The 254,321-nt window shown below is 40.5% G+C and overlaps 17 protein-coding genes and 2 long non-coding RNA genes across 26 annotated transcripts; 12 read left to right on the plus strand and 7 right to left on the minus strand.

Moving 5' to 3' along the window:
• The first annotated feature begins 7,567 nt into the window (after nucleotides 1-7,567).
• LOC124861178 (trace amine-associated receptor 13c-like) lies at nucleotides 7,568-8,554 on the plus strand. The gene has a single exon (XM_047354701.1). The coding sequence runs from the start codon at nucleotides 7,568-7,570 to the stop codon at nucleotides 8,552-8,554; it is 987 nt and encodes a 328-aa protein (XP_047210657.1).
• A 17,500-nt stretch (nucleotides 8,555-26,054) lies between these two features.
• LOC124861179 (trace amine-associated receptor 13c-like) lies at nucleotides 26,055-27,325 on the plus strand. The gene has a single exon (XM_047354702.1). The coding sequence runs from the start codon at nucleotides 26,055-26,057 to the stop codon at nucleotides 27,069-27,071; it is 1,017 nt and encodes a 338-aa protein (XP_047210658.1). The 3' UTR covers nucleotides 27,072-27,325.
• An 18,135-nt stretch (nucleotides 27,326-45,460) lies between these two features.
• On the plus strand, nucleotides 45,461-46,447 carry LOC124861180 (trace amine-associated receptor 13c-like). Its single transcript, XM_047354703.1, has one exon. It carries the CDS (start codon nucleotides 45,461-45,463, stop codon nucleotides 46,445-46,447), a length of 987 nt encoding a protein of 328 aa, XP_047210659.1.
• A 7,447-nt stretch (nucleotides 46,448-53,894) lies between these two features.
• Nucleotides 53,895-54,881, plus strand: LOC124861181 (trace amine-associated receptor 13c-like). Its single transcript, XM_047354705.1, has one exon. It carries the CDS (start codon nucleotides 53,895-53,897, stop codon nucleotides 54,879-54,881), a length of 987 nt encoding a protein of 328 aa, XP_047210661.1.
• A 7,293-nt stretch (nucleotides 54,882-62,174) lies between these two features.
• LOC124861182 (trace amine-associated receptor 13c-like) lies at nucleotides 62,175-63,161 on the plus strand. The gene has a single exon (XM_047354706.1). The coding sequence runs from the start codon at nucleotides 62,175-62,177 to the stop codon at nucleotides 63,159-63,161; it is 987 nt and encodes a 328-aa protein (XP_047210662.1).
• Nucleotides 63,162-68,380: 5,219 nt separating this feature from the next.
• LOC124861183 lies at nucleotides 68,381-70,634 on the plus strand. The gene is made up of 5 exons (XM_047354707.1): nucleotides 68,381-68,590; nucleotides 68,705-68,832; nucleotides 68,932-69,164; nucleotides 70,269-70,395; nucleotides 70,486-70,634. The coding sequence occupies exons 1-5, from the start codon at nucleotides 68,400-68,402 to the stop codon at nucleotides 70,632-70,634; spliced, it is 828 nt and encodes a 275-aa protein (XP_047210663.1). The 5' UTR covers nucleotides 68,381-68,399.
• An 8,038-nt stretch (nucleotides 70,635-78,672) lies between these two features.
• LOC124861184 (trace amine-associated receptor 13c-like) lies at nucleotides 78,673-79,659 on the plus strand. The gene has a single exon (XM_047354708.1). It carries the CDS (start codon nucleotides 78,673-78,675, stop codon nucleotides 79,657-79,659), a length of 987 nt encoding a protein of 328 aa, XP_047210664.1.
• Nucleotides 79,660-87,913: 8,254 nt separating this feature from the next.
• LOC124861298 (vascular endothelial growth factor C-like) lies at nucleotides 87,914-112,542 on the plus strand. The gene is made up of 8 exons (XM_047354885.1): nucleotides 87,914-88,734; nucleotides 98,103-98,364; nucleotides 98,523-98,713; nucleotides 99,940-100,070; nucleotides 100,178-100,281; nucleotides 102,300-102,434; nucleotides 103,685-103,886; nucleotides 110,767-112,542. Exons 1-8 carry the CDS (start codon nucleotides 88,633-88,635, stop codon nucleotides 110,885-110,887), a joined length of 1,248 nt encoding a protein of 415 aa, XP_047210841.1. The 5' UTR covers nucleotides 87,914-88,632; the 3' UTR covers nucleotides 110,888-112,542.
• A 2,109-nt stretch (nucleotides 112,543-114,651) lies between these two features.
• LOC124861296 lies at nucleotides 114,652-133,808 on the minus strand. Its single transcript, XM_047354882.1, has 10 exons — nucleotides 133,530-133,808; nucleotides 127,503-127,648; nucleotides 125,732-125,813; nucleotides 124,581-124,716; nucleotides 124,267-124,469; nucleotides 124,037-124,173; nucleotides 123,802-123,943; nucleotides 123,439-123,720; nucleotides 115,857-120,909; nucleotides 114,652-115,778 (listed from the first exon to the last, which is right to left on the minus strand). The coding sequence occupies exons 1-10, from the start codon at nucleotides 133,653-133,655 to the stop codon at nucleotides 115,768-115,770; spliced, it is 6,318 nt and encodes a 2,105-aa protein (XP_047210838.1). The 5' UTR covers nucleotides 133,656-133,808; the 3' UTR covers nucleotides 114,652-115,767.
• LOC124861304 lies at nucleotides 133,733-135,938 on the plus strand. The gene is made up of 2 exons (XR_007036592.1): nucleotides 133,733-133,851; nucleotides 134,742-135,938. It is a non-coding gene; the product is annotated as an uncharacterized LOC124861304 (long non-coding RNA).
• On the minus strand, nucleotides 135,494-146,754 carry LOC124861297 (cystathionine beta-synthase-like). Of its 2 annotated transcripts, none has more exons than XM_047354883.1 (15): nucleotides 146,615-146,754; nucleotides 143,524-143,815; nucleotides 143,161-143,267; nucleotides 142,937-143,071; nucleotides 142,750-142,829; nucleotides 141,213-141,417; nucleotides 141,025-141,116; nucleotides 139,993-140,118; nucleotides 139,705-139,789; nucleotides 139,499-139,604; nucleotides 139,334-139,411; nucleotides 139,092-139,226; nucleotides 138,891-138,999; nucleotides 136,761-136,845; nucleotides 135,494-136,226 (listed from the first exon to the last, which is right to left on the minus strand). In XM_047354883.1, the coding sequence occupies exons 2-15, from the start codon at nucleotides 143,805-143,807 to the stop codon at nucleotides 136,096-136,098; spliced, it is 1,758 nt and encodes a 585-aa protein (XP_047210839.1). In that variant the 5' UTR covers nucleotides 143,808-143,815; nucleotides 146,615-146,754; the 3' UTR covers nucleotides 135,494-136,095. The 2 variants fall into 2 exon arrangements, with proteins under 2 accessions (XP_047210839.1, XP_047210840.1); XM_047354884.1 differs by having other exon boundaries at nucleotides 146,534-146,672.
• An 81-nt stretch (nucleotides 146,755-146,835) lies between these two features.
• On the plus strand, nucleotides 146,836-173,875 carry LOC124861299. 3 transcript variants are annotated; one of them, XM_047354886.1, is made up of 8 exons: nucleotides 146,836-146,947; nucleotides 147,649-147,804; nucleotides 168,541-168,762; nucleotides 170,557-170,874; nucleotides 171,004-171,060; nucleotides 171,667-171,780; nucleotides 171,872-171,906; nucleotides 172,004-173,875. In XM_047354886.1, exons 3-8 carry the CDS (start codon nucleotides 168,672-168,674, stop codon nucleotides 172,298-172,300), a joined length of 912 nt encoding a protein of 303 aa, XP_047210842.1. In that variant the 5' UTR covers nucleotides 146,836-146,947; nucleotides 147,649-147,804; nucleotides 168,541-168,671; the 3' UTR covers nucleotides 172,301-173,875. The 3 variants fall into 3 exon arrangements, with proteins under 3 accessions (XP_047210842.1, XP_047210844.1, XP_047210843.1); XM_047354888.1 differs by lacking the exons at nucleotides 146,836-146,947; nucleotides 147,649-147,804 and adding an exon at nucleotides 168,190-168,391; XM_047354887.1 differs by lacking the exons at nucleotides 146,836-146,947; nucleotides 147,649-147,804 and having other exon boundaries at nucleotides 168,403-168,762.
• Nucleotides 157,349-167,528, minus strand: LOC124861301 (splicing factor U2AF 35 kDa subunit-like). The gene is made up of 8 exons (XM_047354889.1): nucleotides 167,409-167,528; nucleotides 165,752-165,839; nucleotides 165,431-165,497; nucleotides 162,992-163,041; nucleotides 162,572-162,670; nucleotides 161,375-161,508; nucleotides 157,698-157,790; nucleotides 157,349-157,617 (listed from the first exon to the last, which is right to left on the minus strand). The coding sequence occupies exons 1-8, from the start codon at nucleotides 167,450-167,452 to the stop codon at nucleotides 157,515-157,517; spliced, it is 678 nt and encodes a 225-aa protein (XP_047210845.1). The 5' UTR covers nucleotides 167,453-167,528; the 3' UTR covers nucleotides 157,349-157,514.
• Nucleotides 173,876-174,061: 186 nt separating the features above from the next.
• LOC124861303 lies at nucleotides 174,062-182,144 on the plus strand. The gene is made up of 3 exons (XR_007036591.1): nucleotides 174,062-175,516; nucleotides 181,412-181,522; nucleotides 181,626-182,144. It is a non-coding gene; the product is annotated as an uncharacterized LOC124861303 (long non-coding RNA).
• Nucleotides 182,145-193,691: 11,547 nt separating this feature from the next.
• LOC124861302 lies at nucleotides 193,692-204,379 on the plus strand. 3 transcript variants are annotated; one of them, XM_047354890.1, is made up of 8 exons: nucleotides 193,692-193,848; nucleotides 195,736-195,792; nucleotides 195,919-196,032; nucleotides 196,208-197,353; nucleotides 202,226-202,543; nucleotides 203,072-203,128; nucleotides 203,255-203,368; nucleotides 203,544-204,379. In XM_047354890.1, the coding sequence occupies exons 4-8, from the start codon at nucleotides 197,278-197,280 to the stop codon at nucleotides 203,606-203,608; spliced, it is 630 nt and encodes a 209-aa protein (XP_047210846.1). In that variant the 5' UTR covers nucleotides 193,692-193,848; nucleotides 195,736-195,792; nucleotides 195,919-196,032; nucleotides 196,208-197,277; the 3' UTR covers nucleotides 203,609-204,379. The 3 variants fall into 3 exon arrangements, 2 of the variants coding, with proteins under 2 accessions (XP_047210846.1, XP_047210848.1); XR_007036590.1 differs by lacking the exons at nucleotides 193,692-193,848; nucleotides 195,736-195,792; nucleotides 195,919-196,032; nucleotides 196,208-197,353 and adding exons at nucleotides 198,239-198,850; nucleotides 198,977-199,090; nucleotides 199,266-199,581 and having other exon boundaries at nucleotides 203,544-204,369; XM_047354892.1 differs by lacking the exons at nucleotides 193,692-193,848; nucleotides 195,736-195,792; nucleotides 195,919-196,032; nucleotides 196,208-197,353 and adding an exon at nucleotides 199,992-200,411 and having other exon boundaries at nucleotides 203,544-204,374.
• Nucleotides 204,380-212,230: 7,851 nt separating this feature from the next.
• Nucleotides 212,231-229,051, minus strand: LOC124861162 (OX-2 membrane glycoprotein-like). 3 transcript variants are annotated; one of them, XM_047354683.1, is made up of 8 exons: nucleotides 228,898-229,051; nucleotides 227,763-227,888; nucleotides 227,521-227,631; nucleotides 226,369-226,698; nucleotides 225,634-225,960; nucleotides 223,420-223,704; nucleotides 222,038-222,139; nucleotides 212,231-213,230 (listed from the first exon to the last, which is right to left on the minus strand). In XM_047354683.1, exons 3-8 carry the CDS (start codon nucleotides 227,579-227,581, stop codon nucleotides 213,226-213,228), a joined length of 1,110 nt encoding a protein of 369 aa, XP_047210639.1. In that variant the 5' UTR covers nucleotides 227,582-227,631; nucleotides 227,763-227,888; nucleotides 228,898-229,051; the 3' UTR covers nucleotides 212,231-213,225. The 3 variants fall into 3 exon arrangements, with proteins under 3 accessions (XP_047210639.1, XP_047210640.1, XP_047210641.1); XM_047354684.1 differs by having other exon boundaries at nucleotides 227,763-227,848; nucleotides 228,898-229,020; XM_047354685.1 differs by lacking the exon at nucleotides 222,038-222,139.
• A 2,061-nt stretch (nucleotides 229,052-231,112) lies between these two features.
• On the minus strand, nucleotides 231,113-235,253 carry LOC124861281 (OX-2 membrane glycoprotein-like). Its single transcript, XM_047354859.1, has 6 exons — nucleotides 235,125-235,253; nucleotides 233,667-234,005; nucleotides 233,244-233,546; nucleotides 232,085-232,175; nucleotides 231,958-232,005; nucleotides 231,113-231,772 (listed from the first exon to the last, which is right to left on the minus strand). The coding sequence occupies exons 1-6, from the start codon at nucleotides 235,174-235,176 to the stop codon at nucleotides 231,598-231,600; spliced, it is 1,008 nt and encodes a 335-aa protein (XP_047210815.1). The 5' UTR covers nucleotides 235,177-235,253; the 3' UTR covers nucleotides 231,113-231,597.
• A 2,672-nt stretch (nucleotides 235,254-237,925) lies between these two features.
• LOC124861279 (OX-2 membrane glycoprotein-like) lies at nucleotides 237,926-241,229 on the minus strand. Its single transcript, XM_047354857.1, has 7 exons — nucleotides 241,028-241,229; nucleotides 240,439-240,777; nucleotides 239,673-239,975; nucleotides 239,539-239,595; nucleotides 239,361-239,457; nucleotides 239,222-239,269; nucleotides 237,926-238,843 (listed from the first exon to the last, which is right to left on the minus strand). The coding sequence occupies exons 1-7, from the start codon at nucleotides 241,092-241,094 to the stop codon at nucleotides 238,699-238,701; spliced, it is 1,056 nt and encodes a 351-aa protein (XP_047210813.1). The 5' UTR covers nucleotides 241,095-241,229; the 3' UTR covers nucleotides 237,926-238,698.
• Nucleotides 241,230-243,506: 2,277 nt separating this feature from the next.
• LOC124861280 (OX-2 membrane glycoprotein-like) lies at nucleotides 243,507-247,641 on the minus strand. The gene is made up of 7 exons (XM_047354858.1): nucleotides 247,508-247,641; nucleotides 246,614-246,952; nucleotides 245,246-245,548; nucleotides 245,112-245,168; nucleotides 244,934-245,030; nucleotides 244,795-244,842; nucleotides 243,507-244,424 (listed from the first exon to the last, which is right to left on the minus strand). The coding sequence occupies exons 1-7, from the start codon at nucleotides 247,563-247,565 to the stop codon at nucleotides 244,280-244,282; spliced, it is 1,047 nt and encodes a 348-aa protein (XP_047210814.1). The 5' UTR covers nucleotides 247,566-247,641; the 3' UTR covers nucleotides 243,507-244,279.
• Between the last annotated feature and the right edge of the window lie 6,680 nt (nucleotides 247,642-254,321).

The raw sequence follows: 254,321 nt of genomic DNA on the forward strand, positions 1-254,321 counted from the left end.
TTATGTGAAAGACCAACACAAAGTAGTATAATTGTGAAGTGGAATGAAAATTATACATTATTTCTTTCTTTTCTTTTTTTTTTACAAAGTAAAAACCGAAAAGGGCATTGTGCAAAAGTATTCAGCCCCCCTGAGTCAAAACGTTGTGGAACCACCTTTTGCTGCAATTACAGCTGCAAGTCTTTTTGGGTATGTCTCGAGCAGCTTTGCACATCTTGTGATTGAAATTTTTGCCCATTCTTCTTTGCAAAACAACTCAAGCTCAGACAGATTAGACGGAGAGTGTTTGTGAACAGCAGTTTTCAGATCTTGCCATAGATTCTCAATTTTGTTAAGGTCTGGACTTTGACTAGGCCATTCTAACACATGTATATGTTTTGATTTAAACCATTCCATTGTAGCCCTGGCTCTATGTTTAGGGTCGTTGTCCTGCTGGAAGGTGAACCTCCGCCCCAGTCTCAAGTCTTTTGCAGACTCCAACAGGTTTTCTTCCAAGACTGGCCTGTATTTGGCTCCATCCATCTTCCCATCAACTCTGACCACCTTCGCTGTCCCTGCCGAAGAGAAGCAGCCCCAGAGCATGATGTTGCCACCACCATATTTGACAGTGGGGATGGTGTGTTCAGAGTGATGTGCAGTGTTAGTTCTCCTCATAGTGGTGAGCACATAGCTATGTGCGGTGAGTTTGCTGTGTCCCCAACATGGCTTCTGGCAAACTGCAAACAGGACTTCTTATGGTTTTCTTCTTGCCACTCTTCCATAAGACCACATTTGTCCAGTGCACGACTAATAGTTGTCCTGTTGACAGATTCCCACACCTGAGCTGTAGATCTCTGCAGTTCATCCAGAGTCACCATGGGCCTCTTGGCTGCATCTCTGATCAGTGCTCTCCTTGTTAGGCCTATAAGTTTAGGTGGACAGCCTCGTCTTGGTAGGTTTACAGTTGTGCCATACTCTTTCCATTTCCTGATGATGGATTGAACAGTACTCTGTGAGATGTTTATAGCTTGGGAAATATTTTTATAGCCTAAGCCTGCTTTAAACTTCTTTACAACATTATCCCTGACCTGTCTGGTGCGTTCCTTGGACTTCATGATGCTGTTAGCTCCCCAATATTCTCTTAACCAACCTCTGAGGCCATCACAGAGCAGCTGTATTCGTACTGAAATTAGATTAGACACAGGTGGACTCTATTTAGTCATTAGCAATCATCAAGTAACTCCTGAAGGCAATTGGTTGCACTCAGAGTAAAGGGGGCTAAATACTTTTGCACTTTTTGTACACCGCACTTTTCAGTTTTTTATTTGTAAAACAAAAAAAAAGAAATCATGTATAATTTTTGATCCACTTCACAATTGTATTCCACTTTGTGTTGGTCTTTCGCATAAAATTCCAATAAAATAAATGTATGTTTGTGGTTGAAGTGTAACTATATATGGGAAAGTTCAAGGGGTATGAATACTTTTACAAGCCACTGTAAATGCCTGAAAAAGCCCACTTACTTAAGTTTGAAAATCATTTGAAAAGAGGAAATGTTTAATAATTGTTTTATATATTAACTGCTTTCCACAGCAACTTGTTCAAACCAGATAATGATGTAATGCAACATAAACGTACCTAAATCTTTATCTAGGTTCCTAGAACCTTCTATAGCAAAACCTAACCTAAAATAATCTATACTTTATGAACCTTGAAGGTTATTTTCAGAACTTTGGTATTACTTGTTTCTTTATTGTATCTTTGTATGTACAATGAAAAAACACAATAACTAAAGAAGAACAAAAGAACAAACAAACATCAGAGGACATCCTTGTGTCATTGTAGCAAACAAATCCACTTTATATTTCAGTTTATAATCTATAAAGATTGCCATGCTGAGTAAAATACATTCGATATTCCCCTCAACAAATATTTCATTTTCTCCAATTGTAAATCACTCATTATATCTTTCAGTAAAGCTGTGTTGGAGGGGGGTGTTTTCTGTTTCCAATACAACAAAATCAGTCTCCGTGCCATCAAGGTCACAAAATCAACCATATTTTCCTAGGCATCCGTGAGTTGTACAGGAACTGGTCTCAGACCGAATGAAGCCCAGACTGGATCTGGCTTAAGCTGGTATTTCAAAAATGTTTGCGAGCTTTTAGAATATATTGTTCCAATATATTGTAATAAGAGGACAGTTCCAAAACATATGAGCCAGTAAGGCCGGCCGCCCTAAGGATCTGTCAACATCTTAGTTATATTTTATATTCTGGAGCTTACAGGACACTCTTAAGGACTTACTGGAAGTCACATTTTACATTCTGGAACTTACAGTTTGCTTTTTAGGACTTACAGGAAGTCATACTTTACAAACTGGAACTTAAAGGTTACTTTTAGGGATTTTTATTTTTCAAGTAACTTCCACAAGCTCGTCATTATAAGGAAAATGGCAAAAAAGATACGGCTTTGCGATGGATTTCTCCCAAGAATGCATATTCTGAAAAATCTAGTTTAAGTGAAGATATAAAGAAGGAATGCTAAGCTAATATTTTTAAGTTGTGAAAAAAGATTTACTTTGTGAACATTTTTGACATAGTAAACTCATTTTAGTGTAGAAGATAACTTATTTGTTTCTTATGGAAGGCTACACCACCTGCTCCACTGCATATGGGTCAAAACCATCAAGATGTTTTGATGCTTCAAATATATCCCAAAGCCGTCAAAAGATGCGCCACCCCCAATATGTGTTTCCCTTTAGGCATTTGCTTTAGCACTGGGTGGATTTACTTGTATGTTTTGGGTCATTGTCTTGTCGCAGGGTCCAGTTCAGCATCAGCCTAGGTTTTAGTTGTTTTTTTTACAGATTGTGTTAAATTTTATCACACACCCTCAAATGCACACTGGGATACATGGTAGATTCTATGATTCCCAAAGCATGACATTTGTACTTCTAGCCTTTACAATTATATTTTTCAAGAATGCTTTATTTGGTTTATGCCAAACATGTTCTCTGTTTTGCAGGACAAATAATTAAGTTTTAGACTCATCCGTTCAAAGAATACTCCCAAAGTCCTGCTGTTTGTCCACATTTTCTCTGGCCAACTCTAGTCTTGTCATGCAATGTTGTGATCCTCTCGGACCAACGTGCAACAACCCTCAGAAGCAGCATGGTGAGTTGAGAACTTTTTAATTATAATAATAAACTGAAAAAAGATAAAGGTAGCACAAATTGGGTAATGGATATGGAGCAGGTAGAAGTCAGAGTAGTTTACAGGAGGAACCAGTGACGAACAATAACAACCAGAGAGTATAAATGGTGAGGTGTTGAGGAGGCACAGAGTTCAGGCAGATGGCCGGGAGGTTGTCCTGAGGAGGCACAGAATTCAGGTGGCAAGAGATGTTTTGATCTTGACGGCCAGCGACAGTGGCAATGATGAGGGCTTGGAGTCTGGGAGTGATATTTAAACCTTGGAAGCCGGCGACAGTGGCAATGACAAGGAGCCTAGGAGGCCAGCGACGGCTGAGAAGGGGCCTAGGAGGACAGTGACAATTGAAAGGAGGTCTGGAGGTTGGCTGTGGTAGCGGTGCATGGTGACCCTGGAGAACCCAACCTGGCGACTGGCTGTAGCAGAGGCGAAAGGCCCTCGGAAATCGACGGCGGCTGGGAAGGTACCTTTGAGGTTCACGGCGGAGAGTTGAGGACCTTCTGGGAATCCAATCTTGAAGTCGGCCGTGGAGCGTAGAGGATCCTGTGGGAACCCGGTCTGATGGTTGACAGAGAGTAGGAGATGGAGACTTGAACCCACGGAGGAGCTCGGGAAACTTGGAACCAGGGTGGAGCTCTGGAGAATTAGAACCAGGAGAAGCCTTGGTTAAGTCCTGAAGAGGGTGCAGGAACCGCTGGAACCCTTGGAGAGGCCCTGAAGATTGACGTGGAAGCTACAGAAATAGATTTGTTTCTTCAGTTTTTGTAATTTTTTTATAATACTTGAACTTTTCAGTCTATTTTATAACACAAAGACTATCAAGAGTGTTTCTGTTGTCTTAAATGCAAAGTGTGAGTGCTGGTGGGTGTTCGGACCTATTGGAATCATGCAGATTGTTTAACCAATTAAACATTTGAACATTATTGGTGAAAACTAATAAAATCAAATGTCACAATGTTGAAGGTTTTGCAGGATACCATCCCACATAGAATGAAGCTTGGGTTGGATATACCAAAGCTGCTAAATTTAAGATCCTACCTTCGACTACAGGGCTCCAAGAATTAGAGTATCATAGAAAAGTTCAATACTTTTAATCACTCCTTTCCGAAAGTGAAACTCATACATTATATAGCTTCATTACACATAGAGTGAAATAATTCAAGCCATTATTTCTCTAATTTTAATGACTTACAAATAATAAAAAAACATAAATTCAGTGTCTCAGAAAATTTGAATACTCCAAAGGTATTATGAATCAGAAAAAGGCGGACCCAAGATTCAGCCAGACACAGTACTGAAAATTTAAAAGGTTTATTCAGCCACTCGAAAACGTCACTCAGGTAAAACTCCACACAGCTTCCGGGAATCACTGGGGCTCAATAATCCGAGGACAGAAACAGGGTCAATGATCGGAACAAGAGACGTCAGGCAAGGGGCAGGCAGAGGCATAAACCAGATGCAAGAAACAGGGTCGACAACCAGAATCCAAATAGTCCGACAGGGAGCAGGCAGAGGCATAAATCCAAAAGGCAAGGCAAGGTCAAGAACAATGATCAGACAGGAAGGAACGCTGGATATCTACTCACACAATGGCTTTCAAAAATCTGGCACCGTCTGCTTGTCAGAGTCAGTATATATCAGGGAAGACACAGGTGTATGGCATTCTACAGATTGCACTACACTGCAGCAGCCACCAGGTGCATCTAATCTGTTGACTGCAGCCAGGGAGACAGGGTAGAGCAGACGTGCAAGAATCATAACAAAAGGATCAATGAAAACAATATTTTAAACAGAAATGACAGGCTTCTGAATGGTTTGGTTCTTTTCTATGCACTCAATACATGGCTGGGGCTCCTTTTGCATAGATTCTTCAATAGGTTAAGTTCAGAAACAAGCTCAGCATCCTTCTCTTCTAATCACAGCTAAACAGACATCCCACCCTTCTTTGACGCACAGCTTTCCTGTCACACCTCAAATGTTTTATCTTTCACCTCAGCCATGGACCCTTCTGCTTCTACATTTGTCTTTGCTGTCTTCGTTGCCTATGTTTTCCTTCAACCAAATTAGAAGAGACTGACACTCCATTTGCTTCCCCCTTCCAGACTGGAATGGAGAGGCAACTGTGAAGCCGTCTACAAGAAAAGACAGAGCAGACAACTTCTTGAGGAAGCTTAGGACCTTCGGTGGTTGCAGCAAGATGCTGCATATCTTCTATAAGTGTTAGGCGTGGTACAACGAAGGACCTCGGAATTCAGACAAGCAGGCAGCATGACGGTAAGTGAAAAAAGATTTAATAACAAAAAACTCAGTCACAGGAGGAGGCAGGAACCAAAACAGACATGGGCAGGCTGGCAAGATAGGCTTGGCGTGAACAACAGGACACAGGTGACATGATCTGAAAAACAAGACGTGAGCATGATCCAGAAAATGTTTCCGCGACGAATGACAGAACAGGTGTGTATTTATGGAGCGTGAACCAGGTGAAGCAAGAAGACAGATTAGCTAGGTGCAGGTGAACTGAATAAAGTTGATTGACAGGACAAAACATGGCTTGAGCAGAACGGAAATCCAAGGATACAAACTAATAGAAATACAACTAGAAAAACATGAAACTTAAGCATAACCAGATCCAAAACCCAAACTTGACAAAACATGAACAAGACTAAAACATGACCAGAAAAATAAACAGAAACATGATTCAAAACTTCAACTGTGAAATAAGACCAACAAAATCCAAAAACACCCACAAATCATAACAATATGTCTGTTGTGGAGAGTGTGATCTCTTCTGCCATCATCTGCTGGGGTAGCAAGACCAGAGCCAGAGACTTAAAAAAGCTCAACAAGCTAATCAAGAAGGCTGGCTCTGTTCTGGGAACTCCTCTGGAACCTCTGGAGATCATTGAGCAAAGAAGGATTCCGAAAATGTAGAACATTAAGGAGAATCCTGAGCATCCTCTTCATGAGACTGTCCTACAACAACAGTGTCTTCAGTCAGAGGCTTCTTCAGATGTGCTGTAAGAAAGACTGCTACAGGAGATCCTTCTTGGCCACAGCTATCACAGCTATACAAAACACTTGCTGCAATATTTGTTAAGCGAAGTGCAAGGCCAGTGGCGGGAATACTGGTAATCTAAGGAAGCACCTGGTTAAGCAAAATATTTTTCTCAAGGCGGATGAATGCACAATTTTCGACAACCTCAGCTTTACGGCTACAACTCCTGCATTCAGCATCATTAGCACACCTGCATCCATAAGCAACTCATCATCTGCAGTCAGCAACATGGGAGAAGAAATGTTTGAAACAACTGCGATGTTACAACACAAACAGCTGGATCTTGTTTTGATATATTCATTAAAGTTTATATATTGAGTAATAAATGTGTTAAATTGAAAAGTTTAGAGATTTTATTATTAAACAAATACACATTTACTCTACAACATAAACACACACAAAAGTACTGAAAACTGATACCGTTAAGTACGATACTGATTTCCATGTACCGGGCATCGGTACCGTATTGGATCAAGTGTGAAAGGTACCCATCCCTAATTCTCTCTGAGGTTCAGGTCAGGGCAGTTTGCTGGCCAATCAAGCACAGTAACACCACAGCCATTGAAGTGTGAGCCAGTACCAAGTCCTGCTGGTTAACAAAATCAGCTTTCCTCTGCAAACCTTTGGAGGTATTTGGAGCTCATTAGGATGAGACACCATGAGGTTCCAAAATTCATCTTTTTTACATTATTCAAATTCTTTGAGACACTGAATTTTAAGTTTCCATTATCTACAAGCCATAATCATCAAAATTACAAGAAATAAAGCGTGACATATTTCATTCTGTGTAATGAATCTATACAGTTTTACTTTCTGAAATGAGGATGAAAAATATTGAACTTTTTCACAATCTTCCAATTTTTCGAGATGTAATGTAGCTATAAAACAAATCTCTGCTGATCTTCAAACACCTGTTATTGAACCTGTTTGAATGGATCTAAAGCAAGCTAAATCTAATCTCCGGCTTCCTCCCACAGTCCAAAGACATGCCTGTTAGGTTAATTGGTGATCTAAATTGCCCTTAGGTGTATGAATGAGTGTGCATGGTTGTTTGTGTGTTGCCCTGCGATGGACTGGCGACCTGTCCAGGGTGTACCCCGCTTCTCGCCCATAGACTGTTGGAGATAGGCCCCAGCTTCCCTGCGACCCATTATGGAATAAGCGGTAGAAAGTGACTGACTGACTAAATCTAATCTCAAAAAGGGTGAAATGGTGAAGAAAGGTTGCATCAGTCTTCAGGTTAGTCGTCAGACAGAAGGGCGTATTTTAAGGATGATAAATAAGGCATCTTAATGAAGGGTCATGTCTCGTCTTCACCTCCCTGATGGACGGCAGTAAGAACTCCTCTCTGTGCTTTCCTAACCATAACTCCTCCTGCAGGAGGCTGCTGCTGCCCCTCTCTGAGACCGTTCTGTTTCACACATTGCTGACTCTCATCTCCCTGCTCACTGTAATGCTCAACCTGCTCGTCATCATCTCCATCTCCCACTTCAGGCAGCTGCACAACCCAACCAACTCCCTGCTCCTGTCTCTGGCTGTGTCTGACCTGGCGGTGGGGCTGCTGGTGATGCCCATCGAGGGGCTGCGGTACTTGGAGACATGCTGGCTGCTGGGGAGGCTGATGTGTGCTCTGACTCCTTATGTCTTTTACTGTCTGATCTCTGCCTCTTTGGGCCACATGGTGCTTATATCTGTAGATCGCTATGTGGCCATCTGTGACCCACTCCTTTACCCCACGAGGATCACAATGATTAATGTGAAGATCTGTGTTTCTCTCTGTTGGGTCTGTTCGCTGCTCTACAACGGATTGATCCTGATGGAACATTTAGGCCAGCCAGATAGGTTCAGCACCTGTCACGGGGAGTGTGTTGTAATCGTAAGCCGAGTTTCAGGAACTGTTGATCTCTTTTTCACCTTCATAGCACCATGTACTGTGATGGTTTATCTTTATTTCAGAGTGCTTCTGGCTGCTCTCTCCCAGGTGCGTCTCATCCGTTCACAGACAGCGGCTACAGCTGTAAAATCAGCTCAAGCTGTTACAAGATCTGAGTGGAAGGCAGCCAGGAGCCTCGCCATTGTAATTGCTGTGTTTATAATGTGTTATTCTCCTTATTTTTATCCTTCCTTGGAGGGAAAGGACACATCCAGCAGCTTGTCCTACTTTTCTGCTCTGACTTGGATTATGTTGCTGAACTCTAGTATGAATCCTATCATTTATGTTTTGTTCTACCCCTGGTTCAGAAAAGCTATCAAACTTATCCTAACCCTAAAAATACTGCAGCCTGACTCCTGCGACATGAAGATGCTGTAGGTAGAGCTGACCACAGATCAGATGTGTGATCTTTTCTCAGTGGCAAAGACTTTAAAGATGCTCACATTTTATACTGTGTGATCAGACTTCATGTGCATTAAGTTAAACAAGCAGCAGAGGTTTCTGTAGTTGCCATGTTTTTAATGAATCTCACATGAACAAACATAACAAAAGGGGAACATTTCTAGAAGGAAAACTATTATGACACAGAGCCTTTAATCAGGCAGTTTTGACCTGTTCATGTATACTTTATAGAGTAAAAACCTGTACATGCATAATGTGATTGGCCTTAATACCATCCAAAATCATAAATCTACTAATTTAATCACAAAAGCCTTATTCCTTCTTACACAAAGTACAACAGTAAGTATAAATCTTGTCAGTGTTTTATAGAAGTGTAATATAATAACAACTCATTTGCTTTTTCTATCTAAGAAAAAACTTAGTTGGCCTTTTTGCACTATGTGAAGATTTTTAACACAGACCCACACACAAACCTATTTTATTATGATGGTTGTGGCTGTTTCTCCTCTTTGTTTTTCACACACGTTTTTTTTCTCTTAATGAAATACAAATTTGTTCCATTTTTCAATATTTGTCTGCAAAAACTGCATCACAACTTGTTATACATCTAAATAAAAGGAAAGTGAATCTATGGGCGTTAAAGGGAGCCCATTTGCTAGAACAGATTTTGCAATTTTGCTAAATTAAGACTGAAGCTGTAATCCAGGTTTTATTCAAATGCATTGTATTTATCAGTGACAATGCATTTCAACATGGCAGGCATAGTGTACGTCTGATGTAAAATGTGTACATATGTAAAACATTAAATGTGTAAAATATCACAACACACAAGAGGCATACGTATGAAAAGAAATAAAGATGCATTTTTAAGGAGAGACCAAAAATATGTCTGAATATTTTCTGTTTTGCATGAAGGCTACTCGGCCTGTTATCACAATGGCTTCAATAAAGTTTACCAGAAGTCTGAAAATGGGAAAGCTTTGCATGAAAAACTAAGTACACCCTTGTGGCATCAATAGATTTGAGAAGGAAAGTAGCAACCAGGTGTTGCTGATACAATGCTCTGGAGAACCGATCATTAGCAAGTGTGAGCACCTCTATAAAAGCAGAAGAATCTGCAGTTTGCAGGTCAGAAGGAGTTATGTGTGTATAACAAAGACAAGGTGTAAACACATAAGAAATGACCTTAGAGATGCAACTGCTGCTACAGATCAATCTGGAAAGAGTAATAAGGTAATCTCCAAAAGAATTAAAGTTCATCTTTACAGAGAGAAAGAAAATTCACAAGTGGAAAATCTGCAATTTCCCTCAAAGGTCAGACAGTGCAATACCTTATTTTCAGCTTCATCTTAGACACTACAGACTTCAATTGCTGAACTTCAGGATAGGAGAAAATTAATATGGCCGAAAAAAAAAGAGTGGTTTGTTTGGAAGGGTGGCCTGGAAAAAGCATATTCTTTCTAAAATATAAGGCAATAATACCAACAGCAGAATCTTGGCCCAAACTGGGTCAACAATTGGACAATGATCCAAAAATACAGCAACAGCTCTACAGCAAAATTACTGAAAGAGAAAAGGATCAAGGTGTTGCACTAGGTGTCCAGACCTTGACCCGACTGAAGTGCTGTTGTGAGACCCCAAGGGAGCTGAGCAGGAACATACATCCACAGACAATAAACCAATACAATACTGTAAAAAAAGAGTGAAGGGGCGCTGTTGAGCGGGAAAGGGAGCAGGACGTGGGTTTTATAGCTCCTGCCAATTTCGGTTAAAATTCTTATTCAGCTGTGATTTTCTTTGTAACCCAAGCCTTTTTTCTACACTTTTATATTCCAGACATGAGTAATGTTATGATTCTGGCCCGTCTGCCTGCTCTGCTCTCAATCAACTCATCTGCTTCACCTGTCTGCTGCTGCGTTGCTGCGCAATCACCGTCATGCCACACGTCTGTGGAGCTGCAGTTATATAGAGCCATCAGACGGTACCAGATTATTTGTGAGTAGTTATCCAGCGTTCCTTCCTGACTGATCTTGTTCTCTGACCTTGCCTTGCCTCATTGATTTTGCCTTCTTGCCGGCGCCTTGTCTGACGGATTGGATTTCGAATCTGTTTTCTGCCTCTGCCTGCACCTTGTCTGATGCCTCTAGCCCTGGAATTTGACCCTGTTTCTGTTCCTGGATTTACGCCTCAGCCTAACTACTGGTTTTTTCAGCCTGAGCCCGCCTGGCTCTCTAGTCCGCCTGGAATTATTGTCAAGAGGACAATCACAGCTCTCTGTGTTCCTGTCACAGCTTCAGCTGATTCCTCTGAGGATTTGGATCAGTCGGCAATCAGACTTCAGTCTGTTGGACCATCATTAACTGTCTGGATCACTTCCTCCTCTGGATTCTGTGCCTCATCCCCAGACTGAGAAGTGGTTCCTAGAAGCTGACTGCTGTTCTCCTGCTCTCTGATCCTGAGTTTTTGAATAAACCTTATCACTTTGTGTTTGGCTGAATTTGGGTTCTCTGTCTCTGGTCGTGATAGTAAAATCTGGCCAAAAGATGGACCCATCGCCAGCACAGCAGTGTTGATCACTCTATTGCCCGTCTAGATTCCGGCATGGAGGAAATAATTTCTATGCTGCGCTCCATGTTTCCTGCCTCCACGTCAATGCCCTCACAACCTGTTGCCCCCAGAGTTCCTGATCTTTCCGCTGTGGTAAGAGAACCTAGCCTCACGCCTCCTGAGCTGTTTAAGGGAGATCCTGACCAGTGCCATGCTTTTCTTACTCAGTGTGAGATTCATTTTGAACTTCAGCCATCTTCGTTCCATTCTGAGCGATCTAAGGTGGCGTTTGTTATTTCTCTGCTCTCTGGAAAGGCTAAGCAATGGGACACTGCTGAGTGGCAAAATGGTTCGGTCACGTGTGCTTCTTATTCTCCATTCTCCAAGGAGCTCATCAGGGTTTTTGATCCAGTTCTTCCTAGTCGTGAAGTTGCCAGAGGTTTACTCTCCATTAAACAGGGGGAGAGAAGCGTCACATCTTATATCATTGACTTTCATTTATTGGCAGCAGACAGTTTTTGGAACAAGCATGCTAAAATGGATGCTTTCATGCAAGGTCTTAATGAGAACATCAAGGATGAACTGGCTACCCAGGACTACCCTGCCTCCCTTCACCAACTTGAGGACCTGGCAACCTGCATCGATTTGCAGCTCACAGAAAGGAGGAGGGAGAGGCTTCATAGGGGGTTAAACCTTCTTCAGCTCACAGTCCCGTTCCCCACCCAGAACCCAAGGGTCTTCCACCCCCTTCTGATCACCGTTGTGACCCGGAGCCCATGCAGTTGGATCGTTCAAAGATTTCTGCGGGGGAGCGTGATCAACGAAGGAAGAATAACTTGTGTTTTTATTGTGGTGGACAGGGTCATGTTGCCTTTAAGTGTCCGTTAAAAGCCCAGGCTCAGTAAAGGTGAGAAAAACTCTACTGAGCCGAAGTCAACTGTCTGTCTCCTCATGCTCATTTCCTGCAACCATTCAAGTGTCTTCCACTTCTCATCAGGTGTCAGTGTTCATTGACTCAGGGGCGGACACAGAGTTTATGGATGAGTCGTTCGCCAGGGACCATGACAACAAGCTCCTTCCCACATCTGACACCCGTAATGTTCTGCCATTAGATGGTCATAGTATCAACAATTCACACTACAAAACAGACGTAATAAGACTCACACTGGGGGGCAATCATCAGGACGAAGTCACATTCAGGATCATCAACTCGCCTAAACTACCCATTGTTTTAGGGGCCTCCTGGTTACAAAAGCACAACCCCCACATTGACTGGCAAGCCAAAGAGATATTGGGCTGGGCTAAGTTCTGCTCGGCCACTTGTCTGTCTTCTGCCTCTACAGATATTATTCCGGAGAACGACATTGAGGAGACATACCCCGATCTGTCTAAGGTGCCGCCTGAATATCATGCGTTTAAGGAGGTTTTCAACAAGTCCAGGGCCATGGCACTTCCAAGTCATAGACCCTATGACTGCACCATTGAGCTCCTACCAGGCACCTCTCCCCCTAGGGGTCGATTGTATTCATTGTCAGGACCAGAGAACCAAGCCATGAGGATGTATGTTGATGAGTCACTAAAAGTTGGTATTATCGGACCTTCTTCTTCTCCAGCAGGGGCAGGCTTCTTCTTTGTGGGAAAGAAGGATGGTTCCTTGAGACCATGTATCGACTATAGGGGTTTAAACGACATCACCATCAAGAACCAATACCCTCTACCACTTATGAACACTGCTTTCGACCAGATTCAAGGCGCCAAGATCTTCTCTAAGTTGGATTTGAGAAACGCTTACCACCTTGTTTGTATCAAGGAGGGGGATTAATGGAAGACGGCATTTAACACTCCCACTGGTCACTATGAGTACTGTGTAATGCCTTTTGGTTTAACCAATACCCCTGCAGTTTTTCAGGCATTGGTGAATGATGTCCTGAGGGACACTGTTGGACCGTTTGTTTTTGTTTACCTTGACGACATTCTGATTTATTCCCAGGATCTGGAAACTCACAGAAGTCATGTTCGGACCGTTCTCCTCCATCTTCTTCAAAATCATCTGTTTGTCAAAGCTGAAAAGTGTGAGTTTCACACCACTACCACTTCATTCATTAGATTCATCATTTCTCCAGACTAAGTCATAGTGGAACCCTCCAAAGTCAAGGCTGTCTTGGAATGGCCTTCTCCTACCGACCGCAAACAGCTTCAAAGGTTTCTGGGGTTACAGACGATTCATCAGGAATTATGGCCTCGTAGCAGCCCCTCTTAATGCTCTCACATCGTCTAAGACAAGGTTTGTTTGGAACGAGACGGCAGAAAGAGCTTTTGTCAAGCTCAAAGGATTATTTACATCTGCTCCTGCTCTACGGTCCCCTAACCCCGATAAACAGTTAATTGTGGAGGTTGACGCCTCAAACACAGGGATTGGAGCAGTCCTAAGCCAAAGAAATTCTGATGACCGTATTCACCCATGTGCCTTCTTTTCTAGGACTTTGTCCCAAGCAGAGCGCAATTATGATGTGGGGGGCCGAGAACTGTTGGCAGTCAAGTTGGCTCTCGAGGAGTGGAGGCATTGGCTAGAGGGGGCTAAGGAACCGTTTCTTGTATGGACAGATCATGAGAACCTGGAGTACCTGAGATCAGCGAAGCGCCTTAATCCCAGGCAGGCAAGGTGGGCTTTATTTTTTGGAAGATTCAACTTCTCTCTGTCTTTCAGGCCTGGAGTCAAAAAGGGCAAACCCGATGGCCTGTCCAGAATACAGGAACCCTCCGAGTCACAGGCCTCTGGGGAGGATGAATTTATTCTCCCGGAATCAGTGAGACTCTCTGTCACCATGTTGGAGATAGAGGGAGAGGTTAGAGATGCCGCCAACGATCTCCCTATCCCAACTTCATGCCCACCTGACCGGTGTTTTGTCCTGGAGCACCTCGTACCCAAGGTACTTAATTCATGCCATAATTCACATTTGTTCCGTCATCCTGGTATCAGCAGGACGTTGCAGATGGTCCGGACTCAGTTTTGGTGGCCATCTCTTGTCAAAGATGTCACAGATTACGTCACGGCCTGTACTCATGTTCCCAAGCCAAGTCTTCTCGTCGCCCTCCTGCTGGACTCTTGCATCCCCTACCCATTCCTCCTCGTCCCTGATCACACATAGCCATGGACTACGTCACAGGTTTGCCAGTTTCTAATGGGTTCACAGTCCTGTTAATTGTCATCGACAGATTTTCAAAGATGATTCACCTAATTCCTCTCAAGAAGCTGCCTTCAGCCAAGGAAATGGGGGACATTCTGGCACGTGAGGTTTTTCGGCTTCATGGCATACCCACAGACATTGTCTCAGACAAAGGGCCCCAGTTTGTGTCACGTTTTTGGAAAGAGTTTTGTTCCTGGCTGGGGATTACTCTTAGTTTCTCTTCAGGATTTCTCCTACAGTCGGATGGACAGACTGAGACGGCCAACCAGGAGGTGGAGACCAAACTTCGCGCACTATGTGAGTCAGATGCAACTAAATGGTCTCAAAATTTACCCTGGGTTGAATATGCTGTCAACACCCTACCGGCTAGTGTCAAGGGGTTATCCCCTTTCCAAGTTGTGTTTGGTTTTCAGCCACCCTTGTTCACAGTCCAGGAGAAAGAAGCTGAGGTTCCTTCTGCTCAGGCCGCGGCCCTAAGATGTCAGCGCATCTGGAGGAAGGCAAGAAGGTCTATGATTAGAATGTCGGAGGTGCAGGCACGCACAGAAAACCGTCGGAGAATCCCTGCTCCAAGCTACCAGGTGGGACAGAAGGTTTGGCTGTCCACCAAGGACCTCCCGCTTCTGATTGACTCCCGTAAGCTGGCACCTCGTTTTGTGGGACCCTTTCCCATATCCAAGATCATCAATCCTGTGGCTGTTCATTTACGTCTGCCTCGTGCCATAAAAGTTCACCCTACCTTCCACGTGTCCCGGATCAAGCCCTACGTGGTGTCCCGTCTCGTTTGCACCACATTGTAATGTCAGGAAAGGGAAAATCTTGCACTATCCAGACGCAGCTGAAGCCGTGCTCTCAGGCCTCGGCTTCTGTGCCGCAAGCTAAAGGTGTCGAACCCGCCCCAACTCAGATGAATCCGGACGCCGACTCCCTAAAACTCGAGCTACTGTCTTCCTTGAAAGAAGACATCGCCGGAATTATTAAGAAGGAATTGCAAAAGGTTCTTGGAGATGCCCTGTCATCCATTAAAGCTGACTTACAAGCCGTGAAAACGCAGCTAGTAAGTGACTATGCTGCTACCGAAGCTAAACTGGGTAAGCTAACAGCTACTGTGGGGGATGTGGAGGAGGCGCTTACAGGCTGTACTGATGACGTCCCAGGTATGAGAACAACTCTCGAGCAGCTTACTGCCAAGTTCACCATGCTGGAAGACAAGTGTGAGGACTGTAGGATTGTAGGTGTGGAGGAGGGGCCTGGTTCCTGCTCCCCTACCGCTGTGGCCGCTCTGCTGAAGGAGGCGCTCGGGCTGGAGAAGGAACCACTGGTGGACAGGTTTCATCGCTCTCTTCAACCCAAACCTAAACATTATTTTATTTTCATGTACCTGAATGGCTAACACCACTGTAGAACCTGTTGTGGCAGGACCAGGCACATCTCTTAGTTTCATTAGCTGGAATATCAAGGGCAATGGTCACCCGGTCAAAAGATCAAACGTTTTTTCCCATCTAAAATGGTTAAAAGCGTCTGTAGTGTTCTTACAGGATACTCATCTTCAGATTAAGGATCACAGCAGATTACAATGCCCTTGGATGAGTCAAGTTTTTTATTCTGATTTTAATTCCAAATCAAGGGGGGTTAGTAAAACAGTACAATTTTTGCCCACTGGTGAGGAAGCTGATAAAAATGGTAGATATGTGATAGCTGCTGGTATATTAATGCAGAAAAAGGTTCTATTGGTAAACATATATGCTCCAAACATTGATGATGCTGAGTTTGCAAATAGATTATTGAGCAGCCTTCTGTTTTTGGATTTTCATTTGCTAATTTTGGGGGGTGACTTAAATTGTGTCATTGACCCAGCATTAGATCGATCCAATCCCCATAACTTAACTTTGATGGCTCAAGCGTTTTCTGATTTCATGATGCGGAGTGGCCTTGTTGACCCATGGAGATCCCGAAACCCAACAGGTAAAAAAATTTCTTTTTTTTCTAAGGTGCACCATTTCTACTCCAGAATGATTTTTTTTTTTTTATCGACCAGACTCTCACTGCACCTCTGATTATTTGAGTATAATGATATCAGACCACGCACCATTGTTATTAGATATTCAGTGGTTTAATTCTCTTTTATTAGCAGATGAAGAATTTTGCAACTTTATTTCTAATGCAATTGATGAGTTTTTGCTGTTTAATAAGAATGACTTTACTTCTCATTCATTGCTATGGGAGACACTTAAGTACTATCTCAGAGGACAAATAATTTATTACACATCTCTTTCCCATACACCCCCCTCACCATCCTCAACAACACTGTATCGGCCGTGGACCACTTCAGGTTCTTAGGAACCACCATCTCTGAGGACCTGAGATGGTCTTCACACATAGACACTGTTCGAAAGAAGGCCCAGCAGAGACTGTACTTCCTGAGGCAACTAAAGAAGTTCAACCTTCCACAGGAGCTGCTGGTCATCTTCTACACTGCCATCATTCAGTCTGTCCTGTCTTCATCCATCTCAGTGTGGTTTGGCTCATCCACAAAACAGGACAGGTCCAGACTGCAACGAATAATCAGGAATGCAGAGAGAATAATCAGAGCTGACCTTCCCTCCATCCAGGACTTATACAGGTCTAGGGTCAAGAAAAGAGAGAAAAGAGCTGCCAAAATCTCTGCCGACCCCACACACCCTGCACATAAACTGTTTAGAGTTTTACCTTCAGGCCGCCGCTACAGAGCACTGTTTACTAAAACCAGCTGCCACAGAGACAGTTTCTTCCCCCAGGCTGTTTCTCTGATGAACATTCAATAGAGTACAGAACAACAGCATACAGATGTTGCAAATGCACCTTGTTTTTTATACATGTGTATATTGTACATTGTAAATTTGTATATTCTGTAATGCAGAAGATTGCATTGTACATTGTATATTGTACATTGTAAATTTGTATATTCTGTAATGCAAAGACAGAACAAAAGAGCAAAGTGTACCGGAGGCAAATTCCTTGTTTGTATGTACGAACTTGGCAATAAAGCTGATTCTGGTTCTGAAATGTTTCCCAAATTTCCCTTCTGTTCCCCCTGAACAGCCCTGGGAAAAAATTAAAGCATATAATCCGCTTCAGAAAGGCCTGATTACAAAGATTTATAATTTTATTCTAACTCTAAGGGTTGATTCTAGTGTTAAAATTAACATTGCATGGGATAAAGAGTGGGGACTCCAGCTGTGTGAAGAGCTCTGGGATAACGCCATTGACAGAATTCAATCTACTTCCTCTTGTGCTCGTCTTAGTCTGATTTAATTTAAAGTGGTACATAGAGTTCATTTCTCAAAATCTAGGCTTTCTGAGATTTACCCAGATGTTATGGATACATGCGATAAATGCAAAGGCTCTCCATGTCGTCTTGGCCACATGTTCTTTTTCTGTCCTAAATTATATCATTTTTGGTCTAGTTGCTTTTCAATTATTTCTTAATTTCTTAAAGTGAATTTGCAACCTTGTCCATTTGTTGCCATATTAGGTATCCTCAACTCTACTCTAGCACTAAATTCTGCTCAAAAGGATAGTATTGCTTTTTCGTCTTTAATCGCTAGGCGTTCTATATTGTTACACTGGAAGTCTGATTAATGTCCCTCAATATCCCTGCGGGTTAAAGATATGGCGTTTTCTTTAAAGCTTAAGAAAATTGAATACACTTTACGTGGATCTACACAAAAGTTTTACAAAAAATGGCAATGTTTCTTTCCTATTTTTCAAACTTGGAGGTTTTGCCTAACAGAAGGATCAGTGTGATTTTTTGCTTTTGGTTATGAATATGGGTGTACATATCTGATTAACATTTTTTTTGGGGTTGATTTTGGTGAGCTGCGATGGCAAGCGGGGGTCGGGGGGTGGGTGGGTGTTGGATTTTACTCTGTAGTCTCATTTTTTAATTTATGTTTTTTTGTTGTTTTTTTTTCCTTTAGTTGAAAAAGCAAAAAAAAAGTGGCTGAAGATGGTGCACTGTAATCTTTTTACTTTATTTTTGTTAAATTACCTTCTTGTAATGCACTGTCTTGTCAGTATTATATTGTTGAGTGTATCAATAGATGTATACGTATAATAATTGTATACTGTAATTTGTTCGAGTTGCTCTAATGAAAATAATTTTTTTTAAAGTAAAAATAAAGTTGAAAAATCCTTACACAATGAAGGACAGACTGATAAACTCATAACAACTACAGCTGATAAACATGGCTCCACAAGCTGCTGAATCACTGGCCATTTTTAAAAAGTCACAAATAATGGGTAGATGTTAATCAGGTGTTTGCATAGGAATGTATCTGTCATGGTCCTGGTGTCTGGGAGTGAGTGTGTCTCCCTCATAGAAGAAGTCGTCTCTGGTCCCATTCTTCATCTCCTTTCTGTTCTCTGCATGCCCCCTCTCCAACACTCTCCTCCTGGAATCCAAAAGATGTTCTTCAGCCCAGCTCCATCCATATACACTGGAGACCACTTACTGTCGCCGTTAGGATCCACCTCCTCCTTGAAGCTTCATCTTCTCACCTGACCACAGTAAGCTCTCCATTAGAGAAACCAACAGTTTGGACACAATCACGCTGTTGCTCTTCTTGCTCCAACTAAACTGTACTCTCGAGATCCAGTAGAACCCGACTGCCGAAGGTCCACAACACATTCCTCCAGCGCCTCCACCATCACCATCTCAGTTTCGAGAGGCAGTCTCCCCAACTCCAGAACAGTTTTCGGGTTAAATAGGTAAATATGGGGGTTTTCTCTTTCGGTGTACTCTAGTTTTTTGATGATCCCCCCAATCATTCCAAACCGAAGCCTTCCAAATATGATTTACAAGGTAAAGCTCTAAAATGGTAGAAAGCTAAATATGATTACCAAACAATACCAAACAATACCTCCTATGACAATTTTGTATCAAGCTAAGTTGACTTTTAGCTATACAGAAAACAAAGGAGACTTTGGAGTTTAAAACAAGGCCAGAAATCTGTGGCGGAGTTTGTGATAGATTTTACAACTCTAGCAGCCTCTGGATCCCACAGGCCCTCAAGGAGCTTTTGTGCATGTCCTCAGCAAACAGTTAACAGATGAATTACCCTGCTGTGACAAACCCTGAAACCTGGAGGATCTGATTTCCCTCGCAATCCACATATACAATCGCCTATGAAAAAGAAATAGAGAAAAGAGCTAGAGAGCTCCAGTCCGCCTTCTCATTCCTTTCTCCAACAAAACAGTAGCTCCGGCGGTCCCAGTAAGGCAGACCTCTAACATCAGACGAGAGGCAGCACCATCTAGCAGTGAACAAATGTCTGTCCTGTGGAAAACCAGGCAACTACATCTCCACCTGTCCGGTTTCATTTATTTATTTCTGTATTTATTCTTAATTATGGCAGGAGTGGTCCTCCATACAGCAGAGGGGATAGTATCCTAAAAAATGTAGTCAGAATACAGACGAGGTAGAGGTGCGGGAGTCAGGAGGATGTTCATGGATGCATGTTAAAATATAAAAAGTTGGAGCAAAAGCTCATTCATATGCCGATGACAAATTTTTTAAAAGATGAACAACACATTGGACTGGGGTTTGAAACCTTGTTCTACTTTTGAGGGATATAAAATAGAGATGCTGAGGCCCCCCAAGATACTGAAACTTGTCGATAATGTGGACAGCAACAGGGGGGCGTTTCAAGCAGCAGTTTGAGCTGTACATGTCGTGGGACCGGACTCAAAATCTGGCACCAGGAAAATAGTGTTGTTTCTCATGGTAGCTGGTCCCTCAGCTATTGAGGTCCTCATAACATTTGCAACATTGCACGCCACAAAAAATATTGTATACCTGAGATTGGATGAGACTTTTAATAGCTTTGTAGCTTAAAGATTTTAAGCTAAAAGCACAGTTGTGTGATCGGAAATATGGCAAGAGATCCTCAAAATGTAATGGAAAAAACTATTTTGCAAAGCAATGTCAATCCAAAACCAAGCCCAAATCAGTACGGCTGGTGGAGGAAACAGAGCTGAGTGAAACGTTCTTTGTGGGCATGGTGTCATGTAACAATGAGGAAGAGTACAGAAAAAAAGGAAAAAGAAGTACAATAAAGACACATGGACTGCAACACTACAAATAAATTGAGCACTAGTGACACAAAGAATTGACACGGACACACAAGCAAACATGATAAGCATGACTGAGACCACAGCAATGAAGGTAAAACCTGAATGGAAAAGACATCAAAAGCACAGGTCAGTGCAGACTGCAAGTGGCTGTAAAGAAGACTACAATGTACAGTTTTCTTTTGTACCTCAGGGTCGTGAATCACTACTTGGCGGTGATGCCTCATAGAAATTAAAATTGGTCAGGAGAAAAAAACAAAACAAAAGGCTGAGAATATGCATGAACTCTGTTTCTTTAAACTAGAACATAAAACTTGAGTATTACCAGATACCAAAGCGTGGGAAGATTGCGAGTGACATGACAGGGGCCATATATTTCTCAAAACTGGATGCAGGTTAGGGATTCTGGCAAATAAAGTTGTATGATAAGAGCCCACGGTACTGCATTTTCAAATGGACTAAAGCTAAACCGAGAAAAACGCCAAATTTGGAGTACAGGAGAAAATTTCCTTGGGAAACTAACTGTCCACTCGAGGTATTGAGCAAAATGAGAAAAACGTGACAGCTATTTTTTTAATGCAAAGCCCAGAGGATCTTTCGGGTTCAGTCGAGCATATGGGAGCCCTTGGAGGGCACGACCAGTCACTCCTTCCCTGCCAGGCCCCCATACCTCTTACAGAAGTTTACCCCCCCCTTGTTCACCCACTTAGCACCTAGGACGTTGGTGGAGGGTGCGTCACGATTGTCACTTCCCCATCTGCAGGTCGGTCTTGATTGGAGAACGCACCCCGATCAAGAACTTTGCCTAATAACTCATAAATGCTTTGGTCGATTGGGTCTAAACCTGTCACACGACACCTTCTGTAAATACCTACAGGTCTGCCAAAGCACAGCTCTCTAGGTCCTGTCTAGGGCTACTTACCGATAGCAATAACCCAATTATTAGCCGCAAACTGCTTTTTGTTAAGGACGTCCGGGAGATGCTACTCTTTGGTACAAATTCTTCTCTGGATAGTACCTTAAAAAGGAATGAAATCTCAAAGGTCACAAAAGGTCACGGCCTCACTGAATCTGGGTCAAAAAAAAGTCAACACTTGAACAATATGTGTGTGTAGTACTATTTTCCACAGGTTAGTGGCGCTAGACGGGTCATATGTGGGGGGTCTTGGGGGTCCCTGCAAGGTCTGGGGTCAAATCTTTTAGTTAAGTTAAGGGGAGTCCTATTTACTGCGTGCCTGCTAAATTGACCCTGTGACCATCCGCACAGTCGCCAATCCTCCGACACAACGGAGAAGAAGGGTGATTTTGAGGTATCGGCCACCTTGTGCTAGTGCCGGGCCAACAGTTATTAGAAATCCAATGCAAAAATATTGTCCGTGCCCCTGAGTACAACGGCATGCCTATTATAGCAGAATAAAGTGGTAGTAGCGGGCACGGTCAATACTTGTTGGAACAAACACAGAGGTTTTGCCCGTGCCCCTTGGTACCACTGAATGCCCATTATAGGAGAATTAAGTGGTAGTGTCCACACTTGTTGGAAAATCATTACAGAGGTGCCCCTCAGTACCAAGTTTAATACCTCATAACTCTAAAGCTCTTTGGCCGATCAAGCCCAAGATTGTCATGTGACATTCCCGCTAAAGTCCCTACCTGTGTGCCAAAGCACAGCTCTCTAACTCCATCCAATGGTTATTTCCACTTAGCAACGTCGGAGGCGTCTGCCGCTAACGACATGGTGCCAAAGATGACGGGAGATGCTACTATGCAAGTTTGGTCCAAATTCTCCACCAGGATGTACCTAAGAAGGGCGAAAAACTCTAAAGGTCATGAAAAGGATATGGGGGAATTGCCTCGCTGAATCTGGGCATAAAAACCAACATTTGGGTAAAAAGTGCCGTAGAATCTTTTTCGACATGTTGGTGGCACTATAGAGATTGAAAGGGTCATATCTGGGAGGGGGTGGGGGGGTGGGTCCGTTGAACTACAATTGGACATTCATATCGGGGGAACTCCAAGCGTGCCTATACCTGTCAGAATCCATTTTCAACCTTCCAATACCTCTTAAAAACCCAAAAAGTCCATTGCAAAGGCACTCAGCCCAATCCAGAGGATTTCTGATGTCAAAGCAGATGGGTACCAGGTGGGAGGTCACATCTGATGATTTTTTCCTGATCTCGGACTCTCAAAATGCTATGAGCCCTGTACCATGTCCATCGTTGCGAAGAGCAGGTCGCCAGCCCATTGCAGGGCAACACAGAAACACAGGACAAACAACCATCCATACATACATTCATAACGAAGGTCCATATAGAGAGACCACTTAACCTAATAGTCATGATTTTGGACTGTGGGAGGAAGCAGGAGTACCTAGAGAACCGATGCATGCAAACTCAATGCAAAAAGACACCCGGCCAAGGGTCGAACCCAGGACCTTCTTCCTGTAAGGCACCAGTGCTACCAACTGTGCCACCATGCAGCCCCCATGCTTTACAATTGGTACAATTTTACTTTCCAAGAATGCTTTATTTGGTTAATGTCAAACGTGTCCTCGGTTTAAAGAACGATATTCCAGAAGTCCTGTTCTTTGTCCACCCTCCCTCTGGCCAGCTCTAGTCTGAACCTTTTTTTTTTTTTTTAGAGAACAAACGTTTCCTCATTGCACACCAAACATGAAAGATTAAAAATTATTCTTCAACAAAAGTGTCATTTATAATATTTGACAGAAATTTAAAAAGCTATTTTCTTTAGTTTTTACAATTTCTTCATATTACTTGAATTTTATTTAACACAAAAAAACTCTCAGACATTTTCTAATGTCCTAAATGCACAGTTCAAGTGCTGGTGTGTGTTGTGAAAGACATTGAAACTAATATTATACAGATTTGTAAGGATTATGATTATTGATGAATTAATATTTATCAAAAATTATTATTAAAAATCATAATTCCGGAAAATACTTTCTTAACCAAAATCATCACTTACAAATAGAAATCAAAGATGTCCTCTGGTATTGTAATTGTGGGCTCTAAGCTCTTACAAATTAAATTAATTATTTATTCATAAATAACTGATAATGTCACTGTTTATTTAACCGCTTCACCGAAGGTGGGTGATCTTCGACCTTGTTTTGACAGATAAATCACTCTTGCATGAAATAAACACAATCGTTTCTCTTAATTATATATATGAAGATTTATTGAAGCCATTAAATTCTGATATACCACCATTCTGGTCCAAAAGCCATCGCCTAACTAACAAGCATTATTCTGCACAAAGGGACAAATATGACTACCTAACAAAATGTGCAATTTGGGTTAACTTTGGGTTAACTGTGGTGAACAAATCTCGAACAAAGGGTCATAAAACTTTGAGGCAGGAACTCATTGGAAAACTCCAGTAATAAAACTGGAACAAAGGAATGGTCAGGCAAGGCCCAGACAGAAGTTGCTTTGAACGGAAAAACTTTAAAAGTTCAACTCCTAACTCCCGGCTGATTTGGAATCAGCCGGACAAAAACAAATCAAAACACAGCTCAGAATAAAACACTTCAGACAGTATTGCATTCAACAAGTTATTACCTCTGATTAATCGATGGTAAATCAAAATCACTTTAACTATGCCTCATCCTGCCCAGACTTCTAAATGCATCTATCTGATTTAATATAAACGAAATTACTTTGATGTTGATTTCTTCTCTCCACCAGTTGAGGATGGGTCAAGTCTGAAGAAAAACGAGGGGGGGGGGGATCACGTGTCCGTTATCAACTCAAGAAAAAGAAAACAGGAAACTTCTCATCCGTCCAAGAGGGGAAAATATGAAGAACCGTTAAATAGACTGAATCACAGGGAGGAAGCTCATCTACTTTTAAACAAAACCTTTATGGGATTTTCACCTGTGCCAGCATGGCCTTCGATCGGTATATGAATCTTCTGACCTTCTTGTTACAGACAGATTTCCAGCTTTCAAGCTCTTCTGGGACAGGACTTGTGGAGAAAAAGTTCGCCTGCGAGCTTTTGTCTCCAGATATGTGCTTCTGTTGTGTCGCCCCGTGAGACACGCTGGAAATGGCATCGAAAGTTTTCCTCGGATTTTATAATCCTGAGTGATGCCAGAGCTGCGATGTCTGTTGAGCTGCGCATGTTCAACTGTGCAACGAAAATGGATGACTCCAACAGATTAATTACACAGAGTGAAATATTTCAACTCTTTATTCTTTTCGTTTGGATGATTATGGCTGACAGATAAGGAAAACCATTAATTCAGTGTCTCAGAAAATTAGAATATTACATAAGATCAATAAAAAGAATATTTTAAACAGAAATGTCAGGCTTCTGAAACATTTTGTTCATCTCTATGCACTCAATCATTGTGTTAGGATCCTTTTGCGTGAATTACTGCATCAATGCAATGTGGGATGGAGGAAATCAGCTGTTGGTTCTGCTGAGATGTAATGGAAGCCCAGGTTGCTTTGATAGTAGCCTTCAGGTCATCTGCATTATTGGGTCTGGTGTCTGTCATCCTCCTCTTGACAATCCTCCATAGATTCTCTATGGGGTTCAGGTCAGGCCACTTTGCTGTCCAATCAAGCACAGTAGCACCATGGTCATTGGACCAGCTTTTGGTACCATTGGCAGTGTGGGCCAGTACAAGCTCCAGCTGGAAAACGAGATCAGCATCTCCTTAAAGCGTGTAAGAAGAAGAAAGAAGCATGCAGTGGTCTAAAATGTCTTGGTAGATGGCTGCGTTGACTGTGTACTTCAGAAAACCCAGCACTAGCGGATGGCTTGGCACCACAAATGAAATGCAAACTGTACTTGTATCTGAAAAGAGAACTTGAACCACTGATCATCAGTCCAGTTTTTTTTGTCTTTAGCCCAGACGCTTGTAGCCCATGTGAAGGAATCGTCTGTAGTGGCTATGGATGAGCTGACTCCAGCCTCAGTCCTTGTAACTTCTACTTTGCTTGACAGTCCTCTCAAAGCTGTACTTATCCCTGTTTCTCATGCAGCTTTTTCCTATCACACTTCTTCCTTCCACTCAATGTTGAATGAATATGTTCGGATACAGCAGTCTGTAAGCAACTACTTTAGCAATGACTTATGTGGCTCACCCTTCTTGTGGAGGCAATGACTGTCTTCTGGACATCTGTCCAATCAGCAGAGTTCCCTACTGACTCACACTAAGAGACCATTTAGAGGCTCAAGAGACCTTTGAAGATGTTCAGAGTTAATTAATTGGTTAGAGTGGGACACTAGGAGCTTCCAATATTTTTACATTGACTTTTTTACACTATTCAAACTTTATGGGACTCTTAATGTTAGGATTTTATAATCTGTAATTTATATTCATCAAAATTGAAAAAAATAAAGGCTTGAAATATTTCACTACGTGTAATGAATATTGCTATTACTTTCTGAAAAGGGGAACAGAAAACATTTTACTTTTTCACTTTTTCTTACAATGTATTGAGATGTAGCTATAAAACAAACCCATGATTGAACACGAGTGGCACTAAAGCAAACTGAACCAATTTCAAACAGGGTGAAATGGTGAAGAAAAGTTGCATCAGTCTTCAGGTTAGTCGTCAGACAGAAGGGCGTATTTTAAGGAAGATAAATAAGGCGTCTTAATGAAGGGTCATGTCATCCTCACCTCCCTGATGGACGGCAGTAAGAACTCCTCTCTGTGCTTTCCTAACCATAACTTCTCCTGCAGGAAGCTGCTGCTGCCCCTCTCTGAGACTGGTCTGTTCCACACATTGCTGACTCTCATCTCCCTGCTCACTGTAATGCTCAACCTGCTCGTCATCATCTCCATCTCCCACTTCAGGCAGCTGCACAACCCAACCAACTCCCTGCTCCTGTCCCTGGCTGTGTCTGACCTGGCGGTGGGGCTGCTGGTGATGCCCATCGAGGGGCTGCGGTACTTGGAGACATGCTGGCTGCTGGGGAGACTGATGTGTGCTCTGACTCCTTATGTCTTTTACTGTCTGATCTCTGCCTCTTTGGGCCACATGGTGCTTATATCTGTAGATCGCTATGTGGCCATCTGTGACCCACTCCTTTACCCCACTAGGATCACAATGATTAATGTGAAGATCTGTGTTTCTCTCTGTTGGGTCTGTTCGCTGCTCTACAACGGATTGATCCTGATGGGACACTTAGGCCAGCCAGATAGGTTCAGCACCTGTCACGGGGAGTGTGTTGTAGTTATCAGCCGAATTTCAGGAACTGTTGATCTCTTCATCTCCTTCATAGCACCATTTACTGTCATGGTTGTTCTTTATTTCAGAGTGCTTCTGGCTGCTCTCTCACAGGTGCGTCTCATCCGTTCACAGACAGCGGCTACAGCTGTAAAATCAGCTCAAGCTGTAACAAGATCTGAGTGGAAGGCAGCCAGGAGCCTCGCCATTGTAATTGTTGTGTTTATAATGTGTTATTGTCCTTATTTTTATCCTTCTTTTGATGGCACGGACACATCCAACAGCTTGTCCTACTTCGCTGCTCTGTCTTGGATCTTGATGCTGAACTCTTGCATGAATCCTATCATTTATGTTTTGTTCTACCCCTGGTTCAGAAAAGCTATCAAACTTATCCTAACCCTAAAAATACTGCAGCCTGACTCCTGCGACATGAAGATGATGTAGGTAGAGCTGACCACAGATCAGATGTGTGATTGTTTTTCAGTGATAAAGATTTTAAAGATGCTCACATTTTATACTGTGTGATCAGACTTCATGTGCATTAAGTTAAACAAGCAGCAGAGGTTTCTATAGCTGCCATGTTTTTAATGAATCTCACATGAACAAAGACGACCAAATAGGAACATTTCTAGAAGGAAAACTATTATGACACAGAGCCTTTAACTGTGCGGTTTTGACCTGTTCATGTATACTTTATAGAGTAAAAACCTGTAATGCATGATGTGATTGGCCTTAATACCATCCAAAATCATAAATCCATTAACTAAGCGGGTTATTTTCACAACAAAAGCCTTATTCCTTCTTACACAAAGTACAACAAAAAGTATATATCTTATTAGTGTTTTTATAAAAGCGTAAAGTAATAACTAAACAGCTTTTTTCTATTTAAGAAATAGTTTAGTTGGCCTTTTTTGCACTACTATGTTAAGATTATTATTACATACCAAGAAACCTGTTTTTTGTCTGTATTATTATGATGGTTGTGGCGCTTTCTTCTCTTCTTTTTGCACATCTTTTTTTCTCTCGATAAAAACACATTTGTTACAATTTTCAATATTTTCCTGCAAAAACTGCATCACAGCTTGTTATAAGTCTAAGTAAAAGAAAAGTGAATTTATGGTGTTAAAAGGAGCCTATTTGCTAGAACAGACTATGGACCTTTGCTAAATTAAGACTGAAGCTTTAATCCAGGTTTTATTTTTATGCATTTTATTTATCATGGACAATGTATTTAAACATGGCAGACATAGGGAACATCTGATGTAAAATGTGTAAATATGTCAAATGTTAAATGTGTAAAATATCACAACACACAAGAGGTTGAAATATGAAAAGAAAAAGAGATGCATTTTAAATAAAAGACCAAAAATACGTTTGTAAATATTTTCTGTTTTGCATAAAAGCAACGGAGCTGTTATCAGAATGGCTTCAATCAGGTTTACCAGAAGAATCCCGTATGGGGAATAGGAATCTGCCTCCGATATTGAGTTATTAATTAGGATCATGTGATCTGAGATGTTGTGAAGCTGAAGAAGCTGCTCAGATGAAGTAGCTAAAGAAAGGCCGGTTGTTTTCCTTTGCTACTTTAGGGCAGAACTTTAAAAGAGGACAGTGTTATTTTTTAGAACCATTATGGAGTCATGGTAAAAGGAACATACACTCTGTTTCAGTTTAAGAGCTATACGTATCATGATACGGCATGATAACAGTGATCTGATCTTTATGACGTTTTGTAATTGTTTAGGTCTAACCTCATGTGTGCGATAGCACACGACAGGAAAAGATGAAGTAAATGAGAAAACTTTGCATGAAAAACTAAGTACATCAATCTGGAAAGAGTAATAAGGTAATCTCCAAAAACCTTGAAATCCATCTTTACAGAGAAGAAGAAAACACAATTAAATTAAGACAGTAGCCAATCTGCAATTTCACACAAAGGTCAGACAGTGCAATACCTCATCTTCGGCTTCATCTACAGCTATAGACCTCAAATGCTGAACTTCAGGACACGAGAAAATTTAAAAAGTCTAAAAAAAAGAGTGGTTTCTTTGGCAGGGTTGCCTGGAAAAATCATCTTCTTTCTAAAATATAAGGCAATATGTCCAACAGCAGAACCTTGGCCCAAACTGGGTCAACAACTGGACAATGACCACAAGTGCTGCCACACCTCCTCCAGGAACCTCCATCATCACCCTCACCATTTCACTTCTGACAGGCAGTCACCCCAACTCCAGAACAATTTTCGGGGGAAAAAGGTAAACTATGGAGATTTCTCCTTCAGTGTACTCTAGTTTTTTGTCAATCCCCCAATCATTCCAAACTGACGGATTCACATGTGATTGATTGTTGACCTTCTACGGGGTAAAACTCAAAGATCGGCAGAACATAAATATGATTAACAAACAATACTCTGCAGCTCCTACGAAGGTTTTGTTTCAGACATGAGGTTGACTTTTGGCTATACAGAAACAGAATAGAATCCCGGGGCACTCACTGTTTGTCTACATGCCTACAGTCTGGTAAAGGTTTATTCCAGTTGCTTCTATAACCTGTCTAAACCAGAAGGGAATTACATAAAAAAAATATACAAATGCGTTGTCTGCAGGCTTAATTAGTCATTCCTCTAGACACTAGACACCTTCATGATAAATGATATAAATACTTTGTTCTGGGGATGATTTCAAAACTTTTTATGGAAAATAATGGTTTAACAAATCTAACTTTGGGTACTAGTTAACGGACAATAAAGTAGCAACTAACTGGGTTACAATATAAATATGATTTTGGGTTAAAGGTGAGAAGATGACTCTGTTATATTATCTAAATATAAGATTTTCATGAAAACAGGCATTTGAGCATTTCCTGTTCCCAACAAACCCTAAAGGAAACTGTTATTGATTTTATGGGTGCTGACAACAGAGTGAAAGGATGTAGAGATGTGCTTGACACTTTCACCAGGTTGGCTGAGAGAGCTAATCACACAATCAAAAAACAATTGGCTAAAGTTTGTGCTGATACAAAAATGAAATGGCTGAATGCGCTGCCCTTGGTGATGTTTTACATAAGATCATCACCCACTGAGCTCATGGGTTTAACTCCCCATCAGCTGCTGACAGGAAGAACCATGCCCTGACCTTTCACCTCCTCTTTTCAGTCGGGTTGTGCATCCAGTAAGGATTCACAGAGAGAGAAACTCACATGTTCACAGATTTTAATCTGCTGTGACGTTTTTGTCTCATAACACACAGGAGGCTCTAACCAAAGAACCAACAGGAGAAACAAATGGAACTCTGGATGAGGGCAAAACTAAGGTAAGCAGATTATATTGCAGGAAGGGAGAGACGTCCTCCGAAGGAAACCTCAGAGAAATCAGAAAGCACCTGAGGAAGAACATAAGAATAGGTTCAATTGGATATCTTTTGACTTAACATTTCATTTCCAGCTAACACATCAAAAATGTGCTTGTGGAATTAAATTAATTTATTCCAGTAACCATAACGTCAAACAGTAAGATTAACTCATCTTTTTGCTTTCAACTAACAAAATATTGGGTTAATGTGGGGTTAAAGCCTGAAGGAGTATGTCCTGGTAAATTTGAAATAAGGACACAAAATCAAAAATCACAGAGGGGAGAAGGATTTCTAAAGTAAAACTGTGTGAATAATCGACAAACAAATGTTTATTTCTGTGAATGTGGAAATTGTGGAATAATTTGCATGAAGGGTTAAATGACTGTTCAACTATTTAATCAATTTGAAAAACTTCATGAATAGAAATTATAACTTCCTATTTGCTTCTGAGTTATTTATTTATAGATGATGTTGTTTGCAACTTAGATTGTAAATTAACTTGATACAAGGCCTTGAACTTTACTTGCTGCTGAACAGAAATTATTTATGGGGAATAATTGTTTTATTAATTAATAATAATTGCTATTGACTGGACAGGAAAGATGTACCCTGGTTTCCCTTTCCATCCAGGATGCCCTGACACCGATTGGCCTACTTCGTCAGGGGAAACCTTTCACAAAATGTGTTTTTGAATTTGATATGTCTACTAGAATACAGTCCTCTCTCTCTTTGTACCGTTCCCTCATGGTTCCCCCTGCAGGTGGTGGGCCCAATGGGGGATGGTCTCGCGTCTCTCGTTCGAGCTTGGCCCGGCCGGGTCCCCCAAGGAGCAACCCAGCCACCAGGCGCTCTCCAACGAGTCCAGACCCAAGGCCTGGCTCCAGGGTGGGACATCACGTTCCTTGATTTACTAGTCGTCATGAGGGGTTCTTGGACCGCTCTTTGTCTGACCCGTCACCTAGAGCCTGTTTGCCATGGGAGACCCTACCAGGGGCATTTAAGCCCCAGACAACATAGCCTCTACGATCATTCGAGCACTCAAACCCCTCCACCACGTTAAGGTGGCGGTTCAAGGAGGGGTGCAAAGAGGATTGGGCGGCGGACGAAGGTGGAAACCTCGGCGGTCCGATCCCCGGATGCTTAGGTTGGCTCTAGAGAATGTCACCTCGCTGGGGGGGAAGGACCCTGAGCTTGTGCAGGAGGTCGAGAGACATCGACTAGGGGACTCCATTATTCTGCTGGGGGACTTCAACGCCCACGTGGGAAACGACAGTGACAACTGGAGAGGCGTGATCGGGAGGAATGGCCTCCCCAATCTGAATCCAAGTGGTGTTTTGTTATTGGACTTCTGTGCTAGTCACGGATTGTCTATAATGAACACCATGTTCAAACATAAGGGTGTCCATCGGTGCACTTGGCACCAGGTCACCCTAGGCAGGAGGTCAATGATTGACTTTGTTGTCGTATCATCAGACATTCGGCCGCATGTTTTGGACACTCGGGTGAAGAGAGGGGCTGAGCTGTCCACTGATCACCACCTGGTGGTGAGTTGGATCTGCTGGAGGAGGAGAAAGCCGGACAGACTTGGCAGGCCAAAGCGCATAGTGAGGGTCTACTGGGAACGTCTGGCGGAGCCCTTGGCCAGGGATGTATTCAACTCTCACCTCCGGGAGAGATTTGACCAGATGTTGGAGACATAGAGTCTGAGTGGACCATGTTCTCCACATCTATTGTCGATGCCGCTGCCCGTAGCTGCGGCCATAAGGTCTGCGGTGCCTGTCGTGGCAGCAATCCCCGAACCCGGTGGTGGACAACGGCAGTAAGGGACGCTGTCAAGCTGAAGAAGGAGTCCTATCGGCTGTGGTTGGCTTGTGGGACTCCTGAGGTGGCTGACGGGTACCGTGAGACCAAGCGTGCCGTGGCCCGGGCGGTGGCAGAGGAAAAAACTCGGGCCTGGGAGGAGTTCAGTGAGGCCATGGAGAAGGACTACCGGTTGGCCTCGAAACGATTCTGGCAAACCATTCGGCGCCTCAGGAAGGGGAAGCAGTGCTTCGCCAACACTGTTTACAGTGGGGGTGGGAGGCTGCTGACCTCGACTGGGGACATTATCGGGCGGTGGAAGGAGTACTTCGAGGATCTCCTCAATCCCGTCATCACGCCTTTCCTGGTGGTAACAGAGGCTGGGGACTCGGGGTTGGCGTCTTTCATCACCCAGGCTGAAGTCACAGAGGTGGTTAAAAAGCTCTGCGGTGGCAGGGCTTCGGGGGAGGATGAGATCCGCCCTGAGTACCTCAAGTCTCTGGATGTTGTAGGGCTGTCATGGTTGACTCGCCATTTCAACATTGCGTGGCGGTCGGGGACAGTGCCTCTGGACTGGCGGACTGGGTGGTGGTCCCCCTTCATAAGAATGGTGACCGGAAGGTGTGCTCCAACTACAAGGGGATCACACTCCTCAGCCTCCCTGGTATTGGAGAGGAGAGTCCGGCCGAGAGTCACGGCTTCAGGAGGAGCAGTGTGGTTTTGATACCGGCCGTGGAACACTGGACCAGCTCTATAGCCTCGAGGGTTCATGGGAGTTTGGCCAACCGGTCAACATGTGTTTTGTGGACCTGGAGAAAGCATTCGACTGTGTCCCTTGTGATGCCCTGTGGGGGGTGCTCAAGGAGTATGGAGTCGGGGGCCCTTTACTAGGGGCCATCCAGTCTCTGTACAAGCAAAGCAGGCGTTTGGTTCGCATTGCCGGCACTAAGTCGTACCTGTTCCCGGTGCATGTTGGACTCCGGCAGGGCTGCCTTTGTCACCAGTCCTGTTCATTACTTTTATGGACAGGATTTCTAGGTGCAGCCAAGGGCCGGAGGGGGTCTGGTTTGGGGACCAGAGGATTTCATCTATTCTTTTTGCAGATTACGTGGTCCCGCTGGCCATCTCTAGCCAAGACCTACAGCATGCGCCGGGTTGGTTCGCAGACAAGTGTGAAGCGGCTGGGATGAGGATCAGCTCCTCCAAGTCCGAGGCCATGGTTCTCGACCGGAAAAGGGTGGCCTGTCCTCTTCAGGTTGGAGGGGAGTTCCTGCCTCAAGTGGATGAGTTTAAGTATCTCGGGGTCTTGTTCATGAGTAGGGGAAGAATGGAGAGGGAGATTGACAGACGGATCAGTGCGGCTGCCGCAGTAATGGGGGTGCTGTGCCGGTCCGTTGTGGTGAAGAGAGAGCTGAGCCAAAAAGCGAAGCTCTCGATTTACCTATGGCCATGAACTTTGGGTCATGACCAAAAGAACGAGATCCCGGATACAAGCGGTTGAAATGAGCTTCCTCCGTAGGGTGGCCGGGCACTCCCTTAGAGATAGGGTGAGGAGCTCGGCCATCCAGGAGGGGCTCGGAGTAGAGCCGCTGCTCCTCCACATCGAGAGGAGCCAGTTGAGGTGGCTCGGGCATCTATACCGGATGCCTCCTTGACGCCTTCGTCGGGAGGTGTTCCAGGCACGTTCCACCGGGAGGAGGCCCTGTCTCTCGGCTGGCCTGGAAACGCCTTGGGCTCCCCCCGGAGGAGCTGGAGGAGGTGTCTGGGGAGAGGGACGTCTGGGCGTCTCTTCTGAGTCTACTGCCCCCGCGACCAGGTCCCGGATAAAGCGGAAGACGACGAGTACGAGTACTAGAATACAAACTGCTTTTAGAACCGATTCTAATCTTTTAAATGACACCATGGCAAAACAGGAGAGACAGCTGAAGGCTGTGTAAACCAAATGTTGAAATTATTTCTTGTCAAATTAGAATAGCTTTGGGTATGATCCTTACAAAAAAAAAAAAAAAAAAGAAAGAAAGAAAAATGGTTGTGTGGTGTTTTTGGAGAAGTTTGTTGTTCTTTTATCCCCAACAATTACAGCACCTGATGGATCTCTAATGAAGGCCCTAAATGAATCGCAATCACTATACATTGAATTAAAATCGCACTCAGGAATCGATGAACAATTCACAAAAATGTTTGAGACGTGGTTTGTAAAATGGGGAAACCTACTGGTGAGTATATTCACTTCATTGACTTTTGTGGTGATCACAGGTTGTGTATGCTGTTGTGCAACGTGTATTCGAGCTCTCATCCTCAGGTGTATTGATCGTGCGATTGGTTCCAGTGATACCAGAGGTTTGAGATTACCAGAATATCAAATGGATGTGGTGCCAGAGCACACACTGATGTTGTCCACTGAATATTTAAGCACAAGTGATGATGTGGATCCCATGGAACCACACCAAAGTGCTGGAGAAATTATGATACTGTGTTAGGAGTAGAAGGACCGGACCAAACGACTGCAATAGATAATTGAACAGGGTCTACGATTCAAGGTCTACAATATACTGATACATATTGTGCTGCTCATTTCCGCTGTGCTTCTAGCTTTTTATTATTTTTGTTGTTTTAAATTTTTCAATGGGGTCTTATTTTCTATTTGCGATTTTTTTAATCATTTAAATTTCAGACACACATCACAGGTCTGTTCTATGGGAAACAGAGGGGGTGCACACACTGAGGGCTGCGGGCAGTTGACGGAGAAATGGCACTCCGTTTGGGGGACCGGAGTTACGCGACGGCCGGAAGGAACTGCCTGCAATATTCTAGCTTAGGTCCATATGCACCAGACACATTGATTGATGTGAGGTGGGTTTTTCCCAACTCAACAGGGGGATTGTTATGGATGTATGATTCTGTGGCCTTTTCTAATCATCTCTTTGCTGCCTTAATTAAATATATCTGACCTTGTTGCTTATCTGCCGCACCACTCACTGCTACAGCTTACACACCATAACTGTTGATATCACATAAGATGCAACACATAGTCAAAGATAAACTGATACAAGAGGATGACACCCTTTAGGCTCTCATCCTTAGGGGCATGACTACAACCATGGGCTTCATGGACTCAGGGGGACTGAGAGTGCCAACCGCCTGTCAGATGCCAATAGTTAACGGGTCGGGCCCCTCAAAACAAGGGTGTAAGAAAGAGGGGGCCGTGATCAGGCTCACAGGATTGACAGAGGATAACCCATAAGTGAAAAGGATAGCCGCCGTCTGACCCAATCAGAATCAGAATCAGAAAAGCTTTATTGCCAAGTACGTTTTTGGACATACAAGGAATTTGTTTTGGCGTAGTCGGTGCAATACAGCACAAATCAAACAGTATAAACATATCTACAATATAATATAAATATACGTGCACAGTCTTAAGTGAGTGAGAGTAAATGTAGAGCAGTATAAGATGCAAGAGCAATACAACAGTGCAGGTGATCATTGTGCAAGTATGGCAGTGCAAGTAAAGCAGGAGTCCATGCTGAGCGTTAATGTAACGCATAGAGTTACAGGTTACAGGTGTCCTGTCAGCAAAAAAAAAAAAAAAAAAGGGGGGGGGGGGGGGGGGGGAGTGTCAGGGTGGTTTCCGGGCTTTGTTAACAAGGCTGGTGGCAGATGGGAAAAAACTGTTCTTGTGGCGTGAGGTTTTGGTCCGGATGGACCGCAGCCTCCTGCCAGAGGGGAGAGTCTCAAAGAGTCTGTGACCAGGGTGGGAGGGATCAGCCAGAATCTTCCCTGCCCGCTTCAGGGTCCTGGAGGTGTACAGTTCCTGGAGCGACAGTAGACTGCAGCCAATCACCTTCTCAGCAGACCGAATGACACGCTGCAGCCTGCCCTTATCCTTGGTTGTAGCAGCGGCGTACCAGATGGTGATGGAGGAGGTGAGGATGGACTCAATGATGGCTGTGTAGAAGTGCACCATCATAGTCTTTGGCAGGTTGAATTTCTTCAGCTGCCGCAGGAAGAACATCTTCTGCTGGGCTTTCTTGATGAGGGAGCTGATGTTTGGCTCCCACTTGAGATCCTGGGAGATGATGGTTCCCAGGAAGCGGAAAGATTCCACAGTGTCAATTGTGGAGTCACAGAGGGTGATGGGGGCAGGTGGGGCTGGGTTCTGCCTGAAGTCCACAACCATCTCTACTGTCTTTAGAGCGTTGAGCTCAAGGTTGTTCTGGCTGCACCAGTCCAACAGATGGTCCACCTTCCATCTGTACGCAGACTCGTCACCATCAGAGACGATATCCTTTACAGTGATTTCTGTGTGTTAGGGTTTGAAAACTTGAAAACTTTTGTATTGTTTATCACTCATGTCTGCTCTAAGTGCCGTTCCCTCCTACATGCCACAGAAAGGGATATGGGGGAGACGAGTGAGTTATGCTTTTATCAGCAGCATCTAGGGGCTGTTCATACCAAGTCCCAACTTTCCCAGTTACTCTCCCTCTCTGTTTAAAATCAAGACACATGAACCCTAACCTTTCTGACCCCAAACACACACACACACACACACACACACACACACACTCTGAATGTTTGTTGAACTGTGTGTGAACCAGCATGTATAAATAAAGAGAGGGGTGTCAACACTTTGTAGGCTGCACTGCAAAGTGAGCTACCCTTGCTGCAAGTAAAACTGACTCTGTATCGTTCTTGCCTCTGAGTTGACTAATCAATATCTAACACTGTGACTTAATGAATAATGTTGATATTAAAGGAATCAGATTATTTGATTTAATGGTATGAATGCTGTACAGATAACAGATAAGTTATTGACAGATTGATTAAATGAAATTAGTTAAGCACATGTCATGAATGAAAGTATTAATAGGACCTCGCAGGTTATTTTTAGTTATGTGTTCACCTCTCCATAGGTTGATTTTTAGGACATGTGTTAAGTAATAAATGGAGGCTGCTTTAAAGTGAAAAGGTTTCTAATTGTGCTAAACAGGTACATTGTTTCTGATTATGATGAAATATTTTTGACATGGATCCATTTGATTAAGCCACTATGTGGCCTGCTTTAATGATAATGATAATAGTAGTTGATAATTACCTACAATTGAGCATAATTTGCTCGGTATGAACATATGATTTTATATTCCATTTTAAGACTAACCTTTTCAGGTAGCTGAACCTGCCAAAAGACGCTTGGGGATGGATGTCGCTCAGGGGGCAGAGAAGATGGACGAAGACAATCAACACTTAGGGTCTACATTAACTGATTCACATGATGTTAGACAGGATTTTCTGCTGTGCTTCAGGCTGTTGTCCTTTCTCTCTTTTCTCTAAATCATACACATACAGGTTCGATGGGGTTAGAGTTGTCTCCACTAGGTGTATCAACTGTTACTTAGACACAACCAGGGGTCTAACCAGGGGGAACCACGTGACAGTTGAGGAGATTCCCTGGTGATATATAGGTTTAACACACACATACAGGGTTGAATGATTGTTTTGGGGGGTGGGTACCCAGTTGCAGGTGGTCCACTATCCAGTGCCTAGGAGGTTAACAGATCTAAATTAGTGAGGTACCTTTAAATGACACCTCATCAGGGGGTTGTTAGTAATAACCTTTATTAATATGCTCATAGCTGTTTTTCCCATTTATACTTTAGTGAAATAAAATATAAGTTCTAATGTTTCCCTTTTGTTACAATAGAATACGAATGCTCATAGACATACAGTACAAGGATAAATGGCCCAAGGGTTGTCATGAATGACCTGAGGCTGGGGCACTGGGGTTGATAGTGGAGCAGCTGGTATAATTGGTTTGATTAGAAGGCCACAGCCCACTTAGATGAAGTGTGGACACCCGCTACTACACAATCTAACAGATAGACACCACAATGGTGACACATACAGGGGTTGGACAATGAAACTGAAAGACCTGTCATTTTAGTGTGGGAGGTTTCATGACTAAATTGGACCAGCCTGGTAGCCAGTCTTCATTGATTGCACATTGCACCAGTAAGAGCATGAAGAGTGTGAAGGTTCAATTAGCAGGGTAAGAGCACAGTTTTGCTCAAAATATTGAAATGCACACAACATTATGGGTGACATATCAGAGTTCAACAGAGGACAAATTGTTGGTGCACGTCTTGCTGGCGCATCTGTGACCAAGACAGCAAGTCTTTGTGATGTATCAAGAGCCACGGTATCCAGGGTAATGTCAGCATACCACCAAGAAGGACGAACCACATCCAACAGGATTAACTGTGGACGCAAGAGGAAGCTGTCTGAAAGGGATGTTCGGGTGCTAACCCGGATTGTATCCAAAAAACATAAAACCACGGCTGCCCAAATCACGGCAGAATTAAATGTGCACCTCAACTCTCCTGTTACCACCAGAACTGTCTATCCGGAGTTCCACAGGGTCAATATACACGGCCGGGCTGCTATAGCCAAACCTTTGGTCACTCATGCCAATGCCAAACGTCGGTTTCAGTGGTGCAAGGAGCGCAAATCTTGTGCTGTGGACAATGTGAAACATGTCCACAGCGCCATTCAAGATGGCGCCGACGATGGCAGCCTCGGAGCTTCGCTCTCTCTTTGTTTTTATATTTTGTGTGTTTTTATGTTTTTCGAGCCACAGTTCTGTGGTGTCGGGCCACAATCCTGTGGTCTCATTCAGTAGAGAGGAACTTCTCAACATCAGAGAGTCCTCTCTTGGGTTTTTTCACCATCTTTCATTGATCCGAGGTTCACTGAGCTCCTGGCGAGTGGAGCTGTGGCACTATATGGGATTCTGCGCCGAAAACGGCGGAGGGGAAAGCGTGCTGGCGCGCTGGTAAAGCTCCGCAAAAGAAGACTTCGCACACCACTGCCTTCAATCCACCTGGCAAATGTCCGCTCTCTAAACAACAAGATGGACGAGCTGCTTCTTCTCACCGGTAAAAACACGGACCTCCGCGGATTCTCTGCTTCACCGAGACATGGCTGAGTGAAAACATCCCGGACCGTGCACTGCTGTTGACGGACTTCCAGCTGCTCAGAGCGGATCGCAGCGCGGAGCTATCGGGGAAGAGGCGAGGAGGCGGAATCTGCTTTTATATAAATGAAAGTTGGTGCAGAGACGTAAAAGTGCTGGGAAAAACATGTAGCCCGGATCTGGAGTCATTTTCCATCATCTGTAAACCGTTTTATTCACCGAGAGAGTTTTCCTCGTTTATAATAATTGGCTCATATTTTCCACCGCATGGCTGCACTTCTGCTGCGGAAAAACATCTTGCTGAGCTGATTACAGACGTGGAGAAAAAATACACGGACTCTTTCATCATAATACTGGGAGATTTTAACAGAGCAAACCTCTCAAATGAACTCCCCAAATACAGACAGCATATTAAGTATCCCACCAGAGACAAAAACACACTGGACCATTGTTACACAGCTTTAAAGGACTCATATCATGCTGTTACCAGGACTGCTCTGGGTTTTTCGGATCATTATCTAATCCACCTCATCCCAACCTACAGACAGAAACTAAGAGCTTCCAAACCCAAGGTTCACACTGTTAAGAAGTGGACTGAGGAATCAAAGCAGATGCTACAGGCCTGCTTTGAATGCACAGACTGGACTGTTTTTGAAGCCTCAGCCACTGACTTAAACCAACTAACTGATGTGGTGACATCATACATCAGTTTCTGTGAGGACATGTGTGTGCAGACCAAGACCTTCTGCACCTTTGGGAACAATAAGCCGTGGTTTACTCCACACCTCAGGAATCTGCGCAGGGAAAAGGAAGAAGCTCACAGCAGTGGAGATTGGGCGCGGTACAGGCAGGCCAGGAACAGACTTACAAAAGAGATCAAAGCAGCTAAGAGAAGCTACAGTGAGAAGCTGAAGAACAGCCTTTCTACTGGTGACACTTCAGCTGTATGGACTGGTCTGAGAAACCTAACTGCCTACAAGAGCCCCTCCACCCATCCTGAACCGAGTTGTCTCCTGGCCAACCGTCTGAATGGCTTCTACTGCAGACATGACAAGAAGCCATTCACACCTCAAAACATCCCCTCTACATCCCATTCAGGAACAAATTCCGCCCGTAAAGCAACCAACCCACCACCATCAGATCCTCTGCCTGCACTAAAGTTCTCCGAGGACGAGGTAAACAAGCTCTTTCAGCGCATGAAAACAAAGAAAGCTGGAGGACCTGATAACGTCTCCCCATCACGTCTGAAAGCCTGTGCACATAAACGTGCTCCGATCTTCACAAGGATCTTCAACAAGTCACTGGAGACGTGTGAGGTCCCCTCCTGCCTCAAACGATCCACCATCATCCCGGTTCCCAAGAAACCCACCATCGTAGGATTAAATGACTACAGGCCTGTAGCCCTGACGTCTGTGGTCATGAAATCCTTTGAGCGGCTGGTGTTGAAGCACCTGAAAGACATCACAGGCCCCCTGCTGGACCCCCTGCAATTTGCTTACCGAGCAAACAGGTCTGCAGATGATGCTGTTAACTTAGGTCTACACTTCATCCTGCGACACCTCGACCACCCAGGGACATACGCCAGGATCCTGTTTGTAGACTTCAGCTCGGCCTTCAACACTATCATACCAGACATCCTCCACCAGAAGCTCACACAGCTCAACGTCCCAGCCTCCACCTGTCAGTGGATCAACAGCTTCCTGACAGACCGACAGCAGCAGGTGAGACTGGAGAGCATCTTCTCCTGATCCAGATCAATAAGTACTGGTGCCCCCGAGGGGTGTGTTCTATCCCCACACCTCTTCTCTCTGTACACAAATGACTGCACCTCATCGGACCCGTCCGTGAAACTCCTTAAGTTTGCAGACGACACCACTGTCATTGGACTGATCCAGGACGGTGATGAGGCTGCATACAGACAGCAGGTGGATCGGCTGGTACACTGGTGCGGTCAGAACTACCTTGAACTGAACCCACTGAAGACTGTGGAAATGGTGGTGGACTTTTGGAGAACACCTCCCCCATACACCCCCCTCACCATCCTCAACAACACTGTATCGGCCTTGGACCACTTCAGGTTCTTAGGAACCACCATCTCTGAGGACCTGAGATGGTCTTCGCACATAGACACTGTTCGAAAGAAGGCCCAGCAGAGACTGTACTTCCTGAGGCAACTCAAGAAGTTCAACCTTCCACAGGAGCTGTTGGTCATCTTCTAAACTGCCATCATTCAGTCTGTCCTGTCTTCCCATCTCAGTGTGGTTTGGTTCATCCACAAAACAGGACAGGTCCAGACTGCAACGAATAATCAGGTCTGCAGAGAGAATAATCAGAGCTGACCTTCCCTCCATCCAGGTCTAGGGTCAAGAAAAGAGCTGCCAAAATCTCTGCAGACCCCACACAACCTGCACCTAAACTGTTTAGAGTTTTACCTTCAGGCCGCCGCTACAGAGCACTGTTCACTAAAACCAGCCGCCACAAAGACAGTTTCTTCCCCCAGGCTGTTTCTCTGATGAACATTCAATAGAGTACAGAACAACAGCATACAGATGTTGCAAATGCACCTTTTCTATTAGTTATGTGTATATTGTACATTGTAAATTGTAAATTTGTATATTCTGTAATGCAGAATATTGCATTGTACATTGTATATTGTACATTGTAAATTGTAAATTTGTATATTCTGTAATGCAAAAACAGAACAAAAGAGCAAAGTGTACCGGAGTCAAATTCCTTGTTTGTATGCACAAACTTGGCAATAAAGCTGATTCTGATTCTGTATTGTTCTCTGATTACTCTACCTTTACTGTTTTCCTCACATCCAGGAGAGTTACGGTGTGGAGAAGCCCCAAAGAAGCGTACCACCCAGACTGTTGCATGCCCAGAGTGAAGCATGGGGGTGGATCAGTGATGGTTTGGGCTGCCATATTATGGCATTCCCTTGAGCCAATACTTGTGCTTGATAGGCGCGTCACTGCCAAGGACTACTGAACCATTCTTGAGGACCATGTGCATCCAATGGTTCAAACATTGTATCCTGAAGGCGGTGCCATGTATCAGGATGACAATGCACCAATACACACAGCAAGACTGGTGAAAGATTGGTTTGATGAACATGAAAGTGAAGTTGAACATCTCCCATGGCCTGCACAGTCACCAGATCTAAATATTATTGAGCCACTTTGGGGTGTTTTGGAGGAGCGAGTCAGGAAACGTTTTCCTCCACCAGTATCACGTAGTGACCTGGCCACTATCCTGCAAGAAGAATGGCTTAAAATCCCTCTGACCACTGTGCAGGACTTATATATGTCATTCCCAAGACGAATTGATGCTGTATAGGCCGCAAAAGGAGGCCCTACACCATACTAATAAATTATTGTAGTCTAAAACCAGGTGTTTCAGTTTCATTGTCCAACCCCCGTAGTCTACTGATAATCACTGAGGGAGTGCACATCCATTGCATTGGAGTGTCAGATATAAAAATTATATGTGACCTTCTATCAGGGCTCTTCGTCATCCTCTAACAACGGTCCGAAACGGGAGCCTCAGCGCTGATCTCTGAAATCATTCCTCTGCCTTAATTTAGATTAAAAGAGCTAAATGTTAGAAACAGGTTGCGAGTCGTTCCTTTAAGAGTCAGTGTCAGATAAAGTGTGTGAATGTTTCCGGGATCCAAGGACCGGAGAGGCTCCGAGGCGTCTGACCGCCAACAGGCTGCGGTAACTCGGACAGCAGTTAGCCACAAAGAATAGAGGACCCTCTGGGAACCCTGTCTGGCGGTCAGCAAGGCCCTAACAAGCACTGCGGAAACCGCCAGAACCCTCGGCAGCACCTCAGGGAGCGTTGATCCTTCGACGAGGCTCTGGAACTGGCATTGGGAGCCCAGATGATCTGCGCTGGAGCCCAGATGATCTGCATAGGAGCCCACAAGTTCTGCGTTGGGGTTGTTGTGGAGGGTCAGGAGAACGAGGCGGATCCACCTGGACGCCTTCACCAAGGAGGTTAGAAAAATGAGACGGGTCCACCTGGGCGCCTTCGTCGAGGAGGTGAGGAACAAGAGGCCGGTCCACCTGGACGCCTTCGTCGAGGAGGTCAGGATAATGAGGTGGGTCCACCTGGACACCTTCGTCGAGAAGGTCAGGAACACGAGGCGGGTCAACATGGACACCCTTGTCGTGGACGTCAGGAGCACGAGGCAGTTCCACTTGGACACCCTTGTCATGGAGGTAGGAACACTGAGAAACTGGTCAAAGATAATTGTGATGAGGATGGCTGGGCCAGGAATGTAGATGACAAGGATGAAGATGATAACAGAGTTGGAGATGAATATGGTGAATATGACAGAGACTGAACCAGGAGTGTCAATGGTGATGATGAAGACTGGGCTAGGCGTGCAGAGGATCTTGTTAATGCCAGAGGCGGGGTTGTAGATGGAAGTGGTGAAGATGATAATGGCTGGGCCAGGAGTGGAGATGGCAGTGGTGGAGATTATAAAAGCTGGGGCAGGTGTGTAGATGGCAATGATGAAGACAGCAGAGCCAGGAGTGCAGATGGTAATGCTGAGGAAGACAGAGCCAGTAGTGTAGATGGCAAAGCTGAGGAAGGAGCACCCAGTAGTGTAGATGGCAAAGCTGAGGAAGGAGCACCCAGGAGTGTAGATGGCAAAGCTGAGGAAGGTGGAGCCAGGAGTGTAGATGGCAGTGAAGGTCATGATGATGGCTGATAAGAAGAAACTAAGACGTCACAACGACCCTCAGAAGCCGGTCCTGAAGCCTCGTGATGACCTTCAGAATGGCTTGGCGTCAACCAATCAAAACGAACCGTGCCTGACGCGTGAAATAAGCCGCAGGACACATGTGTCCACCATAGGCTTTGCATGAAAACCAGATGCCCCTGACGCTCAAATCATATTTAAGGTTTTGCAGGAAGCTGTCCCTATATACAATAAAGCTTGGGTTGGATATACTGAAGCTGGTAAATTTAACCTCCGACCTTTAGCTACAGTGTTCAAAAAATGTAAGTGAAAGAAAATTAAAGATATATATTATATAGTGAAATACATAGAGTGAAATATTTCTAGTATTTATTTCTTTTCATTTGGATGATTATGGCTTACAGATAATGAAAACAATAAATTCAGTGTTTCAGAAATTTGGAATTTTACATAAGATCAATAAAACAGGATATTTTAAACTCAATCTCAGGCTTCTGAAAAGTTTTATTAATTTCTATGCACTCAATACTTGGTTGGCGCTCCTTTTACATGAAACACTGCATCAATGCGGTGTGGCATGAAGGGGATCTGCCTATGGTTCTGCTGAGTTGCGATGGAAGCCCAGGTTGCTTTGATAGTAGCCTTCATGTTATCTGCATTATTGGGTTTGGTGTCTTTTGGCTTCCTCTTTACAATACTCCACAGATTCTATAAGAGGTTCAGGTCAGGCTAGTTTGGTGGCCAATCAAGCACAGTAACACCATGGTCATTGGACCAGCTTTTGGTACCATTGGCAGTGTGGGCTGGTACAAGGCCTGATAGCAGAAGGAAGCATAAAGTGGTCAAAAATGTCATGCTTAGATAGCTGCATTGACTGTGGACCTCAAAAAACCCAGTAAACCAACACCAGCAGAAAACCTGGCAAATCATAACTGACTCAGGAAACATCGCACTGGACATCAAGCATCATGAATTCTGTGCCTCTCCACTCTTCCTCTGGACTCAGGGATCTCGACTTTTAAAATGAAATGCAAACTTTACTTTCATCTGAGAAGAGAACTTGGAAAACTGAGCATCAGTCCAGTTCTTTTTCTCCTTATGCCAGGTGAGACACTTGGAGTCAGCTAATTGAGACCCACTGCACAGACAAATCCTAGACATGGGCTACAAGTGTCTTACATGGGCTACAAGTGCCAGGTAAGACACTTGTAGCCCATGTTTAGGATTTGTCTGTGTAGTGGTTCTCAATTAGCTGACTCCAGCCTCAGTCCTCATTACTTCTATTTTGCTTGACAATCCTCTGAAGGCTGCGGGTATCCCTGTTGCTGGTGCACGTTTTTCCTAACACACTTTTTTCTTCTACTGAACGTTCTATGAATATGCTTGGACACAGCAGCCTGTGAACAACTGTTTCAGCAATGACCGGTCCTCCTGTTTCAGTTGTTCACAGGGTAAGCCATTAAAGGGTATGCCTGGGTATCTGTCAAGACATCAGTCTTCCCCATGATTGTCTATCCTACTGATCCAGACTGAGAGACCACTTAGGGGCTTTGCAACCTTTGCAGACGTTTAGAATTCATTAGTTGATTAGGGTGGGACACCATGAGCTTCCAATATTAAACTTATTTACAATATTCGGACTTCATGAGACACTGAATATGTAAGTCATAATCAACAAAATTGCAAACATAATGGCTTGAAATGTTTCACTCTACCTGTAATGAATCTATATATGGACTTTTACTTTCTGAAATGAGGGTCAAAAAATATTGAAATTTTTCATAAGAGATGTAGCTACAAAACAAACATCTGCTAATATTCAAAAACCATAATTGAACATGTGTGAATGGATCTAAAGCAAACTAAATCCAATCTCAAACAGGGTGAAAGTGTGAAGAAAGGTTGCATCAGTCTTCAGGTTACTTGTCAGACAGAAGGGCGTATTTAAGGAAGATAAATAAGGCATCTTAATGAAGGGTCATGTCTCGTCTTCACCTCCCTGATGGACGGCAGTAAGAACTCCTCTCTGTGCTTTCCTAACCATAACTTCTCCTGCAGGAGGCTGCTGCTGCCCCTCTCTGAGACCGTTCTGTTCCACACATTGCTGACTCTCATCTCCCTGCTCACTGTAATGCTCAACCTGCTCGTCATCATCTCCATCTCCCACTTCAGGCAGCTGCACAACCCAACCAACTCCCTGCTCCTGTCTCTGGCTGTGTCTGACCTGGCGGTGGGACTGCTGGTGATGCCCATCGAGGGGCTGCGGTACTTGGAGACATGCTGGCTGCTGGGGAGGCTGATGTGTGCTCTGACTCCTTATGTCTTTTACTCTTTGATCTCTGCCTCTTTGGGCCACATGGTGCTTATATCTGTAGATCGCTATGTGGCCATCTGTGACCCACTCCTTTACCCCACTAGGATCACAATGATTAATGTGAAGATCTGTGTTTCTCTCTGTTGGGTCTGTTCGCTGCTCTACAACGGATTGATCCTGATGGGACACTTAGGCCAGCCAGATAGGTTCAGCACCTGTCACGGGGAGTGTGTTGTAGTTATCAGCCGTATTTCAGGAACTGTTGATCTCTTTATCACCTTCATAGCACCATGTACTGTCATGGTTTATCTTTATTTCAGAGTGCTTCTGGCTGCTCTCTCACAGGTGCGTCTCATCCGTTCACAGACAGCGGCTACAGCTGTAAAATCAGCTCAAGCTGTTACAAGATCTGAGTGGAAGGCAGCCAGGAGCCTCGCCATTGTTATTGCTGTGTTTATAATGTGTTATTGTCCTTTTTTTTATCCTTCCTTGGAGGGAAAGGACACATCCAACAGCTTGTCCTACTTTGCTGCTGTGTCTTGGATCATGATGCTGAACTCTAGCATGAATCCTATCATTTATGTTTTGTTCTACCCCTGGTTCAGAAAAGCTATCAAACTTATCCTAACCCTAAAAATACTGCAGCCTGACTCCTGCGACATGAAGATGCTGTAGGTAGAGCTGACCACAGATCAGATGTGTGATTGTTTTTCAGTGCTAACATTTTTAAAGATGCTCACATTTTATACTGTGTGATCAGACTTCATGTGCATTAAGTTAAACAAGCAGCAGAGGTTTCTATAGCTGCCATGTTTTTAATGAATCTCACATGAACAAAGACGACCAAATAGGAACATTTCTAGAAGGAAAACTATTATGACACAGAGCCTTTAACTGTGCGGTTTTGACCTGTTCATGTACACTTTATAGAGTACAAACCTGTACATGCATGATGTGATTGGCCTTAATACCATCCAAAATCATAAATCCATTAACTAAGCGGGTTATTTTCTCCACAAAAGCCTTATTCATTCTTACACAAAGTACAACAAAAAGTCTATATCTTATCAGTGTTTTTATAAAAGTGTAAAGTAATAACTAAGTAGCTTTTTTCTATTTAAGAAATAGTTTAGTTGGCCTTTTTTGCACTACTATGTTAAGATTATTATTACATACCAAGAAACCTGTTTTTTGTCTGTATTATTATGATGGTTGTGGATCTTTCTTCTCTTCTTTTTGCACCTCTTTTTTTCTCTCGATAAAAACACATTTGTTACAATTTTCAATATTTTTCTGCAAAACTGCATCACAGCTTGTTATAAGTCAAAGTAAAAGAAAAGTGAATTTATGGTGTTAAAATGAGCCTATTTGCTAGAACAGACTTTGGAATTTTGCTAAATTAAGAATTAAGCTTTAATCCAGGTTTTATTTTCATGCATTTTATTTATCATGGACAATGTATTTAAAGATGGCAGACATAGGGAACATCTGATGTAAAATGTGTAAATATGTCAAATGTTAAATGTGTACAATATCACAACACACAAGAGGTTGAAATATGAAAAGAAAAAAAGATGCATTTTAAATAAAACACCAAAAATACGTTTGTAAATATTTTCTGTTTTGCATAAAGGCAACGGACCTGTAATCAGAATGGCTTCAATCAGGTTTACCAGAAGAATCCCGTATGGGGAATAGGAATCTGCTTCCGATATTGAGTTATTAATTAGGATCATGTGATCAGAGATGTTGTGAAGCTGAAGAAGCTGCTCAGATGAAATGGTAAATGTCAAGTAGCTAAAGAAAGGCTGATTGTTTTCCTCTACTACTTTAGGGCAGAACTTTAAAAAAGGACAATGAAGTTCTTTTAGAAACATTATGGAGTCATGGTAAAAAGAAAGTACACTCTGTTTCAGTTTAAGAGCTGTACGTATCATGATACGGCATGATAACAGTGATCTGATCTTTATCACGTTTTGTAATTGTTTAGGTCTAACCTCAAGTGTGCGATAGGACACAACAGGAAAAGATGAAGTAAATGAGAAAACTTTGCATGAAAAACTAAGTACATCAATCTGGGAAGAGTAATAATAAGGTAATCTCCAAAAACCTTGAAATTCATCTTTACAGAGAAGAAGAAAACTCACAATGAAATTAAGACAGTAGCCAATCTGCAATTTCAAACAAAGTTCAGACAGTGCAATACCTCATCTTCGGCTTCATCTACAGCTATAGACCTCAAATGCTGAACTTCAGGACACGAGAAAATTTTAAAAGTCTAAAAAAAGAGTGGTTTCTTTGGAAGGTTTGTCCTGAAAAATCATCTTCTTTCTAAAATATAAGGCAATATGTCCAACAGCTGAACCTTGGGGCAAACTGGGTCAACAACTGGACAATGACCACAGGTGCTGCCACACCTCCTCCGGCACCTCCACCATCACCCTCACCATTTCACTTCTGACAGGCAGTCACCCCAACTTCAGAACAATATTCGGGGGAAATAGGTAAATTTGGGAGATTTCTCCTTCAGTGTACTCTAGTTTTTCGTCAATCCCCCAATCATTCCAAACTGACACATTCACATTTGATTGATTGTTGACTTTCTACAGGGTAAAACTCTAAAATAGGCAAAAGCTAAATATGATTGACAAACAATACTCTGCAGCTCCTACGAACGTTTGGTTTCAGACAGGAGGTTAACTTTTGGCTATACAGAAAATGAAAGAGAAATAACTAGGAGACTTTGGAGTTTAAAACAAGACAAGAAATCTGTGGTTTGCCATAGATTTTAGAACTCTAGCGGCCTCTGGAACCTGCGGGCATTCAGAGGAGCATTTGTGCAAGCTCTCAGCGAACAGTTAAAAGATGAATTAGCCCGTTGAGACAAACCCCAACGCCAGGAGGATCTGATTTCCCTCGCAAGGATTTCTCGTCCTTGGATTTCCCTGGTTGGTTTCGCATAACCCCCAGTTTATTTCAAAGGAGGGCAGAATAGAATCCCGGGGCACTCACTGTTTGTCTACATGCCAACAGTCTGGTAAAGGTTTATTCCAGTCGCTTCTATAACCTGTCTAAACCAGAAGGGAATTACATGAAAAAATATATAAATGTGTTGTTGTCTGCAGGCTTAATTAGTCATTCCTCCTTGCAACTAGGTGCTGGATTCTCCTTCATGGCTACGACAGATGGTTCACTTCACGCTTGCATTGATTACCATGGACTCAACCAGATCACAATAAAAAACAAATATCCTTTACCGCCTCAGACCAGGGCTCTAAGTTTTTTTTTTGCTAAACTCGATCGTCGCAACGCATACCATCTGGTGACATTAAGGGAGGGGGATGAATGGAAAACTGCTTTCAAGAACCCATTGGGTCAATATGAATACCTACTGATGTCCTTTGAACTTACCAATGCACCTGTAGTGTTCCAAGCTTTATTCAATTTAGTCCTGTGGGACTTTCTAAACCAGTTTTGTCTGTCTACTTAGGTGACATGATTGTTTTTCTGTAAGTGAACACAAGGTGCATGTTCATCAGGTTCTTTGATGCATCCTCGAGAACATGCTGTTTCTGCTAAATTGGCCCACTCCATCCTCCTGCAAACACCTGCAATGCTTCCTAGGTTTTGCCAACTTTTACCATTGCTTCATTAAAAACTACAGTCAGACTGCCACTCCTGTCACAGCTCTCACCTCCATTTAGAAATAGTTTCACTGGCCCACTGAGGCTTCTAAGGTCTTTCAGGGGTTGAAAGACAAGTTTGTTCATGCCCCTATTCTGATCCAACCTGATCCTACAAAACATTTACTTTGGGCGTTGATGCCTCGGATATTGGCGTTGGGCCGTTCTTTCTCAAATGTCAAATAACTCTATCCATGCCTTCTTCTCCCGTCGACTCACCCCATCAGAAAAGGACTATTATGTAGGGGACAGGGAATTTCTAGCCATTAAGATGGCTTTTACAGACTGGCGTCACTTGTTTAAGGGGGCTGCACACTCCATCCTTATGTGGACTGACCACCAAAATCTGGCCTATTTTCAGGAGCCTTAACCCCTAAAACCACACCAGTTCTGTTGGTCCCTCTTTTTTCCCTGGTTCAATTTTGTCATTTCCTTTAGACCAGGTTCCAAAAACACCAAACACCGATGCACTGTCTCGACATTATTCTTCCAGTGAAGAACCTCAGGTCGACTGAAACTTGCCTCCATCCTTGGCCGTTGGAGTTCTTACCTGGGAGATGTAGGTCCGTCAATCCCAAACCTTTGAACCCCGTCCAGGAAATGGTCCACTTAACCGCATGTATGTTCCAACCCCAGTCCAATCTCGTATCGTTCACTGGGCGCACACACCCATGCATAAAGTCGTACCATAGTATAAATCTGCTAAACATTCTGGTGGCCCTCCATCAGCAAAGATGTAAAAGAGTTTGCCTCGGGCTGTTCTTTCTTGCCCAAAATAAGACCCACAACCGGCCACCTAGGGGGTTTCTCCAACTACTGGCCATCCGTAAGCGTCCCTGGTCACACCAGGGGACACTGTCACCGGGTTACCTCCCTCAAAAAGCTTCACTATCATCTTAACTATAGTCAACCAATTCTCAAAGGGTTGCCATCTCATTCTGCTGAGGAACCCACTTCTCTTGAGACTGCTCATCTTCCAATCAAACATGGCTATCATCCTGGCGGCGCTCCTTTGGATATTCTATCCAACCTTGGCCCCCTGTTTGTGTGCGGATGAGCTTCAGCGCAGCCCTGGGAGCAAGAGTGGCTCTCAGTTCTGGGTTTTATCCTCAAACCAATGTCCGACTAAGAGGAAGGACCGGAAACTGGAGTCTACTCTAAGCTGTGTGTGCTCTGTGTGTCCCTCTACTTGGTGTTTACAGCTACCATGGGTAGAATATTCCCATTACAGTCATGTCTCATCTGCCACCAGTTTGTCTCCTTTTCAAGCTTTCCTTGCCTATCAGCCTCTGCTTTTTCTCTCAGATGAACAGGATATTTCAGTCAGTTCTGCTCAACACCATATCACCACACAATCAGCATCCTCAACCGCACTGATGAGCAGAACCGCCGCCTGGCTAACCACAGGAGATCCCCAGCTTTGCAATATCACTGGTTTGAAGGTTTGCTCTCAACTCTTGACATTCACTTCAAAATCTACTTCCAGGAAACTCTCCCCTGGGTACATCATCCCTTTAAGATGGAGACTGTCCTCAGTCCTGTCTCTCTTCGACTCAAACCTCCTGCTAGCTTCAAGATCAATCCTGTGTTTCACATCTCTTTGGTAAAACCTGTGGTTACAAGTACTCTTTACCTGCCGTCTGAACCCCTTCCACTCACCCAAGACATTGATGGCCATCCTGTTTAATCGGCCCGCTGGATCTTTGATATCCGCAAAGGAGGCAGAGGTTTCTAGTATCTTGTGAACTGAGAGGGCTATGGTCTGGAGGAACGGTCCTGGATTACCTGTTCCTTAATTCCTGACTCCTAACTTATAAGGGACACTGAAGCTTCCTGTCCATTGGTTTCTTGCTCCAACTAAACTGTACTCTCCATCTCCAGATCCTGTAGAACCAGACTGCCGAAGCTCCATTACAGATTCATTGACTTTGTCATCTATTGAGAATAAACACAATCCTTTTAAATACATTCTGGATCCTGACTTGGATCCTTGACGGCATGTGGATCAGAAAAATACCTGGATCCATGTCGGAATCAAATAATGTAGAAACAAAAAGCAAGAAAGTGACACTTAGTAACCACAGGGAGAAACAATATTGCACCAGAAGAGCAATGCAATCATAATAATCAGCAATGACAAGAAAACTATAAATAATCTGTTTTGATGCTTCAAATGTGTGTTATAACCGTCAAAAGGTGTGCCGCTCCCAATACATTTCCCTGTAGCAAGCCTTGGGTTATTTACTGATATGTTTCAGGTCACGGTCTTGTTGTAGGGTCCAGTTCTGCATCAGCCTGATTTTTTTTTTTTTTTTAAGATTGTCTTACGTTTTTTTCAGGAACCCTCAAATAAATTATATGATGGTGAGTTGGACAGGTCCTGATGCAGCACATCATTCCCAAACCAAGAAACGTCCTCCATAGAAACCACCTCAATGTCTTGATATTCAGTCAAGCTGACTGTAATACCTAATATGACCAGCAGAGGGGCCGGTATCCTAATAAAATCTGTTCAGAGGACAGACATGGTAGAGGTGTGGGAGTGAAGAGGATGTTCATGGATGCATGTTAAAATATAATAAAAGTTGGAGTGCAACTCGTTTACAAGTTGATATCTTGTCTTTTAAAGATGAACAGTACATTGTACCAGGAGTGAAAGTCTTGCTCTACATCAGTGGGATTAAAAATGGAGATGCTGAGGCCACCGGGGGGACTGAAACTGGTCGGTAATGTGGCCAGACTGCAGTTCTGCGTTGGAGTTGTTGTGGAGGGTGAGGAGAACGAGGCGGATCCACCTGGACGCCTTCACCAAGGAGGTTAGGAAAACAAGGTGGGTCTACCTGGGCGCCTTCGTCGAGGAGGTGAGGAACAAGAATCGGGTCCACCTGGACGCCTTCGTCAAGGAGATCAGGATAATGAAGTGGGTCCACCTGGACACCTTCGTCGAGAAGGTCAGGAACACGAGGCAGGTCAACATGGACACCCTTGTCGTGGATGTCAGGAGCACGAGGCAGGTCCACTTGGACACCCTCGTCATGGAGGTCAGGAGCGTGGGATGGTAATGCTGAGTGGGTTCACCTAGACACCCTAGTCCTGGAGACCAGGAACATGAGGTGGATCAATGCGGTGTGGCATGAAGGGGATCCGCCTATGGTTCCGCTGAGTTGCGATGGAAGCCCAGGTTGCTTTGATAGTAGCCTTCATGTTATCTGCATTATTGGGTTTGGTGTCTTTCAGCTTCCTCTTGAAAATACTCCACAGATTCTATATGAGGTTCAGGTCAGGCTAGTTTGGTGGCCAATCAAGCACAGTAACATCATGGTCATTGGACCAGGTACAAGGGCTGGTACAAGGCCTGATAGCAGAAGGAAGCATCAAGTGGTCAAAAATGTCATGCTTAGATAGCTGTATTGACTGTGGACCTCAAAAAACCCAGTAAACCAACACCAGCAGAAAACCTGGCAAATCATAACTGACTCAGGAAACATCGCACTGGATATCAAGCATCATGAATTCTGTGCCTCTCCACTCTTCCTCTAGATTCAGGGATCTCAACTTTTAAAATGAAATGCAAACTTTACTTTCATCTGAGAAGAGAACTTGGACAACTGAGCATCAGCCCAGTTCTTTTTCTCCTTATGCCAGGTAAGACACTTGTAGCCCATGTCTAGGATTTGTCTGTGTAGTGGTTCTCAATTAGCTGACTCCAGCCTCAGTCCTCATTACTTCTATTTTGCTTGACAATCCTTTGAAGGCTGCGGGTATCCCTGTTCCTGGTGCACGTTTTTCCTAACACACTTTTTCCTTCTACTGAACTTTCTATGAATATGCTTGGACACAGCAGCCTGTGAACAACTGTTTCAGCAATGACCGGTCCTCCACAAGGAGGGTAAGCCAACAATGACTGTCTCCTGGATATCTGTCAAGTCAGTCTTCCCCATGATTGTCTATCCTACTGATCCAGACTGAGAGACCACTTAGGGGCTTTGCAACCTTTGCAGACGTTTAGAATTCATTAGTTGATTAGGGTGGGACACCATGAGCTTCCAATATTAAACTTATTTACAATATTCGGACTTCATGAGACACTGAATATGTAAGTCATAATCAACAAAATTGCAAACATATTGGCTTGAAATGTTTCACTCTACCTGTAATGAATCTATATATGGACTTTTACTTTCTGAAATGAGGGTCAAAAAATATTGAAATTTTTCATAAGAGATGTAGCTACAAAACAAACATCTGCTAATATTCAAAAACCATAATTGAACATGTGTGAATGGATCTAAAGCAAACTAAATCCAATCTCAAACAGGGTGAAAGTGTGAAGAAAGGTTGCATCAGTCTTCAGGTTACTTGTCAGACAGAAGGGCGTATTTTAAGGATGATAAATAAGGCATCTTAATGAAGGGTCATGTCTCGTCTTCACCTCCCTGATGGACGGCAGTAAGAACTCCTCTCTGTGCTTTCCTAACCCTAACTTCTCCTGCAGGAGGCTGCAGCTGCCCCTCTCTGAGACCGTTCTGTTCCACACATTGCTGACTCTCATCTCCCTGCTCACTGTAATGCTCAACCTGCTCGTCATCATCTCCATCTCCCACTTCAGGCAGCTGCACAACCCAACCAACTCCCTGCTCCTGTCTCTGGCTGTGTCTGACCTGGCGGTGGGATTGCTGGTGATGCCCATCGAGGGGCTGCGGTACTTGGAGACATGCTGGCTGCTGGGGAGCCTGATGTGTGCTCTGACTCCTTATGTCTTTTACTCTTTGATCTCTGCCTCTTTGGGCCACATGGTGCTTATATCTGTAGATCGCTATGTGGCCATCTGTGACCCACTCCTTTACCCCACTAGGATCACAATGATTAATGTGAAGATCTGTGTTTCTCTCTGTTGGGTCTGTTCGCTGCTCTACAACGGATTGATCCTGATGGGACACTTAGGCCAGCCAGATAGGTTCAGCACCTGTCACGGGGAGTGTGTTGTAGTTATCAGCCGTATTTCAGGAACTGTTGATCTCTTTATCTCCTTCATAGCACCATGTACTGTCATGGTTGTTCTTTATTTCAGAGTGCTTCTGGCTGCTCTCTCACAGGTGCGTCTCATCCGTTCACAGACAGCGGCTACAGCTGTAAAATCAGCTCAAGCTGTTACAAGATCTGAGTGGAAGGCAGCCAGGAGCCTCGCCATTGTTATTGCTGTGTTTATAATGTGTTATTGTCCTTTTTTTTATCCTTCCTTGGAGGGAAAGGACACATCCAACAGCTTGTCCTACTTTGCTGCTGTGTCTTGGATCATGATGCTGAACTCTAGCATGAATCCTATCATTTATGTTTTGTTCTACCCCTGGTTCAGAAAAGCTATCAAACTTATCCTAACCCTAAAAATACTGCAGCCTGACTCCTGCGACATGAAGATGATGTAGGTAGAGCTGACCACAGATCAGATGTGTGATTGTTTTTCAGTTGATAAAGATTTTAAAGATACTCACATTTTATACTATTTGATCAGACTTCATGTGCATTAAGTTAAACAAGCAGCAGAGGTTTCTATAGCTGCCATGTTTTTAATGAATCTCACATGAACAAAGACGACCAAATAGGAACATTTCTAGAAGGAAAACTATTATGACACAGAGCCTTTAACTGTGCGGTTTTGACCTGTTCATGTATACTTTATAGAGTAAAAACCTGTAATGCATGATGTGATTGGCCTTAATACCATCCAAAATCATAAATCCATTAACTAAGCGGGTTATTTTCACCACAAAAGCCTTATTCCTTCTTACACAAAGTACAACAAAAAGTATATATCTTATTAGTGTTTTTATAAAAGCGTAAAGTAATAACTAAACAGCTTTTTTCTATTTAAGAAATAGTTTAGTTGGCCTTTTTTGCACTACTATGTTAAGATTATTATTACATACCAAGAAACCTGTTTTTTGTCTGTATTATTATGATGGTTGTGGATCTTTCTTCTCTTCTTTTTGCACCTCTTTTTTTCTCTCGATAAAAACACATTTGTTACAATTTTCAATATTTTTCTGCAAAACTGCATCACAGCTTGTTATAAGTCAAAGTAAAAGAAAAGTGAATTTATGGTGTTAAAATGAGCCTATTTGCTAGAACAGACTTTGGAATATTGCTAAATTAAGAATTAAGCTTTAATCCAGGTTTTATTTTCATGCATTTTATTTATCATGGACAATGTATTTAAACATGGCAGACATAGGGAACATCTGATGTAAAATGTGTAAATATGTAAAATGTTAAATGTGTAAAATATCACAACACACAAGAGGTTGACATATGAAAAGAAAAAGAGATGCATTTTAAATAAAAGACCAAAAATACGTTTGTAAATATTTTCTGTTTTGCATAAAAGCAACGGAGCTGTTATCAGAATGGCTTCAATCAGGTTTACCAGAAGAATCCCGTATGGGGAATAGGAATCTGCTTCTGATATTGAGTTATTAATTAGGATCATGTGATCTGAGATGTTGTGAAGCTGAAGAAGCTGCTCAGATGAAGTAGCTAAACAAAGGCCGGTTGTTTTCCTTTGCTACTTTAGGGCAAAACTTTAAAAGAGGACAGTGTTATTTTTTAGAACCATTATAGAGTCATGGTAAAAGGAACATACACTCTGTTTCAGTTTAAGAGCTATACGTATCATGATACGGCATAATAACAGTGATCTGGTCTTTATGATGTTTTGTAATTGTTTAGGTCTAACCTCATGTGTGCGATAGCACACGACAGGAAAAGTTGAAGTAAATGAGAAAACTTTGCATGAAAAACTAAGTACATCAATCTGGAAAGAGTAATAAGGTAATCTCCAAAAACCTTGAAATCCATCTTTACAGAGAAGAAGAAAACACAATTAAATTAAGACAGTAGCCAATGTGCAATTTCAAACAAAGGTCAAACAGTGCAATACCTCATCTTCGGCTTCATCTACAGCTATAGACCTCAAATGCTGAACTTCTGGACACAAGAAAATTTAACAAGACTAAAAAAAAGAGTGGTTTCTTTGGAAGGTTTGCCTGGAAAAATCATCTTCTTTCTAAAATATAAGGCAATATGTCCAACAGCAGAACCTTGGCCCAAACTGGGTCAACAACTGGACAATGACCACAGGTGCTGCCACACCTCCTCCGGCACCTCCACCATCACCCTCACCATCTCACTTCTGAGAGGCAGCCACCCCAACTCCAGAACAATTTTCGGGGGAAATAGGTAAATTTGGGAGATTTCTCCTTCAGTGTACTCTAGTTTTTTGTCAATCCCCCAATCATTCCAAACTGACGCATTCACATTTGATTGATTGTTGACTTTCTACAGGGTAAAACTCTAAAATAGGCAAAAGCTAAATATGCTTGACAAACAATACTCTGCAGCTCCTACAAAGGTTTTATTTCAGACCTGAGGTTGACTTTTGGCTAAACAGAAAATGAAAGCGAAATAACTAGGAGACTTTGGAATTTACAACAAGACGAGAAATCTGTGGTTTGCCATAGATTTTAGAACTCTAGCGGCCTCTGGAACCTGCAGGCATTCAAAGGAGCTTCTGTGCAAGCTCTCAGCGAACAGTTAAAAGATGAAATAGCCTGTCGACACAAACCCCAACATCTGTTTTGTGATTCCTTCCCCTCAGTCATTTCTCGTCCTTGGATTTCCCTGGTTGGTTTCGCATAACCCCCAGTTTATTTCAAAGGAGGGCAGAATAGAATCCTGGGGCACTCACTGTTTGTCTACATGCCAACAGTCTGGTAAAGGTTTATTCTAGTCGCCTCTATAACCTGTCTAAACCAGAAGGGAATTACATGAAAAACTATATAAATGCATTGTTGTATGCAGGCTTAATTAGTCATTCCTCCTTGCAACTAGGTGCTGGATTCTCCTTCATGGCTAAAACAGCTGGTTCACTTCACGCTTGCATTGATTACCATGGACTCAACCAGATCACAATAAAAAACAAATATCCTTTACCGCCTCTGACCAGGGCTCTAAGTTTTTTTTTGCTAAACTCGATCGTCGCAACGCATACCATCTGGTGAGATTAAGGGAGGGGGATGAATGGAAAACTGCTTTCAAGAACCCATTGGGTCAATATGAATACCTACTGATGTCCTTTGAACTTACCAATGCACCTGTAGTGTTCCAAGCTTTATTCAATTTAGTCCTGTGGGACTTTCTAAACCAGTTTGTGTCTGTCTACTTAGGTGACATGATTGTTTTTCTGTAAGTGAACACAAGGTGCATGTTCATCAGGTTCTTTGATGCATCCTCGAGAACATGCTGTTTCTGCTAAATTGGCCCACTCCATCCTCCTGCAAACACCTGCAATGCTTCCTAGATTTTGCCAACTTTTACCATTGCTTCATTAAAAACTACAGTCAGACTGCCACTCCTGTCACAGCTCTCACCTCCATTTAGAAATAGTTTCACTGGAGCGCTGAGGCTGAGAAGGTATGTCAGGGGTTGAAAGACAAGTTTGTTCATGCCCCTATTCTGATCCAATCTTATCCTACAAAACATTTATTTTGGGCGTTGAAGCCTTGGATATTGGCGTTGGGGCCGTTCTTTCTCAAATGTCAAATAACTCTATCCATGCCTTCTTCTCCCGTCGACTCACCCCATCAGAAAAGAACTATTATGTAGGAGACAGGGAATTTCTAGCCGTTAAGATGGCTTTTACAGACTGGCGTCACTTGTTTAAGGGGGCTGCACACTCCATCCTTATGTGGACTGACCACCAAAATCTGGCCTATTTTCAGGAGCCTTAACACCTAAACCCACACCAGTTCTGTTGGTCCCTCTTTTTTCCTTGGTTCAATTTTGTCATTTCATTTAGACCAGGTTCCAAAAACACCAAACACTGATGCACTGTCTCGACATTATTATTCCAGTGAAGAACCTCAGGTCGACTGAATCTTGCCTCCATCCTTGGCCGTTGGAGTTCTTACCTGGGAGATGTAGGTCCGTCAATCCCAAACCTTTGAACCCTGTCCAGGAAATGGTCCACTTAACCGCATGTATGTTCCAACCCCAGTCCAATCTCGTATCGTTCACTGGGCGCACACACCCATGCATAAAGTCGTACCATAGTATAAATCTGCTAAACATTCTGGTGGCCCTCCATCAGCAAAGATGTAAAAGAGTTTGCCTCGGGCTGTTCTTTCTTGCCCAAAATAAGACCCACAACCGGCCACCTAGGGGGTTTCTCCAACTACTGGCCATCCGTAAGCGTCCCTGGTCACACCAGGGGACACTGTCACCGGGTTACCTCCCTCAAAAAGCTTCACTACCATCTTAACTATAGTCAACCAATTCTCAATGGGTTGCCATCTCATTCTGCTGAGGAACCCACTTCTCTTGAGATTGCTCGTCTTCCAATCAAACATGGCTATCATCCTGGCGGCCCTCCTTTGGATATTCTATCCAACCTTGGCCCCCTGTTTGTGTGCAGATGAGCTTCAGCGCAGCCCTGGGAGCAAGAGTGGCTCTCAGTTCTGGGTTTTATCCTCAAACCAATGTCCGACTAAGAGGAAGGACCGAACACTGGAGTCTACTCTAAACTGTGTGTGCTCTGCGTGTCCCTCTACTTGGTGTTTACAGCTACCATGGGTAGAATATTCCCATTACAGTCATATCTCATCTGCCACCAGTTTGTCTCCTTTTCAAGCTTTCCTTGCCTATCAGCCTCTGCTTTTTCTCTCAGATGAACAGGATATTTCAGTCAGTTCTGCTCAACACCATATCACCACACAATCAGCATTCTCAACTGCACTGCTGAGCAGAACCTGCTAGCCTCAAGATCAATCCTGTGTTTCATATCTCTTTGGTAAAACCTGTGGTTACAAGTACTCTTTACCTGCCGTCTGAACCCCTTCCACTCACCCAGAACATTGATGGCCATCCTGTTTACTCGGCCCGCTGGATCTTTGATACCCGCAAAGGAGGCAGAGGTTTCTAGTATCTTGTGAACTGAGAGGGCTATGGTCTGGAGGAACGGTCCTGGATTACCTGTTCCTTAATTCCTGACTCCTAACTTATAAGGGACACTGAGGCTTCCTGTCCATTGGTTTCTTGCTCCAACTAAACTGTACTCTCCATCTCCAGATCCTGTAGAACCAGACTGCCGAAGCTCCATTACAGATTCATTGACTTTGTCATCTATTGAGAATAAACACACTTCTTTTAAATACATTCTGGATCCTGACTTGGATCCTTGACTGCATGTGGATCAGAAAAATACCTGGATCCATGTCGGAATCAAATAATGTAGAAACAAAAAGCAAGAAAGTGACACTTAGTAACCACAGGGAGAAACAATATTGCACCAGAAGAGCAATGCAATCATAATAATCAGCAATGACAAGAAAACTATAAATAATCTGTTTTGATGCTTCAAATGTGTGTTATAACCGTCAAAAGGTGTGCCGCTCCCAATACATTTCCCTGTAGCCAGCCTTGGGTTATTTACTGATATGTTTCAGGTCACGGTCTTGTTGTAGGGTCCAGTTCTGCATCAGCCTGATTTTTTTTTTTTTTTAAGATTGTCTTACGTTTTTTTCAGGAACCCTCAAATAAATTCTATGATGGTGAGTTGGACAGGTCCTGATGCAGCACATCATTCCCAAACCAAGAAACGTCCTCCATAGAAACCACCTCAATGTCTTGATATTCAGTCAAGCTGACTGTAATACCTAATATGACCAGCAGAGGGGCCGGTATCCTAAAAAAATCTGTTCAGAGGACAGACATGGTAGAGGTGTGGGAGTGAAGAGGATGTTCATGGATGCATGTTAAAATATAATAAAAGTTGGAGTGCAACTCGTTTACAAGTTGATATCTTGTCTTTTAAAGATGAACAGTACATTGTACCAGGAGTGAAAGTCTTGCTCTACATCAGTGGGATTAAAAATGGAGATGCTGAGGCCACCGGGGGGACTGAAACTGGTCGGTAATGTGGCCAGACTGCAGTTCTGCGTTGGAGTTGTTGTGGAGGGTGAGGAGAACGAGGCGGATCCACCTGGACGCCTTCACCAAGGAGGTTAGGAAAACAAGGTGGGTCTACCTGGGCGCCTTCGTCGAGGAGGTGAGGAACAAGAGGCAGGTCAACATGGACACCCTTGTCGTGGATGTCAGGAGCATGAGGCGGGTCCACTTGGACACCCTCGTCATGGAGGTCAGGAGCGTGGGATGGTAATGCTGAGTGGGTTCACCTAGACACCCTAGTCCTGGAGACCAGGAACATGAGGTGGATCAATGTGGTGTGGCATGAAGGGGATCTGCCTATGGTTCTGCTGAGTTGCAATGGAAGCCCAGGTTGCTTTGATAGTAGCCTTCAGCTCATATGCATTATTGGGTTTGGTGTTTTTCAGCTTCCTCTTGAAAATACTCCAAAGATTCTATATGAGGTTCAGGTCAGGCTAGTTTGGTGGCCAATCAAGCACAGTAACACCATGGTCATTGGACCAGCTTTTGGTACAACTGGCAGTGTGGGCTGGTACAAGGCCTGATAGCAGAAGGAAGCATCAAGTGGTCAAAAATGTCATGCTTAGATAGCTGTATTGACTGTGGACCTCAAAAAACCCAGTAAACCAACACCAGCAGAAAACCTGGCAAATCATAACTGACTCAGGAAACATCGCACTGGACATCAAGCATCATGAATTCTGTGCCTCTCCACTCTTCCTCTGGACTCAGGGATCTCGACTTTTAAAATGAAATGCAAACTTTACTTTCATCTGAGAAGAGAACTTGGAAAACTGAGCATCAGTCCAGTTCTTTTTCTCCTTATGCCAGGTGAGACACTTGGAGTCAGCTAATTGAGACCCACTGCACAGACAAATCCTAGACATGGGCTACAAGTGTCTTACATGGGCTACAAGTGCCAGGTAAGACACTTGTAGCCCATGTTTAGGATTTGTCTGTGTAGTGGTTCTCAATTAGCTGACTCCAGCCTCAGTCCTCATTACTTCTATTTTGCTTGACAATCCTCTGAAGGCTGCGGGTATCCCTGTTCCTGGTGCACGTTTTTCCTAACAAAACGTGCACCAGGAACAGGGGTGCACGTTCTTCTAATGACGGTTCTATGAATATGCTTGGACACAGCAGCCTGTGAACAACTGTTTCAGCAATGACCGGTCCTCCACAAGGAGGGTAAGCCAACAATGACTGTCTCCTGGATATCTGTCAAGTCAGTCTTCCCCATGATTGTCTATCCTACTGATCCAGACTGAGAGACCACTTAGGGGCTTTGCAACCTTTGCAGACATTTAGAATTCATTAGTTGATTAGGGTGGGACACCATGAGCTTCCAATATTAAACTTATTTACAATATTCGGACTTCATGAGACACTGAATATGTAAGTCATAATCATCAAAATTGCAAACATAATGGCTTGAAATGTTTCACTCTACCTGTAATGAATCTATATATGGACTTTTACTTTCTGAAATGAGGGTCAAAAAATATTGAAATTTTTCATAAGAGATGTAGCTACAAAACAAATATCTGCTAATATTCAAAAACCCATAATTGAACATGTGTGAATGGATCTAAAGCAAACTAAAGCCAATGTCAAAAAGGATGAAATGGTAAAGAAAGGTTGCATCAGTCTTCAGGTTAGTTGTCAGACAGAAGGGCGTATTTTAAGCAAGATAAATAAGGCATCTTAATGAAGGGTCATGTCTCGTCTTCACCTCCCTGATGGACGGCAGTAGGAACTCCTCTCTGTGCTTTCCTAACCATAACTCCTCCTGCAGGAGGCTGCTGCTGCCGCTCTCTGAGACTGGTCTGTTCCACACATTGCTGACTCTCATCTCCCTGCTCACTGTAATGCTCAACCTGCTCGTCATCATCTCCATCTCCCACTTCAGGCAGCTGCACAACCCAACCAACTCCCTGCTCCTGTCTCTGGCTGTGTCTGACCTGGCGGTGGGACTGCTGGTGATGCCCATCGAGGGGCTGCGGTACTTGGAGACATGCTGGCTGCTGGGGAGACTGATGTGTGCTCTGACTCCTTATGTCTTTTACTCTTTGATCTCTGCCTCTTTGGGCCACATGGTGCTTATATCTGTAGATCGCTATGTGGCCATCTGTGACCCACTCCTTTACCCCACTAGGATCACAATGATTAATGTGAAGATCTGTGTTTCTCTCTGTTGGGTCTGTTCGCTGCTCTACAACGGATTGATCCTGATGGGACACTTAGGCCAGCCAGATAGGTTCAGCACCTGTCACGGGGAGTGTGTTGTAGTTATCAGCCGTATTTCAGGAACTGTTGATCTCTTTATCTCCTTCATAGCACCATGTACTGTCATGGTTGTTCTTTATTTCAGAGTGCTTCTGGCTGCTCTCTCACAGGTGCGTCTCATCCGTTCACAGACAGCGGCTACAGCTGTAAAATCAGCTCAAGCTGTTACAAGATCTGAGTGGAAGGCAGCCAGGAGCCTCGCCATTGTTATTGCTGTGTTTATAATGTGTTATTGTCCTTTTTGTTATCCTTCCTTGGAGGGAAAGGACACATCCAACAGCTTGTCCTACTTTGCTGCTGTGTCTTGGATCATGATGCTGAACTCTAGCATGAATCCTATCATTTATGTTTTGTTCTACCCCTGGTTCAGAAAAGCTATCAAACTTATCCTAACCCTAAAAATACAGCAGCCTGACTCCTGCGACATGAAGATGATGTAGGTAGAGCTGACCACAGATCAGATGTGTGATTGTTTTTCAGTTGATAAAGATTTTAAAGATGCTCACATTTTATACTGTGTGATCAGACTTCATGTGCATTAAGTTAAACAAGCAGCAGAGGTTTCTATAGCTGCCATGTTTTTAATGAATCTCACATGAACAAAGACGACCAAATAGAAAAATTTCTAGAAGGAAAACTATTATGACACAGAGCCTTTAACTGTGCGGTTTTGACCTGTTCATGTATACTTTATAGAGTAAAAACCTGTAATGCATGATGTGATTGGCCTTAATACCATCCAAAATCATAAATCCATTAACTAAGCGGGTTATTTTCACCACAAAAGCCTTATTCCTTCTTACACAAAGTACAACAAAAAGTCTATATCTTATCAGTGTTTTTATAAAAGTGTAAAGTAATAACTAAACAGTTTTTTTCTATTTAAGAAATAGTTTAGTTGGCCTTTTTTGCACTACTATGTTAAGATTATTATTACATACCAAGAAACCTGTTTTTTGTCTGTATTATTATGATGGTTGTGGATCTTTCTTCTCTTCTTTTTGCACCTCTTTTTTTCTCTCGATAAAAACACAATTGTTACAATTTTCAATATTTTTCTGCAAAACTGCATCACAGCTTGTTATAAGTCAAAGTAAAAGAAAAGTGAATTTATGGTGTTAAAATGAGCCTATTTGCTAGAACAGACTTTGGAATATTGCTAAATTAAGAATTAAGCTTTAATCCAGGTTTTATTTTCATGCATTTTATTTATCATGGACAATGTATTTAAACATGGCAGACATAGGGAACATCTGATGTAAAATGTGTAAATATGTAAAATGTTAAATGTGTAAAATATCACAACACACAAGAGGTTGACATATGAAAAGAAAAAGAGATGCATTTTAAATAAAAGACCAAAAATACGTTTGTAAATATTTTCTGTTTTGCATAAAAGCAACGGAGCTGTTATCAGAATGGCTTCAATCAGGTTTACCAGAAGAATCCCGTATGGGGAATAGGAATCTGCTTCCGATATTGAGTTATTAATTAGGATCATGTGATCAGAGATGTTGTGAAGCTGAAGAAGCTGCTCAGATGAAGTAGCTAAACAAAGGCCGGTTGTTTTCCTTTGCTACTTTAGGGGAGAACTTTAAAAGAGGACAGTGTTATTTTTTAGAAACATTATGGAGTCATGGTAAAAGGAACATACACTCTGTTTCAGTTTAAGAGCTATACGTATCATGATACGGCATAATAACAGTGATCTGGTCTTTATGATGTTTTGTAATTGTTTAGGTCTAACCTCATGTGTGCGATAGCACACAACAGGAAAAGTTGAAGTAAATGAGAAAACTTTGCATGAAAAACTAAGTACATCAATCTGGAAAGAGTAATAAGGTAATCTCCAAAAACCTTGAAATCCATCTTTACAGAGAAGAAGAAAACACAATTAAATTAAGACAGTAGCCAATCTGCAATTTCAAACAAAGGTCAAACAGTGCAATACCTCATCTTCGGCTTCATCTACAGCTATAGACCTCAAATGCTGAACTTCTGGACACAAGAAAATTTAACAAGACTAAAAAAAGAGTGGTTTCTTTGGAAGGTTTGCCTGGAAAAATCATCTTCTTTCTAAAATATAAGGCAATATGTCCAACAGCAGAACCTTGGCCCAAACTGGGTCAACAACTGGACAATGACCACAGGTGCTGCCACACCTCCTCCGGCACCTCCACCATCACCCTCACCATCTCACTTCTGAGAGGCAGCCACCCCAACTCCAGAACAATTTTCGGGGGAAAAAGGTAAACTATGGAGATTTCTCCTTCAGTGTACTCTAGTTTTTTGTCAATCCCCCAATCATTCCAAACTGACGCATTCACATTTGATTGATTGTTGACTTTCTACAGGGTAAAACTCTAAAATAGACAAAAGCTAAATATGATTGACAAACAATACTCTGCAGCTCCTACAAAGGTTTTATTTCAGACCTGAGGTTGACTTTTGGCTAAACAGAAAATGAAAGAGAAATAACTAGGAGACTTTGGAATTTACAACAAGACGAGAAATCTGTGGTTTGCCATAGATTTTAGAACTCTAGCGGCCTCTGGAACCTGCAGGCATTCAAAGGAGCTTCTGTGCAAGCCCTCAGCGAACAGTTAAAAGATGAAATAGCCTGTCGACACAAACCCCAACATCTGTTTTGTGATTCCTTCCCCTCAGTCATTTCTCGTCCTTGGATTTCCCTGGTTGGTTTCGCATAACCCCCAGTTTATTTCAAAGGAGGGCAGAATAGAATCCTGGGGCACTCACTGTTTGTCTACATGCCAACAGTCTGGTAAAGGTTTATTCCAGTTGCTTCTTTAACCTGTCTAAACCAGAAGGGAATTACATGAAAAAATATATAAATGTGTTGTTGTCTGCAGGCTTAATTAGTCATTCCGCCTTGCAACTAGGTGCTGGATTCTCCTTCATGGCTAAAACAGCTGGTCCACTTCACCCTTGCATTGATTACCATGGACTCAACCAGATCACAATAAAAAACAAATATCCTTTACCGCCTCTGACCAGGGCTCTAAGTTTTTTTTTGCTAAACTTGACCTTCGCAACGCATACCATCTGGTGAGATTAAGGGAGGGGGATGAATGGAAAACTGCTTTCAAGAACCCATTGGGTCAATATGAATACCTACTGATGTCCTTTGAGCTTACCAATGCACCTGTAGTGTTCCAAGCTTTATTCAATTTAGTCCTGTGGGACTTTCTAAACCAGTTTGTGTCTGTCTACTTAGGTGACATGATTTGTTTTTCTGTAAGTGAACACAAGGTGCATGTTCATCAGGTTCTTTGATGCGTCTTCGAGAACAGGCTGTTTCTGCTAAATTGGCCCACTCCATCCTCCTGCAAACACCTGCAATGCTTCCTAGATTTTGCCAACGTTTACCATTGCTTCATTAAAAACTACAGTCAGACTGCCACTCCTGTCACAGCTCTCACCTCCATTTAGAAATAGTTTCACTGGAGCGCTGAGGCTGAGAAGGTCTTTCAGGGGTTGAAAGACAAGTTTGTTCATGCCCCTATTCTGATCCAACCTGATCCTACAAAACATTTATTATGCCTCGGATATTGGCGTTGGGGCCATTCTTTCTCAAATGTCAAATAACTCTATCCATGCCTTCTTCTCCCGTCAACTCACCCCATCAGAAAAGGACTATAATGTAGGGGATAGGGAATTTGTAGCCGTTAAGATGGCTTTTACAGAATGGCGTCACTTGTTTAAGGGGGCTGCACACTCCATCCTTATGTGGACTGACCACCAAAATCTAGCCTATTTTCAGGAGCCTAAACACCTAAACCCACACCAGTTCTGTTGGTCCTAATTTTGTCATTTCATTTAGACCAGGTTCCAAAAACACCAAACACCGATGCACTGTACATAGCTGTCAAGTCTCCCGTTTTGGCCGGGAAACTATCGTATTTTAACCTCTTTCCCGCCGTCCTCCCGTATTAGTATTCTCCCGTAAATCTCCCGTATTACAATATAATAATAAAAAAACATTCCTCTGCTTCTTTCTCTGAATTCTGTCACTAGCCTCGCAAGAACTGCCACCTGCAGTAGCCTGGGTGGCAGTTGTCGCGATATTAGTGCCGACGGCGGGAACAAACCTGGAACAACAAAGGAGAGAAATGGATAGATGTGACGAAAGGGAAGGTATTCCTGCCAGAAAAAGAAAGACATCGTGCAAATATCTTGAAAAATGGGACAGCGAATTTTCTTTTGTAAAGAAGAGCAGGATGGGGCACAGTCAAGCGTTCTGTAAGATTTGTAACTGCGATTTTAGTGTCTCCCACGGGGGAAGGAACGACATCAGTCAGCATGAAAAATCGACCAAGCACAAGCGCTGGCTAGAGGCACAGAAACATGCCCAGGCGATGTCAACATTTGTGACTAGAAATACCACCGAGGCAGACCAGGTCATAAATGCGGAGGTTAAAATGGCAATGTTGTGTGCCAAAAACAATGTTGCTTTCAACTTCTGTGATGACTTCAATAAGTGTGTAGCTGAAATGTTCCCGGACTCTGCTATCGCACGGAAATTCTCGGCGGGAAAAACCAAGGCTACCCAACTCATCAAAGGTAAGCTGAGTCAAATTAAGTATAAGTATTGTGTATGCATATGCCTATTTAATAATGTCCCGTATGCATATTGTAGGGTAATGGTTAGCTAATTTTAATTACTGGGCTCTCTCAACAGGTGCCATAGCAACAGAGCTAGATGACGAGTTGGCCAAAACATGCCGATCTCAGCCATTTTCTGTGATGTGCGACGAATCGAACAACAGAAAAGGAAATAAAGAATTTGTCATCCTAACTAGACTCTACGATGAGGCCACTCTGCAGGTCGTTACAAGATTCATGGAGATGCCTATATGCAACGTGGGAAATGCAGAAAATCTGTATGAAAAACTGAGTCAAGCACTAAGGTAAGGGAACTGCACTGTGTTGTTGACGTGTGTAATAGTTTGCTTGTAATTATAACCATACGTTTTGTCTAAGTCGTTTTATGGCATTTCTTTCTGTTATCCATAGAAAAAGGGGTGGAAGACATCCTGGTGGGGATATACACCCACTTTGATAAAAGGTAGATGCAAATAAATTAAATAGGACTTCTATTTTTTCTAGGTCTGCAGTTAATATTCTTATAAACATTTTTCTATCTTTCAGTGCAAAAAGATGTGAACTCTACAAAGGGTTTGTAGATTTCACTGATTCAGACCACCTGAAGCTCCTCAGGTACTGCAGCACCAGATGGCTGAGTCTGCTAACCTGCATCCAGAGAGTGTTGAACCAGTGGGATGCACTGCAGGTAAGGATGGTAACTCCAGCAGATATATACACAGTTAACTATGCTAGATTTCCATTTTAACCATGAATTGCCACCCTGTGTCCATATGTACTGTAGGCCTACTTTAACAGTCATGAGGAGGTGGAGAGGAGTGCCAAAGTGCACGATCTAGCAAGCCATCTGCGTGATCCAATCGTGAAGGCGTACTTCATGTTCCTGAGTGCTGCCCTTAAGCCTTTATATGAATTTAATATTGTCTTCCAGGTGGGTGTCAATCATATTGGATGAATTAAATATGGTTGTACTTATTGTAGCCTTTTTATTACAGTGCGACCAATTATATTTTCTTCAGTCAGAGGCCGTGCAGATTCACAGACTTGAAGAGGAGATGTGGAGGCTGATCAAGAGGATCCTGGGGTTCCTCATACCAGCCAGGGCCATCATGGGTGTACCTCTCAAGGAGGTGGAGTATGGAGAAGGACATCAGTTGGCTGACGAAGAGCTCTTTATAGGAGCAGAAACAAAGGCATTCATGGCAAGGAAAGAGCTCCCTGTGTCAGCGGAGAAGAAAATCTTTCAGTGAGTATATTACCCAGCAGTTATTTAATTATATCATCTTTTCACAGTATGAGATTATAGGCTGTAGTGTTTTTTGTTTACTCTTATGCTGTTTTTACCCTTATGCTGTTGTAGATCTGTGAGAAGATTCTATGAAGCAGTGCTTCAGAAGATGTTCTCCTCCTTTCCTCTTGACCATCCACTCCTGAAGGACATGAAAGTGCTGGACCCTGCTGCTCGCCTTGACATTACTCCAGGGACAGGTAGATGTTAGAGTCAGTTCCTCATTGATTAAATTAATAAATGAATATTGCATGGTTTAGATCTGCAATGTTCAGTCAAACACTTGTTTTACATTACAGTGGCAAGGCTAGGGGCCCTTTTCCCTCAGTTGAGCTTGAGTGAGGATAGGCTGAGAGAGGAACTCATTGACTACCAGGTGACAGATAGCAAGCATCTCCCACAAGAAGACAAAACTGACAGATTCTGGGGACTGGTAGGGAAAGATGTGAGGTTCAGTGAGCTGCCAAGATTAATGGAGGCTTTACAATGCATTCCCCACAGCAATGCCAGTTCTGAAAGAGTGTTCAGTATGGTAAGAAAGATTGTTACAGAGAATAGGATGTCATTAGACAACAGCACAGTTTGTGCTTTACTGTCATGTAAAATCAACCACTCTGGCCCAGGCCACAAATACACTCCATCCAAACAAGTCTTAAAGGATGCAAAGGCTGCAACAAATCTGTATAATAAGTCTTTAGTGAATGCCAGAGAGCCACCTGAGTGAACATGAGAAATTTAAATAAAATGTGTAATGAAGACAAAATGTAAATGTTTAACCTAAAGACAAACAATGTATATATAAACTGAAAATGTGTTAAATAAATAAATGTGTTTGTGTTTCATTTAGGCTCTGTTATAACATAGGAATGTCCACAGCATTCAGTGTCAACAAAGGTAGGCTTATTGTAGTCTGTTAGTGGTGGACAAGTGGTTATTTTAGATATCTTGTACACCTGTGCTAAAATGCAAGGGATACTGGAGCTTGGTCGGGGTAGTGGGATGGCTCACAGCGGTCCCCAGAAAATTTCCCTTATTTTCAAATCCAAAACTTGACAGGTATGGCACTGTATCAACATTATTCTTTCAGTGAAGAACCTCTTGCCTCCATCCTGGGTCGTTGGAGTTCTTACTGGGAGATTCAGGACCAGGTCCGTCAAGCCCAAACCTTTGAACCCCGTCCAAGAAATGGTCCACTAAACCGCATGTATGTTCCGACTCCAGTCCAATCTCGTCTCGTTCACTGGGTGCACACACCCAGGCATAAAGTCGTACCATAGCATAAATCCGCTAAACTTTCTGGTGGCCCTCAGTCAGCAAAGATGTAAAAGAGTTTGCCTCGGCCTGTTCGATCTTGCTCAAAATAAGACCCACAACCGGCCACCTAGGGGGTTTTTCCAACTACTGGCCATCCGTAAGCGCCCCACCAGGGGACACTGTCACCGGGTTACCTCCCTCAAAAAGCTTCACTATCATCTTAATTATAGTCTACCAATTCTCAAAGGGTTGCCATCTCATTCTGCCAAGGAACCCACTTCTCTTGAGACTGCTCGTCCTCTAATCAAACATGTCTATCATCCTTGCGGACCTCCTTCGGATATTCTATCCAACAGTGGCCCCCCGTTTGTGTGTGGATAAGCTTCAGCGCAGCCCTGGGAGCAAGAGTGGCTCTCAGTTCTGGGTTTTATCCTCAAACCAATGTCCAACTAAGAGGAAGAACCAGAAACTGTGTGTGCTCTGTGTGTCCCTCTACTTGGAGTTTGCAGGTACCATGGGAAGAATATTCCCATTACAGTCATGTCTCCTTTTCAAGGTTCCTTTGCATGTCAGCATCTGTTTTCCTCTCAGATGAACAGGATATTTCAGTCAGTTCTGCTCAACACCATATCACCACACAATCAGCGTCCTCAACCGCACTGTTGAGCAGAACCTCCGCCTCGCTAATCGCAGGGGATCTCCAGCTTTGCAATATCACTGGTCTGAAGGTTTGGCTCTTAACTCGTGATATTCACTTCAAATCTACTTCCAGGAAACTCTCCCCTGAGTACATCATCCCTTTAAGATGGAGACCGTCCTCAGTCATGTCGCTCTTCAACTCAAACCTCCTGCTAGCCTCAAGATTAATCCTGTGTTTCACATCTCTTTGGTATAACCTGTGGTTAAAAGTCCTCTTTACCTGATGTCTGAACCCCCTCCACTCACCCAGGACATTGATGGCCATCCTGTTTTCTCGGCCCGCTGGATCCTTGATATCCACGAAGGAGGCAGAGGTTTCTAGTAACTTGTGAACTGAGAGGGCTATGGTCTGGAGGAACGGTCCTGGATTCCCCATTCCTTAATTACTGACTCCTAACTTATAAGGGACATTGAAGCTTCCTGTCCATCGGGTTCTTGCTCCAACTAAACTGTACTCTCCATCTCCAGATCCAGTAGAAGCAGACTGCCGAAGCTCCATAACTGTTATGGTTTGCGAGATATAGGACCCCAGAATGCAGACGAGTAGGCAGCGTGATGGTAAGTGAAAAGGTTTAATAACAAAAACTCACTCACAACAGGAGGCAGGAACAAAACAACAAACGGGCAGGCAAGACAGGCATGGCATGATCAAAAAAACAGGACTTGGTTTGAGAAATGTTTCTGCGACGACTAACTGAACAGCTGTGTATATATGGAGTGAAAACCAGGTGGAGCAAGGAGACAGATTAACTTTGAGCAGGTGAACCGAATAAACTTAATTGACAGACAGAACAAAATGTGGCTGCGGCAAAAACAGAGACTATTGAACACAAACTAACAGAAACTAGAAAAAACATGAAGCAAAAGCATAACCAGATCCGAAAACCAAACTTGACAAAACATGAACAAGATGACTAAACTAAAGCATGACCAGGAAAATAACAGAAGCATGATTCAAAATCTAAAAATAATAATAATAATAAACAAAAGAACGAGTCAAAACCTTAACTGTGAAAAACATAAGAAAAAACCAGAAACCAAAAACCAAACAACCCCAAATCATAACAGAACCCCACCCTTAAGGGCGGATACCAGACGCCCACAAGAGTCCAAACAAAAGACAACCCGGCCAGGGTGGGCGGTGGGGGCCTCGGTAGGAGGGCCAGAAACAAAAACAAAGTTCCGGCGGGCAACCAGGAGGTCGTCCCCAGCCGGCACAGAGTTCCGGCGGGCGACCGGACCTGCACTACAGAGTTCTGGGCGGTCGGCGGTGAAGCCGTGGAAACCTCCGACAAAGACGTGGAGGCCGAGAGAAGCGTAGAGACCGTGGCGGCCTGTGACGGGAAACTGTAGGTAGGTCAGGAGGCCAACCGAGCAGAGTAGAGGACCCCCCAGAAACTCTGTGGAACTACGGACGCGTGGAGCATGGCGAACCCTCAGAGGCTGAAGCAGAGCCTGGCGAACCCTCAGAGGCAGAAGTAGAGCCTGGCAAACCCTGAGAGGCAGAAGCAGAGCCTGGCGAACCCTCGTCTATGGGTTCAAAGGCCAGAACGAGGACAAACTGTTCCTTGAACCCCTCATGAACAGGGTTTGATGACGCTTCCTCCTCGAACCCCTCGTCGCAGGGTCCAGAAGCCAGAACGAGGACCAGTTGCTCCTTGAACCCTTCAGGAACAGTGTCCGGTGGCGCTTCCTCCTCAAACCCCTCGTCGCAGGGTTCAGAAGCCAGAACGAGGACCAGTTCCTCACTGAACCCCTGCAGACTAGGAACAGGAGCTGAGGCATCACCGAGACACTCAGAGGCGTGAGCAAGGGCTGAGGCGTCGCCGAGACCCTCAGTGGCGTGAGCAGGGGCTGAGGCGTCAGCCGGACCCTCAGTGGCGTGAGCAGAGGCTGAGGCGTCAGCCGGACCCTCAGTGACGTGAGCAGGAGCTGAGGCATCGCCGAGACCCTCAGTGGCGTGAGCAGGAGCTGAGGCGTTGCCGAGTCCCTCAGTGGCGTGAGCAGAGGCTGAGGCATCAGCCGGACCCTCAGAGACGTGAGCCGGAGCGTCCCTCTTACGACGTCCTCTGCGACGTGTGGAGGGGGTTGAGGCTGACAGGCGTCATCCCAGGTTGTGGTGTGTCTGGCCTGGAGTCAGGCTGTGGTGTGTCTGGCCTGGAGTCAGGCTGTGATGTGTCTGGCCTGGAGTTAGGCTGTGGTGTATCAGGCTGTGGGGTGTCTGGCCTGGAGTCAGGCTGTGGTGTGTCAGGCTGTGGACCTGGCTGTGGACCTGGCGTGGGCTGCTCAGCAGCAGTAGCAGCTCTGTGGACCTGACGTGGGCTGTGCCGGACGAAGATGCGGGCTTACTTGCCCCAGCCCTCAGGTTGGCTGGCAGGGAAACCACCTCCTCGGCAGCCGAACCACAGGAAGGCGCTCCGCGCCGACATCTCTTACGGCGGGAGGAGGCCGAAGACTTCACTGCCGGACCAGAGTGCGCAGCCAGGGGAGCAGGCGGAGAACGGCGCTGAACCGCCTCACACTCCATCTGCTCCAGCAGCAGTGGAGAGGGTAGAACCTCCAGGTCGGTCGGCAGATTCCTCATCGCCTCCTCCTTCTGCCGTTCAACCCAGCGATCCAAGGCGTCTGCCTTCTGTTTCTCCGCGGGGTCCATGGTTGGCGGAAACATTCTGTTATGGTTTCCAAGATATAGGACCCCAGAATGCAGATGAGCAGGCAGCATGATGGTAAGTGAAAAGGATTAATAACAAAAACTCACTCACAACAGGAGGCAGGAACAAAACAACAAATGTGCAGGCAAGACAGGCATGGCATGATCAAAAAAACAAGATTTGGTTTGAGGAATGTTTCCGTGACGACTAACTGAACAGGTGAGTATATATGACGTGAAAACCAGGTGGAGCAAGGAGACAGATTAACTTGGACAGGTGAACCGAATAAACTTAATTGACAGACAGAACAAAACGTGGCTGTGGCAAAAACAGAGACTCTTGAACACAAACTAACAGAAACTAGAAAAAACATGAAGCAAAAGCATAACCAGATCCGAAAACCAAACTTGACAAAACATGAACAAGATGACTAAACTAAAGCATGACCAGGAAAATAACAGAAGCATGATTCAAAATCTAAGAAGAATAATAATAATAAACAAAAGAACGAGTCAAAACCTTAACTGTGAAAAAAATAAGAAAAAACCAGAAACCAAAAACCAAACAACCCCAAATCATAACAATAACAGATTCATTGACTTTGTCATCTATTGATAATAAAAACTTTCCTTTTACATACTCCTTTTACATTGGATCCTTGACTGCATGTGGATCAGAAAAATATCTGGATCCATGTCGGAATCAAATAATGTAGAAACAAAAAGCAAGAAAGTGACACTTAGTAACCACAGGGAGAAACAATATTGCAGCAGAAGAGCAATGCAATCATAATAATCAGCAATAACAAGCAAACTGTAAGCAATCTGTTTTGATGCTTTAAATGTGTGTTATAACCATCAAAAGGTGTGCCGCTCCCGACACATTTCCATGTGGCCAGCCTTGGGTTATTTAGTGGTATGTTTCAGGTCACTGTCTTGTTGTAGGGTCCAGTTCTGCATCAGCCTGATTTTTTTTTTTGTTTTTTAAGATTGTCTTACGTTTTTTTCAGAAACCCTCAAATAAATTCTATGATGGTGAGTTGGACAGGTCCTGATGCAGCACATCATTCTCAAACCAAGAAAAGATGAACAGTACATTGTACCAGGAGTGAAAGTCTTGCTCTACATCAGTGGGATTAAAAATGGAGATGCTGAGGCCACCGGGGGGACTGAAACTGGTCGGTAATGGGGCCAGCAACTGGGGGTGTTTCAAGCACCAGATTGAGCTGTGCACTGCTGTCTTGGGACTGGACTCAAAATCCGACACCAGGAAAATAGCGTTGGTCCTCACAGTAGCTGGCCCCATTTAATGAACCAAGCATCACTGCAGTTAATAATAACGCAAAAATTGTGGTCAACAAAAACACGTTGAAAAGAAATATGACAAAAGGCAAACGCAAATGATGTGAAATACGTCTGCAAACAACATGGTGTCAAGCTAGGTGAGGTTGTTAAAGGACCAAAGTGCAGGCGAGCGAGAGAGAGAGAGAGAGCGAGCAGCATGTGAGTAGACAAAAATGTATTTAATTAAAGAAAAAGGTAAACTTACAAACATAGGAAGGACATGGAAAAATACAGGCAGGTCTCAGGACATGGAGCGGTGAGTAGTAAGGGTAGTATGCAGAGTAGTTTTTAGGAGGAACCAGTGGAAAGCAATGACAACAAGAGAGTATAAATACTGAGGAAGGGTGGAGAATTAACCAAAGGAGCTAATAAGAAGGGAATTAGAAGCAGCTAGTGCAGAGAGGTAGCAGAAAGCATCTAAGTGTGGCTGGCGACAAAGGAGCAGGGACCTAAAAGGTTAGCGACAAAAGAGCTAGGAGGCCAGCGATTGTTGAGAAGGAGAATGGGACAACGGCGATAACAACAGAGGTCTGGAGACTGGCTATGGAGAAAATGCATGCAGAACCCAACCTGGTGACAGGCTACGGCAGCGGTGCATGTGCCTGAGAGGTTGGCAAGGAAAAAAGTCTGGAGGCCAACTGAGAAGTGTGGAGGACCCTCGGAGAACCCTGTCTGGAGGTTGGCCAAAAAGTGTAGAGGGCCCTTGGAGAACCCTGTCTAGAGGTTGGCCACAAAGCGTAGAGGACCGTTGGAAAACCTGTCTGGCGGTTAGCCACAAAGAATAGAGGACCCTCTGGGAACCCTGTCTGGCGGTCGGCAAGGCCCTAACGAGCACTGTGGAAACCGCCAGAACCCTCGGCAGCACCTCGGGGAGCACCAGTTGATCCCTCGACGAGGCTCTGGAACTGGTATTGGGAGTCCAGATGATCTGCGCTGGAGCCCAGATGATCTGCATAGGAGCCCAGAAGTTCTACGTTGGGGTTGTTGTGGAGGGTCAGGAGAACGAGGCGGATCCACCTGGACGCCTTCACCAAGGAGGTTAGGAAAATGAGACGGGTCCATCTGGGCGCCTTCGTCGAGGAGGGGAGGAACAAGAGGCGGGTCCACCTGGATGCCTTCGTCAAGGAGGTCAGGATAATGAGGTGGGTCCACCTGGACACCTTCGTTGAGAAGGTCAGGAACACGAGGCAGGTCCACTTGGACACCCTCGTCATGGAGGTCAGGAGCGTGGGATGGTAATGCTGAGTGGGTTCACCTAGACACCCTAGTCCTGGAGACCAGGAACATGAGGTGGATCAATGCGGTGTGGCATGAAGGGGATCCGCCTATGGTCCTGCTGAGTTGCGATGGAAGCCCAGGTTGCTTTGATAGTAGCCTTCAGGTCATCTGCTGTTATGATTTGGAGTTGTCTCCTTGGATTTGCGTTCTGTTCAAGCCATGTTTTGCTCCTGTCAGGTTGTGTTTTCAGTTAATCAACTTTATTCGGTTCACCTGCACCTAGTTAATCTGTCTTGCTTCACCTGGTTCACAATCCATTTATACACACCTGTTCTGTTTACACATTGTGGAAACATTTCTCATATCATGCCTTGTCTTTTGACCATGCCATGCCTGTCTCGCCTGCCCGTTTGTTGTTTTGTTCCTGCCTCCTGCTGTGAGTGAGTTTTTGTTATTAAACATTTTTCACTTACCATCACGCTGCCTGCTCCTCTGCATTCTGGGGTCCTATATCTCGTAAGCCATAACAGAATGTTTCCGCCAACAATGGACCTCACGGATGAGCATCAGGCTAGCTCCATGGACCTCTTTACTTTCCTGTCTCGGGAGGCGGAGAAGTCGTTGTGCCGTTCTGCAGGGCTGTCAGTGCCGCAGTCGGCTTATGATGGATCCAGGTTGGCGATTCCATGTCCGGGGACAGGTCCCCTTCGTCACCGTTCTTCGCCTGCTTCCCTGGCTGTGCACTCTGGTCCGGCAGTGAAGTCCTCGCCCTCCTTCCGCCGCAAGAAACGTCGGCGCGGAGCACCTTCCTGTTCGCCTGGCAAGGAGGTGGTTTCCCTGCCAGCTGACGTGAGGGCTGCAGTAAGTAAGCCCGCATCTTCATCTGCCACAGCATTGTCTCCCAGGCTCGCTGCAGCTAGTAGTCCCGTATCCTCGCCTGCCACAGCACTGTCTGCCAGGCTCGCTGCAGCTCCGTCTTCGCTCGCTCCAGCCCATAGCACTGAGTCTTTGGCTGATGAAAAGGAGGAGCGGCTAAGGTTCTACGCACGCCAAATAAAGAGTTTCAGGAAGACCACCCTCATGTATTCCTGTCCTGAGCGAATGGACAGAATCAGGCAGATGGAGAGGGATTATGAGACTGCAGTAAGGCAGTTTTACTGCCGCCAACCTTTGCCCACGCCATGTCAGCAGGACAATGCTGCAGCTCAGTCCACGTCATGTTTACAGAGCGGTGCTGCAGCTCAGCCCACGTCATGTCTCCAGAACGGTGGTGCTGCTGCAGAGCAGCCCACGTCAGGTTTTCTGACGATTTGGGGTCAGATGATTTGGGGTTGTCTCCTTGGATTTGCGTTCTGTTCAAGCCATGTTTTGCTCCTGTCAGGTTGTTTTCAGTTAATCAACTTTATTCGGTTCACCTGCACCTAGTTAATCTGTCTTGCTTCACCTGGTTCACACTCCATTTATACACACCTGTTCTGTTTACACAAGGCGGAAACATTTCTCATATCATGCCTTGTTTTTTGACCATGCCATGCCTGTCTCGCCTGCTGTGAGTGAGTTTTTGTTATTAAACCTTTTTCACTTACCATCACGCTGCCTGCTCGTCTGCATTCTGGGGTCCTATATCATCTGCATTATTGGGCCTGGTGTCTTTCAGCTTCCTCTTGAAAATACTCCATATATTCTATATGAGGCTCAGGTCAGGCCAGTTTGGTGGCCAATCAAGCACAGTAACACCATGGTCATTGGACCAGCTTTTGGTACAACTGGCATTGTGGGCTGGTACAAGGCCTGATAGCAGAAGGAAGCATCAAGTGGTCAAAAATGTCATGCTTAGATAGCTGCATTGACTGTGGACCTCAAAAAACCCAGTAAACCAACACCAGCAGAAAACCTGGCAAATCATAACTGACTCAGGAAACATCGCACTGGACATCAAGCATCATGAATTCTGTGCCTCTCCACTCTTCCTCTGGACTCAGGGATCTCGACTTTTAAAATGAAATGCAAACTTTACTTTCATCTGAGAAGAGAACTTGGACAACTGAGCATCAGTCCAGTTCTTTTTCTCCTTATGCCAGGTAAGACACTTGTAGCCCATGTCTAGGATTTGTCTGTGTAGTGGTTCTCAATTAGCTGACTCCAGCCTCAGTCCTCATTACTTCTATTTTGCTTGACAATCCTCTGAAGGCTGCGGGTATCCCTGTTCCTGGTGCACGTTTTTCCTAACACACTTTTTCCTTCTAATGAACGTTCTATGAATATGCTTGGACACAGCAGCCTGTGAACAACTGTTTCAGCAATGACCGGTCCTCCACAAGGAGGGTAAGCCAACAATGACTGTCTCCTGGATATCTGTCAAGTCAGTCTTCCCCATGATTGTCTATCCTACTGATCCAGACTGAGAGACCACTTAGGGGCTTTGCAACCTTTGCAGACATTTAGAATTCATTAGTTGATTAGGGTGGGACACCATGAGCTTCCAATATTAAACTTATTTACAATATTCGGACTTCATGAGACACTGAATATATAAGTCATAATCAACAAAATTGCAAACATAATGGCTTGAAATGTTTCACTCTACCTGTAATGAATCTATATATGGACTTTTACTTTCTGAAATGAGGGTCAAAAAATATTGAAATTTTTCATAAGAGATGTAGCTACAAAACAAATATCTGCTAATATTCAAAACCCATAATTGAACATGTGTGAATGGATCTAAAGCAAACTAAATCCAATCTCAAACAGGGTGAAAGTGTGAAGAAAGGTTGCATCAGTCTTCAGGTTAGTTGTCAGACAGAAGGGCGTATTTTAAGGAAGATAAATAAGGCATCTTAATGAAGGGTCATGTCTCGTCTTCACCTCCCTGATGGACGGCAGTAAGAACTCCTCTCTGTGCTTTCCTAACCATAACTCCTCCTGCAGGAGGCTGCTGCTGCCCCTCTCTGAGACCGTTCTGTTTCACACATTGCTGACTCTCATCTCCCTGCTCACTGTAATGCTCAACCTGCTCGTCATCATCTCCATCTCCCACTTCAGGCAGCTGCACAACCCAACCAACTCCCTGCTCCTGTCTCTGGCTGTGTCTGACCTGGCGGTGGGGCTGCTGGTGATGCCCATCGAGGGGCTGCGGTACTTGGAGACATGCTGGCTGCTGGGGAGCCTGATGTGTGCTCTGACTCCTTATGTCTTTTACTGTCTGATCACTGCCTCCTTGGGCCACATGGTGCTTATATCTGTAGATCGCTATGTGGCCATCTGTGACCCACTCCTTTACCCCACTAGGATCACAATGATTAATGTGAAGATCTGTGTTTCTCTCTGTTGGGTCTGTTCGCTGCTCTACAACGGATTGATCCTGATGGGACACTTAGGCCAGCCAGATAGGTTCAGCACCTGTCACGGGGAGTGTGTTGTAGTTATCAGCCGTGCTTTAGGAACTGTTGATCTCTTTTTCACCTTCATAGCACCATGTACTGTGATGGTTTATCTTTATTTCAGAGTGCTTCTGGCTGCTCTCTCCCAGGTGCGTCTCATCCGTTCACAGACAGCGGCTACAGCTGTAAAATCAGCTCAAGCTGTAACAAGATCTGAGTGGAAGGCAGCCAGGAGCCTCGCCATTGTAATTGCTGTGTTTATAATGTGTTATTTTCCTTTTTTTTATCCTTCCTTGGAGGGAAAGGACACATCCAGCAGCTTGTCCTACTTTTCTGCTCTGACTTGGATTATGTTGCTGAACTCTTGCATGAATCCTATCATTTATGTTTTGTTCTACCCCTGGTTCAGAAAAGCTATCAAACTTATCCTAACCCTAAAAATACAGCAGCCTGACTCCTGCGACATGAAGATGATGTAGGTAGAGCTGACCACAGATCAGATGTGTGATTGTTTTTCAGTGATAAAGATTTTAAAGATGCTCACATTTTATACTGTGTGATCAGACTTCATGTGCATTAAGTTAAACAAGCAGCAGAGGTTTCTATAGCTGCCATGTTTTTAATGAATCTCACATGAACAAAGACGACCAAATAGGAACATTTCTAGAAGGAAAACTATTATGACACAGAGCCTTTAACTGTGCGGTTTTGACCTGTTCATGTATACTTTATAGAGTACAAACCTGTACATGCATGATGTGATTGGCCTTAATACCATCCAAAATCATAAATCTGTTACTTTTATCACAAAAGCTTTATTCCTTTTTATACAAAGTTCAACAGTAAGTATAAATCTTACCAGTGTTTTAAAGAAGTGTAATATAATAACAACTAATTTGCTGTTTTTCTTTTTAAGAAAAAGCTTAGTTGGCCTTTTTGCACTACGTTAAGATTATTATCACAGACCCACACACAAACCTGTTTTATTATGATGGTTGTGGCTCTCTGCCCTTCTTTTTTGCACACGTCTTTTTTCTCTTAATAAAAACACATTTGTTAAAATATTTCTGCAAAAACTGCACCACAACTTGTTATAAATCTAATAAAAGGAAAGTGAATTTATGGGTGTTAAAGGGTACCTATTTGCTAGAACAGACTTTGCAATTTTGCTAAATTAAGACTGAAGCTTTAATCTATGTTCTATTTTAATGCATTTTATTTGCCAGTGACAATGCATTTAAACATGGCAGACATAGGGAACATCTGATGTAAAATGTGTAAATATGTAAAATGCGTAAAATATCCCAACACACAAGGGGTTGACGTATGAAAAGAAATAAAGATGCATTTAGGAAACCAAAAATATGTCTGAATATTTTCATGTTTTACATGAAGGCAACCGGACCTGTTATCAGAAATGGCTTCATTAGAAGCCTGAGAGTCACTAAAATCCCTTAAGACAAATTATGGATCTACACCCGATGTTGGATTAATAATTAGGATCATGTGATCTGAGATGTAGTGAAGCTGAAGTAGCTGCTCAGATGAGATGGGCAATATCAAGTAGCGAAAGAAAGGCCGGCAGAATCTTGGGCAGGTGGACAGGAGTTACTCGGGAGTCTGCATAACAATGAATCCAATCATGTAGAAACAACAAAAGGCAACAAACTGACACTTAGTAACCACAGGGAGTAACAATGATGTTGCAGTTGAACAGCAATACAATCATAATAATCAGCAATAATCAGAAAACTGTAAACAGACTGTCAACTGTTTCTGAAAGGGTTCAAATGTAATAAAACAGCAGGTACAATAAAATGAAAAGAGGCCGCAGAGAAAATCCAAATATACATGTGTTGGGACTTGATAAAACAATTCATAAACAAGCAATCCACATATTTATAACGTCACCTATAGAATATAAAATTAGAAAACCTGAGAGTAAGAGAATTTACAGGGATATTTTGAGATGTTTGGTAAAAATATAACTGATTACAATTAGTAACTAAAATGAGGACTAAAGACCTTTGTTAAGCTTGAAGATGCAGCACAAAAAACTATAGAAAGAAAGTTTTTCCCTCATCATTCTACACATATGTGAACACCAGATGGCGGTAGAGTGACTTTCTGTTGACGGCTCCATTAGAACAATGACAGTAGTCAGAGCCTCTGTCCAACGATCTAATAAAAGCTCATCTATTGATGAAATGTAGCAGGCACTGTGTGAGGTCGGTGGTGCTGTGCATTCAAATATGGATCTATGTAAAAGCTCTTATGGCTCATCATATAATGCACTCATGTACATTTATCTCAGTAAAATACCTGTGTTCTCCTGAAGATACCTAAAGTATACCTTCTATTGGACAACCACTGCAAGCTCACAATGACTGTTTGTATGGAGGTTCATCACATTTAAATCAGAGCTTCTACTGTTGCCAAGAGTACACCATAACATCATAAGCTAAAATCAATCTGGCTTTAAGTCGGGTCATTGTACCATAGCAGCAGGTAGGCTGGTAAGGAATGGCCTTATTAATGCTGCGAACAAGACGGTTTCCTGTTTGTCTATCCAAGACATTTGATTGATTTTAACAAGAGCTGATGTCCAACAGAGCCTTGGTTATACCTTGATGTAGCAGCTGTTTTGAGAGAATTCAGCTGTGATGTATACAAGGGAGTCATTTGGGTGTGTGTGTGTGGGGGGGGGGGGCAGACACACTGAATGGCGGTGCATGTGGACTGGCTTCGAAATACAGCAGTACCCAGATGGTTTGTTAGACCGGCCACCTGGACCTCTGGAGCTGAAGCTTCGGATGTTTTCAGAAAAGCCCCGAATCTCATGAAAGAAGACATTTAAGAGTTTATGTCTGTTCAAACGTTTATGTCTGTTCAAAAGATGCATTTAGCCCCAAAATGACAGTCTTCACATATTTATCAAAAACAATCAGATTTGTTTTCATTGTGTTCCATATAATCACTGCCCGCTCCACGCTCCACCTAACCTGACAATGGGTCTAAAGGAAAAGAAGACAAAAAGTGGTTATTTGTGCACACGCTGCACCATGACTGCGCAACTATGCGCTAAGGCTCAGGCGGACTGGCAATTTGTCCATTGTTTGGTCCAGGAGCATCGGCCTGCGTCATTAATCACCCGAAAAGTTACACTGAGCGCATCAAACAGCTACAATAGGAGACGGCTCATTTCAGAGCAGCTGTGGAGCCAACCAGAGAGAGGGAGCCTGGTGGGTGTGTTCGCCCAGGAACAGGTGGAAGCAGAGCGGTTTAACCCACACAGAAGTTAGCGTTAAACCTGAGAGCTGGCTTAGAATGGGCTAATTGTAAGCTAGCGCTAATCACTGATTCACCCAGCAAGACATGAGGTGGAGGTTCACTAATGAACATCATCAGGGTCATTAGAGGGACTTTCAGCTGAGCTATAGGTGGAGTTAAAGGCCTGGCTGTGATAGAAAACAGTAGGAATCCTCTCTGTGAGCTTCTAGCTGGATCTGCATCATGATGTGAAAAATATCTGATCTTTAGTCAAAAGGTTCATGAAAGCAGGAACATATTTGATGAAATGTTGGGATAGCACACAGCACAATTAAAATAAATAAGGGGTTAGCACTCCATTAAAATTAATTTTATAGCAGTTTTCTTTTTAGAAATGTAAGAAAATAGGACAATGGAGCCTCAGATGTGGGAGAGAGGGTGAGAGTCAAATTTAAAAAAGTCATTTTCATAGATGAGAAAAGAAGCACATTTATTTGAGCCACAGTAAACAGTTTCTCTGAGTTTAAGAACAACTTTAGTCGGATGGCCAGAGTGGGAAGTTTTTTCATAATATCACAAAATGTGTCATTATCTGCTTCAGGTAAATGTTTTTTTCCATCAGTTATAAATTGCTAATCTTCACCTTCACTTAAACTACTAACAAAAAATTAAAACCAAGTCAAATTATTGTGAAGCTTTTTGAAACACCACAATGCAGCATTTATGAAAATGAAGGTGCTTTAAAAATTTTAAATATTTGGTTCTGTGTTAAAAAAAAGATGAAGTAAAAGTACCGTAAGCTTTTTATTAATTGCTGAACTGATGCGGAACAGAAAAACTGCAGAGCAAATACAAAGAAAACAGAAAAGTTAAGTAAATCACAGTAAAAGCATTAGAATTAATTTCTAAAACAGGAACGTGAAATTAGCCTGACTCCTTTTACAAAAGTAAATGATTCAATAAATAAACAACTAGGCAGAGAGCTTAAGCCTTATTACATGTTTTAATCACCAATTTTAAGAGATAAAAACCTGATATCTGCTGAACGTTGCTCATACAATGTAACTTTACAAACTGGTAGTCATTTATTTCAGTCTTGGAACCTTCTAAGGTATACTGTTGAATGTTTAAACCAGCAGGGGGGCATCAGCTTGTATATCACTCCAGAAAGATAATGAGATTGTCATTTTTGACAGTTATGCCGTAGAAGAATCTTAAACTCCAAACAAGAACTATCTCAGTAAACACCAAGTTTGTCAAGTACCAGCATCTAGCCTGAGAGATTAAAAAGCAGGAGAAGTAAAGTGTAAACAGTGTTTCCAAGTGTCAGAACCGAAGTGAGAAGTATCAAGAAATTCAAAAAGAGCCTCAAAACACTTAACAAGCCTGGCAGACGTATGAAGTTAAAGATTTCGAAGACCCTGGAAAGAAAACTGGTGAGAAGACTCTAGAATGACTTTGCCAACTCAGGTATGACAGTCTTTTAGAAGACAATCCGTAGAGTTCTGCACTTGAATGAACTGCAAGGTTACAGACCCAGAAGAGCTCCACTTCAGCAGAAGAGACACCATCAAGTCAGACTGAAGTCTGCTAAGGACTTGTGAAATTTTATGCATCCTGTAAGACAGTCCTTTGGTCAGATGAGACCAAACAAGTGCTCTTTGGCCACAGAGCCATAGCCAGAGGGGGAGGCCTCTCACCCACAGAACACCGTTCCCACATTGAAACACGGCAGAGACTTCAGTGACTAGGAATCTTGTCAAGGTGGAAGGAATCGTGAAGAAAGGACATATGACGATTTTGGAAAAAAAGCCTAAAGCAGTCAGCAACACTGAGTCTGTGTCAACAATGATCCAAAACATACTTTACTGCTGGTGAAGAACTACTTCCAGAAGACTAAAGTTACTGTTATTGACTGCCCTGCACAAAGGCACTGAATCCATCTGAGAATCTGTGAGGTGAACGGAAGACAAAAGTCCATGCCAGAAGGCCATAAACTCTGTAGGAACTTCAGAAAATTGGCCAAAGGAAGTGTGTGAAGTGGTAAAAAAAGAATACATGATTTTCAAGTTTTTATTACAAATAAAAATGGTGTATTTGTATTTATACCCTTTTACTCTGATAGCTCTAAATAAAATATAGTGCAAACATTTTCCTTTAGATGTCACCTAATTAGCTTTATATCACAGTCAATTAGTGTGTATTTACCTTGCAAACAATTGATACAAATATGTACTTCTAGTACCACTAAAAGCAGCCCAAGTATCACCAGTGGTACTTGTACCATAGTTTAAGAACAAATGGGTGTAGAAGATCTTGACTATGCAGTGACCGTACCTGCACAAACCAGGACATGTTGTGAGCTTGGTAAAATCCCAGTGAATAAAGGTTTCAGGGTAATGAATCCTGTTGATTGCACTGACTGATGTATATTGCAATACATGGGCGTAAGTGCTTTGGTTTTAAAACACAGGAGAATTTAAACATCATCCATCAATATTTCAGCAACCTAAGCCGTATTACTAACTTTTATCTACCACGATAAATCAAAGATTGTTACAACACTGGATGTGAGGAAAACTATTGCGCCCACCTACGGAGTGATTTTAGGATTATTCACTCTCTGTGGAGAACAAATATTAGGACTTTGCTTCCTGTGTAGGTTGTGGCTGAGCGCACGGTGGTAGAATCTGAGGGGGCACGGAAACCAGCCATCAGGATCGCTAAAGACTGCAAGCGTGAGTGGATCCAACCAGCTGGTTGGTGCTTTTTATGTCGCAAAGGTTAGACTGGGAGTTTTCCTTCGACCCAGTTACATGCTGGCATCACGGGTATAATTGAGGGTCTTGATAATTCAGAACTTAAGCCATCATTACATCAAATCCACAAAGCATTTAATTACTGAGTTTCCTGGCAGACTATTACAACACTCCACTGGGATCTCATAACCTACAGATGTAAAACAAATCCGGCATGATTGGTGGCTTCAGACCTTGACTGATGTTATAAAACAGCAATCCCAAGCAAATCCCCACTTGTTTCTAATTTATGTTGTGTGTCATCTCTACGTATTGTAGCCAAAGCAGAAGCCAAAACCAGAGCAATTTGTTTGCTTTCAGAAGCTCTGGTGGAACAGATATGATGAAGATTCAGATTGTTCTCATTAAAGGATTCTAAAGGCATCCTTAAAGTTTGATCCCACTGAAAGTTTATTCTCCCCAAATTGGTTTTAGCAGCTTTAAATATATTTAGTAATCAGTTTCCACCCTCCAGTCTTGTCCTTAGGCCATGGGCATTTATAGCATACTATCTAAGCCAAGGCTGAAACAAGAGAGCATTAAGACGACCTCAGTGGAACCAGCAGGAGAGCTTCCTGTTCACCCACATCAGTTCAATAAAAGACATCTCTACTGCTCTGAACTGTGACAGCCCCTGAAAGGAGGGGAAGCCACATTTGTTGAGCACAATGATCCTGCTGTTTGGTGCACAGAGAGCTCTATCTGCGGCTGAGGACAGGATGTTAGAAGAGATCAACAGAGTTTGATAAACAGAGACGATGCTGAGCAAGGACAGCTGGCAGGGGGGAGAGAAATTCTTCTGATAATTATTCTGCTGTTGCATAAAATCTGTGACCTTCAGCTGCTTCATCTTTGCTTTTGTATAGTGAATTTCCTCTAATCCACACAGAATAAAGATTATATAAACAGGTTCAAATACAACATGCCTTGCAAAAGTATCCACACCATTGCCATTGTATTCACATCAGTTTCAAATTTTATGTTACTAACACCCACTTCAATGTATTTTCTTAGGATCTTAAATAATAGAACGACAACAAGTAGTGCAAACTTACCATGTCAAGGGAAAATGGTACAAGTTTTTTTTTACTGTTTGGAAATCTAAAAAGTGTGGTTGGTGTGCATTTGTATTGGGCTCCCTGAAAAGTTTGTAGAACCATTTTCTCCAATTTCAGCTTCAAATCTTTCCTATTATTTATCCCAAAATAGCTCCAACCCAGTCAGTTTGGATGGAGAGCATCTCTGAACAGCAACTGTCTTCCCAAATATTAAACATTTCTTCAAATTCAGAAGGTTACATAAACCAAGAATACCATGCATTTAATCTATTTAACCCCAAACACGCTGCTTCCTTTAATGGCATCTTAGGAAAATCAAAAAGAAATCAGTCAATATATCAGGAAGATAGATATGAACCTCCACAAGTCTGGTTCATCCTTGGATACAATTTCCAGATGTCTGAAGGTGCCAGGTTCATCTGTTTACACAAGTACAACTAGGAATGTTGTGGGAATGTCCAGCCAAGCAGCCATCAGTTCAGGAAGAAGACGGGTTCTGTGTGCAAGAGATGAATGATATTTGGTTTCAAGTGCATTTATCTTTAAATCATCAAGGAAAGGAGTAAATCTTTACTGCAGCAGATTTATCTTGAATATGATGATAAAATCCATTTCTTTCATCTCTAACCCTACTCTGAGTTCACATGATGAAACGGAGAAAGCAATGAGAGGAATGTGGAACTCTGCCGTGCAGATTTCAACACATAAAGCGAGCGCGCTGCAAGCAGACACTTGCCACCTTGTGCGTGCATGAAAGCGTGCGTGTGTGGCCTGTGTGCGTCTTTAATCCTTTGCAAAAGCTGGCTTTGACTGGCCCAAAAATCGGATGTTTTCTCATTCGAGCGTTTCCCAGACACACCTCATTCTCCATTCTCCTCCTCCTCCTCAGCCTCCTTTTCCTATTCTCACCCCCTTTTTTCTTTTCTTCTTATTTAGCCCATCTCTCTGTCTGGCCCCCATAATTTATTTTACATTTATCTGTAACAACGTTGCCTTGGGAGGGTTTTTTCTTTTTACAATTTAGACAAAAAGATGTACGCTTGGGCAACTCCTCCCCTCCTCCTCCTCCCCTGTAATATACAGACACAAATGCTCACAGCCTTGGGGCGGAATAGTTAAGAAGGTATGTAAAGTAAGTCTGTTTTAGGACTTTGAATGAACCAAAAGAAAGAACAAGGGAGAAGGAGAGAGGGGGAAGGGAAGAGGACAAAGATGGAGCTAGATAAGGGTGAGAGGGAGAAAAGGCTCTGAGCTGCAGGTGTGAGAGAAAATTCATTTCTGTCTCTATCCCACACAGAGGCAAAAGTAAACAATACAATTTGAAGGAATAAGATGCATCAAGCAAAAAGAGCAGAGAGCCGTTGAGGATCACTTCATGATACGGTGTTTCTAAGCACAAGAAGATTTCTTAAAGGCTGAAAAAGAGCTTTTCCAGTAAATTCAAATCCGATCTCCGTGTGGTTCTGCCGCCTCTGCATAACCTGCAATTTCAGATGAAATAAAAGAGAAAGGGGCAGTATAGTCAGCTGAAATGCACAAATCCCATGCCTCTCAGATCCTTCATCCCGCCCACCACATACAAGCCTTCCATTCTTGTATTTTTACCTCATTCACTCCAGCGAGACGCCTATGAGAAGGAAGAGCATTCACTCTGTTTGGACATAAACCTAAAGCTGGACCTCTTTCTGTTTTCTCTTCCTCCACTTTGATGCTTTTCTAAGGATCAAACCGTCAGATGGAAAAGTTGTGACAGCTTTAGACAGAAAGGAGAAAGAGAGATTTGCCCTGAAGGCTTTAAAAAAGACACAGGAGCCGGATAAAAAAAAGGGCAGCGATAATCTGCACAGCTGCTGCATGAAGGGAAGGAGAAACAGACAGATAAAGAAAGCAAACAAGGTGAAAAAGTGCGAAGGACAAGGAGAGGAGACAGACGAGTACAATCGAGGCTGAAGAGAAAGAGATCATTCAAGTTGAAGGCCAGAGCAGATATAAATACAAAGTGAAGACAAAACCCAGAGGGACACCTGTCGTCAAATTAACAGCAATGGAGAAGCAGCAGGAAAGGAAGAGAAACCTGGTCTAAGGAGAAACAACAAATGAGCTGTGCTTGACTCAAGTAAGAGGAGAAGGTTTCTTCATCATGATTTGTTCAGGTGGTTTCCCTAAATCCAACGACCTGCACGGGAGGAGCAACTTTGTCCCAGGATAGAATGAGAAGAGGAGCCTAGTCTACCATAACCTTCCTGTTCCTCTCCCTCCTCTTCACCTTGGACTTTCACATTAGGTTCACCAACTTCCTCCTTCTCCCCCTCTCCATCCCCTCACTATGTGGATACCAGCTGTGTTCCTATGTATGCTTAACTTCAGCTATTTGTGCTCAGGACATGACTACACAAACTACTACCAAACTGGAGACATGGGCACAGAGGTAAGACTCTCCACTTCTCCATTTATCTTTTGTCAAACCCAAAGTTTATCCAAGACTTTAGGAAACCAATTAAGACGTCTCCTTATATGTTGTAGTTGTTCAATGCAAATCATCCTCACCGAAAGGCAAAAATGATCAAATAACTTTCACAAGAGCAGTGCTATCTGAGGCAGATACGCTGTATTTACATTGGAATTATCCCTGGGTTTACCAGAGAAACACATTACAACAGAGACAGCACTCCTTGGGGGAGAAGCACAGATGGGAATAGACAGGAATTCTGAAAGGAAAGCAGAATAAATTCCCCAGGAGCTCCAACAGTAACAGCCGGTGCTTAAAGTATTAAAATAGAACCTGTATGAAGACTCTGGTCTCCACGAATCCACATGCAGACTAGAAGTTTTACAAACAAGAGCAATGTAGTAGTATTATTACACTACCCAAAGGTTGCTGACCAACAATGATTACTCCCGACATCAGTCCACTGGGATCAGCATGGAACCAAGAGTAACTTCTCCTCTGCAACAAGACATTTTAACTAATTTCAGTCCAATATCATGAGAACAGCAATGGTGTAACACCTAATAATTCATAATTTGCTACAGAAATTAGTAAAGTAAAGTAAAAGACAGGAATGAGATCTAGAAGCTGAAACAAAGATGAAGCTTAAAGGAGCGAAGTCTCATCACAGCATGGAAATACCACATTAGGAGAAAATATCAAACCTAAGTAAAGCAAGAACTAGATTAAAAATACACCAATACTAACATGAAAACAACAAAAGGAAAGGGAGAGGTAAAGGAAGACAGGGATTTCGTGCATAGGACAGAGAAATAAATGACTTTGTGGTTTATAAGGATGTGATGCATAAGAAACTAGTCAGAGTTGTGAAACACGGTAGCAGTAGTATCATTATTAAACAACAAACTCTGAAAACCAGCAAAAACATATCATTCCAGGGCTAAACAATATGAGAAAACATGTCATTGAGATGCTTTTGATGAATATTGCAATATTAATATTGATTATGATTTACCCACATTTCCCTGAATCTTTGCAATTCCCTCATCATTTTGTGTTAGCTTTAGCATCGTAGCTACTAAAGATAAAGATATAGTGGCTACTAAAGGGCAGTTAGAGATCATCCAACTGACCAAATATATAATTGGCATGTAGAGGCTAAATGATTTTAAAATATGATCTCCAACCAAATAACAAACCAGAGATAACGTTGTTTTTGGGTTTTTTTTTTACAGCGAAACAACACAGAATTACACAAACTACAGAGGATCTAAAACTGTTAAGCATTTACCGAATATGTATTTAAAGTTGATGCACAAGGAGGTCTTTTTTTACTATTTAAACAAGCTTTAACTGTACATTTTCTTTACATTTCATATTTCTAATAATGTATATACAGTACTTGATTTAGGTTGGAGCTTAGATCTACGCCAGGATAATGAATATCTAGAGCCTTTTTTAAATCTTTCAACCAACAAACTATGAGAGACAGGGAGTGACCACATAAATATGGACATTACAATGTCAATTAAATATGCGGGAAATAAACTACAGGGGGCCGAATAGTCATTCTGGCAGGATCAAAAAAAATTCATCAATCAATCACATATAATCTCAATTTAAAGGTTATACAAGTAGCCTATGATCCATCAGGCTGTTACAACGAGGTACAATCCTTATTCTCCATACTTGTTTTGGTCTGCCGAGTATATCTAATTTCCTCCCTCCTTCATCCTCCTTGATCTGACCCTGACATTGACACTAGAAAAATATTTGAAAGCCTATATCAGTTACTCAACGGCACCAAGAGGAGAAAGCACAACACTAGTCTGTCCTTTGTAGTTATAACAAATGTATTTCTGCTCTAAAGGGTGGCTTTAAATCAAAGATATCTCTGTCACTTCCCCTTGGTTAGACGTGTCTCAGGTGGGAAAGAATAAAACATAAGGAGATGAATTAAAGGTGTACAAGCTGTTAAATTCAACTACTGCCATTTAATTTAGTAGATTCTAAAAATGCATCATGGATTATAAATTACTGAAAACTTCAATGGCAAAATATTAAACACTTGCAATTTTAACTTAAAATCTATCCCTGTCCACAGAAAGGGAACTAATTCTAACACTTATGCTTAAACCCAGAACAGTTTTCCTCACATTAAATTAAACAAAAACATCCATTTCCTGAGACCAGTGAACAAAATATGTTCCTAAAGTTTCTAAAGTGTCAGCCAGTTTTTATCAAACACTTATATTGACATCTGCTTCTCTAGTGCTCATGAAACAGGTGGGTGCAGTTTTTAGGTTCAAGCTGTTTGTATGTGCATCCTTATCTGGTTTGTGTTTACAAAACAGAAAAATGTGCTTCTGGGAAACATAAAGTGGAGCTGAAGTAGAGATTTACAGATAAAGGTATCAGTTTACTACCAAGAACTTGCTTGGATTCTTAGCAACATCTGCGTAGGAGGGGAACTTAACCCACTAGCTTCTTCTTGACATTTCAATCACAAATGTTAAGGTGAACGTCCAGTTTAAGCCTTTTATTTAAACCTAAGCAACAATTTCAAACACGTTATGTCTAACAGAAAACTGGCTGAGTGATAAATGTATGGGTTTGTGTAAATATTTGTGTCTCTGTGCCAACACTGTGTAATGTTGGACACACCCCAGAGCGCTGGAGGAGTAGTAGCTGGTGCATCGTCAGAGCAGAGGCCCATGGCCATGACCTCATGACATGAGATCGCTCAACAATGCAAGGGAAAAAAATTTATACGTGAAAGAGGAAACACGAGACTGCTATGACAGAAACAAGCTGAAAACTATGCATTAAGTCATATGCAGTTATTTCACTATAAAACAGTTTAACATTAGCTCATTTTACTCAGTAATAGCGGTCGTTCTACTGTGTCCTTTGTCCGAAAGCTCCGGTTCTAAAACACAACCACATCTCAAAGAAATGTAGACTCAGTGAGAGGAAAGTTTCAGTCAAATAATGAAACAAAGGTGCATCTGAAAATGAGTGAAAGAAAGAGAAGCCATCAAACCCTGCTGGAAGCAATACGGAGATACAGCAATATCTGGAGAGCTGGGAATTGTGCAGCCATTTTAAGCACCCTGACCCTAAAAGTCTACATGTGAAATAGTCTTTTAAGCTGGTTGAATATATAAGTCATAATAAACTTAAGTATGTTTCAAAAAACAGTGGTCCACAATTTCTTAAAAAAAGAAAAGAAAAATAAATCTTCCTAAGTATAGGGCACAGTGATGGTCTCATCGTGATGTGGGGCTAGCAGTAAAGGGGCATTTTGACCATGGGACCCTGGAAATTTTTCCCCCATTTACCATGGCCGATTTTTGTGGGCCACTGACACTGAAGGAGTAAGTCCTCCTACTGCAGCAACGTTGACTGAAGCTTCCTCAGCGGCACAGTGCCTGGCAGACAGGATCTCATTGTGAAAATAAAAGCCTAAAGTGTCAGCAATAAAAGTAAAACCGATTATTCTGACACAGCTATTAGACTTTATACTTCTGTTATTTCACAAATTCCATCAAAAGGTCTAACTGCAACAAATTTTATATTTTCATCCCTCTAAGCGGAAGGAGAGTCTGTGGCCTGGGTTAAAACTTGATGTTCTTGCCTTAAACTTCATTTCACAGCATTAACACTGAAACTCAATTATAATCCCTTTAAAGTCAAGGGAAGTTTGTAACCTTCAGAAATATTTAACAAATAAAGCCTGAGTTACGTGCAATGAAGGAGCATAAACCACATAAATGCAGCAGTGGCGCCTCACTTCCTAAAAATGACCTTTTTCTTTGTCTTCAACCATTTACACTTAAACCATTTACAACCCTAAAATATTTCTTTCACTTAAGGCTCCTCCTTTTTTTTAAGAGGCTATTGTGTAAAATCTATTACAGTTACAGTAAAAAGGCAATTTGTGCAGTAGATTATTTTAAAATGGCATGATATTAGAAATCACTAGCACTGAACCTCCACAGGAACTCCATTCAAAGTAAAGAAAGTGCTGCCTCCCTACTTTTCTGGAGTAAATTTCTACACTGGTAATTTCTTTTTCCCTTAATGAATACAGTGGAAACACTGGGGACATAATAATGGTCCACAAAACTACTATTGTCCCAGAAAAAGGGGGTTTGCAGTGGAAATGAGCCATGCGTAGAAGACTTAACTTGTCAATTAATAAAGAATAGAATCCATCAACCCCAATGTCAGATTCAATGAGAAAGAGTACGTTTACAAAAACAAGTGATTTTCTTAAACGGAACATCCTCCCAACTGTCAGGCACGGCAGGGGATATATAGTGCTATGGGCTTGCATTCATTTTGGTAGTACGTGAAACATTGAATTGTAAATGGACTTCATTAAAAACCACAATATTACACATTGAACATTTGCAAGTAAGGAAATCATATTGACAGATTAATCTCATTTATTCAGACACAATATGCAAGAACAGGCTTCCAGAATTTCTCATTAATAATCACTATCAACAGGCACGGTGGTGGACCTATCATGGGCTGGGGTAAATGTTTAAGATCAGCGGTATGTGGAACATTTCACAGAGTGAGACAAAATGGATGGAGTAACCATCCTAAACAAAACTTAAATCCTCAGTAATGCGATTTATACTGCCAGACATAATGTGTCCCCATGAATCTCACCAAACAATTAAAACCTTTTAGTAACACCCAAAATAAAAGCTACATCAGGACTGGAGCTCCAGAGATCAGAATCTCATGTCAGTCCATGAATCCAAAGCATTAAATGTAATTTTGTTCCTACATTTATAATCCCTAGATGAATTACATATCACTTCAGCCAAGTAAGAGATTTCATCTGCATCCCTTAAATTTAGAGCAGTTAATATCTATTAATCAAAACGGGCCCATTGACTGAGCGCTGGGGAACCCCATAGATGACAGCATGAGATTGCTAGGTATTATCTAAAATATGCCTTAGAAAGCTGCTGCAGGCCTGTGTTCTGCAGTGCCCTTCATCATTAATGGCATTTCTGCAACCTTTATTGTAGCAGCATAGTCTCAAAATGACGTCTTAGAAAAACCATTTGTTGACCATTCGTCTCTATAGATCAACCACAGTTACTGCAAATCAAAGAGAAGCAATCAACCACTCTATTTGACAGTATCAAAAAAAGACCCAGCAGACTCTGGATTAGTGGTGTGCTATGCAGATGCCGAGGTGGGGTCCTCTTATAAGTCTTATCTTACGCATTCCTGCAGGTTTGCTACAGGTTGTAGGTCGGGGCACTCGACAGCGATGAAAGAGGACTGATTTTGTATTTCACTGTTGATTCGGCTATATGTTCTAGATCGGTATCCCGCTGAAAGGGCCAATGATGACCAATTTTCCGTTTACTGGCAGTAACCACCTCTCTAACGAGATTCTCATGACCTTTGGAAGTGTAACAGTCCCACAGCATCATGGGGCCGCCACCTTACTTAACAGTAGGGCCACTTTTTTCACATCAAACCCACATTGAGTGTTTGCTCCAGAAAATCAGAATCTTAGTCTCAGCTGACATCAAAAGGCATCTCATTGTTGTTATGGACACTTGGCAAACCCAGATGGCGCCACCCAAACCGCTGATTAAATTCAGATTTTCTTTCCAGCATGAATTTTAATCTGAGTGAATTTCATACTGAAATGATACATAATACAGAGCACACCCATGAGAAAATAAGGAAAATGGGAGGTAATTAATAGGAGGAAGATTTGGGAGGGGAAGACATGAGAAGATAAATAAAACAGAGTAGAGATCTGGTTCCTGTTTAGATAATGCCAGCTGTGCCAGTTGGCATCTTCTCAGCCTGTGAACCTAAACAGCCTCTTGTATTCCCATAAGAAAAAGTGAAACAACAAGAACACTCCCCTGACATTTCCAAACCCACAGATGATAAGGCAGCTTCGATCACCCAGTCCGTTAAACAATTGTTGTGCTTTCTTTCATCTACTGTTGCTCTACGGACTGGAACTGAATCATCTGTCGTCACAGCAGAAAAATTATTTTTCTGAGTGACTCACAGTAAGAAGGTTTTAGAAAGAAAAGTCAACCGTAAAATTGGATTTTCTGCATGAAATCTAATGACATTATAATTATATTCAGCAAGAATAATCACCAGTCTATTTGGTTCCTTCATATGTGGCAGGAAGTTGGCAGCAAACTTGTCACGAGAGCCAATTATTTAATTGATTTGAACAGTTTCACGCTTAACGTTACTAAAGGATGAGAACCCATATTCAAACCTTTGTTTGTAGAGGCGTTTTAGAGATTCCAGCTTATCTGACAAAATATATGGATAAGAAAACTTTAGCTAAGCTGAATCTGGGTTCAAAGCAACAAGAAGAACGCGAAGGTGAAGGAAGGACAAGCTTGTTCTTTATTACTAACAGTAGCAGACAGCGGCATGTTACAACACATTGGTAGCGGAGGTATTCATAGTTTATCCTGCACAACCAGTGAGGCTGAACTATTTAAACTCAGCTATATCTAACAGGTTTATAATAATAAATATAAACTGTAGGCTAGAAATGTCTTTACTTTAAACCCATAAAAATATTTTTTTTTTTTATCTTATCTGGATAATACAATGGCTTGCAGAAGTATTCAATTAAATTTAATTCAATTCAGTTTTATTTATATAGCGCCAATTCACAACACATGTTGTCTCAAGGCACTTCACAAAAGTCAGGTATATACATTTCAATTAATCCTAATCATTGAACAGTGCAGTCGGAGTTAGCTTTTTATTCAAATTGGATAAAAAGTTGTTCTATCTAAGGAAACCCAGCAGATTGCATCCAGTCAGTGACTTGCAGCATTCACTCCTCAATTCCCTTTAGACGTGTTCACATTTTGTCTCGTTACAAAACAAACTTCATGTATTTCATTGAGATTTTATACGGTAGATCAACACAACGTTGTGCTTGGTTGTGGAGAGAAATGTACATTTTTTTTCACATCATTTTTTTCTTGCACATAAAAAACCGGATTGTGGCGCAGCGCTCGTGGTGTAGGGGTTAGCGTGCGACCACATATAGAGGCTATAATCCTCAAAGCGGCCGTCCCGGGTTCGAGTCCTGGACCTGGCGACCTTTGCCAAAGGTCTACCCTCTCTTTGCCCCTCCTTCCTGTCTACTTACTATCAAAATAAAGGCCTCTAGTGCCGAAAAAAAAAAAAAAACCCGGATCGCGTACCGTTCATTTGCGTTCACCCCCTCTACTCTGATGCTGCTAAATAAAATGCACCTTAATGAACATAAAGTGAAGGCCTCAAAGGTTTGTTAGAGAACACTAGAGAACAAACAGCATCATGAAGACCAAGGAACACAGCAGACAGGTCAGGAAGGAAGATGTGGATAAGTTTAAAGCAGGATTAGGTTCTAAAACAAGTTCTGTTCAATCAATCATCCTAAAATGAAAGGAGGATAACACAGCTGGAATCCTATTAAGACAAGATGAACCATCTAAATTGACATTCCAGGAAAGAAAAGCATTATCAGCAGTCAACACTTGCAGAGATGCACAGGTGGGAGAATCTGTTGACAGGATAGCTATTATTCATGTAATCCACAAATCTGGTACTGAAGAGTGGAAAGAAGAGATCCAGAATGTATCAGGCAATTTTGAAGTTTTTGGCTTCAATGAAAAACAGTACGTGTGGTGGAAAACAGTGCTTATAACCCTGAAAACACCATCCTTACTGAAACATGGCTGTGGTAGCATCATGCTGTTGGGAACGTATTCCTCAGCATAGACCGAGAAGCTGGTAAGAGTTCCTGGGCAGAAACCTGTTAAATCTGCAGAAATTTTTTTTTTTTTATGTGTCATTTAGTGCGTTTCAGGCATACCACATGGAGCGGATGGTTGCCTACATGTGCCAGGGAAGTTTTGCCCTACAAAAAGGATATCTCAAGACAGTATCCTATATGCGTGATTAACTTTATTAATCCCAGATTCAATCCAGCATCAAAGTAGGCAGGCCACATTGATGTTAAAGTAACATGTTCGTATGACCTTCAGCCATTTTGAGTAATCGCGTGTTGGTGGGTGGGCAAATGTGTAGAGATAAATGTGGTTGTGATGGGGGAGTTTCAGTTTGTCACCTGGAAGTGTACATGTGTAAGTGTGACGAGGATGGTAGAGGGCCTACAATCCACAGCAGGTAAGAGCAGCTACGGGCAGCTATACCAAGCCTAGGAACCAGCCCCCCAGCAGCCCAGGGCACGCACCAACCCCTGGCAGCAAGATCGCCCGCCACCAAGCAGGGCAGACCTCACAGAGAGTAGTAAACCAACACAGAGCCCATCGTGACACACACCACAACCCTACTGCTGTGTGGTGTTGCATATGTAAGGAGGAGGGGGCGGGTCCAAAGACCAACTCTTGTTCCGCCAGCGACCACACAAGCCCAGTGCCGACTGAAGCCAGGGACCCCCCACAGATCCCCAAAGACACCACAATGCAGCCCCCACAGAGCAAATCCCTTAACTGATGAGTGACATGAGCGCCAGCCATCACACAGACGAGATTCTCACGACCTTTGGAAGTGTAACAGTCCTCCCTTAGTATAGTAACTGAGTGCATGTTACACAGTGCAGACAGGAAACTTGGTCAGAGTTCCTGGGCAGAAACCTGTTAAAGGTTCCAGAAGACTTGAGACTAGTGCAGAGGTTTACCTTTTACCAGGACAATGACCCTAAACATTTAGGGTATCAAAGCAAACTCATGTCTTAGAACAGCCTAGTTAAAGCCCAGACCTAAATCCAATCTGTAGGAATACTTGAACATTGATGTCCACAGATGCTTGTTTGTGCAGTTCGAGCTATTTTGCGAAGATGAATGGACAAACATTTTTGTCCTCTGATGTGAAAAGCTGGTAGAGATATACTGAGACAGATGTGCACCTGCAAGGGTGGTTCAACAAAACTTAAATAAAATTTGTATAAAGGATACCATGGTTGTGTTTGTAATGTGAGAACATGTGAACAGGTTTAGGATAATTAACACTGGCTCATATTAGAAATGTGAGTTTCATGCAGTAAACAAGGCTCATTTTAGCCATCTTAATGTCTCCTTTAACCTAAAATTCTCCTGCCTTATGACTTCATCTATCTATAAGAGAGTATGTAATCACACAAAATGAATTAAAAGTATAAGATTATATCATAAAAGTCCATCATCCTTTCTTTATACTGTTTATACTGTTTAATTTGTATTGACTACGCCAAAACAAATTCCTTGTATGTCCAAAAACGTCCTTGGCAATAAATCTTTTCTGATTCTGATTTATCTGGATTTCACCAGGCTCCAGCACAGTCCGATGACCAGTCAGGTTTAGAGACGATAACAAGCCTGGACCAGCTCCTGCAGCTCTTCTACCCTGAATACAGCTTGATCCAGCAGTGTATGAGGAGAAAAACATGGCACACCTCATCTTCCTCCTCTTCTTTTCCATCCTCATCTATTTCAACCTCTTCGGCAAGCCCTTCAGTCCGCTCTAACGATGATGGTATGTGGGTTCAGATGCGGGAGGAGGCTCTTTACAGAGTGGATGGAACTTTAGCAGGTAAACTTGAAGAATGAGAGCAAAATAACATAATTGGTTTTACACCTCCTAGAGATATATGAGGATATAACCAGTCAAATTTTATTGACTCGCTATAGAGTACAAGAGATAATTTTCTAATTGAATAACAAACAAATTAAATAAAATCCTGTTTTCAGTCATTCTGGAAGAGATCCAGCGGACATCATGCCAGCCAAGGGAGGTGTGTGTAGAGGTGGCCAAAGAGTACCCAGAATCCACCAGTCAGTTATACCTCCCTCGCTGTGTGGTGCTGCATCGATGCGGTGGATGCTGTGGGAATGAGGCGTTTTACTGCACCAATACGAGCTACAGTCTCGTCAATAAGACAGTGAGTAACACAGATTGATCCTCGCCTTCTTGTTGTATGTCGAGAAAAATGTCTGCCCCCTAACAGATTCCTTCTGTTTTTACTTTGTTGCCACACTAAAATGTTTCCGATTATCAAACACATTTTAACATCAAATAAAGTTATCAAAAATGCCTTCAAGTGTTTGCGATAACTAGCCTTTTACATCACTGGAATTTTGGGCCACACCTGTTAGCAGAATTGTTTTAATTCAACCATTCTGGAAACTTTTCCAGCTTGAAAGGCATGTCTAACGTCATGCCACCGTCACGCCATCTCAATTAGATTCAAGTCTGGAATTTGACTAGAACACACAAGAACCTCAACGTTTTTATGCTATTCAGAGGTGGAGTTGATAGTGTGCCTTGGATCATTGTCCAACTGCATAAACAGTGAGCTTGACCTTAAGGTCTGGAACAGATGGTCAGACATTCTTCATCATTTTCAGCACAGAGCAGACGTCATGGTTCCAATAGTTATGGTGACCAGTTTAAGTCCTGTAGTACCAATACACCTCCAGACAATTACATCACCACCAGATTTTAATGTCGGCATGTTGTTTTGATTAAAATGCTGTGTCAGTGTTGTTGAATCTCTTTGATCGGGGCACGCCATATTGCTTCTTTTTGAGATGTTTTAGCCTACTTCATGTCATCATACAGATTCTATTTAAGTAATTTCTTGATGCTACAAGCCTTGCAGAAATCATGCCTGAACATGGCTAGTTAAACTGAACCAAAAAATGTTGTTAATCACTGTTAATTCATGTTTAAACAAAGAGGAAAGGTTGGCTTGGATAGCTTCTTTCCCTTAATAAATAAAATCATTATGCAAAAACATTAAAATGCTGTAAATCTGGTATTTCACTGTTTTTATACCTCAAAATCCATCTGGATGCTAAAAACCAAATTTGACAATTATGTATCTGGCTCGACCGTAGCACAACAAAGCCCAGTCCAGGGGGAATAGCCTGTGACTGGACACAGCATATCCAGTCACGTAAAGCTGTACAATCTCACAACAACTGCTGACAACAAGGCACACTGGTGCTCTTATAAAACCAGGCAGACTAGATGTGTCTTTAACACTTATAACTAACCTTTACAAAGACTTGAGTCGCACCTAAGTAGCTACAACAAAACCATGAGACTCATTTGAAAAAAATGACTTGAGAACATCTCTAAACCTTTTATCTTCATCACTGTCAGCTGATGGAGCTGTCTCCACCCAGGATGGATCGCACAGTTGCCATGGTCACATTTGTCAACCACACCTCATGCGAATGCTTCTCCAAGCGGCCGCTCCACTCCATCATAAGACGAGCGGCGACAGATCATCTGTGAGTCAGAGGACTTGCTGACGTCTGTTCCCACCACATCTGAATCACGCCTTGTGTATTCATGTGTTATTAAACATGTATGACTGCTTATGTCTGCGAATGTGCAGGTGTTCCCCTCCTGAGCTTCCCTGTGCCTCAGGATCATTATGGGATCCAGTGAACTGTGTGTGCGTCTCTGTGGACACGATCAGCTACTCTCAGAAACAAACAGGTGAGACGAGATGTTTCACTGAACGTTGTAGAGACACTCACACACTGAGCATTTTAGAAGAACCTTTAACGTAAGTACATCAATTAAATGGAAGTTCTCCATTTACTGGTAAACTTGACATGTTCTCTTCTAACATTTTAGAAATTGGGGAGATACAGAAACACGAGCCTTTAAGCATTCCTATTTGAACAATCTCTCCAGACCATCTAGACACTCGGATCCTCCACTAGGCTCTCACATCTTAAGCTCAACCCCAACGGTTTCCTATAAGATTGAGGTCTCCAGCTCCAGTCCTTAAGAGCTGGTTTCCTGCACCTTTTAGATCCATCCCTGCTTGAGCACAGCTGAATCAAATGGTTGAATTACCTCTTCAGTATGGCCTGGAAATAACCCATTCATTTGGTTCAGACCTGTTAGGGCAGGGATGCATCTGAATGCTGCAGGACAGTCGCTCCAGAGGGCTGGAGTTGGAGACCCCTGGTCAATAGACGAAAATGCAAATGAAAGAAGGTTTATTTAGCATCTGGGGAACCATTTTTGTGTTCATTTGGCCATATGTTTTGATCAATATCCTGCAGAAAGATCCAGTGACTATCTTGGGAGCCACTTTCTCCAATCATTTTTGGAGATTGATACAAGTTTCCTTTTTGCATGCGAATAACAATAAATTGATATTTAGGTACATAGAAACATCAAGGTAATAAATTAGAATACCTCAGAGTAATATGGGCTTATAGGCTCTCTTTGAGAAAATTATTAATTGTGCCTTTGTGATATATATTTATATTTTTGATATATTTTTTTATTTTATTTTTAATTTTAATGTTTTCAGCGCATCAGCATCTCTAAATTATTTTGCACTTCAATCTACTTTATTGACATAATGGGCCCAAAAATTCAAATCCAAATATAAACATATTTACCATATATTACTAATTGAAGTGTAAAAAATGAACACAGGTTGCAAACTCAAAACATATAAAAGTCAAATTAAAATACAGTAAAAGATAAACAAAAATTTCTAACAAAATGTCATTATATTTCTAAATATTTTATTGTGATGAAACACTTTAAAACAAACTAAATCATAAAATATAACCTAAAACAGCAGGAAAATCAGTTTACTCATCTATTTCTAATCCAAGAAAACTGGATATAATGGAATATTAATTAGGTTCCAGGACACGATCAACTTAAAACTGTATAAGTTTTAAAAACCTCATTAGTTACTTTTATGTTATTAGAAACCTTCAGAGTACCAATAATTAGGGATTTTTTTCATCCACTAAATAAAAGACTCAAATCAAAGGCTGGATTTTCAACATTTTCTGTTCAAAATCATTGTATCTACAATAAATGACATTCTATATAAATTAATATTGTTTTTAGATGATTAATGGTAGTCGTGCAAAACACTTCTAGATACAGCCCAGATTCTGCACACCCCTAAGAGACAACCACAGTAAAATGAGGAAGTTGATGATGGTGCCAGAGGGTTTCAAACTAATTCTCTCTGCCGCAATGTTGATACAATTGACGCAGGAATGTTTTTGTGGGATTTTTCTTGTACAATCATGTACAGCACCCTTCATCTTTAATAGCTTTTCCAACTCCAAACCCTCATACCTGACTTAACACATAATCAAACTAACTATTTAGGACCCGGTAGGGTGAATATTTAAATTACTTTGTTCAAACTCAAGTCTCCACATGCAAATTGGGTGTAATAACATAAACAGAGGAGCGTTGTCTTCTTTGTTGGTTACGTGACACGCTCGGCTGATGAAGAAGAAGAACATGCCAGCTGCTTTGCAATTTTGACCACAGCTGATTTGAACCTCAGATACAATAATGAGTCATTTGAGGCTTTCAGCTAAACATCATCATCTAGATGGTGAAGATTATCAAGTATGGTGTTTAGAAAGTTCATCTTAGCTTTTAATGACTCAAACATCATCATCAACCTTTAGATTTGATCTCAAATACCGTTTTTCTCTTTAATGCCTTCTCTCTTCCAGAGGCGCTGGACTTGGGTCTGCTGGCTCTCTGCGGGCCCAACAGGGTTCTGGAAGAATCCACCTGTGAGTGTCTCTGTCAAAACGGACTCACGGAAGCCAGCTGTGATCCAGGCTGGAAACTGGATCAAAACACCTGTAAGGAGACAAATCAGACATGGCATGTCATTTCAGAGCATGTTGTTTAAACTGTTCTAAAGCAGAACATACACTTCCTTACTAAAGTTTTCACACCCATTAAACTTTTCCACATTCTGTCTCATTACAAACACAAACTTGAATGTATGTTATCGGGATTTTATATGATGGGCTGACACTCCACTCCAGTGTTCTGCAGCCTCTAACAGGATTTGCCCTGTATTCAACTCCATCCCATCAAGTCTCACCAGATTCCAAGTCCCTCCTGAAGAAATGCCTCCACACAGCATGATGCTGCCACCACCATGCTTTACTATCGGGGAGGGAGTGTTCAGGGGAATGGGCAAACAGGAATCTGTACGTCAGCTTAATTCAAGACTCACCTGCGACATTATTTGTGACAGACAAGCAACAGCTGGAAGCGATACACTGCCCCTTGCACCCAGTCGTGAGGAAGCACAGTGTCACAGCCACTCTCTGTGCCGCACTGACAGGTATGTGCTGGGTGCCCAGGTGGAGAAGAAACGGGGCTAGGCGCCCAACTAGCTCATCAAACTTACCACTATTCATTTGGAAGTATTCAGTGTTTCTCGTTGTCCATCGTCTTCATGTTCTTCACCAGCGAATGGTATTCGCCATCTTCGTCCCTACTCTGGTTTAATGGCCTTAAATATAGCCTTCTTTTCTTTTGTTTTTCCAAAGCCGTGGCAGAAAGTTGGGGAAACGTAGGAATTTGTTAAGCTCAACAATGAAAGCTCAAGCATCTGCAGATGTTGCACGTGGAGTCAAAGTACACACACAATACCCCCGACTCTGTGGGAGCCTTTAAGGTCGTCCTCTTCTTACTACTTCACAATTTTTTGCACCCCTTTGTGTTGGTCTATCACATAAAATCCTAATAAAACACATCAAGGCTTGCTGTTATCGTAACTTAGAAGGTGGAAAAGTTAAACGGATGGGAATACTAGTAAAAGACACTGGAAAGTCCAAAACATTTTCCTGAAGCTGCCTCTGATCAGCCAACACAGATGGGTCAGGCTGGGTTATAAACAGGACCAACAAAAAGCACCACATGGCTTCCTTTTTGGCCCATATTACATAGTTTATTGGGGGTTGATGTCACGTTATACTGACACCTATCAAGATAAAACAAGGAATGCATGTTTTGATACACATTTTAAAAATTAATGAGGTTTTGGATTTGTAACTACTAAACTGACCTTCCCTCTTTTTCCTACCTTTGCGGTCAGGTGAGTGCCAGTGCGAAGGCCAAGGCGAGGGGAAGTTGTGTCCTGCTGGACAGCGGTGGGACAACGAGCTGTGTGGTTGTGTGTGCGCAGTGGAGTGTCCCAGGAATCAGCCCCTAAACCCCGACACGTGTCTGTGTCAGTGCAGAGAGAGTCCACAGACGTGTCTACGGCAGGGCAAGAGGTTCAACCCCAACACCTGCAGGTGAGAGAAGCAGAAGGACATCTATTTTTAAAAACTATCACAAAAACATTTTATTGGGATTTTTTTTTCTCAGTGTAACAATAAACTAAGCATGTAATACTTTAATTAAACAAATAGACTAGTCAGATTTTTTTTTTTAGGAACGGCATCTTAAAACTTAAAAAGGGTTTCGCCTTATTAAAATCTAATTCACATATTCGTTTGGGCTCCATAGGAAACTTTTTCTTTCAAAATGCCTTTCTGTATTTAGCCAAGTTTAATAAATTAATTAAAAGCAGATATAAGTGTACCAATGTCTGCTTTTGCCTTAGCAAAACGTCATAAGATAGATGTGGTCCTACACTGTAATAAATGAATAAATTTAATTTCTTGCAACTTAGAAATGAAAGTTCAAAAGCTGCCTTAAAACCTCTGAGATTTGCATATGGTTTAAAAAAATCAATGATATTTGATCAATAAGAAGATTTTAATTTGTCCGTAATAATTTTGTCTTAATTTAAAATAAAAAGTCTCAATCTGCATTAACTACCTGAGCTGAGCCAAATTTGAATCATTCCTGAATTGCCTTCTGGGGGCCACACAAAACCAGGCCAAGGGCCTCAAATGGCCCCCGGACCGCACTTTGGAAATCCCTGAGCTAAAGCAAATGGTCTAAGTATTGTAGAGGGTGAGTCAGCCTAAAAAAGGTCAACACAGATACTCAGTAGCCAGTCCATTCAGTTCCTTAAAGGGTCAACAATATAACTTAAAATCAATTCCAAAATGGACATGGTTGTAGTTCAGCCAAGGGTACATCTGAGTATTTTAGCATATTTATGAAAAGAGATGTTATATGTTTTCAAGATGAAGCCCAAAGAGGAACACTTTAGATGGAAAATAAAATTGGCCCTAAAATAAAGCCCTGAGGAATTCCAGAAGTAATAAAGGCTAAAGAAGAAATAAATTCTGTGGGGCTTAGAGAGAAACTCCCTTCAGAACCACTCTAGTTTGGTTCCTTTTATGCCACAATGCTCCAGCTAAGACCTTATGATGCCGAGGTCAGCACTGTCAAATACGGCTATCTGCTCTAAAAGAAAAACAGCAGAACTGCCTGAATAAGTTGCTGATAAAAGATCATTAAAACTTTTAAAAGTGCTGTTTCAGTGCTCTGAAGAACTTTAAACCCAGACCTAATTTTTTAGAATATTGTGATTATTTAACCACAACTCTATCTGCACAAATACTATACTTTCCAACTACATGTTTAAAACATGCTGGCACAACACCTGAACAGACACCGCTAGTAATAGTCATTAACTTATCATATCTGTGGGGTTTTTGTTGTTGTTGGTAAGAAACTCCAGGAGTTGTTGCACATTTCTGATTAGTTCTCAACACTAGAAGCTTTAGAAATATTAGAATAGAGTCAATGATGGGGAAAAAAATCTGCTCACAATGACATTAGAGAATAACTTTTTTTTATACATTTATATATATATAAAATGTACCTGTATGTCCTGGTAACTGTATCTCAATGCAATAACAGTAACATACAGCTGATCTTTTTTCATATATCACAACCTTTGGTCTTCCTTCCCTTCAATTGTTTTTTTTATTCTTGTCTCTAATCCTGCAAGAAACAGATTATTTAGGTTAATAGATACTCTTTCTTACTTTCGCCATAATATAAGCCTAAATAATTTGACAATGGCTCAGATTTGGTTAAAAACAGTCTAATAGGTGAAGTAAGTCAAAAAGTGGAATTTTCTAAACGCAAAACCCTTGACAAATGGGAATGATCAGTCTTACAGTAACCAATGAATCATCTCCACTAAGATCCTAAATCATCTACAGCAGAAAACCAGTATGTGTCAAGGCATCATGACTAGGCATGGACTTGTCACCAGTATCACAACACAAAGTGGATAAAAAAATATTTATATATCATTTCAAAACTTTTTCCACATTTTAGGTGACATTTAGGTAAAAACAAAAAAAATCTATTACGAAGAAAGATTTCACCACCTGGTTGCATAAGTGTGCACACCCTTCAACTAATAAATTGTTAAACCGCCTTTATTTTATTTTAGCCAGTAAGTTTGGTAGTAGTGTCTCAGCAGCCACAACAAGACTGCAATATTTTTTTGTTAAAGTTTCTCCAGATCTTTTCAATTGTGAGGATATTCATATTCAGCTCCCTAGCAGACACCTGCAGGTTTTTGGTCAGACCTGACTGGTATTCAGAACTGTTCAGGATTCAATTCACCTTCACAAAAAGTCTACTTCCATTTGCAGAAAGGTAACCCCAGGGCATGATGCTACCACCTCCTTATTCCAATGTGGGTATGGTCTTCTTGTATGGTTATAGCTTATTGCAGTGATTTTTTTATGAACTGCACAGATTTAATTCTTTGTTTTTTATGACAGGATAGAGAAACAATTTATCTTTGTCCGATTTGCTTTTACATCTCAAACCTTAAAGTCGTTTTACTTAGAAAGCGCCAGGGTGACTGTAGTTTTATCTCTCTGTATCACAGTGCTTCCCTTCCCTCACCTGTTGCTGCACACTGCTGGTCAGGTGGCTGAACAAAAGCTGTTTTTTCATTTGCTTACATAAAGAGAAATTAAGCTGTTTGAAAATATTTTCAGTCACAAAACACAAAAACAGACAAGGTGTGAAAACGTAAGGAGCACCACCTATCACTCCCATCTAACCTAGTTGGAAGTTGTACCCGAGCAGATAGCCTGACTAACAAACCAGCTTAGTATATTTGTGCTACTCTGCAAAGAGTAAAACTACAAAAAGGAATAACTTTCTCCACAATAAGCACCTAAAATCTGGTACTAAATTAGCGGGTGGTTATTCTATGTTTGTGCTTCGATCGATGTATCAATATGTGAATGTTATATACATTATTATCTCTTTAATAATCCCTATGTTACAGTGTTTAGCTGCTGAAGGAACAATTGTTGTTTTATGTTTTTATTTAGATAAATTAGGTCACATTGTACATTCTTCTTGTAGCTTTTCTGTTCACATACCATGAAACTGTACCATTTCTACTCACAATAATCAAACTGTGAGCTTTTTAAACTAGCCCAAGCCTAATCGTGATTAACCAGCAGTTTGTGATGTGTTACTAGTGAGGCTAATGTCAATCGTTTACCCCAGAAGCGATCGGATTCTTCATTACATTCCTCTCAAGAAAGTGAACTTTCATTCTTTCCATCTCTTTTGGTAATTCACATGTTTCATTGTGGCCTTTTATGGACATCGGGCATCCAAAACATTTGCTTTGGGTTCTGCACGCGTTTTGTGGTTCCCACAGTCTGCATGCACTGGATCAAGCTTCCTCTGACCCGAGAGGCCCTGCAGAGGGAACGGACAGGGAGAGACAGGCTTGGTGAACTCGATGACAGCGAGACAGACAGATGGAGTGACAGGCGCTATGCAAACACAGCAGCAGACATGAGAATCCGTATGACTAATTTATGCTGCTTGCTTTACATGTGGGAAATCTTCCAAAGATATAAAGACAAGTGGCCTTTAATGGCAGTTCAATAAACGTTCTCAGCTTCTGTTTACTGGAACTGGACCACAGTATAGCCGAAATGTTTTTAAACCCAAGTCTATATTTAGCTTAGAAACTAAGTGGAATTAAAAAATATGCAAGAGCATCAAACATTTTTGTGAAGAGTACCAGTCTTCAACATTTCTGTTTATTTTTGATGGAGGAAATTAGGAGGACACTTTTCTCTGGTATGCTTTCCATGCAGAATGTCCCAGAATTTGCAGATTTATCACTGGAGGCATTGCATTTTTCAAGATTTCTTCTCTTTTTGCTTTTTTGCTCGCTATAATCATCTAACACAGTTTAATACCAGACACAGAAAACCTGAGTGATTATAAAATACAGGTTTTAAAGGTGTAACAATTGACTAACAGCAGAAAAACTAGCAGGACCAACCTGACCCTATGTGAGAAACTTACTGGTTGTGTCAAACTTGGTCTTTTACTTCGCTTTGGAGAAATTTGGCATTATTCTTATTTGCAGAAGTATTTTAGTTTAGCCATAGTGGAGTTAAGATCAAGGGACATCATCTCAATTGGATACAAGTCCTGACTTTGGCTAGGCCACTCCAAATACAAAATTTAGTTTTTCCTTTGAGGGCCAATAAATGGTGGATTCACTGGTGTGTTTCAGCTTAAGGTCACAAAATGAGCCACTGGCATTTTCTAAAAGAGATGAGAATTCATGTTTCCATTTATTACTGGACATGTCCTGAAGCAGCAAAGTAACCCCAGACTACCACATTAGCTAACCCCTATGTTTGACTGTAGGTCTGCTGTTCTTTTACTGAAATGCTGTTATTGGATGCCAGCTCCAAACCATCCAAAATGTTCCACTTTTGTCTGGTCAGTCCACAGAATATTTTCCTAAAAAAAGCTTGACACTAACTGAGGAAAATTAGGCCTGCAGTGCTTAAGGTTTATTCGTGGGATCTTCTGTGACCTCTTAAGGGAACCATCTAGAACTGGCTTTGGAACCCTTCCAGACTGATAGATGTGAATTACTTTGTCATTTGATTTTGAATTTCTTTAATTTGGGCCATGATGTGTTGCTTTGGGGTTCCATAAGATCTGGCTATAAGCATGCATGGGTGTGTCTGGTACTCTGAACTCACTGAACTGGTGGGATTGGATAGCTTTTTTCCCCTTTATGTCTGAAATCCTCATTTATAAACTGCATGTTTGTATTACCTTTGGTTATCTTTGATATAAAAATTCTTTGATGGTCTGAATAATTTTACATGTGACAAAAAGGTTAACAAAAATCAATCTGCAAGGGAGCAAAACAAAGTATGTAAACTGGGTCAAATGCAAGTCTTGTGCACACATACTTGCCTGATTGAGTTGACTTGATCATTGCATAAATGTTTGTTCAGTTAATTTGAATAAAAATAAAATACAATGTTGATTTTTAAAAAACACGCTATATTGTGTTGCTAGTAAAATGTCAATTTTATATGCAAAATTAATTAAGTTTTTATTCATTTCCTGGTTGCATGTAAAAATCCATCATGATTTTAAATTTTACTTGTCATCCTTACCTATCAGAGTCAGTGGGCGGGATTACTATTGTCCTATTAATAATAATTGGTCTAAAACTGCCAGGTTAACCAATCAAACAGTAGCATCCAATTGACGAGTTGCAGTGACAGTTTTAATTATTTCCTGTTGCACTGCAGAACACTGCAATAATTATTAAACACTGAAATAATTATTCATGGGTCTCAATTCACATTTAATTATTTATACATTTAATTATAGACCAATTCAAATAACTATGAAAACATTTATTTATTAAATTAATTTCATATTTTATCTTATCAACATTGCACATTGTGGTATTTTTGTACTAAACGGTGCATAGAAGAACAGTTTTTCACCTGTTTTCAAGTCTTCCTCAAGCTCAATTTAATCAAGGAATATATTTGACATTCAAGCCGACTTTTGACGGTCCTGTGATTCAAATCAACACATTCCACACAAGAGGAATTTGTCTGAAATTAACTATTCAAATTATTTAAACTTTAATGTCTTTTGAATATCAGCTAAACGTACACTGTGCATTGACAAACGTATTTATAGATTTTTTTAAATCAACTGCATAAAAATAAAAACGCAGGTAAGTGCGCAATAAAAGCTAGCTACAAGCTATTATCTGAGGCTTGGACGCTAACCGCAATTTTAATGAGCTCTACATCTTATATTATTTTATTAATTTAGATACTTTTTCTGTAATTAAAAATACAGATGCACTTTACCTTGACCCTGCTAACCAGTGAAAAGCTTTTAAATCGACGTAAACACAACGGGGGCGACAGAAGCTGTTGATTAGCAAGCTAACATCAGCTGTGACCTCGTAGCCGTGCTGAGTTCAAGTGCAAATTTATTTCAAAGTCAAATTGAAAACTGATTTAAATTGTGGTCTGAATGAGTCGTGTTCTATAAATAAACGGTTCTGTATAAAACACTAGTTCAACGTTTAAAGTTTCTTGTGCATAAAATGTAACTTTGAGAGAATTACATACCTTATTTTGCGGTAAAATCTACATAAGACGTTTACCTTATAAATCCATTCCCGGAGATAGCCGAACACTTGTCGAAGGTTCCCGAAGGCTAATTACGCCTCTCTGGACATGGGAGTGCAAGCAACTTGACCCAAAAAGCAGATAGTGCATAAAAATAATAATCATCATCATAATGATAATCACAATACTAATATTTTATAAGATTAATAAAATTATTCACAGAATAATCTAAACCAAATAGATGGAAGTTATGCTACGAAGTCAATTAACATTGAAAGACTTGTTTTTCCAAACATATTATTGTCCTTATGTTCTAACCAATTTGACAACTTTAGATTTATTTTTCCATATGTTTGTGGAAAGAAACAGTTATTAAGGTGATGGTTTTAGGTTCAGGAAGCATTTATTATTCTTTACAATCACTCTTTGTATTGTTTTGTCTGATTTAACATCTGTTCACAGTTGATGAAGTGAAGTCTGCAGGCGACTGTACACCTGCTGTGATTTTAAAAACAAGAGTACTGCTCCCCTCTCTGGAAAAAGACTCCTTTTTTCCCCTCACACGGAATCTTTTGATGCACATGCAAATAAAACTTGGATTGAGCTTCATCCAAAAAGGATGTGAATAATGTATAATAACCAAGCCAAGAGAATATAATCTCCCTTGTGTTTTTTTTATATCTCCTCTGTTCCTCATCCCAACCTCACCCCTTTAAAAAATCTTTCTCTTTCCCTGCTGTTTTTAAATCCACCTTTGTCTTCTTCGCCCACGTCTCCCTCTCATCCTCTTTTGTTCTCTCTCAAGTTGTTACAGGCTTCCATGCAGAAACCCCAGACGAGAATGCCAGGATGGATTTTACTACAGCAGCCAGGTCTGTCAGTGCATCCCCAAGTACATGAAGTGGAATTACCAAACCAGAAAGTGAGGAAGAGGAGTGGATACTGAGGTTTATTGACCTTAGATCTGAAACTTCTGCACATGAGTGACAGTGCAGGAGGACTGGAAGTGGATCTACAAATAGAGACATGCCATCAGCATTACGAGCAGCTTTTGTATCACCTTTCCAAGGAAGCATCTCAAATGGCGTTCAGAGACTTTCTCATAATAACAAAAGGCAAGCAGCCAGATGTATCTGGTAAAACTCTTTAGAAACAGGAAATATGGACAGGATCTTGGAGACTGTCCCTTATGCAATCCTGTCTGGAAAACCCCTTGAGACTGTCTTTAATGCACAGCAACAAGGTGGGATGGACCAAGCCGACTTAGGGCAGGCATTCATCCCGCTATAACGTGTTGCAGCAAGAAGAATGCCAACCACCAACCTGCTGAGGAGCTGCAGCTCATGCCTGTTTGAACAGAATGTGAATATGATAATAACAGACCCGGCTCCATGCCTTTTCCAAAATAAATGTGGAAAAAAAATCTTGAGGCCATATCTCATATTGGCCTAAAGGAAAATGATGTGCAGTGGATCTCCAAACCGTACACAAACCCTGTTATAATGCCAGGTTTTTCTGATGTAAAAAAAAATAAAATAAAAAAATCAGACGACTGTGAATAGTTTTCAAGATGAGGTATGCAGATAGACTCAAACCAGAGAAGACTGAATGCTGAAACTGAATGTGTGCACTCATGAAACCAGGCTGTCGCTTCTTTTTTAACACTTTTCCCTCTGACATTGACTGGTTTTCAGTTGAATTGTACAAGATATGCCACAGCAAAGTTAGAAACAGTTCTGAAATGATTTATCATTTTCTTTTTTACATCGCAAATAACCATCATTTTAACAGAGGTCTGTCCACTTTGAGGATTTTATTTTGAATCTGCCATTCGATTTCTTACATTCCCTCATATAGATGTGATTAACCTTTTTGGGACATCTCCATCAGCATTTCTTTGTCCAATCGCAACCCAATACTGGTTCTAATTTATCTGTTCCCGCTCCGAGTAATTTTATTTTTATATATTTAAAGTTTTTCTATTTAAACAAAAAGGTGAAATAGATAGAATTGTGAGGAGCTGTAAATAACTATTTAAATCACTTTAATAACTAGAGAACTATGTTTTAAAGTGAAGCAGATCACATTCTTTTACAATAAGTTTTTAGATTTTGTGGGAAAATCTGAATCATGACGTTCTCTGCACTGCTGCCTTTTCTTTTGACTCACCAAAACAGCGTTAGTTATTTAAATTCTGTTATAACGCTTAATGCTGAGGGGAAGAGCGACTGCAGTGTAGACAAGATTGTAGTCAGTAGCGGTTCTTGGATAAAAGGCATTATGGGTAAACTCCTCCTGTCATTCCCCCAAACAATGACATTGCAGGAAATAATCTGAGATTCTGGGCAGGATAAAACGCAGTGGAGTAACCAGTGGAGTCCTTTGTGGCGTAAAATCATTAGAAAACTTGATATGGCCGCAGAAATTCTACATTTTTGGTCTGGTTCTTTTTGTGCCCCTTTTTGTTATGCCGCCCTGGGAAACTGCACATATCCAAACGCACCACTGGTTGTAATTCATGTGCAATGGGATGTAGAATCACTACTTCATTGAGTATTGATTAAAGGCTCTGTCTGACTGACTTGTGTGACCTGATTTGTCCCATTTTCATCCGTAGACATACAGGTGCATCTTAATAAATTTAGAATATCATTGTCATGTTTATTGTAGCCGTTCATGTCAGCTGTTATCCATTCTAACCTTACTGGCCTTCCCGGCCAATTATTATCAACCAATAATCAGCTAAATCGATAGAACAATGGAAATATATCATTTTTCACTGAATACATTTACTTGATGATATACAAAGTTACTGAGATGCCCCCTAATGGCAGTTAGAAATATAAAGATTAAAGGAAAACCTTACTTTTGCTTAAATCCAGGATATCTAACTTAAGTGGTTGTTGTTGGACCCTGAATATCCAGAGGCGTTAAAAATACATCAGCAAGAAGGTAACATGAATTTGGAAGTTGGTCTCAGGCGGTCAGTGAACATGGCATTGCTGATTGATTACACTGCATACAACTTAAAAACAAGGAATTTCTCGAGCTCAAAGTCGAAATTATACATGCTGGCAGAAACATGTTGGTGTCTTATTGCAAGAATAAAAAGGATTTGTTTGACATCACTCAATCGGACTGATCGGCACTCAGAATAGGGAAGAATGTCCAAGGAACTCCGTGAAGATCTAAGGTGAAAGGATGCAGGTAACGATGTTCAGTAACTGAGGAACTACCGAAGAATGTTTTTACTTTGGAGAAAGACCAAACTTCAAACACCTTAGCGAGAAAAGATTTATAGTTGGAAGAGATACATACACCAAGTATGTTTTGTGGAATCAAGGAGGGAGCTTTCAAAATTAAAAACACTGCACCAGTTGTGAATTACAGTGGTGATAGTATCATGATGTAGGAATATGACAACGATCCCACAACACAGCTGGTTTAGGGATGAATAAAGCAGGCGAAGATTCACCTTTAGGAATGATGCTCCCAAAACCTTACCCTTATCCCTCAGTTGGACATGCCAGCCCAGCTGTGAAGCATGGGAGAGGTAGCATCATGCTGATTACATCAATGCTCCGAGGTAAGAAATCTTACGCTGAAGGCTGTTTAGTTTCCTTTGAATGGTGCCCAAATTGTAAACAAAAAGCATTTTCATTTTTAGGTTGAGCAGCAGAATTGATTCTATGGATTGCTCCCAGATTATTCTGCCACAGATGCTTGTTTGGTTTCTTGTGTTCGATGTACCAATAAAAAAAAAAAAAAAAAATGCCTCAGTAGTGCGAGGGAGACCTCCTCCTTTCCTCCTCATTCTGGTTACACACTGCTGTGGGACGGCATCCAATTCCTCAACCAGCATTTGTAGCAAATCAGCCAACGTGGTTGTTTTGGAGACCCTTGAACTTTCATACGTGCTCAGCTTGAGGTAGGCTGTGAAAAACCTGCGAGCACTGACATCTTGTAGGATGGAGCTCAGTCCTGTAACTATGGGACCGCCACTAGCTGCAGAATCTAATCTCGATCTCTCTGTGCTGCCATTGTCTCCAATAACAAGCCTTGTTTTTCTAGCGAAATACATGTCAGCCCTCACCATCACACTGCCTCCACCAAAAACTGCACAACATTGGCAGAGAGGACTTTATGTCTTAGCTTGTCTCAATCCACTTAAGGGGAAATAAACAGAACTTTTAACAGTGTATGATTTAATTCCAGGGAGCATTAGTAAAACAAAGACAATAAAATTAAACCAAAAAATCTTTCCCTTTATACCCAATATTTGATTAAAAATAATTGTTTGTTGCACATCCTTCTACCCTAGATACATTCCTGCCCACAAAGTTTTCATTGGAAGTGCGAATACATGTAAGCAACAACCTCTTTCCTATTCTGGACTCGGGTTTCTTCCTTGTCTAATCTCTCATGACGAAGAATATTAAATCCAACAGAACAAAAGAGGATCCCCTTTCGATCTGGCCTGCATGTCTGGCCCTCTCACAAAACACCCAGTATGATAACACCTAATGCCATAATAGCAACGCCAGTCACACAAAGTATCAAAAACATATTCAATTTCTCAGTTTTACACAAAATGTACACATCGGATGACAAATTAATCCCATCTGAAGGTTCTGTTTCAGTAAGACTTTGCCTACATGTCTGTGCAGAAAGACAGCAAGGCCAGAATAACTCATTTGAAACATTTTATTTTTTTCCCCCTCAAGAACAAAATATAAACCCAGCTCCAGCATTTATATAATAAGCCATTGAAACTATTTAAATATTTACAAAAGATATACATTTATATAAATAAAACCTGGGGCTGTTCGTGAGACACACACGCGGCCTCGCGGTAACACTTCGACACATTATGTATGTCTGCCATGAGTTTGTTGGAAGTGATCCTGAAAAATAAATTTTACTCCAATGAAAAGTTCACGTTGCTCAACTGGGCTGAGGTTATGAACAGTAAATAAGACGAGCCAGACAAAGAAAACAGACTCAAAAGTGAATAATAAATCAATGATAAATTAGTAGGACAGTGGCACATTTTGTGGTTCATTATTATTGGTGAATTACACACAGCTTGCTATTAGCTTTTTAAAAATGAATCCAATTTTTGGAGTCAACACAGTGGTGAGTAAAAACTGAGCAGCTTTAGTGTGTCAGAAAGCATTCAGGTGACAAAGCAATATGCATCCTTAAATGTTCTCTTAAGTAAATAGGAAAAGTTACCTTGATGAGGAGATCAAGATTGGTGCACACTGCCCCCTACTGGTTACTTACCAATAGGGGGCCCCATAGGAATTCTTTTTTTAATAAGAAATAGTATTTAAACAAGAAAGGACCGATACAGCAACCTTAGAACTGTGTAGTTTAGACTTGGTCTAAATTGTGACCCTAAGATGATAAAAACTGAACTTTAAATTCCACGTTCCTTCAACATGAGGACAGATCCACTCAAACACTTATGAGAACAGTGCAAAAAGCAACCAATGTCACTGTCACTGTATGGCTTACGGATGAACATTTGTAGCCTTGTTTTCATGTGTCCGTTTTTACGGATTAATCTCCATACGGGGCGGCGCAGCACGGCGGTTCCACAGCAGGCACTTCAGTACTACCATCAATCTGACTGGGGTTCAGTTCAGGAGGTTCTTATGTCTGCTCCACAGAATTAACTGCAGCCAACGTCTGTTCCTGTCAAGTTCCGGGTCTGTGTCTTAGGAGCGCTGACTTGCTGAGGTACGATCAATCCTCGGGTTCATTGCTAGCTTGTTTAGCATCCAGACCTTGTAGAATTGGCTCAGCTGTTACCTGAAACAACAGAATAAAGTGAAAACCGAATGATAAGACCTGCCGACTAGATGTTTCAGATAGAAAAACTGAACTCACCCTCGTCGTCAGAGTCGAAGCCAAACAGGTTTGAGCACTTCTGCAGCTGGTTGTGACTCTGCAGCTCCTCAGTGCTGCTGAAAGTGGAGAAGCACTTGGCGCACCGGTGCCTCTGCAGAGCTGCTTTCAAGCATGCCGACTCGGGGGAGATGCCTTCGCGGCTGTGCTGGAAGAACGGTATCTCCTTCCTTCTCTTCGGCATGGTGGTGTACTTCTCGTCCAGGTAGGCTGTGGGTGGCAGGCGCAGGTACGGTTTCTTGCTGTACGCTGCAAGGGTTTCCTTACACGGTGTTGATTTAACATCCTCACTCCATTCTTTTTCCTCAGGTGTTTGAGGACAACCAGCAGGATTAACCTGAGATGGTGTTGGTTCTGCTGGAGGATTTCCCTTCTCAGCAGGAGAACTTCCTCCTTCAGCCGAAGGTTTTGCAGAATCTTTAGCTGCTGGCTGACTGCCCTCTTTAACTTTTTTCTTGGCAAGCTTTCGGGTCTTTTCTTTATTGATCTCTTTGCTCCTCTTGGTTGCTCTATTGGTCTCAGGCTTCTTTGCAATTTTTGATTTCTTACGTTTTTCCTTTTTATGAATGCTCGGCTCGTTTTGATCGGGAACTTGGGATGGACAAGCATTCAAAATGTTGGGCATTGATGGAAGGGATGCGTCCAGAGTTGCATTTTTGGCCAATTCATTCCTTTTTCCTTTCTCATCAAGAGTGTTTTTTATTAACATTTTTAACCCCTTTAATATCCCCTCGGCTCCTTTTGCTTTATCCTGTCCTTTGGCCTCCACTGTTGACTTAGGGAGATTTTTCAAGGTTTGATTTTTGCCAGTATGTTTTCCCTTCACCTTCTGATTGACCTTTTTCTTCGCTGACTTGACGGAGCTCAGAGCAGCAGTGTTGGTGTTTTCTTCTTTCCTGACTCCTGAGATCTTTGAAATTCCCTCCATCTTTGATCTTAGCGGTTTCTCTGTGGTTGGTGGCATGTCTGCACCTTCAGCTGGGACGGTGAGCACCGAGTTACTAGAGTTGAGGTGAGCAGAATCTTGTTTTTTCGCCTTCTCATCATCAGAACCTTCAACCACTGCTTTTACCTTTACGGGTTCGGACTCTGCGGGCTTTTTTGAAGCAGAGCTTTGTTTCTGACGCATCTCGACAGCCTTGTTGTACTCTATACTTTTTCTAATCTTGTTTTTCTTTAACTTGCTAGAGTCTGAAGGCACACAGTGATTTCTGACCCTGTGGGGTTTCTTTCTGTCCACAGTTGGTTTCTGTCTGTGGAGATCAGAGAAGCCAGACTGGTTTAAACTGGTGGATTGAGATTTACTGGGTGTTTGGTTCCTTGTAACCTGCTTGACCTCTGATGCATTTGACTTTGAATCATTCGCTGTTGTTTCTGTAATTATCACGTCATCCTGAGCATCTTTGTTGGTCTTGGTGCCGACAAGAATGTCTTGAGAGGGTCTCTTCTGGCCGGCTGCAGTTTTGCTCAACCTCGGAGGACACGTTCTTCTTTTAAGACCTCTAGTGGCTATTCTGACATTTTTTAACCTTAACCTACTCTTCACTTTGCTTTTGTGTTTTAGCAAGGATGATGAGACGACTTTATGAATTTTGTGAGCTTGATTTGTTGCTCGATCTTTCCTTAACTTTTGCCTCAACCTGAGGTTTTGGGCTGTAGGTTCCGGGGAGGCGTCCCTTTCAGACTCGTTATAATCTATGCTTTTATTTCTCATTCTAAGCTTGTTTTGTTGTTGAGCTGCTGAGCTGGCAGAAACACGAGCTTTGATATTTCTTTTTAAAGAGTTGTTTCTTGCTTGTTCTCTCAACCTAAGGGTAGCGTTCCTGACGACTGGCTCGAAGGTATCCTCTGAACTTTGAGTTTTCTTTCCATCTGGTGTTTTAAGAGGTTTGTCGTCTCTTTGTGCATTTGCAGAAGAGTCTGGTTCAGCTGGCTTGGAAGCGTAGTGCTCTCTTTCGTGAAGGTTCAGAGCCCAGAGACAAATGAATAGCTGAGAGCATCCAGGGCGACAGCACATCGCCTGCAGCGGACTGTGTTTTCTGGCATGGCGTCTCATTTCCATTCCGCTTTTGAACCTTGCTGTGCAACCCCGGTGAAGGCAGGGATGCCTCGGGACGAGCCTGTGTCTCTCCACGTGGTGCTGAAAGTGTTCGAAACTCCACATGACCCTCATGCAAATGCTGCATTTGCCGTTTCCGACACGAAACGCCAGCTCCAAAGGCTTAATGTCGCCGTAGTGTTTGTCCAGAGCATGGTACAGGAGACCAACTCGGTTCTTTAAGAGATCCGTAAACCAGGAGCATCTTTTCGCAGGACAGGACACTTTCTCCTGGGGCTCCACATTTTTCCTTCCACCAACATCTCCTAACAGTTTAGAGTCTGTTTGTTGGAGCTGTAAAGATTCCCTCTTTTTCTTTCCATCTCCTGATGACTTTACCACCTCCTTACTGGTTTGAGCTGACGCTGAACTCTTCGATTCAATTTGTGTATTTTCTCGCAACCTTGAACTGAACGTTCTGTAATGTGTTTTTTCTTCAGAGCTCTGTTGCTGTGCAGATTGCTGCTTGGAATCAGAGTCGTCCTTTAATCCTCTATATTTATTCTTTTTGCCAATATGCCCGTTTACCCTGTGAACAGCAGCTTCTCCACCGACATGCGTTAATGTTTCTTTTTCCTGTGAAGACGTTCCACTCGTTTGTTTCTGATTAGATCTTAACATCCTGGATTCAGGTGGGTTTATATCTGCAGAGCTTTGAGGAGATGCTGCAGATTTCTTGGGTTTTTCTTTCGTGTGTCCAGGAGGCACATTTGTTGTCTTTGCTTTGGCTGAGGTCTTGGTTGTAGAGATGCCATTTTCTTCAGCTTTCAACCTCTTCATCTTTTCTATGTGATCAGAGAGGTGCATCATGGCCATCAGGTCGTCTTTGAAGGTCGTTCTGCAGAAAGTGCACTCGTCTTTTCGGAAGTGGAACATTGCGTGCTCTACGACACGAGTCCCCATGAAGAATTTGCTGCAGAAAGTACAGTAATGCTCCAGCTTGGATTCCTCGGTTTCTCGAGGCGTTTCCAGAAGCTCACTGTTCTCAGACGTTTCTGAACGAGTGTCAGCTTTTGCGTTCTCTTTCTTAAACAAGTCAACTAGAGAGGCCTCCTGTTCTCGCACAGTGCTGCTAGAGGTAGTATGTGTTTTCTCAGCCCCCTTAAGCTTGCCTTTACCTTTTGGACTTTTTGACAGGCCTGGTACATGTTTGTCTTTCTCCGGATCAGGAAACTCGCCAGGTGAAGGTTCAGTGATCATTTCTGATTCCAACATCTGTGTAGACTCTTCCCTTTCACCAGCTCCGACTGTGGAACTACAAGCAGCAGCTGAATTCATGTTTTTCACGTTTCCTTTTGGGCTTTTCCTCAACACCTCTGCAGCAGCCCTATCAGGAAGAACGTCACCGCCGTCTTCCTGAGTCGACGGTGTCTCCATATCTTGTTCCACACGGTTGAGTGCATTATCTTCACATTGTGAGAGAAGAGCATCATCTGAATCATTACTGTTTAATGAAACCGGAAGGATTTCGGCTGGAGATTTTTTCTTATTCTTCACTACCTTTGAGATTTGAGAAACGTGGGCCAAGTCTTCTCTTGTTGGAGACTTGGAGACTTTGTCTAAAACTGAAGCTTGTGAGGCAATGGTGACTTTCATTTCAACAGCCGACTCCTCAAACGCCTCTCCTCCTGAGGCGATGGACTGAGCTTGTGGGACGTCATGCACATTTGCGATTTCTGTCACATATGTTGCTGCCGCTGTGGTTCCTTCTGTTACAGCAGGAGAGCCTTCAGAGGAACTTCTTCCACAAGTGACGTTTTGGAGGAGCTTTTCCGTTTCAGCTTGAGGGACTCTAGAGGCATCTTTTGTACTTTGAGCTTTAGAAAGCTTTTCTAAAACATGTAATCCCTTCTCTTTGCCTTTTTCTGGTGTGGCACCTTTAGGCCCGGAGACGGGCCTCTCACAGAGTTCTGGATCCTTTGACGGGCTTCCCTGCGCCGAGGAGCGAGTGATTGTTGAGACGGAACCATGAACGTTTGAGGCGCTACCTTTTCCTTTTGGCCGCCGTGCGTAGCAGTGCAGCAGTCGTACAAACATGGTGGCATCCCGGGATCGTAGAATCACCTCTTTGCCGTGGCCGGTCTTGGCTGGAGGTGAAGTATCAGGATATTTCATTGTTGGTTTGTAAAGAAGCACTTGAGAGAATCTTTTGGGTCTGTTGAAAGAATCATCATTAAACGTATCCATTAGTTCATTGTCTGGAAGCGACAGCTCCAGGATGATTTGTGGAGGGTTCACCGGTTTCACAGAGTCCAAGGAGAAACCGTTTTGGTAATCGTTGCTCTCCTTTGCCTTCTGATGAGTATTTACTGGTGGTTTGAGTTTGGCACTGTTCTTGATCGGACCGGTTTGAGATCTCTTTATGACGCAGGATCGGAGCAGCTTTTGCTGTTTCAGCCCGTTCCTTTTAATCTTTAGAGGAACGTTCTCCAGCGTTCCTGAGTCTTCCAGGAGCCACTTGGGTTTCTTGATCTTTCGTTTCGGCAGGTTTCTCTCCGAGAACCTTGTAGTGCGTCTGTGTTCATCAAACCTCAGTGTCAAACTGCCGTGTATTCTGTCGAGCTGCCAAAATGAGCGTCTCAAAGGTCCAGAAGAAGATTCCCTCAATGCTTGGGAGCCTTGGTTGCCTCTTCTTCTAAGAGCGTGGTTATTTAGGCGCATTTTCTCCGTGTCCACCTTAAATCGTTTGGATGCGGTGTTTGAATCTCTTTTACAAAATCGGTCCTCCTTACGGCGCCGTTTCTTAGCCGCAGTTTCTCTTTGACAAACTGAGCGGAGGGCAGAACCTCTGGTGCAGTACTTAGAGATCCATTTGTCCTCCATGATTTCTTCTAGGGCAGCACTAACAACCTTCTCACTCATCAGCTTCAAACAGCTGGTCCGCAAAGCAATGAGGTTCCAGAACTCTGGGTCAAAGTACAGGTCCTTCTTCAAGACCTGCAAAATAAAAAGCATATATGAAACATCTTGTTTTATCTGCGTTTCCAGTTATTACAGACAGTGTACAGAAATAATTCTACTGTAACTTTTAATTCGTTGTGAGTTTTCTAAATTTGGCATTAGAAACTTTCCTACAATACGTTCAGATGCATGTTTGGGGTTCACCACCTCATTAAATCATTTGCTCAGCTCAGACTCTTTGGTCAAAGCTGGAATACTTGATGTGAACCATTGAGCCCACTTGGGTCCCCTTTGCATATTTTAAAGAAAAATTGAATTTGGGCTCATTTTTAATTAAACTGCATCGTTCACAGAGCCCAAAAGAACTTGATTTATTTGAAAAGGAATAAATTACCAGTATGTTGGGGCCACTGGGCCCTTCATGGTCATGCTAGAATGAATACCTGCATATACCTCTTTGGAGAATAGTGACCAGATTTTTCTGTAACGACCAATCAACTCACTAATGTTTGGAAACAAAACAAATAATTCCTTAATACAGCAGGCAGTAATTATCTGGGGCTCATACATCATTGGCTAGTCTGTGTTCTAATGTTTTAGATATTTCTATCATGTGTTGTATGACCTCCCTACAACGCCTGGACATGCTCCTGATGAGACGGTGGATGATCTCCTGAGGGATCTCCTCCCAGACTTGAACTAAAGCATCCACCAACTCCTGGACAGTCTGTGGAGCAACGTGACGTTGGTGGATGGAGCGAGACATGATGTTCCAGATGTGCTCAATCGGATTCAGGTCTGGGGAACAGGCGGGCCAGTCCATAGCTTCAATGTCTTCATCTTGCAGGAACTGCTGACACACTGCAGCCACATGAGGTCTAGCATTGTCCTGCATTAGGAGGAACCCAGGACCAACCACACCAGCATATGGTCTCACAAGGGGTCTGAGGATCTCATCTCGGTACCTAATGGCAGTCAGGCTACCTCTGGTGAGCACATGGAGGGCCATGTGACCCTCCAAAGAAATGCCACCCCACACCATTACTGACCCACAGCCAAACCAGTCATGCTGAAGGATGTTGCAGGCAGCAGATCGCTCTCCACGGTGTCTCCAGACTCTATCACGTCTGTCACATGTGCTCAGTGTGAACCTGCTTTCATCTGTGAAGAGCACAGGGCGCCCGTGGTGAATTTGCCAATTTTGGTGTTCCATAGCAAACGCCAAGCGTCCTGCACGGTGTTGGGCTGTAAGCACAGACCCTATATGTGGACGTCGGGCCCTCATACCATCCTCATGGAGTCGGTTTCTAACAGTTTGTGCAGACACATGCACATTTGTGGCCTGCTGGAGGTCAATTTGCAGGGCTCTGGCAGTGCTCCTCCTGTTCCTCCTTGCACAAAGGTGGAGGTAGCGGTCCTGCTGCTGGGTTGTTGCCCTCCTACGACCTCCTCCACGTCTCCTGGTAGCGCCTCCAGGCTCTGGACACTACGCTGACAGACACAGCAAACCTTCTTGCCACAGCTCGCATTAATGTGCCATCCTGGATGAGCTGCACTACTTCAGCAACTTCAGTGGGGTGTAAAAAACGCTTCATGATGCCTCTAAGCGGGACAGCACTGACAAAATGAAAAAGTGAGGTCTCCACCTGCAGAATCACTCTTTTATAGGGGTTGTCTTGCTAATTACCTCTCATTTCCACCTGCTGTATGTTCCATTTACACAGCAGCAGGTGAAATTGATTCACAATAAGTGTTACTACCTAACTGGTGACATTGATTCCACAAAGGTGTGACTGATTTCGAGTTACATTGTTTTGTTTAGGTGTCCCCTTTATTTTTTTGAGCAAACCCATATCTTGCAGCACATATTTTCTTTTATAGTTATACTGTTATGTTTAGTCTGCTAAAACTGTGCATGAATTTGTTTTACATGTAAGTCAACAGGTCAGACCTCACAGAAAGCCTGATTGGTTAATCTCTAGTTGTAATTGAGCCCCATAGTATGATACAACCAACACCGTGCTAAACTTTGTTGTGTAGAGTGACTCAACTCCTTTGTCAATAGAAACGCATATATAATTGACTGTGGCCAAACAACGCTTCTTCCCTTTTTTCACTCCAGGAATTTTGTTCGCGTCAGCCGTTATCCTTACTAACCTAAGTTTTAAAGATCTTCACTCTCGACCAGATGCCTTTTTCTAAACCCTTAATAGTCTTTCAGTTCGTTGCACTAAAACATTTCCTCACCTCAATGAAGCAGACATCATACTTTCTATTTTTCAAACAAAAATGTACATTTTTAACCATCAGTATCAGAAGAAATAATAAATATCTACTAAACTCTTGCTTTTATTGCCAAGACTGGACTTCTGTGATCAGTTCTTGGTGAATTCATGCTAATTTGAATGTGAAAACCCTCATGTTCATGGTCCTACAGATGTTCCCTGAGACAAAATCCACCAAACCATTGAGAACAGTAAAGGACAAAATATCAAAATCCTATTTAAGATTCTGCAAGTAGGGATGGAGTGCACCCATCAAAACATACATAAAAAGATTCTCTACCTGCAGGGTCTCAAAGCGAACATTATTTCCAATCGGGCTGTCATCCACGTGGTACTCCTGATCAGGGTGCATATAAAGAAGGTACACCATCTTATAGGACTCAACGGTGCGCTCCAGGAAGAAGACCAGAAGAGCGCACGCCCGGCAGACTTCCAGATCACTGGGCAGCAGAACGGCAATTGTTTTATAAATGAAAGTCTTTGTGAGGACGTCACATGGAAGACGAGACCTCAGAGCATTCGCACAGAGCTCCACACAGAACTGGACGCCGTCTTCACCAACCTGGCCAGAAACACACGGAGAAAGTTAGCGTTTGACAGAATTTCCTATTATTCAGGAGAAAATGCAGCATTCCTGACTCACCTCCTGTAGTATGGCTCTAATAAAGGGAAAGATTGATTTGACATTTGTGGCAGACAGCATCAGCTGATGACACGCGTCTAACAGAGTCCGTTTGGACGTGTTCAACCGTCTATGAAGATTAATCCACACAAGGACAAGTTCGCTACAAACAGAAAAACAGTCTCATAACTGCTCTATTCTGACCAAATTACAAACATATCTGTCATCATATGAGCATCAACTTCAGCTTACTTACCATAGATAGTACATATCTCCCCTTTGGAGCTGTTGAGACAGGAAGGCAGTGCTGAGGGCTTTTAGCAACTCATCTGTTTCCTCACACTCCAAGCTGCAGATAATGTGCAGCGCGTCTTTACCATTAATGTCTGGCACCTAAAAAAACAACAAAAAACAGTAAAAGATGCTGAGCAACAAGACAGACAGACCCGCTGACTGACAAACAGGTGAGGATTAAGCTCCACTCACCTCTTTACATAGGCGGTCATGCTGCCCCGTTTTGAGAAGCCATGAGAGGTAGACCTGGAGGAAGAACAGTAGCTGGCCTGCAGTGGGATGCCGAACACAACATTTAGCCAGGGCAGCAGCCTCGCTGCCACGTCCACAGGATGAAAGGTAGCGCACACGGAGGTCAAGGAACACCGGCAGCTCAGAGCTGATGTAACAATCCACTGAGGGAAAGTCAAAAGAAAGAGTCTTAGTTCACTTTCTACACTTGAACAACAAAAAATGAGCTCTGAGGAAGACAAAGCTCAGGGCATGTACAAAAAAAAATCATTTACCTTCATTCTGAGGTAAACTGGATGCGCTGAGGATTGCCTGTAAGGCAGGGCTGGCCCACATCCCACCATCCTGGAGTAAACGCTCCACTTGAAGTAAAAAAACATTTTCATGCTTCGCTAAGACTGAATGACACTCCTGGAAGAGAATAAGTACAAACACAACAGGCTCAAATCAACCTGGGAAACCAATCTTTAGGATGGAGTATTGGGGCCATTGTAGACAAAAGAAGAGTAAATTTCTGCCCAAAAACTCACATTTTATAACATTTAACATTTTGGATATTGTCTGATGTCAGAAAGTTTGGAATTTGGAAGAAAGAAAAAAATCATTTTCCATGATTAAAAGGCATACATTTACAACAGTAAAACTAGGATATTCTCAGACATTTGCAACAAAAAATGTCAGGAGTCCCCTAAGGTTCATATGTTAAATTTAGGAGACGAGCATCTGGATATTTTCCAAAGTGTTTGTGGAACATCTGGGTTCTTCTCCTGTATCAGAAGGACATCTCTGGAATCAGTGCAGCCAGACTGCAGCTTCTCCCTCACCATCTCAGACGTCTATTCCAGATCCAGGCCGAGGCGTTCATGGCGAATCTGCATCTGGGAAACATCGTTCTGATACAGGAAATGAGGCCGGATAAAATGTCCGGATCCGGTAAATGTACCACTTCAATCTTAGAGGACTTCAAAAATGTCTGACGTCATACTGTCAGAGAATCCACTTTAGAGAATTTCTTGTGGTACATGCACTGAATTTCGACAACTGGCTTTAACTTTACAAGACAATATTATGATGATTGTATTTACTGAAAGTATTTATATTTATGTTTTCAAAGAAAAAAAAAAACAGTCTGATAGAGATCCTGATGTTTGCATTCATCCAGAATCTCAGATCCACATTTATCCAAACAACGATGTTGGACTGTGTTTCAGCTTTGCCCTTCAACCGGACCCTGCTTTGATCCACAGCTGCAGCCATCCTGAAGCTTTAAAAACACACATCACTACTGCAGCTGAGTTTCTTGTACCAAAAGAAACTTCGCTGTAAACTTGATTACATGGAAACGTCCCAAGACCTTCTGCTGTTGCAGCAGTGTAGAACAGAACCATGCAGAACCTCACATAAAGCTCTGCCTGCTGCTTCTCACCTGGAATGTAGCAGTGAATTGTTTCAATGGCTCCTCGTTGAAGTCCTTCTGGTCAAAAAACAGCAGCAACTCAAAAACACTCCTGTGAAAAGATCAGAGCAATCATTTTAAGATCACCTCTCAACCTCTGTAGCCATTTAAAGACATTCGGTTATTTGTGTGTGTGTTGAGGAGCCGAACGTCTGGAACGGTTTTACAATGCAGTTCTCTGTGGATCTGAGGGAAAACCCGGGTGAAACGGCATGATGGATAAATGAGGGTCCACTAAGAGTTACAGTAGCAAAGGTTTATAAAGTAAGAGAAGGAATCTTTTCCCCCAGAGATGCAGCCAACCTCACTGTGAGCTGGTTTTAAAATGCAGTTGAAAACTTGCAGAGTTTAAATGTGTTCCAACATTGAACAGCTGGAGACTAGTCAACGTTGGGTTAAAATCACAGTAGGGCTGCCCATGTTTTTATAACCTATCTGCTGATTTCCCAATTAATCTTAGTTTTCTTTTAGATTAATAATTGGTTTCGAGTAGGAAGTAGGTAGAAGTAAAAACATATTCCCTACCCACTTTTGATTACAATGCTTTCCTAAATCATTTTATCCTAAATAAATAAACACTGCCATCCCAAATGTCCGATTTCAATATTGCACAAGATTTGTAATTCCAGTTTTAATCCCAAGTAACAGAGAAGCAAGGAGCAAACCTCACCACAACCTATCCTCAGCTACATACATCCCCAAAACACCATTATAGGTTTTATTATTTCATTTATCTTGAGGCTTTTCTTCAAGCCATCACCCAAACTACTCCATAGATCAAAGCCTCAAACCCCATTCAGTTGTACAAACACACAGCTAATTATGCTGCACAGCTAATGAACAATGGTTGTAGGTTTGTTGAGCAGCTGCTACACTAAACTCCCACACAGTAAACAGATGTGGTCGTACAACTGAATTGAACAGAATATTCATTGATCTATGATCTGCAACACTTCGTGGTATTCTCATGTTTACGTGTCTTAATTGAGATTTGCAGCAGATTTTGGCATTAAACCCAGAAATGCAAGTTTAGATACTGGTTCAATTTTAAATGATCAATAGTCATCTGTATTTTAGTGACTCCTGGTATTTTCCAAATAATATAAAGTTGGTTTTATTTAAACTTATAGTTCACCCAATAAAAATATAGCCGTTTTTTTTAACTCAAAATACTTATTGGATACTTAAAAAAGTAAACAAAGATTTGTGTTTTAAGTTATCAGATACATGCATGAAGAACCAACCCCAGTATGATGAAGATAAATTAAATGAAGCCCTTACTATTCAGGCATAGGGGGATAAAAAGCCATAGAAACTGTAAAAGAAAGAAAAACACCTCATGTCAGCTGCAAACTGTTTTATTAAAGTCTTTCTTCAAAATCTAATAAAGACAGTAACTTATAAATGACTTGTAGTTATTACTTTATGAGTTGGTCAGGTTGAAAATTGACTCATTTAGATGTTAACGTCATCTCCATGATTAAAACAGGATGAACCTTATCCCTCAAAGAAAAGCAGACAATTTATCTGCCAGTTTTTTTTTTGTTTTTTTTACTGCAGCCGAGACAAATCCAACCAGGACCGATGAATGCAGCACACAGACTATTAGAAACGAGTTGCAACTTTAGTCCTTCTGGAAGTGGCACCTTAGTGAAGGTCTGTTTACATTTTATTTGTTGTCATGTCATAAATGAAGCCAAAAAACCCCAGCTATGGGAGCAAATATGGTCTGTGTACTTACAGAGCAATGCTACTGATTGTGCGGTGCACATGATCACAGCTTGTTGGGAAGAAGGCTGAGGCTCGAGAAAAATGACGAAGAGCTATTTCAAGGATCCTGAGCTGGGGCAGCGGTACGTGCCAGTGAGAGGCATATTCCTCCACCACCTGCACAGAGGGAAAAACATACTTATTAGGACAATCAGAGATTTGTATCAGAAGTTAAGCTTAAATCTGTGTTGAGAGTTATCAATGTAATGTCCAGGACAATGGTATAAGTACAAATACTCTAATGCTGAGGTTATTGTTACAATAAGCGTGTCCAGGGTGTTTTGTACTAGTGTTTTTTGCACTAGTGGCCTTTATTGACAGTTACCAGACAGGAAACGTGTAAAGAGAGAAAAGAGCTGGAATTGAACCCAGGACGTCGTCGAGGACTCTACCGCTACACCACGCAACGCCCCAATTAACTCATTCATCACAATAAATGGCAGGTTCAATGGGGTTCAGTCTCTGACCAAGATGTGTAGTAACCAATTCCCCTGCAAACTGGTGCCGACGTTGCCCTCTAATGGTAAAGATCCAACAGGCTGGCAGTGAATGTCAAGAGGGCCGATCTCAGGCCTTAAAGGCCTCCTACAGGTCCTTCTCAAAATATTAGCATATTGTGATAAAGTTCATTATTTTCCATAATGTCATGATGAAAATTTAACATTCATATATTTTAGATTCATTGCACACTAACTGAAATATTTCAGGTCTTTTATTGTCTTAATACGGATGATTTTGGCATACAGCTCATGAAAACCCAAAATTCCTATCTCACAAAATTAGCATATTTTATCCGACCAATAAAAGAAAGGTGTTTTTAATACAAAAAACGTCAACCTTCAAATAATAATTTACAGTTATGCACTCAATACTTGGTCAGGAATCCTTTGGCAGAAATGACTGCTTCAATGTGGCGTGGCATGGAGGCAATCAGCCTGTGGCACTGCTGAGGTCTTATGGAGGCCCAGGATGCTTCGATAGCGGCCTTTAGCTCATCCAGAGTGTTGGGTCTTGAGTCTCTTGTTGTGGAATTTTCTTATCAAAGTGGGTAGACGTTGACTCATAACAAGAGAAAATCCGGACTTTGTCTTTATAAGTTTTATTCAAAGGCATCAGCGTTTGAATGACTCTGTCACCAAGCAAGTCAGTTGAACAGAGCCCCGATCAACATTTACACACAGTATTTATACCAGAACATGACAGTGTTATCTCAACTTCAAAGAGTCTGTGTTTTATGACCCAAACCCTTCTTGAGTTCAAATGTGACAAGGTTATCTAGGAACAGACCTAACCGCCCTTCCTGACATTGTCCTAAAAGATGAGTCTGAACCATTAAACTTCTGATAATGGCTTTTACAGCTTACTCCCTAACACAGATGTTCACAGAAGTGAGGTAACCCAAAGGTCACACACTTTGGAACATTTAATAAAAGAATTTCCATCACACTCTCAACGTTCTCTTCACAATATCCCACAGATTCTCTATGGGGTTCAGGTCAGGAGAGTTGGCAGGCCAATTGAGCACAGTGATACCATGGTCAGTAAACCATTTACCAGTGGTTTTGGCACTGTGAGCAGGTGCCAGGTCATGCTGAAAAATGAAATCTTCATCTCCATAAAGCTTTTCAGCAGATGGAAGCATGAAGTGCTCCAAAATCTCCTGATAGCTAGCTGCATTGACCCTGCCCTTGATAAAACACAGTGGACCAACACCAGCAGCTGACACGGCACCCCAGACCATCACTGACTGTGGATACTTGACACTGGACTTCTGGCATTTTGGCATTTCCTTCTCCCCAGTCTTCCTCCAGACTCTGGCACCTTGATTTCCGAATGACATGCAGAATTTGCTTTCATCCGAAAAAAGTACTTTGGACCACTGAGCAACAGTCCAGTGCTGCTTCTTTGTAGCCCAGGACTGGGGAATGCGGCACCTGTAGCCCATTTCCTGCACACGTCTGTGCACGGTGGCTCTGGATGTTTCTACTCCAGACTCAGTCCACTGCTTCCGCAGGTCCTCCAAGGTCTGGAATCGGCCCTTCTCCACGATCTTCCTCAGGGTCCGGTCACCTCTTCTCGTTGTGCACCGTTTTCTGCCACACTTTTTCCTTCCCACAGACTTCCCACTGAGGTGCCTTGATACAGCACTCTGGGAACAGCCTATTTGTTCAGAAATTTATTTCTGAGTCTTACTCTCTTGCTTGAGGGTGTCAATAGTGGCCTTCTGGACAGCAGTCAGGTCAGCAGTCTTACCCATGATTGGGGTTTTGAGTGATGAACCAGGCTGGGAGTTTTAAAGGCCTCAGGAATCTTTTGCAGGTGTTTAGAGTTAACTCGTTGATTCAGATGATTAGGTTCATAGCTCGTTTAGAGACCCTTTTAATGATATGCTAATTTTGTGAGATAGGAATTTTGGGTTTTCATGAGCTGTATGCCAAAATCATCCGTATTAAGACAATAAAAGACCTGAAATATTTCAGTTAGTGTGCAATGAATCTAAAATATATGAATGTTAAATTTACATCATGACATTATGGAAAATAATGAACTTTATCACAATACGCTAATTTTTTGAGAAGGACCTGTACAAACTGGTTACTGCTAGCTTCTCACCAAACAACAGTACTACTGCTTTAAAGACCGCTGTATTTATAATAGTTATATAATTTAATTGTGTTCAGCGGTCAAAATGTTTTTATGATAATTTCTCACAGTATAAACCTGCTCATCACAAGGTGGTTACCTCAAGAGATAATAATGCAAATCTAAACATGGCTGCACCGTCATCATTAAAGAAAAATATAAAAAGGAGCCCCCATTTATAGAGGACGTGATTTATGACAAAGCCAAAAAAGATGATATTACATTTAACCTGAAATGATTTTGTCATTTATTGGGGTCATTTTATTGTAATATAGTGTCTTTGTATGAGACAATATTAAAAGTATTCATTCTCCGGTATTTTTGTCTCTTCAGAACAATGAAAATCTATGCAATGTCCAGTAGATGTTCAAAACATTTCTATTTTTCATCTTCCTGGAATGTTTCCTGAATAAATCCAAATGGGGTTTTTTTGACTAATTTCCTCAAGCAAGAATGAGTGTCCAAAATGTCAACAAGCTGCAGGTTTCACTACAGGTCCTTCTCAAAAAATTAGCATATTGTGATAAAGTTCATTATTTTCCGTAATGTCATGATGAAAATTTAACATTCATATATTTTAGATTCATTGCACACTAACTGAAATATTTCAGGTCTTTTATTGTCTTAATACGGATGATTTTGGCATACAGCTCATGAAAACCCAAAATTCCTATCTCACAAAATTAGCATATCATTAAAAGGGTCTCTAAACGAGCTATGAACCTAATCATCTGAATCAACGAGTTAACTCTAAACACCTGCAAAAGATTCCTGAGGCCTTTAAAACTCCCAGCCTGGTTCATCACTCAAAACCCCAATCATGGGTAAGACTGCCGACCTGACTGCTGTCCAGAAGGCCACTATTGACACCCTCAAGCAAGAGGGTAAGACACAGAAAGACATTTCTGAACGAATAGGCTGTTCCCAGAGTGCTGTATCAAGGCACCTCAGTGGGAAGTCTGTGGGAAGGAAAAAGTGTAGCAAAAAACGCTGCACAACGAGAAGAGGTGACCGGACCCTGAGGAAGATTGTGGAGAAGGGCCGATTCCAGACCTTGGGGGACCTGCGGAAGCAGTGGACTGAGTCTGGAGTAGAAACATCCAGAGCCACCGTGCACAGGCTTGTGCAGGAAATGGGCTACAGGTGCCACATTCCCCAGTCCTGGGCTACAGAGAAGCAGCACTGGACTGTTGCTCAGTGGTCCAAAGTACTTTTTTCGGATGAAAGCAAATTCTGCATGTCATTCAGAAATCAAGGTGCCAGAGTCTGGAGGAAGACTGGGGAGAAGGAAATGCCAAAATGCCAGAAGTCCAGTGTCAAGTACCCACAGTCAGTGATGGTCTGGGGTGCCGTGTCAGCTGCTGGTGTTGGTCCACTGTGTTTTATCAAGGGCAGGGTCAATGCAGCTAGCTATCAGGAGATTTTGGAGCACTTCTTGCTTCCATCTGCTGAAAAGCTTTATGGAGATGAAGATTTCATTTTTCAGCACGACCTGGCACCTGCTCACAGTGCCAAAACCACTGGTAAATGGTTTACTGACCATGGTATCACTGTGCTCAATTGGCCTGCCAACTCTCCTGACCTGAACCCCATAGAGAATCTGTGGGATATTGTGAAGAGAACGTTGAGAGACTCAAGACCCAACACTCTGGATGAGCTAAAGGCCGCTATCGAAGCATCCTGGGCCTCCATAAGACCTCAGCAGTGCCACAGGCTGATTGCCTCCATGCCACGCCACATTGAAGCAGTCATTTCTGCAAAGGATTCCCGACCAAGTATTGAGTGCATAACTGTACATGATTATTTGAAGGTTGACGTTTTTTATATTAAAAACACTTTTCTTTTATTGGTCGGATGAAATATGCTAATTTTGTGAGATAGGAATTTTGGGTTTTCATGAGCTGTATGCCAAAATCATCCATATTGAGACAATAAAAGACTTGAAATATTTCAGTTAGTGTGCAATTAATCTAAAATATATGAATGTTAAATTTTCATCATTACATTATAGAAAATAATGAACTTTATCACAATATGCTAATTTTTTGAGAAGGACCTGTATACAATCACTATACTAGCTGCAACCTGCGGCTCTTTAGACCTTCCACAATGGCTCTCAATTACTGGCTAAATTAAGGATTGCTTGAAAGTATATTTGGTAGGCTATAACTTCAAGTACCATGCATTCATGCCAGTAATGTATTTGACCAGTTTGATATGGTAACTCTACCCTTGATGCCCACAGCTGATAAGATTTTCATGAACGAGATCCTTAGGTTCACAATAAGTGGGGATTTTGTGATGATAAACGAGAAAAAAGATGGGAGAAAAATACAATTATCATGATGGATATAGTTGTCGCAATCGTATACACTGCTGTCACAATTTTGGGCTTTCCAATATTGTGAAGCCCTACAGAAATCCACCAATTGTGTTCCACTTATCTGAGATCAGGCTGGAGGGGTGATAAGTCCAGGAGGGAAATCTGCAGGAGGCATCCTGAGCATATGCTTAAACCATCTCAACTGACTGGGAGTAGAGACCGTTCCCATTTAAAAGGTTGTCTTTATAGTTAATTACGGTTTTACTAACATAAGCCTCTCGTATACAATAGATATCATCAAATTATTCTTAGGGTTTTTATCACAATAGTGCCAGAAAATAGTAAAAAAAAGAAAAACACTTAAATATCTTCACATGGACAAGACATCCTTAATAGCTGTAAGTTAAATACATATATATATATATTAAATGTAGAAGGACTTATATTTTGCGTTAATAACGTACTGACATGAAGCAGATTTCAGGTTTCGAGAGCATATAATACGATTTTAAAGGCGTTACAAACTTATGCAAGTGAACCTGTCATTAATTTATTAAGCAAAGCGTCGAGACCTAATCTGCGTGACTAAATGTACAATTAATATGCAATTAAAGATTACATTTAGATACGTTTGTAAAACGTAGGGAATAGTTGCTACTTGATATGCAGCAGGCAGTTGGTTAATCACTGAAAATACCGGACAACAAACTTGGTACATTTTGAGCTAGCTAAGCTGTTAGCTTAAACCAATAGCCCTGTTAGCTGAACAGAAAGCATGTATTGTCAAGGTTTCCCCGCCGTGCTGAAGTCCACTTTTCACGGCATCATTTTGGTATACGATTGAGTTACCGGGCACGTAGTTTAAAATATGTTTGACGTGTTTTTTAATGGTTTGAAACGGGCCAACGTCCGAGCGGCTACATGCTAGCAAGCACCGTTGCTAATGCAGTTCTGGGGGAGGGGATTCGGCTAACATTAGGGCTCTTATCTTCGAAAACAAACCCAGTACCGCGTTCAACAACGGTCCCTTACCTTGCAGAAGTCAGCGCAGAACAGCTCGCTGTCAGCTCCGGATTCGTCACCTGAGTAACGGCTCAACAGGCTCTCTAACCGCTTTTCTAGCCCCTCTGAGTCGCTCACACTGCTCCCCTCCGCCATACTGACTATCTAGCCGTGCTCGTAGCATTTACCACACAACACACATCGGCACCATCCTCGGCGCTGATTGGACACAGCTATCACTAAAGGGAACGCTCCTTTACGAAACCTCTGTACGCCGAAGGTGGGTTTGTTGGGGCGGAGCAATGAGGATTTAAAGGCCCTGAATAACGAGGAGATAAGACGGTGCTCCCAGGTAGGTTACATGCGCCACTAAACACATGGCAGACACAAACAATGTGTCTTGATAGCTTTTAAACCTGACGTTCACGTTTTGTGGTAAACATTTGGCTTTGTGTAAAGTTGTACCTTTTAAAGGAACCCGTACCTTTATGTAAATTATCAAGACATGTTAATTATTAGAAAAAAACTCAATTATTATTACAATACTTTTTATGTTTTCCAAATGATCCAAATCAAAGGTTGTTTACTTTCATTCCTTGTAGTGCGTTTAGATTAGCAACATAATCGGGGAAAAAATCGGTTTAGTGTGCAAACGTAACTTGCATTTTTAATTAATCGAACAATCGAATAATACGTATTAAATATTTCTATTAGTAATCATTTGGGCAAACGTTTAATAAATTAAATGAATAAATAAAAATCATTTAATTATTTCTGTCAAGTTTTAATATGACGGCTACATGAATGAAAATGCATGATTACTAAAAATTAATTTATTACTAAATAAGTAATTATCAGTTCAGTAATTAAATAAGGTATGATATCAACATGTTAATAAATAATGAATACTTAATACTACTACTTAGTAAAAGTAACACTAAGAATTATATAGAAAGTGACCTAAAATCACAAGCCATTTAGCAAGATGTTGCCTATAATATCAACAGAAACATGTTTTATTTTACTATCAGGTTATATATCATTTTTATGAAGTAGCTTGCGGTGGGCTGCATGGTGGTATAGTTGTTGGCACGGTTGCCTTGCGGCAGGAAGTTGAGGGTTCAAATCCTGGCCTTGAATGTCAGGTATGGAGTTTGCACGTTCTCTCTAGATACTCCAGCTTCTTCTCATAATCCAAAAACATGTTAGGTTAATTGGTTTCTTTAAATTGCCCTTTGATAGACTGGCGACCTGTCCAGGGTGTACCCTGCCTCTGCCCCGAAGACTGTTGGACATAGGCACCAAATCCTCTGCAAGGATAAGCAGGTATAGAAGATGGGTTTAAGTTTTTTAATGGGTCCAGTATGCATATCTGGTTTCTGTAAACCTTTGACTTTATTCCTTAGGATAACCAGCTCTTTGGACAGGTTTATTATTCCTAAATACTTGATCAAAGTAAATAATAGCAAGCAAATCATGTTTAAGTTGGCACAGAGAAGTTACCAACTGCAGGATATGACAATAACTCTTTACAGTGCAAACAAAGCCAATTTCCCAAGTTAGTTCATGTTTAATGTGTTAGGTGTGAAACACAATGTTCACTGTTAAGTATAAGAAAGGACTGTCATGCTGCAGGCCTGCTTTTCCTCCAAAGCCCTGGGAACCTCATTAGACTACAGGGGATCATAGGCGCTATGAAACACCAGATTTAACATAAGTCTTTTCTGCCAGAAAACACAAAATAGGTCACCATATGGCTTTTCAGCAGGATAGGGATCCAAAACATAGGGTTAAAAAACCCAGAAGGACCCAAAAATATATCTTCTTCCCTAACCATCCTAGTCCCCAGGCCTAAATTTGGCAGAAAACCTTTGGGTGAGCTTAGGAATAGGGGACCCAGAAGAACAATAATGAAAGATTTCTCCCTCTATATGCACCAACCTTGTAAAATGTTCAAATAAAAGACTAAAGGGCTGTCCTACTGGCAAAAGGGGTGGATTTACTTTTCTTAAACTTTATTTATTAATACACATTCACTGAAGAAAAGAAATACAAAATATTTCATCCAAGACAGACCTAAGACTAAATTGTCAGGACTTCTTTAGTTACATGACAGACTTTGCGCTGAAACAGAAGTAGGAAAAATACAGTAAACTTGCAATGTATACCTAAATAGAAAAAGTCAATTTCTCTGACTTAGAGCAATGTGGGCTTTTTTTCTGTTTTATCCAGAAAACCACAGTTTTATAATCACATTCAGAATGATTAAAGCAAAAGGCCTCTAATGAGGTCCTACGTATAATTAAGCTGTCCAGTAATTAACGACGTACAAAAGATTTCAACTCTAAGTACGCACAGTAACAAAAAAAAAAAAAAAAGAATGTGCTGCAAATAAACTGATGAAACTCCACAAAAAGTGTAATTATTTGCTTATTAAAACATAAAATCAGAACCTAAAGAAGACTATTTTTTTTTAAAGCAACAACTACAACCCAAAACGTCAGGAATATTTTTTCATTTTTCCATCTTTAAGACAAGTCTGCTGAACTCATCAGGGGTTATTTTATTTTTGTGCAAGAAAACTCAAGTCAGCTGATCACAGCTCATCAGTGGACTCCGACACGGAGCGCTCTCGCCTTTCCCGGCCAGTGACGAAGTTGAGCAGGTCGACGGCCGTCACCACGCCGAAAACCATCCGTTTCAGGGCGGTGGAGCCATTCGTCAGGTCTGATGGAGGAACAGGTGGCAGGAGAGAGGAACACAGATTAAAAGCAGGTACGATACTGTGCAGAGAGGGCCCCATGTTTGACATTTCACTTATTTTCTCAAACCATAGCAAGCAAACCTCTTCATTTAAAGTGAAATAGTTAAAACTAATTTTACAAATCATTTCTGATGTTTTTATTTTAACGTGAAGCCGAGTGCCAAAATTATGCTTGCTTATCTCTACCAGACTCCAAAAAGGAGTAACACTGGACTTCGATAGATGATCAACTGGAAGCGGACCCATTGAGTTTAATTCATGATGCAATAAACACTGATCTGATAGGCTTGACAGGTTCAGCAGAGGTCAGCTGCAACCCCCCCCCCCGAGTCACACTGGGGATGCACAGACACTAGAACTGGTCTGGTCTAACTAAGACATTTGATTAGCTCTTCTCCAGGGGGCAGGTAAAACTTACTCCTCAAGTTTCAGGGATTTAGAGTTGCTGAAAAACAAACAAAAGGCAGCGTGCACCAATATTTCTTCTTCAAACTTACACTGGATCTGTTCATGCACCACCAGGGCAAAATGGTCAATTTCCAGAATGCGAGATAAGTTTCCCAAATTATCATTCAGGCGTATCTGTGGAAAAAAACAAAAAAAAACAAACCCAGAAACAAATGGTTGAAAGAAACAGACAAGAGATTATTTAAGGATAAAGATAAAATGTTCAAAAGTTGACAGGTCTGATTTTATAAAATAGTTTAGAAACAAACACCTAAAAGCAGATTCTTATCGTTTCATTTCAAAAACCCTTAAAGACTCAGAATTTCCAGATTTATTGATAAATTGTAGCTATAAATATAAACATCTGAAATTCTCTGGACATGCACTCATCTGTTTTTTTCACAGCCGATACGTTGAGGTCTGCCCTGACTGTAAAACCTGCTGCAGATTCAAAACTATAATCTGGTCTTTATTTCACTTAAGACAAGTGCAGCAAAGTATCTTCTGATGTTTTTCTACACCAAAAATGGTAAGTTTTTATGTTAGACACACTTTAGGGCTGCACGGTGGCGCAGTTGGTAGCACTGTTGCCTTGCAGCAAGAAGGTCCTGGGTTCGATTCCCGGCCGGGGGTCTTTCTGCATGTTCTCCCCCGTGCATGCGTGGGTTCTCACCGGATACTCCGGCTTCCTCCCACAGTCCAAAGACATGCCTGTTAGGTTAATTGGTCACTCTAAATTGCCCTTAGGTGTATGAATGAGTGTGTGTATGGTTGTTTGTGTTGCCCTGCGATGGACTGGCGACTTGTCCAGGGTGTACCCTGCCTCTCGCCCATAGACTGCTGGAGATAGGCACCAGCTCCCCTGTGACCCACTATGGAATAAGCGGTAGAAAATGACTGACTGACACTTTAAGTTCTGAAACGTAATCCTAAGTAAGGAAAAATGATCAGAATGATGAACAAATGAACACTTTTCTGCTGTTTTTCCAACAGGGTTATGATCTAGAAGCTCCAGCAATCAGCCGAGTAGAATGTGTCCATGATCTACAGGTTCATGAAGTTATGGTTTCCAACATTGGTATGGCTAAAATGTGAAACCCATGAGTGGATGTAGCAGATGAAAAAATAAAAATAAATGACATTGTCTAAATCATCTCGAGGGTGAAGGTAAACTTCTCATTAGAAATCACTTTGGGGATTTTAGATATTCAATAAAAAGAGAACAAAGTCTTGATCTTTATTTTCCCTCTCCATACTTATCCAAACTGGGAAAATGGTGAAATTCAATTCAGGAGTTTTTAAACCTGTGTTGGAATGACAGGAGTTGGTCCTTGTGCAAATGGTCTCAAAGGGTTAAAAACAGGTCACAGATTTGCCCCTCACCACAAGGTAGAGCCAAAGAGCTTCCTTGCCTTAATGAATTGAAAAGTATTTCTATCACATTACAACCACAAAATTAACTGGATTTTTCAAACTAAGGAATAAATAGAGAATTCTTCTATTCAGGTCAAAATTATACAAGTTTTTTTTTTTTTTTTTTTTGTCAAATAAAAATCCTCTTTTATGATTAGTAAACAGTCTCAGCTGTTCTGTAAAGTCCTCAGAGGTTTATTAGAGAACAAACAGCATCATGAAGACCGGGGATCACAGCAGGCAGACAGAAAGAGTTGTAGGGATCCACTGCTCAGCTGGGAGAGGCAAGAAGTTTAAAAAGAAAGCTATAAAACATACAGCGGGGAACACAGCAAGCATGTGGAAGACGGTGTCCTGGTCATGAGACTAATATCACACATTTCTGGTATTAATGTGGGGGAAACTGAACACTGGCGGTGAGAGTGTGCTGTGGGGATAGAATATTGCAAAATTTGTGGTTGTAACATGAAATTTTTGAAAAAGTTCACAGGATATTAATGCTTCAGCCGAATCCTATAGAAATCAGAATCAGAATCAGAAAAGCTTTATTGCCAAGTACGTTTTTGGACATACAAGGAATTTGTTTTGGCATAGTCGGTGAAATGGTTAAAATCCTGATTATAGAGGAACGCTGTTAAGCTAGTTTACAACAATTTAAGCTCTGCTGACAGCCAATCGGTGCTAGGAAGTCAGCTGAAATCAATCCTAACTGACTATTAATGAGATGTAGTTTTTATTGGGGCAAGATGGTGGACTGTGTGGCTGACCTGTTTGAATTGTTTGTAGAGAACTTTGCTGACAGGGTCGGACAGCTTGATCTTGCCCGCCAAAATGGACGACAGCATGTTTCCTAACGTCACCATGCCCAGGATTACCCTGCAGAAATGGACACAAACAGCGATGAGAATCAGCACTTCTTAGTTTGTCCATGAATTTCTTAAAATAGAAGAGAAACCACCACCCCTCACCCTGCATCGTCCACTACAGGCGCCTGGTCGAAGCCCTTCTCCTTGAGGATCTTGATCGTCTGCTGGCAGCTGACTGTTGGCAGGACGGTGAGAGGGGCCGACAGGTTCAAGCTCTGCACATTCAAGTTCCACCACCTTGCAGGGCAGAAAGATATTGAAGCTGATTTGCAGTTGGAGACGAGACACCCCTCTCTAGTACCTGTGCTGTGGTGTGAGGTAACAAAACATTTTAAAACACGCACCACGGCTTCTTCACCATGATGTCCTCCTCCCTAAGGAAGCCTTTCTGGACCATCCACTTGTCGCTCAAGAACTTGGACCTGCAGGAAGGACATTAAAGGTTGAAGCCAAAGCTGATCGGTGAAACCAAAGAGAAGAAGTTTTATAAAGAACATGATGCTTCTCACATGTAGTTGCGGATGGAGTCCGGTAGGATGACCACGCAGCGCTGGCCCTCCTTCAGCTCTTTGGCGAACATTACAGCTGCAGCCATGGCGGTCCCAGAGCTGCCCCCTGTTGAAGAAAACAAGAAAAACCTGTTTAAAATAATAAAGTTTAATTGGATTCTGAATTAAATCAGAATTCTTTGCTTCAACTTGAAACGCATATTTACCACACAGCAGGCCCTCATCCCTGATGAGCATACGAGCCAAGTTGAAGGACTCTTCATCATTGGACTTGTACCAAGTATCAACAACCTGGAGAAGAAAAAAAACTACAGTTAAATGAAACAGTCGGTCAGTCATTTTCTACAGCTTCTTCCATTGTGGGTTGCAGGGAAGCTGGTGTCTATCTCCTGCAGTCTATAGGCTGGAAGCAGAGTCCACCCTGGACGGGTCGCCAGTCCATCGCAGGGCCCAACAGAAACACTAAAATAAAATTAAAAGAAGCTAGAACTCACTGATCTGTCAAGCACTGTGGGGATGAAGTCGTATCCGATTCCTTCCACCTCATACTGGGTCTTATCGCTCTTGTTGATCTCGTCAGGCTCAGCCAGGATGGAACCTTCTGGGTCAACGCCGATAATCTTCACACATTCATTACAGAGGAGACAAACGGTCAGGGTTCCTGCACATCGGTCATGGAAAAAGACTTTTCCAGACTGGAAACTCTCGAGGTGTCCGTCTTTTACGGCCATTTTAAAATCAATAAATAAAAAAATAAAAATAAAACATGAACACAAGGCAGAAAGGAAGGACACAAAGAAAGGTATGGATAAAGGAAGGAAAGAAGGGAGAAAGAATGGATAGATCAATAGAAAAGGCAGAAGGAAGGACAAGAATGATGAGAGAAAAGAAGGACAAAGGCAGGACAAGAGAGGAAAGAAAGACGTAAAGACATGAGGGAAGAATGGAGGAGAGAAGAAAAAGGGAGGAAAGAAAGATACGGCAAAAAGAAAGAAAGCATAAGAAAATAAAGTCAAGGAGCAAAGGAGTAAGGAGACAGAAGGGAAGGAAGCACAAAAGGAATAAAGGGAGTAAGGACACGAGGAATAATAAAAGGAAAGAAGGTTAAAAGGACATGAGAAAGAAGGAGAAGAATTGAGCAAAGACAGACTCAAGGCAGGAATGAGAGAGGGAGGCCATGAGGTTGGACAAAGAAGACAGAACAAAAGCACGTCCTCAGGACATAAAGAATAACAAAAGCAGGAAAATATGGTAGGGGACAAAGGAAGATCAAGAGGGGATGTAAAAGACACAAGGAAAGATGGAAAGAGAGAAGGAATGTCAAAAAAGAATGGTAAGAAAGAAAGAATTAAAAACAGAAGGTAATAAACAAGGAAGAAAGTGAGGACCTTTAGTCAAAGAACAGGATATAACATCTGGAAATACAGATATTTGACACTCTTATCCAGAGGAAGGATGTGAGGGAGGAATGAAGGAAGGACACAGGGACATTTCATTTGCCCGGTAGTCATTAGGAATTAGCTCACTTTGATGTTTGGGCATTTCTCCTTCAGTTTGCGAGCAATGCCTGTAATTGTTCCTCCTGTTCCTGCTCCTGCCACCAGCATGTCCAATTTACCTGTTAGGAAACAACAAGCCAACAGTCAAAAGCAGGGTTTAAAAAGCTTGGAAGAATAGGAAATAACAGACAGTGATCAGTTTAAGGCATGCATACCATCGCACTGCTCTAGGATCTCTTCCGCCGTGGTGTCGTAGTGAGCCAGGGGATTGCTCGGGTTGCGGTACTGGTCCAGGATGTGTGAGTCTGGGATCTCGTTCTTGAGGCGCCAGGCCACACCCACGTGAGACTCCGGAGAATCGAAACGAGCACTGGTGGGGGTTCGAACGATCTCGGCTCCAAGAGCTCTGAGCACATCCACCTGAAGAAAAAAAGGGCGGGAATAATGAGGAAGAGATGCCATGATATCTAATCCTACAATCACTTTGTTAGAATCAGCTTCTCTTGCTGGATCTAAACAATTTAGAACAAAGGTGAGGGTAAACATGGAAAACAGCATTCAAAATTTGTGTCAAAAATGGGTGAATTCTTGTGGTATCTAGTGGCTGAGCGGTAAATTGCAACCAGCTAAAACTGAATGCATCACTGCAGCGATAACAGAGATCGACAGAGTTCCTACATCCAGACTTTCCCAGACTCAGAATACCAGAGTTCTCAGTCCTTTTCATTTGTTTTCAGATAAAACAACAGAAATCCCAATTTAGAAAGAGGAAAGACAGAAGATAGGAGAACATGAGGGAAAGAAGAAATAAATGAAGGAAGGACTTGAAGAAGGGAAGGAAAGAACATTGAAGGAAACAATAAAAAAGAGGAATAAAGTTAGAGAAATAAAGTGAGGAAGGAGGCACAGAAGGAAGGAAAGAAGAGAAGTGAAACAGAAAAACATGAAGGAGACAAAGTAAGAAGGAAGGACAGAAGGAAGGAAGGAAGGAATACAAGGAATATAGAAGGGAAGCAAAGAGAAAGATAAAGAGGAATGAAGGTAAAAAAAATAAAGGAAAGACAAAGGAAGGACACAATGTAGAAAGTTTAGAAAAGGGAATATAAGGAAAAAAAGCAAAACGGAAGAAAGGACAAAATAAGAAAGACAAATTTAGGAAGGAAGGATAGAAGGAAGAAAAAAGAAAACCATTGTTTGGAAGAAGGACAAAGGCAAAAAAGAAGTAGAAAAAGTGATGCATACATTAACAAATAAGGACACAGTAGGGAGGAGTGAAGAATAAGAAAATACTTCAGAAAGCTAGGAAAAAAATACAAGGATGAAAGAGGCAAGAAGGACAGAGGGAATGAAGTACATAAGCAAGGATGAAAGAAAGGATGCAGATAAGAGGGAAGGTCATGAAAAAGGACAATAGAAAGGAAGAAGAGAAAAAATGATGAAAGAACATACAGGTGGAAGGAAGGAAGGAAATAATGAAGGAAGGACATCACAATGGGAGGAACAACCCTACTTATAGACAATAGGATATCAGATATACTCATTTTCCTCCCAAACCAATCCAGACCTGGAAAATACTTAAAACTCCGTAGTTTTCCAGACTGTGTCGGGACCCTCGCCAAAAGCCTACAATATGTCAAACATTCAAAACTGATTTTAATTTTAAGCATAACTGGTTCACAGAACTCTATTCTGCAAGAACCTGAACCGGTCCTCACAGGTATGGAGAAAAGGGACGTTTCACAGAGAACTCACCTTCTCCATGCTCATTTTCTCAGGCATGACTATGATGCAACGGTAGCCTTTGACAGCAGCAGCCAGAGCCAGTCCAATACCTGAGGACATATGGGAGAAGTTCTAACAACACTGCCAATCTAAACCAATTTACAGACCAGTCATACCTTTAAAACGGCATCTCCACACAGCACATGCAGTGAGTTACCTGTGTTTCCAGAGGTGGGCTCTATGATCGTATCTCCAGGCTTGAGGATCCCGGCTCTCTCAGCATCTTCTACCATCCGCAGGCTAATCCTGTCCTTCACACTGCCTCCAGCGTTGAAGAACTCACACTTGGCCACTGAAGACACAAAAAGAACCAAGAAACATTAAATCAACAGTCACAGTTTATGCCTGTTTTGCAGATACATCTTAGCTTGAGTGACTCACGTATTTCACATTTAATTCCAAACACTTTGGGAATCTTGTTGATTCGTACCATGGGAGTGTCACCGATCCTGTGCAGGATGTTTGGAAGGATGGTAGGGGAGTCTACCCTGGGGGGCAAGCAAAGAGTAGAAGAAAAATAAAGGTATGCCTATGAAGAAACAACCTCTGGGAAAGCTGTTTTAGTCTTTTTATGTATGAGAAAACACGTGTATCAGCTTGTCTCACTGGTTCTAGTAAGAGTGAGTCACCACTAGATTACCTAATCTGCTTTTACTGGATTTAACAGAAAGACTGCTTTGTAGGCTTTCCTTTAAATGTGCTCTTGGGTCAACTGCCAACCCACAACAGAAAGTGGTTCCTCACTTTGAAACATGTGTGTGAGGAGAGTCGGTTGTTGAGGCTTCTAGACTCCATGTGCAGCGGCTGGGGAGGTCTGGTCGGATCCATTTCCTCTCCATAGCGGGGTTTATTGTGTTGATTTGAATGGTTTTGCTCGGGTCTTCGTTGCCCTCCGACGTGGTCCTGCTGGCAGGAAACAAGCCCTCGTGGAGTTTGGCGTCTCCGTTGGCGTGGCCGTGCAGCTTGGCAGAGTGAGGGCACACGGGGCCTTTGACGGAAGTCTCGTTGGAAGAGGGAACAGACGGCATTGCTTCAGCTAAAGAAAAAAGGGAAACAGGGTTACGTAGCTATTATACACTTTATCTCACAGATAAAAACACCTGATGATAAGAACCTCCTGACAGCTTTGTTGGGTCAACAACAACTATTAGTCCATGATGCAGAAGAGTGCATTGCGTTTATTTGTGTAAGGTGTACGGGGTGCACGGCACCAAGCGTCAACTATGGGGAGGGGCATCATGGTTGGGTGCCATGTGAGGGTCAGGGGTGTGCCGATTACCAGAGTCAGTCTGTTTTTTTCAGATGCAAAGCTCAAAGACTAAACCTAACAAGGCTGTAAAAAATATCAAAATATGAAAGGAGAAAGAAAACTGTCACATATTACCAATTTATGTTTTTTTATAATCCCTCTGATCCTCTTTAAATGCTCACCAACATAAAATAGGGATTTCATTAGCAAGAATTCAGGTGAAAACATCAGACAATGTTAGAGCTGCCATTAATGTGCCCATACCCACAAAGAAAAACATTGCACAACTTCCTCTTATTAATGCCGAGTCATGTCAACATGAAAAAAAAAAAAGCATAATCTTGCTGTGGCACAGGTGTTGCACCTCCACCCCCACAAAAACCTCACAGGTTTTCATCCCCTCGCGTCGCCTCGTCCTTATAAGGAAATAAAATCAGTATCAGTAGCCGTCTGCATTGATCTGCGGTTGATGAGAAAACAGAACTGAGACTGGGGGAAAGGATGGCGGATGAGCTAATATTGAATCAGTCAAACAGAAAAAAAAAAAGAAAAGGGACAGTGACATTTCTTAAGCTTGCTAATGAGCTTACTGCTTTCCAAGGAAAAAGAAAAGAACAGTATCCAAGGTATTATTCCTGATTTATAAATGCAGCGCTGACATCAGCACAAAGCTGTAGAAATATCCCTCGATGTTTATGATCTTCCTCTAATCCATCACCTTTGTCTCTTTAATCTGAACCTGGAAATGACCCACGTTGGCTAATAATGTTGTAAATGTCCGAGTTATACAACTGATCATTGAATACTATCTTAATGCTGATACCATGAGTGTGTAGGTAGTGTGCTGGTTACATATCAGGTCCATGTTATTTGTGTGGCTTGGATGCACAGCTTTGCTTGAATAAAAAGTGGGACCCATACAGGTTATAAAATAAAATTTTATACCCAGTTCAAACCTACATAGAAGAACCAGACTGGTTTTGCCAATATGGCTCATATGTAGTCAACCCAACGGAGCGAAATCTTTATGGGGCCCACATCTAAACGACTGGTTAGGATCCCGACTAAAACAGCATTAGATGAGCCGTCACTAACTCAGAGTACACATTAGAGGCCAGATGTCGAGGCCGAGGCCCCTTTTTGACTCCAACATGGGTTCAAATGATGTTCACACACCTAACTGGCTACATCTTCTAAAGCAAACAGCCATGCAGGCAGACAAACACTGAGCAGAAATGCACACGCCAAAATACATTTTTACTAACCCTAAGACATAAACTTTATTTCCTTGCATTGGGTGGTTCTGATGCATTTTTCTAGGTGTCAAATGACAGCTAAGTATACATGTGCTGACTCCTCTACGACCACATACCCGCAGTGCCCACTGCTGCTAATGAAAGTGACAACTGGCTATAACCGCTGTGGTAAATGTGGCAAAAAAGCATGTGGTATGTGGTGGCCTTAACAGGGTTCAACAAGGCAACTCGATCCGGGCACCGAGCCAGGCTGCAGGGTGAGAGGATTACCCACAGAGAAACTCAGACACCCAACGAACCGAAGCCAAACGATCATCTGCTCGGTTCTGCCAACATTAAACCCAAACTAATGAGAAATACCTAACCAGGCAGTTTTTAAATCAGATTAATATCTAATCACCTTTGGTATGTTCTCTTCTGGGTTTCAGGGTTAGGCATCAAGAGGGCATGATTTCACAGGATTTACCCAAAAAACAACAGACTGTATATATATTTTTTATTTAATAGCCTTCTATAATTTATCGGCACCTATTTAGGGCACGTTAAAGTGTGGATCAGGTAAATGCTCTGCCAGCAGCTAAGGGATCAGCTGTTTAACAACATATAAAAGGAGCAGAGTTTATATTTATCCATTCAGACAAAACGTGCACCGCAGGAATGCTGACTTAGGAAATGCAATGTAAACGATAGGGAAATTATACCTGAACACACACATGTGCATCCCCTGGAAACCACACTGAAATGATATTTTCGCTTGAATATGCAATGCAATTATGCATCTTGCAGAAAACAGGTTTATAGTGATATTTAGTAAATGTTTGAAGGATTTAAAACAGATTTTGAAAGCATTTTTAAAAAAAGACATGCTTTTCTCATTTGGGCTTGCTATACACATTTAAAAAATAAACATTAAGGGAACATTGTATTGATATAAATGCTTTAAAAACGTTTTTTTTTTACAGGGATCAAGTAAATGAGAACATATAAAACGCCAAATCAGCCACCAACTATCGGATTTTCTCCCAATTCTTTTCCTAAAAAGCCACATTTACTCCTGTTCTTAATTAAAAACGACTTTGTAAACGTAAACGGGGAATAAAATTCTTAAATATCATAAAATACAAGACATTAACGGGGAAGAATTAAATAAACCATTAGCGTCCCATATTCGGACACATTCCTGAAGCTAAGACTCAGGGATATTGCATCAGCTCGCCGTCCTTCAGATCCGCGTTAACCGAGCCAGTACCTAAGGACACGTCTCACGGTGTCATTCCTGCATCCTCACTGCTTATCCTCCCTCCTCCCCTTCATCTTCATCTTCACTCACCTGGAGGTCCAAATGTAGCCAGAGACAGTTGAGGAGGAAAGACGTGGCCTCAAGACGAGATGTGAGATGAGGACACAAGCGGCGGAATGGGGAACTTCCGGGAGGTACAGCGGTTTTGAAGTAGAATGCGCACGTGTGGAACACGAACAGGACGCAAGTAACGCTGTAACCTGATTGGCTGCGATGGGGGCGTCTGTTTGGACGGGATCGACCAATCGGCAGTTTCTCGATACGGGCATATGGCGCTGCGCTGGATACGGGGAAAAACGGCGGTTACTGGTCGGCAGCTCCGGTTAACCTCATCCTGGCCGAACACGCAGCACTCCTGCTTTGGTTCGTGTGACATTTTGAAGACTTCATATGACCTTCGGCTTTGAGATATATATATATATATATATATATATATATATATGTATACATATATATATATATATATGTATACATACATATATACATATATATATATATATATATATATGTATACATACATATATAATGTGATTATTAATATAGTCATTTCAGCAAGTTGTTGAAATATTATGCAAAATTCTAAATATATACAATAAAATTTTTGTATTCAATTTTTTTTACCACTGTACATAACCTGGTATGTGCCCCTTATGACTAAGTTCCCAGCTGGCATTTTAACATTGAGTCACTGTTGAATCAACATCAGGTAGTTAAGTTGGATAACCGTTGAATTTTGTTTTGATTTTGCAAATCTAACCAACGTTGAAATAGCAACGTGATTTCTACATCATGTATCATCATGTCTGGATGTTGGAACAATGTTATTTTTCAACTGACATATTTCAGCAACATTTTTAAAAGTCATGTTTGTAAAAGTGAAACATGATATTTCAATGCTGAACACATGGTGAGTTAACAACACCAATTCAATTGTTTGGTGTTCAACATTGTTTTGTGGTTGAATTAATGATTTTTCTTAAACTGACATTATTTCAACAACATTTAAACGTTTAATGTCAGTCAAATGCCAGCTGGGTTCATACAACTTTTCACCCTTTTTGCAGGTTAAACCTGTCTATGGATGAGCTTTATGAGGAATCTGTTACTGCAAACAACCTACTAGAGTGCCTCACTACAGTCTCTCTCGAGAGAGAGAGAGAGAAGGAAAAGTGGCGGTCCAGTGGAACAGCAGAGAGGTGGATGCAAGTTGTCAAAATAAGGTGAGATCTTTCCATGTAATCCATGTAACATTTAGTAACTGCTCACAGTTAACTCCATAAAAATTACAATAAATACCCTTATGTGTAATCCATGCAATAATTATTAAAATACACAGTTGAAGCAGTAGAGAGGGAAAACAAGCATATTCTCATATTCTGGGACTGAGAGTCTGGAGGGGCCTGTGTGGAGCTACATATTAACTGTCTTATCTTTTGCAGAAATACAAACAAGTGTATCCAAAGAAATGATGTATGATGATTTTACATTCTTTTACATGTATTAAATGAAATTAGTAATCTGTGATTATCAAGTTAAAAGATGTATAATTGAAATATGGTTAAGAACTGATAATTAAAGTAAAAAACACATTAAGGTTTGAAATTCTCAATCAGTTATATATGAAAGAGATATAACGTTGATCATTTGTGAAGCATGAATAAAAAGAATGAAGTGATGGTTTTGTAACTGTGTTTTAAAGTAAATGCAGAAAGCTGAGAATGTAATGTACAGGTCCTTCTCAAAATATTAGCATATTGTGATAAAGTTCATTATTTTCCATAATGTCATGATGAAAATTTAACATTCATATATTTTAGATTCATTGCACACTAACTGAAATATTTCAGGTCTTTTATTGTCTTAATATGGATGATTGTGGCATACAGCTCATGGAAACCCAAAATTCCTCACAACAAATAAAATTCCTGCAATATCTCACAAAATTAGCATATTTCATCCGACCAATAAAAGAAAAGTGTTTTTAATACAAAAAACGTCAACCTTCAAATAATCATGTACAGTTATGCACTCAATACTTGGTCGGGAATCCTTTTGCAGAAATGACTGCTTCAATGCGCCGTGGCATGGAGGCAATCAGCCTGTGGCACTGCTGAGGTCTTATGGAGGCCCAGGATGCTTCGATAGCGGCCTTTAGCTCATCCAGAGTGTTGGGTCTTGAGTCTCTCAACGTTCTCTTCACAATATCCCACAGATTCTCTATGGGGTTCAGGTCAGGAGAGTTGGCAGGCCAATTGAGCACAGTGATACCATGGTCAGTAAACCATTTACCAGTGGTTTTGGCACTGTGAGCAGGTGCCAGGTCGTGCTGAAAAATGAAATCTTCATCTCCATAAAGCTTTTCAGCAGATGGAAGCATGAAGTGCTCCAAAATCTCCTGATAGCTAGCTGCATTGACCCTGCCCTTGATAAAACACAGTGGACCAACACCAGCAGCTGACACGGCACCCCAGACCATCACTGACTGTGGGTACTTGACACTGGACTTCTGGCATTTTGGCATTTCCTTCTCCCCAGTCTTCCTCCAGACTCTGGCACCTTGATTTCCGAATGACATGCAGAATTTGCTTTCATCTGAAAAAAGTACTTTGGACCACTGAGCAACAGTCCAGTGCTGCTTCTCTGTAGCCCAGGTCAGGCGCTTCTGCCGCTGTTTCTGGTTCAAAAGTGGCTTGACCTGGGGAACGCGGCACCTGTAGCCCATTTCCTGCACACGCCTGTGCACGGTGGCTCTGGATGTTTCTACTCCAGACTCAGTCCACTGCTTCCGCAGGTCCCCCAAGGTCTGGAATCGGCCCTTCTCCACAATCTTCCTCAGGGTCCGGTCACCTCTTCTCGTTGTGCAGCGTTTTCTGCCACAATTTTTCCTTCCCACAGACTTCCCACTGAGGTGCCTTGATACAGCACTCTGGGAACAGCCTATTCGTTCAGAAATTTCTTTCTGTGTCTTACCCTCTTGCTTGAGGGGGTCAATAGTGGCCTTCTGGACAGCAGTCAGGTCGGCAGTCTTACCCATGATTGGGGTTTTGAGTGATGAACCAGGCTGGGAGTTTTAAAGGCCTCAGGAATCTTTTGCAGGTGTTTAGAGTTAACTCGTTGATTCAGATGATTAGGTTCATGACTCGTTTAGAGACCCTTTTAATGATATGCTAATTTTGTGAGATAGGAATTTTGGGTTTTCATGAGCTGTATGCCAAAATCATCTGTATTAAAACAATAAAAGACCTGAAATATTTCAGTTAGTGTGCAATGAATCTAAAATATATGAATGTTAAATTTTCATCATGACATTATGGAAAATAATGAACTTTATCACAATATGCTAATATTTTGAGAAGGACCTGTATGTAAAGTTTAAGACTGAGCAGATTAGGGAAAGAACTGCAGGATGACTAGGAGTGACGAGAGCCAGCTGCATGCTGACAGAGAATCCTTTGAAGACCAGCGCAAGGAAGGGAGGATGAGTCTCCAAGGCCAAAAAACAGAACCAGAAAGTCACGATGACCATGACTAAGTATTGAGCAATAACTGAGAAGCTGAGCAGAGTAGGTTGCGCAATAAATGAGAAGCCTAACAAGGGGCTGACTGGTGAAAGCAACGGGACTATAAAGGCAAAGCTGAGGGAGGGAGTTGCGGTTGTTTCCTCGCAGAAGACCAGCAAACAAGATCGGACAGAGAAAAGAAGCTCAGATGGAAAAGGAACAGAGACACAGCCCAGCTGATCGACTGCATTAAAAAAGAGGATTAACCTGTTTGCCTTAGAAGGACTGTGCCTCAAGATTAATAATCTGATTTCATCTAAAGCCTTTTAATCCAGACAACAGAAGTGAACTTGATCGGTGAACAGCTGATTTTTTTTTTAACATATGTTTATTGCGCATTTTGGCAGTTTACAAATGGTAAACATACAGGTCCTTCTCAAAATATTAGCATATTGTGATAAAGTTCATTATTTTCCATAATGTCATGATGAAAATTTAACATTCATATATTTTAGATTCATTGCACACTAACTGAAATATTTCAGGTCTTTTATTGTCTTAATACGGATGATTTTGGCATACAGCTCATGAAAACCCAAAATTCCTATCTCACAAAATTAGCATATTTCATCCGACCAATAAAAGAAAAGTGTTTTTAATACAAAAAACGTCAACCTTCAAATAATCATGTACAGTTATGCACTCAATACTTGGTCGGGAATCCTTTGGCAGAAATGACTGCTTCAATGCGGCGTGGCATGGAGGCAATCAGCCTGTGGCACTGTTGAGGTCTTATGGAGGCCCAGGATGCTTCGATAGCGGCCTTTAGCTCATCCAGAGTGTTGGGTCTTGAGTCTCTCAACGTTCTCTTCACAATATCCCACAGATTCTCTATGGGGTTCAGGTCAGGAGAGTTGGCAGGCCAATTGAGCACAGTGATACCATGGTCAGTAAACCATTTACCAGTGGTTTTGGCACTGTTAGCAGGTGCCAGGTCGTGCTGAAAAATTAAATCTTCATCTCCATAAAGCTTTTCAGCAGATGGAAACATGAAGTGCTCCAAAATCTCCTGATAGCTAGCTGCATTGACCCTGCCCTTGATAAAACACAGTGGACCAACACCAGCAGCTGACACGGCACCCCAGACCATCACTGACTGTGGGTACTTGACACTGGACTTCTGGCATTTTGGCATTTCCTTCTCCCCAGTCTTCCTCCAGACTCTGGCACCTTGATTTCCGAATGACATGCAGAATTTGCTTTCATCCGAAAAAAGTACTTTGGACCACTGAGCAACAGTCCAGTGCTGCTTCTCTGTAGCCCAGGTCAGGCGCTTCTGCCGCTGTTTCTGGTTCAAAAGTGGCTTGACCTGGGGAATGCGGCACCTGTAGCCCATTTCCTGCACAGGCCTGTGCACGGTGGCTCTGGATGTTTCTACTCCAGACTCAGTCCACTGCTTCCGCAGGTCCCCCAAGGTCTGGAATCGGCCCTTCTCCACAATCTTCCTCAGGGTCCGGTCACCTCTTCTCGTTGTGCAGCGTTTTCTGCCACACTTTTTCCTTCCCACAGACTTCCCACTGAGGTGCCTTGATACAGCACTCTGGGAACAGCCTATTCGTTCAGAAATTTCTTTCTGTGTCTTACCTTCTTGCTTGAGGGTGTCAATAGTGGCCTTCTGGACAGCAGTCAGGTTGGCAGTCTTACCCATGATTGGGGTTTTGAGTGATGAACCAGGCTGGGAGTTTTAAAGGCCTCAGGAATCTTTTGCAGGTGTTTAGAGTTAACTCGTTGATTCAGATGATTAGGTTCATAGCTCGTTTAGAGACCCTTTTAATAATATGCTAATTTAGTGAGATAGGAATTTTGGGTTTTCATGAGCTGTATGCCAAAATCATCCGTATTAAGACAATAAAAGACCTGAAATATTTCAGTTAGTGTGCAATGAATCTAAAATATATGAATGTTAAATTTTCATCATGACATTATGGAAAATAATGAACTTTATCACAATATGCTAATATTTTGAGAAGGACCTGTACACCAAATATGTGTACTAAAATCAAACTAAATAAAATAAAATAAATAAATAATAATCTTCAGTTCAACTCATCATTCCAGCCATCTACTTCAATATCATTATTCTCAAGGAAATTACAGAAAACTTTCCAGATCTTCCAAAACCTGTCAAGCTTATTCTTCACAGTGTAGCTTATCCTTTCCAAAGCCAAATAAAAAGACATGCCTTTTAACCATTGCGAGGTACTACAAGGTGTATCCCTTTTCCATGAACGGGCTATACATCTTTTGGCTTCCAGAAAACAAATATTGAGTAGGGATTCTTTAATTTCTGGAGGTCACAAAGTTATCTGGGAAAATGTTCAATAAACATAACTTAGGTTTGAGAGGTACTTCTTTTCCAATGATCCGACTGGCCAGGTTCAATACTTTTTCCGAAAAAGAGAGTGTCAGTGGACATTCCCACATGCAATGGAATAATGAACCTTTTTGTTGCTTACATTTAATGCACGTATCTGGGATATTTGGGTTAAACAGGTGCAGCTTACTTGGAGTTATATACTGTCTGCTTATCCATTTGTATTGTAGTAATTTAGAGTTTGTATTCACACTTTGAGTTTGAGCTGTTAAACAAGCTCTGGCCCATTCTCCCTCTGTTATATTTCTATACATCTTCAGGATTCTAAAATGATTTGTGATGACTCTTTGGATTTACTTACAAACAAGTTATAAAGAAAGGATACCTGCCCCTTGGAGTCTGAAAATCTCAATGAAAAATCTTCAAGAGCAGACAGTCGTGGAAGTATCAACCTATTACTTTGCCTACCCAGTACGAAACTTCTCAGTTGGAGATATTTCAAGAAATGTTTTGAGGGTATTCCATATGTGGCCTTAAGTTCTTCGAAAGACATGAAAGTACGATTGTCTTTAAAGAGGTCAGCTATTTTAGCCACCCCTCGAGATGCCCATATTTTAAACCCGCCATCTGCTCTACCAGGCTGAAACTCGTCATTACCAAAGACAGGAGAAAACCGTGATAGCTTACAAGTCTATCCCAAATATTCCAAAGCACTGTGCCAGATCATTACTGTATTTTTGAGGAAAGGGTTCTTGGTCTGTTTGGCTAATTTGTTTTTGTTGGCTGAATATATATACAAATTCAAAGGAATATTAATTGAGTGAGATTCTATTTGAACCCAAGCTGGGGGATGGCCCTCAGCAAAATAAAACATTCCTGCTCTGATTTGAGCTGCCCAGTAATACCACATAAGATTTGGTAGCTGTAATCCACCTCTATCAAATGGAAGATACAGCAATGTGAGCCTAAGCCTGGGACGCCTGTTGTTCCAAATGAAGGAGGAGAAGAGTCCTTCAAGTGACCGGAAGAAAGAAAGTGGGGGAGCAAGTGGAATCGATTGAAAAAAAATACAAATACTTAGGTAAAATTGACATTTTCAAAACATTGATGCGCCCAATCATAGACATAGGTAATTTTGTCCACCTGTTTATCAGCTCTGTAACTCTATCTGTTAAGGGATCGTAGTTCATTGAGACAATTTTGTCAATGATAGTAATCAACACACCCAAGTACACGAAGCCCTTCAATGAAACCTGAAAAGGAGTATGAATTGGGGGGTTGATTTTCTCATTTTCATTCATAAATAGTAGTACTGATTTGGTATTATTTATTTTGTAACCTGCAAAGACCCCAAAAGTATTCGTGAGAGAAAGTAGGTAGAGACTGTTTCAAGTTAGAACAAAACAAAATTACATCATCTGCATATAGGGCTATGCGATGTTCAATATCTCCTATCATTCCTTTCAGATTGGTGCTTTTTCGAATCGCCATAGCAAGTGGCTCAATAGCAAGGGTAAATAACAAAGGCGAAAGGGGTCAACCCTGTCTTGTCCCCCGGTGCAGTTCAAAAGGTGATGAAAATAACCCATTTGTTGGTGAACAGCTGATTGCTCTAAGTTTCAGGCTTCTGGAAGTCCTGAATCAACCTCATTTATGTCTCCGGGTTTCCTTCAACTCTTCAGCCTCTGGAAACTACTGTCTTCGGAGACATATGACAACAAAGTTTCTGTTTAACCATCGAAGCCTGGAGCATCAGTGCCTGCCACTAAAAGAAAGAAAACTGAAGATTAAGTCGTATTCCCTTCAAGAAACCACTCGTTGCTACCAGAAGAATTTTTCTCCATCAGGTGCATGGATGAGCCTCCGTCTTCAAAGCCTCTCCAAACCCACTAGTTTCAGCATCAAGGAAAGACAGGTTGAGTTGATTGATTCATTTCTATTATTGAAATTATGTGTTGCCAAATTTAAGCTGTTACTGACCCCTGCTAAAGCGTTACTAATTAAAGAAAGCATATAAAATTCTAGTTAAATCGTGGACATTCAATTATTTGAGTCACTGTATTTTTGGTTTTTCATTGGTGGTAAAAAGTCTTGTTGCCTGGTTCTGAGATATTTTAGGAGGTTTTTATAGGTTGCCTTAGTCAAGTTTGTTAAAACAGCACCCTTGGGGCTCGTGCCGAGCCACTAAAATTAACCTAGCCCATATACCAAGAGCCAGTTGTAAAATTAGGGAATGAGCAGCCGTGAACAAAAGTGACTGTTGAAAGTGTGGATGACTGCGATGGGCTACTCAGTCGTCCAGACCTCCAGTTGAAGAAGGGCGAGACTTTTGTATGAAGGCTGTCAGAGGCAATTCCCGACACCAGCTTAAACAGAACCTTCAGTAAACCTCTTAGTAAGACCTTTCAGGTTTAGGGAAGTCCAGACCCGTTGGATGGAGAGCTGGTTTGAGAAATCCCTTTAGACATAGGGAAGTAGGAGCGAGGGGTTAGCTCATCGGACAACGAAAAAGTTCTTCAGGCAGCTGACATCCCCAACATCCAGGGTATTGTACCCTTTCTCCTCAGCATCCCTTCTTCTACTGGGTTTGTGGAAAGGATTTTCTCCCTCATGAAAAATAAGTGGACTGATGTGAGGAACAAATGTTCTACTGAATTAATGAGAAGTGAGCTCATTGTCAGTCTAAATAATGAAATGTCCTGCTCAGAGTTTTACTCTGTAGTCCTGAAAAACAAACAACTCCTTGCAGCAGCAAGAGCTCAAATGAAATATAAATGGAAAAAATAGGTTGTTTCCACATGATTAAGCACTGCACGTTTTATTTCACAAGTTCAATATTTTTTTCACTACAACTGTACAGTCATGGCCTTTAAGGCACAAGTGTTTATGTTTACAACTTTTCTACAGACCTTTTGTTTGCACTAAATGCACTATTACGAAAATGTTCTGCATGATACTGTTAAGCTATTTTATATTGTTTTAAGTTAAGCAGGACGGAGGTCTTTTCAAGAGTGGTTTATTTATTTTAGAAGGATATTTATGGTAGTGTGGTAATTTTATTTTGCAAAAAGAATAAATTATTTTATAAATTGCTGAATAATTGTTTTTCCATGGATATTTGTATCAGTCGAAAACATGCATCGAATTAAATTTGGGGTCGAGTCAAAACGTTTCCAAAGTCATTTCACACAAAGAAAAAGGGTGAAAAAAATATCACCAGGCCAGTAGAGGTGCAGACAGTGGGGTTGGATGGCCCTACCAGGAGGTGTCCCTTATTTATTTATCAAGGAGTTGGCAACCCTATACATGTCTCTACATGATTATTACTCAGGATGATCTGGAAGATACAGGGCAAGCAGAAGCCCACACATGTAACACCAAAACATCTAACAATGAACTCCACTTGACTTTGGAAGAAACTTTTATAGTCAAATCAGAAAAATGAGATGTCAAGAGGTTTCGCAGTAGCCCAGGTAGATACTTCTGATGGTCCAGGAGTGGCTTATCACTAGGAACGCGATGGTTGGTAGTCCCCGTCCTTGATGTGTGCGTGGTAGCTTTTGAGGCTTCGACTGTAGCTGCAATCCCTAAATTCCTGAAAGGACTTTGCTTTAAAATCCACCGAAGGCTGTTTGTCACCGTTACTTGTGCAGCTTTTTCCACTGCATGTTTTCCTTCCACTCAACATTCCATCAATACGATTTGCTACAGCACTCTGAACAGTAAGCTTGTTAAGTAGTGTACGTTTAAGGCTTGGATACATTAACAGGTAATACGTTTTGCCCTTTTTCAATGACTCTACCAGGTCTGTTATCCAGTTTCTACGTATTCTGTATAGAACAATTTTAGACTGAAACTTGCTGTCTGAAATTTCTTGTCCTTTATACTGATTTTAAAATATAAAAGTTATGAATTTATTGACATTTCCACTAGACAGGCTTTGAACCTGGAACACCACACAGACTGGAAATATGTGAAGATACAAGGAAGGAAAGAAATGTATAAGTAAGGAGAGAGGAAAGGACCCAAAGAATAAAAAAGGAAGCACGGATAAAAGACAGGGAAAATAATGTAGAACAGGGACAGACGTAGGAGGGACACAAGGAATAAAAGATGGAAGTGTACAATGAACGAAGGTAGATAAGATGGAAATAAAGAAGAGAAGGAAGTAAAGAAGGAAGCAAGGACACAACACTTAGACATTGTGATAAGGGAGTCAGGAAAAACTATTATTTTTCCAACATTATCCAAAAAACATCCAACATAACCACCTCCACATTTTTCAGATTCTGTAGGAAACCTGTTAATAACCAACAGGTCGGCCTGGAAGTGGGTCCACTAATTCTCAATGGGGCTTCATGTAACTTGGTGTCAGCTCTGCCTCTCCCAAACGCCTAAAATCTGAAGTAACACCACGATACTTGCTTGTATTGCTAATTACAGTTAGCCTGGTTAGTGAACAAAACAATTTGCAAGTCCCACTGGTGTCCCGACCTGCACCTGTTGAGTAAATTCTCTGATCCAAGTCATGCATTACATGGCAAATGAAACGGCACAGAGCTCATTTCATTCGACTAACCGGAGCTTCTGTCATCGCAGGTGACACCATGTTGGTTTCAACGATTTTATCCTGGAGAACTCTGAATTTGTAACATGGAAGAAAGAGGGGTTGGAATAGCTTATTACAGAAGGTGAAGACGCTTTAAAGTATTCAGAGGGATCTTTCAGCTCAGGGATGAATAGCACAGAAAAATAAAACTTCTATCAGAGGAGACACAAACAGGAATCTGTCTTTTTTTTTTTTACACAAAAAAGCATCAATCTAATTCTTGAGAGAATTTTCTCAAGGTTTATATATAAAGAGATATTCATGTAAGCATATTCTGGCGGTGCAGTTACAAATCTGTTTTATTGAGAAAGCGACACAAGCTTGTCTTTTAAAAAAAGTGAATAAAAGAAAATAACAGTTTCAACAATTCACCCAAAAAATAAGAATAACATTGTTATCACTGCTGGGGTAAGGAAGGAGGGGTTCAATGCATCAGTCCAGCTTCTTTCAGAACCTCCCAGAGCGCTCCCGTTCCTTCGACCTCCGCCTCTCACGGTCCCGCCGTTTTTCCTTGGAGCGGGAGCGTCGTTCTCTGGAACGAGAGCGGTTCCTGTTGGAGGACAAACAGTTCATTTCACAAACTAAACGGGACTCTGAGGAACACATTTCTTTCCTGGAAGGATTTATTACTTTTTCCTGCGGCGGCCGTAGAGCTCCCTACGAAGTTCCCGTGATATGGGTTTCAGGTGCATGAAGTTGCAGAAGCCTCCTCGGGTGCATTCCCTGTAGGAAAGTGGGACACGAAGGTTTAAAATCTCTGACCTTGTCATAAAAAGCTGTCTCTTAGTGACACATGCCAAGGAGCATGCCACCAGAAAAAGCTTGAACCTTTATCTCCTGCAGGGGGAACACACCAGCAATGGTCACACAAACGAGCCATAATCACATGGAAAAACACTGAAGGACACATAGCTTATCTTGGTTCTAAATAAAATGTGATAGTTTACTCAAACCCATGGCAGCTGGGACCAGTTCAGACTTTTCGTGACCCTTCTCACTTACGCTGCTGCTTCTGCTTTGTTACATCAGTTTACACCATGGTAATGTCAGGCAAGGTTTCAGTTTGAAGTAACCTTTAAAGCTCTCTAGGATTTAAAGGCTGGACCACTCACAGGCCAACAAGTATTCAAACCTTGGATGAGGAGAGAACAGTGAAGCTTTGTCATAGTCTGAACAACACAACTCTGAAAAAACCTTTTCCTCCACATAGTTGACCACACAGAACATAAACCCGCTTTCCTACTACAATAAAAAGGTTAGATTAAACCAGATGCTGCAGTTTATTTATATTATATTATATTGAGCCTAATCAAAAGTAGCATTAGGAACAAATACTTGGTACCTAAATGTCTCTTAAATCAGCCATAAAGGGGGTTGATAGAGGGATGTTCCAGGGTAAAAGCTATCAGAGCATTAAAGTTTTATTGCCTCGGTGGTACATGCACTCACAGATATAAGCAAGTTCTCACATTGCACCAGTAAGAGCAGAGTGTGAAGGTTCAATTAGCAGGGTAAGAGCACAGTTTTGCTTAAAATATTGAAATGCACACAACATTATGGGTGACATACCAGAGTTCAAAAGAGGACAAATTGTTGGTGCACGCCTGTATTGTTCTCTGATGAGCCCACCTTTACTGTTTTCCCCACATCCGGGAGAGTTACGGTGTGGAGAAGCCCCAAAGAAGCGTACCACCCAGACTGTTGCATGCCCAGAGTGAAGCATGGGGGTGGATCAGTGATGGTTTGGGCTGCCATATCATGGCATTCCCTTGGTCCAATACTTGTGCTAGATGGGCGCGTCACTGCCAAGGACTACCGAACCATTCTTGAGGACCATGTGCATCCAATGGTTCAAACATTGTATCCTGAAGGCGGTGCCGTGTATCAGGATGACAATGCACCAATACACACAGCAAGACTGGTGAAAGATTGGTTTGATGAACATGAAAATGAAGTTGAACATCTCCCATGGCCTGCACAGTCACCAGATCTAAATATTATTGAGCCACTTTGGGGTGTTTTGGAGGAGCGAGTCAGGAAACGTTTTCCTCCTAAATTATTGTGGTCTAAACCAGTTGTTTCAGTTTCATTGTCCAACCCCTGTACATCCTGAGGGATTCTGTCTGGTGTTTCACCATTAGAGAGAAGTGTTGTCAACAACCATTATTATGAGTAGTTTAGTGTATTCAGATGTAATATATTTGATAATATAGTTAATGTTTCTTAGTGCCAATAAATATTTGTGTTGGTGTTGAATATCTCAGTGCTGTGTCAACAAAGCTGATCAACATACTGATCAATAGACTGGAAAACTGGGACGTATTGTCTGGTGGTTCAGATGTTAGTTTCCAGACTGGGATTTCTTTGTGTCATTTGATAATTGTAATCTGAGCTAACAAAGACCACATGTGGAGTCCCTCAAGGCTTCCTTCTTGGGCCACTTTTAATCAATCTCTATGCTGCCCTTAGCTCAGATTATGAAGTAATACAGCATCTCCTACAAGTATGCTGATGGCCCAATTTTAGTGTCGACCACATGACCATAGTCCAATACAGTCACTCTGTCCAAAATATCCATAAAGGGATTGGTCAGAATTTCTGGTAACTCTATGCAGAAAAGACAGAAGTCAAGGTGTTGGTCTCCAAGTTTAAATTTGCTCTCAACTACACGATGATGCTAAAAACAGAGCAGGCAAGAAACCAAGAAATCATCATGGACTCAGGTGTAAATTTTAACAAGCACAAAATTTAGCATCTAACCATCTAAAAAAATTCAAGAATAAAGCATTGTCCATGAAAACAGGACATTATACAAGTACTCCATTCTTTTATTCTTAGTAGGTTCAATTATTGCAATGTTATCTTTACCAGTCTCAGTAAAAAAAACAGGCACAAAAACGTGGTCTACAATGGTCTTGTGCTTCAATGTGTTTGAATTGAACCCCGTAGACTCCTCAGGTCATCAGAGACCTGCTCACTCAAGAACAAGGGGAGGTAACATTTAGTTTTTAGGCTCCTCGGCCCTAGAACCAAGTTCCTGAAAATCTGAGAAGTGGAGAAACATAAGAATCTTTCAAATCAGGACTGAAAATATTGTCCGTTTTTATCAGCTCTGAGCCCTTCGTTCTAAATTTATATTTTAATGTTTCTTTTTACTGTTATTCTAATAATAATAATAATGTAGTTCTTGTCTCGGTGAAGCACTTTGAACTACCTTGTGCGGGAGCCTAAACCAATAAACCTGAATCAACAAGCTTAAATAAATAAATAACATGCTGAAATGTGTTGCAGAGCGGGTGCATAACATTTCTCAACATATTTCATAGATTTTGTCTTTCCTAAAGGTGATTACAAATATTTTGAGATTTTTTCAACTAGCACACTGCCAGTTTCATAAGTTGATGTCAGCAATCATAGTTAAAGATAAAACTACAAACAAATATGACTGTAGTTGATTAAAAGCAAGTATTTAAAATTCTGTACTTGAGCAGCCTAAAAAATAACAACTTGTTATTGAACTAATCAAAAGTACCTGTGGCCTCTGATGAAGAAACATCTTCACCTGGTCTTCTGCCACCTTGTGGTAGCAGTTATACATTGCAAGCAGTTTGCATCAAAAACTGAATATAAACTTTATACCTGCAGACACATCTGCCTCTTTAATATCCTAACGTTCAACTCTGTGACTTGCATGAAGGACTGCGGTGAAGAAGTGAGGCACAGAGGGAGGGATTGGGATATAACACTTGGAGAAGGAGTTGAGTCTAAAACCCAGGGCCGATTACTGATGATTAGAAGCTGCAAGTGAAGGAATTAGACTTAGAACTCAAGAAACTAGAAAACTTAATTTGCTAAAAGCTGACTGCTCTAATATTTGTGCAAACAAGTGCTATTGTGTACTTATAAGAACAAAGCACTTTCAAGATTTGGAGTAATGATTGTTTTGGCCAACAGTGTTAACTTCCAACTACCGCCTTTATTATCTTGTTAGGTTTTAACTTTCTCACACAAAACACTAACATTTTGGGGGTTAATTCACAACAAAGTGCGTACGGCTGTAGGTGCAGAACAATGTAAATTCAAAAGTGATTGACCAGAGGAAGGAAAACAACTTAGGACACAGCACTGAGCAAGGAGCTCACACATTGAACAAATAATGAATTCAATATGCATAAATTCAAGTTCTGGATCAAAATGAAATAAACCAGTTTAGAAGAAAAAACTGAGGTGCTTTTTATTAAAATTTATTGGATAAATGTAACCAATGGCAGATAAGGAATAACTACTTTGGTGAATTTGAGACTCACCCCATTTCATACTGGCGGCAGCAGGCTTCTCTGAAGTCGGTAACTGGCGAGAGCTCTGCGTGGATGGGCTGGGCGTTGAACCAACGGTTGTTCAGGTCCATGACTGCTTTCTCTGCATCCTCCTCACGACGAAACTACAGAGTTTGAAGAACAGTCTGTTTTTATTCAATACAACGCCTAAAGACACAGTAGAAACCAGGTATGTACATAAAACACTAAATTAGCTTCTCCTTATTCATAGTTTAGTTCAGCTTAAAAGGGAAAAAAAAAAAAAGCGGAAAGATGGATTCTTCATAAAATGAAGAACATTATGAAGAACCCTGAGCTTCCTCTTCATGAGACTGTCCTACAACAACAGAGTGTCTTCAGTCAGAGGCTTCTTCAGATCTGCTGTAAGACGGAGCGCTACAGGAGATCCTTCCTGCCCACAGCCATCAGCATCTACAACGACTCTTTGAAGAAACCTTCATAATATGAGCTACAACAACATTTAATTTCCCTTTGGGATTAATAAAGTATTTTTGAATTGAATTAAATTAGCAAACTTAAGCACCTTTTAGGTTAACTTAGTTGAAGTTTGATTAGGTTAGCCCACATTTTCTTCTTTTAGTTTAGCTGCGTTCAGCATACCATACCTTAGCTTAGTTGATCTTATCTGGGTATCCTTTAACTTAGTTTTATTTACCATAGCTTAGCATTGCTTACCTCAACTTAGTTCATCCAATTTAGATTAGTGTGGTTTATATTTTTGCTTAACAGTTTGGTTTAGTCTACATTATTCTTAAACTAGCCTAGTTTGGTCTACATGAGTTTAGTTTAATTTATCTCAGCTTAGTTTAACGTGTTTGCTAAACTGATCTTAGCTTGGTTTTGTTAACCTTAGCCTAATTTAGCATACTTTAGATAATTTCACCATAACTTAGCTTAGCTTGATGTAATTCTTAAGTTAATCTTTCATTAGCTTGTCACACTGTTTCAGTGTCTGACATTAATTCAGGCTAAACTTCAACTATTAAATCAGAGAAATATTGAAATCTTTCTTCCTGGAATATTCATTTAGATGCTTTCAGTGTGTCGTACATTAGTTCAGAGATCATTCTGGTAATCCTACCTGACCTAAAACAGAAAATGTCCGGCCTGATTTATTTCTTTAACACAGTCTGTGTAAACATCTGGTTTCAGCTGTACATCACTCACCTTCACATAGACATTGCCGACTAGATGGTCACCTAGGTTATCACAGACATTCATCTCCTCCACCTCTCCATACTTCTCCTCCATCTCTGTAAACACCTCCTAAACAGAAAAAGAGAAAAATTAACAATGATCCAACATTTGGTTTTCCTTTAATATTACAAAATATTGCCTAAAAATTAAACATAGCAACCTCTGCTTATTTTCATGTTTTCTTTTTTTTTTTTTTTTATAAAATACAAATATATCTACAATCCTAAGACGGTACCAGAAGTTTCCACTACTAAAAACACTATTCTGGTTCCTGAATCCATAAATGTTTCGAGGCTGCAACAATGCACAAAAGGTAGAGAACAGGGCAGTGAGGGTCATCATCATGAGGTCAACATCCGGAGCAACGATCAGAAACGAATGGTCACTCACCTCAAAGAACTCGTCGTAATGTTCCTGCATTTCCACATCGCTTACGGCACCTGCAAAACGTCAACGGCAGACAGTGAAGGACAAGCTGGATAGACAGAAGTGTTAGGAGTCTTAAAAAAGTAAACATACAGTGCCTTGAACAAGTATTCAGACCCCCTGAATCTTCTGTTACATTACAACCACACTAAAACATCTCAGGCGTCATACGTTAAGGTTTGTGGTAGCAATGTGGCAAATGGTGGAAAAGCTCGGGGGGTGTGAATACTTTTTCAAGACACCGTAGGGACATTTTTATATAGGGATAGTGTATATATGAAGCCAAATCTCACGGAAGCAGAGTCAAAACAAAGTTTATCCTTCCCATTTTCAACTTGTTTGTGGTGTTTAACTTTAAAATGACTTCAGCCAAACTCTGACCCCTTTTTCTTTTTGCTGAATTATTTGCGTGATTGTGTCATGACACACTGATAACATTTTTAAGTTGGCTCTGATTCATGACAAGCAGGCCAAGAAAACATGCAAAACAGCATGAGGCCGGTGTATCTAACTCTAAAGAAGTATGCGTGTGCTGCATGAGACATCTCTCACTTCTACACTGTACCAGTTTTGTTTGGGGAGGTATAATAAAATGAATTCAGTGCAGTCGGTGCTGGAGGGTCCTGTGGATAAAGATATAACTTACAGTGTAAACCATCAGCGGACTGGGCAGTTTTGAAGGTTATGAAGGTAAATGTTCAAGAGGGAAATGGTCTGAAATACAAAACATAAGCTTCTGTGATAAAAATCCAACCAAATACGAAGCTGGGGAGGGAAAAGAATGTTATTAGATATGGTTAGCTAAAACTGCTTCGAGTGACGGCTAATTGGTTGAGAGATGAAGCTGCATTTACAAGAATAGTCATTTTTCTGGAGTGGAAACTGGCGTACACTACTTCCCTGATGCTGGTTTAGTGGTGTCAATTCTGCCTTTATTTTTTATCTCTCATTTTAAACATACAAATACTCTCACTGAGAAAAAACACTTAAGCAACCAGGAGGAATGGCCTGACTGGGACGTAACCTGGTGCAAAAAGAGAAACATCTGAGAAAGACCAGAACTTCTGAACTGATGTTCTTTGGTCAGATGAGTCCACAGTCCAGAACATGTTTGGCATAAACCAAATACAGCATTCCAGGAAAATAACCTCATACCAACTGTGAAGCATGGAGGTGGAAGTGCCATGGTTTGGGGATGCTCTGCTGCAGCAGGACCTGGTCAGCTCACTATCGTCGAATCTACTATGAATTCTAGCGTGTATCAGAGGATGATTGAGGAAATATGAGACTAGCTTTAAAAAATGAAAGGTGAAGCAGAACTGGACCCTGCAACATGGCAAGGACCCGGAACAAACCCGTATATCAACCAGGAACTCACTGAGAGTGAAGAAATAGAACGTTCTGGGCCTAGTCAAAGTCCAGATCTTGGTCTAACTTCTTCCTCAGCCAGAAAATGAATTTTTGTTGACATCTTTGCTTTAATAAGAACAAGATTCATTCTTTTAAATTTTTTCCAGAGATTAAAATAGATTAGATGCTGATATGTAAACATTTCTTTACAAAGACCTGAATATTCAACGAATTGTCCTAACCTTTCCACCAGACAGTAGCTCCTACTGTACAGGTGCAAGGAGGCACTAGACTTTACAGGTGTGGGAACAGCAGAGCATTCATGCTGCTGGCTCCATTTAATATCATACTTCAGGTCCGGCAGTGAAGTCATACATACTGGGTGCTTGTCAGCTTTTCTCAGTGAGAGTATGTTAAAAAAAAAAAAATGACGTTTGCACATTAGCTGAACTAAGTTGGGAGGCAACATTTTTTTACCCCTCATTTTCCAGTTGGTTGGTGGCTATCCTCAATAATCAAGAGGATTATCGACAACCCTTTAAACAAATAAAAACTGTCATTCCCCGTTTAACATAGTTTTAAATCATAACCATCCTGTGTTGTGAAGCATTTTATTACAGCCTGTTTTAGCCACAACAAAAACAGCTCAACCTAAATGTAGAAATGAATGGTATTGTTCAGAAAAGTGTAAATGTAGACTATTTCCACTGATCTCAAGGTTGACATGTAAAATATGTATTTTGGGGTAGATTTATTTTCATATCAATATTTAAAATTGACTCACACCTACCTGTATGAGGAGGTCTGTTTCATGCCTACCAAACTAAACTCCACATGTTTATCGCACACAGCCTCACCTCATGCTATCTGGAGGTACCGTTTGGCATTTTTATTCTAGTTCACATTGCTGTGAGTCAGAGAAAGTCTTACTGCTAGGTGCTGTTCTAGTGTAAGCCATCAAATAAAGACTGGATATTTGGTTAGGGGTTACAGCCAGCTAACAGGACTAAAGAAGAACCTTAGACGTGGTTAAGAAAAACGTGTTTGACTTACAGCGAGAGGCGTCGGCTGTCTGAGCGCTGTTCTGAGGATTGCGGTAGATGTTCTGGATCAAGATAGTCTGCATAGCACACAAAAGACAAATTGGACAAATAACTTTCACACCTTTTCAAACTTGTTTAGACATAATCTGATCAACCATTTAAATCTGAAGAATAAGAACTTTACTGGAACTCAAGTCTAAAGTCAAATAAGGCCATTATCTCAAAGAGATCACATTTCTGGTATGTAGGGGTGTGTGTCTGAGCCACAGGGTATATAATATGTTGATAGTTGTAGCTCGGGAGGCTGTGGACTGTAGAGGGAAAAACTCACCTGGCTGAAGGTTGGTTTGTTGTGCAATCTTGAGCAACGGTCTCCATGTCTGCAAGCTCCAATTTTAAAATAGAAGGAACAGTTTACCCTGGAAGAGAAATGAACACTGTTATCACTTCCACACAGATTTAAATGTGTAAAGGTTTTGCTACAACGTCTCAATAACGCATCAATTGTCCGCTGAGGCATGGCATCCCACTCTCCTTCTGGCTCCACACCTCATATTCACAATGTCTTTTTTGTTCTGGGGCGGATGCAGACCTTTCACATCAAAACATGTTCATCTCTGGGACACAGAACCTGTCTCGTTCCTGAATAGTAAGAACCCTCGACATTCCCACGGTGATTATACTTGTGTATAACTGCTTGAACACATGAACTTGGCATCTTCTGACATCTGGAAATTGAACCCGAGGATGAACCACACTTGTGGAGATCTAGAATAAGTCTTCCTGATATCTTGATGATGTGTGATTATCGTTTGTCTGAGCTAAAATCTTTTAATATAAAAACAAATCTCTGTCAGCTTAAAACAATCAGTGGTCGTAAAGTGTGATAGGTGACCAAACATGACGTAAGAGAAAATATCAAGTATTGTCTTGGTGAATTGCTCTACACCTCCTCTCCTTCAGCATCCAACTCTAACAATAAGCACACATAACATGCCGTCTATTCACTGATGGCCTGATATCTCTATCTGGGAGGATATTACTGCAGCAACAAGTTGTGCAGTTTGACATTAGATACAATCATAAAAACTCGCAGTCAGTGTTACATGTTGAAGTTTATTATTATTGTTCGGGGCTGATTAATTCTCATCATTTGTGCACTACGTGAGTGACATAATAACTCTCCACCCTTATATAGAATGATGAATACCTCATGAAAGTAGAAATATTTATCCTAACTGAAAGTGAAACTATTTGAAAAACATTTACAGAATGTTGCAAAGTAGTATCTAGATAACTTTAAAAATTCAGCGAATGTTTGTAGCAAATATTTTGTGTAACTCATAACTTGGAATAAAATATAAATAAAACATAAAAAGAAGGCTATGTATTTCTGACAGAAAAAACGCTGCTTCCTCTCCCCACTGAGATGTATACATGCAAAACTTTCTCAGCTTTAAACTCTACTTTAACGTGGCCAATCGGTGTCTCTATACACGGGCGGCCCTTCAATAAATGCTCCAACAAATAATTTTAATTACTACAATAATTGAAACAGGCAGCTTATATGTAGACCCCACTGCTCTCCATCGGAGAACCAGAACAACACAGCCACCAACTGATCCAACAGGCTAACTAGCTGACATGGCTAGGGGTTATCTGGGGTTTGTGATTGATAGTGTCGTGGGCTTTAAATGTGGATAGATAAACAATAAAAGCGGAGACAATATAAAAATATTTTCGCTTCAAAAGACTTTATCACAAACTAACAGCTAACAGCATCTTAACGCTTAGACTTCATGAGTTTCATTCAATGCGGTAGCTGGCTGTTAGCTTCCCCTGGCTAACTATACCTTCAGCGGGACTTCCAGCGACGCTGCAGAGCCAAAATGAGCTCCTGCTAATGAAAAATTAATCTGCTGCAAGCAAACGTTGCGTAAATGTCACCGTTAAAGCGTCGCGCCGGACCAAAATGATATAAAACTTACTTGTCTTTTTCTGTGCCGAAGATGGATGCCAGGTACTCCGCCATTTTCGCCCCGTCCCACACGTTTCGGAATACGTCATCACGTATAGAGAGGGACGCTTGCGCTCAGGCGCTGTGACGCTTACCCTGACAACATGTACCTAGCTTGATCGACCATATGGGGGCGCTGTTTTTCCAAAGCGGTAAAACAAATATCTTAACACGTGCTTATTTCGTTTTATGCATTTAAATTCTTATATTTTCATTATTCTTCTGAGTTTTTTCTCTCTCAAAAAGTAATTAATATTTTAAACATAAGTTTTATTGTCTTAAATTAAAACTATACTTGGAAATACAACAGAGAGGGGGGAAACAGAACTGGAGTATATTTGGAGTATATTTCTATTTCAAAAGAACATTGAAGCTTACATATACAAGGAAAATTCATAACAAATTCAAATAATTAAAAACAAAAAACGTTTTAAGACTGCAGGAGACATTCCAGTGGTCCAGTCTTATCCATACATATGTAGCTATTATGAAAATAATCCAAAATTACAATTAAAATATACCTTTATGGTTAAAATTTTTAACATATCAAGCATGTTCGGTCTCCTTTATTATAAAACAAACCCAAACACTTATTTAAAATTTCAATGTAGCTGATTCACAAAGAGATAAGCGGCCCTGCGGTGATGCCGTGGACTATATAAGAACCACAAACAGACTGGGCAATAAAGCCATTAAAGTGGCCACAAGGTACCCAGCTGCTCATCAGAGCACCTTAAATCCTCCAGGGCAACCACAGGCGCTCTGCAAGAGATTGCGCATGTTTGCAGGAGATGCACATGGCGAAGACCAAAGAAGAGGAGAAAGGAAAGGAAGTCAGCTTGAAGATAGCAAACCACAGAGACTGTCAAGAAGTGATGAAGGCGGTGTCAAGGTGCAAAGACTGAAGTAAGCCTCGGAAATGACAGAAAGGCTTTGAGAACCAAGGAGATTTTGGTACAGTGCAAGATGTTTCCTGTAGCTGGATAATGAGGGGAAGTCCTGCTCTGAGACGCCTCACTGAGTTGGATAATTTACAGAAGTGAGACCACCCACTAACTAAATCTCATATTCTCACAACTATTATCCCCTTGTACCTTAAACAGGAACAAGTGCTGTTCGTTACAAGGAGTGTGAGCAACAGGAAAAAAAGGAAGCAGTTCTGACTTGTTTTGTTTATCAAACCAATGATGTGTTCGGAGGAGCATTTCTCAGCTAAGCTGGCTGTGTCTGGACAATGACAGGAGAGACCATGAGGCCTGATCAGCACTGGACTACACTGAGTAGGTCCATCTGGGCCGTCCTGTTCCTTACCTTAAAGGCTGACAGTAAGTAAAAATCTTTTCCTTCTGAATCATTTCTTACTTCTCCACGCTGTCGTAACCACAGACAACATTTTAAACATGTTAACGATCAAGCAGATGATCTCTATGCAGATTAGGTCACAAGGAAATCCGAACAGCAGTGAAATAATGTTAGAAATGTCAGACCTGGAGGTCAGATCAACCAAACCCAAAGCTTCTGATGGTTTTGAGGGAACGTTGGAAATCATATTGCCTGTAAATGTTACAGAAATGTCTGTTCTCTTGGAAAATGTGTAATTATTATTATTTTTATTATTGAAGGACTTTCATTTTCTTTTAGTTTGTTTCCACAGCATGTACAACCATGAAACTACCAGAAAGCTTAAAAACTCCTAATATCAGAAAATATTTATAAAAATTAAGCAAAAAACCCCAACAGAATTTAGACGCTCCCTTATTTATTTACATATGTTAGTCCTGTTTTAGCACAGTTTTAAATTAGCAAACAAAAAATATATAGGAGTATTTTCTTTAACATATGTTGTGTTTTATGCAAAAAGAAAAAGAAAAACAAAAATGATGTAAATACATGTTCAAAAAGCTACTTAGAATTACAGACCATCTTATGCTGAGTGATTCTGGACAGCAGGTAGGCCATTTTAGCACCTTCTTTTCAGTAATACACCACCAGACTGCTGTAATGCACGCAAACAACACTTTAGTCTCAAATTGCTGAGATAACCGTGACTTTATATTAGAAGATGCAATTTGATTGAGAGCATGTCTTTCAAAAGGTTCTAACTCTTTTAACCGTAATATTATTTGTAGAAACATAAGGAAACTGTATTTAAATTCAGAACTTTTATTTTTCATTCAAAAGATGCATCATGTTTTCTGAAATCTTCTGTTATATTAGTAGCATACTGAGAACATTTCTTTATTTTTTCTTATTTTTAATATAGAGTTTGAATGTTTAGAACAAAACAGCATTAATATATTTTACACATTTTTTCCATAAAAATAAGAACTGGATAGGATAAAATGATACATTTAAGGATGTTTAATACTATTTGGGGGTAAAAAAAAACAAAAAACAACATTCTCCAGTTATGTCAACTTTAAAAACAAGTCTTTGGAAGAGTTTTGGCACTCTAAGGTCTGAGTTTTTCTCAACGTTTCAAAGAAATTTTCTGTGTAAATAAAAAATTATATTTTGAGAGTTCATGAAGATGGAAGATACAATAATAACATTAAATTGCTTAAAGTCAACATTTAGCTGCCGGTAGTCAGATCAACAATAGAGAGACAAACTTTTTTTAAAGAAAGAATTCTAATTCATATTAGATATCCGTAAGAGAAACATAGAGACATAACTGTGAGTCCAAAAGAAACATTCATACTTTACACGTTGGCCCTGATGAAATCCACACATTCATTTGTCAACGCAGGGCAAAATGAATCAGTTGGAGCCATCGCAGGTGATCTACACCTGTTGGGAACCTGCAAACCTGGAAGTGTGACAATGTTAATTTGAGGTTGTATGACCTGAAAAGGTGAAGGGATTAAAACTGTATTAGATTGCACTTTAAATGTAAAGCCTGTTGACACTCATAGTTGATAAAATGATCATTTTATTTGAGGGAAGTCAGTTTTAGATGGAGCAGAAACCAAGCCGTCCTTCTAGTTTAGGGAATATATTTGCCTGATTTATGTGGCCAACCTTTGGTGAAATGTTCAGTTGAATTTCAAAGTTAATTATACACAAAATACACTAATTTATTTATATAATCTTATGTCTAATGTTTTCTTGTGCTTTAGATGAAGACTGCACAACAGAACTACTAGTTCGCCGGAACACAATTTATGAAGCATCTCTTGGACAACAACTCAGGATCGATTGCCCAGTTGTGTTCTGCAACTTTTCACCACCACCAGTCTCTTGGTATAAAATGGAGGAAACATTTGTTCGCCTCCATGTCAACAATAAAAATCACATCACAGTAGGATGGGAAATATGGAATTCATCGAGAGGGACATCCTACTTGCTCTTTAAAAACGTTGTCAGAAATGACTCAGGTATTTATCAGTGTAAAAGTGGAGGAAATGTTGGTCATGCCATCAACATCACTGTTAATGGTGAGTGATTTTCCAGTTTTCTAATTTCTAATAATGCAACAAGTAATATTTGACCAAAGCAGCCGTACATATCCATGCATCATGCATACATATCTGGTCATACGATGATAATTTTGTTTTGTTCTACAGGGTCGACTCATGTTGCAAACAACAGTAACAACAGTCAAAAATTGCCCAATGGCAAAAGTAAGGAAAGTTTATATTGGTATCCTCATTTTTGTACATATCTATTGCTGTTTTATGCTTTCTTACATCCATTTTGTACAGTAAGCAAACCATTTGCTCATATAAATACTCATATAAATGCTAAAATGTTATATATAGTTTAATTCAACTGTAAACCATTTTCTGAAAACTTTGCATTACTCTATTTATTTTGGTTCAGATTACCATTTGAGCCATTTGAATATTACAAAGTTCTGACATTTGATCAAACCAAATCCCCGTTAGGTGAAGATATTGTAGGGAGAGCCACATATCTACATTTCCTCACAGTGAATTATGAGTCTCTCATAGAAAATTACTTTAAACTGTTAGTTGTTAGAACAGGTAGGAAGCATCTACCTGAAGGGTATGAACTGACACATTTGGTGGAAAATATTTCATAGCAAATTTTCAAGAACGTTTCAAAAACAAATGACAAAATTAACAATTACCAACATTATAAAAACGGGGTTGAAATACAAGCATTTTTATTATTGGCAATTTAATATGGAAAAAAATTGACTATTTTAGTTGAATGAAAAAACACATTATTTTAATTTTATTCTGTTCTATTTTGTCTTCCTGCAGACAAACAACCTGAATCAGATGCGATTATGATGTATGTGTACTCCGCTGCCGGGATCGGTACATTTGTCATTATAGTGATTATTATATCTGTGATATGCATGCAAGGGTGCAAAGGTGAGATTTCCTTATAATGTTTTTAACATCAACTTGTAATTGGTATGTTTAATACTCCATCACTACAAATAACCAACTGCTTAACCTGCAGGGAAATCAAGGAAAGAGAAACAAACAGAAAACCAGGTAAGTCATGTTGACCTTTCAAGAGTATACTCATTGTTAATGCCTTTAATATTTTAACTTATCGAGAAATGTTCTTTCTACTTTTTTATTCCAACAGTACATGGAGATTCCCTTGGCTGATCAAGCCATCCCAAATGCCCCTGGGCTCCAGCACTCCCCAAGAGGAAGCCCCCACCCACTGCCGCCACAGAGGCCCAGCAAGAGAAAAGAGCAGCCTGTGGAGCTGATAATATCAAGGACACAGGACAGAAACAGACAGAGGAATGCAACGCAGATGGAGGAACCTAGCTTGGTTGTGTATGCTGCTCTTAACCACGGACTGCAACCGAGGGAGGCTCCCCGGCCACAGGTGCAGATAGAGGAAACAGAGTATGCAGCTATTCGTCTGGGTTAAAGACAGAAAGTCTGCTGGATTAAATCACACTAGAGGAACGATGTTTGATTCTGGAGTTTGTTCTCCAGAGGAGCACAGGACGGATTCATCGCAGCAGAATTCTGGAAACAGACAACTTAAATCAAGGCTTCCTTAACATACTGGATTTGCTTAAACATAAATCATCATCAGGACCAGCACACTAGATGTGTGTGGTTTCTATTGTGTGGAAAATGTTCTAGCTGAAACCGAATTCATAGCATCAACGTCACTGCAGATATTATGGAGTAAGAAGCACGTTTCATATTCTTCATGAGTGAAACCACATGGAAATCAAACTCAGAATTAGCTTTCTTGGCCAAACTTGTGTGCACAAACAAGGAATTTGACTTCGGTTTCCATCGTTCACATTGTATAACATCAAAGTGTTGATACAAAGCGTTGATTTTTGATATATCAAAAAATCGTTATCATTTTAGTAATTGTTAATCAAAAGGAATTCAACACTTATCTTATTTTTTTCACCCTGCTTTTCATTGTTATATACCTTCTTGTGCCCTTGGTGCTAAAGTACAAGAAGTACACCGCAATGGTTGAATGAAGATCAGCCAGAGATGAATAAGTAGGTTATCCCACCACTTCAGACACAAAAACAGAGTTTCCTGAAAACGTTTAAACAACCGCAACCGAGTTGATGGAACTAGCTAACCCTAACCCCTTAGCTACACGTTAGCTAGGTGGTACCGCAGTAGAATGAGGAGCTAAATGAGCCACAAACTTTTATTTTGTGATAATTTGTGACTTTCCTAACAATTGTTTTAATTTTGTTTTCCTACATCAGTGGGTTAAGACCTAAAAAAAGAAAGTGTGCTATTAGCATGTAGCGACCACAAAGCTAAAAGACACCAAACAACACCAACAGGTTAAGACATTTTTTATTTGTATTTCAGAAATAGCCGAACATCGTCATATATTAGTTTCTTTTATTGGAAATGTTGACTCCTTCAATTATACAAGACCTGGCAGGCACATTAGACATTGGTCAAGTCACCCTTTCGAATCACTTTTGCAGTTTTGATTATTTTGTACCTGATTACTTTAGGTTTAAAAAGATCTGTCTGCCACAGGAAGCTTCATACCAACCATGTGTCAATTTGTACCCACCTTTCAGACAGTTCGTCAACCAGTGATTTAAGTAAGCTGCAATGACCTACTCATTGCCTACTGTAAGGATTATGTCATTTCAGTAAATAATACCTACTACTAGAGGTAAGCTCAAAATTATTCATACCCCAGGCAGATTTAGGTATGAAGTAATTAATTTTACCAACATGTTTCTTCTGACTGGAAGTAATATTAACGTTTTTGGAGTACTGGCTTGAATGTGATCGGAGTTTAAGATTAGGGTGATGGGAAGGAGGCCTTCAGCCTTAAAGGCTCAGAGCTCATCAGCAGAAATAAATCTTTAGGAACCACTGAAAACAAACAGATGAATTGTCAGTCAGTCATTTTCTACCGCTTATTCCAAAGTGGGCCGCGGGGGAGCTGGTGCCTATCTCCAGCAGTCTATGGGCGAGAGGCAGGGTACACCCTGGACAGGTCGCCAGTCCATCACAGGGCAACACACAAACAACCATGCACAAACTCATTCATACACCTAAGGGCAATTTAGAGTGACCAATTAACCTAACTGGCATGTCTTTGGACTGTGGGAGGAAGCCAGAGTACCCAGTGAGAACCCACGCATGCACGGGGAGAACATGCAAACTCCATGCAGAAAGACCCCCAGCCGGGAATTGAACCCAGGTCCTTCTTACTGCAAGGCAACAGTGCTACCAACTGCGCCACCATGCAGCCCGAGATGAATTGTGTATTTTAAAATTTAACTCCTTTGAAATATTTTATCATTGTCTTGGAGATACCTCTCATTTTCTGTTAGAAACAAGCTTCTTGGTTTAAGAAAAATACTTTAAAATACTTTAAAACCTAAATCTCAATTTTGGGCCTAAATGTATGTGACTTTAATCAGTATCTAATGATTTTGGTTGTATCAAAAGTCATAGTCTACATACATACCACCATATAATCTACTTATGACTTAACTGGCCCATCCAGCATCAGAACCACTGATTTTAGCCAATATTATTCATGTTATATTAATCAGTGGAACTAGGATTTACAAATGAATCTATTATTATATAATTATTCTTTATCTGCATAGTTAATGAAAATACTTGATTACGAAGAGAGGTTAACTAATACGCATTTGTAAAGTACATGAGTGCAAAAATAGTAAACACTGGAGGAATGCTGGGATGAAATAGAAACACATGGACACAAATTGAGGGCATGAATTGGCAAAAGGGAGAGTTGATCATATATTTCTACAGGAACACCAAATTTGTATTTGTTTTCTACTGGTAATAGTCTTCATCGAATGTACTTTTTCCTGCAGTTTGACTCTGCTATGAAGCACAGATACAGGCGTACAGGAGTTACTTGGACTTTTCTTTAAATATGAAACTTTTAGTTTTTGCGACCAGCAAACTGATTCACATCTTTGACAATAATGAATGCAATCAGAGTCTACAAACTGACCCTGCAAACTATAATGTGTAGCGTACACAACAACTGTTCTTCTTTTGAATGTTTTGGTTGATTTTATTGCATGTGCAGGACTTGAAATCACTATTTGGAACAATTTCAATAATTTCAGGTATTGTAGCCTTGTACAATATTTGTTGAGTCCTTTCCTGACTTTTTGTATGATGTAAAATCTTATTTTGATTTCTGATTGTGATTCCTTGGAAAGGTAGAATGTAATCCTAATCACAGCGTGCAATGAAACATTGTATATCTAAAACGTTGGATTTATTCATGTGGAGTTGACCTTTTTTTTGTGGTAATTCTGAGTATTTCCTAAAAATTCCCCAACACATCTGCTAAAGTTAAACGAAATGCGTGTAGAGAAACAGTCTCTTCCTGTAATGACTACATCAAAGCTGTTATATTTACATTTACAGGGGGAACTGTGCAGAACACATCTACTCCAAGACCCTCGTAATCAAAAACAGGAAGTAAAGCCAACCACACGTGACATTCTGTAAAATTCAGAACACACTCAAGCTTTACTGAAGTGGATCATTTTTCAGGTGCCCAGCATGAAATCTCACAGCTATAAAGTCCTTTTTTATGTGCTGGTCTTTGCGGCATTCGCTGGCAGTCAGGATGATTACAGTAAGTTATTATTACTATAATGAACTACAGAGAAATTAACTTTTTAGGTTATAAAATCCTTCATTTTCACTTTGTACCTATTTGATTAAAGGTAGAAATCAGAATACAGAAGGATTTTCATACATCTACAGTATTATACTGTATAGTATATATTCAGGCTATATATTTTGGCTATGTGGTAAGTTTTAGTTAATACTATGCATTTCTGTTAAATTTTTATTCAGTTTTTTTGTGCAAATTGGGATAATCTTAAAAGCGAATGAGCAAAATAAAACAGAAATGTACTTTTCTGATTTTCTGAAGCAAAAACAAATGTGACGAGCACAAAAAGGCTTATTTTAAAGAACAAAATTTTATCTCTTAGACCCAGAAATTCCTAAATATTAAAGGTTAAAAACTATAATAAACATCCTAACACTCTTAATGTCCTATAATGCAAACATTAAGCTGTGTAATTCATATTTATAGTGATACAAACTTAAAACCACACACTGTTCTGTGGCTTTCTGCACTATTTAACCTTTATTTGTTGGACACAGCTTCTGCTTCACAAGCACTGGCATCGTTTTCAGAGACTTGACTGGAAATACTGTTATTTCTGTAAAAAGAAGCAACCAATTCTTTTTGTTTTAACCTTTATGTGCTGCAACATGTGATTGCTGCAGAACAGAAATACATGTGCGACCAAACATGGTTTTTTAAATTTTCTTTTTAAATTTTCTTCTTATTATTTTTTTCTCTGTTTTTAAACTTGTCCTGTCTGGCAGAGTAGCACTCAGAATTGTTTTGGAGTGCCAAGATGAAGCCCAACAGATTGACTTTCACAATTGAAGCATTGCGCCTATTGCAATAATGCGCTGCTTGATATATACACTCACCGGCTACTATATGAGGTACACCTGTCCTGCTGCTCGTTAACGTAAATTTCTAATCAGCCAATCACATGGCAGCAACTCAATGCATTTAGGCATGTAGACATGGTCAAGACGATCTGCTGCAGGTCAAACCGAGCATCAGAATGGGGAAGAAAGGTGATTTAAGTGACTTTGAACGCAGCATGGTTGTTGGTGCCAGACGGGCTGGTCTGAGTATTTCAGAAACGGCTGATCTACTGGGATTTTCACGCACTACCATCTTTAGAGTTTACAGAGAATGGTCCGAAAAAGATAAAATATCCAGTGAGCAGCAGTTCTGTGGGCGCAAATGCCTTGTTGATGCGAGAGGTCAGAGGAGAATGGCCAGACTGGTTCGAGCTGATAGAAAGGCAACAGTAACTAAAATAACCACTCGTTACAACCAAGGCATGTAGAAGAGCATTTCTGAATGCACAACACGTCAAACCTTGAGGCGGATGGGCTACAGCAGCAGAGGACCACACCGAGTGCCTCTCCTGTTAGCTAAGAACAGGAAACTGAGGCTACAATTTGCACAAAATTGCACCAAAATTGGACAATAGAAGATTGGAAAAACGCCTAGTCTGATGAGTCTTGATTTCTGCTGCGACATTCGGATGGTCAGGTCAGAATTTGGCGTCAACAACATGAACGCATGGATCCATCGTGCCTTGTATAAATGACTCAGGCTGGTGGTGGTGGTGTAATGGTTTGGGGGATATTTTTTATGGCACACTTTGGGCCCCTTAATACCAATTGAGCATCGTGTCAACGCCACAGCCTACCTGAGTATTGTTGCTGACCATGTCCATCCCTTTATGACCACAGTGTACCCATCTTCTGATGGTTACTTCCAGCAGGATAACGCGCCATGTCATAAAGCACGAATCATCTCAAACTGGTTTCTTGAACATGACAATGAGTTCATTGTACTCAAATGGCCTCCACAGTCACCAGATCTCAATCCAATAGAGGACCTTTGGGATGTGGTGGAACGGGAGATTCCCATCATGGATGCAGCCGACAAATCTGCAGCATCTGTGTGATGCTATCATGTCAATATGGACCAAACTCTCTGAGGAATGTTTCTAGTACCTTGTTGAATCTATGCCATGTAGGATTGAGGCAGTTCTGAAGGCAAAAGGGGGTCCAACCCGGTACTAGCAAGGTGTACGTAATAAAGTGGCCGGTGAGTGTATATTAAAACTTTATTTGAAACAGCTTTTTTATTTACAATACATTAGACACAGAGAAGGAAACAAAAGGGAATAAAAGAAGCAAAAAAGAGAGAAAAAAGGGAGAGAAGGATATAAGAATAGAGGAGAGAAAGAAGGATAAAGAGGATACAACATAATACCCTAGAAGACTGCTTCTTCACCTGCAGAAATGCATATGTTACTGAAAAGTACATTTTGGTAATGAATGCACAATGTATTTAGTGGCAACTGCAGCTCAATATAGAGTATAACTTTATATCGGTGTATCTGTCAACACCTGAATCTGAACACTCGTGGGTGTATGTGTGAGCCCACTTGTCTACATAGGTTTTCTCTATAAGAATATTTACTGACGGGTGTGAAGAGCCATAAACATGCCCCCTAGGGTCCGAAACAGACACGGAGGAGATCAGAGCTACAGACATGCTAAGGCCTCCCAGAGCATGGGAACCCTGGGAGGACCACCGGACTCAACCAGAGAGGGGGCCACAGACAAAAAAGAGGGATCTACCTAATCCAAATGAGCCTGCCAACCAGAGCAGCCCCCCAGTGAATTCCAATCTCAACCCCATGAACCCCAGTCTTCATTGATTGCACATTGCACCAGTAAGAGCAGAGTGTGAAGATTCAATTAGCAGGGTAAGAGCACAGTTTTGCTCAAAATATTGAAATGCACACAACATTACGGGTGACATACCAGAGTTCAAAAGAGGACAAATTGCTGGTGCACGTCTTGCTGGCGCATCTGCGACCAAGACAGCAAGTCTTTGTGATGTATCAAGAGCCATGGTATCCAGGGTAATGTCACCATACCACCAAGAAGGACCAACCACATCCAACAGGATTAACTGTGGACGCAAGAGGAAGCTGTCTGAAAGGGATGTTCGGGTGCTAACCCGGATTGTATCCAAAAAACATAAAACCACAGCTGCCCAAATCACGGCAGAATTAAATGTGCACCTCAACTCTCCTGTTTCCACCAGAACTGTCCGTCGGGAGCTCCACAGGGTCAATATACACGGCCGGGCTGCTATAGCCAAACCTTTGGTCACTCATGCCAATGCCAAACGTCGGTTTCAATGGTGCAAGGAGCGCAGATCTTGGGTTGTGGACAATGTGAAACATGTATTGTTCTCTGATGAGTCCACTTTTACTGTTTTCCTCACATCCGAGAGAGTTACGGTGTAGAGAAGCCCCAAAGAAGCGTACCACCCAGACTGTTGCATGCCCAGAGTGAAGCATGGGGGTGGATCAGTGATGGTTTGGGCTGCCATATCATGGCATTCCCTTGGCCCAATACTTGTGCTAGATGGGCGCATCACTGCCAAGGACTACTGAACCATTCTTGAGGACCATGTGCATCCAATGGTTCAAACATTGTATCCTGAAGGCGGTGCCGTGTATCAGGATGATAATGCACCAATACACACAGCAAGACTGGTGAAAGATTGGTTTGATGAACATGAAAGTGAAGTTGAACATCTCCCATGGCCTGCACAGTCACCAGATCTAAATATTATTGAGCCACTTTGGGGTGTTTTGGAGGAGCAAGTCAGGAAACGTTTTCCTCCACCAGTATCACGTAGTGACCTGGCAACTATCCTGCAAGAAGAATGGCTTAAAATCCCTCTGACCACTGTGTAGGACTTGTATATGTCATTCCCAAGATGAATTGATGTTGTATTGGCCGCAAAAGGAGGCCCTACACCATACTAATAAATTATTGTAGTCTAAAACCAGGTGTTTCAGTTTCATTGTCCAACCCCTGTACATCCGTGCGTTGGGAGCTCCACACACAGCCCCTGCTCCAAGCAACCCTGTCGTATCCTGCTGCCCACCCCACAGCTCACTGCAACGGCAAGGCAAGGGCCCCGCGCAACCCCGCCCCAGCTATTCCCCGCGAGAGCAACATAGCAGACACCATCGAGCCCCGTACCCACACCGGATTTTAAGTGGCACAAACTTAAAACCATTGTGGCTCTCTGCACTATTTAACCTTTAGTTGGTGGACACAGCTGCTGCCTCATAAGCGCTGACATAGTTTTCAGATACCTGACTGGAAATACTGTTATTACTGTGAAAAAGAAGTGCCCAGATATGTACAATCTTTTATGTTTTGACCTTTTCTAGGTGCAACATGGGCTGCAGAAAAGAAATACATGCACCCCCAAACACAATTTTTAAAGCACTTGCTAGAGATGAATTCTGGATTGATCACCTTTTTATGTTCTGCACCAATCCACCAGTCTCCTGGTTCAAACATGAAAAAACACGTTTACATCAGCCCTAATGAGAGGATTAAAATAGAGTGGCAAAGACAAACAGATGCAAGGAGTGGCCCACCTGATCTTCCAAAATATTAACAAAAGTGATTCAGGAGCATATCAGTGTTAAGGTGGAGGCAGTATGAGTGATGAAATCCCCACCACTGTCAATGGTGAGTGTTTTCGCTCTGCACATCATAGCTCAGATGCATCAATTCTGTGCGGTTTCATTGCTTCAGCTTTGCACAAATGGGTGAATCTGCACTTGCACACTTCTGCTACTTAATTAAGCTGTAAATGTAAGGCTCATAAATTACAGCTTGCTTTTGTCTTCAGTTGATCTTGAGTTAAGAGAGACAGATAAAAAACATGGATAAGACTAAAGCTTATTGTTGCATCTGACCCAATTTTACACAATAAAAATAGAAAAATCTCTAAACTCTTAGGTTCTTTTTAAGGTTATTTCTATGCAGATTTCCACATAATTATTACACAGCAATTTCATAATTGTTTGCAATTTGTTTGTTTTGAAACCACTGGAAAAACAAGTTTTTTTCTGTTTTTAACTCCTTTCAGGGAGAACGTTTAAAGGCCTTATCCCACCACAATTACCCTCTTTCAATCTTTTGTGTAATTTTGAGAAATGCACACACCACATCCCTGAGAAAGAGCTGCTTGTGTGCATGATTCTGTGCATACTCACTGTTTAAATAGCATGAGAGACTGAATAGATTCCCAGATAATAATGCTAAATGTTAGAAAATGTCATAAAATTTGGACTTCAAACAAGGAATTCAAATATTTTTCCAGAAGATACAGATACTTCGCCACAGTCACATGTTTACACAAAACTCAGCTGCGGGTTAAAAAATGTACTGTATTGTTTAAATGTTTTTATGTCCCATGAATCTTTTCAAATGGCACATAAAAATCTGAAATGTGTGGCATGTTCTGCTGAGCCATTACTTTGTAGAGCCACCACATGCTGCATTTACAGCAGCAGGTCTCTAACAGCTTTGCGCATCTAGAAACCTTTGGTAAACTAAAATGTCCCATGCTGGAAGTTTCTTGACAATTCTGCTGATCCTCTTGAGGAAAGGAGTTCGATCTTTTTCATACTGGATGGACTGTGTCTGTGAACACCCTTTTTCAGGTCTTACTGCAGATTCCCAGTTGGAACAGTTTCTGGACTGTGACTGCGTACTAACTCATAAATATGCTTTGATCCAAACCATTCCAGCTCTGGTTGCATGTTTATGGTTGTTATCCTGCAGGAAGCTGAAACTCCACCCCAGTCTCGAGTGTTTTTCAGCCTCTCACAGGTTGTGTTTCAGGACTGACCAATCATTCCAGTCAGCTCTTATCAGCTTCCCTGTCTGTGTTTAGATAAAACATTACCACAGCATGATACAATCCCCACTCCCTGTGGGGATAGTGTGTTCAGGAAGTTTGCATGTAATTTAAATTGTAAATAAAAATGTCTTTTTGACAGTGATGTGAATTGGCTGTCTTATCTTGCAGAGAACTCACATCCGGACATATTCCAAGTTTATGCATACCGTGTTTGTGGAGTTGTGCCTTTTCTCATTATAGTCATATATATGTGTGTGAAGTCACATCTTGTGATTAAAGGTAAGACTCCAGATCTTTGCCTCCTGATATAAAAATACAGACAGCATGTTGCTTAATAAGATTGGAGAATAGTGATTTATTGAACGTTTTATCCTTCGTGCAGGAAAATGCCAGCAGAGAGTGTCTTCAGGTGCTTCACCTTCCAATCACATCTATGAAAATGATCCTTAGTCTCCATGTTTGAGCTCTGATGCCAATATAAGATCAACAGAAGAGCTTACGTGTCACAGCTGCTTTGTTGTGTCTTGTGGTTCTGAGTGTCGTCTCCAGTGGTTTACTTGTGCATATTAATAATTAACATAAATAATTGTGCTGTTGAAAATACCATAAGCCAAGCTGGAAAGATGTCAACGTGAATGTGAGGCAGGTTTTGTTTAGTGTACAAAGATGCGTGTGACAGAAGATAGGTAATAGTTATGTTTCCTGTACAGGTAACACATTTGCACACATCCTGTACAAAACTTTCGAAAGTTTATGGCTAGACTAGAATACAAAGAGCAGAGTGTTGTCATCTTCCTTTTACTTTATTCATGTTTCAATAAGTCTTTTTGTTTTCTCACACGAGATCATGTAGGTCTGAATTTTTCCACTTCATAATAAACGCCTTCATTTAAACACTGTATTTTGTGTTTTCTTGTGTTATCGTTGTCTGATTTATTTATGTGTGACATACACACAAAAATCAAAGAATAAAGAAGCGGGCAAACATTTTTTCCTCACCACTGTGTACAACATGGCACAGTGAAGGCAATTATGAATAAATGGACAATATATGGGACAACAGTGACATTATCAAAGCAGGTAAATATGGCAAAACGCATACATAAGCAAGGCAGAAACTGGTCAGGGAGGCTGCCAAGAGGCCAACAGCAACACTGACGGCTCTCCATAACACCATGTCATGGCCTGATGAAACCAAACTTAACGTTTGAGCCACAGAACCATAGATGTGTTTGGCATACCTGTCATCAAGGCAAATCCGTACCCACGGCTAAACACGGCAGTGGCAGAATCATGTTGTGGGGTTACTTTTCTCCAGATGGAAACTGCGGGGGGAAATTATAAGTAGTTCCATTTATTTTGACCCAAAATCTTCAGTTGTCTCCTAAATACGTGAAGATAGAGAGTGATGAAACGTTGCTATAAAGTTTAAGAGAGTGAATGCTCATCCAACCAGGCTGTTGTAGTTTTTTCAATATTTTTACTCTTCACAGACTTGGTTGTTTTCATCTGAACAACCCCCATTACATTAGAGGTAATTTTCTAACACTAGATACATATTTCACCAAGGGTGCTTTTGTCAGGTTTAGTGGACTGTTTGCAGGATCAATATGCAGACACGAACTCAACGCATGTTGAAAAGCAGGACTTTAATGATAATAAAAAAGATAAACTTACAGAATTGAGACATAAGGAGTATGGAGGGAAACAAGAGGGAGCGAAGAACAGTGGGAATCAGAGAGAATAAATACTGTGGGCAATATGGAGAAAGGTATATAGTGCAGGTGAGAGCAATCAGGTGATAGAAGCAAAGAAAACTCAGAGGAAAAAACTCTAACAGAGATCTTCTAGAAATAGTCCTAAATGAACAAAGAACACCAGAATATACAGGTCCTTCTCAAAATATTAGCATATTGTGATAAAGTTCATTATTTTCCATAATGTAATGATGAAAATTTAACATTCATATATTTTAGATTAATTGCACACTAACTGAAATATTTCAGGTCTTTTATTGTCTTAATACGGATGATTTTGGCATACAGCTCATGAAAACCCAAAATTCCTATCTCACAAAATTAGCATATTTCATCCGACCAATAAAAGAAAAGTGTTTTTAATACAAAAAACGTCAACCTTCAAATAATCATGTACAGTTATGCACTCAATACTTGGTCGGGAATCCTTTTGCAGAAATGACTGCAACAATGCGGCGTGGCATGGAGGCAATCAGCCTGTGGCACTGCTGAGGTCTTATGGAGGCCCAGGATGCTTCGATAGCGGCTTTTAGCTCATCCAGAGTGTTGGGTCTTGAGTCTCTCAACGTTCTCTTCACAATATCCAACAGATTCTCTATGGGGTTCAGATCAGGAGAGTTGGCAGGCCAATTGAGCACAGTGATACCATGGTCAGTAAACCATTTACCAGTGGTTTTGGCACTGTGAGCAGGTGCCAGGTCGTGCTGAAAAATGAAATCTTCATCTCCATAAAGCTTTTCAGCAGATGGAAGCATAAAGTGCTCCAAAATCTCCTGATAGCTAGCTGCATTGACCCTGCCCTTGATAAAACACAGTGGACCAACAACAGCAGCTGACACGACACCCCAGACCATCACTGACTGTGGGTACTTGACACTGGACTTCTGGCATTTTGGCATTTCCTTCTCCCCAGTCTTCCTCCAGACTCTGGCACCTTGATTTCCGAATGACATGCAGAATTTGCTTTCATTCGAAAAAAGTACTTTGAACCACTGAGCAACAGTCCAGTGCTGCTTCTCTGTAGCCCAGGTCTGGGGAATGCGGCACCTGTAGCCCATTTCCTGCACACGCCTGTGCACGGTGGCTCTGGATGTTTCTACTCCAGACTCAGTCCACTGCTTCCGCAGGTCCCCCAAGGTCTGGAATCGGCCCTTCTCCACAATCTTCCTCAGGGTCCGGTCACCTCTTATCGTTGTGCAGCGTTTTCTGCCACACTTTTTCCTTCCCACAGACTTCCCACTGAGGTGCCTTGATACAGCACTCTGGGAACAGCCTATTTATTCAGAAATTTCTTTCTGTGTCTTACCCTCTTGCTTGAGGGTGTCAATAGTGGCCTTCTGGACAGCAGTCAGGTCGGCAGTCTTACCCATGATTGGGGTTTTGAGTGATGAACCAGGCTGGGAGTTTTAAAGGCCTCAGGAATCTTTTGCAGGTGTTTAGAGTTAACTCGTTGATTCAGATGATTAGGTTCATAGCTCGTTTAGAGACCCTTTTAATGATATGCTAATTTTGTGAGATAGGAATTTTGGGTTTTCATGAGCTGTATGCCAAAATCATCCGTATTAAGACAATAAAAGACCTGAAATATTTCAGTTAGTGTGCAATGAATCTAAAATATATGAATGTTAAATTTTCATCATGACATTATGGAAAATAATGAACTTTATCACAATATGCTAATATTTTGAGAAGGACCTGTACTAAGAAACAAACACACAAATGGATGGCAACAACTGAAGAACATAAACAACAGGAAAAATAAGAAATCAGACACAAAAAAACTCTCCAAAAACTAAACACCTAAGGGTGATTACAGTTTTAGGTTCACCGTATGGCTAAAACTCTCCAAAACACACCTAACGAGGCTGAATAAAGTGGTGAGGAGTACATCAACGTCTATTAGCATTTGTAGGAAGAGCTATGCTGAAAACACCTAACAAAGACCCCCTTAATCACATACAGGAAGTAAGTCAACCACTTCTGGTGCCTTGTAAATTTCAGAACACACCCAAGCTTTGCTAAACCGGATTGTCTCAGTTGCCCAACATACAATTTTACTGTCGAAGGTCCTTTTTCTGTCCCTGTCGTTATTCTGAATTTTGATGTTAACTAAGCTGTTCAACACCGTGTTATTAGAACATCTAAGAAGACTGCTACTCATAACAGGATTTTGTGTCTATGTTATCTGATGATAGAGTTTTCCAAACAACGCAGCCTTAAAATGTAAACTTTGGTCCTAATAAATAAAAGTAAAAATGTGGAACTGCAATAAAAAAAATATGTTGCATAAAATCAGGAGGGGGGCCATTTATTTGCAGTCATCAGCAAATATAATAAAGTATGTTTTTCAATAAATTGAAGCAAAACATTCAGTCGTGCAAACATTATTCTTTTTCATGTTCTGAAACTTGTAAATCAAACAGTGCTGCATGGTTTCTGCAAGGGGAACCTGAACTTAAGGGATGCAGCTGCATCATAATAGTTACCGGCTCTTTACTCTGGGACTACGTTTATTCTGACCTCTAAGATCATAAGTTTCTTGCAAAAGTAATACAATAAAAAACAAATATGTCCTTTGAGTGAGTTACTTAGTTGCTTCTGCAGTGAACTCAATCTCTTTCAGCTCTAAAAAATAAATTTCAGTCTCAGATATTTCTTCTGTTTCTGCTTTTTAGTCACACAGTGAATGTTTCACATCATCAAACACATTTTAAGAACAGAACAGAGCAAACATGGAGCCACATTCAACAAATTAGAATATTATTGAAAAGTTCATTTATTTCAGTAACTCGGTTCACAAAGTGAAACCCATTATATAGATAAATTAAACATAGATGGAAGTTTTCTATAATTATAAACCTGTAACCCCTATGAACTGTAAGAGACAATATGGGATTGTGGGTCGGGTTTGATGCAGTATAAAGCAAAGACAAGCTGCAGATGTGTCCACACAGAAAGAAGACATTGTATCGTCTTCCAATGTTCGTCTAATCTAAGAAATTAGTTAATCAGCAGAATCTGATGCAGATCATAACAAGCTGAGGATGGTGAACAACCGCTTGGTTGGTATTTATAGTCCTGAATAATGTTGTGCAGCATGCAAGAAGATCCCAATACAGAGATAGGTCAGGGATGCTAGCAGTAAACCACATTCCTAAAAAGGGTTGGATATTCAAGCTTTTTATGTTTTAACAAGTTATAAAAAAATATCAAAACAATCTCTCTCTGATTATTTTGAAATTTAACAAACAGAAACAATTTTGGTCATCCTAATTTGAAACGTTTAGTCTGATTTACTAACAGACACTGTTGTACTGTGAATGTAAACTGCTGGGCTCAGCTGTAAGTCACATTACACCTTTTACAAAAGGCTGAGCTTTAACAGGGTGTTTTACATGTTTAATATTCACAGCAGAACTGAAACAGTTTGAACCTATGTATAAAGCATCAATATTCTTTGTGCCATTTGCCGGTCTTACTTACTAACAATCTACAACCGTGGAAACAGACATTTCTCTTCCTGTATACACTACATTAAGTCTATTAGCATTTACAGGAGGATTTGTAGTGAAAACATCGACCAAAGACCCCATAATAGCAAACAGGAAGTAAACCCACCATGTCAGTTGTGCTGTACAACTCAGAACCTATAGAAGCCATACAGAAGAAGACGCTTTGTCAGGTTGCCAACATGATCTCTTACAGCTCTAAAGTCCTTTTTTATGTCCTGATCTCAGCCTACTTACTCTAGATGCTGATGGTAAGTTACCTTAACAACTAAACTAAGATGTGATAGACTGCTTGGATTTTTTATTTTTTTTTGTTTAAATACCTACGAAATATAGGAAGACACTAAATAATGTCTCATTTCTTTAGCACTGCTAAAGGTAATATCAAAGAGTTTAAAACATACCAAACGTTTTGCACATCACACAGAGCTTTTTACGGTTCCGCAGTTAAATAGACAATGCAAAGACCGAACAACACAGCCTTGAAATTTAAAAATTTAAAATGAAATACCAAGACATGAAGCTGGATGGCAGATCTTTGATGTTGCAAAATGGAACTAATAATTTATAAGCTTATTACATATTTCTAACAGTTGCATTAAGAGATATTTTACATAAAACTGTTGCCACTCTGTTTCCTGTCTTGCCCTATACGCCGGTGTGTTAGCAGGGTCTAAACACGAGGGCCGCTTACGTTCCGATCTGTGTATTAAGTTCAACTGTTAGGGATACACATTGTCAAACTATGATGATACCAAGTAAGGTACTTGGGGATTGTGAATACTTGAAGTGAGGTGAGACTACTTGATTAGATGCCAAAACAGCCAGATGCAGACAGCGAGACAGAAGTCAGACACCAACTGAGAAGCGTTTACTTTGACACAGGCTCTGATCCTCATGCATCAACAAACTATCTTAATGACAATAACAAAATGGTCTAAGCAGCAGCAGGGATCAAAGTTCACCAATCATTGTCATTTTGTTTTTTGTCATCCATTGTATAAAACATCCCTGTGTAAACGGTGCAGTTTTTTTTCTTTTTTTGAGTTGTGTTTATTTCCGTTTTTGAAAGCAGAGGAGACCATATATTTATTTTCTAATAAGCTGCTTCCCTCAAGCAAGCCCCTATAACATGGAGACAAATACATGTACAGTATATTTAACAAAATGCGGTCCAATAAAAAACATTAGAGTGTCAAACAACAAAATGTGCTCACTTCTCCCTAAGTGCACAATGGAAAGAGAGGGAACTTTGGCAGGACCATATCTTGTATATACAGGTCCTTCTCAAAATATTAGCATATTGTGATAAAGTTCATTATTTTCCATAATGTCATGATGAAAATTGAACATTCATATATTTTAGATTCATTGCACACTAACTGAAATATTTCAGGTCTTTTATTGTATTAATACGGATGATTTTGGCATACAGCTCATGAAAACCCAAAATTCCTATCTCACAAAATTAGCATATCATTAAAAGGGTCTCTAAACGAGCTATGAACCTAATCATCTGAATCAACGAGTTAACTCTAAACACCTGCAAAAGATTCCTGAGGCCTTTAAAACTCCCAGCCTGGTTCATCACTCAAAACCCCAATCATGGGTAAGACTGCCGACCTGACTGCTGTCCAGAAGGCCACTATTGACACCCTCAAGCAAGAGGGTAAGACACAGAAAGAAATTTCTGAACGAATAGGCTGTTCCCAGAGTGCTGTATCAAGACACCTCAGTGGGAAGTCTGTGGGAAGGAAAACGTGTGGCAGAAAACGCTGCACAACAAGAAGAGGTGACCGGACCCTGAGGAAGATTGTGGAGAAGGGCCGATTCCAGACCTTGGGGGACCTGCGGAAGCAGTGGACTGAGTCTGGAGTAGAAACATCCAGAGCCACCGTGCACAGGCGTGTGCAGGAAATGGGCTACAGGTGCCGCATTCCCCAGACCTGGGCTACAGAGAAGCAGCACTGGACTGTTGCTCAGTGGTCCAAAGTACTTTTTTCAGATGAAAGCAAATTCTGCATGTCATTCGGAAATCAAGGTGCCAGAGTCTGGAGGAAGACTGGGGAGAAGGAAATGCCAAAATACCAGAAGTCCAGTGTCAAGTACCCACAGTCAGTGATGGTCTGGGGTGCCGTGTCAGCTGCTGGTGTTGGTCCACTGTGTTTTATCAAGGGCAGGGTCAATGCAGCTAGCTATCAGGAGATTTTGGAGCACTTCATGCTTCCATCTGCTGAAAACCTTTATGGAGATGAAGTTTTCATTTTTCAGCACGACCTGGCACCTGCTCACAGTGCCAAAACCACTGGTAAATGGTTTACTGACCATGGTATCACTGTGCTCAATTGGCCTGCCAACTCTCCTGACCTGAACCCCATAGAGAATCTGTAGGATATTGTGAAGAGAACGTTGAGAGACTCAAGACCCAACACTCTGGATGAGCTAAAGGCCGCTATCGAAGCATCCTGGGCCTCCATAAGACCTCAGCAGTGCCACAGGCTGATTGCCTCCATGCCACGCCGCATTGAAGCAGTCATTTCTGCCAAAGGATTCCCGACCAAGTATTGAGTGCATAACTGTACATGATTATTTGAAGGTTGATGTTTTTTGTATTAAAAACACTTTTCTTTTATTGGTCGGATGAAATATGCTAATTTTGTGAGATAGTAATTTTGGGTTTTCATGAGCTGTATGCCACAATCATCCGTATTAAGACAATAAAAGACCTGAAATATTTCAGTTAGTGTGCAATGAATCTAAAATATATTAATGTTAAATTTTCATCATGACATTATGGAAAATAATGAACTTTATCACAATATGCTAATATTTTGAGAAGGACCTGTAGTTATAGTGTTCACTCAAACAAGAACCCTAGGTACACAAACTAACTAAAGTTCCACAAGGGACAGTCTGGAAGACCAGTCCTGCCATAATTAAGAATAAATAAATAAATGACTAGAAATATCAATTAGTGCACCATTAAATGCAAAGAAATTGTAAAAAGAAGGCATATATTCAGTAATTGATCAATTAATCAGATATAAATATATACATTTCTATTTTAATTCACAATTTCTATTCAAACCACTAGTTTTCAAATCATATATTTTTTCTTGAACTCTACATTTATCTTCTGTTTATTTAATACAAGTTAATTTTCAGTTTTATTTTTCCTCTTTTATTTTTTTTCATATTTATTACCACCCAAATATATTTGAAGCATTTTTTTTCTCAAAAATATATTCTTTTTCAAATTATTTTACTGTCCTTTTATGTCTTAAGCACTGATATATTTCCCCCTCTAATAAATGCCTGAATTTTTTACCCAACGGATTTCCCTGAGCCCATTTATTTCCCCTTCTTTTTTACATGCCTTCATTGCTGTATTGTCTTCCTCCTCAACATGAAGCTGGTAATATAAATACATAAGGGGTGGGACTGAGACGTTCTTCGGACCAGCGTCCCCGCCTCAGCTACTCTCCTACTGGCTGAGGTCAGCCCTCTTACAAAAAAGCTGCTGAGCCTCATTATGGCTGCCTAGATTTGAAAAGGAGCTAGCAGAAATGGCTAATTTCTGTCATGTTTCTGCCAAACAAGTTAGGAGGGTTGTCAATTTGGTGGCATAGTCGGAATAGTTTACTGGGTACTATTGATTCTAACAAAGAGAATCCTTTAGTTTCAAAATAAAAGCATGACTCAATGACGGACTTTTTTCAAATGATTTGAAAATTTGTGATTTAAATAAGAATAGTGGATTAAAATAGAAATATATATATATGTATGTCTGAATAATTGATCAATTGTTGAATATATCCCTTCTTTTTATTATTTTGTTACTTTTAATGGTGCATTAATTTATATTTCTAGCTACCTTTTGGTCCAGTAATTATTTTATGGAGTCATTTATTTATTTCTGTATATATTCTTAATTATGGCAGGACTGGTACTCCATAGTACAGTAGCTCACAATGATCAGGTGTAATAAATAAAACCCCCAAAATGCATAAGCAATTTATGTGTAATTACAATAACATGAACAACTCCAGTTACATATGCACTGAAGGATTGGGGCTCTTTCTCTGGAATACTGTGTGCACCCTAGAGTTTACAGTGAGTTGAACAGAGAGGAAATCCTTGTGCAACAGAACCTTGAGTCCACAATAAATTCTCAACACAGGGTAGCAGTTTTGTGGTCTGTTCTGACATAAACAAACACGCAGAGATTTTTCAACTTAACATTTAATAATGTCGTAAAAAACATCACCCAGGTGTGTAATCTTTTATGTCTGGTTTCTTCCTGCTGCAGATGAGAACTGCATAACAGAAGTGCAAGTGCGACGAAACACAGTTTATGAAGTGTTTTCTGGACAAGAGTTAAGGATTAACTGCCCAGTTGTGCTCTGCAACAATTTACCGCCAACAGTCAACTGGTATAAAATTGAGGAGAAACGTGTCCGTGTCCATCTCAACGGCATCACTCACCTTAAAATAGGGTGGGAGATGGAGAACCAACTGAAAGGAAATTCCTACCTTATTTTCCAAAAGATTCTCAGAAGCGACTCCGGAGGATATCGATGTGAAAGTGGAGGCAGCGTGAGCCATGCCATTAACATCATTGTTAATGGTGAGTAGTTGGTGAAGATATAAGGGGATAAAGACAGTAAACTCAATGTTGTTTCATCACTAAAACCATGACTATGAATGTATGAATATACTCCAAAATGTGCAATTGCACGCATCTTGCCAGATTTTTAGCTGTGAGTATTTATAGTTTTTAAGTCTTAATTGGGTTCTACAACTCATCGGATCTGATAGGAAGCACAGACGTCTCCATGGATTATAGTTTAATTTATTTTTTAAAACAATGTTGGAATCTGAAAACTATTTTTGTCTTTTCAAAATGAGATCAATGGGTTTTCAAGCTGCTCTTAAAAAGGATACGGAAGATGCTGCAAACTCTTTTTAAAGCCTTTATGATTGGATGTGTTACTCGACAGCACAGCAGTTTGTTTATTTTTATATTTTTTAATGTTGCAACCTTCATCATAAAAATGTAACATACTTTTCAGACATTACTAACACCACAACAACAGCAAGTTTTCAGCTGTGGACAAGTTCGACCTCAGGTTAGAACTTCAACTTCCTGATGCTCTTCTGCAAACCTTACCTGGTTTATATTTTCAATTAAAGACATCACTAACCAGCAAATGTTTCTCTGATGCTGATTTAAATGTCTTTTTTTCTCTTGCAGAAGGTGTTGCAGCTCAGGACATATGCAAATGGCCTTATATGTACCGTGTTTTTGGATTTGGGGCCTTTTTCATTACAGTGATTTCCATATTTGTTATATCACAGACAGCACTTAAAGGTGAGACTTTATGTTTACTTACTAACATAAAAGTTAAAACTGATATGATTACTATTTTTCACTAAAGCAGAAGAGTTAACAGCAAAATGTTTATTATGATTTTGGGAGCAGTAACTGATGCATCTTTACATCCACTTGCAGGAAGAAGCAGGAAGACAGCTGATCCCCAGTCTTCTGATCCAATCCAAGAAAATGTCCAGGTCTGATGCCGATGTGCTAAGATCAATTAATTATATCAGTGGTATTGTAGAATATACAGGATTTTTATTCCTCATGAGCTGCTGAGTTTTGCTATTGCAACCTATCTTACCTTTAATAGAAATATATTAGATGGAAACTTAAATGTAAACTTGCTTTTGCGTATTTTCTGTATGAAGGTAAAACTATGGCCACTGCAGGAAAAAAGTGAAATAAAGTACCTTGTGTTAAAAGTTCAACCTGTTGGACATGCAAAGCTCACATTATTGGTCATTTCATTACACATAGACTAACGATACAAACCTGAAGCTATTTATTTATTTTATGTGGTGCAGTAGTCACTAAAGTAAACAGCACTCTGTTATTTCTCCACCATATGAACCTGAATTCTGATGACGCAGCAGCACCATAAAAATTACCAACACCTTACTCTGTGATCAGGTATGGAGTGATGTTCTGACTGGTAAATCTGTAGCAAAAGATCATCCTCTATTGTTATGTTCCTGCTGCTGAAGAAGACTGTAAAACAACCTGCAGTCTGGTTGTTTTGACTTGGTCCAACGTAAAGTAATTTCACTAAAATATACTTTGAGTGAGTTAGCATGTTTGAAAGGCAGGTGGAAACCGACATGCAAAAACCTCTGCAGTCATTGTGGCGTGAAGAAGACAGAGGTACAATGACAGAAGACAGAGAGTGAGAGCCTTCTGTGTTCATGTTAACAGGACTGTCAGAAATAAAAATAGTAGAGATATCATCTATCCAGAAATGCCATTTTGCAGCTGAAACATTATAATTCTAGCGCACCATCACTTTATGGGACATTTTATTATTACTATTATCTCCAGCTCCATGACTTCAAACTTCATCTTTATATTATGGCCACTTTGCTCTCCCAAACTGTCCATGATGACATTTAGAAGCACATGCAAACTTCTCATTTAAATAGAGCGGTCTGTACAACTTTGAACATCTTAGCTAATTCCCTGCAACACACCCACTAACTGCATGTACAATTTAGCTGCCGTTATGGAGGATCTAAATATACCAGGCCCTAAGTCTATTAGCAGTTACAAGAGGAGTGCCTTAGTTGCTTCTGCAGTGAACTCAGTCTCTTTCAGTTCTAAAAAATTAATTTCAGTCTCAGATATTTCTTCTGTTTCTGCTTTTTAGTCACACTTACAGTGAATGTTTCACATCATCAAACACATTTTAAGAACAGAACAGAGCAAATATGCAGCCACATTCAACAAATTAGAATATTATTGAAAAGTTCATTTATTTCAGGAACTCGGTTCACAAAGTGAAACCTATTATATAGATAAATTAAACATAGATGGAAGTTTTCTATAATTATAAACCTGTAACCCCTATGAACTGTAAGAGACAATATGGGATTGTGGGTCGAGTTTGATGCAGTATAAAGCAAAGACAAGCTGCAGATGTTCAGTCCCTGTGTCCACACAGAAAGAAGACATTGTATCGTCTTTCAATGTCCGTCTAATCTAAGAAATGAGTTAATCAGCAGAATCTGATGCAGATCATAACAAGCTGAGGATGGTTGGATCTGTGGTGAACACATCTAGACAAAGACACCATAATAATAAACAGGAAGTAAACCAGCCACATCTGTTGTGCTGTACAACTGAGAACTTATAGAAGCTATGCAGAAGAAGACGCTTCACCAGGTTGACAACACGATCTCTTAAGCTCTAAAGTCCTGTTTTATGCCCTGATCTCAGCTGTACTCTTCCTTCCTCTGGATGCTGATTGTAAGTTACCTTCACTGCTAGACTAAGATGTGATAGACTATATGGGTCGATCATGAAGATTGAGTGTAAATGTGATTTTTTCTTTTTCAATTTAAATACCTACGAAATAAAGAGAGGCACTAAATAACGACTAATTTCTTTAGCACAGCTAAGATAATATCAGAGGCTTTAAAACATACCAAAGATTTTCCACATCACACACAGCGCTTTACAGTTCTGCAGTTAAATAGACGATGCAAAGCAGCCTTGAAACTTTACATTTTAAAATTAGACATGAAGCTGGATGGCAGATCTTTGATGCTATGTTGCAAAACTGAACTAATAATTCATATTTTTGTTACATATTTATATTTATACAATTTGCATTAAGAGATATTTTACATAAAGCTACTGTCACTCTGTTCCCTGTCTTGCCTTAAACAGTAGTGTGTTAGGTGTGTCCAAACATGAGGAAATGAACAGCATTGTTTGAAGCTCTTATGTTCTGATGCGTTTATTATGATCATTTGTTAGGGATACACAGAGTCAAACTGTGACAGTTACTCGTGTCGAGACGTCATCATCTTCATGTAATTTAATTTTTTTTATAATAAAGAATCGAATGACCATCTGGGACTGAAATTTCAATGCTCTAAGAGTGCCCCATTGTGGTCAGATAATTAAAACCCAAGGTAATCATAAAGCAAGTTATGCCATGATTTTTAGTTTCAAGCATCCAGGATCCTGATGTGAGAGATGCGCCTGCGTAGCACACCATTAGATTAAATAATGTAGTTATTATTGGATAAGTGCTGTAGTATTTGCGCTGTAAATTCTGTAGCAGTGGCTCACATGTGTGTTTTAAATAATCCATGAAAATGATGGTGCTCATGTGGCAGAATCTTTATTTCATATAGCCAAAACACTTTGAGGTAGCGTGGCTTAGTTAGTGATCCATATATTTCTGCTGCAGAGTTAAATTTAAAGCAGCCGTACATATCCATGCATCATGCATACATATCTGGTCATACGATGATAATTCTGTTCTCTGCTACAGGGGCGACTCATGTTGCAAACAACAGTAACAACAGTAACAACAGTTAAAAATTGCCCAATGGCAAAAGTAAGGAAAGTTTTTATTGGTATCCTCCTTTATACGAATCTATTGCTTGCTTCATGCTTTCCTACAACCATTTTGTACTGTAAGCAAACCATTTCATAACAATATACATTGTACATAAGTATTTTCATAGTTTATGGTGATAAATACTCATATAAATGCTAAAATCTTACATATACTTTAATTCAACCGTACATTATTTTCTGAAAACATTGTACTAAAGTAATTATTTTGGAGGAAATGTTGGTCATGCCATCAACATCAAAGTTAATGGTGAGTGATTTTCTAGTTTTCTCATCTCTAATAATGCTACGAGTAATTTTTGACCGAAGCAGTCTTACATATGCATGAATACATCAAGCATACATATTGAGATGACAATATATCAATGTGAAAATGGAGGCACTGTGAGCCATGCCATTAACATCACTGTTATTGATAGGTAGTTGGTGCATATATCAGGGATCAGAGGCAGTAAACTAAATTACTAAATCACTAAAACCGTAAGTATGCATAAACTCCAAAGATTACAGTAGCACACTTTTATTTCCAAATCTTTAACTGTGAGTATTTATAGTTATAAATCTTAATAAATTGGGTTCTACAACTCATCAGATCTGGTAGGAAGCCCCTCGGATTATCGTTAAATTGATTTATAACAGTGCTGGAAACTGAATACTTTTGTTTTTACGTTTTATGGTTGGATGTGTTTCTCGACAGCACAACAAAGTTATTTTACCAATTATTAATGTTTCAACCTTAGTTATATAAATTAACATGTTTTACAGGAAATACTGAGACCACAACAACGGCAGGTTTTCAGCTGTGGACAAGTTCAACCTCAGGTTAGAAACTTCTACTTTCTGCTGCTGTTCTGCAAATCTTATCTGGTTTATATTTTCTCTGAAAGTTGTCCTGATCCAACAAATGTTTCTCTGATGCTGATTTATATGTCCTCTTTTCTCTTGCAGAGAGCGCCGTGGCTCAGGACTTTTTTTGGCCTTATATGTACCGTGTTTTTGGAATCGGGGCTTTTTTCATTGCAGTGATAACCATATGTGTTATATCACAGACAGCACTTAAAGGTGAGACTTTATGATGTTTAATCACTAACATATAAAAGTTAAAACTGTTAAAATTAATATATTCCACTAATGAAGAATAATTATGAATGTTATTATTAAATGCTATTGAATGGTTATTAAACGTTATCATGATTTTGGAAGCAGTAACTGATGCAAATTTATATCAATTTTGCAGGAAGATGCAGGAAGAAAGCTGATCCCCAGTCTTCTGATCAAATCTATGAAAATGTTAATCTCTGATGCCGATGTGCTAAGATTAATTAATAATATCAGTGCTATTGCAATATTGCCATTGCAACCTATCTTACCTTTAATAGAAACACATTAGCTGAAAAATTAAATGTAAATTTATTTTTCTGTTAATTCTGCATGAAAATAAAATGTGGCTGCTGCAGGGAAAAAAGTGCTCTGTGATTTCTGCACCATGTGAACCTGAATTCTGCAGATGCAACGTCACAGTAAAACCTACCAGCACCTTACACTGTGATCAGGTATGAACTGTTAAATCTGTAGCAAAAGATCAGCCTCTGTTGTCATGTTCCTGCTGCTGAAGAAGACTGTAAAACGACCTGCAGTCAAGTTAACTTACTTGATTAAAATATACTTTGAGTGAGTTAGCATGTTTGAAAGGCAGGTGGAAACCGACATGCAAAAACCTCTGCAGTCATTGTGGCGTGAAGAAGACAGAGGTACAATGACAGAATACAGAGAGTGAGAGCCTTCTGTGTTCATGTTAACAAGACTGTCAGAAATAAAAATAGTAGAGATATCATCTCTCCAGGAATGCCATATTGCAGCTGAAAAATTATAATTCTAGCGCACCATCACTTTATGGGACATTTTATTATTACTATTATCTCCAGCTCCATGACATTAAACTTCATCTTTATATTACGGCCACTTTGCCCTCCCAAACTGTCCATGATGACATTTAGAAGCACATGCAAACTTCTCATTTAAATAGAGCGGTCTGTACCACTTTGAACTTGTTATTTGCCCAAGCAATCTTAGCTAATTCCCTGCAACACACCCACTAACTGCATGTACAATTTAGCTGCCGTTATGTAGGATCTAAATATACCAGGCCCTAAGTCTATTAGCAGTTACAGGAAGATCTGTGGTGAAGACATCTAGACAAAGACCCCATAATAGTAAACAGGAAGTAAACCAGCCACATCTGTTGTGCTGTACAACTGAGAACTTATAGAAGCTATACAGAAGAAGACGCTTCACCAGGTTGACAACATGATCTCTTACAGCTCTAAAGTCCTGTTTTATGCCCTGATCTCAGCTGTACTCTTCCTTCCTCTGGATGCTGATTGTAAGTTACCTTCACTGCTAGACTAAGATGTGATAGACTATATGGGTCCGTCATGAAGATTGAGTGTAAATGCGTAACTGTGACAATTACTCGTGTCGAGATGTCATCATCTTCATGTAATTTGTTTTTTATAATGAAGGATCAACTGACCATCTGGGACTGAAATTTCAATGCTCTAAGAGTGCCCCATTGTGGTCAGATAATTAAAACCCAAGTTAATCATAAAGCAAGTTATGCCATGATTTTTAGTTTCAAGCATCCAGGATCCTGATGTGAGAGAAGCGCCTGCGTAGCACACCATTAGATTAAATAATGTAGTTATTATTGGATAAGTGCTGTAGTATTTGCGCTGTAAATTCTGTAGCAGTGGCTCACATGTGTGTTTTAAATAATCCATGAAAATGATGGTGCTCATGTGGCAGAATCTTTATTTCATATAGCCAAAACACTTTGAGGTAGCGTGGCTTAGTTAGTGATCCATATATTTCTGCTGCAGAGTTAAATTTAAAGCAGCCGTACATATCCATGCATCATGCATACATATCTGGTCATACGATGATAATTCTGTTCTCTGCTACAGGGGCGACTCATGTTGCAAACAACAGTAACAACAGTAACAACAGTTAAAAATTGCCCAATGGCAAAAGTAAGGAAAGTTTATATTGGTATCCTCCTTTATACGTATCTATTGCTTGCTTCATGCTTTCCTACATCCATTTTGTACTGTAAGCAAACCATTTCATAACAATATACATTGTACATAAGTATTTTCATAGTTTATGGTGATAAATACTCGTATAAATGCTAAAATCTTACATATACTTTAATTCAACCGTACATTATTTTCTGAAAACATTGTACTAAAGTAATTATTTTGGAGGAAATGTTGGTCATGCCATCAACATCAAAGTTAATGGTGAGTGATTTTCTAGTTTTCTCATCTCTAATAATGCTACGAGTAATTTTTGACCGAAGCAGTCTTACATATGCATGAATACATCAAGCATACATATTGAGATGACAATATATCAATGTGAAAATGGAGGCACTGTGAGCCATGCCATTAACATCACTGTTATTGATAGGTAGTTGGTGCATATATCAGGGATCAGAGGCAGTAAACTAAATTACTAAATCACTAAAACCGTAAGTATGCATAAACTCCAAAGATTACAGTAGCACACTTTTATTTCCAAATCTTTAACTGTGAGTATTTATAGTTATAAATCTTAATAAATTGGGTTCTACAACTCATCAGATCTGGTAGGAAGCACAGACGCCCCCTCGGATTATCGTTAAATTGATTTATAACAGTGCTGGAAACTGAATACTTTTGTTTTTACGTTTTATGGTTGGATGTGTTTCTCGACAGCACAACAAAGTTATTTTACCAATTATTAATGTTTCAACCTTAGTTATATAAATTAACATGTTTTACAGGAAATACTGAGACCACAACAACGGCAGGTTTTCAGCTGTGGACAAGTTCAACCTCAGGTTAGAAACTTCTACTTTCTGCTGCTGTTCTGCAAATCTTATCTGGTTTATATTTTCTCTGAAAGTTGTCCTGATCCAACAAATGTTTCTCTGATGCTGATTTATATGTCCTCTTTTCTCTTGCAGAGAGCGCCGTGGCTCAGGACTTTTTTTGGCCTTATATGTACCGTGTTTTTGGAATCGGGGCTTTTTTCATTGCAGTGATAACCATATGTGTTATATCACAGACAGCACTTAAAGGTGAGACTTTATGATGTTTAATCACTAACATATAAAAGTTAAAACTGTTAAAATTACTATATTCCACTAATGAAGAATAATTATGAATGTTATTATTAAATGCTATTGAATGGTTATTAAACGTTATCATGATTTTGGAAGCAGTAACTGATGCAAATTTATATCAATTTTGCAGGAAGATGCAGGAAGAAAGCTGATCCCCAGTCTTCTGATCAAATCTATGAAAATGTTAATCTCTGATGCCGATGTGCTAAGATTAATTAATAATATCAGTGCTATTGCAATATTGCCATTGCAACCTATCTTACCTTTAATAGAAACACATTAGCTGAAAAATTAAATGTAAATTTATTTTTCTGTTAATTCTGCATGAAAATAAAATGTGGCTGCTGCAGGGAAAAAAGTGCTCTGTGATTTCTGCACCATGTGAACCTGAATTCTGCAGATGCAACGTCACAGTAAAACCTACCAGCACCTTACACTGTGATCAGGTATGAACTGTTAAATCTGTAGCAAAAGATCAGCCTCTGTTGTCATGTTCCTGCTGCTGAAGAAGACTGTAAAACGACCTGCAGTCAAGTTAACTTACTTGATTAAAATATACTTTGAGTAAGTTAGCATGTTTGAAAGGCAGGTGGAAACCGACATGCAAAAACCTCTGCAGTCATTGTGACGTGAAGAAGACAGAGGTACAATGACAGAAGACAGAGAGTGAGAGCCTTCTGTGTTCATGTTAACAAGACTGTCAGAAATAAAAATAGTAGAGATATCATCTATCCAGAAATGCCATATTGCAGCTGAAACATTATAATTCTAGCGCACCATCACTTTATGGGACATTTTATAATTACTATTATCTCCAGCTCCATGACTTCAAACTTCATCTTTATATTATGGCCACTTTGCTCTCCCAAACTGTCCATGATGACATTTAGAAGCACATGCAAACTTCTCATTCAAATAGAGCGGTCTGTACCACTTTGAACTTGTTATTTGCCCAAGCAATCTTAGCTAATTCCCTGCAACACACCCACTAACTGCATGTACAATTTAGCTGCCGTTATGTAGGATCTAAATATACCAGGCCCTAAGTCTATTAGCAGTTACAGGAAGATCTGTGGTGAAGACATCTAGACAAAGACCCCATAATAGTAAACAGGAAGTAAACCAGCCACATCTGTTGTGCTGTACAACTGAGAACTTATAGAAGCTATACAAAAGAAGACGCTTCACCAGGTTGACAACATGATCTCTTACAGCTCTAAAGTCCTGCTTTATGCCCTGATCTCAGCTGTACTCTTCCTTCCTCTGGATGCTGATTGTAAGTTACCTTCACTGCTAGACTAAGATGTGCTAGATTGTATGGGTCCGTCATGAAGATTGAGTGTAAATGTGATTTTTTCTTTTTTGGTTTAAATACCTACGAAATAAAGAGAGGCACTAAATAACAACTAATTTCTTTAGCACAGCTAAGATAATATCAGAGGCTTTAAAACATACTAAAGATTTTCCACATCACACACAGCGCTTTACAGTTCTGCAGTTAAATAGACGATGCAAAGCAGCCTTGAAACGTTACAGTTTAAAATTAGACATGAAGCTGGATGGCAGATCTTTGATGCTATGTTGCAAAACTGAACTAATAATTCATATTTTTGTTACATATTTATATTTATACAATTTGCATTAAGAGATATTTTACATAAAGCTACTGTCACTCTGTTCCCTGTCTTGCCTTAAACAGTAGTGTTTTAGGTGTGTCTAAACATGAGGAAATGAACAGCATTGTTTGACGCTCTTATGTTCCGATGCGTTTATTATGATCATTTGTTAGGGATACACAGAGTCAAACTGTGAAAGTTACTCGTGTCGAAACGTCATCATCTTCATGTAATTTTTCTTTTATAATAAAGGATCAACTGACCATCTGGGACTGAAATTTCAATGCTCTAAGAGTGCCCCATTGTAGTTAGATAATTAAAACCCAAGTTAATCATAAAGCAAGTTATGCCATGATTTTTAGTTTCAAGCATCCAGGATCCTGATGTGAGAGAAGCGCCTGCGTAGCACACCATTAGATTAAATAATGTAGTTATTATTGGATAAGTGCTGTAGTATTTGCGCTGTAAATTCTGTAGCAGTGGCTCACATGTGTGTTTTAAATAATCCATGAAAATGATGGTGCTCATGTGGCAGAATCTTTATTTCATATAGCCAAAACACTTTGAGGTAGCGTGGCTTAGTTAGTGATCCATATATTTCTGCTGCAGAGTTATATGTATAGAAAGGAGATGATAAAGCACTATTTTCCAATGGCATTGTGTCTTCCAACATTGACATGGAAGTCTGATTCAAAATACTGTATATACAATACTGTGTAGTTGAAAGAGTGAATGTCAGCAGGGGTTTTGTTTGTATTATAGTCCTTCATTCTGAAGGTAAAACATCGTTGGCAAAAATGAGCAAAGAATGATTCACAGTTTTCAGTAGTAGGTGTCTTTTTTTTTTTTTAGCATTTTGAACATAAAAAGTCCAACATCCTGGCTACTTTTTCCCAAATAGCCATATTCGTTAATTTTACAAAAATTTACTCTTTATGTCAATGATTAATTGTTTAATGGTCAAGCCAAAAATCAACCAGTGTTCTGGTTCTTCAGTGCTTTTTCAAACTGAATATGATGGACAGAGCTACATCATTTTAAATTTCACCCTTTTCAAATATCAAATTAGTTCCAACTTTTAAATTATTATGTTAGGGTGTAAAGTGTGTTTTAAATGGAGGGGGGTGAATACTTGTAGTGAGGTGTGAATACTTGCTGAGGGACCAAAACAGCGGCCAGCTGCATTGCGTGAGACGATTCTGACACAGACTTAGAGGCACACGCTTTGATCCAGGATCTGAGCCTCATACATCAAACTGTTAAAATAATAAAACTGTCTGAACAGCAACAGGGATCAAAATTAGCCTGAAGCAGAGACATAATGAAGATTCCAGCCACCACATTTTAAAATCAATCATTGTAATTTTCTTTTATGTCATCCATTGTATAAAACTTGTATGCACTGAATGAGACAATTTATAGATAAACCAAATTATTTATATAATCTTATGTCAAATGTTTTCTTGTGCTTTAGATGAAGACTGCACAACAGAACTACTAGTTCGCCGGAACACAATTTATGAAGTGTTTCCTGGACAACAACTCAGGATCGATTGCCCAGTTGTGTTCTGCAACTTTCCACCACCACCAGTCTCTTGGTATAAAATGGAGGAAAAATTTGTTCGCCTCCATGTCAACAATAAAAATCACATCACAGTAGGATGGGAAATATGGAATTCATCGAGAGGGAAATCCTACTTGCTCTTTAAAAACGTTGTCAAAAGTGACTCAGGTATTTATCAGTGTGAAACTGGAGGAAATGTTGGTCATGCCATCAACATCACTGTTAATGGTGAGTGATTTTCCAGTTTTCTCATCTCTAATAATGCTACGAGTAATTTTTGATGAACGCATTCTTACATATGCATGCATACATCATGCATACATATTTGGTGATGAGATGACAATATATCAATGTGAAAATGGAGGCACTGTGAGCCATGCCATCAACATCACTGTTAGTGATAGGAAGTTGGTGCATATATCAGGGATCAGAGGCAGTAAACTAAATTACTAAATCACTAAAACCATAAGTATGCATAAACTCCAATTGCAGTAGCACACTTTTGTTTCCAAATCTTTAACTGTGAGTATTTACAGTTATAAATCTTAATAAATTGGGTTCTACAACTCATCAGATCTGGTAGGAAGCACAGACGCCCCCTCGGATTATCGTTAAATTGATTTATAACAGTGCTGGAAACTGAATACTTTTGTTTTTACGTTTTATGGTTGGATGTGTTTCTCAACAGCACAACAAAGTTATTTTACCAATTATTAATGTTTCAACCTTAGTTATATAAATTAACATGTTTTACAGGAAATACTGAGACCACAACAACGGCAGGTTTTCAGCTGTGGACAAGTTCAACCTCAAGTTAGAAACTTCTACTTCCTGCTGCTGTTCTGCAAATCTTATCTGGTTTATATTTTCTCTGAAAGACGTCCTAATCCAACAAATGTTTCTCTGATGCTGATTTATATGTCCTCTTTTCTCTTGCAGAGAGCGCCGTGGCTCAGGACATTTTTTGGCCTTATATGTACTGTCTTTTTGGAATCGGGGCTTTTTTCATTGCAGTGATAACCATACGTGTTATATCACAGACAGCACTTAAAGGTGAGACTTTATGATGTTTAATCACTAAAACATAAAAGTTAAAACTGATAAAATTACTATATTCCACTAATGAAGAAGAATTATGAATGTTATTATTAAATGCTATTGAATGGTTATTAAAAGTTATCATGATTTTGGAAACAGTAACTGATGCAAATTTATATCGATTTTGCAGGAAGATGCAGGAAGAAAGCTGATCCCCAGTCTTCTGATCAAATCTATGAAAATGTTAATCTCTGATGCCGATGTGCTAAGATCAATTAATAATATCAGTGCTATTGCAATATTGCCATTGCAACCTATCTTACCTTTAATAGAAACATATTAGATGAAAAATTAAATGTAAATTCATTTTTCTGTTAATTCTGCATGAAAATAAAATGTGGCTGCTGCAGGGAAAAAAGTGCTCTGTGATTTCTGCACCATGTGAACCTGAATTCTGCAGATGCAACGTCACAGTAAAACCTACCAGCACCTTACACTGTGATCAGGTATGAACTGTTAAATCTGTAGCAAAAGATCAGCCTCTGTTGTCATGTTCCTGCTGCTGAAGAAGACTGTAAAACGACCTGCAGTCTGGTGGTTCTGACTCTGACGGGAACTAGATTAGGTTTTCATTCATGGTGCAGGAAGGTGCAGGAACACAGCAAATCTGTGTCACCAACCAAATATTTGTCAAAATATTTTTGCTCATACATCAATCTGATAAAATATTGTAAAATATTAATACTACTACAGCTGCGTGCTGCAGAATAACACTTGCACCAATGCCATTGTTGTGAAGTATTGCTAACTTAGAGTAACATACATATTTTAATTTAGTTGTAAAAATATATCTACATAAATCTGACTCACATCTTTGCTGTCAGTGTCTTCTGCAGAGTATGTTTGGTAGATGTTGTGTAAATGATCAATAGAACACAAGTTACTTTGTTTTGTGCTCTTAAATGGCTGCAATTCAAACAGTACTGATTGCAAAATGAAAGTGCATTTGTTTAATCTGTAGACTGCCGGCAAAATTTGAAATGGTTTTTATTCTCATCCAGGTAGCTTGCTTTATTAAAATGAGTTTAACTGTTTATTGTGGAGTCTTTAACTTTGAAAGATCTTTTCATCCTTTACAAAAGAAAAACATTAACAATGATAGAATCATTAAAGAGCTGTTTAGCCAATTGTTGTCTTCCACTGAAGTATTTTTAAGATTCTGCTTCCTGAATTTATCAATTTAAAGTAGCGTATTGTAGGCTTAGTGGTTTAAATTTAGATCAAACATGGGTCTACCAGCTGACTTTTAGGTGACAATCAAAAGAAAAAGAATAGATGCTAGCTAAAACAAAGTCAGACCTTCGCCCATAGATGGAAACTTTTTTCTATTCAAGCAAATCATATGATCATATTTCCCACCTTGAATCCAGGAAGCAACACCTTTCAGTTCAGACTGAAACCATCTGTAGTCTCATGAAACAACCAAACCAAAAACAACCCCCCCTCCCATAAAAAAAATAAAAGCCACAAAGCAACGTCTGAAAATGTCTGTATATGAGAAACTTTACTAAAGCAGAAACATAAAGTATTATTTAAAAGTAAACAGGAAACTGAGGAGATAGAATAAATAAAACTTTAGTGTCAAACTTGAAAGTCTGTATTTAAAAATGGGAAAACATTTGCATATAACCACATTTGATTTATAACTAAATCAAAGTGGGGACGTAACCCCAAAAATAATAAGATAAGATTTTCTGTCTACTCCATTGAACAGCATCAGAAACTGCCACGGGAAAACATCCTGCAGCCGTGATCACACCACAAAAAGCATCCGATTTCTGGTTAATGTGGCCAAAAGTAGAATCAAAACAGACTTTTAAAAAGAGTTGGATGTGAATTGCAGGGCTGTGAGAAGCACGAGGGAATGATGGCCTGTGGGACGTGTTATCTCTGCGGTTTCGAAATTGGCAACAGTTGACGCACAGCTTTGCGTTACACATGCAGCCTGCAATCACACACTTATCACAACACGTCCCACCCCGCTTGTAGTCACCCACCAACCACTGTGTTACACAAGCATCCTAAAGCTGCTGTTGCTTCTTTAAGTCAAAAACAAGGTGAGTCAGTATAAATCACTATGGTATCACCTCCTCCATTATTGCATAAAGACCGTAGGTGGTGGAAAGGTGCATGTTTAAAGCTTAATGAAGAAAAACATGATGAGATCCTGTTTACGTACAAAGCAAACAGGGCTGCCACCTAGTGGTATGTCAGCAAAGAGCTTGATTTAATCAGAAACAGAGGGTTTTAAAATAGAACCAGAAGAAGACAAAACAATTACATTTATTATCACCACAAAAAATGAAGGAGAAATATAAAAAAAAAAAAAAAGAGTCTGCATTTTTCTTTACAAACATTTAATATACAAGCTGAGAAATGCTAAAGATTTTTGTTTTCCTGTGAATCACCAAACTAATATTTAGTTTCTATGTCTTAGATCTGAGTTGCATGTAGTTGACCCACTTTTGGCACCTGTGAAGAGGTAACCCAGCCCAGGAGCTTTGGACAATCTTCTACAGTTGCTCTAAATTTCTTGGGTTAGCCTCAGAAATGGCATGATGGATGGCACCGCACAAGTTTTCTATGTGATTAAGGTCATGGGGTCAGGCGGGTCACTCTACAGGTGCTTCTCAAAATATTAGCATATTGTGATAAAGTTCATTATTTTCCATAATGTCGTGATGAAAATTTAACATTCAAATATTTTAGATTCATTGCACACTAACTGAAATATTTCAGGTCTTTTATTGTCTTAATACGGATGATTTTGGCATACAGCTCATGAAAACCCAAAATTCCTATCTCACAAAATTAGCATATCATTAAAAGGATCTCTAAACGAGCTATGAACCTAATCATCTGAATCAACGAGTTAACTCTAAACACCTGCAAAAGATTCCTGAGGCCTTTAAAACTCCCAGCCTGGTTCATCACTCAAAACCCCAATCATGGGTAAGACTGCCGACCTGACTGCTGTCCAGAAGGCCACTATTGACACCCTCAAGCAAGAGGGTAAGACACAGAAAGACATTTCTGAACGAATAGGCTGTTCCCAGAGTGCTGTATCAAGGCACCTCAGTGGGAAGTCTGTGGGAAGGAAAAAGTGTGGCAGAAAACGCTGCACAACGAGAAGAGGTGACCGGACCCTGAGGAAGATTGTGGAGAAGGGCCGATTCCAGACCTTGGGGGACCTGCGGAAGCAGTGGACTGAGTCTGGAGTAGAAACATCCAGAGCCACCGTGCACAGGCGTGTGCAGGAAATGGGCTACAGGTGCCGCGTTCCCCATGTCAAGCCACTTTTGAACCAGAAACAGCGGCAGAAGCGCCTGACCTGGGCTACAGAGAAGCAGTACTGGACTGTTGCTCAGTGGTCCAAAGTACTTTTTTCAGATGAAAGCAAATTCTGCATGTCATTCGGAAATCAAGGTGCCAGAGTCTGGAGGAAGACTGGGGAGAAGGAAATGCCAAAATGCCAGAAGTCCAGTGTCAAGTACCCACAGTCAGTGATGGTCTGGGGTGCCGTGTCAGCTGCTGGTGTTGGTCCACTGTGTTTTATCAAGGGCAGGGTCAATGCAGCTAGCTATCCGGAGATTTTGGAGCACTTCATGCTTCCATCTGCTGAAAAGCTTTATGGAGATGAAGATTTCATTTTTCAGCACGACCTGGCACCTGCTCACAGTGCCAAAACCACTGGTAAATGGTTTACTGACCATGGTATCACTGTGCTCAATTGGCCTGCCAACTCTCCTGACCTGAACCCCATAGAGAATCTGTGGGATATTGTGAAGAGAACGTTGAGAGACTCAAGACCCAACACTCTGGATGAGCTAAAGGCTGCTATCGAAGCATCCTGGGCCTCCATAAGACCTCAGCAGTGCCACAGGCTGATTGCCTCCATGCCACGCCGCATTGAAGCAGTCATTTCTGCCAAAGGATTCCCGACCAAGTATTGAGTGCATAACTGTACATGATTATTTGAAGGTTTACGTTTTTGTATTAAAAACACTTTTCTTTTATTGGTCGGATGAAATATGCTAATTTTGTGAGATAGGAATTTTGGGTTTTCATGAGCTGTATGCCAAAATCATCCGTATTAAGACAATAAAAGACCTGAAATATTTCAGTTAGTGTGCAATGAATCTAAAATATATGAATGTAAAATTTTCATGATGACATTATGGAAAATAATGAACTTTATCACAATATGCTAATATTTTGAGAAGCACCTGTATAATGTTGATATTGCTGGTTTGGAAAGAAGATGTTGGTCGCTTGCTGGTGTGTTTGGATCATTTTCTTTTTAAAAGAAACATTTCAAGGGCGTTTCTAATTCAGCATAAAGCAACATGTGCGATATTTATGCCCGATATAGTGAGAAACACCCCCATACCATGACACTTGAGCCACTGTGCTTCACAGTGTATTATGGCTGGAACTCAGGGTTTGGGAGTCATCTTGCAAATTCTGTGGTCCCTAGACCTAAAAAATAATAATTTTGTTTTTCTGTTTTTCCAAATTTCGCATAAGGCAAGTCAATATTGTCTTTGGTAAACTGTTACCTCTTCAGGACAGGTTGTTTCAACAACGAGACTTGGAGGGAGATAATTGCCAAAACGTTTACTTCACATAGTGAAGTGAAACTAGTACGCTAGCTGGTACAGGAGCTGCACGGCACAGGAGAGGAAAGACCTACTACGGGTGGTGAGGACAGCACAGGGGATTGTGGGTTGCCATCTGCCAGACCTGGACTCGGGTTATGTTACATGAGTCCAGAAGAAGGCCAGACGCATAGCCAGAGATCCCACCCACCCAAACTATGAGATGTTTGTCCCACTTCTATCGGAATGGTGGTTCAACGGCCAAAACAAACACTTAATAACAGTTTCTTTCCCAGAGCTGTGAAGGCAATCGCCCCTTTGCAGACATTCAATGGTCCATTTCATGACCAATGTTCGATCATTAGCTGCTCTAGCACGAGCTGCACTTTATGTAAATACGTTACGCTACATCCCCATGTACATAGTTCATACTTTTCCTTAGAGACGTTTTCAGCTGCTATAAGTGCTCCAATTCTCGTCCCGATGTGCTTTATAATTTTTATTTGTGTTTCTTTTATCTATGTGCATTTTGAGCCGAGTGTCTCGACAAGAAATTTCATTATGGGTTCGTAATGACAATAAAGATTTTTGATTTATAGGTGTCTCCTCATCGTTACACCCTCTTTGTTCACACTGGAGATAATCAATTTGGCTCTTCTTTGACCTATTGAAATGGTTACTGTTTGTAGTTGTTGGTTTCCATTAATCACTTCTCTGCATCTTTACTCCTTTTTTTTAAGGTTTTCCACATAAGCTGACTTCAACCTTAAATAAGAACCACCTGTTGAACGCCTGATTTTTCACAGGATGACCAAACCTCACTGATTAAACTGCTATAGCTTTGAACAATTGAAGGTGAGCTTACATAGAATCAGCATGTATGTTGGGACCTTTGCATCTGTTGGTTTTCTATTACTCTACTACACCTACTAGTAAATTATTCTCACTGTACCAACATTATTTCTATGCAAAGCAGTGATTGATCTGGTTAGTGATGATGGACTGCTCCTGTTTAGAAAACGTCTTTATCAGCAATACCAGAGCATAGACGAGGAAATAAACCTCCTTTGTAGGATGGAAGGCGAGTGAAACTGAAATTATTTCCGTTGACCTTGACTGAACCAAACTATTGCTTTAAACATGATGTATTTCCCTGAACGAGCAGTTTCCTCCAGATAAGCTCCTTTATCTTTATTAAACAGTACATGTATTTGCTTTAGCACAGACCGTTGATTAAAAGAAACATCTGAAAAAGGTTAATTGTTCAACACAGGAACGATACACCCATTTCCTGTTTGTGTGAAGCTTGCGTCTTAAACAGAACCATGGATCAGTGCCAGAACACAGAAGACGGGTCATAGATGGATTTCCAAGCGGGTGGCTAAAGAGTCATGGAGGCCTTAGCCATCCATGCCTACCTCAACCCTTCAAATACATTTTATTTAATACATTGTTTTTATTAAAAACCAAACCATTAATATTGATTTTCCCCTCACTTTCTATTTTTTTTTGTTTAATTTGTGCCACTTACTGTCAAATGTATGTTTTCAAGCTTTATAGTAGCAGCAGTGAAAGCTCTGAAAGTGAAATGAGTTACTGTATTCACAGCATTAAATAAGAGGGAAAATATTTAACATTCATATCCTGTAAGAGTTTAATTACCAACGGCTTATATTTTCCAGTGTGGTGTTTACATCAGAGGTATCATACTAAACTTAAACAAGAAACTAGACTCACATATGAGTCATTTAAATTCCACCTTTACGCATAATTAAAAAAGAATAGAAATACCCTGACTGGGCTATAAAAAGCTAAATATTTGCATTTGTTATAGGGAATGTTTTATTTAAAGGTATAATGATGTTATGACTTTCACAGGATTTAAAAGTGAAACTAATTAATATAATTGGGCTGTGTAGGTTGTCCCTGCGTTTAGTAAACCACCCACACTCTCTGTGAAATGTTTAAATTGGTTGACATTTTTAATTAAAAAATAATCTCATATGTGAAGACTTGTGTGACTATTTGCTGAATCAGCTCACTTTTGGGGATTTTCTCAAAAATTAAAACATGTTTCTCAAAAAGAAGAGAGATCCTGTGTTTTTAGATGTAAAATGAAAGAGTTCCACATTAAAAATAAGGTTTCATGGAGATACAATTTCAGACATTTGGAAAATTCTGTAATCTTGAGGTCGGGTGTAAAATAATGAAGTTAAATATTTGCCATAGATAGAGGCTGAAAAACAAATATCTGATAGCTGACCTTCAGAAAATATGATTTAACACCAAGCCGATAGGAAGCTGAACTGACCTGCCTGCACCTTAGATCAGTCAGCCACTTGTACAGCACTTTCCTGCTCAACAGGAAAACCACATTGGTGAACAGTGGGACAAAAACCCCTAATTTTAACAATTAAGCAAGTTTCCAAAAATCACCTGTTTTTCCAATTTTTAGGTTAGCTTTATAACATTCTTAGAAACGTAGGCTTGAAGTTACTTTTAAGAAGCTGCCTTACAATCGCCTCTAGAATTCTTAGTTTTAACCATTTTGGTTTGCAGGGTGGTGCGGGGTAGCGAAATGGCATCAAGATGTGGAAGAAAGGACACATAGGTATAGGTTGGAGGTGGATTAGATCAGAATTTTGAATTCCTGTTTTGTAACTCCAATAGACAGATAAGGACAGGCAGGGATTCCCTTGGATTACAATGTTTGCAGACAATATTGTGATCGGTCAGGAAAAATAGGAAGTAAATGAAATTAGAAACTGAGATATACTCTCAAGAGAAGAGAAATAAAGGAAATGGAAGCCGCGTAGAATACAGTGTTACTTTTGACAGCCTTGTCTTGACTAAAACGCACCAAGTTTACTGTAATTCTAGTCTACTAATGAAGTCAGAGAAATGCTTTGAAAGTGCTATTTCTTTATAAACTACAGGTCCTTCTCAAAATATTAGCATATTGTGATAAAGTTCATTATTTTCCATAATGTCATGATGAAAATTTAACATTCATATATTTTAGATTCATTGCACACTAACTGAAATATTTCAGGTCTTTTATTGTCTTAATACGGATGATTTTGGCATACAGCTCATGAAAACCCAAAATTCCTATCTCACAAAATTAGCATATCATTAAAAGGGTCTCTAAACGAGCTATGAACCTAATCATCTGAATCAACGAGTTAACTCTAAACACCTGCAAAAGATTCCTGAGGCCTTTAAAACTCCCAGCCTGGTTCATCACTCAAAACCCCAATCATGGGTAAGACTGCCGACCTGACTGCTGTCCAGAAGGCCACTATTGACACCCTCAAGCAAGAGGGTAAGACACAGAAAGACATTTCTGAACGAATAGGCTGTTCCCAGAGTGCTGTATCAAGGCACCTCAGTGGGAAGTCTGTGGGAAGGAAAAAGTGTGGCAGAAAACGCTGCACAACGAGAAGAGGTGACCGGACCCTGAGGAAGATTTTGGAGAAGGGCCGATTCCAGACCTTGGGGGACCTGCGGAAGCAGTGGACTGAGTCTGGAGTAGAAACATCCAGAGCCACCGTGCACAGGCGTGTGCAGGAAATGGGCTACAGGTGCCGCATTCCCCAGACCTGGGCTACAGAGAAGCAGCACTGGACTGTTGCTCAGTGGTCCAAAGTACTTTTTTCGGATGAACGCAAATTCTGTATGTCATTCGGAAATCAAGGTGCCAGAGTCTGGAGGAAGACTGGGGAGAAGGAAATGCCAAAATGCCAGAAGTCCAGTGTCAAGTACCCACAGTCAGTGATGGTCTGGGGTGCCGTGTCAGCTGCTGGTGTTGGTCCACTGTGTTTTATCAAGGGCAGGGTCAATGCAGCTAGCTTTTTTTATCCTGGAGCTGAATTAAATTTCCAATATGCTGATAAAAATTAACATTTGTTCTTTGAAATGTGTACTTGGATTTACTTTTTTCCAAGCAAAAATAACAAAAACAAATCATGTGCATTAAATGCAAAGATCAAGTCTCACTGGCTGTTTTCTCAACCTATCCCACACTTCCAAAATTTGATCAGATTTTATTTAGGCTCCTCCGTTATTTTTAATTTTTATTTTTTTTAGGTAAATGAAAATATCAGTAACTTTATGCATGGCTATAGTCATTTTGTAGGAGTTTTCATTTAATTTTCCAAGGAGTGTAACTGTTCAGAGAAATCATGATTAAATTAATGTTTAAAAAATAAAAAGGTAATGAAACAGCCACACAATATTGCTTTATTTAGAGCTCCATAGTCATATTTAATCATGTAAATGTCACCATATAAAAATAATTGTTAGAATAGATTTTTCTCAATACATCTACAAATGTTACAGCTTTAATTTGATTAACAGACTTCAAATCAAGACTGCTACCTACAGCTCTCTGACTCGGAAACATACAGACAGAGACTTCCTTTAAAAGCATGCGTGTACGTGGAAAGAAAGCCGCTTCCTGTCTGTCTCACACCTGTAGAAACAGTGATTCATAACAGAAAGATTCATAGAGGGCGGGTTAAACAAAAAGTCATATTCAGCACACTCATTCCTCTGTCTGTTTTTGGCTTTCCCGTTACTTGCAAGTTCAAAACTGGTCGTCTTCTAGCCAGCATGCGTCTCCAACAACCACTAATAGAAGCGTCTGTGTCAAGAAACACTCTTCAGTGGTGATCTTGGTGTCCCGCAGCAACCAGGCAGGAGGGACAATGAACAGTTGTGGATCTGAGATGTAATTATCCAGTCAGGAGACTAAACATGGCTAAAGTTAGAACACAGCTGAATATTTCTGTGGTCTCCTAGTGTTTTTCTTCAAACATTTCTCCATAATGAAGAATTAGGGCAGTGGGGTCATTAGCTTATGAAGTAACCATCAGATTAATCTGAACATTATACAGCTACAACAACATATTTCAGAAGACAGATGTTTCATACAAGTACAAAGAGGAATTGAATGAAGTGAAACCAAAGCATAAAACATTTGAGGTGACTGAATAGGTCAACTTCCCAGCAGTTCGTTGTGAGGACAGATCATTTGCAAAAATAAATAATGTTTGTTTGTTTTACTTTGTAGAATGCTCCGTCTGCTCCAGCGTTGCATTTCCAGTTCATAGAAGCAGAACAAGCAGCTTTTTCTCTGCATGGTTCTGAGCAGCTGGGTCAGGCTCAGAACTCCGCTACAATTTCAAAGCGGCGGGGACGCTGGACTCCAAATCAGTCTGGACAGAAACAGAAAATAAAGGTTTTTTAAATCCTTCCGCAACCTTAATTCTCTTTTTTTTGTAAAGCACCTCATCAGTCTGGAGAAGCACTCTGGCTGGGACACTCTTTCTGACCCAATGTCTCATTAGCCAAAGGTCCACAATGGAGGTATTCAGCAAGGTATTCTTACAGCAATCAATCCAAATTTTAAATTTAAATGATTTCAGCTCCGACTTCCAGATTCATGCACATTTACAAATTATTATTACACCAAGGTCCATTTCCAATCGGTTCTAGTAAAAAGAAATTGAATGAAAATATACTAACAGTATTTCCACAATCTATTACTGCAGATAGAAAGGGGAAATAGTAAGAATAATAATTAAAAAAAAAGAACTTTCATAACTTTTTCCACATTCTTTAAACTGAGGGAGACAATAAAGTAAACAATCCATCACTGTAGATAAAATACTGGGTCCAGGGTTAGCTGGAGTTACCTGAAGATGCTGCACAGTCATGTTATTTTATGTTCCTTTCAATTGTAATTATTCTATTGAATAAAATGTCATTTTCAGAGTTAAACACAGCAATTACCATTTACAGCTAAATTTCTGGAGTTCCTTAAAGTCACAAAGAATGATATTTTATAGGCTTGTGGACACCATTGTCGAAGTATAGGAGGTGGCTGTGGCCAACTGTTGCAATGACATTTTCAAAATGCTTGAAAACAGTTAAATGTGTTTGACAGGTCAGATCTGGGTGGTCGTAATCACTGCATTCTTGTGACAGGGTGGATTTTGGCCTGAGGTAAGCCTCTTCTGGACAATTAACTATGACTGAACGGCAATGAAGCAACGAATGCCTTGACTTTCTTTAAACAACTTTAATCAACAATGAGATTTTAAATTTTAGAAGACTTGTTCAACACTACTCGTGTCAAAAGCAATCTGTAAAATTTTCAAAAAATGGAGTGAAGTAAAAAAAAAAGAAAAACAATTCCTGTGACACTAAACTTTTCCAGTCACACCCTTAAATGGTTTCAATCGCACTTGTCAGCTTCATGTGCCTCTTATTTAGGCAACTCCCCTGTTAATTTTGGTGTACCTCAAGGCTCCATGTTCGGTCTAATCCTCTTCTTATTATATATACTCAAGGGGAAGCACCTTTAACAGTTTCCTTTTCCTGGTTTGCTATGAATATACAGCCATATCTGCCCAATTCAGTAAACAGTCCAGCATCTGTTAAGGTCATATTAAATAAAGACAAATACACTTTCTGAATCGGAACAACAACAAACGGAAACTTCTGATTGCATCATTTAATCTACTTAAAGGCTATTACCATGCTTTAGGCAAATAGGTTTCTATTTTATCGAGTTGGATCCGCTGAAGGAGGAAGCCGGACAGACCTGGTTGGCCCAAACGTACAGTGAGGGTCTGCTGGGAACATCTGGTGCAGCCCTCGGCCAGGGATGTATTCAAGTCCCACCTCCAGGAGAGCTTTGAACAGAGGGGGAGGTTGGAGACATGGAGTCCGAGTGGACCATGTTCTCCGTCTCCATTGTCGATGCTGCAAGCCGTGGCAGTGAGGTCTGAGGTGCCTGTCGCGGCAGCGATACCCGAACACAGTGGTGAACACTGGCAGTAAGGGATGCTGTCAAGCTGAAGAAGGAGTCCTATCAGCTGTGGTTGGCTTGTGGGACTCCTGAGGCGGCTGATGGGACCCGGTGAGGCCATGGAGAAGGACTACCGGTTGGCCTCGAAGCGATTCTGGCAAACCGTCTGGAAACCTCAAGAGGGGGAAGCCGTGCTTCGCCATCACTGTTTACAGTGGTGGTGGGGAGCTGCTGACCTCGACTGGGGACATTATCGGGTGGTGGAAGGAGTACTCGAGGATCTCCTCAATCCTGCCATCACGCATTCCCCGGTGGAAACAGAGGCTGGGGACTCGGGGTTGGACTCTTTCATCACCCAGGCTGAAGTCACCGAGGTGGTTAAAAAGCTTCACGGTGGCAGGGCTTTGGAGATGGATGAGATCCGCCCCTAGTACCTCAAGTCTCTGGATGTTGTGGGGCTGTCATAAATGACATGCCTTTTCAATATTGCGTGGCGGTTGGGGACAGTGCATCTGGACTGGCAGACCAGGGGGGAGGTGGTCCCTTTCATAAGAAGGGGGAATTGGAGGGTGTCTTCCAACTACAGGGGGATTTCATAATGTACTTAAAAGCATATTTACTGCTAACAAGGGGCATGTTTATTTCTACATTTAGGTAAATGTAGGTAAAAACACTGTTTCCAAATAATTGTTAAAATTCACTGCAGCAATTATCAAGAGTGGACAACATTACCCCTCAAAGACTTTATAAATTACTTGTCAAATAAAACATTTGAAACTGCCAAACCTTAAAGAGGTGATGCCGATTTTTGGGTTGTGGTCACCAACTGTATAAAAACAACCTTCCTAAGAAAACACCCACCGATCATTTAAATCCTCACATTAAACCCATTTATTTTCACTTGCTTTTTAAATTTAATAGCATGCCATCAACTCAAACTACTTTAGTTTACTTTGTGAGCTATTTTACTGTATTTTAATACATTCATATTACTGTTTTATACCAAATGTTTCTAAAGCAGTCAGTCAATTAACAATGGATGCCGTGCTATATAAACAAAAACAGCTCCATCTCTTTTATACATGGAGTGAGGAAGCATTAAAGTAAAAACAGTCGTGTAAAATACATACTAGGGTTTGAGTGTAAATACACATACAGAAGGTTGATTTTACGAGAAACCACTAAGTACAATGGCTTTTTGAGCGATGGAGAACCAGGAAGAAATATACCCACCACAATTGTTTACATTCATGATTGGGAAATACAACAAAGTGCAGGAGGTGTCTTGGCACTCCATTAAATTATCGTTGGTGGATTTAACTTTGAACCGCAGGGTTGCGCTAGCTGACCCAGTAATTACAGAGCAGCAGGGCATTTATTTGGTGTAACTCCTTTGTTCATTGCTCAGTGCCGTCACTGTAAATCAACAGGAGAAGAACTTATACAGAATAATAGCAGGACAGGGCGATGACGAGTTCATGATGTAAATGTGTCATAGTGTCAAGAACAGAGGTTATATTTATTTCAAGTTCCCTTTCAGGAATGCAGACATTAACAGGAAGGGATACATTTAGACTCATTAAACATCCACCAGCATCCAAAAATAACAAAAAGCATATGACTGAGATAATTTCACATTGAATGTAATTCTGTGTCACAATGGAGTGGCTGTCACACCTTCTAGAGTCAGATTTCCGGAAATGAATCAACATGTAGTTTTAAAGCTAATTATAGGAAAAGCTTACTCTAGAAACTGATTCAGAGCACTGCAGTGACCAGCAGGTGTCACTGTCAACATGTCAGGAAGTTGACTACATTTCCCTTCATATCGTCTCAAAGGAACAGTCAGCTCTGCCCTCCTGATTCGAGGTCAGAGGATTTAGTGTGATCTGAGCAGGAAGTGGTGCCAACCTTCTACTTCCTACTCTGCAACTGAAGCAAAGCTGCTACTCAGAATATTTGGTTAAAAACTTGCCGTCCTTGTCCAGGGTCAGCTTCCTTTCTCACAGCCACAAATAAACCCAGCAGGTTTTTACTGGAACAACCTCAGGTTGTGCCCGTTCTTCCCAGCTGGAATCAGAAGCGAGAGCAGAGGCCTGTCTGAGGCTGGTCTGTGGTTCAACTTCACCCGCAGACATCACATATCTATAAAAAGGTCCACAATGGGTTTCTGTGAAGCTCAGAGGCTTTATGTCAACATATAGTTTCACTTCAGACTGCTGTTACATGTGAGGAGTTTCAGCTTTTCAATAAATACAGTGAGAAAATGTGTGGATTTCTCTCTGCATGCGATAAACACACCAAATCCACAGTTCACCGTGTTGGATCAAAGCCTACTAGACAGTTGTGATTGTTTAAGCCTTCAGAAAGTCCTTTATTCTTCATGGCATAGATTCAACAAGGTGTCAGAAACATCCCTGACAAATTTTTGTCCATATGTACATAACAATAACAGAGATTTGTCAACATTAATGATTAAAATCTCCCATTGCAACACTTCCTGAAGAAGCTCTGTTGGATTGAGCTCTGGAGTCAGTGAAGGCCACAAGAGTAAAGTGGACTTATTGTCAGGCTGAAGAATCCATTTTGATGCGATTTGAGTTTTGCGACATTTGAGCTCTTCCACATCCTGCTGGAATAAACTAAGAGAAGTAGGATACACTGGTCATAAGGTACGGATGTGGGGTCGGATGTGATGTTTAAATGATGCTTGGTTGGTACTAAAGGGCCAAAGTGTGGCAAGAAGGCAGGATTGGTCCATGTTTTATGTGGTTTACAACAATTTGTGAATGTTGCTGCTCAATTTGAGAATCTGCACCAGCCAATATTTTTCTGCCCATTCTTTGACAAGCCGTTTTCATCCTGCCAATTACTTTGTTTTTTATGGACCGTTCTCTGATGTAACATATGGACCAGCGTGTGTAACCATACCATGTTCATAGTCACTTAAATTCCCTTTCTGCCCGACTGATGCTCGGTTTGAACATCAGGAAGTGGTCTTCACAAAGTCTAGATGCAGAAATGCACAGAACCAAAGAGTTCTGTTCATTGCAACCATTTCAAAATGGGAAAAACACTCAATTTAAAAAGCGGACATTTCTGCACTAAGAAGAGACTGACAGAAAGACAGAAAGGGCACCAAGGAGGGAAGAAAGAAGAGACCACATGAAGAAGGGACAGGAAAACAGACAAGGAAGAAGGCACAGAGAGCTGGACATGAGGGAGGACAGAAGTAAGGAAGCTAATATGGTTTTAAAGAAAGGACAATGCAGAACAAAAGGAGGAAGGATATCAGAAATAAATGAAGGGAGAATGAACGTACTAAAGGAATTAACATAAAGGAAAGAAAAGATGCAAATCAAGGAAGAAGATATAAAACTAAGATTAAGGGAAACAATTTATTTCCAACTTAATTCAATCCCAAAGTATCTGCAGCTCAGTCAAAATACTCCTGAAGCACCTCCCACGCCTACATTTTAAAAAGGTGAATGAAAAATGATCTCAACAAGCCCTCACTAGGTGTGTGATGTAAATAAATAGTCATAAAGGATGTGGCCAAGCCTTAACAGACCACTCCAAATATGGGCAGAAGCTGTCACTTCCCCTGAACAACATCACCATAGAAGACCATGTTCCTGGCATCTCCCAACCAACACATGAACTGGGAAATGTGTCTGTCCCGTCTAAGCTGAAAGGAGACCTTGTTATCACACTGGGCATGTTTTCAATTTCAGGCGTGTCACTACTACCCGATCCAGGCCCACTGAAGTCAGTTTTCTTCTTCACTCTAAGGGATTAGACTAAGAAAAAGGGCCTTTTCTTCTGGCCGTTAGCTCCAGACAATCAGCACAGACACTTATCATTCTGCTCAGGACCAGCATAGTTGGAAAATGAGAGAAAACCGTAACTCGTGTGGAAAGCATTGAGTAAAAAAAGAAAAATGTTGACATTTTTAGGATCAGACATTGTTACACACAACAAATCACATTCAGGGGAAAAAGGACTTCAGATATGATTGCTTCTGCAGCCTCTTATCAGAGACTCATATCAGAGAAAGTTATTTATGACACCTCATAGGAATCATTTATGATAAAAAAAAAAAAAAAAGCAGGAAAATGTCAGTAAGTCCAGCCTTTTTCTTCTCATGCATGGAATCAATGGCACACAGAAGCGGAAATAAAAAGGAAACAGACCATTGCTTTGGTTTTGATTAAACTAAGATTAAATAAAAGCGGCAATGAGACCATTTGGACCCTACTTTGTTTTTCCTCCCAGTGTGCAAAAGGATTTACGATAAGAGGGCAGCGGTCCACACGCCACATTAGGCTGGCACTACCCAGAGGAAAAAGGTGCTACTTTGAGTCAGTGACACATAGAGGTGGGAGGTATCTGCAAAGTGACCTTCTGTTCCAGTTAATGTTTTTATATAGCTTAGTAGTACAATATTCGTTCCAAACTGGATTTTTCCACAAATTCAGCACAGTGGAGGAATAATCTGCCCATACCGCCAAGCCTGAGAAGACGACACTACAGAGAGCACAACTGGTCCCAAATAACTCAACTCTTACCTTTGAATGGATAATAAGTCATTTACTAAAACTATTAGAAGTTATTCATTTAAACTTAAAAAAAGAATGAGAAAAGTTGAGCGAGTGCAGGAGCTTGAAGACGTAACAAACATCAATGTATTATTATTAGAACACCTCACTCATACAACTCATGTAGTTTTCCAATAGAGAGACTGCTTTTTGCAGGTCTGAAGAAATCTGCGTAGATGTTTGCGGTAAGAATGCTCGCTAGATCCTTGTTCTGTGACGCCAACAAGCAGCAACACATCCATTCAATTATTCCTGTCAGAAAGGCCTAACAATCTGTTATCTGCTGGCAGCATGACAGACTTAAAGATTGTGCCAATTGAGACCTACATCATCATCCATATATGGAAATGCTTCCTGCTGCAGTCGGCATTAATCCAAAAGCTCTTTTCTGTTTCAATAAATAGGTACTAAATTACTTGTGTCCTTTATAAAACAATGGAAAAGGTAGAATGTGATTTATGTATGTATTCCGTGATCCCAGATAAAGCACAGTCCCATCTTGTTTTATGTCAATGGGTCTAAAAAGAAATCAAACTGATTGGCTAAAAATTATTTACTTGATCAAGATCACTTGATATCAAATCGATGTCTGAAACCGTCCCATAAAAGTAACAAAAACAATGGACCAAAAGAAATGTTTATGTTGGTGCCTCCAACAGGTAGTCCGAATCCACCAGGACGGAGAGACCAGTCAGAACCAGAACAGTACCTGTCGTACGGTTGTTCTCGTCAGGCTTTTTACCAACTCCCAACTCTAAATCCAAAATAGATTATTTTTGTATAAAATATGCAATGGGGGGTAATAAACTTTATTTGTACTTACGGCAATTTTTATGTCATTAAAGAACACCGTTTATGTTGCCTGGTCACTGAGAACAGCAATCACCAACTTTTACTGGATTTCTAAGCAGGATTCTTTCTAAATCCAACTTCTAAAAGAAAACCAAAGGCAGCAAGTCTCCTAAGGCGACAGACAGCAGTTCTGATTTCAGGAAGGGCCTTTGGTTGCAGAGACGTAGCACAGCAGAGAGGGATATAAAGAGGCCTTCAGGTTTTTATCCTAAATTATTATTTTCTGCTCAGGATCACAAAGTTCTACCTTCAGCAGCAGCATCATCATCATCATTTCCTGGTTACATTTGTGACAACAGCACAAACTTAAGCAAAAAATATTTAATGTCCTCTTATGGATCTAAACTTTACGGCAACATGGAACTCAATGACTACTTTCCTACCAAAAGTAGGAAAGAATGATTTTTTTGTTCTCAGAACTGACAGAGAAATGTACCATGAATAAACCACTGTTGCACAGGGATGTGGGACACAGTGAAGGAAGGACGTAAAAGACAGAAAAGGAAACAGGACACAAGGAAAGGATGTAGGAGAAGGAAGCAAGAGAGGTAGCATGCAAGGAAGGACACAAGGTGTTAGGACAAGAAAGGAGGCTCATAGAAGAGAAGTGGGACAAGGGAGGAAAGGACAGAAGCAAGGAAAAAGAAGGGAAGGAAACAAACAAAAAGGAGAAAAGGTGGAAAACAAATATAAGATAGGGAGCACTAAAATATATAACTGAAAGATGGGAAAGTAGGGATGAAATAAAGGATATTTGAAGGAAGGAAGGAAGGAAGGACCAAGGGAAGGGCTGACAAGTTTTTAAGAAGAAAATTGAGTGGATGTAAATAAGATGACAGGGGCCAGGTTCCCAAAGGGATGGAGAACTTGGTCTGTAATTACAAATATTTCCATGTTTTCCTTTTCCAAACTTATCCAGACGCCATCGGAACCCTGGCTTTGAGTTCCAGTTGCTGACAGGAGCTAAAGAGAGTTGGAGATGATGGTTGCTTCAATGTTTGGAGGAATCTAACGAAACTGCTGCTCCCTGCAAAAACATCTGTGGAGTTAAACTATAGGTCCAACTTCAAAGAAGTGAAACAAGTCACTGGCAATCGATAACATAAACAACTTCTATTTAAAACCAAGATAAATCAAAGACTAAACGGCTCTAATGAGACAAACCCTGGCTGTGCTATGTAATTCTTGGCTTGTGGTGTCAAGGTCCATAAAAACAAGATTGTTTCCTGCTTATATAACCAGTAGAAATGGGAACACTTCATCACAGCATCACACAATGACAGTCACTCAGAACTTGGCCACTACAACAGGCCACAAGAAAAACAATGCACCGCATATCTGCTGGGTGACAGACATCCAGGGATAAAGAAATACTTGTAGCTAAAAACAAATGTGCGAAAATATCATTTTAAAATGCTTCGCTCCTCATATTCTAAAGCTACAGAAACAGCGGTAAAAGCTTCCCAGAACAAACCTGGTCTTCTGCTGAACTATCAGGGAAACACTACATTTCCATGTTTTTCTTTTTTTTAAGCTCCACATTTTTTCCCCACCAGCTGCAGAAATATCAAAACCAGCACTCATGATGACAAAAATTCCCTTTCACCTAAGCTGAGAGTAATTTTTACGGAGTTTCTAATTCATTTTTGATTAGCGGCTTTATTTTCTGGGAAACGAGCTGGATCAGTCCCTCTGCCACAAACAAGAGGCTCTGAGGTGTTGACAGAAGGAAGTGTGGTGAAACGGACCTCGGACTTACCATCAGTACAGATGAAGCACTTGCAGAGACATGCACACAGACTCAGGAGTAGGACCGCTGCAACACCGCACACAGAAAGGAGGATGATCTTGGCTGGATGCACTGCAGCAGACAAACAGAGTTCCTCTAAAGATCCTGTTTTAATAAATAAAAAGTGTAGCACGCCCCTTTGTTCAAATGCTCGTAAATAAACACCTCTGCAGCCCATTGCCTTCAGAAATAATCTAATTGATACGTTTTCCCCATTTAAACCATCGTCTGCCAATGGAAAGAGTCTGGCACAACCGGAAACCAGTCAGAGAAGCCACCATGAGGTCCACGGTAACTCTGGAGGAGCTGCAGAGCTTCACAGCACAGGTGTGGATCTCAGGTTTTCTTTCTTCGTACCCGACCATCCAACACCATCCTTGTCTGCTTCAGTTTTTAGTTATACATTGTTACTCATCTTATGCACAATGAAAATAAGTTGGACAAGTTTCTTAGTGAGGGACGTTGGGACTCTGCAGGTTTACAGTATAGCATGTAGCAGCCACTCTGGTCAGATGAGACCAATGTTTCACCTTTTGGCCTACGTGCAAAACTAAAAGTGATTATTATCCTGAACACACTGTTCCGACAGTGAAACATGGTAGTAGTAGCATCATGCTGGGGGGATGCTCTTCTTCAGCACCGAGAGAAAAGCCGGTCCAAGTTGATTAGAAGATGGATGGAGCTAAATACAGGACAATCTTGGAAGGAAACCCCTTAGAGGCAGAGGTTCACCTTCTAGCAGAACAACCCTTCACATGCAATCAGGGTTTAAATCAAAACAGTTTCATGTGTTTGAATTTTACTGGTCCAATCCAAGTCCAGATCAAAATGCTGTTTTATGACTACATATGTTACCTGTCCCATCAGACTAGGCTTGAGCGTTTTAAAAAAAAAACAACCTGCAGAAATAAAACCTTTTAGACGTACGAAGTACTAACTCAGATGGCTGAATAGAAATGGACACTAGACTTTTCCTATATGCATTTGTAAAAAAAAAACAATGTATAATTTTCCTTCAGCTTCACAATGCTGCACTACTTTATGTTGGTTTGTTGAAAAAAATTACAATATAATAAATCTAAGTTTGTGGTTCTCATGTGAGAAATTGTGCTAAAAAACGTAAGTTGAACGAATACTTTTCCAGGGCACTCCATGACATCTGGACTAAACATGTTAAAGTCATGCGGTGTGAGAAACATAAACCTTCCTGTGACGTTACAGGAATCAGGGCCCCATCAAAGCGTCCATAATTACCCCCGACTAAAATAGAAAACCTCTAATTCCTGCACCTCAGAGCCAAAGACTGGCATGTCTGTGATGAACAAACATGCATCGCTGCAAAAACTGCTCACCGTCTGTGTTGAGGGGCAGCGTGAGAGCTTTCTCCAAACCCTGGTGCCGCACGACGCATTTGACCGTCTGCTCACTGGTCAGCGCAGACTCAAAGAACAGCGTGCTCGTCACTACCGTCGTGCCGTCGCCCTGATCGTAAATCGATACGATGGGTGGACCCAGTGTTCTGTTATCATTCCCAGTGTCCCACAGGATGTCCGCCGGAGGCCTCGACTGGGCGGTGCAGTTTGCCTCCGTCACTCCGGAGGCTGTCGTCACGTGGCTCACCTCTGGTTTTGGCAACACTGGAAATAAAGATGGGAGATCACATCAACTGGTTAACTTTTACAGATATTTAAAGCGTCGTAATGCAGAGAGACACCTGATATCAGCATCAATCCCTCCAGACAGAAAACAAAACCCAGATGTGACAGAGCAGCTTTTATCGACAATTTATGAAACTGGAGCAAACAAGCTTTGTTTGTGAGGAAAACAGTGAGCTACTCATCCCCTGGGCTGTTTTCCAAATTAATCACCACTTTCTCTCCCTCTGTGACACTTTCTCCTCCTTCATTATTGGAACAAAAACAACTCAGAGAGGAAAGCAAGCAGCCCCCACACTTCTGACCTCTGAATGCGGTTACTCTTTGTGTTTGGAGGAAATAAAAAGAGGAGGAGGTGAAGCGTTTAAGTGGAAAAGTGAAATCCATCTCCAAAGTGGTCCAGAACAGTAGTTCAATGACCAACTTCAGTAGCGATCACCTCAGGCCTTCTTGGGGTTCTGTTTATATGGAGAACTTCCCTTTCCTGAGTTGTGCACAGATTTCCTCTGAGCGTACAGTGTGTGTGTGTGTGTGTGTGTGTGTGTGTGTGTGGTGAAGTGGAGGAAACCACAGAATTAAAAAAAAACTTTGATTTTCCAGAGTATAACTATGGATGATAAACAGGACGTTGGAGGGAGCAGTTGAGCAGGTTTACTAGTAAATGTTTTTGTCCTTTTCACCCTGCAGAATTCAGTTCATTCCCAGCTCAGTTCTTGGTGCATAGGGTTGCAATCACCTTCTGCAGTTTCCTTGAAATTCTGCAGCTGGTTTTCACTTAGAATGGGATCTTTTAAATGTGTCTAGCAGATGTAAAGTTAAAAACTACTGAGGCAGGAATCTGAGAAAAGAACCCTTGCTAATGTGTTCAGGTCTTATTTTGCATTTCGCCTTTTCTGGCAAATGCTTGCTTAATCTTCCAGACTGCTATTATTCTTGGTAATTATTTCTTAATGGGATTGCCATAAAACAGTTGAATAGGCAACCTGAAGGTTCTCCTCATTTAGAAGATGCCAGCGCTGCAGATAACACTGAAAAACTTTCATAGAGATTTTAAATTTCCGCCAGCCAACATTAAACATCTCACAGCAACTTGCTAAATTCCTCAAACGTCTTCATCTTATCCACATTTTGTCACATTACAACCAAAAACTACTGGGACTTTATTTCACAGGTCAACAGAAGGATCATAACGTAAGATTAACATGTTTTACAGATACAAATCTGAAAAGTGTGGCATGAATTTGAATAAATACATTGTACCCTGCAGCAATTAAAGCAGAAAGTCTTCTGTCTAAGTTTCGGTACCAGCTTTGTATATCACAATATGCTTTGATCCAAGTTATTCAGTTGTAGCTCAGGTCCATGTGAGTCGTGTCCGGCTGGAAGGTGAAGCTCCACCATAATATAAAGTTCCTGGCAGGTTTTCTTCTAGGATTGTCCTGCTTTCAGAGATCAGCTGCATTTACAGTCATTTAAATTACAAACAGATGGACAATTTACTAACTAGGCGAGTTTAGTTAAGAGGTATCAGAGTAGATGGGACTAAATACAAATGTACACCATATTTTTCATATTTTTAGTTGTAAAAAAACAAAACAAATTGAAACCTTTGTTTCATTCTTTCTTATATACAATTATGAGCAAGTTTGTATTGCTTGTAATACTCCCCAACATTAATCAGAATTCTTATGTATGAGTATTTCTATAGATTATTTTTAAGAGTTTACCTTTCAGAAATCGAAACCTAAAGTTCATTATGTGTTCCTTAGATTCTTTATTGCTTCTGTCACTTTAATGAGCTGTAATAATTGCTTTCTGAAAGCTGCAACTGCCTTAAAGTTTCTGAAAACATTTTCAGCAACTCGCAAGAAAATAAAATACAAAATCGAGCTTGAGGTGTAAAAGTCTCACCATAAACGGAGAGGCAGGCGGTGGCACTTCTGGTGCCATCTGGGAAGGTGTGGAACTCGCAGGTGTAGCACGCCTCATCCTCTGTTCGGACCTTCTCAATGGTCAGCTTGGTTTCCCCCAGTGTGGGACTCAGCTTGACCCGACCCTTGAACTGTTTCTCAGTGACAGGGCTGTGCTTGGCGAACGAGGCGACTGTGGTGGTGTCGCCCTGCTCGGCCGTCTTTCTCCACAGCACCTGGCGAACCCGCTCGGCGAGGCTGTACCAGCAGGTCAGGGTGACGGGCCTCCCACTTATGGCCGTCCTGTTCCCCTCCAGGTGCACTTTACCTGGTGTTGCAAATAAGAAAAGTAATGGGTTTTCCATTTACAATTTTAACTTGCAGTAAAGTATTCGCAAGAGCTGCTTATCAGCAGCTTTAGGAGCAACATACTGGGAGTGATAAAATGCCTGCCTGCCTAATAACAGGAAGCACTAAGTTTAGCTTGGTGGGTGGGCTTTGTCTTCTGCTGATCTGGGAGTTGAAACTTTATCCTGCATCTTCCTGAGCAAAGCAAAACAAACCCAGTGGCTCTAATCAGGACATGGTGTAAAAAGCTACATGGCTTCAATAAATCAACTGAAACAGAACAAAAGTTTAAATGTTGGGCAGAGCTGCAGCATGTTCCCAGAGATAACAGGGGTTAAATAAACCTCCAGAAAAAGCAGGTGAAACGTGGAGCTCCCGGTGCACCCACCAGTGACGCTGACACATGTGGAGCTCTCCTGCTGCCCGCTGGGGAAGACATCAAAGACGCAGCGGTAGCAGCCGTCGTCGTCCGGCCGCACCCTCTTGATGGTGATGTGGCTGGAGTCGCTGTGGGCCGCCGCAAGCTTCACGTTGGCTTCCTGGTGGCTGATGCTAACCGGCGTGGTTTGTGAATACGCCAGGAGCAACTTGGAGCGACTGTCTAGCCAACGCACCTGGCGGACGATCTCACCCTCTACTGTGGTGATGTTGCAGTGAAGAATGATGGGACGTCCCGCCTCTGCAGTCAGACTGGCAAGAGCTGCAACCTTACCTGATACTAGACACACAGCATGAACATATAGCTGAATATCAACAAACCATGCTTTATGAGGACGTTCCAGGTACTGTAATAAATCAGATCATAGAAAAATTCATTTAAAAACAGTAATTCCTTTTTTTGTTTTGTCCTGAAATAACTCTTTCCACTTTCCTCGTCCTCTTGTCTTATAAATCACACATGATGAAGCTACCGATGTTGAGGATGCTCTTTGTTTTTGGGCTGCATGTGCTATTTTGTCTTCTTGGAGTCTCTAGACAACCTTGCCTGCTCTAAAACAAGATTTATTGGGGTTAGAAAGGCCCTATAATGTTCTAACAGTTCCTTTCAAAATGTTTTATCATGCATTTCTAAAAGGACCCTCTCAAAAAGTCTTCTTTAGCTCCTTTTCTTTCTCTGTCGCAATGATTTGTTGATAATTTGGCTCCAACAGGTTTGTCAAATCAAGGCCAAAAATGACTCAATTTCATGCGATTCCACATTTCAATTTGACCAGTTCCCATGACTTTGTCTGCATTTCTGCAGCATTTACAACTCGTGATTCGGTCCAAATCTGGACCGGAGTAGCCATCATGCTGAGGTACAAGGACCGGACAGAAAAGCAGAAAAAAAGGCACCAAGCAACCAAAGGAGATCACCAGCAGAAGTAAAAATGCAAACCACTCCAAACGATTCTAAGCAAGTCTAAGGAAGGAAAACATAAAGGGGACATGTTTGAAACATGTGTCCCACATCAGCAGTGTGCTGAACGTGATAAAGCTCTCATAAAACCAGGAGCAGGCTGTATAAAAAATGACAACCCTTCCTGGAGGTGATGCATACCTTGTGTCGTTGCTCCTAGAATCCACAGCAGCAGACACAGGGGGAGGGCCGGTCCACGCATCGCACCAGCTAAAAAAGCCCGACCCAGTCAGTTTCACATCTATTCTGCAGCTGCAAACACAAATCACAGTCAGCAAGCCGCAACCACAACCTATATCTAAGCGGTAAACCTTGATTCTGTCAGCTTGTAGCCACAAAAAATGCTAAAAGATCACATGAGACGGGCTGTGGTGCAGACGTACCTCTGTCAGATGTCCAGTTCTGTGGCTTAGTGAGCTGCAGTTTCTGATCTCCACATTTTAGCAGCACCTTATGAAACCACCACGTCCTGTAATGAGAAGCCAGATGATGACAGCCTCCACGTTAATCTGAAAAATACAAGGAGATACGGATGATACAAGGATTTTATGGCTAGGGGGAATATTTGCACTTTAGTTGTTGATGATGCTTTTATATTGCCACAGTGATGAGGAACATCACCTGGGGTCTAATGAACGTTTTAGATGTTAATCCACAGCAGGCACCCTGTTTTTGGTAAGCCCATAATTACCCAACAGCCCAAACAAGCTGCCGCCTCAACAGTCTAGACGACATCAAAGCCTGGGATTTCAAAATCGATATTTTAAGGAAATTAGAGAGTCCGAGAGATGAGGAAATACAGGCTGGTGAGACATTAATCACAGCCTGATGGAGGGTGAGCAAAAAGCTGAGGGTGTGACTGGAAGTCCAGTAAAACCTGAAAGATGGGTGGATTCATACCTGAGCTTCCCTATGATCAGACCCAGTGTTGTTGTAATGGGATTAGGAGAACCACCCCCCTGCTGGCAGCCACAGACCAGATCCAGACCTCACAGCTTTATGGGCCAACCATCTGGTTTCAGACAAGCAGCCTGCTCCTGTTGGGCAGCAGTTTCAGCACATTTCCCGCACAAAACCTCATCTGCAGAAAGCTCTAAGAGCCCAATCTGAGCCCATCAATCAGCGGTCAGGGTCCTTGTGAGAAGCACTAAAATAAATATTTGAAATGCTTTGGTATGCAAGGCTTTAAGGGTCATTTCTAGACGGTTTTGCAGCTCATTTTGGGGGTGGAAGTGTTAAGGCCGACATGAAAGAGCCATCCAGATGTTTCAAATGAGATTTTTTTTTTTAAAGACTGACAAGAATCATATAAATGTTTTAATCTTTTTTAAAAAGTCGTAATTTAAGTCAAACAGCTAAACTTCAGCCATAAAGACAGACTGTAACGTTTCCCAGTTCTTGAAATGTCGCCCGCAGGTGCGTTTAATTAAACTGAGCCGTCGGTAAACTACGCAGTTTTTTTTTAAACACTAAACCTTTAATGCTTTAATTTAGTAAAGATGAACTCATGAAACTTACCTTGTGAAAGCAACTAGTAGTCGGTAAGACAACAACTCCGAGATGCTCTCCGCTCTGTGTTTGTGTTGAAATGAAGAGACGGAGTTGCTGGTTCACTCATTTAACTGGGATTTGGATACTGGGAGCTGATCTCCTGATGTCAATCAAACACAGAGAAAACAGCGACCCCTGGTGGTCACTGTGTGTAACTGCTGCTACAATCACGGAATTACACCTTTATCGTTAATAGGAGGTTTTTCTGAGATAAACCAACACAAAGTAGTACATCTTTTTTTTTTTTTACATATATTGGAGAAGTGTGGTATGCATTGCTATTCAGCCCCCCCCAAGTCAGTACTTTGTAGAACCACCTTTTTGGTTAAATAAATTTCTGCCCATGCTTATTCTACAAAATGGCTCAAGCTCAACCTAATAGGACAGATTGCATCTGTAAACGTCAACCTTGATTCTGGTCTGGACTTTGACTGGTCCATTCTACCACATGAATATTCTTTGATCTAATAAAACTGTTTAGGGTCGTTGTCCTGCTGGAAGATGCACCTCTGCCCCAGTCTCAAGTCTTTCGCTGTCTCTAACAGGTTTTCTACCAGTGTTGCTCTGCATTTGGCTTCATCAATCAACTAAGTCTGGCTAGATTTATCACTAACCAGAAACAGGACTTCTTAGAGGTCCTTTCTAACAATGGTTTTATTCTTGCCAGTCTTCTATACAAGCTAGGTCTATTGAGAGCATGATGAGTAACATTTGACCTTTCAACAGATTCTGCCACCTGAACTGTGGATCTATGCTGCTCCTCCAGAGTTACCATGGGCTTCTTGGCTACTTCTGATTAATGCTCTCCTTATCTGGCCTGTCATTTTAGGAGGACAGCCATGTCTTGGTAGGTTTAATGTTGTTACCATAGCTCTGTGAGATGTTATTAGCTTGGGATATTGTCTGATAACCTTTAAACATCTTCACATCTTTATACCTGACCTTTCTGATCCTCTCCTTAGTTTCCCAAAAGGTGCAGAGAGAAGGTTGCACTGAATTTACTTAGGGCATCAAATTAAAGGGAGCAAATTCGTAGGAACGTTTGAAAAGCATGTATTGTTCTCCTTCCAGTGTAAAAGTCATTAAAGTTTGAGTGTAACTTGATAGAATACGAAAACGTATTCTATCAGATGGTTTTGGTCCTGAAATACCAAAACCATCTTTTGCATGTTCTCCCGTCACATCTGTTAGTCTCATGAACCTCAGTCTTCATGTGACAACATTGGTTTATCACAAGTTTAAATCTCCACACGTCTATCATCTGATTCTCTTCCCCTGTTTAGATAAATTCAAAATTAAAAAGGTGTCTTCCTGCCTTAAATATATAAGATGAGTGGACAACAGGGAAGACTTCAGGCTTTAATGACAATGACCATGTTCGAAAACAACAGTTTCTAATGTTTTTTAAACCCAGTTACAAAAACAATATAAGCTGTTGTAGGTATTTTTAATAAACCTGATGGCAGCTTGTATGAGAATATTTAATTTGAGCTGTTAAAAAGTTGAAATCTTAAAATATTTCATGTTTTATTAGCACTGTAATCTGAACAAGGAGGTTTAGGGTTTAAAGCACTTCCCAGGCTACTTTACTCCTTCCCGCCTCATGCATTGTACATATTAGTAGTTCCTTTATGTTCTGAGTTTCAAGCTCCACATCACATTTACAGCCACAAAGATCATGTATAAATAGGAAGCAGCAAAACCACATAAAAACCCCCAAACCTTATGTACATGCTATTTGTTTATTTCATCCAAGCTGTAAGCAACAAAATAGCACAGAACTATTTCATTGAATTATTTTGATGTAGCAGCAGATTAAAGTTTTCCTGACCCATTAATAAAAAAACAATATTAAAATTAAATGTCTGTATTTATGAGAATGCAAAACTAAAGGTGTGCTCAATTTATAGCAATAATGAGATAAAATAAGACCAGTAGTGCTGAATGGTTGGCAAGTTGTTCATATGTATAACCTGCACATGCATTTTCTTTACAAATGTGCCACTATTAACTAAATAAACAGGCTTTCCATCAGAGTTATTGCAAATGATTATCACAACAAAGAAAAAATAAGTCCTTACTTCATATCTCAGTAGGTTCTTATAAATAAATATATATTCGCAGGACTTCATGCTTTTCATTTTGTTTTAATGAAAAAAAAGAAAAACGAACAAACTAAACATTGATTTAACATAAAACGTTTTCTCTTTATTTTTAATATATACATAAAAATGTACAAACAAGGCACCTTAACATAGTTCAAAATACTGTAAATCTAGATATACAAAAATATAAAGAATGCTTTAACTATCTTCTGACACTATTTGAGAACCTACCCCCCTTATATCACATTAGCATGAATAAGTCAACACAGAGACAGAGTTTGGTAGAAAAATCTGTTCCCAACAAAAGAAACATTAACTGCACTTGCAGTCTGATTGCATGTAAGTATCAAATCAGTTTCTTAGCAATTTTTTACACATTAGTATCATTTCTAGCCCACGGAAATTAATCTATGCTGCTTTTTAATTTTTTTTTTCTAGGCTAGGAAATTCACACAGATGTTCTGGCTTATTATTATTTTAAAAATGTATGAAAATATGATACAGAAATACATGATTACAAAGTATATTCATAGACGAAAACAAGTCCGAGTGATTCATAATATTAAGAAGATTTCCTGCCTTTCAGTTTTTGATGAAGATTTATATCTTCAGGTGAGCAGCTTTCTACATCAGGTGTTGTTGGGGTTATTGGTGATGGTTGCTTGCTGGATGATCTCTTAATCAGTTGACACGTCACCTTCCTAGTGATCTTTTCTTGCTTAAACTGTTCCACACACCTTAAAATAAAAAAATGCTTTGACTTAGAAGCTTTTATTATAAGTAAACAAAATATATCAAAGTACTCATTAAGTAGAGTGAATGTGAATATTAGAATCAAGTTAAAAATATTCATATGTAAAAAATACAATAGAGAAGAATTTATTATCTGGGTCAATGATAAATAACTAAATAAGAGTCTTACGGAGCATGTTTGGTTTGTTCTTCAGTTTCTTTCACCACTTGAAGCTTCCTGTGTGACACATGCAGGATTTAAGAATGAGGACAAAACAAATTACTGGCCAAACAATTGAGCTGTCGGAAAGTGCTACCTGTTATGATGCATTTTTCTGCAGCAGAAAATGCTGACTGAAGCCACCAAAGATCCACAGATCAACACCAGTACAATAGTTACACTCCACCCTTTGGAGAAAGAGCAAGAAGTTACAGAAATATGACCGAAAACATAAAAACAATAAAGACACCTGAACTTACTAACTTCTCTGTGATCAGATCTAGAGTCTTCATCCCAAATGTAAACATCAGGACCACACAGTTTTGATCTGTGTCAGTCTTACACCCATTTACATTTTCCCACATTAAAGCACAAACTTTTGTGTGTTTTGATTTTATCAGACAGACCAACTCAAACTGTATCATAGTTTTTACAAATCATTTTTCACAAAACTCTGAAAGTGTTGGATGCGTGTGTATTCAGAGCATCTGAACATCAAATCTTAGGTCTAGCCATAGATCTTCAATTGGATTTAGGCCTGGACTTTGACTAGGCCATTCAAGCACATGAATATGCTTATCTTCTGTAAACCTCTACCCCAGTCTTAAATCTTTAAAGGATTACCTTGCATTTAGCTCTACTCATCTTCCCATCAACTCTCTCCAGTTTTGTGTCCTTGCTGTTAAAAAGCATACCCACAGCATGATGCTGCCATCACCATGTGTTACCACTGTTGACGTGTACTGTTTGTTTCACATGCATGACAATTACTTCAGTTTTGGTCTCATCTAACCAGAGGACCTTCTTCCACATGTTTGTGGTGTCCCTTCATGGCTTGTAGCAAACTGCAAACACAGCATCGTAAGGCTTTATTTTAACAACAGCTTTGTTACATTGTCTTCCACTAAGCCCAGATTTGTTGGCCTAATAGTTGAACTAATAGTTATCCTGTTAATCAATTCTCTCACCAAGGCTCCTCCAGCTCCTCTAGTTAAGAGTGGATTTGACCTCTTGGCTGCGTTTTTGATTTATGTTGTCCTTTGGGCTGCCAGTTTAGGTGGATTTCCATGTCCAGGTAGCTTTCTTTAGACTCTATTATCTAGTGAATTGAGCTACTTTCTGTTGTTCTTTAACATAAAATCCCAGGTAAATCAACTGAAATTTATGAAACACTCCGACGGGGTTGAATACTTTCACAAGGCACAATAGGGTAATGATTACTTAATCATCCTGATGTCTTCGAAAGAGTTCCTCACCATCTTCAGACGTCTCTGTGAGTCCAGGAACGGTGACCAGCAGCTCTCTGGGAGCAGCAGAGAGAACTGACACTGAACATCCAACCTCTGTGCTGCTGAAAGCTGACAGCAGAGCTGTGGTGGTGATGGTGACCGTACCGTTGCTGTTGGTCACACTGGTGGAGGTGTACTGGGAGAAGCTGAGGTTCTGGTGGAGAACAGTCAGTGTTACAGAGGGAGCAGGTCGACCTGTGGCTGAACAGGACACAACTGACTCTGCAGGAGAGTTTGATCTTCTGACATCAAGGATGGGTTCATGCAGCTCTGCATGAACAAATATGACAACGTGATAGTATTAAACATTGTTACATCCCCTGGGTGTAAAGAAGAGTAAACCATCAACTGGAGGTGTTTTAATGCTTCACAACATGTGTCCTTACTCACCATAGAGTGTGAGGCAGGTCTTGCCTATTAGGGCTCCACTAGGATACGTATTAAACAAACATCGATAGCAGCCTTCATCCTGCTCCGTCACCTTCCTGATCACCACGGAGCAGCTCTGCAGAGCTTCCTGCTGAAAATCCATCTTCCCATCCAGATCAGGTCTCACCCTAGAACCATGTCTCTTGGTGAAGGTGGCGAGATTCATCTCCCCATCATGAAGGACTTTCTGCCAGGTGACTTGGAGGACATCTTTAGGTTCAGTGAGCTGACAGCTTAGAGAGGCTTGGTGTCCCACTGCTGCCAACACAGTCTCCTCTGTTTTTATAAGAGCCAACTGACCTGCATGAAAAACACTTTCAGAAATAACATTTTGAACGCATGTGTTTTTCTAATTCCTGTCAAAGCTTTCAGGAAGATGCAGCATCACAGCTGGTCTTAGTTTTAACTGACCCACAAAACCTTACCTGCATCAATAATCTGGTCGAGCAGAGAGGGTGCGCCTATAGTATATTTCACAGTTGTTTTCAAACTAATAGCTGCCCTACATCACTAACCATGAATTTTGGAAGAAATTTGCATATATAATCAGTCAGTCATTTTCTACCGCTTATTCCATTGTGGGTTGCGGGGGAGCTGGTGCCTATCTCCAGCAGTCTATGGGCGAGAGGCAGGGTACACCCTGGACAGGTGCATATATAATCATTTATTATAATTTCTAATAACAGAAAACCATCTAACGGACATGACATGCATGCTGCAGATTCTGTCTCTGAAAAACCAGGTGGTCCTTATTTAAAGACGAAAGTAGCAAATGTTGTACATGCAGTTTATAGTTCATTCCTCTCTGAAAAACTGAGCCAAATGAGTCAAAATCCGAAGCTTAGACAATCTGAAATTAATGTAGCTCTGTAAAACCAGATGATGATGTCATGTCTTTGTAAGCTGTTGAGGTAGCTGGAGGCACAGTTGTGCGTTTAAGGAAACACCTTAAACACACTGCTTCCTTGTGTGACATCATAGGGACTTTTAAAGAAACCAACCAAGATATCAGGAAGAGGATTATGGACCTCCACCTCTGGTTCATCCTAGGGTATAATTTCAAGCTGATCTGAATTTAAAGAGAGTTCAGAAAAGAAAGCTTGTAGCAAAGTATGAATAAAGGTTATTTTTTGAAACAGCCAGCAACACTAACGTTGTTTCACTTTTAGGACTCAATAACCTATTAAGTACCGTCAATGACGGACCATTATTGCAAAACAAAAAGAGGCTGGATTATCCAGGTTATAGGGTTTAGCTGATTATTAAACTATTAAAACGGCTCCAGTTAACGAATCCTCTAAAATCTTATTCAAAATCAAGTTCACCGCCTATACATTTACACATTAATGGGCAAAACCAGAAACAAGCTTAAAAAATAGGAAGAAAAGCTTCGGTGTATAAAATCAAATCTGTTCTCACCTGTCCGAAGGACGTTAAGTAAAACACAACTGATTATAACAGCGGGTCGCATTGTGTTGCACTTTAACACGCCGCCATACTTCTTGTTTGTTTATCTGGAGCAGCGCTTCCTCTTCTTCCGTATTACCAACTGGTAAGGAATGTGGACCACATGATGAATTTCATTAGCTTTAAAATGTATTATCCATCCAAAGCTTTTTATTTTTTCCTTTTCCCAACACATCATTTCTTTGTCCTTGTAAATTTGACCAATAATTCAAACACAACTGGTCCCTTATAAATTTAAGACACATTTCTCCCATTTCAACTTGTAATGCTGCTTTTGAAGATGTTTTAAAAGCACCTGTACATATTCATAAAGCTTGATATTGGATATAATTAAACTTTTGGAGATTTGTACCTGCTGCTGAATTATAAACTATGCACCCATAATCCAAGACTAACCTAATTAATCCAGTATAAATAGCTTTCAATGAATTTCTATTAGTTCCCTACGCAGTTCCAGCTAAACACCTCATTATATTTAATACCTTCCTACATGTATCTATTAATTTCTTAATGTGTACACCCCATGTTATTCTTTCATCAAACCACAACCCAAGAAATTTATATTAACTCTTTCCAACTCCTGACAATAATTTCAACTTGATTTTTTCAACTATTTTCCGTGTGTAAAACATTATTTATTTTTATCCACAGAAAACCTAAAACCCCATTTATATGACAAATTTTCTACAATTGAAATTGCCTCCTGCAGCTTCTTTATAATAAATTCAAAATTCCTTATTTTTTTCCACATTGCTCCGTCATCAGCAAAGAGTGAAAATCCCATTCCATCCTCTACTTCCTTAAACATATTAACTACCACAGAAAATAATAACGGGCCTACAACGATTCCCTGTGGTGTCCCATTTTCTATATTCAGACTCTCAGAATACTCCTTCCCTATCCTCACTTGTATTTGTCTTCCTTCTAAAATGTTTTAATCCATCTAAACATATGACCATTTATATCCATTCTTCTAATTTTCATTAATAACCCTTCCCTCCACATCATATCATACAAATCCATTGTGCTTCTTCCTCTCCTGAAACCACTTTGATACATTGATATAAGACCTTTATTTTTCATATAAAAATATTTCATTTATCATTCTTTCCATTATTTTACATATGTTTGATGTTAAAGTTGTAGGCCGATAATTTTCTGGTTATGACTCATCTTTCCCTGGTTTTCGAATTGGTATAATCACTGCTTCTTTCCAACCTTTTGGCAATTTTCCATCCTCCCCAATAAAATATTTTTAGATGTTTCACTTAAATTATTTACCATCGCATAACAAACCTGATCTTTTCCTGGAGCTGATAATTAATATTCAGTTCTGTTATTGTAACCAATATATTCAATGAATCATTTGAGTCTTCCATTTGCTCTAATAACTCCTTATTCTCTAATATTGTCTTTTCTCGTCCTTGTTTCCCTTCTTCACTATTATTCTCAGAACTATGAATTTTAATAAACATCTTTGCCAACATTTCCGCCTTTTCTCCATCTTTCACTGCTGTTATTTCTCCATTATTTAGTTTTTGATATCCACTCAATCTTTTAATCCCATTCATCCTTTTAATCTTTGCCCATAACTTAGAAATGTCTGTCTCCCTCCCTACTAAATTACAAAAACTCCTCCAATAATCTCATTTTGCATTTTTAATGGTTCTTCTTACATTTGCTTGCAATTTCTTGTATTCATTCAGATTCTGAAAGTTATGATTCGTTTTAATAATTTGAAAGTTTTATTTCATTTCTTAATAGCTCTGGTACATTCTATTGTCCACCAGGGTACCAATTTTCTTTCCCTTTTCCCACTTTTCAACCTGATAGCCTGACTAGCTGCTTCTAAAATAGCATTACATATGAAATAAAATTTAAATGATCAAGACTACCATTTATATCCACTTTTTGTATTTTTATTTCACTATTATTCCTAAAGGTTTCCCAATCTGGAGATCTAAAACACAATTTCTTCATCCCATTTATACAATATTTTCTATATGTAGCTTAACTTCAGTCATAATAGGCTATTGATCACTTCCTATAGTTGTCTTGTTAATTACTTTCCATAAACAAACAGCTGCCAGAGAATCTGAAACTAATGTTAAATTAATTGTTGACACTGTATTATCTCTCAAATTAATTCTTGTTCCACCATCATTCAAAACTACCACATTTTCACATCCATTATTTCTTCAATTACACCTCCATTTTGACCATTATAACTCCATAATGAACTATGCCCATTAACATCCCCACACCGTATCACTTTACCCTCTGAATACTTCCCAAGTTTCTCCATTAAATCTAAAGAAAGTCTTTTACATGGTTTATAAAACTTATTATTTTAACTTTCCCATTTATTGTCCAAATTTCAATAACAATGTATTCTAACTCCCTTCTTTTAGCTAAAACTCTAAACTGAATCCCCTTTTTTATGAATATTATTCCTCCTCCTCCTGATCCTTCCTCTCCATCTCTTCTAACAAGACTGTCTGATCTAATCTGTCTTTGTTCTGGTGTTGGACCCCGGCCGAACTTTTCCTGGCACATCTTTTGGCTTCTTCACTCTCTTTGCAGCTTCTGCATAGCTTATATTATTACCCAAAGTTCAGTTTTAGATGTTTCAAAGATTTCTGTATGAACCTGAAAAATGTACACTTTGCTCTCTGAAGACTGTTACTAAACAGCACTTATAGGCGGTTTTATATTGGACATACCTATACAGTTATATCAGAAAAAACAGGAAAACAAGAAAAAAAGACATTTATTAATACCTTTGGTGAGCTTTTGAGCTCTTATGGCATTTGTGTCAAAATTACTCATGAAAACACATTAAAATGTTTTTAGATTACTTTTATATTAAGTTTCAAAAGTATTTACATCCCTGTGTTACATCATAACCACAAACTTCAGTTGATTTAATGGGATTTTATATAAATTGTAGGTTTTTCAAAATAATTTTCACAAATAAAAATCTGAAAAATGTACACTTTGCTCTCTCTGAAGAGTGTTACTAAACAGCACTTATAGGCGGTTTTATATTGGACATACCTATACAGTTATATCAGAAAAAACAGGAAAAAAAGACATTTATTAATACATTTGGTGAGCTTCTGAGCTCTTATGGCATTTGTCAGATCCAACTGGACTGAGCTGGAGCTGCTTTGCAGAGATGAATGTGCAAAGCTGGTGGAGACTGCAGTAAAAGGTGCTTCTAACGAGTATTGACTCAAAAGGGCTGAAAACAAATGCAATCCACACTTTCCATAGTTTTATCTGCAAAACATCTTGATAAACATGCATTTTTTTCTTTAAAAAATCACAATTAAGCACTAAAAGATGCTAAGAGCTATTTTCCCATAATAAAATCTTTATATCCTCAACAATGAAGCAATAAATCACTTCATAATATTGGGATTTAAACAGGTTGTTCTGCTGTTAGACTTGCGCTGAAAACCAAAGAAAAATAAGAAATGTTCAGGTTTTAAGACTTTTCCCCAAAAAACTGGACCTTTAAGTCTCATGTTGAACTGTAAGGTTTGTCGTCATCGAACAGTTTTTTTGACACTGAAGGTGAACCTTCAATGCTGTATTTTTCTGGACTTTTCCTGGCAGGTATTCGCTGTCTGATCTCATTCCTCGTTGTCATTATTGGTGTTTTGATCCTGTAAAACAAATGTAAATAGTAAATGAAATAAGTCTGTATTTGATGAGGTAGCGTCCCGCTGGGATTAAAGGCCTAGGTAATTTCCAAAAGCCTGGCTCGAGACAGGCAGCATAACATAAAATAAAAGTAAAAGAGTTTATTTGGAAAGTAAAAACTGATTTTCAGCTTTAACCTTTTCACAAAGCTCTTTACAAAAATAAGGTTTAAAAAATGAGCCAATAGCTAATTAAGATTCCTAGATATTTATATCTTGTCATGATCCGTATTGGATTATTGTTAGGTGTTCATGCTTGCTGTTTAAGTTAGGATTAAATAAGATAAGTTAGGTTTAAAGGAAGAAAAACAACAAATAATTTCTGTTACAAAGGTTTCATACCCCGGTATATGGGTTGATTTTAGTGGTGTTTTGTTCTTCTCAGGGTCCCTGAGGGCAGAAAAGTAGTATTTAGTAACCAGTACTGGATTCATGTATTGAAAAGTATTAATGGATGAAAACGGCTAAAGGAGAAAATGACCTGTTTTTGCCTTTTTTATGTTTCCAGTGGGCCGTGATTGCAAGACCACAAAGACAGGCCAGAATTAGAAAAACTACAACCAGGATGGAGTTGAAAACTTTGAGAAAAAGAATAAAAATGTTTAATGGATCATCAAAGCAAACAGAAATCAGGCAGCATCACAAGAGGAGGAACTTACTCAGATATTTAGACTCTTGCCTCTTATCAATGATTAATCCAGATTGTTCATCTAAACCTGTCAAAGAAAACAAACATCAGAACCCCAAACGGATCTTCTCTCAATAAATGTGATTGTTTGAAAGAGTTCCTCACCATCTTCAGACGTCTCTGTGAGTCCAGGAACGGTGACCAGCAGCTCTCTGGGAGCAGCAGAGAGAACTGACACTGAACATCCAACCTCTGTGCTGCTGAAAGCTGACAGCAGAGCTGTGGTGGTGATGGTGACCGTACCGTTGCTGTTGGTCACACTGGTGGAGGTGTACTGGGAGAAGCTGAGGTTCTGGTGGAGAACAGTCAGTGTTACAGAGGGAGCAGGTCGACCTGTGGCTGAACAGGACACAACTGACTCTGCAGGAGAGTTTGATTTTCTGACATCAAGGATGGGTTCATGCAGCTCTGTGCAGAAAACAGATGAACATCTACTTAACATCTATATAGTGAGTTCTTGTCCTTGAAAACCAAGAAACTTAGGAATGATCAACCAAAAGGCAAATGTTACACGAATAATCACTAGATGCACCATGGGTTTGTGGTTTACGCAGTATTTCCGTAGTCGTTTTATTCCAAGTCGACGAGCAAACAATACGATACATGTCACAGGCCTGCATGACTGCTTGACAGCCTGATAAAAACCATAGGACCACCCACCTGCATGCTGATCTTGCCAAAGCCTACATATTTATACTCCAAATAGATTTATTCTAAGCAACTATAATTACACAAAAACTCTAATTAAAAATCAATTAGAAAATAAATGAATTAGTAAACTAATAAACTAAAGCTAAACTTAACAAAAAGAGACAAATAGCATCTACAATCTAGTTCTAAAATTAACCCGGTAATACAGCTGGATTCTTACCATAAACATTCAGACAGGTCCCAGCTGTCAGAGCTCCATCAGGGTAGATGTTGAACAAACAGAGATAACATCCTTCATCCTGCTCTGTAACACTCTTAATAACTATGGAGGACTTCTGTAGTCCAACTTCTGTAAACTGAACCTTTTCTTTAAAGTCAGGATCCACAGTTTCACCAAAATACTCGCTGTAGGTGCAGATGTTCTTCTCTGTTGTCTCCAAGACCTTCTGCCAGGTGACCTGTTGGACATCTTTAGTTTCCAGGAGCTGACAGCTGAGAGGAGCATCTTCTCCCTCTGCTGCTAACACAGACTTCTCTGTTTTTATTGGTTCTGCTAAACCTGCGGGAAAAAATAAAAGAATAAATGGATCTGGGTAACTTTATTTATATCATGTACCGTTCTGAGAGGGTTCGTATGTTTGTTTTTATCTGTTCGAATCCAAAACACAGTCCTGAATGACTCCATTCAGATCATAGCAGAGAATAAATAAATTAATTGATTCAATAAAAGACATGCTTTCAGCATTGGGATTTTTTTTTTTTAAATCCCACTTTTCGTATAAAAAAGCATAAACAGAGTTTATTCTCACCTTTCTGAAAGGATCCTCCACAGGTTAAAAGAAATAACATTAAGACTAGATTTCCTCCATGTTGCATCGTAACGTGGTTCTTCAATCTTAACTGAAAACAGGGCTGCTAGATACGAGGTTTTGAGTAAGGAAATACAATCCGGAAATCATTGCTTTTCTGTCAGAACATCGTCACCATCTTGTTCTGTTTGCGATTGTTGTTGTTTTTTTATAGTAATTTCTTCCTCTACCTCTGCGGTTGTCAAACAACTGAAGGAGGCATTACCGCTACCAACTGGTAAGGAGTGTGAACCACATGACATCTATACATACTTATACAAACCTCTACATACATTAAATCCCATAGTACAACTTACACTGTTTTAAAAAATAAAAAGTATAACATGATATCCTCTGTTTTCCTTTCATATAACTAAGATTCTTAACCAACTTATTCTTCTGGACTTGATGTTTCCTACAATGCAAAATAACATGTTCTATTGTCTCATCTTCTCCACACTCACATTTCCCTGTCTGATGTTTTCCTGTTATAAATAAGGTTCTGTTCAGTCCAGTATGTCCAATTCTAAGACGTGATATAATTGTCTCTCCTCTCCTGTTTCTTTCTGTTCTTCTCATTTCTCCAATTTTCCTTTGTATTTTCTAAAACCAGCGTCCTTTCCTTTCGTCTACCCATAACCTCTGCCACCTCTCTTCCATTTTTTGTCTTATTATACCCTTTACTTCTTTTACGGTAAACCTAGCATTAATGTCAACCATTATCCTATCGGCGCTCTTCTTAGCCATATTATCTATCATTTCATTCCCCTTAACCCTGTGATGTGCTGCAACTCATATAAAATGAACTGTAAGCCCCATCATAATGATTCAATAAAGTGTTTGTTGTATTTAGATTAATATATGTGGTCTACTATGTGATTGACTATGTTGCAAACTGTCCAATGATGAACTAGAGTCTGAGGAAATGATTGATTTTAATGGTCTAACCTCTTCCACCCACTGAACTGTTAAAGCAAGCATTTCTCCTGTATAAACCGATACTCCATCACTTACCCTTTTTTCTACTTTAATATTAAATTGTGGTACAATCAAAGGTATTCCTATCCTATTTGCAGTATTTTTTGATGCATCAGTATATATATGTACATAGTTATAATACTGGTTTATGTATTCTTGTACAATATATTTATTCATAATATAAAACTTATTTTTGTTCTTCTTTTCTAATAATGAAAAATCTATTTTTGAATCAGGAAGTAACCAAGGTGGTATTGTAGGTAATTTATCTAAATGAATTCCATTAGCTTTAAAATGTATTATCCATCCAAATCTTTTAATCTTTTCCTTTTCCCAACATGTTGTAAACACTTTTAATATTGGGTGATCATTTCTTTGTCCTTGTAAATTTGACCAATAATTCAAACACAACTGGTCCCTTATAATTACAATTGAAATTGCCTCCTGCAGCTTCTTTATAATAAATTCAAAATTCCTTATTTTTTTCCACATTGCTCCGTCATCAGCAAAGAGTGAAAATCCCATTCCATCCTCTACTTCCTTAAATATAGTAACTACCACAGAAAATAATAATGGGCTTACAATGATTCCCTGTGGTGTCCCATTTTCTATATTCAATCTCTCAGAATACTCCTTCCCTATCCTCACTTGTATTTGTCTTCCTTCTAAAAAATTCTTACTCCATCTAAACATATGACCATTTATATCCATTCTTCTAATTTTCATTAATAACCCTTCCCTCCACATCATACATATCCATTGTGCTTCTTCCTCTCCTGAAACCACTTTGATACATTGATATAAGACCTTTATTTTTCATATAACAATATTTCATTTATCATTCTCTCCATTATTTTACATATGTTTGATGTTAAAGTTGTAGGCCGATAATTTTCTGGTTATGACTCATCTTTCCCTGGTTTTCGAATTGGTATAGTCATGTTAATGACCTATGCCCATTAACATCCCCACACCGTATCACTTTACCCTCTGAATACTTCCCAAGTTTCTCCATTAAATCTAAAGAAAGTCTTTTACATGGTTTATAAAACTTATTATTTTAACTTTCCCATTTATTGTCCAAATTTCAATAACAATGTATTCTAACTCCCTTCTTTTAGCTAAAACTCTAAACTGAATCCCCGTTTTTATGAATATTATACCTCCTCCTCCTGATCCTTCCTCTCCATCTCTTCTAACAAGACTGTCTGATCTAATCTGTCTTTGTTCTGGTGTTGGACTCGGCCGAACTTTTCCTGGCACATCTTTTGGCTTCTTCACTCTCTTTGCAGCTTCTGCATAGCTTATATTATTACCCAAAGTTCAGTTTTAGATGTTTCAAAGATTTCTGTATGAACCTGAAAAATGTACACTTTGCTCTCTGAAGACTGTTACTAAACAGCACTTATAGGCGGTTTTATATTGGACATACCTATACAGTTATATCAGAAAAAACAGGAAAACAAGAAAAAAAGACATTTATTAATACCTTTGGTGAGCTTTTGAGCTCTTATGGCATTTGTGTCAAAATTACTCATGAAAACACATTAAAATGTTTTTAGATGACTTTTATATTAAGTTTCAAAAGTATTTACATCCCTGTGTTACATCATAACCACAAACTTCAGTTGATTTAATGGGATTTTATATAAATTGTAGGTTTTTCAAAATAATTTTCACAAATAGAAATCTGAAAAATGTACACTTTGCTCTCTCTGAAGACTGTTACTAAACAGCACTTATAGGCGGTTTTATATTGGACATACCTATACAGTTATATCAGAAAAAACAGGAAAAAAAGACATTTATTAATACATTTGGTGAGCTTCTGAGCTCTTATGGCATTTGTCAGATCCAACTGGACTGAGCTGGAGCTGCTTTGCAGAGATGAATGTGCAAAGCTGGTGGAGACTGCAGTAAAAGGTGCTTCTAACGAGTATTGACTCAAAAGGGCTGAAAACAAATGCAATCCACACTTTCCATAGTTTTATCTGCAAAACATCTTGATAAACATGCATTTTTTTCTTTACAAAATCACAATTAAGCACTAAAAGATGCTAAGAGCTATTTTCCCATAATAAAATCTTTATATCCTCAACAATGAAGCAATAAATCACTTCATAATATTGGGATTTAAACAGGTTGTTCTGCTGTTAGACTTGCGCTGAAAACCAAAGAAAAATAAGAAATGTTCAGGTTTTAAGACTTTTCCCCCAAAAACTGGACCTTTAAGTCTCATGTTGAGCTGTAAGGTTTGTCGTCATCGAACAGTTTTTTTGACACTGAAGGTGAACCTTCAATGCTGTATTTTTCTGGACTTTTCCTGGCAGGTGTTCGCTGTCTGATCTCATTCCTCGTTGTCATTATTGGTGTTTTGATCCTGTAAAACAAATGTAAATAGTAAATGAAATAAGTCTGTATTTGATGAGGTAGCGTCCCGCTGGGATTAAAGGCCTAGGTAATTTCCAAAGGCCTGGCTTTTATTTAACATAAAATAAAAGTAAAAGAGTTTATTTGGAAAGTAAAAACTGATTTTCAGCTTTAACCTTTTCACAAAGCTCTTTACAAAAATAAGGTTTAAAAAATGAGCCAATAGCTAATTAAGATTCCTAGATATTTATATCTTGTCATGATCCGTATTGGATCATTGTTAGGTGTTCATGCTTGCTGTTTAAGTTAGGATTAAATAAGATAAGTTAGGTTTAAAGGAAGAAAAACAACAAATAATTTCTGTTACAAAGGTTTCATACCCCGGTATATGGGTTGATTTTAGTGGTGTTTTGTTCTTCTCAGGGTCCCTGAGGGCAGAAAAGTAGTATTTAGTAACCAGTACTGGATTCATGTATTGAAAAGTATTAATGGATGAAAACGGCTAAAGGAGAAAATGACCTGTTTTTGCCTTTTTTATGTTTCCAGTGGGCCGTGATTGCAAGACCACAAAGACAGGCCAGAATTAGAAAAACTACAACCAGGATGGAGTTGAAAACTTTGAGAAAAAGAATAAAAATGTTTAATGGATCATCAAAGCAAACAGAAATCAGGCAGCATCACAAGAGGAGGAACTTACTCAGATATTTAGACTCTTGCCTCTTATCAATGATTAATCCAGATTGTTCATCTAAACCTGTCAAAGAAAACAAACATCAGAACCCCAAACGGATCTTCTCTCAATAAATGTGATTGTTTGAAAGAGTTCCTCACCATCTTCAGACGTCTCTGTGAATCCAGGAACGGTGACCAGCAGCTCTCTGGGAGCAGCAGAGAGAACTGACACTGAACATCCAACCTCTGTGCTGCTGAAAGCTGACAGCAGAGCTGTGGTGGTGATGGTGACCGTACCGTTGCTGTTGGTAACACTGGTGGAGTTGTACTGGGAGAAGCTGATGTTCTGGTGGAGAACAGTCAGTGTTACAGAGGGAGCAGGTCGACCTGTGGCTGAACAGGACACAACTGACTCTGCAGGAGAGTTTGATCTTCTGACATCAAGGATGGGTTCCTGCAGCTCTGCATGGGTAACATGAATAATAAAGATTTTGGTGAAATAACCAAAATGTTTTGCTTTCTGCTTCATCTTTGCGAAATTTTCTTTCTTTTAATGGGGTGCATTGTTAAAGTATTCACACTCCTTGAATATTTTTTTAATTTTTATCCCTTTACAGCAACCAACTTCAGTGTCTTTTATTGGGATTATTTGTGACAGAACAGCACAATGTAGGGCATGATTGTGAAGTGGAAATAAAAAGATAGATTGGTTCATTAAGTTTGGTTGGAGAGCGTCTGTGAGCATCATTTTTAATAAGTATCACAGCTATTGTTTTGGATTTAGGTCTGGGCTTTGACTGGACCTTTCTAACAAGTGAAAATACTTAACCATGGTAGCTCTGACTGTATGTTCTGCTGGAACATGAACCTCTTTTGCAGCCTCTCACAATTTGTCTTCCAAGATTGTCCTGCATTTAGCTCCAACCATCCATCAACTCTGACCTGTCTCCCTGTCCCTGCTAGAGTAAAGCATCCCCACAGCATTATGCTGCCACCACCATGTTTCAGAGTGGGGATGTTGTGTTCAGTGTTAGTTTTGTTATCAAATACCATTGTGGATAAAGGCCAAAAACTATGAATTTACCTGATCAGATAACCTTGTTAAACTTGCTTCCTGTGTCACCTATGTGGCAAACTGACACCAGGACGTCTGGTGGCCTTCCTTTAACAGTTACTTACTTCTACTCCTCCATAAAGACCTCATGAAATCTGCAGCTCCTCTAGAGTCCATCAGCTTCTTGGCTGCATTTTTGATTAATGATCAGCTTGCCTTCAGTCCAGATGTACAGACATGTTTTGGTGTGTTTGTAGTTATGCCATACTCTTCCTGTTTTCAAATTTGCTCTCTAATGTTCTCTACCAAGTTTATGTTCAAATATGGAATAGAATTGAAATGTATTTTAAGATCTATGAGTCCAATAAGGTCTATTCACCTTACACTTCCTGTTTAAGCTAAAGGGGTGTGAGTTGTTAGGGGTTAAAGACCTTGAGATGTTGTGATGCTTCACAACATGTGTCCTTACTCACCATAGAGTGTGAGGCAGGTCTTGCCTATTAGGGCTCCACTAGGATAGGTATTAAACAAACATCGATAGCAGCCTTCATCCTGCTCCGTCACCTTCCTGATCACCACGGAGCAGCTCTGCAGAGCTTCCTGCTGAAAATCCATCTTCCCATCCAGATCAGGTCTCACTCTAGAACCAAATCTCATGTTGTAGGTGGCGAGATTCATCTCCCCATCATGAAGGACTTTCTGCCAGGTGACTTGGAGGACATCTTTAGGTTCAGTGAGCTGACAGCTTAGAGAGGCTTGGTGTCCCACTGCTGCCAACACAGTCTGCTGGGTTTCAATAGCAGCCAATCCACCTGTAAGAAGGAGATCAGGTGACTGTTACCTGTATCTGGCTTTTATAACTATAGCACCTTGCAGAACTAGTCATGCCTTTAGGCTGTTTCACATTTCTGTTATGTTACAACCACAAACTTCAATGTATTTTATTGGGATTGGATGTGTACGTCATACTTTTCACTTTTATTTGCAATGAAATTGGTTGCATTTTATTTTACATTAGGAATAGGAGTAAATAAACTCGAATACAAATAAATGCACGCCACACTTTCAGATTTTTATTTGTATTTAACTTTCACTTCAGCTTCACCGTTTTATGCACTACTTTGTGTTTGTCTCTCACATGAAGTACAGTAGTACTAGAATAAAATGTGGGATATGAATAGCTTTGTAAGCTGTAACAATTAAAATAAACGACATGGCCTCAGAAAATGCTTTATCTGTGAGCTGTTTGGTCACTTTCATTTTAACATGAGCAAAATACACAAGTTAAAACCGTTTTTAATAACAAAACTCTCCATAGCTGCTAAACCTGAGCATAGAAATAAGACAGACAAATATTCTAATCTTACCTTTAAAAAAGATTTCCAACAAGAAAAAGAAAAACGGGACAACAGAGTCTGACATCATAAAACCACAAATCCACCTCGATTTGAAATTAACCGTCGTTGTAGTACGTACGCATGCGCATCTGAGCTACTTTCACTTCTTCTTCTGTATTATTTTTTTGGCAGTTGGCAAATAACGTTCTGATGTGCATTACCGCCACCGACTGGTGTGGAGTGTGATTCTTCATGGTTTTAAATCTTATTTAATATTACAACAATCAAATTCTATTTATTAATTTAGTGTTTTTGAAAAATCTAATTATAATTTGAATATGTTTGCTACCTAAACTTCTTTGCAAAGTATCTCTCAAAATAACATTTTCTTTAATACCTACAAATTCTCTCCTTAAAATTGTTCTTTCTTGTTCATATTTCTGACACTTCAATATTACATGTTGTATTGTTTCCTCCTCTCCACAATAATCACATTTTCCTGTATTATGTTTCTTTATCTTGAACAATATAGAATTAAGTCCTGTATGTCCTAGTCTTAATCTTGTAATTAATCTTTCCTCTTTTCTACTCCTTCTTCCTGTTCTTACTTCTCCTACTATCTTGTTGATTCTGTAAAACCATCTTCCTTTCTTTTCTTCATCCCACCTTTTTTGCCACTCTTTCCTGATTCTCTGTTTAATTATATTTCTTGCCTCTGACCTACTAATATTAATTATAAAGCTAATGTTGTTTTGTGTTGCCTTCTTTGCCATCCTGTCCGCCTTCTCATTCCCTCCAACTCCTACATGTGCTGGTACCCATAAAAACACTAATATTAATCCCATTCTTTGTATTCTAAATAAAGTATGTTTTATTTCCAACAAAATGTCTGGTTTACCCTCTGAATGATTATGTTTTAAACTTAATAATGCTGAACTTGAGTCTGAACAAATGATTGTTTTTAATGGTTTTATATCCTCCACCCACTGCACTGCTAACAATATGGCTAATAATTCTTCTGAATATATCGATAATCCATCTGTAATTCTTTTTCCTACTTTTATTTTAAATTCTGGTATTACAAATGCTACTCCTATTTTTTCATCTGTTTTTGATGCGTCTGTGTAAATCTGGACATAATGATAGTAATTGTTTATATATTCCTGTATTATACTTGAATCTAATCTACATTTCGTATCCTTTTTCTTTTCCATCAATGCCATATCCACCACTGCTTCTGGTAACAGCCAAAGTGGCACCATTGGCAAAGGCAACATTGAACTTATTTCTTTTTCATATATTTGAAATTCTTCTGCTATATTATTGATAATCCACCCAAAACTCTTAGCTTGTTTTTTTTCTTTTTCCCAGCATGGTTTTAAAATATCACATGTGGGATGATCCAGATTAATGCTTTGTAAGTTTATCCAGTAATTTATTGCTAACTGTTTCCTTCGTATATCTAATGGCATCTCTCCCATCTCTACCTGAAGTGCTGCTATTGGACTGGTTCTGATTACTCCTGTACAAATTCTTAAAGCTTGATGTTGTATATTGTCTAATTTTATAAGATGAGTGTTTGCTGCTGATCCATAAATTATACTTCCATAATCAATATTTGATCTAATTAATCCTGTATAAATTATTTTTAATGATATTCGATCTGCTCCCCAATCAATACCAGCCATACATCTCATAATGTTTAATATTGTTTTGCATTTATCTATGATTCTTTCTATATGTACTTTCCATATAATTTTTTCATCAAACCATATACCTAAAAATGTTATATTTTTTACTTGTTCTAAAACTTGATTGTATAATTTTAGTTTGATATTTTCTCTTTTCCTTTTCTGTGTAAACATCATTACTTTTGTTTTTTCCACTGAGAATTTAAATCCCCATTGATTTGCCCATTGTTCTATTCTAATAATCTCATCCTGTATTTTCTTTTCAATAAGTTTGATATTACGACCCTTTTTCCATATAGCTCCATCCTCTGCAAATAGTGAACAACCGACTTCCTTACCAATATTTTTAAATACATCATTTATCATTATAGAAAACAATAACGGACTTATAATACTTCCTTGAGGAGTACCATTATCTATTATATATTTACCTGACAATTCTTGACCAATTCTTACTTGTATTGTTCTATTTGATAAAAAATCTTTAATCCAGTTAAACATTTTTCCAGTAATACCCATTTTATTTAATTTAATTAATAATCCTTCAACCCACATCATGTCATAAGCTTTTTCTATGTCGAAAAATACAGCTACTACATTTCTTTGTTTATTTGTGCTCTCCTAATTTCATATTCTAAACATAATGCAGTCATTTGTGCTTCTCCCTTTTCTAAACCCATTTTGATTTCTAGATATATATCCATTAATATTTCAATAATATGTTAATCTATTATTAATCATTTTTTCATGTCCATTCAAATCATTTCCATTATTTTACAAATATTTGATGTTAATGCGATCAGTCTATAATTTTCTGGTTTTGTTTTATCTTTTCCTGGTTTAACTATTGGAATAATTATTGCTTCCTTCCAGCTCTGTGGCAGCTCTCCCTCCTCCCAGACTTTATTGTATAATTATAATATTTTTTCTTTTGCTTTGTCATTGAGATGTTCTATCATTGTATAGTAAATTTGATCTTTTCCAGGTGATGTATTTTTTGTTTTCCTGGTTACAAAGTTCAATTCTCCTTGTGTAAATGGTTCATTTATGAATTTATTTGTATCTACATTATTTTGCATTAAATCTTTATATTTCATATTTGTGATTTCCCTACCTTTCTTCCCCTCTTCACTAATATTATTTGAACTATGAATTTTACTAAATGTTTTAGCTAATATTTCTGCTTTTTCTTTATCTTCCGTTATAGTTGTATTATCTATTTTTAATATAGGATATCCATATTCTTTTCTAATACCCTTCAATCTTTTAATTGTTTTCCAAATTTGATCAATTTTTGTTTCTCTCCCTACGGTATTACAAAAGTTTCTCCAATATTTTCTTTTTGCATTTTTAATGATCTTTCTTACCTTTGTTTGCTTTCTTTTGTACTAAATTAGATTCTGATAAATTGGGTTACTTTTTAATCTTTTAAATGCTTTATTTCTTAATTTTATTACTTCACTACAATCTTTTGTCCACCATGGCACAATTTTTTTATCGTTCTGTCTTCCTCCTTTCTTTATTGATTCTTCTGCAGCCTGTAATATTTTTTTACAGATATTTATATTTAAACTATTTATATCAATTGACTCATCTATTTCTTCCAATTTCTTTTGACTTAAATATTTAAATTTTTCCCAATCAGCCTTATTAAAGTTCCATCTTTTATATAATCCTGTATTCCTGTTATTTATTAATATTCCTGTTATGATTTTAATGGGGTAATGATCACTGCCTACTGTTGTATCTTTGTCAATGTCCCACTCACAGTTATTAGCTAAACAATTTGATACTATTGTTAAATCAATCACAGACTCTGTACCTGTTTTTACATTAATTCTTGTTTCTCTTCCATTATTTATACATACCAAATTTTTTATTTCCATTATTTCTTCAATAACTTGTCCATTTTTATCATTACATTTTCCCCATAATGTGCTGTTAGCATTAAAATCTCCACACCAGATTACTTTTCCTTCTAAATACACCATTAATTCATCCATCAACTCAAATGATAATATTTTACATGGATTATAAAAATGTATTATCTTACATTTTTCTTTTTTATTGTAAATTTCAACTACTATGTATTCTAAATTTTTACCTTTTCCTAATATCTGATATTGTATTCCTTCTTTTATAAATATTCCACATCCTCCTCCACTTCCTTCTTGTCTATCCCTTCTGATACTATTATACCCTTTAAACACAAAATCTAGGTTTGGCTTTAACCATGTCTCCTGTATATATATAATTTCTGGTTTTCCATCAATTCCATCTATATACCATTTTAATTCCTGTCCATTAGCTATTAAGCTTCTTTCATTCCACTGTAATATTATCATATATTTCTATCAGCTGGGGTTCCTCCTTGCCTTCCATCTGTTTCCAACTTTTTATTAATGTTTTCCCAAGATCCTTCTTTAAACCCTAAGAATTTTTCTGCTCCTCTGACTATTATTTTAATCTTTTCTGTTTTGTGTTTAGCTTGTTCAGTGCAGTTAATGACATAAGCTATAAATAATATCAGTTTTTCCACAGACATTGTAACATTTTCCTCTGATTCTACTTTTCTTTGTTGATAATCTGGAATCCTAATTTGACCTTCATCACTTGATCTTTCATTCTGGACATTTTTAACTGCTTCAGCATAGCTTATGTTTTTAGTCATTTTAATTTGTTGGATTTCTTTTGCTTTCTTCCTTACCTCACATCCCCCGAATGTAACTCTATGTTGCCCTCCACAATTGCAACATTTTTCCTGCACTTCTTCCCCACAATCTTCAATTCTGTGATCTTCTCCACACTTTGGACATCTTTGTTTTCCTTTGCAGACAGCTGCTATATGACCATATCTCTGACATTTAAAACATCTTAGTGGTGGAGGAATGAAAGGCCTCACAGAAAAACTCAGATATCCTATTTTAACATTTTGTGGCAACACCTTTTCTTCAAAATCTATTAAAATTGACAGGCTTCCTACTCTTTCTCCATTTACATTTTTTGTCAGTCTTTTGAGATTTTTTATCTTTGCACCAACAATGCTTTTTTTTAACTTGTCTATATCTTCCTCCAGAAGAATGCCATAAATTACCCCCTGAAAGATTTTATCTTCTCCTATAATCTTCCTCTCTGTCACTGTTTTCTTGCAAATGTGTTCAACTTGTAAAGCCTTTCTTCTTTGTTCTTCGGTTTTACACGACACCAGTATATTTCCATCTCTCAAGACCTTCACCATTTCAACATCTCCCATCTTTTTTTTTATTTCTCTAGATTGTGAAATAGGACTCAGGTTCTCTTTTTCTTCTTCATTTTTTATCTTTAATATTATTTTACATTCTTCCATTCCAAATTTCCTCTTAACTACTCTCTCTTCTTCAGAACTGTTTTCTTCCAGCTCTCTTTTTTACTCCTTTGGCATCTTTCCTTCTTCTGCTTTACCTCTTCCGCGTCCTCTCCCTCTACTTACTGGCGTCCATTCATCAAATTCCATATTGTCCTCCTGTGTATCCATTCTGAACCATTCACATACCAGTTTATGCCTTTTACTGCCACTTCCAAAAGTAAATAATTTCTGCCACTGTGGGGTTCTAAGTAGACCAGCGTTTTCAGACCCAGGTTTCGACCTCCACGAATCAGCCCAGCAACGCCTTCGATAGCTCAGCTACTTTCACTTTCTCTAATTCAAATAATTAGAAGTGTGTTCCTGCTCGTTTTTACGATGGTTGATTGTTTGCGTCGAGCTTCAACAATATAAAAACTACTGAACCAGAGAGACAGTGGGAGGATAAAGACCATCATAAACAACATGAAGATCAATTTAAACAGCACGTCATTTATTGTAATTTGCTTTAAACTTACAGCTGCAACAGTAGTAGAAAAAACAAACACCTGAGCATATAATTTTCATCCCCTGGTATAAAAAAAACCTCCCTGGTTTATGGAGGTAAATTTGTCGCAATATTATTCAATCAAACAAAAAACTAATCTCAATAAAAAAAATAAATTGTGGTCAAAACGTTTGGAATATTCAATCCAAAAAAAACAAACTGATCTCAATCAAAAAATATTAAGTTGTGATCAAAACTTTCAGAGTTGTATCGATTTTTTTTTATTGAATATTTTATTGTACAGAGAAAAAACTTTTTTTGATCAAAATGACTCATTTTTTCTCATTTAGAGAAAAAAGTTATTTGCAAAACATAAACTTTTATTTGCGCATGTCAACCATCTCTGGTTACGACTCTCGCTCTTTTGCTTTTAACGCGCTCTGTTATTGGTTGAACTCAAAGAATTTTGAATGCTGGGAACAGGAACATCCTGGGCGGGGCCTAAAGACGAACGCTGTAAGACGTTTCCCTATTGGTTAGCGCTGACTAAAGCAGCAGACTCTGATCCCCTCCACCTCTGAACTTCCGCTTGAACTGCAGGGCTTGCAGCGTCGCTTCAGCGAGGGACAGTGAAATTATGAAATATTAATTCTGGTTATAATATAGATGACCCTCTAATAAAATCTGAAGAGATTGTGTTGTCACCTCTCATGGTTTTGGAGAAATAAATCCCTCAAAGTGGGACAAATGCATATAATGGTTAAGCATTTTGAGGTACTTTGACAAGATATTTCACCAAAACTGTACAGTAAAATATAAAATATTTATTATTTTACATAAAACATGAATGTGAAAGTTGTAAAAATGTAATTAAAATAAATGTTCTGTAGGTTACTTTTCTGTTTTCCTCTTATTTTCTCAACCGTTGCCAGGATTGGGGTCCTTTCTGCTCCATTACCGTAAAGCACCTTGGATGCCCGACGCTAATCTTTAAGAGAGAGCTGGTGTCGTCTGGCGGTACCACAGTTTTCTTCTGTACAGTTGATGTCTCCTCACTTGTCATATTTTTTAATCTGAGATAAATCTGATGTGGAAACTTCACATCCCTGCTATTTGAGCAGGGAGTAAAACAGTCTTTCCTGCACAATTTAAGGTGTGGTTTCATGAGATAACGCAACCATTTTTCCTTTTACTTTGCCGGTGACTTAAAGCTTTATAGGGTTTTGAAAATAAAAATGTTTAACTTCTCAGTTTCTCTTCTTTCATTTTCGGCAACAACAGCAACTCATTATGTGAACACATGTTATATACCCTTAATAATAG

This window comes from Girardinichthys multiradiatus, chromosome 24, assembly GCF_021462225.1.
Source record: "Girardinichthys multiradiatus isolate DD_20200921_A chromosome 24, DD_fGirMul_XY1, whole genome shotgun sequence".
Taxonomy (NCBI): Eukaryota; Metazoa; Chordata; class Actinopteri; order Cyprinodontiformes; family Goodeidae; genus Girardinichthys; species Girardinichthys multiradiatus.

Excerpts from the sequence above, each read along its gene's own strand:
- LOC124861281 (XM_047354859.1), bottom strand. The coding sequence starts at position 235,176 with ATGCGACCCGCTGTTATAATCAGTTGTGTTTTACTTAACGTCCTTCGG. Across the intron at positions 234,006-235,124 it reads ACTTAACGTCCTTCGGACAG|GTCAGTTGGCTCTTATAAAA; the intron begins GTGAGAACAGAT and ends TTTTTCATGCAG. Across the intron at positions 232,176-233,243 it reads CACAGAGACGTCTGAAGATG|GGTGGAGTGTAACTATTGTA; the intron begins GTGAGGAACTCT and ends CTTTCTCCAAAG.
- LOC124861178 (XM_047354701.1), top strand. The coding sequence starts at position 7,568 with ATGGACGGCAGTAAGAACTCCTCTCTGTGCTTTCCTAACCATAACTCC.
- LOC124861299 (XM_047354886.1), top strand. The coding sequence starts at position 168,672 with ATGACAGGAGAGACCATGAGGCCTGATCAGCACTGGACTACACTGAGT. Across the intron at positions 171,061-171,666 it reads AAAATTGCCCAATGGCAAAA|ACAAACAACCTGAATCAGAT; the intron begins GTAAGGAAAGTT and ends GTCTTCCTGCAG. Across the intron at positions 171,781-171,871 it reads ATGCATGCAAGGGTGCAAAG|GGAAATCAAGGAAAGAGAAA; the intron begins GTGAGATTTCCT and ends CTTAACCTGCAG.
- LOC124861296 (XM_047354882.1), bottom strand. The coding sequence starts at position 133,655 with ATGGCGGAGGGGAGCAGTGTGAGCGACTCAGAGGGGCTAGAAAAGCGG. Across the intron at positions 124,470-124,580 it reads CAGTTTACCTCAGAATGAAG|TGGATTGTTACATCAGCTCT; the intron begins GTAAATGATTTT and ends ACTTTCCCTCAG. Across the intron at positions 120,910-123,438 it reads TTCGCTTTGAGACCCTGCAG|GTCTTGAAGAAGGACCTGTA; the intron begins GTAGAGAATCTT and ends TTTATTTTGCAG.
- LOC124861280 (XM_047354858.1), bottom strand. The coding sequence starts at position 247,565 with ATGATGTCAGACTCTGTTGTCCCGTTTTTCTTTTTCTTGTTGGAAATC. Across the intron at positions 245,031-245,111 it reads GCAAGAGTCTAAATATCTGA|TTTTCAACTCCATCCTGGTT; the intron begins GTAAGTTCCTCC and ends TTTTTCTCAAAG. Across the intron at positions 244,843-244,933 it reads CATAAAAAAGGCAAAAACAG|GGACCCTGAGAAGAACAAAA; the intron begins GTCATTTTCTCC and ends TTCTGCCCTCAG.
- LOC124861182 (XM_047354706.1), top strand. The coding sequence starts at position 62,175 with ATGGACGGCAGTAGGAACTCCTCTCTGTGCTTTCCTAACCATAACTCC.
- LOC124861181 (XM_047354705.1), top strand. The coding sequence starts at position 53,895 with ATGGACGGCAGTAAGAACTCCTCTCTGTGCTTTCCTAACCCTAACTTC.
- LOC124861279 (XM_047354857.1), bottom strand. The coding sequence starts at position 241,094 with ATGCAACATGGAGGAAATCTAGTCTTAATGTTATTTCTTTTAACCTGT. Across the intron at positions 239,596-239,672 it reads CACAGAGACGTCTGAAGATG|GTTTAGATGAACAATCTGGA; the intron begins GTGAGGAACTCT and ends TTTCTTTGACAG. Across the intron at positions 239,270-239,360 it reads CATAAAAAAGGCAAAAACAG|GGACCCTGAGAAGAACAAAA; the intron begins GTCATTTTCTCC and ends TTCTGCCCTCAG.
- LOC124861302 (XM_047354890.1), top strand. The coding sequence starts at position 197,278 with ATGATCTCTTACAGCTCTAAAGTCCTGTTTTATGCCCTGATCTCAGCT. Across the intron at positions 197,354-202,225 it reads CCTTCCTCTGGATGCTGATT|ATGAAGACTGCACAACAGAA; the intron begins GTAAGTTACCTT and ends CTTGTGCTTTAG. Across the intron at positions 203,129-203,254 it reads GTGGACAAGTTCAACCTCAA|AGAGCGCCGTGGCTCAGGAC; the intron begins GTTAGAAACTTC and ends TTTCTCTTGCAG.
- LOC124861298 (XM_047354885.1), top strand. The coding sequence starts at position 88,633 with ATGTGGATACCAGCTGTGTTCCTATGTATGCTTAACTTCAGCTATTTG. Across the intron at positions 100,071-100,177 it reads CGAGCGGCGACAGATCATCT|GTGTTCCCCTCCTGAGCTTC; the intron begins GTGAGTCAGAGG and ends GCGAATGTGCAG. Across the intron at positions 100,282-102,299 it reads CTACTCTCAGAAACAAACAG|AGGCGCTGGACTTGGGTCTG; the intron begins GTGAGACGAGAT and ends TCTCTCTTCCAG.
- LOC124861162 (XM_047354683.1), bottom strand. The coding sequence starts at position 227,581 with ATGCGTGGACCGGCCCTCCCCCTGTGTCTGCTGCTGTGGATTCTAGGA. Across the intron at positions 225,961-226,368 it reads CACATGTGTCAGCGTCACTG|GTAAAGTGCACCTGGAGGGG; the intron begins GTGGGTGCACCG and ends TTGCAACACCAG. Across the intron at positions 222,140-223,419 it reads GCTGCCCCTCAACACAGACG|TGCATCCAGCCAAGATCATC; the intron begins GTGAGCAGTTTT and ends TGTCTGCTGCAG.
- LOC124861184 (XM_047354708.1), top strand. The coding sequence starts at position 78,673 with ATGGACGGCAGTAAGAACTCCTCTCTGTGCTTTCCTAACCATAACTCC.
- LOC124861183 (XM_047354707.1), top strand. The coding sequence starts at position 68,400 with ATGTGGAGGCTGATCAAGAGGATCCTGGGGTTCCTCATACCAGCCAGG. Across the intron at positions 68,833-68,931 it reads TGACATTACTCCAGGGACAG|TGGCAAGGCTAGGGGCCCTT; the intron begins GTAGATGTTAGA and ends TTTACATTACAG. Across the intron at positions 69,165-70,268 it reads CTGAAAGAGTGTTCAGTATG|CTTCAGCGCAGCCCTGGGAG; the intron begins GTAAGAAAGATT and ends TGTGTGGATAAG.
- LOC124861301 (XM_047354889.1), bottom strand. The coding sequence starts at position 167,452 with ATGGCGGAGTACCTGGCATCCATCTTCGGCACAGAAAAAGACAA. Across the intron at positions 157,791-161,374 it reads TGCCGCCAGTATGAAATGGG|GGAATGCACCCGAGGAGGCT; the intron begins GTGAGTCTCAAA and ends ACTTTCCTACAG. Across the intron at positions 157,618-157,697 it reads TACGGCCGCCGCAGGAAAAA|GAACCGCTCTCGTTCCAGAG; the intron begins GTAATAAATCCT and ends GTCCTCCAACAG.
- LOC124861180 (XM_047354703.1), top strand. The coding sequence starts at position 45,461 with ATGGACGGCAGTAAGAACTCCTCTCTGTGCTTTCCTAACCATAACTTC.
- LOC124861179 (XM_047354702.1), top strand. The coding sequence starts at position 26,055 with ATGAAGGGTCATGTCATCCTCACCTCCCTGATGGACGGCAGTAAGAAC.
- LOC124861297 (XM_047354883.1), bottom strand. The coding sequence starts at position 143,807 with ATGCCGTCTGTTCCCTCTTCCAACGAGACTTCCGTCAAAGGCCCCGTG. Across the intron at positions 141,418-142,749 it reads AGAAAATGAGCATGGAGAAG|GTGGATGTGCTCAGAGCTCT; the intron begins GTGAGTTCTCTG and ends TTTTTTCTTCAG. Across the intron at positions 139,412-139,498 it reads GACTCCATCCGCAACTACAT|GTCCAAGTTCTTGAGCGACA; the intron begins GTGAGAAGCATC and ends TCCTTCCTGCAG.